The 220,110-nt window shown below is 35.6% G+C and overlaps 3 protein-coding genes and 2 long non-coding RNA genes across 9 annotated transcripts; 3 read left to right on the top strand and 2 right to left on the bottom strand.

The window, feature by feature from the left end:
* Window positions 1-8,513: 8,513 nt before the first annotated feature.
* Window positions 8,514-42,616, top strand: IRAK1BP1 (interleukin 1 receptor associated kinase 1 binding protein 1). Its single transcript, XM_082474277.1, has 4 exons — window positions 8,514-8,928; window positions 25,030-25,095; window positions 41,883-42,013; window positions 42,121-42,616. Exons 1-4 carry the CDS (start codon window positions 8,614-8,616, stop codon window positions 42,389-42,391), a joined length of 783 nt encoding a protein of 260 aa, XP_082330403.1. The 5' UTR covers window positions 8,514-8,613; the 3' UTR covers window positions 42,392-42,616.
* Window positions 42,617-44,134: 1,518 nt separating this feature from the next.
* Window positions 44,135-56,657, bottom strand: LOC309667349 (uncharacterized protein; the record flags this gene model as incomplete). The annotated part of the gene is made up of 5 exons (XM_082475727.1): window positions 44,135-45,127; window positions 45,490-50,089; window positions 51,829-51,925; window positions 54,820-55,506; window positions 56,324-56,657. The coding sequence occupies 3 exons, from the start codon at window positions 56,655-56,657 to the stop codon at window positions 51,846-51,848; spliced, it is 1,101 nt and encodes a 366-aa protein (XP_082331853.1). The 3' UTR covers window positions 44,135-45,127; window positions 45,490-50,089; window positions 51,829-51,845.
* Window positions 56,658-70,311: 13,654 nt separating this feature from the next.
* LOC309666680 lies at window positions 70,312-83,794 on the top strand. Its single transcript, XR_014267236.1, has 2 exons — window positions 70,312-78,881; window positions 80,384-83,794. It is a non-coding gene; the product is annotated as an uncharacterized lncRNA (long non-coding RNA).
* On the bottom strand, window positions 81,490-207,262 carry PHIP (PHIP subunit of CUL4-Ring ligase complex). Of its 5 annotated transcripts, none has more exons than XM_082474069.1 (40): window positions 206,937-207,261; window positions 206,763-206,821; window positions 206,590-206,619; window positions 206,335-206,394; window positions 192,546-192,696; window positions 192,350-192,448; window positions 173,422-173,582; window positions 159,887-160,108; window positions 159,505-159,605; window positions 155,374-155,444; window positions 153,850-153,950; window positions 153,713-153,753; window positions 152,849-152,947; window positions 151,880-152,033; window positions 151,310-151,444; window positions 139,681-139,809; window positions 138,034-138,259; window positions 134,014-134,151; window positions 133,065-133,248; window positions 129,441-129,555; window positions 124,093-124,233; window positions 121,565-121,641; window positions 118,706-118,937; window positions 114,319-114,438; window positions 112,776-112,883; window positions 112,076-112,200; window positions 111,863-111,945; window positions 108,793-108,904; window positions 108,553-108,614; window positions 105,962-106,117; window positions 104,772-104,892; window positions 101,694-101,819; window positions 98,276-98,345; window positions 97,888-97,941; window positions 97,475-97,624; window positions 93,454-93,606; window positions 92,672-92,835; window positions 91,957-92,216; window positions 91,241-91,438; window positions 81,490-86,990 (listed from the first exon to the last, which is right to left on the bottom strand). In XM_082474069.1, exons 1-40 carry the CDS (start codon window positions 206,974-206,976, stop codon window positions 86,353-86,355), a joined length of 5,466 nt encoding a protein of 1,821 aa, XP_082330195.1. In that variant the 5' UTR covers window positions 206,977-207,261; the 3' UTR covers window positions 81,490-86,352. The 5 variants fall into 5 exon arrangements, with proteins under 5 accessions (XP_082330195.1, XP_082330193.1, XP_082330194.1 ...); XM_082474067.1 differs by having other exon boundaries at window positions 129,441-129,558; window positions 206,937-207,256; XM_082474068.1 differs by having other exon boundaries at window positions 81,490-86,987; window positions 129,441-129,558; window positions 206,937-207,254.
* Window positions 207,239-218,497, top strand: LOC309666662. Its single transcript, XR_014267212.1, has 4 exons — window positions 207,239-207,371; window positions 212,809-213,004; window positions 213,107-213,314; window positions 213,661-218,497. It is a non-coding gene; the product is annotated as an uncharacterized lncRNA (long non-coding RNA).
* Window positions 218,498-220,110: the final 1,613 nt, after the last annotated feature.

The raw sequence follows: 220,110 nt of genomic DNA, 5'->3' as shown, positions 1-220,110 counted from the left end.
ACACTCTGCTCTGGTCACCAGTGCTACATGCTCTAGGGGTGCCCTTTATGTGGGCTGTGTGGGCCCTTTTATTGTAGCAGGGCCAACTACTACAAGTAGGCTGGTAGGTGGCTGTCCCACATTCCAGTTGGCTGCCAGGCCCTGCCTTGTACAGTGGCTGCCAGCCCACTGGTGGGAAGGCTTCGGTCCTGGCACAGCTTGGCCAGGGGCACCTTGGGGCTAGTGCTGGCCTACTGGTGGGTGGGGCTTGGTCCTGGGGTGGCTCTAGTTCGTAACTTTCAAGGTGAAGATATAATCATTAGACTTGGGAACTCTGTGTAAGTTGGGCAGGGGAGACAAGTAAATAAATATGACTGGCAGTAATCTCCATGGACACAGCATACCCTATGCCCACTATCCTGTTCTACCTGTATCATTTCAGGTACCAGAAGATAAACATATGCAACCTCTTATAAAGCAAAAAATAAACATGGAAATAATGAAAAAAGACAAAAAGGAGAGCTATTTGAAGTGTCTGGGGTATTTGTGAGATAAAATAGGATATTATCTCCCTTCATTTCTGGAAAGCCTGAACACAATTTTTTCTTAAAAAAGCAAAACAAAAGGCAGTATTAACTTAAGATAATATTAACAAATATTTATCTTTTCTAGTCACTCACTCATCCTTAACCCTTGTCATTCAGTTCCTAGTAAAACAATCCTTTGAAAGTCACTAAGATCTTCCAAATATTATATTCAATAGACTTATCTCCATTCTCAAATTTTTTCCCATCTGTATCATTGACATTATTAAGTACCTTTCCCTTTTTGAAAATTTTATATCCTGTGGTTCCACTCACACAAAGAAATCCTTCTTAATAAGTAATTAATTAAATTTCTCAACATATGTTATCAATTTCTGTGTTGTTGTTTCTTCTATGCCATGCCTTCCCTTTGGACTTACTAATTTTTTTAAATTAATTAATTAATTTATTGGCTGTGTTGGGTCTTTTTTGCTGCATGCAGGCTTTCCTCTAGTTGCGTTAGGCGGCGGCTACTCTTCGTTGTGGTGCTTGGGGTTCTCGTTATGGTGGCTTCTCTTGTTGCAGAGCACAAGCTCTAGGCGCAGGAGCTTCAGTAGTTATGGCGCATGGGCTCAGTAGTTGTGGCTTGCAGGCTCTAGAGTGCAGGCTCGGCAGTTGTGGCGCACGGGCTTAGTTGCTCCATGGCATGTGGTATCTTCCCAGACCAGGGCTCACACCCATGTCCCCTGAATTGGCAGGCAGATTCTTAACCACTGTGCCACCAGGGAAGTCCCTGGACTTACTAATATTACAGAGGCATATTCCATGATAATATTTTAGTGAGAGACTGTAAGTGGTAAACGCCCTAAGTTTTTGTATGTCTGAAAAAATCTCTATTTTTCCCTCATTCTTGAGGGAGAGTTTAACTAATACACACTTCATGTTCAATTTCACTTTTTACCTCTGCATTTAGAATATACTACTCCATTCTCTTCTAACAGATTTTTTTTGAAGATGTAAAGAATTGCCCATCTAAAGATGGGTCCTGTCGGACACTCCAAAACATACAATCAGTCCAGCAGAAATCCATCAAAAGATTAAAATAGTATATCTGGGACACCAAGCATGAGCAGGACAAGAGGCTCTGCCCCTTCATCTCCAGTCCCACCTCCTACCAAAGTGATAGCTTCCAGCAAACCTTGGGGAAAGACTGACTCATGCTCATGTCAGATCCAGCTCTTCCAACAAAGCCACTGGGTACAAACAGACAGTACAGGTACATTCCCACACAAGGACACTCCTTCAAGACCACAATAGGTAACTATTTCAAAAAATTTCACAGAGACAGAGAAAGTTAAGCAAAATGAGAAGACAGAGAAATTTTTCAATTGAAAGAACAAGAGCAAACTCCTGAAAAAACAATTAATGAAACAGAAATGAATAATTTACCATATAAAGAGTTCAAAGCATGAGTAATAAGAATGCTAGCTGAATAAGGGAAAATAATAGATAAACACAATGAGAATTTTAACAAGGAACTAGAAAATATAAAAAAGAACCAGTCAGAACTGAATACAATAATGGAAATGAAAAACACATGAGAAGGAATTAACAGCAGACTGGATGATACAGAAGAACTCATAAGTGATCTGGAAGATAGAATAATGGAAATCAGCCATAAGAACAGCAAAAAGAAAAACAAATTTTTAAAAATAGTCTAAGGGACCTCTGGGACAACAACAGAGTACCAACATTCACATTATAGGGGGGCCCAAAAGAAGAAGCGATAAAGGGCTAAAAAATGCATTTGATAAAATTATGGCTGAAAAGTTCCTGAACCTGAAGAACAGATAGTGAGGTACAGGAAGCACAGAGGGTCCCAAACAAGATGAACCCAAACAGACATCATCAAAGACACATCATAATTAAAATGACAAAAGTTAAAGATAAAGAGATAATTTGAAAGGCAGCAAGAGAAAAACAGAGTCATATACAAGGGAAGCCCAATAAGGCTATTTTTCTGCAGAAAATTTGCAGGCCAGAAGAGAGTGGCATGGTATATTTAAAGTGCTAAACATGGAAAACCTCCAACTGAGGAAAATCTACCCAGCAAGATAATCACTTAGAATTGAAGTAGAGATAAAGAACTTCTCAGACAAGGAAAAACTAAAAGAGTTCATCAATATTGAACCTACCCTAAAAGAAGTGTTAAAGGATCTACTCTAAGTGGAAAAGAAAAGGCTACAACAAGAAATATCTATAGGAAAGGAAAAATCCCACTAGCAAAGGCAAATATATAGTAAAGGCTGAGGATGAATCAGATAAATAAGCTAGTATTAAAATACAAAAAAATGTAAAAATCAACTATAACTACAACAAACAATAAAGGGATAAACATGAAGGTTAAAATATATCAAGAACAAAAAATGTGAGAGAAGGGAGTAAAAATGGTAGATCTTTCAGAATGTGTTTGAACTAAAATGACTACTAGTTTAAAACAAGTAGACATATTTATAGTCAACGTATATGAACCCCATGGTAATCACAACAAATTAAAAACCTACAATAGATACACAAAAACAAGACAGAAAGGGACACAAGCATATCACTAAAGAAAATCATCAAACCACAAGAACCTAAAGAAAAGAACAGTAAAGAACTACAAAAACAACTAGAAAATAAGTAGCAAAAGGGCAATAAGTACATATACCTATCAATAATCACTTTAAATGTCAATGGACTAAATGCTCCAATCAAAAGACATAGGGTGGCTGATTGGATAAATTTTTTAAAAAGACCCATTTACACACTGCTTATAAGAGACTCACTTCAGAACTAAAGGCACACACAGACTAAAAGTGATATAATTGAGAACGATATTTCATGGAAATGACAAGAAAGAAGCAGGAGCAATACTCATATCAGACAAAAAAGACTTTAAAACAAAGTCTATAACAAAAGATGAAGAAGGGCAATAGATAATGATAAAGGGATCAATACAAGAAGAGAATATAACATTTGTTAACATATATGCACGTAATATAGGAGTACCTAAACATATAAGGCAAATACTAGCAGACATAAAGGGAGAAATTGACAGTAACACAATAATAGTGGGGGACTTTAACACCCCACTTACGTCAACAGACAGATCATCCAGACATAAAATCAATAAGGAAACATCAGTCTTAAATGACATATTATAAAATAGATAGCTAGTGGGAAGCAGCCACATAGCACAGGGAGATCAGCTGGGTGCTTTGTAACCACCTAGAGGGATGGGATAGGGAGGATGGGAGGGAGACACAAGAGGGAGGAGATATGGGGATATATGTATATGTATAGCTGATTCACTTTGTTATAAAGCAGAAACAAACACAGCATTGTAAAGCAATTATACTCCAATAAAAATGTTTAAAAAAATGACATATTAGACCAACTGGACTTAATAGCTATCTACAAGACATTCCATCCAAAAACAGTAGAATACACATTCTTTTCAAATGCACATGGAATGTTCTCCAGGGTAGATCACCTGCTAGGCCACAAAGCAATTCTCAACAAATTTAAGAGGATAGAAATTATAGCAAGCATTTTTTCTGACCACAGTGATATGAAACTAGAACTCAATTATAGAAAGAAAAATGGGAAAAACACAAACATGTAGAGACTAAACAACATGCTACTAAAAAACTATTTGGTCAATGAAAAAATGAAAAAGAAAATCAGAAAATACCTGAAGATAAATGAAAATAGAAACACAATTTTCCAAAATCTATCAGATACAGCAAAAGCAGTTCTAAGAGGGAGGTTTACAGTGATATAGGCCTAGCTCAGTGAGCAAGAAAAATCTCAAATAAACAATCTAACTTACTATCTAAAGGAATTAGAAAAAGAAGAACAAACAAAGCCCAAAGTCAGCAGAATGAAGGAAATAATAAAGTTCATAGAGGAAATAAAATAGAGACCAAAAAAATTGAAAATATCAATGAAACCAAGAGATGGTTTTTTGAAAAGATAAACAAAATTGATAAAGTTTTAGCTAGGCTCATCAAGAAAAAAAGAGAGAGAATCCAAATAAACAAAATAAGAAGTGAAAGAGGAGAAATAACTGATATCAGAAATCCAAAAAGTCATGAGAATACTATGAACAGTTATACGCCAAAAAATTGGACAACCTAGAAGAAATGGATCAATTTCTATAAACATACAACCACCCAAGACTGAATCAGGAAGAAATAGACAATCTGAACGGACCAATCAATAGTAGTAAAACTGAACTTGTAATAAAATAAATATATAAATAAATAAATAACACAACTCTCAGCAAACTCCATGACCAGACAGCATCAGAGGGGAATTCTACCAAATATAAAAAGGAGAGCTAATACCTATCTTTCTCAAACTAGTCCAAAATATTGAAGAGGAGGCAACACTCCCATTTTCATTCTACAAGGCCACATTACCATTAATTATTATTAATTAATTACCATTACCCTGACACCAAAACCAAAGACACTACAAAAAAGAAAATTACAGGCCAACATCTCTGATGAATATAGATGCAAAAATCCTCAACAAATATTAGCAAGCTGAATTCAACAATATACAAAAAGGATCATACACCATTGTCAGGTGGGATTTATTTCAGGGATGCAAGGATGGTTCAATATCTGCAAATCAATCAATGTGATACACCACATTAACATAAGGAAGGATGAACAGGACCAGAGGACATAAGCAAGCTCAATGAAGAGGTTACTCAGACTCTCATGCCACTCACCAAGGTTGCACTATAACACCATTCTCAGCTCATACCAATGGTTATATAGGGCTTCTTGTATAAAATGTTAAAGGAAGAGGGAAAAGCCTGTGGTTTTATGGATAGGTTTATGGGTAGGCTGCCTAGATAAACAGGTTCTAGTTGGAAATGCAAAATAGCTGCATGACAATCATTCAACTGAATGACAGTGAAAAGCAAAATTTTCTCCATGAGTGAAGCTTTGAACTGTGCACCTAATGATCTACTTTGTGTGGTGCTCTATAAATTCCTTAAGGCTGAAAGCTGTACGTCTTCTTTGAATTCTCCTCTATTATCCACTGTTATCAGTCAAAATCCTTAGTTTTAAGATAACATAAAACTCAGTCAACCTACTTATGCATTAAAAAAAGGCAGGTGAGATTTTATGATAAGGATACAGGAATATTTTATAGAACTCCAGGAATGAAGACAGGCCTAAGGAAAATTCTATAAACATAAATTGGAACTGCATTTGGATTCTTAATCTCATCTCTGTTCCTGAGTGATTTCCTCTCTCTCTCTTTTCTTTCCTTTTCTCTATACACTGACACACTGACATTTTCTGCTTCTCTACTAGAAATGGTATGTGAAAAATGGCAAATCTATTATCTCTCAAAGTTATATGTGTGTGTGTGTGTGTGTGTGTCATGGTCCACCATCTGAGAGACTGAATTTTTAAAATTTGGTGTAAATATAGATTCCCATGAATAATAAAAACAAAAAACCTCTAACTGGCCCAGCTGGAATCAAGTGCCTATTCTGCATCTAATCAAATTGTGTAAAGTACAAAGTCAAGAGTTGTGTTATTAAAAATGGTTGCTAGAGGCTCAGCATTGATTCTAAAGGAGAATTAGGTCATTGTTAGCTGAACAATGGACATACTCTATCATTCTCATTTTCCCAGTTCTCCTGACTAGAAACCTTAGTCAGCTTTGGTTTACCCTTCTCTTTTATTTACTATATAGTTCTTTCACCATGAACTATTCCATTCTTCTTTCAAAATTACTCTTTTATCTATTCCATCTCCATTCCTACTTCCTTTATCATTTTCCAAAATGACAGTCCAAAAAAAGGACATTTATTGTAAAATCTGCATCTTTTAACTACTAAATAAAGATAAATTTTTTTTTTTCTCGTTATAGACTACTGGTGTTTCTGCATTACTGGCTTGTGTTTTGGACTGAATTGTGTCCCTACCACCACCCAAACTCATACGTTGAAGTGCTAACCCGTGATATGATTATATTTAGAGACAGGGTCTTTAAAGTGGAGATTCAGGTTCAATAAAGTCATTAGGGTAGAGCTCTAATCCAACAGAACTGGTATTCTTATAAGAAGACAAAGAAACAGCAGGGATGTTTGCACACATAGGAAAGGCGTGTGAGGACACAGTGAGAAGGCTGTCTGCAAACCAAGGAGAGAGGCCTCAGGAGACACTAAACCTGTCAACACCTTCATCTTGGATTTCTAGCCTCCAGACAAAGCAAATTTCTATTAAGCCATCCACTCCATAGTATTTTATTATGGCAGCCCTGACTAACCAGCGGTTTGCCTCTGTGTTCATTATTCAGTTTTCTTTCATTTTATTCTGGTAAGAGCTCACTAAACATTGACTATTCGCTTTTTACACAAATATTTTCCCCAATTTATTTTCCCCTTCATCTTTTTGTTTTGTTTCACATACTGAAGTTGTTTCAGTGTAGTCAAATTTTTCAGACCTTTTCTTACGGTTGCTGCATTTGAAATCATGCCTAGAAAGTTCTTCCCATTCCCAGAATTATATTTATATTCACCCATATTCTCTTACTATTTTTTTTGTCTCATCTGAATTTTATTTTTAGTGCATGATGTAAGATCCAGATCAATTCTTTTTTCACATAGCCAACCAATTATCCCTGTACCACTTACTCATTTTCCCATTTATTTAAAACCTACTTTTATCATACCCTAAATATTTATATGCACTTAAAACTCCTACTGCTTCTTACTTATGACATTCATTCATTCAATAGTTCATTTTGGAGATTATATTTTTCCACATTTATCATTAAAGAAAAAGAATTTTCTACGAAATTCAAGAAACATTATTTCGGGTGACTCAAATTACTTAAAAAATTATGGTGGGAAAGTTTTTAAATTAAAATACTAACATATAATTGTTTTTAGCTAATAATAAACATCAAAATAAATATATACAAAACTACTTCACCCAGTAATGAGCCAAATGAAGGGGGGGGGGGGTACCATCTGATTTAATTGAATTATACTAATCAGAAATAAAAGAAAAATGATAGAGAAGAAACTACCTGAAGATTGTCAGTTGGCTTGTTCAGGCTCCTTTCAAGAGAATAGTTGTCCTTTTTTTTTTAAATTAGTTATCCAAAAATAAATTTTTTTCCTCATGGTATAGGAGGGCTATTTTTGTACATCATTACTTATTGGTAAGAAGAAAACCTACTTAATGCAGGTCACTGGGTTAAGGATTCTGTTGTTGTCCCAAGCAAAGGGTATAGACAAGAACTAAGGAGTACAGGCCCTGCAATGTCCATGTTGTATGTGCTTTGCTACCGCTTGAGTTTCGCCTGTCCTTATTCAGGGCCAGAACCATTCCAGGAATTTTAGAGAAAATTCGACAGACTTGAAAAGCATGCCAAAGCTTTAGCTATTACTACTATCCATTATTTTCTGTTTTCCATATGGCAAACACTTTATAACCACATTGCAAATGTGAATGTATTATCAATACGGCTTTATAGACGATGAAAATGAGATTCGAGGAATCATAAACTTCCAAGATCAAACTGGTAAAGAGCATTTCATTCCAACACAAATCTCTGGCGATCCATGGTGCTGCGCGGTCCAAAAAGCTGTGCCCAAGTGAAATGGTAAAGTCAGACAAAAGGAAAGACAAAGCTGTGACAATCGCAGACTGGCATCTGAGAAAGATAAAAGCGCCACGGGGCCTATCAGGAAGCTTCCAAGGTAGGCAAGGTACGTGGCCGGCCTAGGCCGAGGGAGCGCGTGGAAATGGGAGCTCACTGAGAGGGAGGCCGCAGCAAAACCTCGCTACGGTTTTTGAAGGCCGGAAGTTAAACAAGTTAAAAACCAGAGCGACCCGCTCAGCCAACCACTTGTAAAAGAAACGCGTTAAGACGCTCCGCAAGGAGTAAGTACCTCGCGCCACGAGCTCCTAGATCTCCACGCCCATCCCGGCATTCTTTGCGCCGCGCAGGCGCAAGCCCTGACGCGCTTGGGCCCCTGCGGCCGCCGTCGGCTCTGAGTTGCTATGGAAACCCAGCTGCCCGCACTATGTCTTTGCAACAGGCCCCTCAGTCCCGGGTATTCGTGGAACTGGTTCCCTGGGCTGACCGGGGCCGGGAGAACTATCTGCTCTCGGGCGGAGAGACGCTGCCCGGCCTCCGCCGCCCTCTCTCCTCAGCGCAGGCCCAGACTGCCACCCGCGAGGTGCATGTAAGCGGCACTGCGGAGGTGTCTGCGACCCCCGACCGGGCGCAGGTGGTCGTGCAGATGAGCAGCACCAAGGAGGCAGCGGCCGAGGCCAAGAAGAGCGTTTGCCGCCGCCTGGACTACGTCACGCAGACCCTCCAGCAGCAGGGCGTGCAGGTGAGGGGTCCGCGGGCGAGGAGCTTCTAGGCTGCCCAAGAAAACCCGGCGGCGGAGGTTGGGGGGTGGGGAGCGTCTGGGACACTTTTGTATCATCGGTGGCATTAGAAGGCGCGAGGACCTGGCAGAGTGAATCTCTGGCCCATCCTTCTTGATGAAAGTAATTATCAGCTGCAGAGACTTGTAAAATAAAAGAATTCAAATTAAATGGGGTTTTATTTGGCGATATTTGCTGCAATAATTTTGTTTTTAATGTTGAAATGACGAAGTGTTAAACTTGAAACATTAGATGTAAATGCTTGCCTAAGTAGTGTGCTAGACACTAAATCATTGTTTTTTTTTTATTCTGCACCACGGAATTAGCAAGTGAAAAACAGGGCTTGCTCCGAAACTGGTAAAGCTTTTTTTTTTTTTAACATCTTTGTTGGAGTATAATTGCTTTACAGTGGTGTGTTAGTTTCTGCTTTGTAGCAAAGTGAATCAGTTATACATATAAATATATTCCCATATCTCTTCCCTCTTCCATCTCCCTCCCTCCCACCCTCCCTATCCCACCCCTCTAGGGGGTCACAGAGCACCGAGCTGATCTCCCTGTGTTATGAGGCTGCTTCCCACTAGCTATCTCTTTTACGTCTGGTGTATATATGTCCACGCCACTCTCTCACTTTGTTCCAGCTTACCCTTCCCCCTCCCCGTGTCCTCAAGTCCTTTCTCTAGTAGGTCTGCATCTTTATTCCCGTCTTGCCCCTAGGTTCTTCTGACCATTTTTTTTTAGATTCCATATATATGTGTTAGCATACAGTATTTGTTTTTCTCTTTCTGACTTACTTCACTCTGTATGACAGACTCTAGGTCCGTCCACCTCACTACAAATAACTCAGTTTCCTTTCATTTTATGGCTGAGTAATATTCCATTGTATATATGTGCCACATCTTCTTTATCCATTCATCTGTCGACAGACACTTTGGTTGCTTCCATGTCCTGGCTATTGTAAACAGAGCTGTAGTGAACATTGTGGTACATGACTCTTTTTGAATTATGGTTTTCTCAGGGTATATGCCCAGTAGTGGGATTGCTGTGTTGTAAGGTAGTGCTATTTTTAGTTTTTTAAGGAACCTCCATACTGTTCTCCATAGTGGCTGTATCAATTTACGTTCCCACCAACAGTGCAAGAGGGTTCCCTTTTCTCCACACCCTCTCCAGCATTTATTGTTTGTAGATTTTTTGATGATGGCCATTCTGACCGGTGTGAGATGATATCTCATTGTAGTTTTGATTTCCATTTCTCTAATGATTAATGATGTTGAGCATTCTTTCATGTGTTTGTTGGCAATCTGTATATCTTCTTTGGAGAATGTCTATTTAGGTCTTCTGCCCATTTTTGGATTGGGTTGTTTGTTTTTTTTTGATATTGAGCTGCATGAGTTGCTTATATGTTTTGGAGATTAATCCTTTGTCAGTTGCTTCATTTGCAAATATTTTCTCCCATTCTGAGGGTTGTCTTTTCATCTTGTTTATGGTTTCCTTTGCTGTGCAAAAGATTTTAAGTTTCATTAGGTCCCATTTGTTTATTTTTGTTTTTATATCCATTTCTATAGGAGGTGGCTCAAAAAGGATCTTGCTGTGATTTATGTCATAGAGTGTTCTGCCTATGTTTTCCTCTAAGAGTTTGATGGTGTCTGACCTTACATTTAGGACTTTAATCCATTGTAAATTTATTTTTGTGTATGGTGTTAGGGAGTGTTCTAATTTCATTCTTTTACATGTAGCTGTCCAGTTTTCCCAGCACCACTTATTGAAGAGGCTGTCTTTTCTCCATTGTATATTTTTGCCTCCTTTATCAAAAATAGGGTGACCATATGTGCATGGGTTTATCTCTGGGCTTTCTATCCTGTTCCATTGATCTATATTTCTGTTTTTGTGCCAGTACCATACTGTCTTGATGACTGTAGCTTTGTAGTAGAGTCTGAAGTCAGGGAGCCTGATTCCTCCAGCTCCATTTTTCTTTCTCTAGATTGCTTTGGCTATTCGGGGTCTTTTGTGTTTCCATACAAATTGTGAAATTTTTTGTTCTAGTTCTGTGAAAAATGCCATTAGTAGTTTGATATGGATTGCATTGAATCTGTAGATTGCTTTGGGTAGTATAGTCATTTTCACAATGTTGATTCTTCCAATCCAAGAACATGGTATATCTCTCCATCTGTTTCTATCATCTTTAATTTCTTTCATCAGTGTCTTATAGTTTTCTGCATACAGGCCTTTTGTCTCCTTAAGTAGGTTTATTCCTAGGTATTTTCTTCTTTTTGTTGCAGTGGTAAATGGGAGTGTTTCCTTAATTTCTCTTTCAGATTTTTCATCATTAGTGTATAGGAATGCAAGAGATTTCTGTGCATTCATTTTGTATCCTGCCACGTTACCAAATTCATTGATTAGCTCTAGTAGTTTCCTGGTAGCATCTTTAGGATTCTCTATGTCATCTGCAAACAGTGACAAGTTTACTTCTTCTTTTCCGATTTGGATTCCTTTTATTTCTTTTTCTTCTCTGATTCCTGTGGCTAAAACTTCCAAAACTATTTTGAATAATAGTGGTGAGAGTGGACAACCTTGTCTTGTTCCTGATCTTAGAGGAAATGGTTTCAGTTTTTCACCATTGAGAACGATGTTGACTGTGGGTTTGTCATATATGGCCTTTATTATGTTGAGGTAAGTTCTCTCTATGCCTACTTTCTGGAGGGTTCTTATAAATGGGTGTTGAATTTTGTCAAAAGCTATTTCTGCATCTATTGAGATGATCATATGGTTTTTCTCCTTCAGTTTGTTAATATGGTTTATCACATTGATTGATTTGTATATATTAAAGAATCCTTGCATTCCTAGGATAAACGCGAGGTGATCATGGTGTATGATCCTTTTAATGTGCTGTTGGATTCTGTTTGCTAGTATTTTCTTGAGGATTTTTGCATGTATGTTCATCAGTGATATTGGCCTGTAGTTTTCTTTCTTTGTGACATCTTTGTCTGGTTTTGGTATCAGCGTGATGGTGGCCTCATAGGGTGAGTTTGAGAGTGTTCCTCCCTCTGCTATATTTTGGAAGAGTTTGAGAAGGATAGGTGTTAGCTTTTCTCTAAATGTTTGATAGAATTTGCCTGTGAAGCCATCTGGTCCTGGGCTTTTGTTTGTCAGAAGATTTTTAATCACAGTTTCAATTTCAGTGCTTGTGATTGGTCTGTTTATATTTTGTATTTCTTCCTGGTTCAGTCTCAGAAGATTGTGCTTTTCTACGAATTTGTCCATTTCTTCCAGGTTGTCCATTTTATTGGTATATAGAGTTGCTTGTAGTAATCTCTCATGATCCTTTGTATTTCTGCAGTGTCAGTTGTTACTTCTTTTTCATTTCTAATTCTGTTGATTTGAGTCTTCTCCCTTTTTTTCTTGATGAGTCTGGCTAATGGTTTATCAATTTTGTTTATCTTGTCAAAGAACCAGCTTTTAGTTTTATTGATCTTTGCTATCATTTCTTTTTCATTTATTTCTGGTCTGATCTTTATGATTTCTTTCCTTCTGCTAACTCTGGCGTTTTTTTGTTCTTCTTTCTCTAATTGCTGTAGATGTAAGGTTAGGTTGTTTATTTGAGATGTTTCTTGCTTCTTGAGGTAGGATTGTATTGCTATAAACTTCCCTCTTAGAACTGCTTTTGTTGCATCCCATAGGTTTTTGGTCATCGTGTTTTTATTGTCATTTGTTTCTAGGTATTTTTTGATTTCCTCAGTGATCTCTTGGTTATTTAGTAGTGTATTGTTTAACCTCCGTGTGTTTGTATTTTTTACAGAATTTTTCCTGTAATTGATATCTAGTCTCATAGCATTGTGGTCAGAAAAGATAGTTGATACAATTTCAATTTTCTTAAATTTACCAAGGCTTGATTTGTGACCCAAGATATGATCTATCCTGGAGAATGTTCCATGAGCACTGGAGAAAAAATTTTATTCTGTTGTTTTTGGATGGAATGTCCTATAAATAGCAATTAAGTCCATCTTGTTTAATGTATCATGTAAAGCTTGTGCTCCCTTATTTATTTTCATTTTGGATGATCTGTCCATTGGTGAAAGGGGGGTATTAAAGTCCCCTACTATGATTGTGTTACTGCCGATTTCCCCTTTTGTGGCTGTTAGCACTTGCCTTATGTATTGAGGTGCTCCTATGTTGGGTGCATAAATATTTACAATTGTTATATCTTCTTGGATTGATCCCCTTGATCATTATATAGTGTCCTTCTTTGTCTCTTGTAATAGTCTTTATTTTAAAGTCTATTTTGTCTGAGATGAGAATTGCTACTCCATCTTTCTCTTGATTTCCATTTGCATGGAATATCTTTTTCCATCCCCTCACTTTCTGTATGTGTCCCTAGGTCTGAAGTGGGTCTCTTGTAGACAGCATATGTACTGGTCTTGTTTTTGTATCCATTCAACCAGTCTATGTCTTTTGGTTGGAGCATTTAATTCCTTTACATTTAAGGTAGTTATCGATATGTATGTTCCTATTACCATTTCTTAATTGTTTTGGGTTCGATTTTGTAGGTCTTTTTCTTCTCTTGTGTTTCCTGTCTAGAGAAGTTCCTTTAGCATTTGTTGTAAAGCGGGTTTGGTGGTGCTGAATTCCCTTAGCTTTTGCTTGTCTGTAAAGGTTTTAATTTCTCCACTGAATCTGAATGAGATCCTTGCTGGATAGAGTAATCTTGCTTTTAGGTTTTTCCCTTTCATCACTTTAAATATGTCCTGCCACTCCCTTCTGGCTTGCAGATTTTCTGCTGAAAGATCAGCTGTTAACCTTATGGGGATTCCCTTGTATGTTATTTGTTGTTTTTCCCTTGCTGCTTTTAATATTTTTTCTTTGTATTTAATTCTTGATAATTTGATTAATATGTGTCTTGGTGTGTTTCTCCTTGGATTTATCCTGTATGGGACTCTCTGTGCTTCCTGGACTTGATTGACTATTACCTTTCCCATATTAGGGAAGTTTTCAACTCTGATCTCTTCAAATATTTTCTCAGTCCCTTTCTTTTTCTGTTCTTTTTCTGGGACCCCTGTAATTCCAATATTGGTGCATTTAATGTTGTCCCAGAGGTCTCAAAGACTGTTATCAGTTCTTTTCATTGTTTTTTCTTTATTCTGCTCTGCAGTAGTTATTTCCACTATTTTATCTTCCAGGTCACTTATCTGTTCTTCTGCCTCTGTTATTCTGCTATTGATTCCTTGTAGAGGATTTTTAATTTCGTTTGTTGTGTTGTTCATCATTGTTTGTTTGCTCTTTAGTTCTTATAGGTCCTTGTTAAATGTTTCTTGTATTCTCCATTCTGTTTACAAGATTTTGGATCATCTTTACTATCATTATTCTGAATTCTTTTTCAGGTAGCTGCCTATTTCCTCTTCATTTGTTAGGTCTGGTGTGTTTTGACCCTGCTCCTTCATCTGCTGTGTGTTTCTCTGTCTTCTGATTTTACTCAGCTTACTGTGTTTGGAGTCTCCTTTTCTCAGGCTGCAAGTTCGTAGTTCCCGTTGTTTTTGCTGTCTGCCCCCGGTGGCTAAGGCTTCCTGGTTGAGGGGACTGGTGCCTGTGTTCTGGTGGATGAGGCTGGATCTTGTCTTTCTGGTGGGCAGGACCACATCCAGTGGTGTATTTTGGGGTTTCTGTGACCTTATTATGATTTTAGGCAGCTTCTCTGCTAATGAGTGGGGTTGTGTTCCTGTCTTGCTAGTTGTTTGGCATAGGGTGTCCAGCACTGTAGCTTGCTGGTTGTTGAGTGGAGCTGGGTCCTAGCACTGAGATGGAGATTTCTGGGAGAGCTTTTGTCCTTTGATATTACGTGGAGCTGGGAGGTCTCTGGTGGACCAGTGTCCTGAACTCGGCTCTCCCACCTCAGAGACACAGGCCTGACTCCCCACTGGAGCACCAAGACCCTTTTGGGAAGTCTGAGGTCTTCTGCCAGCGTTCAGTAGGTGTTCTGTAGGAGCTGTTCCACATGTAGATGTATTTCTGATGTATTTGTGGGGAGGAAGGTGATCTCCACGTCTTACTCGTCCGCCATCCTGAAGGTCTTTCCCCTGGTAAAGCTTTGCATAAATTGATACTTCGGTATTTTTACACAAACAGTAATGTGGGGCCTGGGAGGGGGTGCGGAATTGCACCCATTTTCGTTTTATAAAGACTCAAAAAATTTCTCCAAATTTTTTCGTTTTAGCTTAAAGAGAAAATTAAGCCAGTATATTGTAGATGCCACATATATGAAATATTTCTGCTTACCAGAGATGTCCGTGAGACACATAGCTAAATAAATCTTGCTTTAAGCTTACTTCTAAGAAAAGGAGAAAAAAATGAACCAGCCTTATTTAATCAGCACAACAGCCCTGTTAGGCCGGTTTTAATATCCCCACTTTCCAGATTTAAGGAGGTTAAGTAATGCTCTGAACTTCAGCCAGGGCTGTATTTGAACTTCTGTGTTCCTGGAACCAAAATCTAGGTTTCTTCCAACTAGCCTAGGCTCCAGATAATTAGAATGAAAGAGAATGAGAAAGCACAGCATGGGTCACTGTCTCAGTTCGCTCATTTTAGAGAGTAGGACTCTAAAGGCCAGAGCTGTGATTTATGCCCTCCCAACATTGAGTTCATAAAAGTGCTTTTGTTAGAAATGACACACCCTGAAAAAACAAGTCTTTATTTTAGGGAGAAAATATATTTGTACTGTATTTATAAACATAGAGTTATTTAAAAAGACATTTTGAAAAGCTGTCTCTAAATGATTTTACAGTTTAGAAGAATTCTAATGCTAATTATAAATTATGTGAATAAAGTGAATTAATATATAGAAAAATATTTTCTCACAAAAACTTCTGCCAGTGCTACAGGCCTGTTTGAATAATATAACTAATTCTTAAGTTATTTACTTAAAATGTATACTGAGTTCACATGGCTGTAACTTCTAATATGTAAAACCAAATAAATGACTACATCCAATTTATAATTACATTTAAACTTAGTGTTCAAGACAAGACATACAAAGGTCATTAATCTCCCAGTTATCTCTGCTGATGGAGGAAAGCAGTCATGTAAATAATTTGTTCAGTAGATGTGCAAAAATTCATTTATATTACTTTTCAGGATGAATTATAATGTGTCTTCACAAAGTCTTTATTCATTTTAAACTTTAAAATCTGGGTTTATAAACATCACTCCCCTGCTTAAAGGGCCCCTCATATTCCAAATTCTTTTGCTTAATAGATGGAGCCTAACTTTCTGTCATTTCCTGTCATCTCTCTCCCCTCGTTAACTAACTGACTCCCATTTTTTCCTTTAAAATCCAGCCCAAGTTCACCTCCTTAGCACTTTTTTCCTAACGTAACAGTAGTCCCTGCCATACCACACTCCATTCCCCACCTTTTATAAAACGTATCACTCTATATTATAATTGTTGCTTTCCTTGTCTCTCCTCCAAATTCTAAAGCTCTCCAGAGCACAGACAATTTTTTCTCTTGTTTGCTTTGTATTGATGGATTATGTTTCATACACATCACATAATGTGTACTTAGAAAATGGTTTTTAAATGAATAAAAGAAAAAAATGAATGAAGCACTAAATGAATAAACTATTAGTTCAACAATCGTGTAGATCATATAGTTTTATGGTGATATATAGTTTCACATGTGAAGGCATAACCCTCATTTTTAGTGTTGTTTTCATGGAAAAATGTTTTAAAGTTCTAAGTAGTATTTACCATTCAACCATAAAACATTTATTAAGCATTCCCTATCACTTCATTTTTAAATAGCATTTAACACAACATGTAATTATTTTGTTTTCTGGTTTGTATGTTCCCCCCATAAGCTGTAAGCTCCAATGTTTGCCTATTCACAATTGTATTTTTTGATAAATGTGTAATGGATGCCTCAGGCATGTTGCTAGACACCAGGAATAGAGAATGAGTAAAACTTAGCACTGTGCTGAAGGAGTCTCATTATAGGACTAGACTAATATGTAGCGTTGTGATGAAAGTATGTACATGATACAGTACAGCAGAGTAAGAAAGGAAATAATGCTCATTTTACTTGAGAAATTCCAGAAAGATTTCATAGTGGAAGTGACACTTGTATCAAGTCTTAAACAATGGCTGAAGGGAAAGCATTTCAGTTCCACACTAGAATGCAGCAAGTGTATGTGTTCAGAGCACTATATGCAGTTCAGCATGGCTAGAACACAGGAGTGCCTGGAGAAAATGGAGGGGAATTAAGAGATCAGACTGAGGAAGAAAGCTGTAGGCAGAGCATGGAGGAAGGCCTTGTGTGCCATACTGAGGGGTTGGATATTATTGATAATAAAAAACTGCTTACTATTGCTAGACTTTTTACAAATGTTATCTCATTTGATATTCACTCCTACTATATGAGACTGGTATCTCAGTGGCTGTTTTACAGATGAGAACTCTCAGGACCAGAGTGATTATTAGCAGGTAGCTTGACCAAGATCACACAGGTAGGAAGTGGTAGAGTTTAGACTCCAGTCAAGAACTTTGACCTCAGAGCCCACGCTCTTTAACCACTATAGCATGTTGCTGCTTTATTGTCTTGGCAGCAGGTGATTGAGTTTCAGGTAGGGGATGCAGCAGATGCTATTGATACCCCACATTTGTATCCCTTGGCTCTTCACATTTGTGTGCATACAGGCCCACCTTATATCTGCCAACCTCAACTTGTCTTTGTGGCCAGAGAAATGCCATACACTAATTAGATTAGATTTGATTTCTGCCCATTTTTTAACGTAATTCTGTGGCAAGTTAGATGTGTAATCCTGAATGGTTTAGACCTGTCAGGGCTTACCTTGAACCACATAGTTGCTGCTCAGAGAGAGTAGGGGCAGAATGTAGACATGAGGATTCCATATTGTTTGTTGTGCCTATTGTTTTGAAATGTTACTGGTATTATATTTGTGGTATTCAGACATTCTTTATTTCAGATTATTTTAGTTCTTTTGGTCACCTTGTTGTGTTAGTACCACATTAAATTATTACATCTTTGTAAAACACTTGTAGGGCAAGTTCTCCCCTCATTACTCTTCTACTGGAAAGGTTTCCTGTCTGCAAGGGACATGTCAAATGACACCATGGGGATATTATCAGGAAATCCAGACAGTGGAAAATTCTACATTTTATTCTATAAATAAAAGATCTGTTCATATTTTGTATTGTTTATATATTAATTTCAGGAGAATTGCTGAGTTTACAGTATTTGTCCTAGTCCATTTATTCGAGCTTATTTTCTGTAAACTTTTATGGTTTTCTTTTGTTTACCCTTTTTAAGTTTATTCCTATAATAACATGGGGTTTTTATGGCTATTTAGAATGTTACCTTGCTTCTTTCATAGATTTAAATAGTTATTCTTATATTGACCATTTTGTATTTTAAAACTCTGTCTTTTGTATTTAAATATAAAATATCAGTAGCTTACTTGGGAAAACTAAATGGACTAGGTTTGTATATTTTAATATTTTTTAGTTTATCACCAGTATGGCAGGATTTCCCAATCTCGGCACTATTATTAACATCTTGGAGTAGATAATTCTTTGTTGGGAGGGGCTGTCCTGTGCATTGTAGAATATTTTAGCCGCATTCCTGGCCACTACCTATAAGGTGACCAACTTATCCCAGTTTACCTGGGACTGTCCCAGTTTTACAACTGAAAGCCCCATGTCTCAGGAATCTCCTCAGTTCCTGGTAAACAAGGATACTTGTTCACCTTGTCTAATCACTGCATCACAGCAATGTACTCTCCCAACCCATTGTGACAATCAAGTATATCTCCAGACACAGCAAATGTCCTGTGGGGAGCAAAAGCACCCTCTGGTTGAGTTGAACTGCCCTATAGATAAACAAAAAAATCTCATGCTTTGTGTGGGATCCCACCAGCTAAACACATCAGGAATATATCTATAGTGAAACAAATTTAGGTTTATTTAGCATGATGTAGCAAACAAGAATGCATCTCAAAGGACTTTAAGAGTGTTTCAAAAAGGGGGAGTAAGGAGAGACCTCTTATAGGTTTTGGACTTGTGCTGTGAGTGGTTCTAAGGAAGGATCAGTGAAGAAGGGGCAGTTTGGTGATTGGCTATTTTATTCATTTGTTTCACAGGAAACCCAGAGGATTAAAGTTAGGACAGAGTTGGCTTCTGTAAAGGCAGCAATCAAGCAGAGAAAGAATGTTAATCACTTTCGCTGTTGCAGTTCAGTTAGTTTCTGTTAGAAACTTTGGTTCTGTCTGTGTCCTGTTGAAAACTGTTTATGTTCTGCTTAGAACTTCTCAGTCTGATTACCAAGAGGCAATTTTTATTTCCTCATTCCCTATAATATTTGGAATTTCAATGTTTATTAAATATGTTACTACATTTATAAGCAAGGTAACTGTCTTACATATATTGCTTTTAAACTACACACATTTGCTTTAAGAGTCACTGGGATAAACTAAACGAAGTTGCTTCTAAGAATTTTTTCTTTCTCAGAGAGAAAAACACTAGGGGTATAAATGCAATTCAGTAGCGTTAGGAGAGTCTTTTCAACAAATGGTGCCGTAACAGTTGAATGTCCATATGCAAAAAGTGAACCTCAACAAGTACTTCACATCTTATACAAAAATGTGTTCAAAATGGATCATAGGCCTAAATGTAAAACGTAAAGAAGAAAAAAGTAAAGGAGAAAATCTATGTGACCTTGGGTTTGAAAATGACTTTTTAGTTACATTACCAAAAGCACAATCCATGAAAAAACTAACAAAAATGTAAATTGAACTTTATCTAAATTAAAAACTTTTGCTCTGTGAAAGAAATTGTTAAGAAAATGAAAAGAAAATCCAGTTGCCAAAACTTGGAAGCAACAAAGATGTCCTTCAGAAGCTGATTGGATAAATAAACTGACAATGGAGTATTATTCAGTGCCAAAATGAAATGAGGTATCAAGCCATGAAAAGACATGGGAAAAATTTAAATGGATGTTACTGAGTGAAAGAAGCCAATCTGAAAAGGCTACATATGGTAATGTTTCAACTGTATGTCATGTCTACAAAAGGCAAACTATAGAGACATTAAAAAGATCAGGGTTTGGCAGAAAGGGAAGAATAAAGAGTCAGAGCACAGAGAATTTTTAGGGTGTTGAAAATACTCTGTTTGCTACAATAGTGGTGGATACATATTATGATACATTTGTCCAAACCCACAGAATATACACCACCAAGAGTGAACCCTAATGTAAACTATGGACTTTGGGTGATCATGTTGTGTCAATGTAGATTCATCAGTTGTGACCAATGCGCCACTCTGGTGGGGATGTTGATAATGGGGAGGCTGTGCATGTGGGGGGCAGGGGGCGTATGAGAAATCTCTATACTCTCCACCTAATTTTGCTGTGAACCTAAAACTGCGCCAAAAAAATAAAGTCTTAAAAAAGACATTCTACAGACTGGGAGAAAATAATTTGTAAATTACATATCTGATAAAGGACTTGCATCAAGAATATATAAAGAACTCAATTCAATAATAAAAAAACAAGTAGCTCAATTAAAAAGCACAAAATATCTGAACATATACTTCACCAAAGAATATATACAGATGGCAAGTAAACACATGAAAAGATCCTCCACATCGTTTGTCATTAAAGAAATGCAAATTAAAACCACAATGAGATGGTACTATGCACCGATTAGAATGACTGAAATCCAATATCATTGATGATAGCAAATGCTGGCAAAGATGTAGAACAACAGAAATTTTCATTCATTTCTGGTGAGATTGCAAAATGGTACAGCCACTTTGAAAGACAGTCTTAGTTTCTTATAAACTTAGACTTACCGTAGGAACCATTAACCCACAAGAGAATCAAAGACTTATGTTCACATATAAATTTGTACAAGCAGTTTATAGCGGCTTTATTCATAAATTGCTAAAACTAAAACTTTAGAACTTGGAAGCAACCAAGATGACTTCAACAGGGGAATGGATAACTGTTACATCCATGCATTGGAAAATTTTTCAGCAATAAAGAGGTACAGGCTATTGATTGACAGAATAACATGGGCAAATCTTAGATATTATAAGTGAAAGAAGCCAGATCCAAAAGGTTTATATTTTATGATCCATTCATGTGACATTCTGGAAAAGGGAAAACTATAGGGACATAAATCAGTGGACAGGGGTTGTTGGATGGCAAAGTTGTTGACTATAAAGGAGATGCACAGAGGAACTTTTCAAGGGAAAGAACTATTCTTTGTGGTTCTGGGGTGGTGAATACATTTGTCAAAACCCATAAAACTGTAAATCACAAAGAGTGAACATTAATGTATGCAAATTGAAAAAAAAAAAGACATCAAAAAAAGATCAATTCCAGGACAAAATCCAGACTGTGACAGATGAACCTAACTTTATTACAAATGAGTGAAATAACTGCACTGAACATGGGGGTGGGAGGTGAGAGGAGTATCCTAAGTAAGTCTGGAAAATTATGTTTTACTAGAAACTAAGGATAAAGATGAAAGATACGTAAATACTATCCTCTAGTTAGTAAATTTGTTTTCCAGGGGGATGCTGGTTAACAGTTCTGAAACTGCTTTATATGTATAGTAGGCTTGAAAAATAGTAAGTGGTTGGTGGGTAATGGGAGCCAGGTTTCTCACTATTGTAGAGGGAAGTTACAGATAAGAAAGGAAGGTTAGAATGAACTCTGTGGTTCTTAATGAGAGTTGGAAACATCAAGATGAACTCATGTTTAGCTTAGAATATGTGCAGATGGATAGATACAGAAACAATTGTAGATACATGTGTATATGTGAGTGTGTACACATAAATGTATTATCAAACTCTGTCCACTGAGAGGGCCTACACAGAATGACACTTGTGTAGTGGTGAGCAGTCTTAACACCCAGGTCTTGGTTCTAAATAGCAATCTCAAAGAAAAGATGGTAAGCTTCTTAGTGAAGTGGCTGATTCTAGGGCTGGGCAGGGAAACCACAACATGAGCCTATAGCATCTTGCACCAGAAAGTCAGGAAGTGCACAAAAAATAAAAGGATGGATGGATGTCACAGGGATATAAGATCCAACCTGAAAGAAATCTCAATAGCCAAAGCTAGACCAATTTGAGCAGCAAAATAAATAATGTAGTATTTATTGAGTGAATATGGGCTAGACTTAGTGACTTGCCTTCTATGAATAAAGCATGGAAAGGGAAAAATAGTAACTTTACAGTAAAGGACCCTGTCAGACATTACCTTAACCAAGTGATCAAGGTTAACATCATGAGTAATGTCACATGGATATCATGTACCCCCCTGATATGTTGCAATGAGAAGGGCACTTCACCTCTGTGATATTCTTTCCTAAAACCTATAACCGTGGTCTGACCATGAGGAAGAGCTACCAAACAAACCCAAATTGAGGGACATCCTGCAAAATACCTGACCAAAACTTTCAAGGTTATGAAAACAAGAGAAGACTGAGAAATTCTCTTAGATTAGAGGAGGCTAAGGAGACATGATGAATTAATGCAATGTGGTATCACGGATTGGATTCTGAAATAGTAAAAGAACATTAATAGAAAAATTGGTGAAATGCAAGTAAAGTTTGGAGTTTAGTTAATGGTTATATACCAATGATGGTTTTTTAGTTTGACAGATGGTAATAAAAGATAATAACATCAGAGAAATCTGAAACTGAGGTATATAGAACTCTATACTATCTTAGCAACTTTTCTGTAGATTTTAATTTTTTCTAAAATAAAAGTTATTAAAAGGTTACAGAACAGCATGTAGAGTATAATTTCATTTATGGAAAAGTCTATACATAGATAGACTATACATAGATATGTTTATATGCATTGATAGATGACTTAAAATGTTTACTGAAATTTTAATAGTAATGGGTTTAGAGACTTATTACTTTGTTCTTTTCTCTAGTATTAGATATTCATTAATTAGCATATATTATTTTTATAAAAGCAATAACATTGTTAAGTGCAACAGTAAAAGATACTTTCTTTTCAGCTACCTTTCCTAAAATAATTTCTCTAATAATTTTTTAATCAGAAGTTTTATATGTATTTATCAAGTAAAGTGGGGGAAAAAAATGAAAAAAAGACATCCAAGAAAATAGAAGATATGTTTACATGTCATAAGAGAATATTAAATGACAAAAATGCTTTGTGTTTCAAGTTTCATGTTTTCAACTTCAAGCAATGTATACAGTACTGGTTTATTTTATCTATATCCATATTGTAATTTTTCTACAATGAGTAAATATTATGTTCATCATAAAAAATGAATATTTTCATGGTAACAGACATCAGAGCTATAATTAGAACTTAAGTTCAGATTTTCAGGTTAAAGCTTTTTAGAATTTTCTAGGTCATGTAATGGCTTGAAATTAGTATATATCTTAAAATTCAGGTGCAGCTAAATCCCTTACCAAATAACTTATAATTAAATCATTATTGGGCATAATATTCTTTATTTAGCATATATTTTTAAAGATACAAAAATTTATAAAATATAAGTTCTGTCTATCCCCAAGGATGGGAGTAGGTCAAGAGTTCATTTCGCTAAATTTTAAAACCCTTTTGAAATGTAAATAAGAAATTTAACTTTTTAATCAGAATTATATAACCTATACTTACCCAGAGAATCAAAAAGCATTAATATTACTTTTCTAAGAACAGACTGGCTTGGGTCCAGTATTTCAGGAAATATTTATATCATAATGGTATAGCATCTGTGTTTGCTGAGTGCCTTCTATGTCAAGCATTTTATTTACAACTTTTCATTAAATCCTCAAAACAGTCCCATGTGATCTTGGGGTAACAGCAGTGAGTGGCAGCTTGAAGCAAGATCTTAATTTCTTGCCTGGGAATCGAACCTGGGCTGCCTGGGTGAAAACCAGGAATCTTAACCACTAGACCACCAGGGGCTAGTGGCTAGAAGCAGAGCCCTGGCTCTTGACCTCTTTGAAAAACGAATTTTACAGAGACGAAGGTTGTAAAGCAGACACAGTTTATTAGAAGCACAGTACATGTGGTAGAGCACAAAGAAAAGCAGTTTATTTAGGACAGAAGCAAAGCAGAGCTACACACTCAGAGAAGAGTGTGGGCATCTTCACTAATAAAGAGCGCTAAAGGAGTGGTTTAAATTCCTTATGTAGGGGCCATCTTCCGGGTCTTTGTTTTCCTCTGGCCAGTCATCTTGCTTGTTCCCCATATCCGATCTGACTCAGGGTCCTGTCTAATGTGCATGCGCATCTTTTGGCCAAGATGGATTCCAGTGTGAGGGTATCTAGGAGACTGGCAGAATATGTTATGCGTTAGCGCCCCCTCCCTTTTTGATCCCCTAGGAACTTTTCTGTACATGTGCAGTTGGGGAGGTCTCCTTGACCTGAAGAATGAAAGACGTGGTCATCTTATCTTTTTACTGCAGCAGAGCTTAGTTCCTCTCTGCTCCTGCTGTTATCTTTTTCCTTGAAATGTCGTCGGGGGCCAGGGTGTGGTAGGGAGACAAGCTCCAATTGCTCAGTCTGACACACTCCAGCTTGCTCAGCCTGGGGCCAGTCTACCTCCTACCTCACATGTAGTGTAACCTAATTTTATAAATGTGGATGGAAACTAAATCTCAAAAAAGTTGAGTAACTTGCCCCAAGTTGTATACTATACGTTCAGTAAATTTGTATTATTTGTAAATTAAACATTTTTAAAACTCTGACATTCCTACAACACTCAGAATGCTTTATGTACAAATAATTCTTCATATATATATGTATACACCACCCTAAGTTCATAGTTTTTGTACTAGCTAATGTAAAAATGACTACAGGTGTAGTGACAATTATGATGAAATTTCAGCAAATATGTGTAAGTTTCTGAATTTATTTTATGTTACTTTTAGGAAAGTTTTAAAACACCAGGCAAACCAGTTCTTTCTGCATATTTTGTCATACTGGTTTATATTTGGTTTATGCTTTATGTTTTAGAGTAATTGCATTTAGTAACCAAACATTTAGTAATCATACTCTTGTACTTTCTGTTTCAGTCAGAAAATGTAACTGTGACAAAGGATTTTCAAAGGGTAGAAAATGCTTATCACATGGAAGCAGAGGTATGTACTTATCTTAAATAATTGGAAACAGCATGACTTTGTGGGGACAGTTTGCATTTAATTTTATTCTTGAAACTCAGTGTATACGAGAAATGCTTCTCATGGTATTGATAAAAGATTATTTTTCTCAATCATTTCTGGTATTACATATCTGGGTGAGCTTTTAAAATAAATTTAATGAGATTTAAGAGAAGTTGTTTTGAAATGGAATAAAAATAGCAGAGGGAAGTAGCATAATTGCCACCTGAATAAAATTTTAGTAATGTTATCATCTAGTGAGCAGGAAACACTACAGGAGAAAAATTTCTTCTCCTCAGATAAATAGCAAATTAATAGTCATAGAATAAAGGATTGAAAGACTTTTCAACATTCTTTTGTTTCACAATGCAATTTTATTGTTTTGTGTTCAGGTTTATTTAAAAATAAAAACTACTCAACCTTTGCACAAATTAAAAAGAACAAAATATTTTTGGACACTCAATTAATGAAAACATTTAGTTCCTAAAACTGTCGAGCTTTTTACTTATGTTTAAAGATTTTATGATCAGGATTTTATGAAATCAGAGTATGTTATATGTACTTGCGGCTAGGTTACAAGACTGCTCTCTCTTCCTGGTTCCAAACATCTTGGGGTATTTTGGGGCAGTCAGGCTGCCTCCTTGCCTGAAAACAAGCAAGAATGAGATTAGAACAGAATATTGTTTATCTAATCAGAGAATCTTTGCCATTAGAGGCGGAAAATACCTCAAGAAATCACCTAGTCCTACCTTCAGGCAGATAATATATTATTTTTTCTAATTTTAAGGGTGTGACCTTAGGCTTAGATAGCTTAGGCTCAGATTTTTCAAAGATCATATTACGAGAATTAGAATGGAAATTAGGATCCTGGCTTCTTACCTCTTGAGATGGTAATTTCCACAACACACTGTTGTCCCTATACTTACTTTAATAAATTTATAATTTCTTCACTTAAAATTTAACTATCTTATGATGATTTTAGGGATCCATTTGGCAAATGTTATTCTGTAGTAGTGGGGACCAAAACATACCTTTCAAAACAGGATGAAGAGTGGTCTGGTAAGATTCCATATTATGGCAGTCAAAGACTGGGAGTTGTTCTAGCGCTCCTCCAGTAGTTATTACCTGTTTGGACTTCAGGTTGTAGTGAACACAGATGGGCTCTGGTTATCTTAGTTAATGGGGTTTGTTGTGAGGGTACACTAGTAAGTACACTAGGAGGAAAAGGAACAGTCCCAGCAAACATTCAGCCAGGCTTCATGGAAAACTGGAAAGTTTTTCAGACTGATTTATTCTAGGGACTGACCCACCAGGTACAGAGTGTGCTTTAGAGCTGCTTATTTTGTTGTAAGACATGGCTAAGTGAGGACTTGGCTAAACTCTGCTCCTCGTCCTTTTGCTGTACTTACCTTTTTAATGTCTTGTATTTGAATTTCTTAAGAGAGAATCTGATTATATTTTGTATAGGGCTCCCCAGTAGCCAGAACTCTTATATAGTGTAGTCTAATACATGATTGCCCTTAAGTCAGCATCAGCAGAGACCAGGATGGTAGGGTCATGAGGTATAAAGTATGACAACCTGTGCATAAAGAACAATGTTTGGCTTTATGGCTATGGCTATAGTGAACACCAAAACCTAATATCTGATGTATACCAATATTCTCACAGATAGTTAAATATACAGACTAAGATTAGATGGTAGAACATTACTTTTCACATAATATCTGAAATTTTCATCCTGAAGGGCACTTCAGAGATTCTTTTTCTAACCTCCTGCCTACCCTGCTGCTTCAGCTTATTTTAAAGATATTGAAAGTTAGAAATTATCTAAGTGAGTTCTTTAAAGGTGGGTGGGTGTTTGTATGTTTGGGGTTGGAGTAAAACGTTGACTTTGCAATTCTTATATCTCTACTCTTTCCACTTCTCATGTTGTTTTCCTGTTAACAATTTCAGTGTTGGAGGGATTTTAAAAACCTGGGATATAGTAGGCATTCAATAAAAGTCTATTAAATAGAAAAAGTAGTATAACCAGTTTTCCCCCTCCTTTTCTTTGCACGGTTCCATGTGTCAGGTGTTTTCCATACGTTATCTCATCTAATTTTTTTTTAACTCTTCATCTTTGTTGTGAAATATTTTATACATAGATAGGTATGAATATAAAAGGCCAATTCCATTTTCAGACATCTAATCCATATAAAATTTTCTAACATTAAACCAAGAATTGGCTTACTAGTACTTATCCATTTTAATTGTGTACCTCTCCAAGGACAAAACAAATATTTCTTCCTAGAAGTATATACTTGAGGTTCAGTATCATATTAATGCTACTTTTTTCTTCTCCAAGTGTAGGAATCCCCAGTTTCTTTGGTCATTTCTTATACGACAAGCTCTCTCTTTTGTTAACCAATTTCCTCCTAAAGCATCTACAACTATAGTGTCCTAATTGTGATTCCATATTAGAGAAAGATGATTATCTTCCTTATTCTGGAATGTTTATTTCTAATAACACATATACGCCTGAACATTTTGGCACTTGCATCACATTGTTCCCTTCTGTTGAGCTTACAGTCATAAACAATGATTACAACTAAAAAAGTGTCTTTCTCACTTGGGGCTTTTAAATCATATTTCTCCTATCTTATAGTTTGTTATTATCACCCTATGTTCAGCAAAAATACTGCTCAAAATTAAAGGCCAACTATAGACTTTTTCAGAAAGCTGAAAGAATTCATTACCTGTAGACTTGCAATACAAGAAATGCTAAATGAAATTGGGTAGGTGGAATGAAATGGTACTAAAAAGGAATAGGAATCTACACAAAGGAATGAAGAGCACTGAAAATGGTAACTACACAGGTAGATATGATATTTTTCTTATATCTTCTCTATATCTCTACATCTATATAAAAGATAATTGTTTAAACAAAAATGATAACGACGAACTTTAGGAATTCTAACATATGTAAAAGTAAAACATACAACAGCAATAGCATGAAGGTCAAGAAGGGAGAAACAGAAGTATAATATTGTAGGTTTCTTATATATGAAATGGCATATCTCCTGAAGGTAGATTGTGATAAATTAAACATGTATATACTATAAACTCTAAAGCAGACACTAAATTAACAACAACAACAAGAGTTATAGCAAAGAAGCCAATGAAGGATATCAAATAGAATGATAAAAATATACTCAATCCCCCCAAAAAACGGCAGAAAATGGGGAGGGGGGAGAAAAGAAAATATGAGACAAATAGTATAGCAAGATCAGAGGTTTAAATGTAACCATATCAATAATCACATTAAATATAAATATTCTAAATACCTCCATTAGAAGGCTTATATTTCAGATTGTATAAAAAAACACACCTCACCTGTAAGCTGCTTGCAACAAATGTACTTTATTTTTTTTCTTTTATTAATAGAATTTATTTTTTTATATCTTTATTGGAGTATAATTGCTTTACAATGGTGTGTTAGTTTCTGCTGTATAACACAGTGAATGAGCTATACATATACATATATCCCCATATCTCCTCCATCTTGCGTCTCCCTCCCATCCTCCCTATCCCACCCCTCTAGGTGGTCACAGAGCACCGAGCTGATCTCCCTGTGCTATGCAGCAATGAAGTGAGAGAGTAGCATTAACATATATACGCTACCAAATGTAAAATGGATGGCTAATGGGAAGCTGCTACATAGGACAAATGTACTTTAAATATGAAGGCACCAACTGGTTAAAAGTAATGGCAGACTTTCAGTTTCTTAGTCTACGTGTTAGGAGCTTAGAAGTCACCACTGCATCCTAACAAGTAAAAAGCTGAAAAAAAACTGAAATATCAACAACTCTTCTACGATCCATAAGAGAGGTGCACATACAGGGCACACTGCTACCCCCAAAACTGGAGAGACAGACAGACAAACACAGTGAGTCACAGCTTACCAGAGCAGAGACAACAGAAACCACCTCCAGAAACGGTGCCCGGGCAGGGAAATCTGAACTATAATTGACAAATTCCTGGAGGCTCAGTGTGGACAACTCTGAGAATTAAAACTCTAGAGGATCCAGTCATAGAGGGGGACCCACAGTTTTGTGAGATTTACCTCCACGTGCTCGACTAGGTTCTCACTGTGAATATGAGGGAAAACTTCCCTAGTGAGTCTGCCAGAGAGAGGGGGAAAGGAACCATTTTTAAATATGCCAGAGAACTCTGTTCTTCTTAAGAAAGTCTGTCCTCAGGAGAAACTAGTTAAGCAGACCCTAACCTGCTGGTATATTACCAGAGCCTAACTAACCAGAGGGAAGGGAAATACCGAAATCCAATCCACTCTAGCCATCTTCTTCCACCTAAAGAGGAGGAGAAAACAACAACAACAACAACAACTCAGAAATACTTGTGAAGCTCACAGTCTGGAGGCACTGGCTCACTAAAAAACTGAGAATCATAAGACAGCAGAACACCTTCCCTCTCCCTATATCTTACCACCACATTACTAAAGACTTGTTTACAGCAGTTCCTTTTACTCAATATATCATGTCCAGTTATCAAGGAACAAATTACAAGGCACACCAAAAGGCAAAAAATGCAGTTTGATGAGACAGTGCAAGCATCAGAACTAGAGATGGTAGGGATGTTGGAACTATCAGACTGAGAATTTAAAACAAATATGATTAATGTGCTAAGAGCTCTGATGGATAAGTAGACACCGTGCAAGAACAGATGGGCAACATAAGCAGAGAGATTGAAATCCTAAGACCCAAAAACAAATACTAGAGATCAAAGAAATGAAGACTGAAGAATGCTTCTGATGGGCTTTTTAGTAGACTGGATGCAGTAGAGGAAAGAATCTCTAGGCTGGAGGGTATCTCAATAGAAACCTCAAAAACTGAAAAGCAAAGAGAACAAAAACTGGGGGGAAAAAAACCCCCAGAATATCCAAGGACTATGGGACAACTATAGAAGGTATAACATACACATAATGAGAGTACCAGAAGGAGAAGAGAGAAAGGAACAGAAGAAATATTTGAAGCAATAATGACAGAGAATTTCCCCAATAAATGCCCAAAAAGACCCCTACTGGTGAGCATATTATTTTCAAACTACAAAAAATCAAAGATAAAGAAGAAAACGTGAAAGAAGCCAGAGGAAAAAACACCTTACCTCTAGAGGAAGAAAACTAAGAATTATATCTGACTTTTCCTCTGAAACCATACAAGAAAAGTTAAACACTTAAAGTGTTGAGAGAAAAAAAAAAACCCAACCTAGAGTTCTCTACACTGTATCCTTCAAAATTGAAGGAGAAATAAAGACTTTCTCAGACAAAAATTGAGGGAATTTGACTAAGACTGTTTTTTTGGGGGGTGGGGGTGTTTTTTGTTTTTTGTTTTCTGGCCACACCATGCGATTTGCAGCATCTTTCCCAACCAGGGATTGAACGAAGGCCACTGCAGTGAAAGCCCGGACTCCTAACCACTAGGCCAGCAGGGAAGTCCAAAAATTGAGGGAATTTGTTACCATTAGGGCTGCCTTGCAACAACTGTTAGAAGAAGTTCTTTAGAAAGAAGGAAAATAATATAGATCAGAAACCTGGATCTACGTAAAGAAAAGAAGAACATCAAAAAAGGAGTAAGTGAAGGTAAATACTTTTATTTTTCTTATTCTTTTTCTTAACTTCTTACAGTTAATTAACAATGTTGCATTAGTTTCAGGCGTACAGCAAAGTGATTCAGTTATACATATACATGTATCTCTTCTTTTTCAAATTCTTTTCCCATTTAGGTTGTTACATAATATGGAGCAGAGTTCCCTGCGTTATAGATATTTTTCTTATTCTTAATCAATCTAGTGAATAACAGTTTGTTTAAAGTAATAGCAACAATATATTCAATTTTGTATGCTTATGCATGTTTCTTATATATATACTTATGTATGCTGATATATAAGTGAAATGAATGACAGTAATGATACAAGCGATGAGATGGAGGAATTAGGATTATTTTGTTATTATAAGGTACTCACACAACCCATAAAGTGGTATAGTGTTATTTAAAAGTAGACTTGGATTAGCTGTAAATATGTATTGCATACTTTAGAGAAACCACTAAAAAAAGCTTAAAAATATATAACTGATATGCTGAGAAAGGAGAAAAAAGGGAATCATGAAATGCTCAGTTAAAATCACAAGGGCTTCCCTGGTGGCGCAGTGGTTAAGAATCCACTTGCCAGTGCAGGGGAAATGGGTTCGAGCCCTGATCCGGGAAGATCCCACATGCTGCGGAGCAACTAAGCCTGTGTGCCACAGCTACTGAGCCTGTGCTCTAGAGCCCACGAGCCACATCTACTGAGCCCGTGTGCCATAACTACTGAAAGCCAGGCACCTAGAGCCTGTGCTCCGCAACAGGAGAAGCCACCGCAATGAGAAGCCCGCGCACCGCAACAAAGAGTAGCCCCCGCTTGCAGCAACTAGAGAAAGCCCACGCACAGCAACGAAGACCCAACACAGCCAAAATAAATAAATAAATAAATAAATGAAATTTTTTTTAAATCACAAAAGGCAGAAGACAGAACTTAGAAAAAGGAACAGGGCAACAAATAAACAGTAAAGAATATGGTGGATATTAATCCAACTATATCAGTAATGCTTTGAACATCAGTGGTCTAAACGCAGCAATTAAAAGACAGAGATTGTCTGGAATATTACTCAGCCATAAAAAGGAACGAAATTGAGTCATTTGTTGAGACGTGGATGGATCTAGAGACTGTCATACAGAGTGAAGTAAGTCAGAAAGAGAAAAACAAATATCATATATTAATGCATGTATGTGGAACCTAGAAAAATGGTACAGATGAGCCAGTTTGCAGGGCAGAAGTTGAGACACAGATGTAGAGAATGGACATATGGACACCAAGGGGGGAAAACTGCGGTGAGGTGGGGATGGTGGTGTGCTGAATTGGGCGATTGGGATTGACATGTATACACTGATATGTATAAAATTGATGCCTAATAAGAACCTGCAGTATAAAAAAACAAACAAAACAACTAAAAAAAAAAAAAAAAGAAGTAGAAAAATCTAAATAAACCAATCCTAAAGAAAATAATTGAAAAAACTATCATAGAATCATCTCCAGAAAGGCTCAGAAAATTCTGTAGCATTTTAATTTTTTAAAAGTATTTATTACATGTGTAGGACAAATTCTAACTTTTCCATTTGGAATATAAGACAAGTAGAAAGAAAAGAAGAGAATCATTCCATTTTCCTCACCTAAATACAGTCACTATTGATATTTTGTTGTCATTCCCTTCCAATTTTTGATATTTTTAATCTGTTTTACATAGTTGTGTGATTTTATTCTAAAAGCACTTTAACAGGCTATTTAACATTTTAATGTAATAAAAACTTTTCATTTTATTAAAAAAAAAAACAAAAAAAAAAAAAAAAAAAAAAAAGACAGAGATTGTCAAAGTGCATCAAAAAACACTACCCAACTATATGTTATCTATGAGAAATCCATTTTAAATATAAAGACATATATAGCTTAAAAGTAAATCCATGGAGAAAAATTAATCATGCTAACACTAATCAAAAGAAAGCAAGAGTCATTATTGTAATTTCAGACACAGCAGACTTCATAACAAGGAGTTATCAGGGATACAGAAGGGCATTATGTAATGATACAGGGGCAATTTTCCCAGAGCCATAACAATCCTTGGGGACTTCGCTGGCAGTCCTGTGGTTAAGACTCTGCACTTCCAGTGCAGGGGGCATGGGTTTGATCCCTGGTTGGGGAACTAAGATCCCACATGCTGCGTGGTGGCACAGCCACACAAAAAAAAAAATCCTTAACGTGCATTTCCCAACTACATGAGGCAAAAACTAATAGAACTGCTAGGAGAAATAGATGAGTCCACTCTCATAGTTGGAGTCTCCAACTCCCTTTATCAAGAAGGGACAGATTCAGCAGGCATAAAATCAGTAAGGACCTAGTTGAACTTAACAGTGCCATCAATTCACTGGATAGAATGGACATCTATAAATTACTTCCTCCAAAAACAGTATTCTTCTTCTCAAGCTCTCATGGAGCATTCACCAAGATAGAACACATTTGGCGTTTGGGTCTTTTGAGCACAAGCCACCCATTCTCATTGCTTGGCCCTGCAGTAAACCTTTACTCCCCCGCCCCCCGCCAAAAAAATACATTTTAGGCCAAAACTTATACCTTAACAAATTTAAAAGGATAGATCATATAATGTCTGCTCTCTGACCACAGTGGCATTAACCTAGAAATCAATAACAGAAACGTAACTGGAAAATCCCAAAATACATGGAGATTAAACAACACACTTCTAAATACATGGGTCAATGAAGAAATCTCAAGAGAAATTTTAAAATATTTAGAACTAAATGAAAATCAAAATACAGTTTATCAAAATGTGTGAGATACAGTGAAAACAGCTTAGAGAGAAATTTTAGCATTGAATGCATATAGTAAAAAGAGGAAAAATCTAAAATAAATAAGCTAATGTTTCCACCTTAGGAAACTAGAAAAAGAAGAGCAAATCAAGTCCAAAGTAAGCAGAAGAAAAATAATAAGAATTAGAGCAGAAATCAGTGAAACTGAAAACAGGAAATCAATAGAGAAAATTAGTGAAACCAAAAGCTAGTTCTCTGAAAAGATCAATAAGATTGATAAGCTTCTGGCCAAACTAAAGGGGGGGAAAAAAAGAGAAAGAACAAATTACTAATATCAGAACTGAAAAAGGAGACATCACTACAAATCCTATGGAAGTACATTACAAGATAAGAAAACTACAGACCAATCTCTCATGAATATAGAGGCAAAAATCTTCAACAAAATATTATTTCCTACATACCAGCAACAAACAAGTAGAATTTGAAATTAAAAACAATTTTCCATAGCACCCCAAAACATGAAATACTTGGGTGTATATCTAACAACATATATGTACAAGATCTATATGAGGAAAACTTTGACACTCTGATGAATTAGATCAAAGAAGAGCCAAATAAATGGAGAGATATTCCATGTTCATGGATAGAAAGACTCAATATGGTCAGGATGTCAGTTCTTCTGAACTATATCTATAGATTTGATGCAGTCCCAACCAAACTCCCAGTAAGTTATTTTGGGGATATTGAAAAAAAAAATGATTCAAGTTTATATGGAGACGCAAAAGAACCAGAATAGCCAATACAGTATTGAAGAAGAAGAACAAAGTTGGAGAAATGACATTCCCTGACTTCAAGGCTTACTAAAAGGCTTCAAAAATCAAGATAGTGTAGTAGCGTTTGAAGAATAGACAAATAGATCAGTGGAACAGAATAGAGAGCCAAGAAATAGACTCCTGTATAATCAACTGATTTTTGAGAAAGGAGCAAAGGCAGTACAATGGGGCACAATCATCTTTTCAACAATTGGTGCTGGAACAACTAGACATCCACATACAAAAAAAAAAGTATCTAGATACAGACCTTGCACCCTTCAAAAAGTTAACTCAGAATGTATCATAGACCTCAAGGTAAAACACAAAGCTATAAACATATGAGAAAACCTAGATGGCCTTGAGTATCACAATGACTTTGTAGATACAACACCAAAGGCATTGATCCATGAAAGAAATAATTGGTAAGCTGGACTTCATTACAGTTAAAAACTTCTGCTCTGTGAAAGACAATGTCAGGAGAATAATAAGAAAGTCACAGACCCAGAGAAAATATTTGCAGAACACACTTATTTTAAAGGACTGCTATCTAAAATACACAAAGAACTCTTAAACCTCAACAGTAAGAGAAAAAAAAAAATTAAAAATAAGCCAAAGACCTTAACAGATGCCTCGCTAAAAAAGATATATAGATGGTAAGTAAGCATATGAAAAGATGATCCACATCATATGTTATTAGGCAGATGCAAATTAAAACAAAAATGAAATGTCACTGCACACTTATTAGAATGGCCAAAATCTGGAATGCTGACAACACCAAATGCTGACGAGGTTGTGGAACAAGAGGAGCTCTCACTCATTCCTGGTGGGAATGCAAAACGGTGCAGTCATTTTGGGAGACAAAGTTTCCTATAAAACTAAACATATTCCTACCATATGATGCAGCAATCATGCTCCTTAGTATGTACCCAAAGGAGGTGAAAATGTATGCTCACATAGAAACGTGCACATGGATATTTATAGCAGCTTTATTTATAATTGCAAAATTTGGAAGCAACAAAGATGTCCTTCAGTAGGAGAATGGATACATAAACTGTGGTACATCCAGAAAATGGAATATTATTCAGCCCTAAAAAGAAATAAGCTCTCAAGCCATGAAAATAGGTATGAACCTTAAATGCCTATTACTAAGACAATCAGAAAAGGCTACAAACTGTATGATTCCAACTATATGACATTTTGGGAGAAGCAAAACTATAGAGACAGTAAAAGGATCAATGGTTGCCAGCAGTTAGGGGGAGGGTGGGATGAATAGGGGGTGCACAGAGGAATTTTAGGGCAGTGAGAGTATTCTGTATGAAACTATAATGATAGATGCATGTCAGCATACATTTGTACAAACCCAGTGAATATAAAACACCAAGAATGAACTCTAATGTAAACTATGGACTTCTGGTCATTATGCTGTGTCAGTGTATTGGGTTGGCCAAAGGTGTTATGGAAAAACCTGAAAGAACTTTTTGGTCAACCCAGTAGGTACACATATTGTAACAAATGTACCACTCTGGTGGGGAATGTTGATTATGGTGAGGGGGGACTATGTGTGTGGGGGGTAGAAGGGTATATATGGAAAACATCTGTTCCTTCCTGTCAATTTTGCTGTGTGCCTAAAACTTCTCTAAAAAAATAAAGTTTTAAAAAAACAGATCAATGTGTTATTTAAGGCCTGTGTTTCCTTATTCATTTTCAGTCTGGATGATCTATCCATTGATGTAAGTGGAATTTTAAAGTCCCCTACAATTATTGTGTTACCATTGATTTCTCCTTTTATGTCTGTTAGTATTTGCCTTATATATATAGGTACTCCTATGTTGAGTGCATATATATTTACAATTGTTATATCTTCTCTAACACATTAGTCCAAATGGACTTAATTGATATATACAGAGCATTCCAGCAGAAAGCAGCAAAATACACATTCTTTTCAAGTGCACATGGTTCCATGTGCACATTCTCCAGGATAAATCACATGCTAGGCCACAAAACAAGTCTCAGTAAATTTAAGAAAATTGAAATTGTATCAGTCATCTTTTCTGACCACAATGCTATATGACTAGAACTCAACTATTTAGAAAAACTGCAAAAAAACACAAACGTGGAGGCTAAACAATATGCTACTAAACAAGCAGTGGATCACCGAAGAAATCAAAGAGGAAGTCAACATATACCTAGAGACAAATGAAAATGAAAACATGACAATCCAAAACTTATGGGACACAGCAAAAGCAGTTCTAAGAGGGAAATTTACAGCAATACAAGCTTACCTCAGTAAACAAGAAAACTCTCAAGTAAACAACCTAACCTTACACCTAAAGCAAAAGAACAAACAAAACCCAAAGTTAGTAGAAGGAAAGAAATCATAAAGATCAGAGCAGGAATAAATGAATAGAAACAAAGAAAACAACAGAAAAGATCAATGAAACTAAAAGCTGGTTCTTTGAAAAAATAAACAAAATTGATAAACCTTTAGTCACGCTCATCAAGAAAAGAAAGGAGAGGGCCCAAATCAATAAAATCAGAAATGAAAAAGAACTTAACAACTGACACCACAGAAATACAAAGGATCTTAAGAGACTACTATGAACAACTATATGCCAATAAAATGGACAACCTAGAAGAAATGTACAAACTCTTAGAAAGGCACAATCTCCCAAGACTGAACCAGGAACAAATAGAAAATATAAACAGACCAATTACAGTAACGAGATTGAATCGGTAATTTAAAAACTCAAAACAAACAAAAGTCCAGGACCAGGTGGCTTCACAGGTGAATTCTACCAAACATTTAGAGAAGAGTTAACACCTGTCCTCTGAAACTATTCCCAAAAATTGCAGAGGAGTGAACACTTCGGAACTCATTCTGTGAGGCTAGCATCACTCTGATACCAAAACCAGACAAAGATATCACACACACAAAAAGAAAATTACAGGCCAATATCACTAATTAAAATAAATTCAAAAATCCCCCCAAAAATATTAGCAAACCGAATCCAACAGTACATCAAAAAGATCATATACCATGATCAAGTGGAATTTATCCCAGGGATGCAAGGATTTTTCAATATCTGCAAATCAATCCATGTGACACACCACATTAACAAATTGGAGAATAAAAATCACATGATCATCTCAATAGGTGCAGGAAAAGCTTTTGATAAAATTCAACATCCATTTATAATAAAAACCCTCCAGAAAGCAGGCATAGAGGAAACATACCTCAATACGATAAAGGCCATAAATGACAAACCCACCGCTAACATCATCCTCAACAGTGAAAAGCTGAAAACATTTCCTCTAAGATCAGGAATAAGACAAGGATGTCCACTCTTGTCACTTTTATTCAACATAGTTTTGGAAGTCCTAGCCACAGCAGTCAGAGAAGGTAAAGAAATAAAAGGAATCCATGTTGGAAAGGAGGAAGTAAAACTGTCACTGTTTGCAGATGACATGATACTATACATAGAAAATCCTAAAGATGCCATCAGAAAACTACTAGAGTTCACCAATTAATTTAGTAAAGTTGAAGGATACAAAATTAATACACAGAAATCTGTTGCATTTCTATACACTAACAATGACGTATCAGAAAGGGGAATTAAGGAAACAGTCCTATTTACCATCTCATCAAAAAGAATAAAATACCTAGGAATAAATCTACCTAAGGAGGCAAAACACCTATACTCTGAAAACTATACGACAGTGATGAAACAAATTGAAGACAACACAAACAGATGGAAAGATATATCATGTTCTTGAATTGGAAGAATCAATATTGTGAAAATGACTATACTACCCAAGGCAATCTACAGATTCAATGCAATCCCTATCAAAATACCAATGGCGTTTTTCACAGAACTAGAACAAATAATTTTAAAATTTATGTGGAAACACAAAAGATCCCTAATAGCCAAAACAATCTTGAGAATGAGGAACAGAGCTGGAGGAATCAGGCTCCCTGACTTCAGACTATACTACAAAGCTACAATAATCAAAATAGTATGGTTCTGGCACAAAAGCAGACACACCAATGGAACAGGATAGAGAGCCCAGAAATAAACCCATGCACTTAGAGTCAATTAATCTACAACAAAGGAGGCAAGAATATACAGTGGAAAAAAGACAGTCTCTTCAATAAGTGGTGCTGGGAAAACTGGCAGCTACATATAAAAGAATGAAATTAGAACATTCTCTAACACCATGTACAAAAATAAACTCAAAATTGATTAAAGGCCTAAATGTAGGACTGGATACCATAAAACTCCTCGAGGAAAACATAGGCAGAAAACTCTTTGACATAAATCACAGCAATTGGGCTTCCCTGGTGGTGCAGTGGTTGAGAATCTGCCTGCCAATGCAGCGAACACGGGTTCGAGCCCTGGTCTGGGAAGATCCCACATGCCACGGAGCAACTGGGCCCGTGAGCCACAATTACTGAGCCTGCGCGTCTGGAGCCTGTGCTCTGCAACAAGAGAGGCCGCGATAGTGAGAGGCCCGCGCACCGCGATGGAGAGTGGCCCCCGCTTACCCCAACTAGAGAAAGCCCTCGCACAGAAACGAAGACCCAACACAGCCATAAATAAATATATAAATAAATAAATAAATAAATCACAGCAATATTTTTTGATCCGTCTCCTAAAGTAAAGGAAATAAAGGTAAAAATAAACAAATGAGACCGAATTAAACTTAAAAGCTTTTGCACAGCAAAGGTAACCATTGACAAAATGAAAAGACAACTTACTGAATGGGAGAAAATATTTGCAAATGATAAAACTACCATATGACCTAGCAATTCCACTCCTGGGTATATATCTGGAAAAAACAAAAACACTGATTCAAAAAGATACATGCACCCCAGTGTTCATCCAGCATTATTTGTAACTGCCAAGATACGGAAGCAACCTAAGTGTCCATCAACAGATGAATGAATAAAGAAGCTATGGTATATATATATATATATATATATATATATATATATATATATATGTGTGTGTGTGTGTGTGTGTGTGTGTGTATACACAATGGAATACTACTGAGCCATAAAAAAGAATGAAATTTTGCCATTTGCAGCAACATGGATGGACTTGGACGGCATTATGCTAAGTGAAATAAGTCAGACAAAGAAAGACAAATACTGTATAATATCACTTATATGTGAAGTCTAAAAAATATAAAAAGCTAGTGAATAAAACAAAAAACAAGCAGACTCACAGATATAGAGAACAAACTAATGGTTACCAGTGTTGGAGGGCAGGGGCAATATAGGAGTGGGAGAGTGGGAGGTACAGACTATTGGGTATAAGATAGGCTCAAGGACATAGAGTTACAACACGAGGAATAGAGCCAATATTTTGTAGTAACTGTAAATGGAAAGTAACCTTTTAAATTGTCCAAAAAATAAAAAATTAAATTAAAAAAATTAAGTGCAACTATTTTAAAAAAAAACAGATCAGTGGCTTTCAGGGGCTGGGATGTGGGGAGCACAGGGGAATTTGAGGAAGTTGATGGGATGGGTCATAATGGTGGCTACATGAGTAAATGCATCTGTCAAAATTCATAGAACATATACTAAAAGGAGTGTATTTTGCTCTATATAAGTTATGCCTTAATAAACCTGACTTTAAAAAAATCAAAGGGGTGCATAAAGATATACCATGCTAACAATAAGCAAAAGAAAGTTGTAGTGGCTATGATAATATCAGACAGAGTAGATTTCAAAGCAAAGAGTATTACCCAGATAAAGATGATTTTATAATGATAAATGGGTCAATCAAGAGAATATAAGTCTTAAACACTTATACATTTAATATTAAAGCTTCAAAATACTTAAGGCAAAAATGATAGAACTGAAATATTTGAAATTTAAATAACATACTTCTCAATAACCCATGGGTCAAAGGAGAAGTTAAAAGAGAAATTAAAAAGTGCATACATTTAAGGGAGAATTTATGCCAATTCTGTACAAACTTTTCCAGAAAATGAAGAAGCTGGAATACTTTCCAACTCATTATTTGGAACCAGAAGATAACAAAACCGGGGTGGGGGGGGGGACATTACAAGCAAAGAAAACTACAGACCAGTGTCCATCATAAACTTATGTGCAGAAATTATAAACAAAACTTTAGCAAATCAAATCCAGTGATATATAAAAAGGATAATATATAATGACCAAGTATGGTTCATCCCTGGAATGAAAGGTTGGTTCAACATTCAAAAACTGGTCAATCTAATTTATCATATTAACAGAGTAAGAAAGAAACATATGATGATCTCAATAGATGAAGAAAAACATTTAACAAAGTCCAACATCCATTCCTAATAAAAATTCTCAGCAAACTAGAAATAGTAGGGAACTTCCTCAAAATGATGAAGGGAACCTATGAAAAATCTACAGTTACCATCATATTTATTCATGAAACACTGATGCTTTGTGCCTAAGATCAGGAACAAGACAAACGTATCTACTCTCACAACTTCTATCCAACATTGTACTTGAAGTTCTAGCCAGTGCAGTGAGGCATGAAAAAGAAATAAAAAGCATCCATACTGGAAAGTAAGAAGTAAAATTGTCTTTATTCACGGACAGCGTGACCATCAATGTAGAAAATCTAATGGAATCTACAAAAAAACTATTAGAACTAATAAACATCAAAAATATAAAATACCTAGGGATAAATCTGATCTTTTAACTGTGTATGCTGAAAACTACAAAATATTGCTAAGAGAAATTAAAGAAGATCTAAATAAATGAAGAAACATACCTTGTTCCTGATTTGGAAGACTCAGTATCATTAAGGTATCAGGGCTTCCTTAGTCTATATTTAGAGTCATTGCAATCCCACTCAAAATCCCAGTCAGCTTTAAAAAAAAAAAAAACTTGAAATTGACAAACTGATTATAAAAGACATTATTCACTTAGTATTGAAACCAGATAGAACATCAGTCTTCCCTGGATAACATTTATGATTAAAGGCAACTGTTCTTCATTGTATAAGACGACTCAGGAGGTTACCTCATCCCTCTCTTTCTCTTTGCTGCTTCCACATATTTAAAGGCAGAGGACATAGTGAAATAGATGAACTTCTGCATATAGATCTGAAAATAACTTCTGGAAGAAGAAACATACCTCAAATGACAGCAGTGAAGTACAAAGTAATTACCGCTAATCAGGAAGCTAGCTAATGGCATAGATGACTAAAGAGTCATGAAACATTTATCAGGGTTAGAATTTAGCTGAATAATAAAGTTGAAGGGGAAACCCTCCAGTTCTCTTTCATAAAAGTCTCTGACTGATTTAAAATGAAGTTTTAAATGTTCAAGTCAACATTAGCTAAATTACAAAATTCATAAGCAAAAATAAATTTAATAACAAAATTTAGTTATAAGTACCAAGTAGGTCTTTCATATCTGTTACATACTATAAAATGACCTCATTGTAACCTGGCTTTACTTTTTTTAACTCACATTTAGAAAAAGATTTGAAATAATGCATCAGACATGAAAATAATTTCAATTGTCATTTCATTTACAGGTCTGCATTACATTTACTGAATTCGGAAAAATGCAAAATATTTGTAACTTTCTTGTTGAAAAGCTAGATAGCTCTGTTGTCATCAGCCAACCCCAGTTCTATCATACTCCAGGTTCTATTGAGAATCTTCGGTAAGTTAAGCACATCTTTAAATTAATTATCAACTAATTAAACAAAACTATTCAGTGCTGCGGTTTGTTGAATGTCGTATTAATAATCTCTGCATTTAATTCCTAAGACGGCAAGCCTGTCTTGTTGCTGTAGAAAATGCATGGCGCAAAGCTCAAGAAGTCTGTAATCTTGTTGGCCAAACTCTAGGAAAACCTTTATTAATCAAAGAAGAAGAAATGAAAGAATGGGAAGGCCAAATAGATGATCACCAGTCATCCAGACTCTCAAGTTCGTTAACTGTACAACAAAAAATCAAAAGTGCAACAATACATGCTGCTTGCAAAGTATTTATAACTTTTGAAGTAAAGGGGAGAGAGAAGAAAAAAAACCGTATCTGAAATTCTGACCAAAATATATTGTGTTTGTATCTTTTTGTCTATTTTTATACTTTTTATAATGTTTGCTTTTGTCCTGAATATATATATAGTGTAGTCTATAAAGTGTTTTCTCCCCCAAGTCTGTCAATCCTTGAATATAGTTCCACAGAATACTTATGTTTACTTTCTGTTTTTGAAAACTTACTATGGGAAATACTCTTTGGAAATAAATGTGTTATATGTGCACACTTGCATAGTGACAGTTCATATAGGTGTGTGTGTAAATAATTTGATATTCCTACTACAGGACGAAATATTGACACAGTTATTAACATGATTCTTAACATTCATAGGAAGAATGATGAGCAATACATAACTTTTGATAAAAGGGTAATGAGATATACTAAGAAAATATTTTGATGACTGAAATAAAAGATAATATATGGACCAGACTCTCTTCACTAGGGCTCCTTTGATTATACCAGCACTCTCCAGTACAAATATATATAATGCAATCCACATATGTAATTTAAAATTTCCTAGTAGATACATTTTTTAAAAAGTAAAAAACGGTTGAAGCTAATTTTAATATTTTATTTAACCCAGTATATCCAAAATATTATCATTTCAGCATGTAATTATTCTTAAATTAATGGATATTTTATATTCTTTTTTATACTAAGTTTTCAAAATCCAGGGTGTATTTTATATTACAGCACATCTCAATTCAGATGCTAAATTTTCATCAGAAATACTTGATCTGTATTTAAGTTTCTTAAAATATAGGCAGAAAAAATAGATTCACACACCCAGTTGTTCCAGACATTCTTGAAAGATCTAGTAACTGGATCACGTGTCAGTTTTTAAATAAAAAAATTTTTTTTAATTTAAAATTCAGTTCCTTAGTTGCACTAGCCACATTTCAAGGACTCGAAAGCCGTAAGTAGGTCATGGCTACTGTGTTGGACAGTGCAGGGCCATACACTGAGAAAATACTGATCCTTAAGGCTATCTGAGCAAGTACATATCATTGCCATTGCATTATACACCATCTGCAGGTGTGTCTACATCAGCCAAGTCTGTTATGCAGCACAGGCTTTCCATTCCCTGCCATACAGCTAAGCCCTAGGGTTTTTCCTTTGATATAGCTTGACACTCATATACCAAAGTTTCTTTCCTATAACGTATTCCAGTATGTAGTTTTCACTCCCGCCCACTTTCTTAAGTGGCACTAAAACCGCTTAATCCATCTCTTCTGTAGTATCCTTGGTGGGAAGGAGTGTGGAAGCTAAGAGGAAAACTTCTAGAATCCAACACCGCTATTTTAAAATCCTGATTTTACTACTAGAATGTAAGCTCCTTTAGAATGGAGATCTTGTCTTTTTCTCATTCACAGCTGCATTCTCAGTCTTAGCATAGTGACAGGGCCAACACAGAGTCGGCTCTCAAATATCTGCTGAGCAATGTACCGGTTATAGGAACTTGGCAAGGCACTTTAATTTCTTTAAGCTTCTCTTTCCTCACCAATGAAATGAGGCTAATAATACCTACCCTGCAGTGTTGTTACTACAAGGATTAAAGTTGATAACTGTAAGACCACAAGAATAATGCCTAGCACATAGCAGTTACTTGGTAAATGGTAGCCACTATACCAGCTGCATTCTTTGATTATTGTCAACCCAAGTAAAAGTTGGCTTTTCCAAATCTATCATTAAGATGAATTTTTAAATAGTCATATTAAAAATAAACTTATCAGAAAACCAGTTTAAGGTATGTTGAAGTTTTATTTCCAAAAAGAGTTAAATAAATTATATTTTAGCTTTTATTTATCCAGTTGGGTAGAAAAGTACAATTGAGTCTGTACATCAAGAAAAAAATTTTTCATACTCAATAAAATTTAATCACAGGGGGTGAGTTTTCTTAGCCACGGCTTCATTGTATCTTTGGTTCCATCATATTTGGTAAAGAAGGTTTTCAACTTAGCAATAAATACTTAAAAACAAATTTTAAGTTAGCAAACACTTTTTAGAATTTACAGGCATTATTAAAGATGTTGCCTCAAAAAAAAATCCTATAAAATGGACAGTCCTACAATTCTGTAGAGCATCTAAGAGAAGTAATCCTTCAAAGATTGGACTGGTTTATGTATGACATCCTGTGTACTTTAAGACTAAGGGTATCAAATTTAGTTGTCAGTTAATGGCAAGTTAATTTCTGACATATGGCAGATACTGGAGTATCACAATGAATTACTTAGGGGACCTGTGCCACAAAGCCTGCTAGAATAAACCTAGCCCAAACTTAATCCTGACAGAATTTCTTTCTTCTGAACCCCTTTTTAAAGAAAATCTTTCAAGAAAGCAAAAAATTGTAATTGCTGTTTTCTGAAAGAAAATTTCTTTCTAATTAGGATATTTGAAACAGACCCACTATGTTCCAAGCTCCTTTTTAGAAGGAAATACTATTAAAATAAGGTTTCTGAATATTACTGATAAAATTTAGGATTCCATTCAGCTACATGCTAAAGATTCCATTTTTTGTAGTAGCGATTTACCTTACTTATGTCAGTATTCTTATTTGACAGTTAATTTGAGTTCAGTGTAAATAAGACCTGGAAAAATATTTTTTAACTTAAGATTCTGTGCCTCATATTCCATAAATATTGTTATGACCTCCTTGGAAATGTAGGTTTAGGAGACGCAAATTCTGTCAGACTTGTTGATGAGAATTTGATAGTGAGGAATTCTTCTCACTGGCCTAAAAACAATAAAAACATGAATTATGAGGTCAAAAGTGGGAGTTAACATATTATCTACATTACAAAATTATGTGGAAGACAAATGTTTTATTATTCATTCCAGAAAAAAACTATATAAATCGGTTTAATCAAAATAACAAACATTTATTATTTTATTCATATTATATTTGCAGCCAAATAGTTTCTAATAGCCATAAAATCTCCTGTGGCCTAAATCACTTTAACATGTTCAGTTATGTTAAAAGACTGGAATTAACAGTGGCTTATCCAAGTCAAACACTTCTCAGGGTGAGGTAATAGATACTTTTCAAGACGAATTTTTTGTACTATTTTATTAAACCGAATAACATCCTTTTATCACCTGTTTAGCAGGGGGATATTCTGTTTCAGCCACCCTCTGGAGCTCTGGCTTCAGTGTCCCAACCAAAAGTACTCCTAAATAGCCACGTCACTTGTGGATGTTCACCAGTCCCACCTCAGAATGAGCAAATGCTGGCTTTGGACTTCAAATGTAAGTTGGTACTGTTATAACAGTGATAAAACAAAACAGCTAATCAAAAACATATTATTTGCTGCACGGAGTTTGATTTATCAGGGTTTCATATGCTTGATACAATTAATAAGGCAAATCAGTGAACCAAAAACTAAAATCAGTTTCCACACTAAGAGATTAAAAGCCTAGGTGGCAGGAGAAAGTACGAATCTAAATGATCCTGAAACAAGGCAGTGATCCCTGAATTTTTAAAAAAATCCTCCAAATATCACGTTGCCATCTGGTGGCAGTGGGGGGGTGTGCGTGTGTGTCCATTTTTTTAAATATAGAGATTCTGTCATCCTCTGCTCCTTCCCTTCTGCAAACGATTTTGCACAAAACACTCAAAAACAGGTAAATAGTTCCAATACTTCAAACAGAAAAATTTGCACTGATCACATTCATTACATCCTAATTTTTCATCAGTTTCTATACAAGACTATGAACTCCTCAAGGGTAGGGCTATGTCTTAAACATTTCTTTTCCTAGTACCTGGCTAATAAAAGGGTAAGAGGAGGAAAAGCTGGTTGTCAGTTATTCTGCTTTATTCCCAAATCAGAAGGATAGCATTTATAGCAGAGTACCTCGATGTTGGTACACATGGAAGTGGGGAAGGGAAATGCAGGGCACTGATTCCAGAGTCAAGTACAAATATGATCTTCTATAACAGGCTTTGAAAATTAATGGTAATGGAAACAAATTCAATTTAAACATCTATTTTTTAAAAGTTTTAACTGAATTTTAGATGCAGTTTTATAGTGGTTGCAGTCAGAATTTCAAAAGCAACTTTCCCTGAGAGTGTGTTATGGGCTGTTTTTTTGTTTTCTGTTGTTGTTTTGGGGTTTTTTTGGCTCTAGTTCACTGTTTTTATTTACATAACCACCTTTCTCCCAGACAAGCAACATTAGCAAAACTTAAGGCAAAGATGCCTTGCTGGTGACCATCCTGTTCAATTTTCTTCCACGGAGGGTCTTCTCAGTGGCCAGTTACCACATGGAGTTCCTGCTGTGTTTGCACATTTTCTACTGGATCAGCTCTAAGTGAGGACCTTTGCCCTACCCTCCTGTCACCACTGAGAGTAATTATACTTGTACCACACATTGCTCACCAACAGGCCATGACAAACTCTCAGGGGAAGTTGCTTTCTTTGAAATTCTGACTGCAACCGCTATAAAACTGCATCTAATAAATTCAGTTAACTTACAACTTCTAATAAACAGATGCTTAAATTGAATGTTTCCATTACCATTTTACTTTCAAAACCTATTTTAGAAGGTTATATTTGTACTTGATAGCAATAATGAATTTGTATCTCACACAAAAACAGTTTTTATGCTTTTTCTTTTTACCAAATCAGCCATGTTTATTGTAATTCCGTTTAAAAAGAGTGAGTGTAATGATTCAGATAAATCAAGTCTAGCCCCAGTAAGTAAATAGCATCAAAAGAAAATTTTTCTTAGTTTATGCTAAACTAATGATGAAAGGTCTAAAGTATTACATTCTATATCGGAGTAGGAGGTGAGGTATAATTAAAGTTGAATGTCAATCAGATACAATACAAAATTATTTTAATATAGCAAATGTTTCACTAGCTCAATACCTGCAAGGAAAGCATAGATTTCTTCTTCATCGTACCTATTCCTGAAATGATAAAGATGCAGTGATACAGGCTGATGTGTTCTGCAAAGAATCCATGATGAATATGCAGCCGAAACCTTTGAAAATTTTATTTGCAAACCACAGAGGTCGGCATATATTTGAGGAATGACTATATTTGTTTCATTCTGTAGGAATGTTGAGAATTCATAGCATCCCCAAATGTTACTACTCTTAAACGTTACATTCATTTAAAGTATTCAGGGACTTCCCTGGTGGTCCAGTGGTTAACACTCCACACTCCCAATGCAGGGGGCCCGGGTTCTATCCCTGGTCGGGGAACTAGATCCCATATGCCACAACTAAGAGTTCTCATGCTGCAGCTAAAGATTCCACATGCTGCAACTAAAGATCCTGCATGCCGCAACTAAAAGATCCCGCATGCCGCAACTAAAAGATCACACATACTGCAACTAAAGATCCTGCATGTGCAACTAAAAAGATCATGCATGCTGCAACTAAAAGATCTCGCATGCTGCAATGAGGATCCCGCACGCGGCAACGAAGATCCCGCATGCTGCACCTAAGACCCAGTGCACCCAAATAAATGAATAAATAAAACTTATTTTAATAAATAAATAAAATATTCAACTGTTCGTTTGAATAAGAAATAGAGAATTGATGATCTCACTAACATTAAATCCAACACTTTAGACATGTTTATCTAAATGATTAGACATTTCATTGTCCAATATTAACTAATGGTTTTTCATATTATTTGGTGACAACTCTGGAAACATAACCCTGCAATAACCACACGACTGAATAACTATGAGAACACCTGCAGCTCTGAGACTTGGAGAGATTCTAGCCCTCACTCCACCACCGCAGCCCTGATGGCAGGAAGAGCAGAAACCCCAGCAGTGTCTATAGAGCCACCCAACTACTGCTTCTCCATGTGTTCAGAAAGGGAATATGGGAGTTGAGAGAATAACGAACTTCTTGGAAGATAGCAGGCATGACAGAGGCTGTCACATCACTCCCAGAAGTATATGTGGAGGCAGTTCCTTCAATGCTTAGTTTGCAGTTTGCAGTCTGCTACCTGCCAGAGCTTATTACGACTAGAAAGAAACAGGTAAAGTCTGAATATAAAGAATTTTTTAAAATCTCGATCAGGAATGTGTGTAGTTGTAATGCTACACTTGCAAGCAACATCATTTAAGAAGAAGGGACAAAAGCTAAAATTAAAATGCTTGAAATTAATAAAACATATAAGAAATCAAAGTTTTGTTTAGGTTTTTATCTTTAAAAAAAAAAGAATTCTGAATACTCTTCTCCCCTTCCTACCCTGTCTCACATACAAACTGCTATTTCCCATGAATGCTCTCTCTCCAGTCATACATAGTCAAGATAAACAGCCCAAAATCTTGCACATAAGTGCCCTTAACCGAGTCTGCATATCGCAAATAAAGCCAGACATCTTTTCATTTTTGCCACTGAGAAGATGAATTATCATGGATGGTGAGGTTTTCATGACTTATTTGGGGAAAAGTGGATTATGTGTTAAAAAAACTGTTTTATCAAGTCTTAATAACAGTTATATTAGGGTATATTTTGCTACCTGCATCATAATTCTTTTTTCATACCCTGTCCAAAATATATCCCCTTTCCAGCCAAGCCTAAAATAATCCAGGACAAATGTTGGAATAAATGTCAAGTTACAATTATTTCTTACAGTTTTTCTTATTCTTTTTCATAAAAAAAAAATCAGTATTGAATCAGCATGAAAATGTCAAAAATAAATGACTTTTATTTTCAAGGTTTGAAATGAACTTAGGATAATATTCTTACACCTGTAGAATCCCTTAAACCATTCTGTTTGCTAGATGTCTGTGGTCAGTTATATCCCTATGCCCATTATTATTTTTAGGACACTTTTTATTCTCAAGTGGCCTTGATGCTTTTAAATTCATGGTTTTACACTGTTATCTGAAAAATCTTATAAACATTTGTATATATAGATGTAGATACATAGATATATAAATTATCAAAATAAAAGGGATTACTCCTTTGCCACTTCCCCATTACTACTAACAGTATAGTTTTTTTTTAAATGAGGGGCTTCCCTGGTGGTGCAGTGGTTAAGAATCCGCCTGCCAATGCAGGGGACATGGGTTCGAGCCCTGGTCCGGGAAGAGCCCACATGCCGCAGAGTAGCTGAGCCCGTGCACCACAACTACTGAGCCTGCACTCTAGGGCCCATGAGCCACAACTACTGAGCCCAAGTGCCACAACTACTGAAGCCTGCGCGCCTAGAGCCTGTGCTCTGCAACAAGAGAAGCCATCCAATGAGAAACCCACGCCCCGCAACGAAGAGTAGCCCCCGCTCGCTGCAACTAGAGGAAGCCCGCGCAGGGCAACAAAGACCCAACACAGCCAAAAATAAAAATAAATAAACTTATTTAAAAAATGAATCAGCCTCCTCTTTTTAAATAGGACGTAATCATCCCTACTCTTAGCTCCTCGGCCTTTAAAATATTTATTCAGGAATAACATGGAATTAATAAGTTTTACATAGATTACTAGAAGCCTGGTGAATCTTCTAGATGGTCGGAAAAGACCATTCCTAACTTCCTTTATTTTATACACTATATCTTAGTTCAAAATATATTTTGGAAAGGGTATGTGCAAACCAGGAGTCGGATTAGGCGCAGTTTGAAAGCAGATTTATAAATGCTCCCGCCTTGTCTTTAACAACCAGCGCCTCTGGTGAGTCATGCATGCCTTCGTTCTCTGGGACGACCATCTAAAACCATTCCAACAGTCAGAAAGCCTTAAAAAGAAAGAAAGAAAACGTTTTAAAACAACAACTGGCCTAATGCATATTAATATACAGCAAATGGCGTTTCTTGTTACCTCGGTCTAGCTATCATCTCTGAGAGAGGAATTTGTCTTTTATCCAACCATGTTGAGTTTATCTGTGTAAAAGTTAGAGAAAATAGACCTCGTCCATGAAACAAGAGTATTAAAATACGTAAAACACACATACACACACACTCCATATCATGCCCAGTAAGTTTTCTGTTGTGTGAGAAATCAGTGTCGGAACCATAGGTTATTTTATCTTAAGAATGTAATTTTTTAATCAGAAAAGTATAATCTAGCTACATAGTATTTTTCTGCATTTTTATTACAGTTTTATTATTCATTAGAGCCAATTTCTCTTTTCCACAAAGGATCTTTTTTTCATTTTGTATATGTTTAAAAGGAATATACATCAGACAAAATTTATTGTTTAGAAAACAACTTTGATAAGCACACTATTTTTAAAAAGTGTAATATATCTTATGGGGCAATCAGTCACCTCTGGAATACTGTGGAGCTTTTCACCCTGTAGGGTCAAAACTGAGCTAATAGTAAAAAGGAATTCTAAGTCTTATATACCAATATTCAACATTGATATGTGATTTTATAATAATATTTTACTACAGTTCTCTGATGTCCCAAGAGTTCACAAAACTGCAAAAAAAAAAAAAAAAAAAGAAAGCAAAAGAAAACTCAGGGTAAAAAATCCAGATTTGGCGAGCCTAAAAAACTGACTGCAATCCCCACCTCAGCCCTCACTGATGTGACAGACAGGATCTGTCTGAAATAGGGAGAGTAACTCAGTAATTTCTTTCCCCCAAAAGGTAAGGAGAGTATACACCAATAAAAAGCTGAGAGTAAGACATGTATGCTGGAATAAACTACCCTCGAGTATATGGAATGCTAAATATTCTTTTTTTACTGAATAATCTGGTTTCTTTCCCAACTATATAGGGAAATGATATGTGAAAGAAAGTGGACAAAGACCAGGCTAAGATCATGTCTCCATTACCCTCATAGTCTTGCTTTATTTTCCTTGAGATAAAGCTAAAAAGTAAATACTTTTCAGAAGTTACACTTTGTCATCCAAGGTAACCACCTGACTTTATTTTTCTCCAAAATTGTTTTGAGCCCCCATTTGCCCATCCGTGCTCAAGCTAGTTTTAAAAAATGATTTTAAGAAGAGTTCCTGTTTGTTCTTAAAGCTAATTGCAATTTTCAAGTTTTCTTATCAATCAAATGTTATTGAAAAGTACTGTGCTAATCTCAATAAGTAGAGGTAGTGTTATAATTTATTGAGCCACCCTCCCAATCCCCGCCTCCGAGAAAAAGATAAGGAGGGAAGATTTAATTACAGAGCTTCCACTACAAAAGGAGAATGCGTACCGATCTTTATTCGTTTTTGTTTTTTTTTAATATTTACAGAAGGATGACTATATCATTGTGTTAAGGGATTTCTATTCTTGGACTTTACTTTTCAACATTTTTGTGCACATGTTGTTTAATATCTTTTATTTGCCAAAAGCCACTACATTGATTAACCCATTTCCTGCTCCCACAATCCCAAAGTATTATCTTAAATGATGTGTAAAGTTCTCCCCTGAAGGATGGTAGCTATTTTTTTTAAGGATGAAAGAAAATACAAGAATTACAGTACAGTACAACCCTTTGATTCCTTGAAGACTCTTAGCAGGACCATTGGCATACCTGAGTCAGTAGAGTTTCTAGTGGCGTTCAGCCGACAGAACCATCAGTACACCATCTTCAGGAATCTCCACAGTGAGAAGTCTTCCAAGATGCTTCTCTATGTAGTATATCAGGCAAAAAGAAAAATATGTTAATTCACCTTCACTGTGCAATCTCCTTTAGCAAGATTTACATATGAAACACTAGATGTTTTCTAATTACTACCTCTGAACTCAGTAACTTACTACTTTTTATTTTTGGTATTGGATTGAAAGCTAACTAGAAGCATTACCAGGTCATTAGGTTTCTTCCCAGCTACAACTACTCTTCTTAAAATAAATGATAAATAGCATAATTTATTTCCCCTAATTCAAGCACCCGACTTTCCACAAAACTTGGGTTCACTTAACAGGTTTCTTACATTTGTGAGCCCAGATAAAAGCTCACTTGATAAACTTGGTAAAAATAGCTTAAAGAGAAATCTTAGACTGCAAGAAAAGCTACCTTCAGTAGGAAAAGAATATCCTTTATTAAGGGTAAATTGAAATTCCTAAGACCAATTTAATCCACGGTTAAAACAATAAAAGGTTAGAAGTTGGCACTGAGAATGTTTATTTTGTATGTGTGTAGAACACACACACACAAAAAAAAATATTGAGATAGCCTAATTTGGACTTTATTGCTGAATTGGGCTATTCTCAGTCTGAGTTAGCACTTGTTGTTGATCAGTGTAATGCAGGTGCCTACATTACCGCTGCAGTGTATACATCTACCAGAAGAACTTCTGGATTTAGACACGTCGTGGGGCAGAATCAATGTGCACTAAATTTTTAAGCCGCCATCTGCTGAGTCTTCACCGACAGAGGTCTGACTGGTTTTTCTTCCTTTCAATTTCTTTCCCAGCATCAGGTTTGTTTCCTGATTTACATGCACTCTAGAGCTGGACTGTAGAGGTCAACTCTGGGTCCGCTTTCTAGCTAAACCCTGACTTCTTCTACAGCATCTTTGATGAGTGGTCAGCCAGTCTTTGGTATTAGAGCATTGGTAGAAAATTATAAAGAATGATAGCATGAAGGCCAGTTTTGGGACGAGAGAGAAAATATGAAATGGGAAGAGGAAAAAGTGTATATTGAAGAGGAAAACTACTGACCCAAGAAGGGAAAGCAGGCAAATAACACACTGGCTGAGGGGTTGCACATCCCTGCAATGTAAAGATTCTAACCTAGCTTCTCGCAGCAAATCCACTGTGTGTATGTGTGTGTTTTGTTTTTGTTTTTATTTACTTGGCCGCATCGGGTCTTAGTTGTGACGCTCAGGCTCTGAAGCACGCGGGCTTAGTTGCCCCTTGGCATATGGGATCTTAGGTCCCCGACCAGAGACTGAACCCGCGTCCCCTACATTGGAAGGTGGATTCTTAACCACTGGACCACCAGGGAAGTCCCACGTGTGTATGTTTTTAAAGTACATCAAGGATGCTGCTGAATGAGATTTGTCTCTCTACGCTCTTTTCCACTTTCTGATTCCAAGCCAAAATGCTGGGCTTTTAAAGGCATACAAAATGCCGAGGAATTCCACAACTCTTAAGTCCAGACATCATTGGTGAGTCCATTTCACCCTCTAGGAAAAGGTCCTTATAAAACTAATAATTTACTTCAGTAACAGCAGAAAGTGGTCCAGAGGCTGAGATGAAGTCCAGATGGAGGGGAACTTAGGAATTACTTAAGATATATTAACCAATTATTTGGAGCTTATTTGGATCCTGATTCAAACAAACTAAACAAAACTATAGCAGGAGACATTTGGAAATTTAAATACTGACCAGATGTTTGATGTTATTTCTATGTGTTTGCTCTTTTTCATAATACGGTTGTTTAAAATGGCATCTTTCCATTACTGCATGCTGTTTCCAGTAACAACACAAGAAAAGAGAACGAAAAGAATGAGAAGGCTTGGGTGGGTCACGAAGGATGGACATGCAGTCTGAAAGGCAGGCTGAAAAGCCAGGTGCCCAAACCTTGACATTTATCCAAGTGATACTAAGGATAAGCCTGGGGAGTTTCCCGGGAGAGGGGTTGCTAGACCATCACGCGAGAAACTGGAGTTGCTAGTCAGGAGGCAGGGCAGGATCTGTGAGAGTGAATGAGGGCCTGCTTGGGGGTGGGGGAGCTTTCCGATCAGGTCACAAGAGGAATGAGAAGAGGATACTGCTTTCTCTCTGCATACAAAAGTGACAGATCAATTAAAATGATCTTAACTTATTCGTTGAGATAGGTTTGTTAAACCAACTTAACTTCATTATCTTAATCACTAGCTGCTGCAGATGAGTGCATGTGAAGTAATATAAAAGATTTTCATTAAAAAGTGTTGTAAACTTCTAAGGTAAAATGGTGTGTTGAGTCAGAACACAGAATCTTTTGAGATAAATAAAAATAAACAACAAATAAACAACAAAAGAATTACATTATGAATTTTAAAAAAAGTGACAGATTATCAAGAATATATTGAAAGGCAACTGTGTGCCTACCACACTCCTGGGCATTATGGAACATTCTAGAGAAATACAAATCCCAGAATTTAGCTCATGAATCAGCATCAGAACATGATCGCCTGAGTAAACTATTCACGTAAAGTAGTTAGTTTGGTGACAACATTTGACAGGAAAAAAAAAAAAATCCACTTCTGGTAAAGTCAATAGTTACTGTTTGAAGAATCATAAATATACAGGGGTAGACTGAGGTTGTGTAACAGCTCCAAGATACCTAAAGAAAGTGGAGAATGGGTCATAGCAAAGGAGGAAACATGACATCAACCAGAAGAGAGATAAAGATGCAGACGACAAAGGACAAACCAAACCAAAACTAACCTCGACAAACACTTGCCCTCCCCCAGGCCCAAAAAAGAGCAATAAATGATACACGTCGCCTTCTTCCTCGCCCCCAAAATACCTAAAATGACGCAAAAGGCGAAGGAGGAGGAGCCGCCCTCGCCCTGGTTCTCCCTCAATCCGGTTACCGTCCAGCAGCCCCGGAGCGGAGGCCCCGGCCCGGCCCGCGCTCCGTCCCGGGCGTCCCCGCGCTGAGACGCGGGCGCTCCATCCACACGCAGCGGCGCGGGCCTGTCCCCCGGGGGAGCCGGGATCCCGGCCGGCGCGCCGGGCGAGCCCCTCCCGGGCTGGGCTCAGCCCCCGGGGCGACGCGCTCCGCCCACGCGGTCGGCTCCCCGGGCGGGCGCTCGCTGGGCAGGGCTGCTGGGGGCGCGCTGCGCTGGGACCCCGCGCTCCGCCGGGTCGTTCGCGCTCCAAGGCGCCGCGCCAGCGCGACCTCGGCCTGCAGGCCTCCGGCGTTTCAGACTCACCGGCCTTCGGCGGGATCTGCCGTAGTCCACCCAGAGCCCCCGTCTCGGGCTGGCACCCCCCAGCCCTAGGCCGTGCCATTTCCCTGCTTTGCTCACTGTTAGTGCAAAAGGTCAGGATGGCCTTCGTGTCCTCGGCATCCTTCACCCTCCTAACGCCGGCAAGGGCCGTGGTTTTTACCTCTTTTTCGCCCTTGCTTCTCAGGCCTTTTACTCCATTTCTATTGCAGCTGCCCGATCCCAGGCCACTGTCCCTACTGAGACCGTCCTCCGGTCTCAAATCACCGCAAATCCACACCAGGATGCAGTGAGCCAACGTAAACGCGACTCTGATCGCGTTCTTCCCAGCTTAAAACCTTTTGGTGGCTCCTGATGGCCAGCAGCATTAAAGGCCAACCCCCTTGCGTGGTTTCAAGGCCCCTCGAGATCTGACCCCTGTGCTCTCCGCAATCTCACCCCTCCTCCTCCTCGCGCGCTCCAGAAGAATTCCACACTCCCTTCTCTGCGATGTTCCACACCCCCAATGCCTACCAGGCTTGTCTGGCTAATTTAGTCACTTTTGTGTTAAAAAGTCGCCTCTGACATCACATCCTCCAGGACTGCCATCCCAGCCAGCAGAGTGAGAGAAGACCCTCAGAGCCCCTGCATGTTTCTCTCCATTGTAGCAAACCTCACTACTCCAGCTACGTAGTTACCGGTTTTCCCCACCCCACTCCCAGCAGTTCATCACCTGCTACTTTGTACCAGGCACGGAGCTAAGCAGGTGTTACGAATTATTTAATACTTAACAACCACCCTATGAAGTAGCTTCTGTTATTCCCATCATACACATGCAGCATAGGCTAAGAGCTTAAGAAATGTGTCTACTCTCGCATGGCCAGGACGCAGGGGACTCAGGCATCCATATTTTTTAAATTTATGCTCCCGGCGATTCCTGTATGCAGCCGTGATTGAGGATCGCTCTGTGGCCTGTGCGGTCTTTTAGGACAAGGGCCCATCCATGCTTCTGGACCTAGCACAGTGACTGAGACGCAGTAGGTGTTTGTGGAATGAATGGAGACTTTATTTGATCCTCTACACCAGTCTAGAAGGCAGGCCCATTCAGAAATCATAACTGCCTTGTTTTCAGATGTGCAAAGAGATGCAGAAAGTTGAGTGACTTTACAGTTCATAAATGGCAGTGCATGTTCCGGACTAGGAACATCTGACTCCCCTGGGCTCTTTTCACCATCGTAGCTTTTTCTTGGACAGCCTCCCAAAGAAAGATTTCCTTTTGATTCTTCCTGGAAAACTTTGGTGATAAGAGTTTCATTTTCACCTCTGATCAGATTTAGAGCATCTGTAGTGCCAGAGTACAGAGTAGAAAGGGACAGGGTAGGTTCTGCTGCCAGAAAGAAAGAGGAGTAGCAACCTTCCTGAGCAACATCGCTCTTTGGATGTTTATCCTTAAAAGGAATTGCTTCAGTTGCTGGAGTTTTCCCGAGATCATTCCAGGTCATCTGGAATATTATTCCAGGTGGTTCTGCTAAGCCTCTAGGTTGAAGGATTTTTAAGAAAGAAAGAGTAACATCAGAATTGGATTTACTGAACACACACACACACAGTTACCACCAGCAACAGTGCAGGGGATGGGTTGTCAAGGAACAAAAAGCAAACACAGGAAATGATGTCCACAGCAGGGTTGTTAATAACAACAAAAGGCTGGAAACAACCACCATGTCTACTGGCAAACGGAATGGTTCAATTGTGATGTTCACACAATAAATATTATACGTAAGTGGAAATGAATGAATTATACCTTGTGTAAAACATGAATAAATCTTGGAAGTATTACAAAATTACAGTCGTATGAAGAAACAGCCAAAGAATGTAGGAAAAAAACAGCCACCAAAAATGTAGGAAAAAAAGATATTAGAGAGCACTCAGGCTCCTTATTTATTAAACAAAAATGTGATATCCATGTATACACTTGCATACAATATAGGCAATTTATTTCACAGATATCTGGATGTTTATAACTCACAGTGCCTCTACAAGCACATGTATATGCATGCTATATAAGCACATTATACAACTGGTATACAATGGACTGTGAAAGCATGATTGATGGCACAAATGTTATTACTATGGAGGTGATTGCATCTTTAAAATAGAGTTTAGCAGTATGGAGCTTCCTCAAAAAATCAAAAACAGAACTACCATGTGATCCAGAAATCCCACTTCTGGGTACATATCCAAAGGAAATGAAATTATTGTCTCAAAGAGATATCTGCACCCCCCATGTTAACTGCAGTATTATTCACAACAGCCAAGATATGGAAACAACGTAAGTGCCCATCAACAAATGAATGGATAAAGCAAATATGGTACATATATACAAGGGGATATTATTCAGCCACCAAAAAGAAGGAAATCCTGCCATTTGTGACAACATGGAAGAAACTGGCGGACATTATGCTAAGTGAAATAAGACAGACACAGAAAGATAAATACTGTATGATCTCACTTATTATACGTGGAATCTAAAAAAGTCAAACTCAGACAGTCGAGTGGTGGTTTCCAGGAGCTGGGGAGGAGGTGGGAATGGGGAGAGGTTGGTCAAAGGGTACAAACTTTCAGTTATGAGATGAATAAGTTCTGGGGACCTCACGTACAACATGGTGATTCTACTTAATAATATTGTGTGGTATACTTGAAATTTGCTAAGAGAGTAGATCTTAACTGTACTCACCACACCAAAAAAAAAGAAAGAAAAAGAAAAAAGATAACTATGTGAGGGGACGGATGTATGAGTAAATTTGTGGTAATCATCTCACAGTATGTATATCAAACTATCATGTTGTACACCTTAAATATATACAATTTTTATTTGTTAATTATACTTTAATAAGTCTGGGAAAAAATAAAAGATTTAAAATATAAAATAAAATAGAGTTTAAAGATAAAATAGATCAAAAAGTGATGAGAACGACTAAGACATAGTTAAATGAAATGGCCCCTTCTTTTTTCTAGCAATGTTTCAATGATTTCTGTCAAATGAGTAAAAAAATAGCATTTCTTAGATTTTGGGGGAAAAAACTGACATTAGGTAAAATAGTAAGTAAAATAGGGAGAAGTAAATAGGAAGTGAGCAGATGATATAACCTTATGTCATTTGACATTTTCTAGCTGCTCCTTAGTGACAAAAGTTAAAATCTATATTTGTAACTGTAACAATATATACTATGCCAAAAAACCTGAGTCATATGAAATGTCCCCAAATAAAATTTCATTTGTAATATAAGACATTTTAACCATTCTTCTAAGTGAAAAGAAACTTGATTTAATTAGAGATCAACTAATTAATATATGTGTTATCTAACTCCTAGGTAATTTTAGTAACTTGTAGGAGAAAATTATTTTCCTCAAAATTCAAGGAAAATTGTGTCTCTTAACTTTCCTCTCAAATAACAAGAATTATGAAAAGGGTGACCCAGAGGGTAGCTTCGTTTAAAGTTTTGACTGAAATGAATGTTAAGTTTATAGATAAGCCATTATCTGAGTTTTGGTATTGCCAATATCCAGCACATTAAAGTTATTTATTATAATCCTTCATGTTTCCAAAATAAAATGTCTGGCTTTTGCACACCACAGCAGGCATCCACACTGAGTGAAAAAAAATAATAATAATAATGTTTCTCAGGCTGAAAAGCTCTGTTTATGAAGTTGGAATCTGATATTTCTGTTTTGTGTTCAGTGGAGCCATTTTGCCTAAATTGCCTGTCTGCAGTCTTCTTGTTGATGACCTCTTTCATGTAAAAAATTAATTCAAGGCAACACCCCTAACAATTTCAAAGCTTGCTGTGAAATATGGCATATATAGAACTCCTTTCAAGATTTTCAATGAACCACCCATTACCTATCTGTGATAATGGAGAACTCTCTTGCCAGGTGATTATGACATTCGGCTTCAGAAGCTGAATACATTTTATTGGTACCAATTAATTCTAACGATTAAGTTATAGTTTTCATAGCTTAGCTGTTATTGGCAGAATTGTCATCATGCTGCTCATGTTTCCTTCTGGCCACAGCATATGGTTCCTTGTACACTGGGTTGCATATCATGCATTAAAAACAACTGAGATAGGCAGAGAAAATTATTCAAGGACTGCCAGTCAGCATTTCTAACAATGTAATACATCAAGCGATTAGAATCAATGGCAGTCATGTAAGCAGAAATGTTACATTGACCTCATGATTAAAATAAAGCCAAAAACTCTTGAGCATGTCATGGTAGCCATGAGAATGGGGCTTGAAGACCTCCATCTACAGGGAACCTAGACCGGAGCCCCAGTAGCTGCACTCTGAATTCCATCACTGCATTTGTGCCATGGATTCACACTTCCCTGGGCAACTTTGACTCAAGGACTTCCCAGTTGTCCTGCTGAACCTTTCTTAGACTGCATGGCAGTTGGGATGCTTTCACCCCACCTTACTTCCCTTTCTGCTTCACTGGGGTCAGACTTACGCTGCAGTCTGATGGATCTCCCAGCCTCTCCTGGCTCCTTCCCAATTTTCTTTCATAGCACTTCCTTATTCAAATCCTTGTATGCTTAATCCCAACTTGTCATCTACTTCTTGGAAGACCTGGACTAATACATATGTCTAGAAATATCTGTTGGGTATTCAATTAAAAGTGTAATAGTGAAGAACATTTGTATCCTATTACAAGTTAATCACTGAAGGGATGTTGCCTATATGCTTAAATTACACATAATGACCCATATCTGGGAACCCTGCCTCCCAGGTAATGAGCATTAAGCTAAAATACCTTTGTTTAGCTCACAGGAAACATCCTGACCAGGCCCACCTGTGAATGACTGCAGGAAGGAAGAACTAAACACATCACATCTGGAGGCTGATGGGAACCAGGAAATGTTTGAATGTATGCCCTCCCCTTTTAGTATAAAAGGTGCCTGAATTCTAACTCAGGCAAGATAGTTCTTTGAGATGTGAGTCCACAATCTGCTGGGTCTGCTAGCTGTCTGATTAAAGTTGCTATATTCCTTGCCCCAACAACTCGTCTCTCAATTTGTTGGCCTGTCCTGTGGCAAGCAGTACCAGCTTGGACTTGGTAACAAATGTTGGCAAAGCCAGCCAGAAGCCCTGCTGCTCAGGGCCAGCCAGCCCCAGCTAGGGAACTTTGGGGTAAGGCCCAAGCAGCTGTCAGGACCACTTGTCCTGTCGATCTTCCCTTCAAAATTCCCCAAAGTGCCACCGGCTGCCGCAGCACTTGGCAGTGGGAGCAAAGAATTGTCATCTGGGAGCTGACGAGTTCCATACAGTAGGGTAAGTTACTCCAGTGTGTACAGCCAGAAACTTTGTGTCCCCTCCATTTGGGTTTTTTTCTCCAGAATAAGCCAATTTTTCCCTAATTTCAGCAGGTTACCCTGTTACAGAGAGGAAATAGTTGCTGGACTTTTACCCAGTTTGTGTACCAGTTTGTTTGTTTCTTTGGATGCTAGCATTTGTGTGTGCCTTTTGTTTGTTTGTCCTGTATTTGTGTCTTTAAAAAATGGGGAATGTTTCAACTATGCCTGAAGAAAGTCCTTTGAGGCCCATTTTGGATAAGTGATCTGATTACAGCTACCAACTAATGAGTGAGAGGAAGATGATATTTTATTGTAACAATGTGTGGCCACAGTACTTGTTACGATCTCCACAAGGGGTTTAGGCAGGGGTATCTTGGGACCCTGTGCACCGTGTACTGTCAGCCTTGCTGTGTTAATTACGTCATCTGTGATCTCCTGTGTCGTTTGTATATGTAAAACCCCAAGACCAAACTTGAGGATTTATTTAGGGTTTTCTGTTTGTCCTTTGGGTATTTTGTTTCATTTTGTTTTGTACCATTTCTCCATTTACAGCCAAGTCAGTTTTATGATATTTAAAACTTCTACTGATGTCAAATGGAGGAAAGGACAAAAACAAAAAACAAGCAAAAAAACCTGTCCTTGTTTGTTTCTTTTCCCAGGGAGAAAAGAAAGATTCCGCTAGGCTCCTAAAATCAACCAAAGCCCCATCCCAGAATTCAGCCCGGTTGGTCGATGGCAAGGCAAAAAGGCACACTTTGAATGGTGAGAGATGACCAATTGCTATTTATGGTTTTACAGTGGCTTTTGAATGGCTCTATAGCTATTCTGTGAAGAGGTGGAGAAGAACGATGAAATCCTTTATGTGCAAGCATTTGTGCTGTTACATCAGGCAAAATAAGAAAAGGAAGGGAATGAGAGTGAGGATATATCGCTTCAGACCTTAACTCCTCCAGCCGAGCTGACTGTCTCAGCTGCTCTGGCCACTGTGCCAATATATCTACCCCTTCCACCACCTCCCCTTCCTATCCAGCCCCAATTGCTGATACTGGGGCTCAGGACTCCACCCTCCTTCTAGGAAACAATTAGAAAAGCCTGTGTTAATTTCTGGGGCACAGGGACCTGATCTGGTATTGCCACCATCTAAGATCCAACAGGGCACCCAATTTGGGCCAGGAGCCACTCCCAAAGCAGGCCAATTTCCCTTACACTGTTATCCCCTAGGGGGCCTAAATGTAAACGGCCAGCTGGCTGGGTTTCTCAGGCTTCTTTAATTGGAAGAGTCGCAACCCTCCTTATAGAGAAGATCCTCTACACCTGAAGCTCACTTGGCAGTACACACAGCTGAACCAAATTGGGACCCCAGGGAGGGAACAATGCCCTTATTAGAGCCCTACTTGTTAGTTGGCAGGGCTTGGAAAGGGGGAACCAAAGCAAAAGCGTTTGAAAAAAAATTCAAGAAATTCAGCAAAAAAAAAAAAAAATGAATACCCCTCTGAATTTTTGGAAAAGATTTATCATATCTACAGACATTATACTAGTGCAGATCCTGAGGCCCCTGAACATACTAGAATGGTAAATCTGACCTTTCTGGAGGGCAAAGCACCTCAGATATCAGGAGAAAGTTGCAACAATTAGATGCTGCTTTTGGAATGAACCCTTATGAGTTGGTAGATGTTGCTTTTCAAGTGTTCAACAGGGAACAACAACAGAATAAAGAAGATGTCAAATGAAAGGACACTTTTCTGGCAGCATCAGTGGATTCCTGGAAGGCAAGTAACCCACTGGGGAGGGAACACTGTAAGGAAGAAGGGAGTTGGAAAAAAGATCGCCCTGGGCTGAAACATAAGAAGAAACAAAAAGACAAAGGCAAGAGCCTCTCATTCTGATGAATGAACAGACCCAGGGGCTTCCTTGGGCTTGAGGTGCCCAATTTCAATTCCCCCACAGGAGCCCCCAGTAAAATTGACAGTGGGGAATGAGCTGATTAACTTTCTGATAGACATCACCCTGAAACATAGTTTCTTATAGATGCCAGAATGTCCAATCCCTCTTTTGGGCCAAGATCTCCTTTGTAAATTAAATGCTCAAGTAACTGAATGCTCGAGTAATAGAATACACAGGTTCTTGGCTATTACAATTCTCCACTGTCGGTGATCCATTCCACAATTCTGTGCGAAGAGGGATGAAGACCCTATATTCCTTAGAATCTTTAGTCGATAGTACAATCCTTTTTCTTTTTTAATCTACAACTACTTTAACCTGATGAAATCCATGAGCATTTTGTTGTCTAGTTTCTAATCTCGGGGTTTGGGTTCCAGTTCCCAGTACACATACTAAATTCCTGTGCTATTTATTTGGACAAAATTAAATAGGTTGACCCTTCTCCAGCTACAGTGAAATTACCATCTCAATACATTTAAAAAAGAGCAACCTTAAGTCTTAAAAGGGTTCACAAGCCCATGTTTCCCCAGGCCTCTCAGGAGTTGAGTCATTTTCTGATGATGGCGGTGCTGCTTTAATCCATGGCTTCAACCCAGCTAACTTGACAGATGAGAGCGTGGTAAGTAATACCACGTGTGGTCCTGTCCACCTTGCAGTCGGCTGATGTTCAGGCCCTTTTTCTCTCCAGGTTTTCAGGAGGACTCAGTCTCCAGGTCGGAAGGGATGTAAGACTACTTCAGTTGGATAGGCAGATCTGCTGGAGGCAAACTCATGAACAGAGATTGGTATAGTGCCCAGAGTTTTAACATAATCGGCAACTGCTAGGTCTTTTAAAGACTTTATAGATTCTCCTGCCCAGGCAGACACCTGGAATGGCCTACCATACAATATTTCAAAGGGGCTTAATTTAAGCCTGCTTCTGGGAGCCACTCTGATCCGTAGCAGGGCAGCTGGCAAGGCCTCTTTCCAAGTTAAATTCGTCTCTTGACATATTTTAGCAATGCTACTTTATACTTTTATATAAATTTATTTATTTTTGGCTGTGTTGGGTCTTCGTTGCTGGGCGTGGGCTTTGTCTAGTTGCAGCGAGTGGGGGCTATTCTTCGTGGCGGTGCATGGGCTTCTCATTGCGGTGACGTCTCTTATTGCGGAGCATGGACTCTAGGCATGTGGGCTTCAGTAGTTGTGGCATGCAGGCTCAGTAGTTGTGTCATGCAGGCTCTAGAGCACAGGCTCAGTAGTTGTGGCACATGGGCTTAGTTGCTCCACGGCATGTGGGATCTTCCCGAACCAGGGATCAAACACATGTACCCTGCATTGGCAGGCGGGCTCTCAACCACTGCGCCACCAGGGAAGTCCAGCAATGCTCCTGTTTAATGTATAATTCATTTTCTCAGTTTTTCCTGTGGATTGCCATCTCCGGGATGAATGTAGTTTCAATGCCTTAAAGCAAATCAGGGGATAATTTCCTTAAGGAGAGCTTTAGCCTCTTCAGAGACTTTCTGTCTTGTGGCATATGCTTCCACCCATCCTGAAACAGTGTCCATATGTCAGGCATTTGAGTAAAGTCTATTTGCCAGTCGTTGGTGGGGCAGGTTCCTTTGTGTTGTGTCCCCCTCTGGGGAGGTTTGATGGCAGTCTTTGGGTTATTTTTAGCCCTAGAGTTTGAATTAATACCCCAAGACTTATGCTTTGTCTTTCATGAACATACAATTTGAAATGTTTCTTTAAATCTGGTAGTCCCCAAACCAGGGCCGAGGCTAATTTTGTTTTTATTGTTTCAAAAGCTGTTTGGTGTTCTTTAGTTCAAGTAAGGGACTCAAGATCATGTCCCTTTTAAAGCCTTATAGAGGGGCTTTACTATGAGCCCATAGTTCAGGATCCAAATCCGACAGAATCCTGCCATTCCCAGAAACCCCCTCAGTTGTCTGCAGGTCTTGGGTGTTCCCAAGCCTGCAATCACCTTTTTTCTGTCAGGCAAGATATCCCTCTGTCCCTGGCAAAGGACAAAGCCCAGATATGTGACTTGTTGCTTATGTATCTGGATCTTTTTCTGGGAGACCTTATATTCACAATAGTTCAGGGTTCTGATGGTATTTTGTAGACATTTATCATATGTAGGACTCAGAATCCTTCATTCAATATGAAATTTCTAAGGTCCCTAGCCAACATTTCCCCAAACACGGTAGGGGAATTCTTGAATCCTTGAGGCAGGACTGTCCAACAATACTGTTGTGCTACCAGTGTGTCTGGGTCCTGCCATTCAAAAGCAAACAGCTGCTGTGATTCTTCTGCAACAGGAATGCAGAAAAAAACATCTTTCAAGTCCAGAACTGAGAACCAGCTGTACTCTCCTGTAATAGTTGTGAGCACAGTGTACAAGTTAGGTACCACAGGGTGCAAGTCTTGGACGACTTCATTAATAACGCTCAAGTCTTGGACAAAGTGACACTCTACTGAGTTTGGCTTTTTGACCAGGAGAGTAGAATAGCGGTGTTATACAGGGACCTGCATTGTTTAATCAGTCCTGTTTTCAAAAACTTTAAGAATTGGCTGAATTCCCTTTTGGGTCTCTTGCCTCAGAGGCTATTGTTTTAGATCAGGTGTCCCAGTGTCCCTTTTTTAATGCGATCTGTATTGGCCTTCTTTGGAGTGCTGTCACCACACACTTCTGGACTTAACATTTCATAGACCTTGGGGTTGGAGAGGGGGGAAGATATGTATATATCTGTCTCCTTTTCTGGGGATTTCATGGGCACCATCTGTAGGCTTACCTCATGTTCTAGTGGGCTCTGACGTCAAGCTGTACTGGCGAGCAGTACCAGCTTGGATTTGGTAACAAGAGTAAAGTGATCTATGCCAGACTGGTGAAGTTTGTTAAATCCTAGATATCAGAAAATGATTACGGGTAGTCCAAAAAGGTCCTTGTGGTGGTCTGTATACTGGCCTTTTATAATAAGACCCAACCTTAGGCAGAATTGCCTTTAGAACCAATATTATAAATCATATATGGAAATCACTCATTAATCCAGTCAATTCATTTGGTAGGGGGGTGCAAATTACTTAATCTCTGGGTGTTTAGTTTCTCCTAATTTAACATAGGAATAATAATTGTGCCTACCTCAAAGTTATGCATTCTAAATGAACTAATATATATATAAATAATGTATATTGACCCAAGGGTTTAATCACCACATGTTAGCCATCATTATTAATAGCAGCATGAGCTTGGCACTTGAGAACATGTAGTTTGCAAAGACAGCTAGGATAGAAAATTTACATTTAAGTGAACAAAGAGTCAGAAAAGAAATGGTCAGAGTGTTTAGAAAAGCTAAAATTGTTTATTCAATGGCATATCTGAAAAGGGGGAGGAGAAACTTGTTCCATTTGCTCCAAGTTTTACACTATTTTTATATAGCAAACTTTATTGTAGCTTGGTGTCCAGTGAAATAACTAATATCGCTTATTCTGTGAAACAATATGGCTACTCTGACCACTATGAGAACTTATTAGCATTCAATTGGTTCCTTAATAATAATGATAACAGAAATACATTCCAGATGATCTTTCAAGTGGTCTTAATAAGTGAGGATGACTGACTAAGGTTAAAGAGGAAATAGGTCGCCATGGGGATTAGCAAAATTAGTGACTCATCTGAAAAAACAAAACTGGGACCTCAGAGTCTTTAGGATACAGCTGTAACCAGGAGCAAAGTGGCCATATATGTTCATTCTTTCTCTGGGATAAATATGGCCTCCATGGTTTAATAGGGGTATCCTTATATTATGAGAACACCAGAAAGCTTGATGAAATTACTTGTTTCACAAGTCTTTGGGTGTGGGAGTTTCAGCTGAGTATATGAAGTCCTTTTCATATGACTTTTAAGATTTTGCTTAAAGATTTCACATTAAGTGAAGTTACAGGTTAACTTTTAGATTTTGTCCGGTAGAGTTAAATATCATTTCTGTTCAATGGAAAACATAACTACGAAGTTGTGGTATTGCTCTGTTAAACATTAACCAGTTTTGTGTCTAACCCAGCAATTTTATTTTCCTGTGAATGGGCCATATTTTCTTACTTGTCATGCCTCAATTTTTGTTGAAAATTGGACATTTTGAATACTCTACTCTAGTAACTGGAAATCAGATTCTTCCCCCCAGCCCCTGGGGTTTTTTGTTTCTGTTTGTTGAATGTCACAGTTGTTTGTTTAGCAAGTTTTTTAAATTATTTTTGTAAAGACTGTATTCTTTGTCATGTGTGGCCTCCGAAATCTCTGTTCCATTAATTTAGGCGTCAGCTATTGATCTGACAGATTTTCTTAAACAATTAGGGCCCTCACTCCCCCCCCCACCCCCCGCAAGATGTACCTCCCAGATTAGCTTTGTGTTGGGACATGGACTCATGATTTAGGCAGCCTGTTTACAATTCTGCCATAGCCTTTACTTTCTGTTGTGAGGAGCATAAAGGTCAGACACAGGTGAAAGTTTAGCATCTTCTCAGGTCTTTTCTGAGCACGCATGCAGCCCTGGCATGCATATGGCTCCTAGACCATCTAGTATACATAGAAGCTTTTCAAAGCCTTTATTCCCCCATGTATTATCTTTCTTCCAAGCTTTTCAGTCTGCCTGCTGCTTACCCCATCTGATCTGCCTTGCTTCAGGCAGCTGTGGTTAGTACATTTTTCTTTAAATCCTTTTGACAAACGCCACCCAGGGGACCACTTCAGCCCTGCGAAAGTTCAAATGTAGCTGAAACAAAGGCAAGCCCCTGACCTGATACTTCCAGGAGCCACTAGACCAGTCAAAACACACAACTGCAATTTTTTTAGACACCACATTACAGCGGCCCTCGCAGTGAGCCCTGAGGGAACTCAGGATGGAAACAAAGAATGCCTGCCATCTAGCAGTCTACTGCTGCACCCACCCCAGATGGTGTATCCTGAGGAGACTCAGGATGAGAAAACACATGATACTGGCCCCAGATAGCTGAGATGCATGTAAAAGGAATGATTTCAGTGAGGCCAGACTCTTGCATCTTCTGATGCATAAGATATCCGGTTTTGTTTTACTAACAGTCATCTTTTGATGTTCCGACTACCTGGTCTTTTGTTGCAAAAACTCCTATACATCCTGGCTTCTCCCCCTTCCTCTTTGGAGCAGTCTCTCAGAATTATCTGAGATGCTCTGTCCAGGGCTTAAGTCCTCAATTTTGTCCACTGAATAAAACATAGCTCAACCTTTAGGTTGTGCATTTTTTTTGGTCAAAGGTTTTGGCAACTAGTTATGAAGGGACTCAGAGAGGACTTCTCCGCTTCGCCTGAACTCTATGGGGGTCCGGAGCCTTGGTACCAGCAGAAGCCTCTTGTGCCCATCCACGTCCTCGGAGAGTCCAGACAAATTTGGGGGAGTTTGTCCTGGTTCTAGCATCTCCCATTATTGGTTGGTAATCCTAAGTTTTATTTGGTGCTGTTAAACTCCTCTCTGGAGGAGTAGGTTATCCTTGAAACTTAGTTTCAAGAAGAGGTACCTGGGTTATCCTCAGTGAAAGAGACACTGGGAAGATTTCACTCAATTTAGACACTGAGGGGTTTATCCTCAGTTGAAGGACTGGGAACGCTTTGCTCAGTTAAACACTGAGTAGGGTTGGACTGAGTTATTAGAGGGAAGACTGGCCTGTTCTTTTTCCTTGAATTGACTACGCTAACGATTTTATTTTGACAAACCAACCTCTGAATGGGGAATAAAACTTTCAAAACAAAAGAAAAAGGAGCGACATATTGCCAGCCTCCAGTTAATAACCCAGCCAAATTTATGTACGTACAAAACTTTGGAGTATTTACTTAATTGGAAATTAAAGGAAATCTCACCCTGAAAATAAGGGGGCTCTTTTATTGCATATTACAGTTAAATTTAGAAAGCCGGCTTGATAAAAATCTTTTCAGAATTCTGACCTTAAACAACAGCCTTGTAGGGGGAACTTGCCTTTCTCCTCCTGTGTCTTTGAGATGTAAATGTTCTGCCTGATCTTGTGTGTGTGTGTGTGTGTGTGTGTGTGTGTGTGTGTGTGTGTATTGAAACCTTGACCTCTGCCATACTGTTTTTGGGAGTAAACTTTCTGGGTCTTATTTAGGTGGTATCCTCCCCACTCTCTTATGGGGAAGCCTCTTGCCTCCTATTGGTTTGAATCACTATGACTATATATCTCATTAATAGCCAAATGGTGGATCCTTTAAATTGGAGAAACTTCTAAATTTGTAAATTTTTAAAAAGCTCTCATTATAAACAGCAGCTTTATTGGTACCTATAAAAAATCAAATTAAAGATGGAAAAAAGAAATCTAATGGTTAACCTAAGAACTTCCTTAGTTTAACACAAATAAAAAAAACTGGTTTGGGAAGCTTTACTTGTGGTCTTTGCTTTCCCTCAATGGGTATTACAGATGCTAATAAAAACATTAGAATAATTAATGTTAACAGGAAAAAAAAAAAGTAAGGAAAGCCTAGATATTTTTTTCCCAACAATGTAGAAATTTTAAAAAGATTTATCCCAAACGGATAAAGAAATCTTTAGATGGTTATTTGAAATGGGATAAATAAAACGAACATTTATGGGATTAAAAAACCAAGGTTTTGATATTACAGTACCTAAGGTTAAATGAGCCAAAAGGGATCCCCTACTGGTCCCCAACATTAAAGGCCAAACAAGTCTGCTCTATTTACCCCAGTTTAATATATAAAATCCTTATAAGTAAATTAAATGCAAATAAGAAGAGCTTTTGGGTGAACTCTTTAAAAATAATTATGTTTTTAAAATGTCTACTTAAAATGATCTCTCCAGATACTTGGTAACTTAAAATTCTAGAGTTACACTAATTTAAGTTAAATGATGGAAGTTTATTGAATAGCTAGATCATTTCCCAAAAATATAAAATACTGAGACATCAATTACTAAACAGAGAAACTAAAGGTGTTTCAGACTATTAATGAATATGTTTGGTGCTATCCTGAGGTGTCCTCTATAAGAAAGCAAATGTTTTTAGAAATTGTCACTGGTATTACGTTCACAATCTACAGAATGCTAATGTAAAAGAGTTAATAATTGCTTGCTTCTTAGTTTTCACTAGAAATTAAGGTTTGTAAGAGTTGAAGATTCTAATTTAAACATGTAATTAAAGCTAATAGAAATAATAAGGAAACATTTCAGTATACAGTAGGAAAGTAGGCTGTGTGTCTTCAGTAAAGAAGGTATGAGGAATGGAATTGCGTTGTATTAAGGGAAAAGAAAGTAGGTTTAGATCTGTTTGTTTGGGGATGGAAAAATAAGGGACAAACTAATGGATACAGAAAATGATGGAAGGCTGTGGAAAGGAACCCGGAGAAAGTTTTATGCATGGTCAGGATTAGCTAAATTTAGATTGAATTTAAATTAGTAAATGGATCTTGTTAAAAGTAAGCTAGTAAAAGACTGGAATTTGATTCCTCTCTTGTTTACGAGAACAAAGTTTCTTGAGTGCTCCTATTAGATAAAAGATTGAGCTTCGGGCTTCCCTGGTGGCGCAGTGGTTAAGAATCTGCCTGCTAATGCAGGGGACACGGGTTCGAGCCCTGGTCTGGGAAGATCCCACATGCCGCGGAGCAACTGGGCCCGTGAGCCACAACTACTGAGCCTGCGCGTCTGGAGCCTGTGCTCCACAACAAGAGAGGCCACGATAGTGAGAGGCCCGCGCACCGCGATGAAGAGTGGCCCCCGCTTGCCGCAACTAGAGAAAGCCCTAGCACAGAAACGAAGACCCAACACAGCCAAAAATAAATAAATTAATTAATTAATTTAAAAAAAAAAAAAAAAAAAAAAAAAAAAAAAGATTGAGCTTCCATGCCCTTAAGTGATCTGTATTTGATTTTTGAAATCTTTTTATTATTTTGGTTAAATGAATAAGTATTGTTTCACAGTGTCCTATGATCCTATTGTGTTTTAAAACCTTTTTAAACAAAACTTCCCAAATATCAAATTCTAACTAAAGTTCTTTTAGCCTCCAGCTAACTCTAGGATGCTTTGAAGGAACCCTGAGACATCTCAGAGAGGAATGTTAAATTAAATAGGCTTATTTGGTATGTTAAATTACTTGAAAAACATTGCCAAGTGATTGGAGGTGAATCTTAGTTTATAGTGTATGGATAAATGTCATTAATATAAATATTCCAAAATTTATATGGAACTCCTAAAATCTCATATACCTTGAAATAAGGTAATCTTAAAATGTTGTATGTCACAGAAGTATCCAAGTTTCTTGCCAATTTTATTGTAATCAAATCTTTAAGTATGCCATTTTAAGTTTTGACCTTTATAGACAATCATTATTTTACACTGATGCTTTAAAAAATGAAGATCTTCAAGAAGACTCATAAAAGCGCTTTTAAACAAATATAAGTTTCTGATAGCCTTTAGATAATACCACTGAACTAAATAACAAATGACAGAACTCTAAGGGAAAACCTGATGACTTCATTCAGATAAATAGGAATTAATTACATGGGACTAAATGAACTGATAAATATGATTTATAACTTTATGACTCTTGAGAAATACACTAGTTTTTAATCTCTGATTTTCAGAAAAACCTTTCTTCTTATGCTATGACCTCCAACAAGTTGATAAAGTATACCTTTGTAAACAAAGATGAAACGTTTATCTTTTTTCCTTCTAGAATTTGGATTCTCCAGCTGGCTCTCCTATGGGCTTCATGGCTTATTGCAACTGAATTACAACTGGTTATACTAATCATTGTTTTAATTTGTTCTTTGTTTCCAAATTGTTTATGCTTTGTGTCTCCCAGCCTCACTATGATTTTATTTAATGTTACTAGCGGTATTACTTATATCCTATTTTATAAGGTTATCTCTTACATTACACAACGTGTAAACAGGCCTCCAACAAAATTAATGATGGCTAAACATCTTGAGGAAATAGATCATATTTATGACTAATAAAATAATCGTAATAGTGTGATTCTAGGTATGGGAAGAAGCAACAGGGGAAAATATTTCCTGGATAACAATATACTAGTAAGACAGGAACCAGAGAATTTTTTTTATTGGAGTATAGTTGATTTACAATGTTGTTAGTTTCTGCTGTACAGTAAAGTGAGTCAGTTATACATACACATATATCCACTTTTTTTAGATTCTATTCCTATGTAGGTCATTACAGAGTATTGAATAGAGTTCCCTGTGCTATTCAGTAGGTTCTTTTAATTATCTATTCTATATATAGTAGTGTGTATATGTCAATCTCAATCTCCCAATTTATCCCTCCCTCCCCCTTCCCCCCACCCTGTAACCATAAGTTTGTTTTCTAGATCTGTGACACAATTTCTATTTTTAAATAGGTTCATTTGTACAATTTCTTTAAATTCCACATATATGTGATATAATATGATATTTGTCTTTTTCTGTCTGACTTCACTCAGTATGACAATCTCTAGGTCCATCCACGTCACTGCAAATGACATGATTTCATTCTTTTTTATGGCTAATATTCCATTGTATATATGTATCACATCTTCTTTATCCATTCCTCTGTTGATGGATATTTAGGTTACTTTCAAGTCCTGGCTATCGTAAATAGTGCTGCAATGAACATTGGGGTGCATGTATCCTTTTGAAATTATGGTTTTCTCCAGATACATGCCCAAGAATGGCATGATTGCTGGATCATATGGTAGCTCTATTTTTAGTTTTAAAAGGAATCTCCATACTGTTCTCCATAATGGCTGTACCAGTTTACATTCCCACCACTGTCCAGGAGAGTTCCCTTTTCTCTACACCCTCTCTGGCATTTATTGTTTGTAGATTTTTTGATGATGGCCATTCTAACTGCTTGAGGTGATACATCATTGTAGTGTTGATTTGTATTTCTCTAATTATTAGTGTTGTTGAGCATGTTTTCATGTGCCTCTTGGCCATCTGTATGTCTTCTTTGGAGAAATGTTTATTTAGAACTTCTGCCCATTTTTTGATTGGGTTATTTTTTCTTTTGATATTGAACTGCATGAGCTGTTCGAATATTTTGGAGATTAATCCCTTGTCGGTCGCTTCATTCGCAAATATTTTCTCCCATTCTGTGGGTTTTCTTTTCGTTTTGTTGATGGTTTCCTTTGCTATGCAAAAGCTTCTAAGTTTAATTAGGTCCCATTTGTTTATTTTTGTTTTATTTTCATTACTCTAGGAGGTGGATCAAAAAAGATCTCACTGTGATTTATGTCAGAGAGTGTTCTGCTTATGTTTTCCTCTAAGAGTTTTATAGTATCCAGTCTTACCTTTAGGCCTTTAACCCATTTTGAGCTTATTTTTGTGTATGGTGTTAGAGAATGTTCTAATTCATTCTTTTACATGTAGCTGTTCAGTTTTCCCAGCACCACTGATTGAAGAGACTGTCTTTTCCCCATTGTATATTCTTGCCTCCTTTGTCATAGACTAGGTAATCATAGGTGCATGGGTTTATCTCTGGGCTTTGTATCATTCCATTGATCTATACTTCTGTATTTGTGCCAGTACCATACTGTTTTGACTACTGTAGCTTTGTAATATAGTCTGAAATCAGGGAGCCTGATTCCTCCAGCTCCATATTTCTTAAGATTGCCTTGGGTATTCAGGGTTTTTTGTATTTCCATAAAAATTGTAAATTTTTTTTGTTCTAGTTCTGTGAAAAATGCTATTGGTAATTTGACAGGGATTGCACTGTATCTGTAGATTACTTTAAGTAGTATAGTCATTTTCACAATATTGATTCTTCCAATCCAACAACATGGTATATCTCTCCAACTGTTGTGTCATCTTTTATTTCTTTCACCACCATCTTATAGCTTTCTGAGTATAGGTCTTTTGCATCCTTAGGTAGATTTATTCCTAGGTATTTTATTCTTTTTATTGTGATGGTAAATCGGATTGTTTCCTTAATTTCTCTTTCTGATCTTTCATTGTTAGTGTATAGGAATACAAGATATTTTTGTGTATTAATTTTGTATCCTGCAACTTTACTGAATTCATTGATGAGCTCTAGTCATTTTCTGGTAGCATCTTTAGGGTTTTCTATGTATAGTATCATGTCATCTGCAAACAGTGACAGTTTTACTTCTTCTTTTCCAATTTGGATTCCTTTCATTTCTTTTTCTTCTCTAATTGCCGTGGCTAGGACTTCCAAAACTATGTTGAATAAAAGCGGAGAGAGTGGATATCCTTGTTGTTCCTGATCTTAGAGGAAATGCTCTCCGTTTTTCACCATTGAGAATGATATTTGCTGTGGGTTTGTCATATATGGCCTTTATTATGTTGAGGTGTGTTCCCTCTATGCCCACTTTCTGGAGAATTTTTATCATAAATGGATGTTGAATTTTGTCAAAAGCTTTTTCTGCATCTATTGAGATGATCATGTGGTTTTTATTCTTCAGTTTGTTAATGTGGTGTATCATATTGATTGATTTATGTATGTTGAAGAATTCTTGCATCCCTGGGATAAATCCCACTTGATCATGGTGTATAATCCTTTTAATGTGTTGTTGGATTCAGTTTGCTAGTATTTTGTTGAGGATTTTTGCATGTATGTTCATCAGTGATATTGTCCTGTACTTCTCTTTTTTTGAGATATATTTGTCTGGTTTTGGTATCAGGGTTATGGTAGCCTCATAGAATGAGCTTGAGAGTGTTCCTTCCTCTGCAATTTTTTGGAATTTTTTGAAAAGGATAGGTGTTAACTCTTCTCTAAATGTTTGGTAGAATTCACCTGTGAAGCCATCTCGTCCTGGACTTTTGTTTGCTGGCAGTTTTTTTTTAAAATTTTATTTATTTATTTATTTATCCATTTATGGCTGTGTTGGGTCTTCGTTTCTGTGCGAGGGCTTTCTCTAGTTGCGGCAAGTGGGGACCACTCTTCATCGCGGTGTGTGGGCCTCTCACTATCGTGGCCTCTCTTGTTACGGAGCACAGGCTCCAGACACGCAGGCTCAGTAGTTGTGGCTCACGGGCCTAGTTGCTCCACAGCATGTGGGATCTTCCCAGACCAGGGCTCGAACCCATGTCCCCTGCATAAGCAGGCAGATTCTCAACCACTGCGCCACCAGGGAAACCCTCTCCATATTTTCTATTTCTTCCTGAAATAGAAAAGAAACCTTCCTGAAAAGTTGAACCTTTCTAAGAATCTGTCCATTTCTTCCAGGTTGTCCATTTTATTGGCATATAGTTGCTTGTAGTAGTCTCTTATGATCCTTTGTATTTCCGCAGTGTCAATTGTAACTTCTCCTTTTTCATTTCTAATTTTATTGATTTGAGTCCTCTCCCTTTTTTTTCTTGATGAGTCTGGCTAAAGGTTTATTAATTTTGTTGATCTTCTCAAAGAACCAGCTTTTAGTTTCATTAATTAGTCTTTGCTATTGTTTTCTTTGTCTCTATTTCAATTTATTTCTGCTCTGATATTTATGATTTCTTTCCTTCTACTAACTTTAGGTTTTGTTTGTTCTTCTTTCTCTAGTTGCTTTAGGTGTAAGGTTAGGTTGTTTATTTGATATTTTTCTTGTTTTCTGAGGTAAAGTGGTATTGCTATAAACTTCCCTCTTAGAACTGATTTTGCTGCATCCCGTAAGTTTTGCATTGTCGTGTTTTCGTTGTCATTTGTCTCTAGACATTTTTTGATTTCCTCTTTGATTTCTTCAGTGATCCATTGGTTGTTTAGTAACATATTGTTTAGCTTCCATGTGTTTGTGTTTTTTTACAGTTTTTTTTTCCTGTAATTGATTTCTAATCTCATAGCATTGTGGTTGGAAAAGATGCTTGATATGATTTCAATTTTCTTAAATTTACCAAGGCTTGATTTGTGGCCCAAGATGTGATCTATCCTGGAGAATATTCCAGGTGCACTTGAGAAGAAAGTGTATTCTGCTGCTTTTGGATGGAATGTCCTATAAATATCAATTAAGTCTATCTGGTCTAATATGTCATTTAAGGCTTGTGTTTCCTTATGAATTTTCTGTCTGGATGATCTGTCTATTGGTGCAAGTGCTGTAAAGATCCCACTCCTATTGCGTTACTGTCGATTTCCCCTTTTATGGCTGTTAGCATTTGCCTTATATATTGAGATACTCCTATGTTGGGAGCATATATATTTATAATTGTTATATCTGCCTCTTGGATTGATCCCTTGATCATTACATAGTGCCCTTCCTTGTTTCTGGTAACTGTCTTTATTTTAAAGTCTATTTTGTCTGACATGAATATTGCTACTCCAGCTTTCTTTTGATTTTCATTTGCAGGGAATATATTTTTCCATCCCCTCACTTTCAGTATGTATGTGTCCCTAGGTCTGAAGTGGGTCTCTTGTAGACAGCATATATACAAGTCTTGTTTTTGTGTCCATTCACCCAGTCTGTGTCTTTTGCTTGGAGCATTTAATCCATTTGCATTTAAGGTAATTATCAATATGTATGTTTCTATTGCCATTTTCTTAATTGTTTTGGGTTTGTTTTTGTAAGTCATTTTTCTTCCCTTCCTCTTTTGTTCTCTTTTCTTGTGGTTTGATGACCATTTTTAGTGTTGTGTTTGTGTTGCTTTTACTTTTTTGTGTGTATCTATTGTAGTTTTTGGGTTTGCTGTTCCCAAGAGGTTTTGATTTAGCAGTCTATATGTATACAGAAGTGTTTTAAGTTGCTGGTCTCTTTCCCACCTAGAGAAGTTCCTTTAGCATTTGTTGTGAAGTTGGTTTGGTGGTGATGAATTCTGTTAGCTTTTGCTTGTCTGTAAAGTTTTTGATTTCTCCACCAAATCTGAATAAGAGCCTTGCTGGGTATTCTTGGTTGTAGGTTTTCCCCTTTCATCACTTGAAATATATCGTGACACTCCCTTCTCACCTGCAGAGTTTCTGCTGAAAACTCAGTTGATAACATTTTGGAGATTTCCTTGTATGTTATTTGTTGCTTTTCCCTTGTTGCTTTTATATTTTAAATTTATTTATTATTTATTTGGCTGCACCACATGGCATGTGGCATCTTAGTTCTCCAACCAGGGATTGAACTCATGCAGTGGAAGCACAGAGTCCCAACAACTGGACCACCAGGGAAGTCCCCCCTTGTTGCTTTTAGTATTTTTTCTTTGTCTTTAATTTTGGTCAGTTTGATTAATATGTATATTGACGTGTTCTTCCTTGGGTTCATCCTGTGTGGGATTCTCTGCTCTTTCTGGACTTGAGTGTTTCCTTTCTCGTGTTAGGGAAGTTTTCCGCTATTATATCTTCAAATATTTTCTCAGGACTTTTCTCTTTCTCTTCTCCTTCTGGGACCCCTATAATGCAAATGTTGGTGCGTTTAATATTGTCTGAGAGGTCTCTGAGACTGTTCCCATTTCTTTTCATTCTTTTTTCTTTATTCTGTTGTGTGGAAGTGATTTCCACCACTCTGTCTTCCAGGTCACTTATCCGTTCTTCTGCCTCAGTTATTCTGCTGTTGATTCCTTCTAGTGTATTTCATTTCCGTTATTGTATTGTTCATCTCTGTTTGTTCTCTAAATCTTCTAGCTCCTTGTTAAACATTTCTTTTACTTTCTTGATCTGTGCCTCCACTCTTTTTCCGAGATTTTGGATCATCTTTATTATCATTACTCTGAATTCTTTTTCAGGTAGATTGCGTATCTCCTCTTCATTTAGTTGTTCTTGTGAGTTTTTATCTTTTTCCTTCATTTGTAACATATTTCTTTTTTTGTCTCACTTTCTGTGTTTGTGGTCTCCTTTCCACAGGCTGCAGGCTTGTAGTTCTTGCTTCTGGTGTCTGCCCCCTGGTGGGCAAGGTTGGTCCAGGGGCTTGTGTAGGCTTCCTGGTGGGAGGAACAGGTGCCTGCCCTCTCGTGGGTTAAGCTAGGTCTTGTTCCTCTAATGGGCAGGGCCTTGTCAAGGGGTGTGTTTTGAGGTGGCTGTGAGCTCAGTACGACTTTAGGCAGCCTGTCTTCTGATAGGTGGGGTCTGCAGCAAGAAGAGGTACAGGAAGAAGCCCAGCACCCAGACGCTGTGCAGACAGCAGGTCCTCATGTCTCCACCACCCAGAGAATTTTAAATTATCAACCAGGCCTAATCCAGAAATTAGCCCCTGGAATGGCATATCAACAAAACCTTCGGGGACTTCCCGAGCGGTCCAGTGGTTAAGACTCCACCTTCCAATGCAGGGGACCCAGGTTCGACCCCTGGTTGGGGAACTAAGGTCCCACATGGATCTAAGACTCCACATGCTGCACAGTGTGGGAAAAAAAAAAATCTTCACCTGATCTGGGATGAATTTCCCAGTGCCACGGGACAAAAATTGTTCATGAAATGCCTCCCAAACATTGGTCGAATTTATGATCATGAGGGGGCACTGTGAACTAAGAATGCCACCTGCCATATCACTAAACAAAGGATGTGGCAGCCATCAAGCCACCACATTACAGCCGCCCTGATGGTGAGCCCTGAGGGAACTCAGGGTGGAGGCAGGATGCCCCCCACATCTAGCAGTCAGCTGCTGCAGCCGCCCCAACGGTGCACCCTGAGGAGACTCAGGATGAGAAAGCACAGGATACTGGCCCCAGATAGCTGAGGTGCATATCAAAGGAATGATTTCAGACAGCCCAGACTCTTGCATCTTCCCATATGTAGAAACGCACTAAATTCTGAAACTTGAGATATCTGGTTTTCTTTAATCTTTTGATGCTCTGACTACCTGGTTTTTTGTTGCAAAAAACTCCTATATATTCTGGCTCCTCCTTTACCTCTTCTGAGCAGTCCCTCAGAGCTATCTGAGATCCTGTGTCCTAGGCTTAAGTCCTCAGTTTTGTCCACTGAATAAAACAAAACTCTCAACTTTTAGGTTGTTTTTTTTTTCCAGTTGACAGCGTTTATGTTTGACTTGTTACTGACTAAAGTTGTAGAAATGAAGCTATAAGATCTGTGTTTCTGTCTGTAACCAACAAAAGCCTTTACCCTAAGTATGAAATGATTTCCTACTACCAGAAAGTATTAATAAATTGAACTGAAGCATCTCTTAAAGGACTTCAAAGGAGCTCTCTTCTGATTGGTTTATAGAGATTAAATGTGTTTTTATAAACTTAATATTTCCCAAATTCACAGAAAATAGCGAAACTAAATTTCTAGTATTTTAAGTAAGAGACATTAAAAACAGTCTTACAGAAGCAACAAGCTCACAATATTTTAAGAATTTCAATTCATATAATTAAGATGAATCTTTGGACAAATTAAACTTATTTAATAACTTTGGTTTTAAAAAAATGGCTGTCTTTTCTATATAAATATGGAGTATAATGCAAGAATATTTTGCTTTTTTTAAAATGAGAACTGGGTCTGCTATCTCAAGAAGAGACAAGTTAATCTGAAGCCCCTAAATTTCTCATGCTGGTCTACTGACTAGGTAAGCTAACACTACTCTTACATAATATTTGGAAGAGCTAAAAACATAAAATATGTGTTCAAATTAATTGAATCATAATTCTGACAAATGTTTTTATAACAGTAATTATGTTCTGTAGTATGTCAGCTTGAACATAATTTCCAAGATCTTCAGGTAACTTAAAACTTTGGACTAATATTAAACGGAATTAACGGTTAATCATTGGGTACCTATTTAATTGTAAAATTCAATACTGAAATATTGCTAAGCATAATTTCAAGTTTATATACATCTGGTTATATTTATATACCATGGAGTGGCTATCTTTGGGTCATGTATTTAATGAACATGTTTATTTTTGCAATTTTAAGATTTAGAAGTTATACGTATTCATGAGTTTCCTATTCTACAAAAATGCTTGCACCTGACAGTTTTCAAATTACTTTCCTTCCAATTTTCTCTGAAATCGAATTTAGTTACTTTGGTTGAAGTTTGTAATTCATGTAGGTAGTTGAGACCAAGAACAAATAGTGACAGAGAAATAAAACTGAATATCAGGATAACGGAATGAGTTTTTCTAGGACAAAGAGTTTTGTCCTGAAGTGTCTATTTGTTCCAAAATATGAAAAACAAGTATATACAAGTAGCAGAGAGAATAGGAGCCTGAAAAAAAATGATAAAGTGCATTAAAAATTTGACAATTACCCTCCCTTTGATACACTTATTCAGGTGAAGAGGGGGAGGGAAGAGCTTGTAAAACCTTTATTGCTAAGTATTATGTCAATACCAAAGTAGAATTTGGTTTTCTGTTACAATAATCTCGTTTTCAAAGAGCTTGAAAGAAGACTGAGTTGCTCTTTAGCTTCTGTATAATCTGCTCAGATTTTCCATATCTCATCAGGGTAATTTGCTTTGCTTTGTTTTGACTTTATAATGTCCTTTTTATTAAAACAAAGATCAAAACGAAGAACAAACGTTTTCCACTTGCCAAAGATCTAAGTTTTCTTAAAATAATTCTGCCTTCTATATTTAAATATTTTATTTCATTTTTAATTAAATGGGAAACCAATTATTATTCTCAGGCACCCATGATTAAATTTTCTCAAACTCTTTTGACTTTGCTTTCCCAAGACTGGACCTTAAATAAAAATTTCAGGATGTGTTTTACACTAAAACTATCTTTGAGATTCCTTAGAGGGCCCTTGGGAAAAATCACAAACTTTAGTACTTTTTATTACCAGTAAACAAATATTTCAACTCAACTCACAATGTATAGTGTGTTGCAACAGCACAGTTGAAACTAAGGGTTCAGAAGTTCTCATAACTACAATCAGGTCATGGCCACAAGGCACAGGTTGCCTGAAAGCTACACATTAAATGGCATATTTTCTTTAGGGACTAAATAGAAAAGCCAAGATTGAGTCATGAATGCAGAAGACAATATACACATGAGAAATAATCATAAATTATTTGCATTGAATTGGACATTGCAGATTATCTAATCAATTTTTTTAACTTTACAGATGAGGAAAGTGAAACTCAGAGATGAAATGACTCAACTCCAAGCCCAGTTCATCCCGTTACACTGTGTTGTCAACATGTCTAATATATTAGGCAGAAAAGGTACTTAAATGAATCTTTTCCACTATTTTTTTCCCCAAACAAAACCGAAAAGAATAATCTATATATGGTAAAACATGTTAAATGCAAAAAGATGACAAATACAAGGTATTCTATTGCAAAGAACAGACATTTTGAGCTTTGGCTTTTAATCTTATTGTTCTCAAATAATGGAGATGCTTAGCCTAGAACATAAAGTTGATGTTATTACAAAAGAGAAACTAGTAAAAAGTGGTTGCTAAAAATAATATTTTTCTTGGCTGGTTCTCCTAAGTATAAACTAGGTATTAGTATCGGCATACTTTAGAAAGAAAAAAGGTACCTGGGAATGCTTATCTGTTTTCCTCAACTTATAAATTTATTTTATACAAAGTCATTTAAACAAAATTTCTTAAGGAGAAATGATCACTAAAAGCTACAAATTCACAAATTATCTCATGTGCTTAATTGGAGTTTTCATTTATCATAGCCTTATGCACTCTTTACACTAAAATTGGGATTCTCAGGATTGTCAATAAAAATGTATACCAATGTGAACAAATTTCTAGAAAAACAGCAATAGCCTTATGAATCTCATTCTGTATAACTGCTTAACAAATGAAACGTTTTCATCATTCTTCCATTTAATTTTCCCAGAAATTTCACTTCACACTTTTGAGAAAATACTTAAACTGTTCCTTTGAAATATATCTTAGAGAAAGAAGTCTGAATATTGAAGTATTATACCCAGTACAGTAACTTATGCATAGTAGCAAATCAATATAGTTTTAAGTGTACATATTGAAAAGTAAATGACATTTTTAACCTTTGGTTATTTTGGAATTAAATTACATTAGGGTACCCACAATCCTTTAATTAGCTAATGTATTTTAACATTTTGCCAAGTAGACAGGGCATTGGAGACACTAATGTACCAGCATTTACATAATACCTCTTGAAATTATGTACTGAGTGCTTTATGTGTTACCAAAAAAAAAAAAAAAAAAATCACGAGGCTCTACAAAACAGCTTAGAAAAACAAGTTTTCTATTTATTTAAAAATAAGTTTGTAGTTACTACATTGCAGGGACAGGAATTCTTACACATACATTCTAGTTTGTATAAAAGGATTCAAAGAATTATGCTTCAAAACTAACATAGAAAGTGTCCACCTAACAGTAAAGAAAGGTCCAATCAATATGTACAAAAACAAAGGGCACTGCTATTCTGGTGTGAGACTGCCGTTTATAACATGATACTCCAGGTTTCCAGAAAGAAAAAAACCAAAAACCTCAATAAAGCTAAATAATTAATTTGTTTTTAAACTCTGTTACTTATTACATACAACAGATTTGCTTGTGTTTAACATTGTTTTCTGTACAAAATAAGCATTTTAAATTTGCAAATGTGTCAGTTTCAACATTAACTCTCTAGGTCAGTTACTTTTTAAAACTGAGCTACATTCTACACGTCTAAATATCGTGTGACAGGATTTAACAGTTTTCTAAAAGATCTTTAAATAAGACCCCCATCTTGCAGTTTTAATATGGTCCAAAAATGTAACTTTGTATTTTGTCGAAATTTGTAGCCTTTCATCATGATCAATCAACACGCACAGTCTTAACAGTAACGAGCGTGTGTGCATCTGCCTCATAGGTGTGTGTACTATATATCATCTCAAACCTATTTTCTTAGCTCCTTAAATGTAGAAACTCATAGCCACCCACTATTATGTATTTGGTTTGTGCCATATAAGGTTAATTTCCTGATGATTTTATCTGCATTAAAAAAGTATTTCAACACAGAGCTATCAAAACTAAAAATTATATTTATAGCTCATAATATTTTCTAATTGTTTTACTACAGTGTGTACAAGGTTTTTATCTGGAGCGTCAAAAGCAGTACTTACAGTCTTCTGACTCAATGTGACCTCTTCTTGGGTATTGTACATAGTACAAAATGACCTTCTATCTGGAGTCCTTAGCTCAGTATAATTAAGAACAAAATAGCTTCTTAGTAAATGTAATATTTAGTTCAAATCACTTGGAAATTTGGGAAATGAGGGGAACTGCAAGGAGGGAAGTGAGGAAAAGGTATATTTTCCGATTTTAGTAGGAAAATAAATTGTCGCCTAAATTTAACTAAACCACTTCTCAACCTGTTTAAAAACAAAAAAACCCCAAAAAACAACTAAATACGGGTGTAATTCACAGAACATAAAAGTACTTCCCCTATTATGACTTTTAAAATCATATATTTCCTGCATATGAGAACACTTATAGCCCTTTTAAACACTCAAGTATCTTGGTCCTTTCAACTTACTCAAAAATAAATTTCAGGTGGACAAAAACATTCAGAATACCAATTTGTTTTCATTAGGTAGAACACAGTCAAAATTGCTTCCAGTTGACATCTGAGAGAGAGGTATGTTTGCATGTATAAAATGGAATGCTAGAATTAAACCCTATAAACTGGAGAAACTAATTTATATTACAAATCATATTTCAAAACATGTAAATGTTGCTAATATCATATAAGCTAAAAATATTATTTGAATACTTTTGTTAAAATGTCTGATTAATCTACTGCACTGCAGATAAGGGACAGTTCTAGATGTTAACATACGTGCTGCACAAAGATCTTTTTGCTGATCAGTGTATATTACATACTTCATTTCCAAGTGATACTAGATTCAACCAAACTTCGTGTCTCAGATGTGACCTAAACATGCTCACAAATATTCTATACAATTATTCTACTTAAGGAGGAAGATCGTTGTTACAAATGCTACCAAATAGTCTTCAAATTTGTGATGCTGTACAATAATAAAAACAATGAAAGCAAGGCCAAATCTTTAGTTCATGAATATATGCAGAAAACAGTCCAATGCCATAATAGCAGATTGCAAAGAATAAAATTTTTAAGAAGTATGTCTACTGCCCAGAGTTATGAGATTGTAATTAGACTGACTGTTTAATCTGCTCATTTGCAACATTTTGTAGTTTTATAAGATCTGATTGGGACTCGAGAATGTTGGGGTGGAGGGAGAGAAGATTAGGGTTAGGTACTTAAAAATACATAAATTGATTTACATTTTCTATGAATGTAATAACAAGTTATATTTCTGAAACTTTCAGGAAACTTAAAATTCTTTTATTGCTCACCTAAAACAACTGCCAACATTTCCTTTTGACCTATAAACAGTATATATACGGTGTTACTGTCTCAAAGAAGATATTTTCCAAGTGGTAAAACAGAACAAAACTATGGTGATGACTTAAATTTCTCAATTCAACTTTTGCAACGTATAGAAGCTAAATTATAAAAAAATAAAATCTAGATATATCTGGTTATTACTGATACATTTTTAAGTGTTTCAATTACAAAGAATCTGATCCAAGTCATTTTTGCCTTACTAAGTAACCAGTGTCTAATAATATCCAAATAGGTCATAAGTATATAGTGTCTTTAGAACAGGAATAATACATTTACTTGTTGCAGGTAAGATGGTAAATACTCATTTTTTTGCTCAAGAGTTAGAATTAATACACCCTACTAGTGGTATATTTCACTCTTAAGACTGTGTACGCTCTTCCTTTTCCTGTACACACCTTAAAACTGTACACATATTTTTTACAAAAATGGATTTTATAGTCTTATTTTCTAACACAATGCAGATAACATCAGGAAATTACATGTTTCAAATAGACTGCCTTCCAAAGCAACAAATTAATGACTTAAATTTCAAACATACACACTATTATTTTCAATACTGGTGTAACTGAGAGACTCATTTTTACTATACAACCAAGCCATCCATTTCTGCATTATGAAGAGTTTAACTACTGAATTTTAATTATATAGTTAAATATATTTGTTAGAAAAAAATAAATATACAAAAAACCTGAAAAATTTGAAATTATTTTCAACTGCAAAATCACAGCAATCCAGTTAAGATCTGGAAAATGGTTTACTTAATTTCATAGGAGGATTTCTGTACAAATTTAGTTACAAACAATCTAAAAAGCCCAAATGTATCACTTTTCCATCCTTTTTCAAGACAATCAAATGACAGCTAACATTTATCCCTACCAGAAATATTGTAGAAATAATTATGTAATGTATTTTGCCAAGGTTCAATTAAAGACTTTATTTTTCTATATCTGGGTCGTGCTGATACATATATTCCCCAACCTCGCTTTTTAAAAATGTAGTATCTGAAAATTTTGGCTACATTTTTGTACCATACCAGTCCTCAGAAAATACTACATTCTTTAAAACTTTTAAAAAAATGGACAATAATCTTTAAACAATAGAAATGGTATTTATGTTGGTTTTTAAGGTATAAAATAACTGTACCATAAACAAATAAATAACTGCTTTCCTTTTCCATAGCAGTACATATAGCAATACATTCTCCTAAGTCATATAGTTATCATTTACAATAGACAACTTAATTTTACTAATGATGCAAAAAATAATAGAATACAAGGCACAATCATTAAATGGAATTTTTCTTTAGGGTGTATACTGACATACCAGCGTGATAAGGATACCGTAAAAAGTGCAGAAAAAACACAATGTGCAATGAGACCACTGTATAAAACATGATTGCATAAAAAGTGATTTGGCCTATTTTTAAACCTTTAATAATTGAAAATAACCAATCTTCCCCTTAAAATTAAACTATAAAGTATGACATTTTAAAATTTTTATTCTACCATTATCTAAAAAATCCTGAAAAAACAATTTATACCTGGGTAATAGTATATAAGTATGTGTTTGTATATATATTTAATTATACCCATTTATCAATATATACACATACACACACAGACACATTTCTTTGTAAGTCATTTTAGCCTATTAGATATGTCTAAAGTTTAGAAATGACATTAATCCGGATTAACAAGTAAACATCAAATCCCATACCTTTTTCCTGTATTTTCCTTGAATCCTTTAACCACTTAAACATTTTCTCTAAAACATCTCTGTCAAAGGACCCACCAGTGCATTATTTTCTACTATTAGTACCAAAAAAAGATACACCTCAGCATAACTCTTTAATAACTTGCTCTTTAGAATAATATATAGCCTTTCCAATATTGAAAAAGTGTATGCTGTCCTGACAGTCAAAAACAGGCTTTCCACTGCACTGATTCTCAGTCTTTGGCACAATAAACAGAGATTGAGTGATTGACATAAGAATCAAGGTCTGAAAAATTAGACAGTCAAATGTTTTCCAATGTGGATATGTCTCCTTTTCATCAGTACATTTTCTCTTAAGTTTGGCAGAAATGGAATACAGCAAAAGCCTCCTCTAGATTCTTTGTAAAGGAACATTCTATAATTAAAATTAAACTTTTCAGGGTATCAAATGGTGGGAATTTTATATTTATCTTTAGAGGAAACACATTTCCTAATTTACTGCTACTCTGGTAACATCTGTTCTCCTAGGGACAAGACTTCTGTATCAACAGAAATGTACCTGGCTTGGTCAAAAATAATTCATTTTAACATAAAATGCTCTATCACTAGGAATATTATGCTCCTTAAGAGTATAGCAGAACTGTCTTCTTCAGAAATAAATTGGGAATTCTATAATATAGAGCCTCAATTTCCTTTGTTTTGAACAGTAAACGAAATGAACGTTGAAATGCATAACCTACCTAAGGGCAATAAATAGCAAACATTTAAAATATATATGTATATATTTATATATATATATATTCATTTAAAGAAGTGAAGTGTCTTGTAAGTTTGTTTTTTTTTGCAAATCAAATCATAACATTCCCTAATCCGTCATAGCAGCAAGGAAGCAGAAGCCATAGTTCTACATACTCCTTAACTGTACCTGCTTTATAGATTTTGAAGTAAAATATTTTGGTGCAAGTTACCAACCAATTAAGTTAGCTTTTGCTTTTTCAGTCAACTTTCGGACTCGTCCTCTACTAGAAGTTCCAAAAGTCAAAGAAGTGTCTTCAAACAACAGCTGCCTTTGCTCCTCTTCAGAGTCATCCTCGTTATAGAAGGCTGTCCTTCGACCTTGGTTTCTAGTTCTCATGTGAGGTTCAGAGCCTTTAAGTTCCTCGAACTCTTCTTCCTCATCCAGGGGATCGTCTGTCTTTTTTCGGTTACTTCTCCTTAGCATTTTAACACTTGTAGGAACTATGAGATCTGAGTCTAGTTTTTGTGTCTTCATCTTCCTTTTGGGTTTTCTGCCTCCACGACTCTTTTTCTGTAACAAATCCTCCTTTACAATATTAGTTTCAGAAAGAAAATTGCAGGCTGAAGAAGGAACTACTTCATCTCTGATGGGATGCATGCTATTTTGCTCCGAATCTTCGGGCTTTGCATACTGTAGCTTTTTGGGCTTCCTACCCCTCTTCTTGTGTGTAACTTCACCACTGCTGGTATTAACATCCACCTTAGGTTTCCTTCCAGGTCCTCTCTTCACAAGCTTAGACGGCTGCCCTCCGTGCCCATTTACTTGAATGCTTCCGGGTACAAGAGCATTGTTTTTACAATCTGCTGAAAGGGAACAACAGTGCACTTAATATACGGAACTGCTTTTTTATTTGACCCTCAAACCAGTCAATGAGTCCACTGCTATACTTATACGTAATGACATAATCCTAATTTTTTTTAACTAATATGAGAAAAAGAACTGACAAAAGGCTAACAGTTTAATGATATTATTTATCTTCTATTTAAAACTCACAGAGGAGAAGCATCCTTAATGAAGTCATTGATGACTTGACAAGAGGGAAATGAAACTCAGAGTGAATAAATTACTTGCCTAAGTTAATACTGTAAATTATGATAGAGCTGGGATTAGCCAAGGTTTCTTATTCCTACTACCTTTACTACACAGTCTAACGTATGAGCGTTGTTTTCATTACACAAAATGACCTGTTTACTCGTATGGAACTTCACCACCACAAAGCACTTTGTTTCCCTCATTAACACAGAATTTTTCTGTCTTCCTACCTTCAAAGCAGCTCCATCAGGGAAAATAATCTTAGCATAAAATCCATGACCTCTAAACTTGGTAATCGGAATAAATAAGCATTATCACCCCCCTCTACTTTACTCTAATCATTTTTTCTATTACGGATGGAGGAAAAAGGGATTATCAAGACTGGAATGATTCTAACTCTTATTTAATCCTCTCTTGGATGTGATGATCATGACCTCTCTGATATCAGAGAAGAATCTGTAGTCTAAATATTTCCTTATGTTCCTCAGAAGTAAAAAGGATCTCCTTTCCTACTAACTCCTATGCAAGAGGTTTGGAAGTACATCTACTGGAATAATTTATAACAGTTGTTCTCCATAAACACTACCATGGCTTTGATATTCTTCATCTATCCTTTTTACAAGAGTAGAAAAATAAGTTACTCTTGGTCACAGAATTTTTTAAAAAAGGGTTAAAAAAAATAGCAATTAAATGGCAGTTTTCTTCACAGGCTCTTTTTGGAACAGTCCTATCTCCTTATGTAACTGAACGGCAAATGACTGATTTATAATCATAAGCAATACTGGCTGCATATATCAATCAAATCCACTATGTGTGCAACTATTATCAGGATCAAAATCCCATTATAACAAACTCCACGACAAAGACCATTACGCTTTATTAAAAAATAAAAAAAATTCTGAAGATCAAATTCTAAATCTGTAGGATCTAGACATCATGATGAACTGCCTTTCTATGGTTTAAAAAAAAAAAAAAAAAAAGCTATTACCCTTGCAGATGACGAAAAAGATGACAAACACGCATTACCGCTAACTTTTTTTCCTCCAAAATTCTGAAGTTTTTTGTTTTGGTTGTGGTGGGAGATCTGCAATGCAGTATTTTACAGGAAATCCATAAAGAGATGGAAAGTGCTGTTAAAGAGAATGCTTCTTCATAATGGTATATGTCTTGGGCTTGAACTGTACAGTGCTTTGTAAACTTCAGGAAATAACTGTCAAGAGACTCAGAGAAGGAGTCTCTGAGCCAACAGCAGAGGAAGAAGGCAAAGCCCTCATTTTCTGACCCCACAGTACAAATGACTTTCTTCAGATTAGTGGTTTTGAATAATGACGAGGGGAGGGGTGCAGGGGAGAAACGTGTGTGTGCATAAAGTAGTAAAAGTATTTTCTAACAAACAATTACCCTTAACTTGCCTGAGGATTCTGTAAGATTCTGTATATCTTTTAATTTGTTTTACATTAAGACTACTGGCAAATAAACATCCAGTTCATATACCATACAAAAGTTCTACAGACTGGCTTCAAGGACTCCAGCAGCTCCTTGAAATTGTCCAAATTTTGTGTGGATATGCCTATGTGAATTTTTTTAGGGAATAAAACTACAGGGTTGGCCAACTTTACAAAGCAATATGTAACCTAAAAAGGTTCAGAACTAATGCAGTTCTTTTAAAAAGGAATTCAAGAGTTAAAAAGAAGTTTTAAAAATCACTCATCTGGACCTGTACTATCCAATGAGGTCACTACTAACCACATGGCCACTGAGCACTTGAAATGTAACTAAGCAATTGAGGAACTGAATTTTTAATTAAGTTTAAATTTGAATATGAAGCAGTGTACATTTTGAAACACTGATGACACACTGAAATAATATTTTGGATATAAACGAGTAAATAAAATACAGTATTAAAACTGATAATTTCACCTGTTTGCTGTTACTACATGTAGCTACTAGAACATATGTGGCTTGTATTGTATTTCAATTGCACAGCACTGCTCTTGTTTCTAACAGTTAATTCAAGTGCCAATATTTATGTGATAAGTCATCATTAATGAGTTAGATAGTAGCTTATTATATTTCTATACTGTACTGGTATTCCTATGTATTTGTAATACTCAAAAACTATGAATCAAATTGGCTATTGGACCTCCCTTATCATAATGCTAGAACCAATTCTCTATATTCATTTGATTTCTCTAGGATTCAGGACTAACAGAAGCAAGGCCAATATACCATTCAAAACTTTGAATTCAGTTCAGATAGGAAGCAAATATGAAAATGTAAAACACTCACATACAAAATTATTTGCTTATTTATTCAAACACTGATTGTCCACTATATACTAAGTTCAGGCAGTTAAAAAATGAGCATGGGCAAGCACAAGAGTTCAGATCCTACTGGAGGTAGACAACATAAAAAAAGAATAGTGGGCTTCCCTGGTGGCGCAGCGGTTGAGAATCTGCCTGCCAATGCAGGGGACACAGGTTCGAGTCCTGGTCTGGGAAGATCCCACATGCCGCGGAGCAACTAGGCCCGTGAGCCACAATTACTGAGCCTGCGCGTCTGGAGCCTGTGCTCCGCAACAAGAGAGGCCGTGATAGTGAGAGGCCCACGCACCGCGATGAAGAGTGGTCCCCACTTGCCGCAATTAGAGAAAGCCCTCGCACAGAAACGAAGACCCAACACAGCCATAAATAAATAAGTAAATAAATAAAAATTTAAAAAAAAAAGACTAAAGGGAAAAAACTGCAAAAAAAAAAAAAAAAAAAAAGAATAGTTCTATCAACATTATAAGGGCCGCAAAAGGCAATGAACAGGAAACTATTAAACTAGTAGGAAAAAAGAAATTCCAAAGAAGGAAGAAAGGGCAACAATATTTATGGACTTCCAAGTGGTTTAGGATGGCTGGGACATAAAAGGGAGACAGAAAAGTAAGGACAGCTGCATGTTAGACAACAGCCAAGCGATGAAGAGTCTTGTATAACAGACAAAAACATTAAACTCTGATTCCATGTATGATTCGAAGGCAGGGAAGGATCTTAATTCTCTCTGTGTGTGCGTCTGTGTGCACGTGATCAGAAAGGTCACTTTGACTGAAATGTGGAAGATGGACTGAATAAGGTAGAGCTGAGAACTGAGGCAGGGAGACCAGTTAGGAGAGTACGACAGTCCACCGAAGTGAGAATGGAGAGGAGGAAATGGATCTGCGATGTTAAGGAGGCAGAAAGAAATAAGTAGATTTGGATGATGATTTTAAACTTATTCAGGTGGGAAGATCCCAATATCATTAATCAAAATGAGGTCGTTTCAGTAGAAAAATTAAATTGTGAGAGGTTTCTGGGGGGAATACGGAAAAGGAAATGGTCTAGACACACTCTGGAAGTCATGACGAAAAATGCTTATTCTTGAGCTGTCTGCTGTCAAGAAGCCATAATTATTTTAACATGTCGTAGGGTGTATTTCATCAGTTACTTTCTTCATCTTTCAAACAGAAAACTTTTACAATGAAAATCTGAAGACAAAAGAACTTTGGAAGCGTAACTGTAAGCGGTCGAAAGTTGTATGCTAGAATAGATACCTGGCTATAGACAATCCTAATGAATTATTATTTAAAGGTCAGTGTGTTGAATTTTGTGATATAAAAACAACTCAAAACTTTTTCTAAAGGAGTGCTATACTGGGTTAACTAAATTCAACTTTATTTAAACTTCTTGGATATACTTTTCCAGGTTTTGTAATACTGAAGTTAAAAACTACTAAATTTATATCATTAAAAGCCTCTGATTTTAGAATATGCTTTTATTTTTCATAGGGCAGAATATGCTTTTATTTTTCATAGGGCAAGTTTTTCTTGGCTTTTAAAATTTAGTAACAATACAGTGTGCTTTTGGCACATAGCTGAAAATCAAAAGATGTCTCAGTAAATTTATCAACTAATACAGAATGTGTGACTTAAATGAGCAACCTAAAAAGTGGATATAAATGTTATCTCCAATAGAACCATCATTTGTAAGATCTACGGTACCTTGCTCGATGACAGCTGATGACTTCGAGAGAGCGGATGTCTTGGAGAGCACAGATGATTTCATTTTACGTTTGGCTGGCTTTTCCTTTTCCATGTTTTCTTTTGTAGAATTATTCCTAGTGGCATGACTAAAATTGGACTGACCAGGACTTGAAAGAGTACTCAAGGTTTTGGAATGTTTCACGGAATTCTCTAGAACTAAAACACACATACAAAAGATTAAAAGCTAAGAGGTTAAATTATTTAACCTTACAACAAGCAAGAAGGTTGGGATTACTTCCAAAGTGAATTGTTTGAATTAGCCAACAGGACAAAACCTGGGGGGATGCTTAAAGCTTCCGTAAGAAATCTACTTTCAAAAAGGAAAAAGGCGTACATAATAGTTTCAGACCTTTCAGAAGCTGTCCAGCCACAGCAAGATTATGAAGGCAAGTGCCAGCAAACTGCTGGCAAGTCTGGGTTCTACGATTTACATTGAGGCAGTCTGGGTCAGAGTCGCCATTTCTGAGCGTTATCCTATGCTGACACTCTTAAACCTCAATATACTTTTCCTTACCAAAAAAAAATTAAAACATGCAAAAACAATGAAGAAAAGCAAAACCAACAGTGTCTCCCGGAATTTACTAAATCCAATATATTCCATTTGGCAAAGTAAATGCTTAAATTACAAAAGTCATTATATATATTTCAATTTAGAAACTGCAGCTGATTCTTACTTGTTTTCCCTGGCACTGCAGATGTGTTAGCTTTCGAAATGAAAGTCTTCGCTGCTGAAGAAGTCGATGGTTGCTCACTGGTAACTGGATCTACAGCTACTCGATTGCTTCTGGTTCGAACTACAGAACTGGATTCCGTTTTACCATTTATCTGAGCAGCACTGTGCCTTGGTGGTATTGATCGTGTAGGTGCAGAGAATGGAGAGGTAGCAATATCTGACTTTAACTGGGGTTTTAAGATCCTTTTTTTCCGTTCAGGGCTGTAAATAAAATAGTATCATTAGTCATTCTTATAGCTCTATGTGGATGAATAAAACAGTTTTATAATACTGTTGGATTCAATATTTGTACTGTTATGAAATATGTTAAAATATGAGATTTGTAGTGGATTTCATATGGTTGTGAGCCTTTGAAAAGTGAATATTTAGTGAAGGATCGCTGTAAATGCTATAGTTATATGACAGAAAGCATGATGCCATCACTATCCTAAAAATGCTGTTTTACTGTACAGATTTAGCAGTTTGAATTTAAGCACTTACACTAGTATAGCTTTAGTTAAAAGATTAAAAATCCTCCACATCATAGGAACTTGCATGTCAAATATATCATTCTGCAATATAGGGAATAGTAAAGGAAGTATTAAAAAACACCAAGTTCTATCATTTAGATGACAAAGTTATAGATCAGTTGATGATATTTAAAATAAATCAAATACCTTGATGCAGCACTACTGGAAACAGAGCTGCTTCTATTTCTTTTCCTCCTCCTTTTGGTTATTGTATTTCTTTTATGAAAACGAAGGGCAGATTTATAATCCGATAAAACTGAACTAATGTGTTCTTCAAAGAAAGCGGACAGGCGCAAACTCATGCTGTAAATCTATGGAAAGAAACAAAACTGTTCAAACATTCCCGAAAGGAAATGCCTGTTCCTTTGAGATAATAATTTAAATATTTTTCTAGCAAAAAGTTTTTAGAATTTAAAACACTGCTTTTTCTCAATCTCTTTTGACAAAGACTAAAACAGAAACATTGTTACAATTAAATTATTTTTGTATTTGTTGGACAAAGAAAAGTAAATGATATTTATAGTTTTACTCATTTTTATGACTCATATGAGCAGTATATGGAAAAACATGCTCCTTTCCACTAATTCAGAAAACAGCTGGAAAAGTTAAGCACACGTACCTCTAACACATATCAGGACAACGTGTACGTGATGTCTATTCAACTACACTACCTTCAAGAAAAGTAACCATTCCTACACATTAGTGACATTAGTGTTTTTTCATAGAAGGAATAAAATAGAAAGATGTGAATTCTTTTCTCCACTAGAATACCATTAAGAACCTAATAGAAAGTTTGTCAATTTTGCTTTAAATTTTAAATAAAAGCAGCATTTAGTTACTCAACATACAAGCAGCATTTAGTTACTCAACATACTTTTCTACTAATTTCATTTCATTTAAACAGAAAAGAAAACAATTCAATTATATACCCTTGATCTTTTGCTTGGTGTATATGCTTTGGAATTACTAAAAATAAGTCTGACATCTTTACATAACTCCATTGGTGACTCATAATTCCCAGCCTCTAAAGTCTCTCTAACGGTAGCAAAATCCATTGGAGTGTCAATGATGTCTCTGTAGTCCTAAGAGAGGGAAAACAGGTCATATTAATAATATAATATAATAATATAATAATAATAATGCATTACTTCTCATAACAGGGATTCACATTCAATTTCTGTGATGACTGCAAGTCCTAGAACTATTAATAATCACTCCTTGTTTCCCTCATCAAGGCTCCCTTTTTTCCCCAAGTCATTTTTATTTTTTTCATGTCCCCTACCTTTTACTGCAATCAACACAGGATTTCTCTCATTCAAGAACCTATAAATTCTGCTTTTTTTTTTTCCTTCAGAAAGAGGTAAAGGGTAGAGTTGTGTTCAAAAAAGGAGATTAAAAGAATATCGAAAAAACTCAGTTCCACAACTACAAGTTTGATATAAAAAACCCAAAACTTTATACTACCCATGAACTCTAAAGGCTTCTAATTCACTGAAACATAATTGTACCTTTAAAATTAAGAGATAAAAACAATAAAAATATGTTAACATTCCATGTATGTGAAGGGCTGAGTTCTAGTAACCTCAACTTCAGTACTACAATTACTATAATTGGGAACTTTGCAGTAATCAAGAATTATGAATGTAAATATCTGTCACAAAGCCTTTACACTTCATTCCACGGAGGAAAAGTGCAGTCACCCAAAGTCTCCACCTAATCAATTGTGTATAAAATAAAGCAATAGATTAGAAGCAATAAAAACAGGCAAATGAAAGGAGAAAAAAAGCAACAGAATAGTATAAAATGATCCAAATATGGTATCTTTAAAGAAGTAAATAATACTACACCTTTTCCATAGCCCCAGAGTATGTAACTGTATTTTTTGAAATACAATAACTTGACTTTGCCCCATCAAGTTTAAATTATGATCAAATATGTTTGACCATAAAAGCAAACAGTATCACTGCCTTTTACAAATAGGGACAGTTTTATTTCTTCCATAACAATCTGCAATGCCCTTTATTTCCTTTTCTTGTCCTGTTGCACTGGCTCGAATTTGTAGTACTATGTTAAATAGCAGCTGTGAGAATGGACATTTTTGCTTCACTCCCAATCTTAGGGGGAAAGCATTCAGTTTTTCATGATTAAGCATGATGTTAGCTATAGGTTGTTAAAAAGATGTTCTTTATCAAGTTACGGAAGATCCCCTTTATTCCTAGTTTTCTTAAGAGTCTGTTTTTATTATTAATGGTGTTCTGTTTTCTTAGATTATGTATTTGTTTTTTTGGCATCCATTCAACACAGGGCCAACTATATTAATTTTCTTATTTTTGTATTCTTGATACTGTGGCATTTTGGGGGCTAAAAAGACCTAAGGAGAGACTGCCCCCTCCCAAGCACTAGGCAATTCTTAGAGATGGCAAAGGGTTGTGCTGGGAATACAGCTTTCATATGCAAACCAACCATGTCCTTAAGCAACCCTCACACACCAAGCCAGTATTTCCTCTGCCCTGAATCATCCCAGGGTCAAGTATCAGACAACCAGAGACCACCCCTATGCCCCAAAACCAACTGGAGTAATTCTAAGTAGCCAATCTTAAGCTGTTGACTATGCCCTGCCTTGCCTTTCTCATGGAAACCCCAGTAAAGGCTCTGGCCTAAGCTTTTCCTTTGCTCCTGTTTTTTTTGGCTGTGTTGGGTCTTCGTTGCTGTGCGAGGGCTTTCTCTAGTTGTGGCGAGTGGGGGCTACTCTTTGTGGTGGTGTGCGGGCTTCTCACTGCAGTGGCTTCTCTTGTTGCGAAGCACGGGCTCTAGGTGCGCGGGCTTCAGTAGTTGTGGCTTGCGAGCTCTAGAGCGCAGGCTCAGTAGTTGTGGCACACAGGCTAGTTGCTCCACGGCATGTGGGATCTTCCTGGACCAGGGATCAGACCCGTGTCCCCTGCTTTGGCATGCTGATTCTTAACCACTGTGCCACGAGGGAAGCCCCCCTGCTCCTGTCTTCTGCAACGTGACTAAGACCCTGTGCTTTCCCCTGTGGCCCTAAGTGGTATTTGGTGAACCTCTCTCTGGGATCTGTAAGTGTAATAAATTTCTTTCTTCCAAGACTCATTCTTGTTTCCCCCTGTGGTCACAATGATTAATTACCACACCATACCCAACATGTACATTCTTAAAAGAAACGAGTACTGAATTCTGTGAAATGCCTTTTCTGCACTGATATGATCATGTGATTTTTCTTCTTTAGTAATGAATTATTGACATATTGACTGATTTCTGAATACTGAACCAGCCTTATATCCCTGGGAAAAAACCCACTTGGTCAGGGTACAAAACCATTTTTATATATTGCTGAATTCTATTTGCTGATATTAAGAATTTTTGCACTTTCTTCTTTTGTACTGTTTTGTCTGGTTTTGACATCAGGGTAACACTGGCTTCATAGAATGAGTGTAGAAGCATTCTTTATCTTGAGGAAGAGACAGTGTAAATTTGTGTTAGTTCTTTAAACATCTGGTAGAATTTACCAGTGAAAACTCCTGGGCTTAGAGATTATATAAAATACATACTTGGGCTTGCAAGAAACAAAGGGGAATCCACAGGTTTCAAAAACAAAGAGAAATGAAAACCAGAGCACTTTAGCATTCATTAGCTCAGTTCTTCTAAGAGGTTTTTTGGATGGTAGGGTTTGAATTAGTCCAGTTTATCACATTGCTGGAATTATACATTTATCTTCTACATTTAAGATTACATGTTTCTTGATTTTTAAAACGACAAGTCATTTATCATATTTATCTATTGATGAAATTTCTCTATTTTCATCATTGCAAATTAGAACACATACATAAAAAAACAGATAATAAAGACTTTGGTGATACCACATCCAGGTCATGATCTCTTATAAAACATTTAATTTTAATTTGAAACCATGAATGTTATCTGATATACAATCTCTAGTAACTGGAAAAAGGAATAAAAAAAAACATCACTTCTAGTGAAATTTAGATTGCTAAGACTGCACGCAAAAATAAATACTTGCAACATGTTTACTCAAACTTTTTACCATGAATTCCATAAAGATCATAAATTGGCATAACCTACATATATAATAGTGCCACCTTACATTTATATATAGTGCTTCAGTGTAAAAACTATTTTAATGTTCAATAAATAACTAGTAATATTCTCATTCCACTTCTATAACCCTGTAAGGAAGGTTAGACACAGGTATAATTATTCTTGTTTCCTAAATAATTTCCATAGTAAATTCACAGAATTAGTGTGGAAAAGAAAAGAGTAACTATATACTCAGGTATGAAAACGAAATTAAGTTGCTCGAAACTGCAGAACTGTAAGAGGCAGAGCTGGGACAATGACCCAATCCTCTGGAATCTTGGTCCAGGGTTACTTCTTTTGTACCACACTGTTCAATTCAGATGCTCTATGTGGCCAAATGGAGAATGAGATGTGTGTGAAATAAAAAAGAGATAAGCTATAATCATAAAAATAAATAGTAAACTGTCATGTATAAGAGATATATATGTATTTATATATATAAATCAAAATCAAACTGACAAGTTAAGAAAGTATTTTCAAAAATACTTCCCTGGTGGCACAGTGGTTAAGAATCCGCCTGCCAGTGCAGGGGACACGGGGTTCGAGCCCTGGTCCGGGAAGATCCCACATGCTGAGGAGCAACTAAGCCCGTGCGCCACAACTACTGAGCCTGCGCTCTAGAGCCCGTGAGCCACAACTACTGAGCCCACACGCCTAGAGCTGGTGCTCCACAAGAGAATGAGAAGCCTGCACCCTGCAACGACGAGTAGTCCCTGTCTGCTGCAACTAGAGAAAGCCTGCGCGCAGCAACGAAGACCCAACGCAGCCAAAAATAAATAAATTAAAAAAAAAAAAAAAAAAGCTATGTGCAAACACATTAAAAAAAAAAACACTTACTGGATATTCAAGAAGATCTACTGGCTGGCGGAAAGGCTCAGAATCTTCACACTGAAATATGAGATTTAACAATTCTTGACACTGTTTTTTCCATGCTTGAATATCATAAGACTGTGCTCTGTTACGTAATCTTCTTCTAGGCTGATGGTCCTAAAATTAAAATGTTCAAATAATATTAATAAAATACATATAATAGAAATTTTTATTTTTAATCTTGGATAATTAGGTAATACTCAGTAATTCAAATAAAAGAAAACATCATTCACCTAGTTCTGAAAACCATGCATTTTTGTGATGGAAACTGATTTGGAAGTTAATATTTAATCTGTCTTTAAAAATAGTAAGAGTAAAAAAAATGCTTAATACATTTTAATTCATATAAAGCACTTCTGTTAAAACAAAAAACTTATTACCTTCCTTTTCCGGGTAGAAGTTCCTGGCACATCAGTGTCTTCTTTTTCTTCTTCCTTTGAAGCAAGAATTTATCAGATTCATAAAATATTCTAGGTTTCACTATATTCTATAGTTTTTTAATACCAATTATCTCCTTTACATTTTGGAAAACCCATAGTATATATGATGCTGGAACACTTTATTGACTCACTAAAAAGTCTCCCTCCACCTACCGTTTAAAAAAAATTATAACTATAACAAGATAATTCTGAATCATTTTTTTAAAAAAGTTAGCAACAGCATTAGGCAAAAATAATTTTCCTATCAGCATTTACCTGAAAACTACTGTGTGTAAATTCCTTTTTATATATGGAACATAAGCAATGTAGTAAATGAAATATTAAATACCTCAGAGTCAGACAAAACTTTCTTCTTCATTGAATTGTAGAGTGGAATTAGGTTATAACAAGTCTGATCCCTAAATAACAAAGAAATGTTAGTATACAAGACTGGAGTCATGAGATTTTTGTCCTGTTTAAACCTGTTAAACCTGTTAGTAAAACAAGAGTTTAAGATAAAACTTGAAGCTGAAGGCTTCCTCATCAGTTGACTCCAAAACCCTATGCGCACACATCTGCCCCTGCCCCTCCACTCTATGTGGAGCCTCCACTCTGGCCTATTTCATTACACCAAGCCCAGTTCCCATCTCCCAGGTTTTGCTCAGTTCACTACTGTGCCTGGAATGCCTTCCTTCCTTCATTCTTCAGTCTACAAGGAATAGCTAGTATACCTTCTGTCTTCTAATTCCTTCTTCCTTTTATTCTTAAATGTAGGCATTCCCTAAAATTTTGTCCTTAGCCATCTTCTATACCTTTTGACCAGATAATCTTCTATATCTGCAGTTTATCTGTGTTAATGAACTCCAAATTCCTATAATTTGGTCTGACTCTTCTCCTGAGATTCCTGACACCATCTAAAATTCTGCATGTCTAAACCTAACTGTCGTTTTCCACTCTTTCTCCCTTTTCTTTTTAACTTTTTTTTTCCAACCATTCTTACAGTAATGCATGGTTTTTCAATATTCCTTCCCTTGCCTCCTCCTTATAAACCCAATCATTGGACAAGTTCTGTGATTCTACCTTCAAAATCTCTTGGCATCTGCCTCTTTCTCACTTCCATAAATTAAGCCATCACCTCTTACTTGCTCAACTGTAGAAGTCAATCTGCAGTCAGTTTAATATTTTCAAGGCAATTTGCATCATGTTACTCTCATGTTAAAAAAATTTCAACAGTCCCTTGCCTTTTGTCTCCTCCCTATCGGTTAACATTAGACACTGCAGTCAAATTAATATTTTTAAGGCATAGCAAGCATCATGCTATTCTCATGTACAAATATTTTCAATAGCTCCTTGCTCCCTGTGCTCATATTTTTTTTTTTTTTTTTTTAAAGAAATTCACGTTCTTTTATTTATTTATTTATGACTGTGTTGAGTCTTCGTTTCTGTGCGAGGGCTTTCTCTAGTTGCGGCAAGTGGGGACCACTCTTCATCGCGGTGCGCGGGCCTCTCACCATCGCGGCCTCTCTTGTTGCGGAGCACAGGCTCCAGACGCGCAGGCTCAGTAATTGTGGCTCACGGGCCCAGTTGCTCCGTGGCATGTGGGATCTTCCCAGACCAGGGCTCGAACCCGTGTCCCCTGCATTGGCAGGCAGATTCTCAACCACTGCGCCACCAGGGAAGCCCCCTGTGCTCATATTTTAAGTATAGTTCCTCAGATCAGCATTCGAGGCCCTCCACGATATGGCCCAAACTCGAGTTTAGCACACTGTATCCCTAATACTTCTGCTCATGTACTCTCTCTACTTCACCTGATTTCAGTTACTCGATTCCCTTAACAAATCTTTACCTTCCTCCATCATGCCATTCCTCATCCCTGGAACTGCTTTCCTTTCATCTAACTCCTGAATCAGTATCTACCTTGTCCAGAACATCTTAACATACTTCTCCCTGTACCTGAAATCCCACCCTTATAGCCAGAAGTGACCCTATCCTTCATCTAAACATTCATACAAACTCCTTTTACTTTTTCCTTATATTATAGTTACAGATTTATCTACCCTACAAAACTGTATTAAGAGGATAATTATGCATTTCTTTCTATCTCCAAGTATCTATTAAAACACTTTGTATACATCTATTGCTTGAAATTTGGCCAAATAACTCAATTAAGAAGTACCATTACCAAAATTTCAAGACATACTAGACACATCTTGAAAAGTAATGCTAGCTAAAAATGGTTCTTAACACAAATTGTATACCTCTAAAAAATGCCGGGGATTTGCTTTTAGATATATACAATGTAAATGCTTTATTATTTTATTTTAATCTGTTCTTATAAGGCATTTCAAAATAACTATTTGAAAGAAATACAATTTCACAGATTATTCCAAATGTAAAAATAATTGTTTCATCTAAATTATTTCACTAAAATATGAATTTACTCTATCATGTGATTCTATTGATTCCTATCTCTTTGGAAAAACAGATGTACATAACATATATAAAACACACAAAATTACAGATTAAAAACTTTACAGTTAAGATATTATAAACTTTTACAACCAAGTTATATAAATAGTTTTCTGAGGATAACTAATTTTTATTATCTTGATTATTAATTCTTGATTATCAATTTTACTGAAAAGCAGCAAAAGCTTAGCAATAACAGCCCCGAAACTACTTGGAAGGCAACAGCTTTCTTTAGAGAAATAAGGTCGAGGAAGGGCATAAAGTTTATCTTACGAATTTTCTTTGGTGGTTTTTTTATATTGCAATTACCTACATTCCTTAGCAAAACAAACTCACCTAATACCAAGAAAAGGGATCCTATGATTATGCTGAGTAATGAGAATGAAGCTGGAGATGTTTTTTTAAAAAAAAAAGCCTCAATAATCCCTTCATGTAAAAATGAAAGCTGATAACAGGTGAATACTTAAATTATAAAATACCCAATTCTCCTCTTAATGAGAAAAAATTATCCAATATAAATAAACTTAGTATGAATTCAGATCTGTATTTTGTAGAAAACATACATATGATTCATTCCTCTGGCTTCAATTTAGAAGACTCAATTCATTCTATGAATACATAAAATCCATAAGACAAGGAAGTAAAAGTCCTGCTGTCTTAAGAAGTTGTAGTTATCTTCACTCTTGGTGTGGGATTAATGAATGAGGAAGTAAACTTGACTTTGAAGAAGAAAAACCTTGAAAGTTAAATTCAGTTTCCTGCTGACATATTTGAATACTTGTTCATAAACTTGATAGGGGCAATACAATTTTAAGATGAAAGGTTCTCAAATCAAATGGCAGACACTCATTTACTGTGAAAATTAAACAAGTTAACCTCTAAAAGATTCAATTTCCTTAACTGTAAATTCCAGATAATGATCTCTCCCGCCTGTAAGATTTTTATCTGACTTAGAAGAGCTAATTTAGGTAAAACATTACACGTTCAGTAAAAGCTTGCTATTATTATTATTATCGAATATTGCATTTAGAGAAAGCTCCATGTTTTCTTACTTGAATTGCAGAACACAACTGTAACACAATCTCTTTGACTCTGTAATTATTATCAGCCAGTGAACTACACGCTGCTTCTTTAGACAGACATACACTTCTCCTATTTTGAGTGGAACTATGCTTACAGCACAGCACGTGACATGATGTATAAAAAAAATGATTGTATTCTACGTTTTGGCATTTTACATTTTAAAATACTGTCATTAATTATTACAGTAATATAATTAAGTGTGGAAAAATACTCACTTTATAAAATGTAGAAGAAGATCAGTCACAAATTTAGCAGATTTCACAATAGGGCTTCCAGGCTCATTAAACGTTCGTGTATTATGCTCTATATACCGAACTTCCCACATTAAGGAAGAAACCCGCCTTTAAACAAACAAAATGCAGAAGTCTTATTAATCTCTTTATACTTAGAAATACATACACACATTTTAAAACCAAGACATTCAGACTTTTTAATTGCAGTCTTAAATCAATTACAAAACTCACACCTTAAAAAGCTGTTTTCAAAAAAATAGAATGTCACTTGTGTTGTGGTGGGGGGAAAGAGTAGCCACATTATGTACTGGCATAGAAAATGTCTGGATTAGACACATTAGACTATCAACAGGGCCTTCTTTTAGGGAGAAAGACTATAAGGAGAGTAGCAGGAGGAGAGAAACAGTGGAGTTTTAGTTTTTGCTTTACATATTCCTTTCATGTATGGTGTCATCTTTTGGTAATAAGCATATCTGACTTTTACTTAAAAAAGGAAACCAAGCAATTTCAATCTAATTCTATTACTGGTAATCAAATGACATTTAAAAATGAAAAGCTAACTAACAGCTTGCTTATGAGATACAAAAATATAAAAATATGGTGAACATGTTAGTTTACTAAGAAACCCAACGAAATGAAAATTAATTTTTTTTTTACACTAAATTGACAATGCAGTTGATCCTTGAACAATGGGGGAGTTAGGGGCACTGGCCCTCCCTGAAGTCTAAAATCCGAATACAACTTTAGAGTTGGCCCTCCGTATCGGAGGTTCCGCATCCATGGATTCAATCAACCATGGATCATGTAGTACTATAGGTACGTATTTATTGAAAAAGAAATCCATGTATAAGTGGACCTGTGCAGTTCAAACCCATGCTGTTCAAGAGTCAACTGTACTAAAATTTTGGTGTTTTATTATTTTATTTCAGTAACTAAAGAAAAATCCAAAGGCAGACTCTAGAATATCATCCAACTTAAAATGATAAGGAAGAAAATACTCAGAAAATGTTACTTATGTGTGACCAGAAAACAATTATATGGAATTTTAAAAGAATTATATATAATTATGGATACAGAAGCATACAGAAAAGCTTCTGTGCATTTCCAATAGCATTTACAAGGCTCATTCTAATAAAAGAATCACAGGCCATTTTCAGAGTACCCTATAGAAACTGTGTATAAGATAAGGCATGAGGTTTTAATATCAGTAGGGCAAACTGACAGTGGTTTAAGACTGAACTAGAAGTATCAAAGAGGAAAACTACAAACTGCAACAAGTCTGAAGCCAGTGAGTAGAGAAGAAGCAAAAAAGCTCGAAACAGTGAAACAGCACATGAAGGCATCATTATTATGAAATAAGAACATAACTCAGGTCTACAACTACATCATTTGGTTAAAAATCAGGCAGTTTCTAATTTACGTAAGGACTCTGTTCCAAAAGACTTTTTTCCTGAGTTGGTTACTAAGCTAGGCTAATGCCGAGAAGCCTAATTAAGCTGTAATGTATATTGAAATACAGTGCACCTTAGCAATTCTCAGGTTGAGCAGTATTTCTATGAGAAAGTATATTTTTAACAATGGTGGGAGATGGCAGAAGTTTATCTTTCTAGATGTAGTCCAACTACTAGCGTGTAGAAAACAGTTCTTTCTCTCCCTTTTATCCTCCCATGTCTTGTTCCATCTCTGAAGCATGGGGTGTAACTCCTAAGGTTTAACAACTTAGGGGCTTAGAGAGAAATAAGGATATAGTTAAGAATTTCTTCTCCATTTCCTGTCTTAAACCTTTAACATGTAATGTTGAAAATGATTTACTTAAAGAAGTGTGCTTCAAGAGGAGATGGCTGGGAGGCACATATCACAGGTGATTTCCTCCTCATCTCAATGCTTCTGACAAATACTAATGAAGCAGCGGCAGAAATACCTAACAAGATCAGAACGTAAAGTCCAACGCCTTAGTTTTCTTTATTCCAGGAGGCTCTCGGTGAAGTGACTCTGACCAGCAGGAGGCATCTGGCAATGTCTAGAGACACTTTTGGTTTTTACAACTAGGGGCTGCTATGGCACTTAAGGGTAGAGGCAAAGGACAGCCCCTCATAATGAAGAATTTTCCAGCCCTAAATGTCAGTAATGCTTTTGTTGAGAAACCCTACCTTAGTCAGTAAGGAATAACAAATGGTGTTTTCAGCGCCAGGTACACACACTATCAAATTAGAATTATAATTTAAGTATTAAAAAGAACTAAAGGCACATTTCACACAGAAAAATATGAATACAAAATATGATTAAAAACTTCCCTAAGTTAAAATAAACAGTAGTGTAAAGAACTGCAGTACTATAAAACTGGTCACAAAAATAAAGTTTTAATGCAATTATTATTTAAGTTAAAATGTTGTTGGCCTGCTAATAAGCAAAAGTCATAAGAAATGTGAAAGCTAAAAGTCTGATTTCATTACGTGAAAACAATGGACTTAACCTCACTTTTTGATAAGACATTTTAGGTAATAAACCTACAAAGCCTGCCCAACATTAGAACTCAGTGTTTACCAAAATTGTTAACCAGCATACGCAAATTAACTGAAATTACATCTTTTTAAAACTCTAGTTATATTTCAAGCTAAGCTACAACTATAAAAAGTACCCCAAATTTTCCTAATTTCATTTTTCAGAAGTATTCATAAGCTAAATAAATAAGAGAACACACAGTTTTTAATATTATCCTATGAAAAAATCCATGAACAAATATTTCAATGGGATATCTCGGAGAAATTAGAATACGCTGGACTGTTTCATAAAACACAATACACACACAGTGACCATCAAGTCACATTTGTTTCTAAGTGTGGTCTGCAGAGCAGCAGCGCCAGCATCACCGGGAACTTGTCAGAAACGCAACCTCAGGTCCTACTCTAAACCTACTACCAGATTCTACATTTTAACAAGATCCCCAAGGTGATTTGCATGCACATGGAAGTTTGAGAAACACGGCTAGAGAGGATCAGTAAAAGGGTGAAAGAATCACTTAGCTTTCTTTTGGTAGTAGCTACAGCAAATGGTTCTAACCTGTAAAACCTGTTTTCCAGTCTTTGTTTAATTGTACTTAAATCCGTTGGATATGCCACTACAGTGCAATACATGGGATAGGCTTGTAAATCCACAGGAGCCACAAATGCTGAAGCAATATCTAAGATAAACAAACAAATACGTTTATAAATTTATTTTTGTACTGCTTAAAATACTTCAAAATTCTGCTTGAATTAAGCTTTAAATTCTAATCCACATAACCATTAGTCTACCACTATCTTCTGATAGACAATACATACAGTTTAGCTAACACATAGTCTCACTTTTTATTATGTCTACATTTATACTGCAAAATTCTAGGAGTATTTGTTATTTATGGATTCCTTAGAAGAAAAGAGATGACAGACAATATATAAAGCTGACTTATTAAAGAACATCCACATGTATTTCTATAATTAAAACCAGGCCATTCCTGAATCTATGTTATGTGTTTGACAGTAATTGTTTTGACATAATTACTAAAATTACCTAAGATAGTATCTGAGACAATAATTCATTAAGTGTTGCCCATATTTTAAAAGACTTCAGATGAAAATATCATCCAACATGTGTCTCCAATATCTTCAGCTCTTATTCATGTTAATTTCTCCCTTAGACTCTTTAAAGCTCATTCCTTACTGAAAGTCTAGGTTAATACAAACCACCACACTAGTTTAGAGTTATTTTGGGCACCAAAAGTTCAGATAATCATGCTTTGTGGTCATTGTTCTTTTTCCTTTTTTTTAAATAAAGCAAAGCAGTTCATTTACCCTCTCCCTTCCCTTTACAAATATTCTATTGTGTATACCTGTATCAAGTTAAGAGGAAAACTGGTACAGTTACCCATATAATTCAGCTTTCAGCCCTCCTCTTTCAAGTCGCATCATGTCAGCTTGAGTATGTCAAGGATTTTAAAATTAGGTTCTGGAGGATCTAGGTTTTTCAACGGTACCCCTGGTGTTTCTGGGGTCCCTCACTCTGAAATTCAGCTAGAGCAACCTCATTTATAACTGTTTTAGATATTTAAGCCCTGTGTAAAATCGCATTAAAAAAAAAAAAACCACTTAAAAATGTTTGAAAACAATGACATGATATTATGGAAAAAAGTTTTGCTTGAATAATAATATTTTTCCTTTCCTTTGCTTTCTGGCAACATCTTCTATCTATATTCATGTGTTACTATTATTTACCTAGTGTCATTAACTGGTTTATTCCTGTAACAATTCTTTCACATTCTTCATCCCTGGGATTGGAACCCCATTCACCATCAAGAGGCTTATAGATCAATGATCTGCATTCAACATCAGTTAAAGGAACACTGGTACCTAGTTCTTCAGGAAATACAGCTGAAATACAAAGAAAGAAAGCGGATTTAGTGAAAATATGTGTTAATTTACTAATATTTAGGTTACCTTTAGAAATTAGAGTTAATATTGTTATAAAATTAAAGTATAATTTTGTAAAGGTTTGGTAAGTATATTCTTTATTTTCATTAAAGGAAAGTATGTTTCAAGGGTCAATAAAATTTATTCTTTAAAACATTAATTTCATAATTCTCTAGATGAGCAGATAATTACTTCTCCAAAATTATACCTGACAACTTGCTCTATTATCAGTTACAGGTGAAGGAGAAAGTATTCCTATAAAATGATGCAAATTTAAAGTTTTCTGAATCATTTCATAATGTGTAATCTCCATGTTTACTTTGATAAAACGCACAGGTGAAACTGAGCAAAAGTGGTATTCTTTCAGAAATGCTTCAATCAAAGGCTCAGTTTTTTTCAAATGTGGGAACAGAGACAATTATGACTACTGACAGATGATTCTTACACTTTCTGCTCTTAAATGATGAAGGTATGCTTTCTGCATGCCTGAATCTTTAACAGAATCATTAGGGGGTGGTGGTGACATAAAATCTACAAATCTGCCAAGCAATTTTTTCTTTGAACTAGACTTCATGAGAGAAACATTTCGAAATATGCTATTATTTGTTTACAAAATTTCTCCTCCTCCCAAAATGTAATTAAACTCTATGAGTGCCTACGTACGTGTATCCAAATAGAATAAAAACAACAAAAATCACCCCCTCCACATAGCAATATATTCAGGTAGGAGACAAGTAGTATATTACTGTCACTAATTCATTTCAAGAAATACCCCAGACATTACAACATCGATTAGCTTCATTTCTCTCATATTCACAATAGTCTGATGTGACTTCAAATTCAAACCTTCACAAAGGAGAGAAATAAAACCAGAAGATAAGCCATGTAACACATTTAGAAGTTGATTAAGATATTTTAAACAGCTCTAATTTAGCAATGAGATGAAAAAGACATTATTGGTATTGGTATCTCAAAGTGATAATTTCTAGAAAGTATTAGTTTTGAACAAAATCAGCATGACCATTTTCTCATTTCTAAGATTTACTAGATTGGGTTTACTTTTTCCAGGTTGCCTTTTCTCTGCTTTTTTAGAATACAATAACTAGTGAGGAACTCCATTTATAAATGATTATTTCTACTATGTTACAAGTCAGGCTTTTTTTTCTTTTTGTTTTTTAAAATCTTTATTCTTACATGATCGTAAAAGTAACATACTATTAAAAAAATCAAACAATACAGAATAATGTAAAAGATAATTTGTGGAAGTCCTCATATCCCCACCCTTTATAAATGATCAGTATTAATAATCTGGTATATATCCCTTTAAACCTTTTTAGGCATATACAATTGTGTGTGTTGTATTTTTTTTTTAACTGAAACAAACATGGACAATGAAATAGAAAGGAAATGCAATCTCCAGGCTTCAGCCACATTGGTCTTTTCTCAGTTCCAGGAAGATGTCATACTCACTGCCTAAGGCTAACTCCCAAATCCTAAGGCAATGCGTCAGGCCATATGCAAGATGACGGTTATTATTATTAATTGTAATTACCTACTCATTGAGCCCTTACATGTGTCAGGCTCTATAATAAGCACTTTACACATATGATATCATTTAATCCTCATAGCAGCCCTCTAAGGAAAGTATTAGTTTACACAGTTGCAAAAGCTGAATCCTAAGAATCTGGAGTTTTGAGATTTAAAGGAATTTGTCAAGATGACATAGATAAAAGACAGCAGAGCTAGGATAGAAATCTACATCTCACTCAAAAGCCTGAACTCTCAGTACTACATTGTATTCTATGTATTCTGCTGGAGTTACAAAAATATCTTTGATCCCAAGTGCTCATCTTCTAGAGCAGCGGTCCCCAAACTTTTCAGCACCAGGGACCAGTATCATAGAAGACAATTTTTCCACGGACGGGAGGTGGGGGTGGGGGGTTTGGGGGCGGAGTGGGATATGGCTCAGGCGGTGATGCGAGTGATGGGAGCAGCAGATGACGCTTTGCTCGCTTGCCCACCGCTCACCTCCTGCTGTGCGGCCCAGTTCCTAACAGGCCACGGACCAGTACCGGTCCGCTGCCCGGGGGTTGGGGATCCCCGTTCTAGAGTGAATAATAATTAGCAAATCAGTATCGTATTCTGCTGTAATTAATTTCAACCTTCCCTGTTAAATTACAAATTCCAAGTGGGCAAGGATTGTGTCTAATTTTTTCACTGTTATGCCTCCCCTACCCTCCAGGGTCAATAATAGGTGCGTAATAAATATTTGTGGAATGAATATTTTCTACTTGGTCTTCATGAAGAACTCTTTGTAGTTGCAAGTTAGCAAATCAGATTTTTATTTAAGAAATTAATTCCATAATACAGACACAAAAAGCTTAACCTACACTTACCATTGTTAGGTATAAGCTCCATATCCCAAGGACTCATCTTTTCTGTATCTCCATTGTCCCAGCTTAAAGGAAGGAAAACCTTTATATTAAAAAATCTAAATATTGCATTGCAATTTTAATAAAATCACATTGTAAAAATAATTACTTCAGTGTTTAAAAGTAGTATCTTTATCATTTTATTAACAGACGGGAAAACATTCAAAACAAGTTAGGCCGAACCAAAATACAATACTTCCTTACCAAACATTATAACACTGAAACAAACTATCAGGGTACTCAGGCTGAAGAGGTTCCTGGCTTTCAATTGTTCCAAACCACCAGGCATCATCTATGACTGATCTGAAACGGTCACCTGGACAAGAATAAAAGCCATCTCATTACTCTGAAATGAAACGCTGCTGTTGTTAGTCCTCTTTCCTTTAAGGCACTTAAACTGCCTGTATGATTTTAAAAGACCTATGAAAAATGACCTACACACTCCAAAATAAATAAGTAAATAAATAAAATCAGCAATACTGAGGGAAAAAGTTATTTAATAAGCACACCTGAAGTGTGACCGACTTTTAGCACCATTTTTTACATTTTATTACGGTAAGGAGAAATTCACTCTTATCTTAAACATTTTTACCAATCTAGCACATCATTAGGACTATGCACAAATTTTTCATTCAAATAAAAACACAGATAATTTCTTCCCAACAAATATTTATAGTCTATCTTTAATTTCTTACTTTCTGTAGGGAAGTTCCTCTAACCAACAATTAAGAGTCCAGGCTAAAAACAAACCAAACAAGAACAATCCAACCTGCTTTCCTTTGACTCAAATCACCCTTAAGTTACTAACACTCATCTATACACTCACTTTCCCTTTCCTATAGAAACAAATAAAAAAGAAACAAAAACAACTAATCTTTGTAATAGTTTTGATCCAAGATTGGTTGAATCTGTGGAGGCAGAACCCATGGGTACGGAGGGCCAACTATATAGCATAAAATGAATTTAAAAAAGAAAAGAAATTTAATGACAAAAAAGAAAGCTGGAGTCAGGCTAAATTAACAGAACACAACTGCATGTTGTTGAGTTATATATATGTGTATATATATACTCTGAGTGGGTATGCACTGGGATCAAATTTAGATTCAAATTCAAGCATTCTAACAGCCAATGTTAAGAGGGAAACATGATGTATTACTAGACTAAGAGTCTCTCATTGCTCCTCAGATGCATATTAGTGACACTACCCTTAGTGAGAAGCTAATATATAATTTAATAAACAGCACTACTGACACCTCCGACACCTTACAGTAAACATAATAATGAGTTTCATAAAGCTATTTCTTACAATCCTATTGTACCTAGACTGACGACATTATGCTAAAGAGGAAGAAATGGATAATGTGTGCCTGACCACAATGAATGATACTGCAGGCGAATGGCAATAAATTTAAGCAAGGAATACAGTCTACCAGAGCAAGCCTTAAACATACCTGAGGACAGGCTGAAGTAATTATTATTGATGTAATTTTAAATGGCAGTTGGTCGATACATGCAAATATCTTCAGAAATAGAAGACTAACTAGTATTAACTTTAGAAGAAATAGTAATCTATAAATTTAGGTGAGAAAAATGATAAGATCCAAATGAGAACATTCTGATGTACATCCATTTGAAATATCTCTCTGATCTGTCCAATGCTTGCCGTATTCCTTTGCTTAGGTTGTCAGTGCATTTCTAGAATGTTCTCCTGGACTCTGACTGCTAATATTTGTTCCGCCAATTTACTGGCGGATGCGTGTCCTCAAAAATAAGAGATGAAATTGATATTATCAACTAACACATGTAAATAATTTAAAAAATCATATGTACCAAAGGCTTACATCTAAAACCAAGAAGAACTTTTAACTCTTTCTTCTTGAATTTACTTACAGTTTTCTAAATAATGAGTATATAGCTATTTCTTCACTCATCAATTTTAGACATTAAGTATTGGTCTCTCTCCATATAACTGTATATAAAGGGTATGTGCATTTTATTTAATCCATATTCAGTCTTCCTTTGTCATGACTACACTGTATAAATATTGTTTGCTAATAAGCCAAACAGCACACAATTCCTTTCCTATATAATTTTGTATAATTGCTTCATTTTCTTATGGTTGGTTTTCTCTGAATTTATGATTATGTCTTCCCACATTCTCTAATAGCTCAAACTATAAAACACTCTTCAATATATAATTTCCCACAAAGTCAAACATGTTATATACAATTTATCAGTTTCACTTTTTTTTTCCTGATGATTTCACTCTTAGAGGACAATGTTTTCGGGACTGTTTGTTTTACAGACTTGCTGAACAGATGCTATCCTGAGACTTCTGTTGACTGTTATTTGGGAATTCCTTTCGGTGCTTTCCTGTTCTGAATTTCCTGTCTCCTGCAGAGATTCCGTGTCTTTTTCTTTACTCCCTTATTTGATGGAACACATCTTTCAAAGCTTCCAGAGAAATGGCACATGGGTGTAAATTTTTTTCTTAACTTGCATGTCCCTAATTTTAATGACTTGCATTTCCATAATTTTTCTTTTTACAGCACACATGTAAATTTCTACGTTTACCAAGACCAAACAAGAGACAACAAATCACCACACAAAGGCCTTCCAATGGCACTGGAAGAGGGATGAAATGCCACGTCAACTGATGTGCTTTTTCAAACCAAATAAGCCATATAGGCACCAGAGTCTACTCCACGATGACAGAGTGGCCCTGTCTGAAATTTTTAAAAGGAATACTCTAGAAAATAGCACATCCATCTGTACATAAATTAATGCACCTTAAATGCCTGGAGACTTTTAAGGATTTTAGAAGTTTTTTTTTGAGTCTTGATTACAGTATTAGCTTTAATTTTAACAGAGTTAACCAATAAAAGAAAAATGTCAGTTCAGTTTTAGTCCCAGTCCAAATTTTTAAACATTTTGAACTGGAAGACTTCTTTTGCTTCAAGTTTGAATTCTGTCATTAATTCCTTTGGATAAAAAGTTAATTCAGCACATAAAACAGCAGAAGGAATAGCTATAAACAATCTTATACATAGTTAAGAAATATAAGAGAGAAAATGTTTGGAATTTCAGCATCACCTAGATTAAAAGTATTTTCATTCTTAAAAATAAATAAATAAATTCCTGACACAATATCTTACTTTCTTATTAACATTCCTGCAAATGGCAAGATTTCTGATTATCTTTACCTAAATTATGAAAAATAGAAAGTCAATTATTAGATAAAGCAAACATTACGGCTTCTAAATAAATTACCCACCTATATTCCACCGCCTATATTTTGCATCGTCAAATTGTTGTCTCAAGACTAGGAAATCTATAACATCAGGCATATCATGGTACCTAAGTACAAACAGAAACAAACTGATTAGGTCATATATTTACAAATATCTAAAAGGCGTTCAAATTTATCTGGATCTTGAAAAATAATCTACAATACTAAGAAACTATTGCCTCTTTCAACAGTCCTTACTTCATGGTAAATGATCCACCGGTCAGTTTACCAGTATCAGGATCCAGAAAAGCAAGTTTAAGGCAGCAAAGGGTAGGCAATCCCACTTCATACTTTATGCCGACTATTTTCATCAGTTCTTGTTCCTGAGGAAGATACAGAAAATAAGCAACCATCTTCACAAAATAAACTGCTAAAACATAATAAAAAAAATTATCCATTTTAATATTGATCTAGGTGATTACTCTGTATGTATATGTAAAAATCCATTGAGCTGTGTACTTATCGGTGTACTTTACAGTATGCAAGTTATATCTCAATTTAAAAAAGAGAAAACAAAAGAAAGAAAAAAAAAAAAGAAAAAGGAAAACTTTAGCGAAATAAGAATTTTCTAACACAGTTCCAAGGACCTGGAAATAATTTTAAACTACTGCTGATAAACCTAGAAATACTTGCAAATTTACAAAGATGAAGTTTGCCTTAGATGTTAATGTTGTCCAGTTCTCACCATAATTACATTTTATTCCCAACTTATAAACTATTGGAATATATAAATTCAATCTTAGGTTTCTTTAGAAATTAAACACCTTCTACTTCCCAGATTGTTTCAATTAGAAAAGGTATCTTCATGATACAGTTTCTTATAGTGAAAATAGTAACACTCAATACAATTTCCTCTATAATTGCATCTTTTTGGACTATTAAATTATAAACACCATACCCGTAGTTCCATTTTATGCCATGGCTGTTTTTTGGGATTGATACTATAAATTTTATTTTTCCGGGCCATTTCAACATATGCTTCATGTCCTTGTCGGAAATAATAAACCTAAAAAGTAAATAAAGTCACAATTTTAAAACTTGAATGTGTTTCCTTTGACGCAAGATGCACGGTATCAGCTGAAACTGCAGAGAGAATTTAATGTCCTTTAAACTAAAAGAAATTCTAATATTTTGATTTTTTTCCCCTTCTTTTCCTCAAGCTGTCCTACTGTCACTTAATCATAACTATAGTGTTCTAAATAACATTAAGAGGTTAGGATAAGCAGTTATTTTTTGGCTTTTTGGTTTCACCATTTTATTTTTGGATTCAAAATAAGTTAATTTATGTTGTATAATAAAGTAAGTTGTAACTAGGGGTCGTGTTTAGTTGATTATTCACCTACTTTTATAGCAAGCAGTTTGTACAAATGCAGGAAACTTTAAAATGAAAAATATATTTTCATATATATTTTCACATATATTTTATCATTATAAAGAGAGCAAGGCATATATTTATCCTCATTTATGGAGGTCAAATTTAAGTGACTCCTGACTACCACCCTGGAGAACTGGTACGTGAATACAGCAGTCTGAGCCCAAGTGTTCTTCCCACGACGCTTCCCACGATAAATAGTTGAGCTTGTTAAAAAATGCTGCTGGAATTTCAAAAAATGCTATTAAGTTCTTAGCAATATTTTGGGATACCCATTAGCTTACACACATTCATTCTATTCATTAATATCATTATTGCTCCAGCTGCCTGGAACTTTAGAGTTACTTACTCTTGTATTAAAAAGTTTTTGTTTTCCTTTTTTTTTAAAACTGTCAACTGCCACCTGTCACTTTCTACTGTTAGTGTGCTCTGCTAAAGAAGCCTCTATTTTAATTCCCAACTTACTACTATGAATCTACTGAACACCAGATAACCCTGCCTCTTAACATTTATGCATAAAACAAGGAGACATGAACTCCTGAGTGGAAAAGTTTGGTCTAATATCTTACATTTTCATTTCATATTCACAAGAACATAGTCCAAAACGATGGCCAACCATATTTTCTTAAAAATGAAATGATATTCGAATAGATTTTTTTTAAGGTCTAAGAAACATATTATGAACATTATAGTTATTTAAATAAAATACTTTTATGAAATAAAATGCTGAATTTTGTTTTTCCTTTACCATATAAATATAACTTAGGAAAAAGAAAACTGGCCATAAAATCCTCTTATTAAAAAATACGTATTAGTTTTTAAAATGTCAACAAAACCTCTATTCTCTTACAATATTTAGTTTGCTATTGCAATTTTTACAGTAGCCTCAAAAAAGATCATCAGTAAAGCTTTCCTCCTAATTTTCCTTTTTCCATATACAGCTACAAATATGTAAAATGAGATACTTTATAAAACTGCTGCAATTTTCTAGAGTTCTGTTTCAAGAGCTATAAAAAGTATTTAGTTACTTGAATGAAACAAAGGATATTTTTTAAAAGTTAAAAAATACCTCATCACCCATTTGTGGCACAAATGGACATCTTCGGGGGAGAGTATCTGTAATCCATGTTGAAGGTAACCATTCTTCTAACGTCAAACCATTTTCCGTTAGTTCTCCCACAGCCAATCTCTAAGTGTAAAACAATATAAAGTAATACTATCATGAAAGCATTCATCTATCAATCTGCCCTTTAAAATAACTACAAAGGTAGTTTAAAAAATAAAAGGGGAAGGGATCTTTGTACAAAAATGTATATTAAGTATTAAAAACCTTACTCTGGGAAGATGGCAGCAGTGGCAGTATAGTTATATTCGATTTCTCCAAATCACTCCATAAAAAAAGAACTAGATAAACCAAAGCTCTACAGACAATATTCAAAACAAAACTAGGTGACAAGATATTCCCATAAACACTGAAGTATAAGCTCTGTCTCCTTTCTTTTGTCTCAAAATTCTATCAGTTTCATAAACACTCCATGTAACAGACCAAAGCATATTCGAGATTTTATTTTAAAAAATCCTAGTCATAAGCGTGTTAGTAAGAACTAAGTAAGATATTCTCATATGGGCTGAGCAGTGCCAAGATACAGAAGGCTAACTGTTTCCATGGGCTGGGCATTATACTTCCACATAGCCCAAGAATATTCCTTTAACTCCTTTTAAAGTAGCCATTTCACACACAAGCTTCTAAAAAAAATTTTTTTTCAGATTTTTTTTTTTTTTTTCAAACAGAATGCTGTCAAGCCAGGTCTCTTACTTTTGTGAATAGGCCTTTGAGAAAAAGCTAAAATTTTCTGGTCACCTACAGGTGGCCATCATAGTCTGGATATTGGTACCTTAAGACTTTGGAAAAATGGACTTTCTAAGAGCTGAAACCTAACATATGTAAGTAGAGACAGAGAAACTTCATGCAGTTGATTAAAAATGTTTTGGTTCAGTGTTTGTAAACTAAGATTTCTAAATTTTATTCTCTTGCGTTAAAAAAAAAAAAAAAGGGTGGTTATAAGGTAGTTATCACTGTGAGTTAATGAAAGTTCATGAAAAGAAAAAAGGTCATAATGGGTGTCGAGAACACTACCTGCAGCAGGTATGCTATAGTTGCTACTTAATACTCATTTTCCTATTAACTCTTCTTCCTATTAACCACCTTTGTTTGTATTTCTCAGTTAAGCACATCAGGAGAACTCTCTCTGGAGAGTAAGGGAGGGGTAAAGGACTTTGGCATTTACTATACGTGAGATGGATCCATTGGAGAATTTTAGGCAGAAGAGTGATAGGATCTGACATATTTTAAAAGGATCACTCTGGATGCATCAGAGCAGGCATCTGCAAATTATGGCCCATGGTCCAAGTCCAGCCCACTATCTTCTTTCATAAATCAAATTTTATTGGAACAAAGCCATACCCATTCGTTTATGTATTGTCTAGGGCTGCTTTTAGGCTACATTGGTGGAGTAGCTGGCCCTCTACAGAAAGTTTGTTGATCCCTGCTTTAGAAAACAGAGCCTAGGGGGATGAGGGTAGAAGCAGGAAGAGAGATGGAAGGCTACTGCAGTAATACAAGTGAGAGTTCACGGTAGCTCACACTAGCATGATAACAAAAGTGGTGAGAACAGTCAAGTGCTGAATGTATTTTAGAAGACAGAGCCATGATAATAATTCCCTGATGGACTGAATGTGGAATGACAGAAAAAGAAGAATTACAGGGTTTTGGTGTAAACAACTGGAGTTGTCACTGCTGAGATGAGGAAGGCTGAAGTGCAGCACGTTAGAGAGGAAAGCTTAGAAAATAAATTTTGTTATGTGTTAGATTTGAGATGTAAAGCCACATGACATGTGAACAGTTATTTTATCCACAAGTAGTTACTGAGTAGCCAGTACTGTTATGCACTGAGCACATCACAGAGTGAGATCCACAGATCGTATCCGTCTTACATATGGTGAGGTGTTCAGTTAAAGTGTCTGAAAAAGGTTTCCTTTGACTTAGTAAGAAGAAAGAAAGGTCGGAAAAGTCTAAAAACTACTTATTCCAGCCTCAATATGAACCATTAATACACTAAGGCAAGCATTTCTTCCCAGAATGTCGATTAGGATAGCTAACAACTCTTACACGAGAAGTAATCATATTTATAACTGTAAGACTGTGGCACAGACAAGAATCATTATGATAAACATTATGACAATTCCTCAACAATTCTTGGGGAACCTAGAAGTTTTAGTTAAAGTAGATTTCTGTCAGTTAGTACTTACAACCACTTCGGGGATAAAATGCATTGACATGTCTCTAAATTTCCAGCCTCATGAACTGTGATTTCTTTAATTTTGGAGATACAGGTAACTGATTTATTTCCTTTCTATCCATGGATATTCTTCTAGGTCCACCTAAAATTTTATTTCTTCTGGAAAGCTTATGTGAAACTCTAAGATAAGATGGCCCCATTTGGTTTCTGAGTTATTATCTATAAAATTACTTTGCCAATCAAACATATTTTATCATGTGATATTTATTCTATTTTTTTTGGGGGGGGGATTCAAACAACTTGTTAGTCACACATTGTTTCTGGAGCAAGTACTACGTCTTACACTTCTTTTTATCCACTGTATTGCTTTATAAACTGCAGGCACCAGATAAAGATTCATTGCTCTGATTTCCAGAGCTCCTAACAGCATAAGGGATATATGTCAGATAATATCTGAGATAACTTTACTGTATCTCTCGAGAATTCTGTTTTTTAATAAGCATTTTCTATATTTGCCCAACTGGGTTTTTTTTTCTTTTTTTTTTTCTGGCTTAATTCAAACAATCATATGGAAAATATTTTCATTTTTTTCATAGACGCAATAAATATCAACTAATTAATGATGTCTCAGTTACTTTTCAGCTCTACAACTCTATGCGTAAGAAGGGAAATATTGTGTTTACTTGAGATAAGACGACTAAGGAATAAGAACAATTCTATCTACTGTTAGATTCACTGATAGGCTCACAACAAACCATGTGAACAAAATCCGAATTACAGGGAGTAGCCTGTAACATCCTAACTTTATGCTATTTAAAATCTGTCCCACATAAATTTAGTGGCAGACAGACCCGGGGGTAATACTTTAAGCAAAACAGTGAAATGAAAATACGCCAAACAGTAACAGTGGATCCAAATGTAGCATGTGTGAAGGAGCCTGAGGTATTAGTTTATGGATAATCATCAAATAAAAGGGGACCAGGTGAAGTTAAACTGCACTCCTGAGACAAAAGAATTATGTGAGGTAACAATGCAAACCTCAAAAGTTCATCAAAACTGTCTTGAGATGAAAAAAAAGTTTACCTCATTAGCCAGATACATGGCTAAATCGGTTTTATCTGTCTACTATGCAAAATAATGGGTCAGCCTACATTTATCATCACTGACAAGGAAGAAGAGAAATACTGTGGCTAATGTGTGGTACTCTCTTTGGTAAATATCCCCTAGACAAAGGCAAAGGAGGTGACAAAAAGGATAGTAGGCTGAGGAATGCAGATTAAAGTAACCCATAATTATAAAGCTGAAACAAACAAGCGCTCAATGGATACAGATAAAATAAACACTTAAGACAGAAGTAGTCTTAAAATTTTTCGAAGCTCTCTAAAGATAAAGACCCTACCGTCTCCCTAGTATTTAATTCTACAGGTAACAACTTCTATTTAATTCTAAAAATGGCAGAGGTTTTAAAAAAAATCTTCCATTTGTTTAACCAAATGTGCCTCGAACTTATAGTCTTCTGGGGGATACAAAACGTGTCCCTTGTATTTCATTTACTTTAGAGCAAAATTTAAACAGTTCTTGTTTTTAAAGTATTCCAACTCCGTAACAGCTAACAGATCTTATTCACATAACATTCATCTCTTGCTTTCTCTGATCTGTCTCAAAGTATCCAACAGACTAAAGACGTAGTAATCAAACCAGTACTACTGACCTAAGGACTAGTGATGGCTCACATACTCTGTAAATTAATGAAGGCTTGTTACCACAGTCGTATTTTCAGCAGTAACAGTTAATAAGGATGGTTGAAAAGTAAAGGCAATTAAAAGACTAATAAACTGTGTGTTTTGTAGCATTATTTTTTTTACATAAATAAACAAATCCCACTGGAGTCTCAAGAAAAAGATCTGCTCACGTTATACGATTAAATGCTCAATATTTACAATATGGTAATTCTACAAGTAAATACTCTCACATGCTAAACATTTAAAAACTGGAGGAAACTAAAGCGATCTTAATATATTTTATTTTACTACTGCGTACTTCTGAGTTTTTTCTATTACTTGCTGGTACACTTGAAAAATGTTTATGTTCATCAGCTGCACTTTTAAAATGCATGCTTTGTTTTTATAGAAAACATATATATATATAAAAATCAACCTTTTGTTTTCTTTCTTTGGGCTTCTTTTTCTTTGGTGATACTGGTCCATCTTTTTCTTCATTTACTTTCTTTCTTTCTTTTTTAATCTGTTTCTGCTTCTGTTTTTCAGATTCTTCTTCTTCATCTGAACTGCTTTCTGCTTTCTTGGTTTTATGCTTAGGAATTTTCTTTGGTGGCTGCAGATTAATTCCTGCATCTGCTGTCCAGTCAGAATAATCACTGGAGTAGTCACTAGAAGGAAAGAAGAGATTTAAAAAATACACAGACAAGATACACTTTAAGACTTTGTTGTATGAAAATGTAAAGAAAGATCATAATAAAAAGTAATGACAGAACAGTACATACTAAATGAACTAAAAGTATTTCCTAACTTTCAACTCATCTTCTCGATAGTTTCTTAAACGTCTGTAGGCTTAATTTACTCAAGTATCTCCAAAAATTTTTAAGATAAATAAGGTCGTAGTGCTAGTTAAGCAATGAATTTAAGTACGTTCTATGATGTTAGCAAACATACAGATTTCTGAGTGCTGCGTGTGTTCAAAATATTGTGGAGTACACAAGAATGAGGAGCACAGCACCACTCTCCTCAGCTCCAGCAACGGCAGAAAGATAGCCCTGGTAGCACAGGACGTACTGACGCTGCGGAAGAAGCACAGGGATTCCTTTTTGAGGGCAGGTGGGCCCCTTGACACGGGAACGCCCACGGTAGAGCCCTGGTGCCTTCACGGTAGCTAGATACCGAATTGGCAGGGCCAGAAGTCCTCCTACGCAGCGGGAAGACTGTGCCTGCCAACTCTGCACGGCATCTCCAGTGTACACCCTAGGTGTATCTTATGCTTCAAAGCAAAGTAAGATTCAGAAAAATACAGGCCTAATATGTTATGTATCACTACCAATCGTGTTTGCCATTGGCTGTATCTCACTGGAAACTCAAGCTTTCTTTTCAGTTTACCTTCAACAGACCTAAGTTTTACTAAACTGATGTTGCAAAATAAAGAATCCAATTATGTTATCTTCTGTTTTAATTTTAGTACACGAGAATATTTCATTACTTGATTTTATAGTTTTATAAATATAATTACCTTAATGGAATCTAAATTATACTATGTTAAAATCAATAATCAGGTTGTCTAGATTTACTGATGTATATATCCTCACTCCTCTAAACATATTGCTGATAACACTGAAGGCATATTTTTCTGGAGTTTTATTCTACTACCTTGTCCCTCTGGCCCGAGTGTCCTTTATGGGCAATTTACCCGTTATCTCCCTAAGAAAAATGATCACAGATAACAATCAAATAATTAAGGTGTTTTCTAGTATGATTTCATGACTTCATCTTAAAACTTAAAATGATTTTGAAGAACTTAAATAGAAAATATTTTCTGACACTACTCTGGATATGTGGGAACACATCTGCAAGGCAAATAGCTACCTAGGCTATCCTCAACTTAGGAGCATTTATTTACTCTAACCCCAGCCATGGTCACTGTAAACGGCACTCGCCAAATACTCACTGTTGTTACTCTCTGGAGCACTCAGCTCTCACAGAAAATCTGCTGCCGCCAGCACGGACTACAAACCCCAGAGGTCTATGTACTTTACAACAATTTCCCCAACTGCTGAAGCCAACACTGCTTTTTCAAAACAAGAACCTCTATGTTGTTTCATGGTTTGAGATACAGGCATACCTTGTTTTTACTGTGCTTCATAGACACCGTGTTTTTTACAAATTGAAGGTTTGTGGCAACTCTGCACTGAACAAGTCTATCAGTGCCACTTTCCCAATAGTATTATTTTTAGATTAATGCTGTTTTTAAATGTTTAATTATTTTTTTTAGACGTAATGCCACTGCACACCTAACAGACTACACTATAGTGTAAACATAACTTTTATATGCACTGGGAAAACAAAAATTCGTGTGACTTGCTTTACTGCAATATTCTCTTCATCGTGGTGGTCTGAAGTCAAACCTGAGATATCACCAATGTATGCCTATACTCTGTTTCCACTGCTGAGCCAAAAGAAAGTGAGTTTTCCTTCCACTGTCTTGTTTCAAATACAGAAAACCACCAGACATAACAATGAACACTTGCATATCATTACTGGGAGCAACTACTGTGGAAATAGGAAAAGTCCATGATAAAAAGAGGTGATGAATTCTTAAATACAGCCTCTTGGTTTCTTTGGCAATTTTAAGAGCTGGTGCTGCCAGGGAATAAGTATCAGGGGCTAAACATAATTACCATTCCCAAAGGCTCTACTTCTTTCTTGCTACTAAGACCTCGCAAGGTCAGCCAAGGCCATCAAGCCCTGTAACAATGTGAATCACCAGTAAGTAGAAGGAGCTGAAGGAATCCTCGCTTACGTGATCAAATGGGGTGGGAACAACAGGAAAAAGGGAAAGTTTATTCTCATTGCTGGAAGAAAATATTATTGCTGGAAGAAAATATTATTATTATTAGTCCATTAAAAAAGACAGTTAATTCTAAAAAATCTCATTACTTTCATAATTTAATGCATAAATATTTCTCAAAGCCAGTAATGAAGCTAGCCTGTGGTTCAGTATTACAAATATAACAGCATTCAGAAGATAAAATATCAACTAAGAAAAAGTTAAAAGCATCATTTTGTAGATCTAGTTACAATATCCAAAATTTTTTTTCTACTAGAGAAAACATGTCAAAGGAAATCTAAATTTTGGACAACTACAAAAAGACTCTGAAGAAAGATCAATTTTAAACCCAAAGGGACTCTGACATATGTTTCTGATAGAAAGGATTTTAACATTAAGCATCAAGGCAGCTTTCTAAAGAATTAACATTACATTTGGAAGAATAAAAATTCATTAAATTACCTAGAACTGCCATCACTGTGCCACGCTCTCTCTTCCTCTTCGGACGTTCCACCACTGACAGCAACAACTTCACCTTCCTAAGAGATAGTTAATACATATTTTATTGTATAGCTTTACAGAATAACATTCTATGATTACAGAAAATGTCAGTGATATCTAATAGTATGAATCATATTAGGATATTTATATTAAAACCTGATTTAAGTTAGTTATAAAACACAGGTCTCATATTTTTATACAAAAATTACTGAATGTATCCAAATATTAAGTGTATCCAAAGATAAAATACTTATTAATACTGGATTCAGAGCAATCTCTTGGGTGGATTAACATTTTTTAAAAAAGCCTCATAACACATCTTCTAGACTGGGTGATACCAAATTAATATTTGATATCAACTTTACTTCTTGGGCCTTTTTTAAAATTTAAGTTTTCTTTTTCTATAGATGCATTGAGAAACTTAAATTTAGGAACTTTTATGTTTTTATTATTAAAATAGCTTTATCATATAAAAAAAGGATATTCCAACTCAGGTATTATTTTATACAAATGGAGAGGATTAAAAACTACCCAAACACTCTGATTTCTCTTTAGTAAATATTCACTGGTTAACACAGGATACTACCTGTGAAGCCATTTTCTTTATGAAAATTGGTTTTTTTTTTTTTTTTTTTTTTGGTCACAAAATCTTGCTCCAATAAAAATACCAGCTCACATTAATTAAGCTTTTAGTATATGTCAGAAACTATTCTAAGCACTTTGTATATATCATCCCATTTGATCTAGACAAACAGTGCTGGTGATAGGAAATCAGTCATTTAAATAAAAGAAACTAAAGCTTAAACAGGCTAAGAAATTTACCCCAGGCAGCACAATTAATAAGCAGCAAAGCCTATTTTGAACTCATGTCATTTTACTTCAAAGCTCAGACCCACTCTACACAAGAATGGTTCAGTGTTATTAACTGCTGGGCACATCCAGAGCATTTTTCACGAGGATAATGAAATGTATTTTTTTACTAATTAAATGTTATATCTTGGGGAGAAAATTTTTCCTGTTTTGATGGCTTAAAAATGAAGAATGTATTATATAACTGTTCCACAGGGTTTTGAAAACTAGGCAAATATGAAAAGATCAAAATCCAGAGTAAATTTTATTTAGCAAATTTAATCTTTGCTCAATATAACTGAAAAAAAAATCTGAACAAGTGATCTGATTATTCCCACTCTTAGTATATTACTTCTTTAAAGGGGGAGAACAGAAACATAATTCTACATTCTAAATACAAAATAAAAAGGTACTATATGGAAGTACAAATTATTTGAACCAAAAACCCAGGATTCTTTCATTTTTAACTAATATATTGTGCCAAAGGTGATATTCTTTTCTTATTATTCTCCTCTACAAATATAAGGCATAAACAAATTAGCTTTGAAGACAAATCAAAGAATTAGTAGAATTTTCTTATGTAACAGATGTACCTGGAAATTCATTTTGAGCTGAATTAGTATTTTTAAAATTTTATAGAAACTTAATATTTAAAAGAGTAATAATACTATAAATCTTTCAAAAATAAAGAAATATTTTATAATGCAAATAAATAGCACACATATATTTTACATTCTGTGGCGTATTAAATTGTTATGTGTCAAGTTTATATAATGAGTATATTTTATCTTTTTTGCCAGATTGAACCTATCATTTTGTTCTGGCCATACAAGGACCTGAAAACACTGGAGACTAACTTTTAAATTATGGTTAGAATACTCTCGGTTTGTGCTAATATTGCCCTGTCCATAGAGAATATATGTGGAGAATCCCCATACATGTCTACCACTGCAAAACGTAACATGACTTCAAAAATGTGTAGCTGTCAACATCTCAGACCATAGAGTCTCTGACTTAACTGTGAGTGAAGGGGTAATAGGGCAAGTGGGACAGGGGAAGGAAGACCATTGTAATTGCTAAATGAGACTGATTTGTGACTGCAAATGGATTCCCTTTGCTGAAAGAATATATAATTTAGTAGGGACAATGATATTTATGGAAATAATTATACATAAGGAATATTTTTAAAATTTACATTGAGAAAGCTATAAATTGGTACAGAGATTAAAAACTAACCAAAATTGTCAAATGTCTACTGATCAGTTATAGTTACAGACTAGAGTTTCATGGTACCATTTCAAAAACCTGGCTTTGGAGTGAAAGGAACATGGGTTTAATCCCTGCTCTACCATTTAATAGTTCGGTAAATGTGCAATCTAAACATCTTTGAACTTCAGAGCCCTCAAAATGGGAATAATTAATTCACATGCATTTGTTTTGTGGACTTGAGGTTATGAATATCTGTGCCATGCCCAGAACACACACTACGGTCCTTCAACTATCACTATCATTTTAAGACCTAGACAAACCATGTTTGAGCTACATCTATAAATATAACAATGAATGCAAAGAATAAAAGTTACATTAAAAAAGACAAGTAAAAATGAAAACAGAAATCTATGAGTGTGCTGAGCTCTCACATCTGAAGAACTAGTGCCATTTTCTATCTCTTCTGAAGGTCTGGGAGTCTCTTCCAATGCAGATCTCGTACGATAATTGTGTTGGTTTGCTTGCTGCTTTTTGGATTCTCCAAGATCCAGGAAATGTTCATGAGTATGATTCTGGAAAAAAGTAAATTAAATTTACTTAGAGTATGCTTAAAGAACGCCTTTTACTTTAAAAGCTGTATTTTTTAATGATAAAAAACCCATTCATATTTAAGATATCCCATAAGTAGACTAGACTATAGTACCAGCTCAAATATTTTAACATGAAGTTAAAACACAGGTTTATGATATGTTGACATTCACTTGCTGATTGATAGGTTATAAAACTTTTTTCTGATGAGGATTTATAGTAACAGACTAATAAGCCTAACGCTGAACTCTCCTGTGCGCACGCCAAACCTACAGAGCAGATGTGAGAACGAGGACCACAGACTGCGAGGCGTGTATAAGAAGGCAGAGGCAAACTAGAAAACAAAATGGTGATCACAAAGCTAACCAATCACTGTGAGACTTGGACACCAGGCGACTAGCTCTCTCTTCTGCTGCAGGCAAAAGTGAGAAAAAAGTCTTCTGCAGCAGATGAGAAAACAACTAAGACTGATCAAAATAACTTAAAGTCCAACACGGTTACAGAGATGAAAAGAGCTCAACACAAGAATTTACACCTGAAAAAAACCCAACTTGTGAATATAAAAAAACAGAAGCAAAATACTAAAAACTACCTTCGAAAAAAGAGACTGACACATCAGACTTATACGTACAACATATCATGCAATAAATCATACAATAAGAAAAAGGAACACTATCTTTAAAGTGTGGGCAGAAAATAATTTTGAACCTATTAGTTATATTCTCAGTCCTTTGAACCTATAGTTATAGCCTCACTTTTTTTTTTTCTCTTCTCATTAACTTTGTCTTAATGGATCTCAAAATTCTGTGACAGATTTCTGGTCACGTTGTTTCCATTAAAACGTACTGATTTAAAAACTATTAAGTTAAAACTGCCACATACAGAAAATCAAATGGTCCACAAAACATTCTCCATTTCTTCAAGGTTTTATGATGCATTGTTATCAATCAGTCTTTTACTATTCAGCTTAAATGGCTGATCGAGAAACAGTCCTGAGACAGTTCTTCCCCCACTGGTTAAGACTGGGGTGCCCGGTACTGGCGATAATATTCATTTAGCCCTCTGAGCTTTCTGGGCAGACGTGGTGACCTTGCCAGCTCCAGATGCCTTCTTGTCTGCTGATCTGATGACACCGAAAGCAACTGTCTGTCTCACGTCCCGAACAGCAAAGCGACAGTCAGAGGAGCTCTCAACACACAAGGGGGCTTGCCAGGAACCTATCAACAGTGGCAGGCAGCACCACCACCTTTCAAGAATTTGAGGCCATCTTCCAGAAGCCCCTTCCCAGAACAGTGACCAATCTTCTCCTTCAGGTCAGCAACCTTGCAAGCTGTGTGAGCCGAGCTGTGGTACAATCCAGAACGGGTGCATAGCCAGCACTGACTTAGCTTGGGTGGCTCAGGATAATCATTTGAGCTGTGACGCTGGCTGCTTCCATCATTCATGGCTTATATTTGCTGTCAGGAAGCACAAAGCTATTCTGGCGAGCAGCTCTGACAGACACATTCTTGACACTGAGATCTACGCTGTCTCAGAAGAGCTTCACCCGAGGCTTCACGCGCACTTCAACGGACTGTTTTTTTTTTTAAACTTCAGTTGTGATGACGACTGAGCAAAGGTGATCACATGCCAGACTTGAGAAGCCCAGTCTGCAAGTGGCCCACAGGGACAGTGCCCCTACTACCCGGAGAGGCAGGCACCAAGGGCCTGTCCATTAGACAAGAGGGTGGCAGGATGCCACTCAGAGCTTTCAGCCGCATGGTTCCACTGGCACTGCCATCTTTACAGGGGACTTCCCATCCCCTGAACCAAGGCATGTTAGCACTTGGCTCCAGCATGCTGCCACCATTCCAGTAAGAAACCAGCATAAGCCCTACTGTCTTGGGGTTGCAGACAGCTTCCCTAACGTAGGTGCTGATTCTTTAATTTCCTCTTAACTCTGCTGGCTGTAGGGTGCTCAGTGGAATCCACTTTGTCAACAACAAACAAAAAGTCTAATGTTAGTCAAGTTCAAGTTCATGGGATTCCCTTTTTCTCTCCAGAAACTTTCAGAATATTCTGTTTTAGATATTTTCAAATCTCACTATAATGTGCTTAATTGAGGTTTTAAATTTAATTTTGTATTATTTTCTTCCTTATTCTAGTTGGCACACCATGCATTTGCTCAGCTAGAGATTAATTCTAGGAAATTCTGGATCATTTTTCCAACTCTTTTCTCCCTCTGTATATTTTTTCTTCTTTGAAGACTCTTACCAAATAAAGCTTTTTTTTTTTTTTTTTTACTATGTACTTCTAATCTGTGTATATATGTGTGTATACAACATACACATGACATAAACATACACATACATGTTTTTCACATTTCCCTCATTCTCTCCATCATTTTATCCCTTGTTGATGCATTCTGAAGAGTTCTTCAACTTGACATTCCAGCTTGTTAACTTATTTTTCAGTGTTCTGTATTCCTCTATTCAACCCATCCATTGAGTTCTCCATTTCATAGACAAGATGTTTCATCCCAATTTCTCCAACAGAACCCTCTCCAAAACAGCTTGCTGCTACATCATGTTTCCAATATCCTCTCTTACCTCTCTCAGAATAATATGCTGTGTTGAGTATCTGAATATGTTTGGCTCTGGTTTCACAAGTGTATTGGGTGGCACTTGGGAAGGGAGGGAAAAAGAAAAAATCCAGGTCTTGCCCTGTCTCCTAAAAAAGATTCTGTATGTGTATGGGGGGATGGGGCTGTGTACCTCAAGACCTATAATACTGCAAACCTGAGTTCAACCAGTCTCTGTCTCTCCATCACCTCCACTCTCCAGTTCCCTCCCCACAGTCTTGTCACTTCTTCCCTGCACTTTGCCTCTACTCTTGCTGGGGCTGTTAACTTGTAAAAGCCAAGTGAAATAAAATACATTTTCACATACAAGGATACAAGATTTACTCCACACAGATTCTCTCTACAAGAATTACTGAAGGGTTCTGTAATTTTGCAAAAATTTGGGAAAATATGTAAAAGGTGTAAAAAAGGAAATAATATTCAACTATAATCTCATAAGCTTTGAGTAATTTATTGTTAAGAATGTAATGGATCTTGCTTCTTTCATTTAAATATTATTTATCTACGCAAATCTATTTCATTAAAAATCTGCTTTTTGTTTCATTTTGTAAAGCTTTATCCACAATTTTGCATTTCATTAGAATAAATTCCAAGTCAAAGAACATGTTTTTAATGCCTTAATATATAATGCATAAGAAAAAGCTGGTTGTCAACCAACATCTGTTCCCCGCTTCTTGCACAGAAAATGAAATTTTCATTGTCAGAATTTCATGTGACTAAATTCTGGCCAATGGGGTATCTGGCACAATGTTGCAGAACAACTTCAAAAAACCTTCCTCAGGAGAGCATATGTACCCTCTGCACCTTCCTCACTGACATGATCTTCCATCCTGCAGCCTTATATGAAAATGCTGACATCTTGGGGCATGAAGTCAAATTCACACATTAAGAGAATCAGAAATATTTAAAGAACTTCAGTTCTCAACACAGAGGGCATCAAACCAGACCTTGACCACCTACCGAGGCTTTTAATCAGAGAGAAATACATTTCCCTCAAGGGGAATAAATAAATATTTAAGAGAAATTAAGTAAATTTAAGGCACTGTAATTTGGGGACCAAACCTATTGTCAAAAATCAACTTTATAATTGCTTTCTAAACAGTTTTTTTGTATTAATTTATACAACCACCCTGCACAGTTAGTACCCTCTACTATTAGAGGAAAAAAAATAATGCAACTCTGAGATGAAAGGTAGCATCTCATAACTCGTACATCTGTGATTATCAAACCTTTCTCCAGTCTCATAAAATTTGAAAAACAAAAATGAGGTCATGTTATAAACACTACTTTCCCGCTTGTTTTTTTTCACTTAACAAATACATCATGAACGTTTCTCCAAGGCAATGGAGTGAGCTCTAACTCATTTCTTTAAAAAGCTGTATAGTATTCCATGGGTATATATATGTCATGACATCCTACCTTTCGTCCACCAATAAACACTAAAGTTATTCCAGATTTTGCACCAGAGACACTACAAATATCTGCATGCACACACACGTGTATACATTCACATCAATTCTTTTCTTTCTAAAAAAATAGTCTTCGAAGTACCACTACTGGATTAAAAGATAAGCACATCCTTTTAATTTTTACAGATATTACCATATTCCATCCATAAAAGTGGTAGCAATACAAGCTCACAATCATTATATGAATTATGTCTCCACATCCTTGGATTCAGAGCAAAGGATACCAAAAAAAGGGTATGCTTTCCAGCCACCATGAAAAAAACCAACAACAACAACAACAAAAACCTAAAAAAGAAAAGATTATTTCAGATTATACTAACAGAAACTGTAGCAGTGTAGGGTCCTACTGATGCCAAGGTATGATACCCTTAGTAAAGGAAAACATAAAATAATAGCAAAGGACTACTTGAGTCCTTCAAAGAGTCACAAAACAGAAAGAGGGAGCTGTAATAAAGGAAACTACTTTAGAAGGTCTGAGGAACTCAAATAAGAGGAAGGAGCACAAAGCTGGGTCTAGAGAGCAGTCAACCCTTGACACTCAAGAAGGTTAAGTACGTATCTCTCCCAGATTAGGGCATAACCAATTGAAATCCACTGGACTGAAAAGTTTTTCCAGAGTAGGATGACAGACAAACCAACAGGGTAAACTAGTAGGGACAATTTACCTATCTTGATGGAGAAAATGAGAACTATTATTTATAGCAGCATAGCTGACTTAATTACCTGCAATAACAAATAGGTGCAAAAACAGTAAAAAAAAAAAAAAAGTGTAGGACAAAAAACAAAACCAGAACACTGTTTTACAGTGTGCCATCAATGGCAGAACTAAAAAAAAGATCTTGCTTAGGCTTAAGGTATAATTTATTAGATTTAACAGGCATATTACAATTGGCATTTGGGGGAAAGGTATGCTAGAAAGTAGGAAATGTAATATTAAAGATTTAAAGATAATCCAAAGATAATCGAGAATTAGATATGTTAACTTTATTTCACTAGTTAAATATCCTGTCTACAATGCTAACATCTTTAATTACAAAAAGGCCTTAAAATGGTCACTATACTTATGAAGCAAATATTAAACACCAAAGTAATTACTATTTACCTTTGAGACAGTGGGCATTTTATTCTCTTTTGGAACTGTGAAGTGTTTTCTTTTCTCTTCTGATCTGTAAGTCTTTATTTCTTCTTCTCCCTTTGCAGTTCTCCATTCTTCTTGCCTACTGAAAGAGAATTAAAAGCCACATATAATCTATAATGTTTATAACTGATTTCTCCCCAAAGGGAATGTTAGGTATCAGAGAGGGGATGTTACTCCTGATGCCTTCTTTTCAGATGAGGCATGTGATAAAGATTTCTGAGTTTAATTTCATAGATTGTGAGCTCTGGACATTGAGCATTAAATGACTGGAATACTGGAAAGACAGACTCTGTCCACTTGAACTAGATACTACGTTTCTACTATAGTATTAGGCAAATAAAGTTTTAGGATCTGGGAACACAGTTACTCCTAAGGTAACTGCTCCAAGGATTAAAAACAGAATTTATTTATTCTTCAAAAATTATGTCAGTGTTGGGCTTATGCTGTGATAATCTTATGTGCCATACAGATAGCTGGAATTTAAAAAAAAAAAAAAAGGCACAACAGACCCTTGAGGTAGAACTAACATTAACTCCCAAAGCCCTGAAAGAACTACATTCTCTCCAGTGAAAGGCAGATCAGGCTTCAGCCACTGAAAAAACTTCAACTCTATCCAGGTATGAAGCTGAATTTGAGCAACAGAAGTTTTGAGCAACATTAACTGTGAACTTTAATTTCATGGAACCTGAACTCATAAGGACAACACAATTCTTAAAAAATTTTAATTCCTTAAAACTTTAAGGTTTTTGAACTGGAAGGGTATTTAATCTTTGAACTTTAATTTTTCCCTGGAGATATCATAGTTGGAAGGGAGTTAAAATTCGAACCTGAAAGAGCTCTATAATATTGATATTTTATTACTTGGGTATATTAATGTTGTCATTTTATACTTAATTGCAGAATCTCTAATGTGGCTGGTCACGATTCTGAATGGAAATGAGTGAACTTGAATCTTGGATTTAACTTTGTTCTTAATTTTTTTTTAAATTAAACTTTTTTATTGAGATAACTGTAGGTTCACATACAGTTCTAAGAAATAATACAAAGAGGTTCCTTGTATCCTTTACCTAGCTTCCCCCAGTGGTAATATCTTGCAAAACTACAGTACAACATCATAACCCGGATCTGGATATTGATACAACCCACTGATATTCAGAACTCCCCAGTTTTACTTCCACTCATGTGTCTGTGTTTGTGTGTGTATTTGGTTCTCTCCAAGTTTATCACATGTGTACGTTTGTGTATCCATTGCCCCAGTGAAGATACAGAAAGAACATTTCCATTACCACAAAGATCCCTTGCGGTGCCCTTTTAATGATCATATCCACCTTCTTCTCCTCCTCCTCAGCCCTTCCTCCCCACAATGTCTAGCAACCACTAATCTGTTCTCCATCTCTATACTTTTGTCATTTCAAGAGTAGTCCATAAATGGATTAATACATAACCTTTGAGATTGGTTGCTCACCATAATTCCCTGAAGATTCAATCAAGTTGTGTATCAACAGGCTGTTCCTGTTTAATGCAGTCTTAGTCTGTGGTGTGGATATACCATAGTTTGTTTAATCATACACCCACTGAAGGACATCTGGGTTGCTTCTAGGTTTTGGCTATTACGAATAAAGCTGCTATACATTTGCGTACAGGTTTTTGTGTGAAAATAAGTTTAATTTCTTTGGGATAAATCCCCAAACAGTGCAATCAATGGATCGTATGATAGTCTTATGTTTAGGTTTTAAGAAAAAAATGCCAAACTGTTTTCTGGCGTGGCTGCACCATTTTACATCCCCACCAGCAATGCATGGAGGGATCCAGTTTCTCCACACCCTTCCCAGCATTTGGTGCTGTCACTGTATTTCAGCCATTCTGATAGGTACAAAGATTATTGCACTGAAGTTTTAATTTGCATTTCACTAATGGCTAATGATGTTGAGTATCTTTTCATGTGCTTATTTGCCATCTGTATGTACTCTTTGATGAAATGTCTGTTCATAGCTGTTGCCCAATTTTCTAACTGGATTGCTTTGTTTACTGCTGAGTTTTGAGAGTTCTTTATATATAATAGATATTAATCCTTTGTTGGCTATGGGATTGGATTTAATTTTAATGCAAAGTTCCAGGAAGGCCAAATATATCCTTTGAAGTAATGGCCACAGCCTCGCTGGACCATATGCTCAATGGTCAAGCTCAAAGAAAAAGAGATAAAAAGGTGACGAATATTTGGAGAGAAACAAATCTTCCCCACTGTTCCGTGTGCAGGGACCTCCACCACCAACGAGCAACCCACTCCTGGACTCTGTTCACCTCTTTACTCATTCTTCTCTAGGGTAGGAGGAGTGAACTAATTAATTAGGATGCTCTAGAAGGAAAATCCAGCTTAGCATGGCCCAGTTCTATGCCCCGTTTGCCATGTATACATTCTTCTCTGCACTTTAAAGAGGCAAACCAGCTGCCTCACATGAGGAGAAATACCGTGGCCCAGTGGTACCTTTCGCTGGGGTTCAGTATTAGGAAGCGCACATTCATGCAGATAAAAGTCATGTTCTTCACAGCCGTATGAATAATAAAATATTCTCATTTCCTGTCTTACTCTTTTGTGTTATTTTTTACTCCTTCAGAACTATTTTTAAAATGATGGGTATTATTTATTGCACCCTCTTCAAACCTTAACATTAGAATTAAAAAGTAGACAGGAACGCAGCTAAAAATATACTGAGAGAGTTAATTTTTTATTAAGAACATCTGGGTGTATTTGTCATCAGATAAAGTTATGGTTCAAATTCAAGCTTTAGGTGTATAATCCTAAAACCTAACACAAATTTGGGTGTTGTCCAATCAAAAAAGCATAATATATATAAATATTCAGATTACAAATATTTTTAATTATATAATTACTCTTATCTTTTAAGAACTAGGAAATCCTAAAATCAAATTTGATCTTCCTATGTTTTTTATTATAGTACAGTATTATAATATATAGTCAGTATTAGTTGGGGCTCATATGGACCTCATTCATGAGTATTTCATTAATAAAGAATCAAAAGGAATTGGATATAAACGTCCCTCATAGCAATGACCTTGAGAATAGGATTACATAAAATCAATACTTTTAAATTTACATATGTATACTTTTAAGTATAAAAAAGAATTATTTAAAAATACTTATATAATCTATTACCAATAAATAATATACTGTATTTTCACTATGCCTCTGAATGATGTGGTGTGAATGACTAGTAAAATCCATAAAAAACTAAATTATAACAAACTATGAATGTGTTTTAAGATACAGTTAAACAAGACAAACCAAGATTTAAATATGCTACTCAGTAAAATCTCGTATTTGTTCAAGCCAAATTTATAATCCCCCCCATTCACCTTAACACTCCCCCCATATCATTTATATGAATCATCCCAGAAAGGGACATCTACTGAAATTTAACTTTTCTCCAGAGTCATGAAGAGTTTGAAACATTAGCTCCGCAGATAAATTTAAAACAAATTAGAGCTAAAAAGGCACTCTGAAGACTGTAATTCAAAATGAATACAAACAACTGTGGTACCTAACAATTCACAATTCCCCTTCCTTACCTGGCTACACCAGCTGATAGCTCAGGTACTACCACCCTTCGACTCCAAGCTACAAGATCCCGCTCTGTGGCTATTTCACTTCTTGGTGCATTACTATGCATTTGCCGTACACCTTCGATTTGACCACTACGCCTCAGTCCTACATTAGGTGGTGAATGAACCTCTGAGGTAGAACTTGTAGAGCCTAAGTGAAAAAATTAATACAGTAAGTTCTATTTAGAGACACTTCTCCATTAGCTTCTAACAGGAAACACACACACACACACACACACACACACACACACACACACGCACACCAGGGGGAAAAAATCCATACTATCTTCCACATGAAACTTCACAGTGCTGTGGCAAATAATCACATCACCAAATTAGGAGCTAAACCACAAGCAAAAGCTTAATGAAAACAGAACGTGGTTATTCAGTTGACTAGATAAGTTAATGAATCATGACTATGGACTGTTAAGCTCCAAAGACGTAAAACCTAATATTACTTAAAAAAAATTGCCCACTGTGTATTTTTGGGAAAACTATATAAGAAGCAAAAACAGACACAAACCCAAGGACATTTATGGTTCATAAATTTGCTTTAAATTTTCTCTAAAGTTTAATAATATACAACAACAAGGATGGTGAGATGTTCGAGAATGTGGCTTTGAATGTATTCCATAAATAATTGAATAAATTTATTTTTAACATGTTTCTAAGTTATTCACGTTTATTATAGGAAATTTGGAAGAATATACACATTAAAAAACTCATTGTCCATAGTTTGAAACCTTATATTAAGAATATTTTTTTAGGTCATTAAATACTCTTCAAAAACATGATCATTTTGGCAGCCTAATATTTCATATAATGGATTTACCATATTTGTTTAATCACTTCTCTACTGCTGTAGGTTTAGACTGCTTCAGTTTTTTAAATATTTCACTTAAGAATCACTGCTTACCTCTACTTAAACGGCTGGTATTACTGATACCTGCTTCACCAGAACGTCTCAGGTCTTGCTCCTGTTGCAGTCTTTGAATCATACTGTCCAGTGGGCTGATCTCCTGGTTTGCTTGCTGACTTAAAACTTGGTTCAGTCCTATGTAAACCACAAAAATGCTAAGGATACTTCAAACCATATTACTTATCAACCTCACTTTGAGTCCAGAATTAAACATAAATTCTGCTTGAGTAAGACCTAAAATGAGCAACTGTGAATGATGGGAGAGAGAGAGAGAGAAAAAAAAAGGAAACATGCCCCCTTCAATCTTCATTAAAAATAATGATGATGATGATGACATAACTTTTACTTAGTGTTTACCATGATTCAGGTACTCACATAATCATTACAATCCCACAATCCCACAGGTTTTATTAATTCCACTTTATGGATAAGAAAATCAAAATAACTATTCAAAGTCATATATCTAGTAAGTGGCAAAAGAAGGATTTCATCTTAGATCTTCTTTTAAAAAAGGCAAATCTGATTACCCACTTTCTCAAACAGCTTCACTGCTTCATTCAACAAATTCTTGAGTGCCCACTACGTATTAGGAACTACGCCAAGAAACTGAGGAGCCAGTGGTGAATGAGATACATCACGGTCCCTGACCATCAGGGAGCTAACATTCTAAGGGGGAAATTGAATGATAAACCCATACACAAATGCAGATTGTGAAAAAATGTTGTCAACATAAAGAAGGTGATGAGCTGGAGAAAATGGGGAAGGAGAGAAATGCGAACTACCTAGGGTGAGTCAGAAAAGTCAAAGAAGCCCACTTTGAAAAGGAAGCATTTGAGTGAGACTTGAAGAAAAAGAAGAATTAGTCACTCATGTGAAGAGCTAGAATACACTCTGGACAGAAGGTAAGAGCTGGTACAAAAGCTCTGAAGTAGGGAGGAACTTGGTGTATTTGAACCCATCCTGCTTTTCCAACATCAATTCTCACCCACACCAGTGATATGAGACTACCTGACTCTTTTACTCTCGTAATAGGATATACACCTTTATGCTTTGGAGCTTTTGACCACTTCAAGTACAAATGTGATAAATGCTAACATCCTTCAAGCACCAAGAGAAATGGCATCTCCACATTTCCTACATGAAATCTTTCCAGACTACCCCTGAAACACCTAATACAATGAAATGCTATGTAAATTGTAAATACAATGTAAATGCTATGTAAATAGTTCCCTGCAAGTAGCAAATTCAAGTTTAGCTTTTTGGAACTTTCTGGAGTTTTCTTCCCGAATATCTTCTATACGGGTTGGTTGACTCCACAGATGCTGAATCCAGAAATACGGAGGTCCGACTGTGTACATACCTTAGTACTCAGCCCAATATAGAAAGGAAGCCCACTACTTAGTTCTTCAAAAGCATGAATTTTCTTATCCATCTTAATATTCTAATTCTAAATCTAGAACAATGTTAGGCATATAAAGATGCTCAATCCTGCTGAACAAGTAAGAAAATGTATGTTATGAGATATATGAAAGGCATTGCCACAAGAGGAGAGAAAACAGCAATTAATAGCGGGTGTGTGGGAATGTAAGCAAGGACTCGATGAGATCAGACTTTTAGAGTGGGTTAGTAAGATACAAAGTATATTCTGAAATGAAGTAGTAGTAGTATGAAGGTATAAGAAAAGAGGAAATTACGTGTATTAAGCACATAAGGTTATTTCATTTCATAAGAGAAAACTAAAATTCAATGAGATAAAATAACTTGACCAAGGTCACAAAGCTAGAAAGTGGTAAAAGTGAACAGAGGTAAAAATTAAAATGCCTATGGATGCCTATTTCCTGGTATACTGGAGAGAAAACATCTCATGTTTGAATCTGATATAGCTCAAGTTTACAACTGAGAAAACATTTAAAGTGTATTGTTCAGTGTAGATATAGCAAAACTGCACTCAAACCAACTTATTACAATATCCAACATGTATGTTTACCTAACTCTATTTCCCCAGAAGAATTTTACTACAGATCTAGATTTGCAAATAGAAATATAATTAGAAATGATGCTAAAGTTTTTTCAAAAAGTATTTCTCTTTTGTTCTATTTTTGTACCTGGCAAGTCAAAAATAATGAAGGAAATGATATTTACCCTGAATTCTGTGAACTACTAGAACACTTAAAAATTCTGTGACTCACTCTGAAGCCATAATTATTGCTCTGGGTTCTCTTGTACCCCAATACTATAACTGGTGTCTTTCATTTTCAAGATCAAGTCCACCTGTTACTCTAAGGGCAGCTTGGCATGGAAGAAAGAACAATGCACTGGGAGTCAGAGCTGGATTTGAGTCCCTATGATTCCGTGTACTTTAACTTGAACAAGACATAATGTTGTTAAATTTTCATTTTCTCAATTTTTAGAATTGGGATACCACAGATAAAAGGATTAAATGAGTGTTATTTATGAAAGCCCTTTAAAAACTGTTAAATGAAGGGAAGAATAATCACGATAATTAAGTAGCGCTGATATTTTAATAAATGAGTCCTTTTCTTATTTCCCTGTCCCTGAAAGCCCAGCCTAGGTACCTGACTGAGACCTGGGAAAGATCTGAGTCTTGCCAGTTCCCCACTAAGGGAATGAAGACATTTATCTTAATTTCAGTCCTATGACCAAGACTTCTCTAACAATTGTGAATTCTCTAATCTGAACGCCTGCCTAGATTTCTCAAATCCTGCCTTTTCTTAGATTGAGTTCATGCTGTGTCCATGTACTGAAACATTTTAGTTTCACATACTCTAGATTCTTCATTATAATTTCACATGCCCAATCCTTTAAGAAAATAAGAGATGACTGATTTTTCTGTGCTGCTTACAGAATCTGAATTCATTATTTAAAAGTTAACTCATTATACATTACATCCCATATATGTCCTTCATATCTACTTAGAAGTTTTGCCCATTTATTCTAGTCGAGAACCTGAACTATTTTCATAAACATTTGCCTAGTCTAAAATATAACAAAGATTCATAATTGCAAAACTGGTTTAACTTTCTTTACAGTCCTTCCATTATTTTCACTTAATAAATTAGTGCTACTCTTCTTGCCAAAAGCAGGGAAGAAGCCTGTAGACCCTGACTCCATTTCAACTCCCATTTGATTCTTCAACTAATCCAACTTTCACCCTCCATTACTTCACCCTCCAAAACAGCATCACTTTTCATTCCTATCTTAACTTTTCTTAAACTTTTAAAAGTTGATCACTTCTTAAAACAATCGTTAACGTGAACAGACTATCTAGTCTTTTATTATTATTATTTATTTATTTATTTATTTATTTGGCTGTGCCAGGTCTTAGTTGCGGCATGCAGGATGGGATCTTCGTTTGTTGCATGCAGGAGCTTTCAGTTGCCACATGCGAACTCTTAGTTGCAGCACGTGGGATCTAGTTCCCTGACCAGGGATTGAACCCAGGCCCCCTGCATTGGGAGCGCAGGGTCTTAGCCACTGGACCACCAGGGAAGTCCCCTAGGCTATCTAGTCTTATTCTCTCTCTCACATCATACTATTATTATTCGCTTTAATAATTTATCATCATTTTTAACTATGTATTTGTTTACAACTGTTTACTAATCTAACTCACTCCACGAGAGCAAGGATTGCATCTGTTTACTTCACTGCTGAATACCGCAGCTTAGCAAGTGCCAGCGACAGAGGAGATTCACAGTGTATGCTACTGAATGAATAAACAAATGAACTGACTCATCTCATACCAAATACAGACTTACCCTATTAGTCCTCAGAAGGTTATAAATAGATACAGACCAAAATTATTGCTTTAAACCTCCAATGCTTCTTAACTGCCTTGCAATACTTAAGCATTATTCAAAGAACTTTAAAGAAGTATAAATATCATTTTACTTCTCATTTGTTCAAAACAATTAAAAACAAAGTTCTACCCACTTATCAATTTTATAAGATTTCAACAGGAAAAGGAAGATTTAGCATGGACTTAAAATGAGCATCTACCTGAGGAAGTTACCCCCATCTGGGGGATGAGCTGCTCCTCCCTGCAATTTTCACGACCAGGAACTAATCTCTGGTATCTTGATGGATGAGGGTTACCATCGACATCAACCAAAAAAGGCGGCGGCATGAGATGAGGTGCCTGCTGCGTCTGTTCATCTAACACAAAATTGTTGGCATCACGGATGAGGGGCCGGTAATCACTGTGAAAGAACATCTGATCTGCTATCTATAAAAAGAAAGGCCCATAAAAGATTGGACAAAGAAAAATTTATCATTATAGATTTCTAATGGAAGGCAAACATTTTAATATAAATCATGGTATTAAACAATAATATAAAAGAATATTTTCTTGAATTAACTGTAAATAAATCTTTGTATGTTCTACATTAAATTTTATGATTAGAAAAGTAGCTGCTTTGACTTGAGGACACTGGGAGGGGGAAGGGTAAGCTGGGACGAAGTGAGAGAGTGGCATGGACATATATACACTACCAAACGTAAAACATAGCTAGTGGGAAGCAGCTGCATAGCACAGGGAGATCAGCTCAGTGCTTTGTGACCACCTAGAGGGGTGGGATAGGGAGGGTGAGAGGGAGGGAGACACAAGAGGGAAGAGATATGGGGACATATGTATATGTATAACTGATTCACTTTGTTATAAAGCAGAAACTAACACACCACTGTAAAGCAATTATACTCCAATAAAGACGTTAAAAAAAAAAAGAAAAAGAAAAATAGCTGCTTTGAAGTTTCCCTGGAATAGAAAGAGACTGTATTCATAAAAAGAATTAAAAAAACATTAAAAATAAGTTACATAATTTCAAATTAAATGGTAAAATGAAATCTAGGCATAAATCTTTCAGCAGTACTTTGACTTTCCCAGGGCTATCATGCTTTATCTTATCTTTAAAAATTACTAAATATGGTAATTATTTGTTTTAGCACTTTGCAATGAGAAATCAATTTATTCTTTGAATTAAACTCTTTAATGAAACCACTCATACAATTTAAGAAAATCCGTAAGTATACAGTAAGCATGGTTTATATAATAATAATATAAAAAATTAATGACATGATTTTCTAAGAGAATAAGCATTTTCTCTAAAATTTCTGAAATAATATAAAAATTATTAACATGAACTCATACCTGACACATCTGTAACTTTAAATTTTATCATTTAATCTGGAATTTCTTACACCTGAACTCTTCAGTTTTTACTATGATAACCTTTTAAACAACTCTACCACAAATAAACCATTTAAATCTTTTAGTCACTAATCTCAGATAGGGTCTTTAATATTTAAAAATATTAACTACCATCACAGTAGTCCATACATTTTTTTGAGAACCACATAAAAGCCACAGAATTGTACCCCAGACAAATGCATATTCTCCATATAAGTAAAACATTTTACATAATTTCAACGAATCCCTCTCTACAGACATCTCCAACACCCATCTTATATACCCCAACCTAAAAACTGCAATCTAGACCTTTCTGGCAGGCTAAGTAAAAGGTTATTTCTTCTGAAATATAAAGATTATTATCACTTCCCTCCCCAAAATACAACCCCTAAACATCTATGGATTTAAAAACAAACAAACAAACAACTATAAGGAGAAGACATATAGTCATCGTACTCTACCTTGTCATATTTGCTACTGGAGCCAAAGCCAAAAATTAAAAGATGTCCATGAGAGTCTGTGCATGCAAAATGCTGACCATCAGGAGAGCATTTGCAGTCAAATACTGCACCATGTCCTTGGCCTTCAATCTGAAATGTATTTAACCAACAATCAGAAAACTGCCATTAAAATATAAAGAACTGGCTGGTCACTATTGTTACTAAAATTCTATGATAAAAGATACGTAAGTATATATCCTAATGAAGTGAAGATATAACAAACACAGTATAGTAACAAAATTTGTGAATATTCATGAAAAGTGCCAGATTAAAAGCCTTGAAAAACAACGTATTATCTTTATCCATAGACCAGACACAAGTCAGGAAATAAAACACCACCATTCTCCCCCACCCATAGTTCTGCTTCAAGTCTTTAACCCAGATTTAAAATGTTAATTGCGCCTTACAGTCCGTCTTATCTGCATTTAATCAAGCCCTTTCAGCAAAGGCTGACAATGTGGAGTAACTGTAGCGATTTTTGGGTAACTCTTGAAGTAACAGCCAGAGATCCCTGCTCACAAGACACTAAATTTTTCTTTTTGGTAATAAATTCCCTTCATGGTCTGACTCATTTTTTAAATGGTGAATTTCAAAGGTTAAAGAAAAGGTTTTTTTTACCTGATAATTGTTTTCTGTTTTCCAGTTCCATTAATCCAGAACGAATGGGTTTCTCCCTGCAACCTGTCAATCAAACAGAGGTGGCCAATCACCACTCTGAATTTTTTTGCTCTCAGTGCTTCTTCAGACTATGTTCCAGTTGAAAACTTCTTTAGCAGTGTTCTGAAAGAGGTAAAAATTCTACCCTATCTAAAGCACAACTAGGGACTGAATTTCAGAAAACAACTAAAATAGGGAGTTGACTCCCTAACAAATAACAACTAAGGATGATTTTCAACAAATGTGACTGGATTTCTGGATTAGCAGAATCGGAACACACACACATTATCAGGTAAGAAATACCTCCTCTCTGTTCCGGTATCCACTGATCTAGAACAAATTGGTTTTATTAGTAATATCCCAATATCCCAGTAAATGCTTGGAAAAGAGAGAAGTGGTCATTTTCTTCCTTTAGCGTTAAAAATATGGCACAGGGATGAATGTACAGTTCACCAAGTACAGAAGTGAAATTAAAATTTTGAAGAACAGTTGATTTCTCAAGGAAGGTTTGCATTTTGGTCAAAAGAGAAAATGTTGTTCTAAAAGAAAGGGCTCTGCCTAAGAAGTTTATATAGTACCACAAATGGGATTACCTCAAAAAGAAAACTAATTTTTCCTTTGGCTTGTTGAAAAGAAGGAATGAGCACACAGGTGTTTATTAATGCTGTTTTGAACGGTGATAATAATGGAAAAGAAATAAGAATAACTTTCTTTAAAATTTAATTACATGAAAGAAAACTGGTGAAGTAATCTAACGTCTAATACACTAAAAGACATAACATAAAAGCAAGAAAATGAGTAAGTGAAACAGGATCATTTCTTGGTTGTGAAGAAAGTTGGAGGATAAGATAACAGAGAAAGGGAACTGATTCCAAGTCTACTTTAAAACTATTCAAAAATAAGAAAGAACTACTTCTCCAGATTAACCTAAGGGCATTAGTAGCTATATAGCTTCGTATTTTCCAAAAACGAAAGAATGTAAGCAGAAATGTCAGGATTCACATCTCTATTTTTCAGTGTTGTCTAGGGAAATAAAAAGTTACATGAACTGTTATAATACCTAATCACACGAACAAAGTTTACCTCTATATAGAATTTTACATAAAAAACTCAAGACCAAAGAATTAAAAGTGTCTTGGCCATGTGTTGTTAAATGTTTTATTTACCTCAATTCACTCGAGACAGAGAAAAAGAACAAAAAACAAAAAAACCCCAACTACTTTAAAAATGTAATATAATAAATGCTCCCAGAACTGTAATACTATTCTAAGTTTACAGTTCTAAGTATACGGTAGAACGGAGGAAGAGATCTGAGAGTCTGACTCAGCAATGCCAAAGTGTGTCTGATGGGTGTTCATAAGCATGGCATCCTTTATATAATGTTTAGACAATCTTGCTCTACATTGTTCTTTTGGGGAGGTGGCGGGGGGGGAGTGGTGGTGAGGATTTATCAACCCTATACCCATGCTACCTACCAATGTTGCCACATTTACAGTTGGTAGAAGATCTCTGAGAGAATACTTGGGAGAGGCAGAACTTCTAAAGCTCTAAAAAAGCAAAGAAAAAATAGCAATCCTATTGAAGATCACTGTGTTGCTATACAGTAACACATGCCACTGTGAATATGGCAGGATGGTACAAATTCTCTTGGTATAAGCCACTTGCATAACTCCAGAGTGACTTTTATATGGAGAATATGAAAGTGTATTTCAAAAGTACATTATTTGATTAACTGTTCATTAAAGAAGACAATGGATCTGCTTTACTTACAAACCAATTAGAAAAGGTGCCCATAAACTTACTATGTAAAATGCCAACTTTATCTTCAGAAAAAGCTCCTCAGATAATAAACAGCCCTAACTACAAAATGCTGTCTAGCCTTTCCAGTTGAAACAAAGTAGGAAAATATTTTACTTTCCTATACAGCTAAATATACCTTAGCTATTTTTATGATTTATGCTATAATTAACTAAGCCAACCATTAAAAATAGTTAAATACTTCTCTCTGAAAAGGATTTCATCTTCTTAAACCAGGGTCAGAAGATTTATAACTAAGAATTCTTAAAGAAAAAATTTAATAATGAAGGCACTATTTGAATATGCATGTGTAACTAGAAAGCAATGAGATTTACGTTCAAAAACTAAAAGAAAATATCCTTTCTATTCATATTAAAGTTATATGCACCTATATATATTATATATCAACTACACTTCAATTAAAAAATACATTTAGATAAAAAGGTATATGAACCTATCATAAAATTAAATGCTCAACAGAAAAAGTCAACATAAAATTTAATATTGTACATAACTTATGCTAGTACTTATAGCATGCTCTAGTAAGTTTAAAAATAGAAAGAAATGAATAATAACAAATTTTCAAAATCAGTGAATTTTAGATGAACTATTTCCCTAATAATATCAAGTATGCTTGCTAAACATTATTTGGGACATATGTAAACAAAGACCACATAATAAAACTCATACTTGCTAAACCACAGTAAGGAAAGCTGAGAAAATCCATGAGGTAATATTCACTAATAAGTGTAAAAATTTCAAGAAGACTAGGAGTTAAAAGAAAATAGAAAAATACATTCAGCGACTGTGATAAGGTTATTTTGTTTTGTTTTTTAAAGTTAAGAGATGAAAAGACCAGACAAGTTAAAATAATCACTCCTTTGTAGGAAAATTCTCATACTGACTGAAGAATTCTAGAAATATTTCCAAGAAATGAGCAGCACAATCTTGTTAGTTTAGAAGTTTACACTGAACTTGGAAAAAATAAAATCAATGCAAAAACTTATGAATTAAGAGCTTTGATGATGATAGAATTGTCATATTTAATGAAGAATACTAGTACCCCTTTCAAGGCAGAATACAATCCACAACTTCTAATATAATTCTTGTGAAGTAGAAAGATGAATAATTAAAGGAGACAGAAGAGTGACACCTAGGACTGAAGAGATCTCTCCTCTAGTAATGGGTAAATCACTTAATATTTCTGGGAAATGATAAAGGTCATTTCAGTGATCACTAGAGTCCTACCCACTTCTAAAATCCTAACACCTAATATTCAGGAAGCCTTTGTTGGAAGAACTGGACAATCTGAAAATGAGGTATACTAAAAGCACCAGAATGCAGACTAAAATTATAGGGTCTAAATTACATCAATTGTGAGGAACACACATAGAGATGAATATGAGAAGTATGTACTCCTAAAGGAACTCAACACAAATCAGGATGCTTAAAAATACTGGCTTTCTTAGGCAGAATCATCCCTTTATGGAATTATTCCAAGTCTATGACCACGGTCAATTTTGCGGTCTCATTCATTTTTTAAAATATACCATTGATTAGAAGGGAGTAAGTATCTCACCTAGAAAATACTCAGCAATTTCAAATTAGGAACCTTTCAAAATATCCTAATAATTTTATGGGATAGATTCATCCCAAGAATAAAAGAGCTGAGAAACTAAATTTATGCTAAGAATTACCCTTAGAAAGTCTTCCTTATGTATAAAGAACCTTTAAAGCTTATCAACCTGGGGGAAAATAAAACTTAATTAAGAATGTACACTAGATACTGGAGATAGACACTGTCATACCTATGGTTAAAATATGCTTAGGTCACCTTCTAATTACTACTATAGTAACAATGTTAAACCAAGAATATATCTTAAGGGAAGCTATCCACACTCCAACAGTCCAGGTGTCATCAAGTTACTTTTAAAAGATTATTCCTAAATAAATGTTTCCTTTAACATTGAAAATTCTTTAATTGTAACATTATTACATATGAATTAAAGATAGCTATTGAAAATAAATGGTGCCAAGACAAATAAGTTTATATAAAAAAGGAAACTGTTGTAACTGACTTAATAAAACCAGTAGATAATATAAAAGTGATTCTGAAGAATCAACTCTAACGTTCATCAAAAGAAAAGTGTATTACCAAAATAAATAACTCATCTTCAAATTTAACACCATTTTGTTTACCCATATTCTGATTTCTCTGAGGGAAGTAATACTATTAATCAAGTCCTCCTTGAAACTGATTCTCCTCCTTTGGCCTCTCTGACATAGCATGGTGTCTTCCCAACACACTTTCTGGAGATTGTAATCTCTTCTCCATTCCGCTAAACATGACTAAGGTTGACCCTTAAACAATGAAGGAGGTTAGGGGCGCCAACCCTTGGCACAGTCAAAAATCCACATATAACTATATAGCCAGTCCTCCATATAAACGCAGTTCCTCTGTATCGACGGTCTGCATCCCGTGGATTCAACCAACCGCGGACTGGGTAGTACTATAGTATTTACTATTGAAAAAATCCGCATGTGAGTGGACCTGCACAACTCAAGCCAATGTTGTTCAAGGGTCAACTGTATTTCTAAATGTTTAGTTTTAAGCCCTCTACACTGTCCTCTCTATCTCCATGAGGAGGTAGACATCTTTCTACACGGAAGACTACATTTCTTTTTCTCTACAACTAGCCTCTCCAAGTAGTCTATCTCCAAGTGCTGGCTGTCCACTTCCACAAAAAGTCCAACACTACGTCACAATAAACGTATTAAAAAAATCAGTTTTCTTTCACATCTCTCATATTTCCATCAAGAGTATCACTGTTGTCAAGATCACCTAGGCTCAGTACTCTTAACACATTTATTAAATTTTCTGTCACTCTCCAGCTCTAATGCTTCTATCATCACAGAACACCAAGTCCTATGTATGTTTTTCTTTCACAAATTTACTACCTGTCGCTACAATGTTTCATCATGATTTCACTGATGAAAGCAGATCTCCCCCACCTATCCAATTTCATACCTGAAACACTACCACTGGCAACCAAAATATTTTTCTCTTAAGTTTCTAGAATATAAAGTAATTCACCAAAACCCCCACTAGGTTAACTACTCTTTATGTTTATAAGTAATTTGAGGGCACCAACAAGCCACTTCAATTTATGCTTTTCATTTTATCACCCATTTTTCAAAGTCTATTCCAGAAAAACTTTCCAAATTACTCTATGAACATGCCTTAACATTTCTTATTTGGCTATTTAAATAATATTCCTCTTACTTATAAAATTATCTTCTGACACAATTGTTATTTATCTTTCAAGGCATAATTCCAATTCTTCCTCCTCTGACCATCCACCCTGAAGTTATCCTTACATCCTTAGATATACCAATTATCTTATCTCATATGCCACGCTACCATTTCAAACTATTTGGCCATACTTATCTTTTCAGGTATATTTTATCTCCCCAACTTAACTGCAAGCTGGATTAAAAACAAAAATAAAAAAAGGACCACGTCTTACTCTTCCCATATTTTGTGTTTATGTATAAGATCACTCAAGTATCTGCTAATCAAAATGTTTTCACCTGCATGTTTACATTCTGTAATTTTACATACTTTCCCTTATAACTATCAAATCTCAAAATATCCTTTTGATAGCAACTCATGGAACATGTCAAAGAATTACTACATAAAAAAGTAATTCACCAAATATAATATAGTATGACAAGCTCAGATTCATGGCAACAAATATTGAGATATGTTTTTGATATCAAGATATAGATGAGAAAGAGACAGACAGAATCTAAAGAACCCCAGAAACCTGAAAGAAAATGACAATAACTGAAGTTTATAATCAGAAGACTGAAGGTAATTTCTTATGCAGAGAGGCTGAAACAAAGAATGGAAGCATCAGAAAAATCCTTTTAACAAACAGAGTGCAGGTATATGACATCTTGTTAGATGATGATAGATAGGTAATGAGATAAAAGAGAAGGAAGGAGAGAAAGAAAAAGAAAAAAGGAAAGAGAAAGAGAGATGGAGGAAGAGAGAGGAAGAGAAAGAAAGGTCTTGAAATCTTGGTTCACAAGAGAACACGATACGAGATATACCTATTTCGAGCTTCTTTCTCCCTTTCCTAGATACATGCAGCTACAATTGTCCAAAACTAAACTAGAGGTCACACTGAGAACATGTTAATGTCAGAAGTATGCATGTGCAAAAATTCTGAGTGGTGGATTGGCAGCCTCTGCTTGTTTGGAACGTTGCAAGGAGAAATATATTGTTCTGGATTAGTGGACACTGGAACATTTTTTTAAAATCTCAAGTAAAAGAAAGGTTAACAATTATAAAAAATAAGGAAAATTTAATTAAATAAATGAAAACTGTTATTTGGAATTTACCCATGAAACAACAAAAGCAAAGCAAAAATCAAATTCAGTAAAATTGCTTTCTAGCCAGAGACACTGTACTCTTCAATTAAAATCAAAACCAGACAAAAGGCAACAAACTAGAGCTTTGAATAACATTACAGAAATAGAACGATATGGAGAGAAAGAGACAGACAGACAGACACAGCTAGAACAATAGAAATAGAGAAAAGAGAGCAGAAAAGATAAAGCAAAAGTGCCAGAGACACGAGGAAAGCTACAAATCCCACTCTAAACATCTTTATTTTCTACCTAATAATAAAATGGCCTAGTACTAAGAAATTTCAAAGTCACTTTTCATATCTTTTCAAATTAAGTTAATACTCATTTCATTAAACTTGTAGTTAAAACTTAGCTGTACTGTGATAATTTAAAGGGAAAAAAGGCTATAAAAAACAACTTTGTATTTTAGGAACATTTATGGTTGTATTAAACTTCTAAACTTGCCTACCTCTTTTGGGGGTATGGGGAATATAATACAAAACCCCTCAACTTTAGTTCAGAGAATCTGCACACATTTTCAAGTTATTCTGTGAAATAATTTATCTGCCTCTTAGCATTTAATAGGAGGTTTACAGCCTTTTAACTAGAATTTAGAACAACTCTTATCAAAACAAGATACCTCCTGTCACATCCAAAGACAGAACATGGGCTTGCTCAACTATACATCAATAGTTTGAAATATTCTTAATATACACTATCAGTCTTCAATAAAATATCCCAAAATACTCAACTTTTGCCCTGAATACTCAAGCTATATAGGATCTATTCAGCTGAAACATGAATAATTGACAGAGGTAGTCGACGAATGTAAATAAGTAAAGCTTAAGGCCTAGAATTTAGGTTTTTTTCTTTTTTTTTTTTTTTAAAGAATAAAGTTATCTTATGTTCACAACCTCCTCTACAATATTCTCTTTAGCTTCTTTCTCTGGTTCATTAAAAAAAGAGGAAAGAAAGGCTCGAGCCTTCCACCTTACATATTATGCTTTTCCAACAAACGCTTTTAAAAGTTTACGTTATTTTATTTTTAGTTAAAGATGAAACAACAGAGGGGCAGGGGAGTGCAAGGAGCATGTATTGTCTATCCCATTTGATACCCTGAGTTATACCATCTCATCATACACTTCTTCCAAGTAACAAAAACAAACCCAGCACCCACCCCCAACTGCTTTTATCATTCAGATCCTCTATTAAGAGGAAAGCTAGCAATAAAAATGAGGAAAATAACCCCATCAGTTTTTCTAGACAACACCACCAGCAAGTTGAGAATTTATAAGATTTTGAAAAGAAATGAATTAGGGGATTATGTAAGCATACAAGAAATTAAATATTTTTATCTCAACTCTCAATCTTAAATCTTTTAATCTGTTTACAGATTTAGGTGGTGCTAAAATATTTTAAAAACTGTACTTGATACAGGAAAAAGAAAAAAGGAATTAGAAAATTTATCTGAATGATGAATATCACGTGCCATATTACAATAAAATGTTAATGTTTCAAAATATTTTAAAATTTATTAACTTTATTAATAAATCTATTAAAATGCAATTACCATACGTCAAACATGGACTTTTAAAACATTCAACCTTTGAAACCACTGAAGATACAAGATTTTTTATTCTAAAAAATTTTTAAAGATTTTTAATTTCTGTAATAGGTGAGAAAAGTACAGTGAATACTGATTAACATAAAATTATTATTTGTTACATGATTTCATTACTTTTCGCAAAGCATTATAAATTTCAAGTAGAAAATTCAATTATCATAAAAAGACTAATATTAAAGCAGTACTCTCAAAATACATTTGATAAAAACCTGTATTTTTAAGAATTTGTATATAGAATTTTTGCTCTTTTAAAGGTACAGTTTATATTCCTTATTTTCTGGCCATAGGTGTAATAGTGAATTTATTCAATACTTATAAGCTTCAATCTAAAAACTCAAATGAAATATTACTTAATCTCAATACTTTGTGTAAACTTTTACAATTTCTAGTCTAGAAATGGAGTATGTTCCACTAGAATTATTCATCCTTAAACCATCCAAGATACTATAACGAATCCCTCTACATGGTGATCAAAAGGTATTTATTAAATTGAACTTATGATTACTAGTACAATTTAATATCATGGATTGAATTTGTACTTGATCAACTTCTATATTATTTTAGTAACTCAAAAACTTACTGATTAGCTACACACAGCCAAACAGTTATAACTATAGCCAAAACTCAACATTCATGATAGCAGACAGTGAACACAAGCTTCTACTTCTCCCTCAAATGGTTTTTATTTTCTTAATAGCAATGCTGGATGCTTTATCTTCTATCTGCCTACAGATTAAAAAAAAACCAAAAAAACAATGAAATGAACAAAGGAGTGAAGAGCAAAAAGTAGGGCACTTAGGTAACTTGTAAATTAAGAGACAGAAAAATCATCAAGCTACATAATAAGATCTCAAAAGATCTACTCAAAGTTACTATCATTATGAAAACATTTTCCCCCTGGACATACCACTAACTGGACATAGCTGGGGAATTAGCTACGTAATGACCAACCACAACTAGAGATAGCATTAAGAACACATTAACAGGGGACAAAAATCATGGGTTTAAACCCCAAATGCCCATATGATAGCTTTGTGATTTACGTAAACCTGGGCAAATCACTTCATCTCTGTACAGTTTCTCCATTCATAAAACCAGTAACAATAAAATCTACCCTAATTATATTACAAGGTTTTCATGAGACCCAAATGAGGTATTAAGTATTTTCAAAGTAGAAGGATTTTGGAAGCTATTAAAAAGCATGCAAAAAATTAAAGTGAGTATCTATATTTTAATGTGATGAGGGGTAGCTTATGTTCCAGCTTTTTAAATGCAAGATATATTTTTAATCCTTTTTAGTCTATGTTTTGTTTTTCTCACAGTTTGAAGATTCAATAGATACCATCCAGTTCTACTATTGCAAAAATTTGTTTCTTCCACCCTTTAGAGGCTTTTCTCTCTCTTATTCATAGAAAGAACAGGAAAATAGCTTTATCTAAAACTCTTATTAAGCAAATAATACGTTTTAAGGCAGTAATGTAACTAATCCCTTACCTAATTTCAATGAGCATACCATATAATAGGGCTGACTTCTACTCCTGGTTATATCACTAATTTTTATTGGTCTAAGAGCAAGTCACTTCAATCTCAAGGTGCTGCAATTTTTGTATCTACTGATAATGTGGAATATTAGTGTGATCAACTTACCTGATGAGAAAAAATTCACCTTTATAACTTAAAAGGTGAAAGCAATATTCAAGTATGAGAGAACACTTTCCCTCCAAATACTCTACTAGTACATCAATGACCTTTGAAAATATGAAACTAACATGTATAGCCCACAATTTGTGTTCTTTTGAAGCTATAAAGGCAAACTGAGATATGACTTATTTCCTAATTCAGCAGAGATGTTCCAAAAAGAAGCAAATCAGAAACGCAAGGACAGAAGAGGAGAAAAGAAAAAATTCTTTACGAGCATATTTAAAGATTCGCTTTTTAAAAATTCTTCTCTATACACATAATCACTAAGGAAATCCATCTATCACTAACACTTGTACCCCAAATAATTAACAGTCTTTTTAGAAAAATAAGAATTTGACCAATTGTATATCTTACCTTATGTACACTAAGGCATATCCACGACAACAGCTAAAGTTAATTTCTTCACTAATAAAAATTCCTTTTATATTCTGCTTGCTTACTACATAGAAGTCACTTTATTATGATTATCAATCAAGTAGTGTCACTTTTATGAAATTTTTCACAAGCCATTATATTTTACAAATGACCGTTTTTTGTCAAATAGTTTTTTTTTGCAAAATAATTCTGGCCACACACTATTAATTGTATTGCTTTATGATTTATTACTAGAGGTTTGTATAATTGATTTTTTTTTTATTTAAAAATGCTGAAATAGTAGAAACACATGCCTTCCTTTTTGTTTTCTTTGTTGAAAGGCAGCCCTGATATACAGGAAGTAGACAAAAAAAGTATGCCTAGATACACAACAGCAGCATGAGAGGAGCGGAGCACTTTTGCCTTCATACAGTAGTTAGAGGAGTGTGGAAACACTGCACGAGTTGTATGTGGTATTAAACCACTGCAATTCAAATACTCAGCAAAATATGCTAAATATCTATACAAGAAACAAAATGTGGAGGGAAAAGGGCTTAACCCAAATAAATACCTAACATACCATAACTTGATAAAAGGCAAGAATACCTGTTGCTTTGGTTTTAATTTTAAAATGGATATATTTGAATCAAATTCTGTTGCACTGGAGGACTGCTGATGAAATACAATAACACAATATAAATATTTATTTATAATTTCTTCACATGGTTTTCCAAACGTTTTTCTTCTCTATATTGTCTTTTCATACTTGTGAGTTTCTCACCAAAGTTTCACTATTAAAAGTATTTTAAAAACTAAACTAGTTATCACAATATACAGGTATTGTAATACGCACATCAATTTTCTTTTAAATTTAGTATCTTAACAGAAGTATGGAATAAGTAATAACTCTTTTTTGAAACTTAAAGTGGAAACAATGTCTGAACCGTTTCTTAAATGGATTTCCTTTGTGATATGCAGGGGACCTGTGTCAAGAACTCCCCAGGTCTTTAACAGCCATAAAATGAAGAGACTGATAATTACCATATTGAAATAAGATCGAATTTTGACGCCTCTTGCCAGATCCCACACTATCACATTTCCATCATGACCAGCAGAAAAGAGAACTCTTGGATCGAACGGGTGTGGCTCAAGAACAAATACCTCATCTTCATGACCCTGAAATATTTTTTAAGTGGCAAAGCATTACAAATATTAAAAGATAAAAAGAAAACTCAAACACCAACAGGACAACATTTCTAAAATATGAGTTTTAAGAGTTATTAAAGTGGTAAAAATCTTCAAATTTATCGATGTATAATAACAAAGCTGAGCTAGTATCACTGTCCAGGGATTTGCTATCATTTGGTGAAACCTGAGAATATTATTTACTGATCCAGCCCTACATACTAAAAAATAGCAAGATCTATATTTCTAAGCCACACCTGTTTAAGTGCATTTTAAAATTATTTCCATTCTCCCACAAAGACCTGTTACCCAGCCAGCAAGTAAGAGATCTCAGATAATATAAAAGACTTTATTTCTTAATGAAAATATTCTATTCTACAATCAGCTTCAGTTTATACCAAATAAAAATTAGTCTTTTTTTCTCACCATCAGGACATGAATTAGTTGACCGGTGTAAGAATTCCAAACTTTCAGAGTCATGTTATTAACTGCAGTTATAACTGTATTGTCATGCCGATCCCATGCTACCATAGTTACTTTCATTTTTGTGATTTTATCTTCTATCCCTTGAAGGTTTTGGCTGAAAGTGATGGAGGCAGTATTTGTTTACACTGATATTATTTATTAAAATACCAATATGACAAAAACCTAAATGTATTTTCTTATAGGTTACATTTATTAACATGGATAACTAACTATTGTTTAACACGGTAATTAAGAATAGTTTGAACCAACAAAGAACGATGGCAAAAATCACTGCACGGAGTCAGCAAAATCAGGATTCCAGCACTCCTAAGTCCTTAGTAATAGATGACCTTGAGTAAATATTACTGGCTTTAACTCTTTCTGGATCCAGGAACTCTGTGCCATGCTGCTCACTCGCCATCTTTTACTGTTGCTGTCATTCCCTGCTAACTACTTTGCTCTCCCTTCCGAGACTACTACACACAAATACAAACAGAGAAAAATGATAAAATATTAAAACCAAAATAACAGTTACAACGTGTAGTATAACTTCTCTTGGCTGGAGACAACCAGTGGATATACCACATCATCCCTGTGTCAGACGGAACATTATAATATGTTCTGCTTTCTGAAAAAAACTAGTAAAACTTGCAGCTATTCTTACAGTACTATCATCCTCCTCTTAACAAAACTGAACCGAAAGGAATCATTAATGCAGCAGGTCTTCTCAAACAGGGCAAAAATTCATTTTATAAAAATCAACATCTTCATCTCCAAAAGCACCTCTAGTTATTACAGAAAAGTGATCATTTTAACCTGGTTTATGATACATGCATTTATAGGCTGAGAGTCACACCAACCTGTAATACAGCTTTACAACTTTAAATGTTCTAGCTATATCTACGTAATATTTCAAATCTGATCTCTTACCCTGCTGGACGAGTAGCCATATCCAGCAAAATACTCTTCCATTCTCTTCGTTTGAATTGCCAAATACGTGCTGTCCCATCACGACTGCCACTTACAAACCTGCAAAGGAGCCCACCCCACAAAGAAAAAAATCATATGTGCTCTACCAAAATGCACTTTCCAAGAGAGCTGTTTTTAAACATGCTAAAAAAGACAGTATTCATCTTTACTTACACAGCATTCTAATATAATAAAGATTACTCTATCTGATATTCTCTGCGAATCTAAGAATTTCTGAAACTTCATGGGCTTTAAAAATTTTAAATACATATACACATTCTAATGTGCACGGCTAGGTCTCACAAATAGCATTCAAAAGTGATTCAAGGCCACTATTTGCTACCTTAGAAAGAGAATTGATATTTTCCAATGGAAAAACACAGATTTTCCTTTCAACATTAAAGAACTTGACTCATTCTAATCAGGTGTAGAAATATCTTTTTTTAATTTAAAACAAGAACATGAGAAAACTTACACAACGTCATCTAAGCTTATCAATAAACAGTTCTGCCTCAAATATTACATCATGATACATTTCCAATCTCTACTAAGTTTCCTTACACTTTGATATGTATAGAAAATATGTGGGGTGGATAAAAGTCCCTATTATTAAAAAAACAGTGGCCAAATAAACTAACATTATTACAGATAAAACATAAAGACGTGTTCACAGGCATGTGAAGGCTATATTATAACTTGTCAAGACCTTTATTTTAGGTGGCTAATTAACATACACATCTAACTAAAACCTGACCATAAGAATTGTCTTTATTTCATGATTTAAAAACTGGAATTCAATTTGACAAACAAAAATAATTATTTTACCTGTTACTAGTGTTGGAAAACTGGATACTGTCCACTTTGTCCTACACATAAACAGATGAACAAAAAAGAGGAGCCTGAATATGAACCGCGGGACTCATTTAAGCTGTACTCATCTGACTCTGCTCAGCAATACTTACAGTATGAAACTCCAATTCTGATATTTTCTCTGGCTGACCTGATCCAAAAAAATAAACCCTAATAATATGATCTGTGCTCCCTGTGGCCAGAAACATTCCACCTGAGGAATAACACCAAACATTTATGAGTAAGACACAATGTCAGAATCTCTGGAAATTAAATAATAAATGCAAGCAACATTATCATAATATATGCTGAATGACTAATATTTCATTCTAAAACTATTCATACTTATCCTAATGTACATAATACATCTAACCTGAAATTAAGAAAGTTTGCTAACATAAGCTTTGCCTGGGAAGAATTTTTCAATGTTTACAGAAGTTTTCTTCTAACAAATGATTTCACCAAGTAACTACATAATCACGTTAAAATTATCAGTCATCATTGCTAGAAAACATGTCTTTTAATTCTGCTGAAATCCCTCTCTTGCCTCATTTCCCATCTGTTAAAACCCTATCAAATTTTTAGGGCCCAGTGCCTTCACTACAGGCTTTACAGACTTGTAATCAAATAAGCCTGCTCTCCTCCGAACTCTCACTCAGACTTTGTCTTGTAGCAAATACATTCTACTCTGCATTACAGTTATTTGTATATGCAATTTACTCTCTCTTGGAATCAATACCCTCCCATAGTGCTGAAAACAGTGCTATATACAATTGCATCTAGAGTACTCTGAAGCATATGTAGTGCCTATAAGTATGCTACTGCTAGAAGTAAAACTGTCTTCATGGCAGTAGCAGTGGAAATCTAGAAGCTAGTATATAAAGATGTTTAGATATTAGTATGGCAAAAATAGATTCATGTCCTCAGTTTGCAATCTCTTATCTCAGGTACTACTGCTCTCCACAATTATGAAAGGAAAAGAAAAGGTAAAACCGGAAATAAACGTGGAAGGAGCTGGTATTAGGAACATTAATTCGTGTTTCATTCTCTCATCAATTCGCTTAAAATCTCCGGATCATAGTTTGTTTAAAAAGACTCTAATATCCATTCAAAATGCTGCTACAAAAACTCAAAACATAATTGGAATCTTAGCATTGCTATACCACTACTTTTTAAAGAGCGAATAAGAATAATCTGGAGCAAAGTAATTAATAAAGATGTACAAATATCTATCAACCTATTTTACTTAGCTATGTATGCCTCCAAAATCCATAAAAATATAAAACAGATTTAAAAATACTTTTCTTTCAAAGAGATAACTATTCAAAGACTTATTCTTTAACAGTCAATTTTGCAACTATTTTATCCCTCCTACCAAAGAATTATGGTCTTCTTAAAGAAAAATCTTAATCATTTATACACTCAATCAAATGAGTATATAAGCTAAACTCGATCAAAGTTCAAATACTTATAAACTAGTTTACGATCATCCCCTGGTATGCACATGAGAATATGATTTATATTACAACAGTAAGTATTTTCCAAAATTTTATGTGTTCCACTAGAGTATCTCCTTTAAGTGGAGAATACAACTTATACAACTTTAAGTGGAGAATTAGGAAGAAAAAAAATCTTACCAGCACTAAAAGAAGAACAGATCATTTGAACTCCAGGCCGAGGGCGCTCTGTAAATTTTGCAGGTCTCGGACTGTAATACGAAAAATAACCAATTAAAAATATCCCAAAGGGACCAGCAACACCAGAACTCAGCTGTCTCAAAATATAACTACAGAAGGACAAAATTAAATAAGAAGCAACAGAGGGCTCCCTTCCTAAAAACAAGCTCAAAATCATTGTGTGTCATGATCAGCAGGATCTTGTGGAAACTTTAGATACAGATTTTGCAGGAGCTCCTGATTATACAAAAATCCACACATGAAACAAAGCCACTGTCACACCTGGCATGTAGTTATTGGTTACACTCACTTCTAATCATCTATCCAATTTAACAGGTTCTCAGTTTCATACAGCAGAAGAGCAATGCACAAATATATAAGGAAATACAGGTCATTTGTAAACATGAACAAACTAGCAAAATAGGTGCTGTCTCATTGGCATATATACACCATCAATCAATAAACTTTCTCAATATTAGACAGTGTTAATTAAACATCTCCCTCTGTTTACTTTCTATGAAATATGCCCTTTAAGACTCCAAAAACTAAGAATCCTACATTCTAGTGAAAATCTGAAGACTATTTGACTCTCACATCAACTATAATGCTCATTTAAAACAGTGATCTATAGAAAACAGGTCACACTCAACTATACTTACATTAATTGTATAATTATATTACAGATTATATGTTTTATATTAATGCTATTGACATTAATGCTTAGTGTTACAATCAACTATACTAAAGAAAAATTAAATTACAGATTTTACCCATGCCAGCTCCAATATATGTACAATGTATACGTAATGTTCCAAGACAGTGATCATATTTAAAGCCCTTCTTAACATATATTTTGACCAAGTTTTTCTCAGACTATTAGGAGAGAGAGCTAAAAAATAGAGCCTTCAACCAGAGTGCACTGCATAACTTTCACAATCCACAACTATTGAACACAGAACGGTTTCAGTCTTGTGGTCATTTAGGGAAAAAAATGTACAAAATACTTCTGATCTATCAATTATATATTCTGAACAACAGAACACGACAAAAAGTATTTTCTAAAATTTTTAAAAATAAATTTGTAAATAAATTTTGTTAACTGACATTTTAATAACTTTTCTTACTATTCACAGGCTCTGATACAGCTGAGCATAACTGATATGGAGAAAGAGAAACTTACACTCTTAAAACCTAAACATTTATTCAGAGGAAAATTAACTCTGAGTAAATTTATCTGAAACTAGAAAGGCAACTAAAAGCACTACTTCCATTAGTACCTTGTAGACTGTGGAGGTGTGTTTTTATTAAGTTTTGGCACAACTGCTCATACCTGTGCCCAACAACCAGTTAGTTAGCACTCATAAGCAGAATATGCAAATAATCATACAGATTGTCATTTCAAACGAATGTTAATATTTTTAAAGAGAAAAAAACAGATAAGCAGGTACATATAATTTATTTTTAAATGTACATTTGAGGAAATATTTCGAGACAAGGCCTGGAACTCAGACTCTCTGAGTTCAGTTCCCAGTTTTGCCACTGATCTGTGTGACCTTAGGCAAGTTAACATTTCTGTACCTCAGTCTTCTAATCTGTAAAATGGGGGTAAACATGAGAACATATCTCAGAGTCCCGGAGAGAATTAGATGAGTTTAATGCACATAAAGTGCTTAGTTCTGTGCCCAGCACACTCAGTAAATTATTATTAGCATTATTAGTATTTTAATTAGGTTCAACCAGTTCAAGATGGTCCATCAAGAAATAACTGCTATTTGGTTTGGCCTAGTGGTTAAGAGGAGGTCCTGACAGTGCACTTCCAGTATTTGCCTCAGTTTTCTCTCCTATCTGTCCTGAAGATAATAATTATACCTTCCTCATAGGGGTGTCATAAGAATTAATGAGATAACAGTTATAGAGTGCCTAATACTAGGCTTAACAGACTAAGTGCTTAATAAAAATTTGTAATCATTATTATCATTTGCACATTTTAGGATTCCAATTCTTTTCTCACATCTGTCTAGGCTTGGACACCGTCCTCCTACTCAGAGATCTCTTGAGCCAGTTTTCGAGTCAACCAGCCACTCAAATTACTCATCTAAGAAGCAGCGTCTTTACTAGTGGGAGTTGTTACCATACACATAAACCCTGTATAAAAGGGAATTTATTAAGAGATTTGGGTTTCCAGAACAGATTTCATTTACTGATAGAACTGATTCTTTCAATTAATGCAGACTGGGCTGCTGAAGTCACTTATCCCAGAGATTATTCAAAAGCATTACCGTTCAATACGATTTTTGCCTCTGATTAGTAATTAAGGCCACATTTTTCGGCAGTTATCAACCATGTATACATAAAGAAAGGAAAACAGGCATCTCAAAGTCTGCGTGTGAGGAAAATTGCTCTTACTTTTATGCCTGAACTCAAACTGAAAGTTTTCATGGGACAATTATAGTAACAAATAGAAAAGAATATTACTTATAAGTGACTAGAAAAAACTTTTATGTCCAAAAATAGGAAAATCACTAAGCAAAGTATGGAACAGCTCAATGGAATATAATGCAGCTATTAAAATTACGTGAAAAAAATTGTTAGGGTAGTGGGTTTATGGGTGAATCTACATAAAGGTTCTGAAAAAAATCATTTATATGGACTACATCACTTCTCACTTCCAAATAAGTATTACTGTACTTAGCAATGTAATCCTCTAGAAGCACAAAGTGAGAGCTTAATTTTGTAAACACATTTTTTGTTCCTATGTTGATTCGAAAATTGCTGATCACTTTTTCTTCAAAAACAAGATAGGAAAAGACGAAGGTATCAAAATCAGATCCATAAGGAGGTAAAGAATACTAAAAGGAGAAAACAATTAACTACTGCTATTGTCCATACACATGAGTAAAACATTTCATTTCAACTTTTATCTAAATGCCTACAGAAAGCCTTTACTATTCTAAATATTAAGAATGCAACTAAAGTGAAATCAGCTTGCTCTCTCCCAAGAGCCAAGTCTTTGATCACAATCCCTTCTGCAAAAGAACTATAGTTTGCTGTATTATGCTACCTATGCTGCCACAGCCCCCTAAATGCCCTGTCATAAGAGGCACTATTCAGGAATGTTCACACATATGAGGTTTATCTAAACATTACTGTTTCGAAATAACAAAGACATACACAAATTATTTTATTAAATAACTCAATTTGGGTTGATAATTTATAAACAGATGTCAGAGACAATTATTGAGATATATCTAATCTGAATGACTTTTTACCCTGAGAGCTCAGAGGTGGCCATTTCAACACTATGGAATCACCGTATGCACTACCTCCCCATTCACCGATTGTCCATGGGGTAAAATACAGCACTTCTCCCACCATATCCACTTGAGAGGTGGCATGACACAGCACAGAACCAGAGGGCGGGGAAGGAAATGTTACAGTCCTGGCCTTGCCATTTTTAAAAATTTTTAACTGTGGGAAAGTTGTTTAACTTTCCTTTGCCTCAGTGTCCTTAATCTAAACATAATATTGTCCAGACAACTTATTTTGATAAACCAAGATATTATTATAGGTGAAAGCACAAATGCAAAATGCTATTATGGGGCAGAGGTAAGGGTGCATCTATCTACCTTGATGTAGTTTAGTGAAAATTTAATGATTCCATTTTCCTAAATTTCCCTAGATCTACAATAAAATCCAGTCTATAGATGCGATAACAGAAATAATTACAATTCTTCTAAAGAACTAGGAACTCTGAAGATTATGCTCTCAGTACCAAAAGGAGTTACTGATATGTAACTGCAGCATACAAAAAAGAAGCGGTAATAAGACAGGTATATTCTGAAAGAGCTAGGGCTAGGAAAAAAGATAAGAGAAAAAAGAAATAAACATGTTAACAAAAATCTTTCTTTAAAGCATGAAAACAAAAGGAAAAGCATAAAAATGAAAGAGGTCAGTGAAGAGACAAAATGAATTTGTTATTTACTCAAGGAGAAAAAAAAGTAAAATTATTCCTATTGTTGACTACTTCACACTTTTGTGATTTCAACCATTAAATTATACACATTTATTCTATGAAATAGAAGAGCAACTGACTTTATTTTAAGGGTTCCAGCATCCCACAGCCAAAAACAAATAGTGCCATCTGCCCCAGTAGAAGATAGATATCTCTTTGAGCCACTGCACAATGGTGAGAACTGAAAAACAAAGAAAAAAAAATTTTTACAAGAAGAGTAACACAGTCCAAATAATAAACCCATCTTTACCATACAAACAGCAACTAACACTAACAGAGAATACTCAGAATTGACGAAGGTCATGGCTACCATGTTATTTAAAGTCCATGTATTTATAAAGAAAAGAAAAATACTCCTTTTTTCATTTTAGTTGGCTTTATACAATAGATTATAAAAGTGACTTCTTAAAATTTACTTTAAATTATAACCAACGAGGATTTTGCAGAGATTAAAACGATTACCTGTAGTGACGTTATAGATGCACTGTGGCCCTGAAGAACAGCCAAAGGCGCACATGTTCGCAGACACCAGACTCGGATCATTTTATCACAACTTCCAGCTGCTATCATGGTATTCTCATAGTTTACAGCCATGTCTGATATTTCAGCAGCATGGCCTCTTAGAGTAGCTAATAATCTCCCATCATCTGTTGCCCAGATTTTCACAAGACAGTCATCAGAACCCTTAAAATAAAAATGGATATTAATAGAATTAACTCTGTAAATTTTAATTGGAAATCTTAACACAGATTTAAAAAAATCATATCTGTTACATCCACTTCCCAACAATTATAATTTTAAGTACTAAAAAGTGTTAAATACTTGTGTTATGAATTTTCCTCTACATAAGGCTCTTTATTTTATTAAATTATTCACTTATAAAGAATACTCGTGTGCCCATCATCTAACAGGAAAAGCAGGATGTTAGCAATAGCTAACATTTACCTGTGGTCCCCTACCCACTACCTATATGGTAGCCTCTATATGGAGCCTTGTAAAAGAATCTGAACATCTAAAATAACAAAATTATAACTGCAAAACAAATGTAATACACAATAGTGACTAATCCTATCTATGTTAATATAAAAATGAAAGGAAGCTTATTTGAGGCTTTTTCTCCTAAGAAGCCAAAATCTATAATACATGTGAGTTTCCCATCATTGATCTTCAGCTAAATACATTACATATAAAATCACCCATCAGTTATAAGAAAAAAATTAATTTTATCTGTATGAAGTCAATAAAAATATATATATTACTTGTTTGCTGCAGCAGCATAAGCTCAGGAAGAAAATGTAAAGAATACAGAGTTTCCTATGAATTCCTACATTTACAAATAAACATTTCAACTTCACTTAGCCAAAGCAGCAGTAAGACCTTCTAGACCTTTTTTTTCTTTTCTAATTTTCCTTATTCATCCTATAGCTCAAAGTTCGCTCTTTTACCAACCTCTCCCTATTTTCCCCTAGTTTTTATATTAAAAAGTTTTAAACATACAAAAAGTAGAGAATATTACCAATAATCTCATATATCCATTCCCCAGATTCAAAATTTATCAAAAGATTGCAAAGGTTGTAGGTTAGAATTCTTTACAATCTTCCAATCTAATTTGTTAAAAACTACACACACACACAATTTTATCTGATATTAGAAAGTACTTAGAGGATCTACAAAAGCAAGTGACGCAGATAAGTATCCACTTCATACTGATGACAGACATGACATATAAATGATCACAAACACAGTATTAACAGAATATGTTAAATGCTGTATCTTAAATCAGACTCTGCCAACACTACCTAGAGCACTCTCAATTAACTACAAAACCAGTTCTGACTGACCTTTGAAGCAAATTAAATGGGTCACCAACCACTGAAGACTAGTAATAAAACTTAACTTTGGTGAATTATTCACATTAAAATCTGGTATTCCCATCACGTTCACTTAATCTCAGGCTCTTCATCTATAAAATAAGGAAGTTAAACTGGATGATCTCCAAGGTTCCCTTTTAAAATTCAGTGATTCATGCATTCATTTATCCATTTGCCTTGCGATTAAATACGTGCCCAACACTGGAGATTCAAGGGTGATGAATAAAGACATAGTATTCCTGTCTTTATGAAGCAAGGCAGAAGAATATAAATGCAATAACATGTCCTAAGTCCTATACTGTTAATCAGTAGAGATCTAAAAGGAGAGCAGTCTGTTTTTCCTCAAATGTGGAGAGGTAGAATCTGGAAATGAATCCAGAAGCAGTGATGCTTGGACAGTCAATACAATGTAGCAGCTTAAGAGCACAGACTCTAGAGGTCAAGAAAAAAATGGTTAAAAGATCAATAAAAGAATTTAAAATTACATCAAAAATGTCTAACACAAGTCAGTAAAAGAGAAGCAGAAGAACAAAAAAGAGATGGGACAAACAGAAACTATTAGTAAAAAGGCAGAAGTAAATCCAACCGTATCTACAATTCCATTAAGCGAGAGAATGGGACCTGGTGCAACCTCTTTCTACACGTTTGACCTCGGAAGAGTTGCATGTACCTTCTTTGCCTCATTCTTCTAATCTACACCTACCTCATACGGTTGTCACAAAAAATAAATGAGTAAATGAAGGCGGAGGGCCTGGCACAGAGTAAAAGCTATATATATACATATTTATATATATATATGGACTATCTACCATTACTGCTTTTGTTGCTGGTAGTATTCTTATTCTAATAATATTCTTATTATTTTAAAAAGAACAAATATTCCAGATGGCAACTAGAGAGAAAAGTATGACCAAAGGCATGAAAATGTGAGAAGTTCAGGGAACTGCAAGTAGTCTGTAAGCTAACTTAAAGTGTGAGGTGAAGGCAAGAGGATGAAGTCAGGGAAAAAACTGTGAAGGACCTTTCATGGGATACTAAGGAATATGGTATGTAATGGGGATCACTTAAGGTGATCAAGCAGGTGAATATCAGGATCAGATTTGTTTTCCAAAGATCATCTTGGCATCAGTATGAATTAAGCTTTCGAAAGTAGGAGGCCCGTTGAAAGTTGTTAACTTAGTACAGGCAGGAGAGAATGGTAATATTGTTATTAGAGAAGAGAAGGATTAGAAGAGATGGCTACAATAGGTATTTGGGGGAACAAAAAGGATGAGGACTACATCCCTGCCAACTGTGGGAAATGAAGAAGGAGCCTGTGTGTAGACTGTGATTTCCAGAAAGCTGGTCTACAATACCAGCTGGCACAAAGAAGTGCACTAGGTACCTGTTGGACAACCAAAAAAGGCTTTAAAACATTTATTCAACTCTCAATTTCTCTAAATTCCACAAATTAAGTCAATTTATTCACTTCATTCGCTTACCTTCTAAAACTAAGGCAGTATTTGCCTCTGACCTACATTCACAACAAAAATAAAATTTTAAGTATGCTAATACAGGCAGAATATGTGAAAAGAGTAAAATCATGTCATCTCATTATTTCTTACGTATCTGAATTAAGAGTCTGCTGTATATCTTACTATAGAAGGTGTATCACATATTTTCCATGTTAACAGAAAAAAAAAACAAAAAACAAAACCCATACATCTTTTTGACCAAAATGCCAGCTTTTAAAGAAAAGGACAGGGGTAACCTGTTATCTGAACTCAGCTTCCAGTGACTTTTCACTAATTAAAATTGAACAAAAAGTCCCACTATATTCCTACTGAGTTTATTAAGTTCACTAATTTAATATTACTTTATAATTCTGCTTTATTTAGACAAGTACTAAAAAACCCTCGCAAAACCAAAAACCAAAACTTCTTTTTGTATTAAAAAAACCCACTGTACACAATTCCCCCTATAGTGTGTAGTATCCCAGCTAACCTTTCTTTTCTTCCATTAAATTGCAGGAGAGAAATTTTTCATCGTACTTTCACTCTCTTCACTATCCTCTTCTATGATATAAAGTAGTATACTGTCCCCAACCCTTATCCCTGCTCACAGAACTCCTGGCAGAATTTCAAACAAAACCCTAAAGTATCCTCAGGCAATTTCTATTTCATCATTCATTACTTGTGATCATTCATCTATTTTTATGGAAATGTGAAACTAAATATGATTTGACAAATTCAACTAAGTTCTTTTAAAATGACTATCAGAGATACAAGTATACATAAATAATTGTTTGAAAAGGACTGCAGACAAGAAGAAGAATCAAATTTACTGGGAAAACATTTTTTTTTTAATTTTTATTTATTTATTTATGGCTGTGTTGGGTCTTCGTTTCTGTGCGAGGGCTTTATCTAGTTGTGGCAAGCGGGGGCCACTCTTCATCGCGGTGCACGGGCCTCTCACCGTCGCGGCCTCTCTTGTTGAGGAGCACAGGCTCCAGACGCGCAGGCTCAGTAGTTGTGGCTCACGGGCCCAGTTGCTCCGCGGCATGTGGGATCTTCCCAGACCAGGGCTCGAACCCGCGTTCCCTGCGTTGGCAGGCAGATTCTCAACCACTGCGCCACCAGGGAAGCCCGGAAAACATTTTTTAAAGCACCATAAATGTGTTTAAGTTGAATGTGGAAGGATGAACTAAACTTTGATAAAACTACTCTTTTTAAAAAGACCAAAATGCAGAGAATTTGAACAAATGATCTTTCTTTCCAGAGCCTACCTCAAATGTTAGTAAAGTCAATAATAAACCAACGAGTAGAACATTTTTAGTTTTCAATCAAAACTTTAAAGAGAGTATTGGACATTAAAGCAAAAGTAATGTTATTTAAATGGTGAAAAGAAAGAGATGGACAACACAGGCACAGGGGTCAGCCTTGGTAGGAGGGACACATAGGCTCCTAGGCTGCATGAAGGGGGAAGAGGTATGGTGGAGATAGCAATTTTAAAGCAAGCAGCAGAGAAATTAGATGATTCTAACCTTAGCAAGTAAGACAAATATCTGAAGATCATTTCCTTCAAGTGGAGAAGGGGGAAACAAAGAAGGAACCAAAAAAAGGTGAGCAAAGTTTGAAAATGTCGTGGAATTTTAAGAGCAATAAGAAAAAGGGAAAAAACCTGGAAGCAACGTGAACTTCCCGCTAAAATTAGATAGCATGATTTTAGAAAAAAATCTCAATTGACAAGTTTTTTAAGCAAGGTTCTAATGCCTAGGGGAAAACGAAGTATTCATTTATTTTCAGTAACATCTAGATGTTGCTGCTAGGACTGGGGATTTGGTAAGGTGAGAAAAGTTGGGAGTACGAAGTATAACTGGGAAACTAGAAACAAAAATTAAGCTGGAAAGGTTTTATCTGAGGAAGGTAATAGAAGGTAGGGGTTTTAAATGCCTGTTAGGGAGTTTCAATTTAACCTGGTGAGGAAGCTACTGAAGAATTTTAAGCAGACAAGGCATAGTCACTATAATATTTTAACCACGATAAGTTTTAAGAAATACACGAACTGGTGAAAATTGAAGATGCCTTTATGGAATTCATTTTTTAATCAAATTATAATATTAACTAGTGGTTAATGCCAAGCAAATATAAGACAGTAGTGGATCATTAGTTTCACTTTTCAATAATGTAAAATTGTCATAATTACCACGAAAGAGTACTCATTAATATGTTATCATTTGTCTGTTTACATCAAACCTAGTATAAAGATAACAAAAAGAACAAGTAGCTTTAGCTTACATAAATCCCCAAACAAATGAGATATACCAAATTTACATTGCTTTCTCTTAAATGTCAAGACATCTCATCAATGCAAAGATAAAGCCACGAAAGCTGAAAGAGCACCTTATCTCTATCCTGAATAAACAACAGTGTAGGTATTATTTGTGAAAAGGCTTGATAAAGGGTGGAACTTAAACAAAATTTAGATTTGCCTAAACTTACGAATTTAAAGTACCCTATGAATTTTCTTATTCCACAGCCACACCTAAAGCCACACACACAAAATGATTAAGGCAAGTGCCTTTAAAATTATCAACATACTCTGTAGCTTAGAACAAGAGGAAGGAAACTGAATCAGACATTTACTCTGGAATCATTATTTCTTTAATACTTTTAAGTAGACTGGTGGCACTAATGACATTTCCTTCCAGCGTACAACTAGATCTCTTACACTGCAGGTAATTCTCATTTTATGTCTATCTAAAAGAGGTTCCTATTTTGTGAATCCCTTTTGGAAACTCAAAGTTTCTTCAAAATAAAAAGTGTGAGAGGCAAATTTCAGATAAATAAAAACAAACGCTGACATTCTCTATAGTTAAGCCCAGGCAATAAATGTATTGTACACATTTGCTTTTGGTATTCTGGTAAAGGAAGTTTTCGACAGGTCTCTGTGACATGGCTTTCTACTTTGTCATGCACTTGGGTATTAAAATGTTCCTTAAAATCTACAAAAAACGTCCTACTTATTGATATGAAAATTTCATGAAACAACTTCAGACACAGGGCCTTCTTCAATCACTTAAATTCTATGTAAAAACTAAAGCAGGACCTAAGGTCAAATTTAAAGTTTCTGGAAGACAAGTTTTAAAGAGCTTAACTGAACTATTTATGTATATATGTATTCATTTATTTAAACTAAAGCTAGAAGATTAGAGGTAACAACTATGTGAACCATTCAATGATGAAGAAAACTACTCTACAGGATGGAACAGTAAGTGACAAAGAATTGTGGACTTCTGTGAGCAGAAAACCGCACACGTTTGGAAACAGTACAGCAGGTTGATTCTGCTCAGACGACCTTAAAATTAAAAAGTAGATCTGTAAACCTTTCCCTGCTAAAAGAGAAGCATCAATTGAAGAGACCAACCAAAGATTACTACTTTGACACAAAGATAAACTAGGTGATTTTTAATCTTATAGTGTCTTGGAGAATTTGGCAGTCCTTGGCAGAATCAACAAAGAGAATTCTCATTTCTCTCGCTACTGCTGCACAGCTTATGAGTCAGATTTCACCTCTTGATGTCATTAGAACAAACAGAATTAAATGTTAAAAACACCATGTATATGGTTATGCATACTATAATGTCATTTTCTTTTCAGGCTAAAAAGTAGCCTATTCAGGCAGCTAAAAATTGCTTGTAATTTAAATTTAGTTCAATGTTTTTTTCAAGAAGAGGCTATTGATTTTCTTTCTTACCAATCTATCAGACCCCTATTTCATTTCCCTTACAAATTACCCTAAACTTCAGTGTCAATCATTTCAACACACGCCAAATTTTCTCACTCCCTTGTCCACCTAAACCACCAATGACTAAACTTGTATCAACGTAATCATCACTTGCTCTTATCCTGCTCCCAGATGCCAAGTACCATTATGGAAAAGAAGACAAGGACACTAAATCTGCAACACTGCAAATTCATAACTCCTGTTTATTTGGAAGGCTAAGGCTAATCAGCAATCCTTTTCCCCCCATTCATCACTCTTTCCTTATTACCAGGTTTGATCACTCACCTCTAGAACCCAGTCCCACCCCCTAACCAAGACTCTTATCAGATAAAATATTTCACCTTGAAAAGCAGAATCTGTTCATTGTAAACCTAATTATCTATCTTTCTAAATAGTCCAAATAAACTGCTCTTTATCTATTTATTCATTTATCTATCCTCCATAAAGACCACTGTACATCAATTATCTCCTCTCATATCTTCGCTCCTAGTTCCTTACCCTTGACCCAGTTTTTCAAAACTTTACCTTCCTATAAATCACTGTACTCTAGCTCTCCTTTCCATTACTACCAAACTTACTGAATATACAGTATCATCCCTACGCTACCCCCCATGTACTTCTAAAAAGTAATTTTGCATTTCAAATTTACAGAAGTTTCAAGAGCAGTACCAATGTCTTCCATCACTCAAATTCATCAACTATTAACAATTCACTGCATCAGCTCCATCACCACCTTTCTTTCCTTTCTCTCCATATAACACACACACACACACCCGCCCATTAGTGTTTTTCTGCACCATTTAATAGTAGGCTGCAGACTTGACGCCCCGTCACTTTTAAATATCCCAGTGTGCATTCCTCTAAAACAAAGACACACGTCTACCTAAGTTGGGAAATCAATATTGATAAAACTGCCATCCAATCCACAGGCCCCATTCAAATTTTGTCAACTATCCTGATAACGTTCCCTTTTCCTTTTTGGCCTAGGACCCCATACAGCAACATGTTAAATTTTAGTTGTATTGTCATTTCAGTCTCTTCAATCTGGAGTATTTCCTGAGGCTTTCTCTGTGTTTCATGACCTCAGAAGTTTATAAAGAATACAGACCTTACATCTATAGGATGACACTGAACCTCAGTCTGTCTAATGTTCATTAATGACCAGACGCAGATCATACTGTCTTGGTAGGAATCCCACAGACAAGATGTTGTGTTTTCCTCAGTGTACCACTTCAGAAGATACACAATGTCAACCCATCCCACCACTAGTAAAGTTAATAACTTTGTCTTGTTAATGTTTCCCATGTTTCTCCCCTGGAAAGTTGCACTTTTTCCCCTTTTAATTAATTAACTTGGTATCTTGGGGGAACATATACAAGATTATGCTAAGATCTTCAAACCAGCATCTACCAGTCTTAGCCTCCGGCAACGACACACAAATGAATCAACCACCACTATGATAGTTGCCAAACCACCATTCTTTCTAAAATTATCAGTTGGCATTCCACTGTAAATAGGAGTTTTCCCTTCTTTCTCACTTAATTATTTATTTACTTATTTACATCAGTATAACTCACGGATGCCTACTTTAATCAGTGGTCATAACTCAGTCAAGGTCCTATCCGTCCTCATGGAGCTTATTAGTAAGAAAATACCATAAAAGCTAATTTTAAAAAATAAGAGTTTCAGACAGTGACAGATATTATAAGAAAAATATAGTAAGGTAATGTGATAGACAATGACGGAGTATGAGGAAGGAAGGTAGTCAGGGAAAAGTCTCTAAGAAAGCAGTGTTTGAACAGAGCTGCCAAAAAAGGAATCAGCCACAGGAATATTTTGGAGAAGACAATTCCAGGCAAAGGGAATAGCTAGTACAAAGGCTCTAAGCCATAAATGGGCTTTGCGAGTTTGAAACACAGAAAAAGACCAGTGTAAATGAAGCACAGCAGAAGAAGGGAATTTCTCTTACAGACATTTTTGTATATATCTTCCCTAACAGAAGTTTCTTACAAGAAAGGACATTATTCACTTCTGTATCTCTAACTGACTGGTTCATTCATTCATCTTTTTGTTGTTTGCCTACTGTATGCACCAGATACTCTGTAAAGCACTACAGACCTAAAAAGGTTTAAGAAAAAGACTTTGTTGTTAGGAAGCTCACAACTTAATAGAGACAGACATCTAAACAAATTCACTGCAACACAGAGGACAATACAATACAATAAAAGTATGTTCAGTGGTAATACACCACATTTGGAAAACAGCCTATTTTTTTTAATTGTCAAGTTTTGAAAGATTAATCTATACCGTCTCTAATTCTTCAATTCCCAATCCTTCCTTTGTGCATTGCAATCTCACTTCTACCCGTAAAACTAAAATAAAACATTTTTTCTTAAGTTCATTAATAGCCTTGCCAAATCCAAAAGATGCCTTTCAGTTCTAATTTTACTTTAGGTTTTTCTACCTTTCGTGAAATACTAATCCTTTGCCTTTTAAGACACCACTTCTTTTTCTATTTTTCTCCCAGCCTCTTAGGCAGCTCTTTCTCAGTCTTAATTAATGACTCCTCTCCTCTTCTTTAGTTTGTTTTAAAGTTGAAGTTTCAGCCTTTGTACATTACACATATGAGGTAAAAAAATCAATTTTCATATTCAACGATTCCCCAGTTCAATCCTCTAGCCTAGACCTCTCTCCTGAGCTCCCACAACCTGTTGAGCATTTCTATTTGGCAATCTATGTAAGTATCTCAAATTCAACATGTCCCAACCTTCACAAACTTCTCCACTTAAATCCTTACCACAGTAAATGACACGACTTTCTAACCAGTCACACAAGTTAAAAAACATGTCATTCCATACTATTCCCTCTCAATTCCTCCCTACATTCAAATGAACCTTTTAAATCCTAGAGATTCTATTTTTAATCTGTTAATTCCATTCCTACTTCCACTGTGAATCTTTCATGGATCACTGCTAGAACCTTTTCACCAATACCTCCGTATGAAGACTTAGTTTCGATCCATCCTCTACAATAATGCCAAAGAGATCATTAAAAAGATAAATTCTGCTCACTCTTCTGTCTAAATCCATCACTTTTGCTCCATGCCCTCAGGAAAGACATCCCTTCATGTCACAAAAGAATCTTAATGATTTTGTCCTGCAACAACATCTCTAGCTCTTGCTTAGCAGTGGTCCATATTTATTCTTTGCCATGTCCAATAATACACGATTGCATGTTACGTTCTCCCAATGACTGTAAATGCCTTTCCCTAACTCTGGAATACCTAGCTCAGTTGAGGTGTCACTCCTCTAGGAAGTTTCTCTTACCATCTCCTACCACACACTGAACTAGGTACCTCTCTCCTATGGTACACCTCAGCATCTTGTGCTGCCTCTAGCAGGCTTATCACATTGTGTCAATATTGTGTGTTGACTCTCTGCGAACTCTCCAGGGACAGATACTATATACTATGTCTGTCATTTCTATATCCTAAGCTTTTAGAACAGTGTCCGCCTCCTAAAAGACTGAAGTTCATTAAAGGAGTGCATAAACTCATAGTCTTTATTATAAATTACTGAATTTATATAAACAGCTTATGCTCTTTTGCCTTAATTTGAAGAGGTACATTTTATGTTTCTGAAAAAAGAGGGGGAATCTTTTTATATGGTCCTCAACATACTTTTATGAGTGAATGGCTTACTACTGAGAAAATTCATTAACTCTGCTTTTCTTTGGTAAATATTATTTGATGCAATGATTCTGAAATCAAGTAAAAAAAATTTAGAAAACTAAGAAAGAGAGAGAATTAGGGGGCAGTCTGACTTGGTAATTATGCTACCTTCCTCCCTGGGTTCTTCTCATTATTCTACTGGGAAATGTCCATTACTAAAATATTCTAGTACAAAATACTGGAAAATTTTCCTAACACAGAATTTCACTTATCAATCACAATGATTTCAATCTTGTATAGCATTTATAAATAAGATTTTAGTTAGGTAAGAAAATAAAATGGAAACAATTTATTTAAATCCATCTATAAAATTAAAAGCAGCAAGTGAAACTTAATAACTGCTTCCTGTATATCTTGTTCTATACTAACTGCATGCATCACTTCATGCAATCCCACAAAAATCCTGTGGGATTGGTACTACTATTATCTATTTCCCTCCTTTTTTTAACAGCTGAGAACACTGTAGATTAAAAGGGTGAGGTAATCTTTGTAAGCTGCACTGCTAGGAAGTGGTAAAGCTGTGCGTTGAACTAAGAGCCCCCTAATGCCAAAGCTGATGCTCTTAACCACAGGACTATACTGCCTCTAGCTGTGCCTCTAGCTGTGCCTCTAGCTGTGCCTACCCAGAAAGGACTCAAAAGTCCCTGGGAATGAGTCCCTTGGAAAAAGCTTTCAAATATACCTAACACTAGAACTTAATAATAAGTGTGCAAGGTCTTCAGATACCAAATACATAAAAAGGAAATATTGAGCTGTCCATTACTGAATTGTTATTCCAATAAATAACAACAGTGTGTCACTCTCTCACAGGAATCTTTCATTGTTCAGTCATAATCTACTATCCTAAAGTCTTATCCTATCAGTTTTCAAGACTGGTTTTCAAAGCATTTGTTAGTGGCTAATGTGTTCCCAGTGGAATAAAATAACATGAATAGTGAACACATATGTACTCTAACTCAAGGTGATAATCACAAAAATACAAAGAAATTTTAAGTAACAGTGATCTCATATCTTTGCATTTCTTGTCACAAGGCAACATTTTGGAATTTGTAACTGCAAATCACCAGTAAAAAATTACAAATGAGACTATAAGTTTGGCACAATTAGCAAATTATATCACATACATAAAACATCAACATTTTTAGACTCTTGATAAGACCATATAAAATAGTACAGTGATAATTTTCTGTCTTTATTTATGTATCTTCAACTAAAGGAAAACAATCAGAAAATCGCTTCCCTCTTCATATATCATTCAATGCTCTTAAAAGTAGGAATTACATATCTAGAACAAGGGCTGCAATTTTTTTCTGTACAGGGCCAGATAACAATTATCTTAGGCTTTTCAGGCCATACAGTCTCTGTCATAACTACTCAACTCTGCTGTTGTGGTACAAAAGCAACCACTGAGTGTGCCTGTGTCTGAATAAAATTTTATTTGCAAAAAAAAGGTGGCAAGCTGGATTTGACCCACGGGCAGTAGTTTACTAACCCCTGGTTCAGAGTGCCCGCCCAACTCTATGCCTATTACTCTACTAAATTCATGAGCCAGCAACAGTGTATTGTCTCACTGCATTTTTCCCTCAAAAAGTTGTAGGAGATTATGTGTCTAATTCAAATCAACACATACACAGTGCTTCATGAAGTACAACAATCAAATGCTTACCATCCCTCTCATTTTCAAAGAAAGAATTCCCACAAGGTACTTTACAGACATCAAAAATTAAGTAAGAAGTTATATATTTTTTATAATCTCAGTGCAACGGCATAACTTAATACTCACCAAAATGAAGTATAAACACAATGTAATGCATCTTTCTCATTCTTTCAATTTATTATTATTTTTGAAAGAATTCTTTTAAACATTAGAGATGCCAAATTTACTTTATGTTTTGAGAGCTAAATTTAAATGATAATATATTGAACTCAAAAAGGCTGTAAGTAATTTTCCATTACCATCTGAGAGCAAATTACTGTTGCAGGTATATCAAGGACTTTAGACAATATAGGGATAACTATTCCCCACTCTAAAAATAATAACCCATCAGAAAATTTTTTAAATTTCAGTTTTATTCTGCTTCATAGAGAACAGCAGAGATAAAAGAGAAGGTGGAAAAAAAAAAAAAAAAGAGAAGGTGAAAGGGAGAATACTAATGTAGGAAATAATCTGCAAACGCCTGAAGTGGATTCTAGAACAGGGGAAAAGATATGTATGGAAATCCTTTCCCACACCCTGCCATTTAGCTGTTTTATAGAGGACTGGGTGAACGGGTAAAGGAGAGAAAGGAGACATAAATAAATCTCAGTTTACAAGCATATTTACTTAAAAGAGGAATCTATAATTGTTGTGACTGTATAAAATTCGCAGCTGCTCTCTTCGAAGACAGAGATAGGAATTTCCATGTTAACTTCCATTTCCCATTTAAAATTAGGAATCCTGTGATTGAGTGTATATCTTCAGCAGAGTATTTAATATAAGTAGTATTTAACGGTAAGTACAACCATAATAGTGTAGTAAGTATTACCCTTAGTGGATATAATAGTCAAGGCACCTAAAAATAAATTGAAATATTTCCAAAAGCAATTTTCTCCCTTAAAGCTGAAAAGCTCTATTTTCTCCATTCAACAAGTTAAAAGAAACAGTAACAAACAAACCTAAGAGACTCTGAACACATGAGATAAACTGAAGAATGAGGTGCTAAGGATAAAAGGTAAAAGGAGAAAATGTTACATATGCTCAGATTTTTTTCTATCACCACTTTAAGGGAAATTTCTTAGACTCCCCTAATTTGCTTAACACACTTTGGGTGAAATGTCCTTGGTTTAGAATTAAAACTACTGTATGACATATTTAAAAAGGTCACACTGCATTATTTCATATAATGCTGGGAATTACACTTATCCACGAGGACCATAATATAACTGTAACTGTGCTACAACATGTCTTTCAAGAATGTTCCAAACCTGAAGTCCAACTTTAAGTAAAACCTTCTGTTACAGTAAGCTAATTTACCTGAATTTCTAGTTTTTCATTAAAAGAAAAAACAAAGGTTTTATTTCGAAGTTCAACTTTAAGCAATGTTTCTGCAATTCCATATATGAATTAAGATAATACTTTAAAAACTACTTACAGTAAATATCCGTCTGCCAGTTCGATCAAAAGTTACACAGTACACAGACGACAAGTGTCCAAGAATTCTTTTATGCATCTTCATGTGCTGATACACTGCAGTGGGAACCAGTCGCTCAAGCCTGTATTTTCCATTCAGCTTCCTTGAAAACAAAGTATCCGCTACCAAGAAAAGGGGGGGAAATAAGTATAATTCAGAAATTAATTTTCTTAATCATCCTCTTTTATGAATTCACATATTTCAGTTTCTCATACATTGGTAAAAATAAAGATGCCTTCTAAGGTATACGGCTCCTAGTTAAAAGTCTTCAAAATAGTCAGTAAGAGCCCATTATTTCACCTGAAGTAAGTCAGGCACTATCATCTTCACTTTACAAACAAGTAAATTCAGTTAAACGACCTGTCTGAAGTCACAAAGTAAGGCATGAAGCTAGGATTAAAACTCAGACTTCTATACTCTCTGGCTAGTGCTCTTTAAAAACCAGAATCACTTTATATGACATTATTTCTTTCAAAGGCCCCTATGAGATAGGTTTTCTTACAAAAGCAGTTAAAACTGGATCCAGTGATTTTTACTTTTCATCAACCAGCAATTCGTGAACACTCTAAATATGACACGCTGAATGATGATTTTAAAAACTCTGCAACAAATGAAGACAGAAGAATAATCTGTTGCATTATTTAAAAAAAAATAATTAAACTGGGGATCTTGCCAAAGACCTGCATAATGATTCCTTTTCTAGAACCTAGAGCTCTCTTTTTTCACCTCACCCATTTCAACCATCTTTCAAGATATGACTGAAATTTATCTTCTGTCCCAAAGCCTGAGATGCTGACTCCAGCCCAAAATGTTCTTTTCCATCTAAATTACTACTGTACTTATTTTCTATACCAATAATTATAGACAAAGAAGGCACTCAATAAATACATGTTGACTGATCTGCAGGCACATTATTCACCTGTAGATTATCTTTAAATACAAGGCTTTTTTTCTGACTGTGACTGCCATCTACATTGGACAGAATAAACACTAGTTTCTCACTTAAATTTAGTCCCAAAGAAAATTAAATATATGTACAAAGTACTATTTAACCAAGGTTTAGAGCCTACAATTATGCCCTAAAGTTGATGAAATACAAATATCTCAGACGTATCATAAAGAATCTCAGTGCTTATTATTTTATTCACATACAATAAATGTTTGGCTTACGCTACATTTGCAAGCAAAAAGGAAAATTGTGGGGACTGGTGAGGAGATACGTAGAAGAATACTTTGCAGGTTCTAAAGTAATAATAATTCAAGGAATAATTACATTATGCTTATATGTTCTTTTACTACATCAATCATTTTATATTCTGATAGAGTACATCTCTTGCTGTTAGCATACAAGTCCTATGATACAATCTATTTCAACATCTGCGATATCTAAGACAAATGTTGAAAGTTGTTAATTAGCATATTTAGGCTTAAACTAGTTATACAATAACAGTGATTCAGTAAGTTTCTAATAAACCCTGATACATTTTTCCTTATGCATAGAAATGGCCTGGTGAAAGACATCCTCCTGTGCTTTGGCTCCAAACTGATTTGGAGCAAAGATCACACAAAACCACAGGCATCAACTGTCCTGCCAAACGAGAACTCAAATGATCTTATCCAAACACTAAGGATCAATGACATCTCACTTATTGTCTGTTTTATAAGAAAATAAGTGATGACATGTAACACAAATGTTGACAGTGCTGTGTTACCAAGACGTAGTTTAATTCCCTCCATACAAAATTTACAAAATTCTCAAAATGTCAAATTTTAAAAAAATATTTAACACTGTTCAGGAATAAAAATGATTGTTGGAGATAACTACAAAATCAAAACCATTATTTTAATGATGATCGGGCACTTTTCCATATGTCAGAATTTTTTTAGATGAATTTGTTATAAAGACTATTTATAATTCAGAGTTGATAAAGCAAAAAATACTTCCTTCAAGAGAAAATGTTACTACTCTCTTAAACATAGTTTTTACTGAATCTTTACCTAAACTCGGATTAAATCTTTATTTTCATTTTAAGAATCGACAGAAAAAGAACATCCCCTTCGAAAAGTTACTTTACAGTCAACGTTTCAAGTAAAACTTTTCAGAAACATTAAGTGAAATACATTTACAGTTAAAACTATATTCCACGCTACCCTATGTTATATTTGGTTACCAATTAACTACTAGATATCTATACTATGACTGCATCCTAAGGGAAAAGGTACCTAGCAGAGTCCTTGCTCTCACCCAATTTACAAACTTGTACAACAGTACTAAAAGATATGACATATAGTATGCGGAGTTCCCAGGTAATAAGTTGGTGGTTCAAACTTGATACAGGGATTTAGAGAAGAAAATATAAGTATGGTTCAATAGTTGAAGTTCAACTGAGGAGACTGGATTTGAAGATGGCCTGACCAGGTCAAACACGTAGAGAATTTTTATAAACGAAGAGAGGAGGATGTTGTAGGACTCCCATTCAATGAACTCACATTTTCTCTAACTACACCATTTGCATCATGTCTTATCTCCCCTACCAGATCTTAAGTACCTTAAGGACAGAAATTCTATCTTATTCTTATTCGTATTTCCTACAACTGAGGGTAGAGCCTTTTAAATAAAAAAGTATATAAATGAATCTCAGTTAATAAGAAGAAACACAAGATGGTTCAATTAAATTTACAGTTTTATGGCAGAAAGGCAAATGGCAATCATTTACTTTCAAAAGAAACTCTTAATAGACTAATTGGATTTTTGAGTGAAAAGGAAATATCTCTTGGATTATAGGAACTCCTTAAATTTTATTAAACTAGAACATCAATTTTTAAAACGAGCATGGTTAAACAGATATAAGAGGTCACAAAGGAATAAGTTCTTTATATGACATTATTATACTTTTAACCTTAAATCAAGTAACATGTATGACTTTGGTTTAAAAGTACATTTATTTTCATTAAGTATGGTGATGTGAAATATTGTTAAAATTAAGCCTGCCAAAGCAAATCTCTATCTTCTTCACTTGGCAAATTCTTTCTTACCCTCCAGGGCCAGTTTAAATGTCATCTCCTCTATTAAGGAGTGAATCTTAATTTTAAACTTAAAAATTTTAATTTTAAAAGCGACCTAACTGGTTGCCCTATAGTATCACTCCTGTGTTCAAAACTGCAATGTTCTTCACTTGATTCAGAATAAACACCAAATTCCTTATGCATCAGCCTACCAAGACCCTGCATAATCTTGTCCCCCATTACACCTCTCTGACCCCTTTACTTGGTCTGCTCCAAACATTCTAATCTCCCCCATTCTTCCAACACATCAGGTATGCTCCTGACTTGGGGTCTTTGCGCCGGCTGTTCCCCCTGGCCAGAAAACTCTTCCCATATATAGCTAACTCCTTGACCTCCTTCAAATCTTTCCTCAGATGCCTGTCACCTTCTCAATGAAGCGGAACCTGATCAGCCTATTGAAAATTACAACCCACCCCCTACCACCACCCATTACTCCTGATCCCCCTCTATGTAGCTTAGTATTTGTTCTTTTTCCATCACTTATCACCTTTTACTTGCTAATTATGTTCACTGTTTATTTCCTGCCTCCCCCCACTACAACATAATAAGCTCCACATGAGCAGGATTTTTTACCTGTTTTGTTCTTTGATTAGCCTAAAAGCTGACAATGATGGCTGGCACTTTGTTGATAATATATAGTTGGTGGATTTAATAAATTAATTACACATCAATGAAACAATTTGGTTTAGGAAATAAAACAAAAATGGATTTCTTTATTGGACAGATTATAGATTCAAAGTATCTCTAAACAGTTCTTCATTTCAACTGCCCTGCTAAATTTACTTAATTTGGAGGGAAAGGGATAGGTAAAAATATTTACTCAATGTTTTCTGAGGGAACAGACCAGTAAAGTGAAATAAAACTTCCAGAAATCACTGTTATCCATCTGAAGTATCAGTCTCTCTGAAGAGAGAAAAGGAGCAAAATAGTGAACAGTGTCATTTGTAGCAAATCACTCAGAACACTCTTTGAAACAAAGTCTACGTGCACAAGTCTATAGAACTAATTACTAAAGATAAACAAAAGGCCCATGATTTCTTAAAGTTAGATGTAACTACTGTATATAACTAGATATATCTAGCCAGTAGGGTCTTAACTATTACTTCTGTGGATACATTCTAGGTAATAAAATGATAAATAAAATTCCCCCACAAGCCATTTCTTCCTAGTTCACACCAAATAATTTTTCAAGAATTGATTTATTTCTTTAATCATAATACTAATGTATACTCAATGTAGAAAATAAGAACATAAAGTCTACATAACTCTACCACCTAAAGCAATCACATAAAATTTTGCAGAGACTTCCCTCATAAACAGCATTTTAATATAGCTACGCCATATTCCTTAATGAAATAAAAGCTAGGCTTTAAGTTTGACAGACTTGTACTTAAATTTGACACTGTGGAGATTTTAAGCAAGTTACTCTCTCTCTACTTCGATTTCTCAAGTTATACTTCCAGAAACATTTTCCACAAATATACTTGGTTTTCATATTATGCTATTCTGTGACATCTCACGATTTCACACTTATATAGCCAATTCTATCAATATTTTTCTTTTCTTCTGTAACTTGTTCTAGTACTTTAATATGAAGGTTCTTCTACCAGCCAATGGTACAATAAATACCCATTTACATTTTCTTTTACTTTTTTGTGGTTTAAATTTCTCACTTAACTACTTAATATATTTGGAGTTTTAGTGTATGTTACTAGGTGAGTCTCTAAAGATTCCCCTAATCAACTATCTGTTCCAGTCTTTTCACTAACTAATCCTTCTCTATCCTATTAAATTATCTTATATTTATTTCTGTGCTAGGTTGCTGACGGCATGTCTATTTATATGCCAGTGCCAAAATTTTTAATTTATAATTAATTGCATTTTAGTTTTTATCTGGCTATTCTTCTTCATGTGTCCTCTTAAAAAACCTTACTCCTGATTTATTATTATCTAATTTGAAGACTACTGAAAAGTTAAAAAAAAAAAAACTACTTTGTTGGAAATATAAGTTTAATTTCATTCACTTATAAACAACTGACATCTGTCTATCCAGGAACACGGTACTTTGGTCCTATAGCTGGGCCGAAGTTTTCAATGCAGATGATTTTAGAAAAAGATAAACATAAGCAGATTTACCTCAGTTTTCCTCACTATACAAATCTGTATCCTTTGAACCAAGTTTCACGGGGGAAAAAATGGGTAGCTGCCAGAAAAGAGCATCTGCAATAACCTTAGTGACTACATTTTGGAGCATATTAGAAAAATATGTGACAAAATCTCTGCAAATAAGAAAGAACTAAAGCAGAAATATTATCACCTCCCTCCAAAAGGTTTCCTCCTTCTGACAGGTACTTTTTTTTCTTCCATTTTTTAAAGTTGAAGTATACTTGTTATGCAATATTATATGTCACAGGTGTACAATAGAGTGATTCACAATTTTTAAAGGCTATACTCCATTTATAGTTATTATAAATATTGGCTATATTCCCTGTGTTGTACAATATATCCTATAACTTACTTTATGCATAAGCTTGTACCTCTTAATTCCTTACCCCTACATTGCCTCTCCCCCCCCCCCCACTGATAACCACTAGTTTGTTCTCTGTGAGTCTACTTTTTTTGTTGTTATATTCACTAGTTTGTTGAATTATTTTAGATTCCACATATAAGTGACATCATACAGTATCTGTCTTTCTCTGATTTACTTCACTTAGCATAATATCCTCCAAGACCATCCTGCTAAGTACTTTAAAAAACGGAGGAATTCCCTGGCGGCCCAGTGATTAGGACTCCAATCTCTCACTGCTGAGGGCCCAGGTTCAATCCCTGGTCGGGGAACTAAAATCCCACAAGCCGCATGGCGTGGCCAATCAATCAATCAATAAACAAAAACTGACAAGGGCACATGGTGCAACTGCAATAAATTACCCAAGATCAAAATTAGCCATTGTTAAAAAAGATGAATTGGGGAAAAAAACTAAAATTACTATGAATTAACAAAAATGCACAAGTTAGGGTTTTTTGCTGTTGTTGTTTTAACTCTTATAAACAACGTTAACATGCTGTACAGTATCTAGACCAGTGCAGGAAAGCTGTTCCCCCTTAACAATCAGAACTGGAGGGCCCAGGACTAGGGCCTACAACTTTTGCCAGCACATGAAAGCAGAGCCCTGCTGGCAGCATAATGAATGCAAGGAGAGGCATGTGGCTGTAGACGCCAAAACGTGGAGAATTAATGTTTGTGGCAGTAGAAGAATTAAATGAGGAGGCAAAAAGAAGAAAGAATACGTAATTTCAGAAGGTGCAACCTAGACCCTTTTCTGATAACAGAAAAAAGAGTACTCAGGGAACATCAGAGTATTTTACTAGAAGATTTTAATTTTTTTAAAAATTCTTTATTAGATTCATTTTTGTACTATATTTTGAAAATTTTATTTCTCTGATTCTGGTTAAAGGAAACACCTGGAAAGCTCCCAGAGTTTCTGTAAATAAAATGCAAAAGTAGTTGTAACTTATAATTAATAACCATATAAACAGTTCCTAAATTAAAGTACAAAAGAGAGTGGATTCTGGATAATCAGTACCTAGATTTTATTTTAATCTCCAGAATCTGTGTTAATAAAGGCTCTCCAAAGTTTGGAAACCTACAGAACTAAACTTAAGTGAACTACAAACATTTTACTGTGCTTTGCTTTACTGCGCTTTGCAGATACTGCTGCGTTTTGTTTCTGTTTACAAATTGAAGGTTTGTGGCAACCCTGCATTGAGCAAGTCTACTGGCACCATTTTTCCAACACCATTGTTTTCTAAGACATCGACATTTTTTTTTTTAGACATAATGCTATTGCACAATTAAAAGACTACAGTACAGTGTACACATAACTTTTATATGCATTGGGAAAACAAAAAATTTGTGTGACTTGCTTTATTGTGATATTCACTTTATCGTGGTGGTCTAGAACCCAACCCGTAATATCTCTGAGGTACGCCTGTACAAAAATAATGATAAACATGTAAGCAACCCATGTGAAAACAAATTCCAAAATGATTTACCTCTTTAGACAATAATTAGTTTTCCCAACAAAATGCTGCCGCATATATCCACGATCAGACACTCAGAGGGCAATTTCTATAGAAATAACCTTCCAAATTCACTACGAGTCCAAAAAGTTGTCTCTATATGGTGTTGGTGATTTCCATGAAATAAAGTATTGTGTGGTATAAGGTATTTGCTAACGCATGAAAATACATAAAATTTTATTTTTTTTTAAAGAATCACAAAAATGTTGGAATGAAAAGGAGATGATGCAACCGTGCAGATCACAAAAAACAGCTATATAATTTTCTAAAAAAGAACTTATGCTAAAGCCAAGAATCACATATCTTGAGAAAATGCATATAAAGGAAGACGAAAGTCACCAGGGACTGAAGCTAGAGAGAGAGGTTCTTACTGGGACTTCAAGAATCTGATAGAAAAAAAGTCTTATCTGCTGTGCTTGTGGTGGGGAGAAAAAAAAGCTGTGGAAAACTATTATGATGTGTAGCAGATCTGGAAAATAATAGCTAATATTTACAGAGTACTTTACTACATGCCAGGCACTGTTCAAGGAACTTTACATATATTCTCATTTAATCCTCACACATCTTTTAACACGGCTACTACTATTATCCCCTTACTGGGGATATTCCTTACCAATAACGGAACTGAAGGACAAAACGTAACTTTCCCAGAGGTGAAGCCCAGGTTTGAATTCAGGCTGTTTGATTCCAAAGAGTGCACTCTTACCATGCTGGCTAGGTAGACAAATATTAGAAAAAAAGACTGAGAGGAAACATGCAAAAGTATTAATAACAGACAACCAGTGAGACTGGTTAATTTTTGAGCTGTCCTATTTTCCAAGTTTTCTCTATTGAGCATATATACATCCTGATTAATTTTTTATTAAATAAAGTATAGCTCAATCTACCTCGAGGAGGTCAAAAGAGCAATATGAAAAATATGAACTGTCTAAGGAGATTAACTTAAATTCAAGACTGATAAAAACAGGTCCAGGGATAAAGATGCAAGGAATTTAAATTCATTTAATCATAAAAAAAGAAACGCTAAAGACTAAGTATATTAAAGTATTTGAATGTATACTACACTACAGAGAATAACCATTGCCTATTTGACAATGGACTGAATGACATGCTACAAAGAATTCACATCTAGTCTGATTCGAAAGCCATAAAATACAAAGGGCCATCAATTTTGTTTATAAGTTTTGTTTCTAAAATCTTTCCCATTAAGTTTTTAAAGTAAAAGATGTCAAAGGTAGTTTAGGTTCAATTTTATTTGGGAAGGAATCATATAAGGAGGAACTTCTAACATTTAATTCTCTTTAGAGCCACAACTGAAAAGCTCGACACAATAATTCTTCTGGGGTTACTAATATAGATATTAGTAGGAAATTACAACCAAATATTCTTAAGTTAAGGGCCAGAGATAATCTGGGAAATAATTCAACACAGGTTGGTTTATTTCTACAGCACCATCTCCTCTCTTTATCATACTACACCAGTAACTAGTAAGGAACCAACATATGAACAAGACAAATAAAATGCTGTAACAGTAACTATAATGAACAAAAGTCCCAACTTTAAAGTACAAGGGGTTGCAACATTTGAAGGAAAATCCTGTAATTAGCTTTTCTGTCCACAAAAAAAAGGGGGAGGGGGGAGGCAAGAGAGAATGCAAGAGTAAAGGGAAATAATTACCTGGGTGACATAACGTCCAAGACAGCCTCTCTCCTTATTTTACAACTGTATCTAAAATAATTAGTATGCACAGTAGCTGCCCTCCAAATCTCTACATATTCAATTCAATGTTTAGCTGTAACTCCCATTTGAAAGACACCGTGTTTCTTAAGATTTAGCGGATATCACAAATAAGAATAATGTCTGAAAAGGAGAACTCAAATACTAACTGAAATAAAATACAGAAAGTGAAAAAATGATTTCAAGAGTTAAGCAAAAAATATCATAAACCAAATACCAAAATAAGCACTAAAAAACCAAACCAAACAGAAAACCAGACATTACAATTACTAGGATGGTAATTTACTAGAATTTTACAATTGCTTGATTTGTATTATTCTTCCTCCTCATTTCTTTCCTGGAAACTAGTGTGATGATACAGAAAATACTACAATGGTATAATATTTTCAGTTATAAATATTTTAAAATATTTTAATAGTTATTTCAATAAAAATTCATTTTTTATAAAAAGTTAGTTTTGCTTTTTTTCCCCAAACATTTTAATCACTCAATTTTGAGTCAACAAACATTTATAGAGCACCTATATGGGCCAAGTATGAGCTAAAGGATGTAACAGAAAAAGAAAAGACAGAACTTACCGTCCTGGAGATTGCAGTTTAGCAGGGAAGAAAGACATGAAACAAGGACTTATAACAATGATAAGTGTCATCAAATAGAAGGTACAGGGAAATCTTGAAATATACAGCAGAGGGTCCTAAACATATAGGGCAGGAGGATATCAGGGAGTCAGGGCTGACTTCTCTAAAACACTGACATTTAAACTAAGACCTGAAAACTGAACAGCCAGAGAATGTTGGTGGGAGGCGAGAATATTCTGCCTAGGTGGAGGGAAGAGCATGTGCAGTGGTCTGAAGCTGCAGAGAGCATGACACTCAAGCTACATAAAGAAGTCAAGTGTGACAAGCACACGGAGCACAAAGGGGCAAGCGTCAAAGGGAGAGACCAAGAAGGTCCAAGGCGGACTGCAAAGTGCTTTCTAAGCTATGCCAGGCATTTTGGGCTCTTTCCTAAGGACAATAAGTTGAAGTTGTTTAGGGAGAAAGAAGTGGGAGTAATATAGTAAAAGACTTGCTTTGGGATAACTGCAGTTTTATCTCTTGACTACAAAGAGAACAGATCAGAAGGTATATAACTAAAAGCAAAAGCTGATTTTACAAAAGAAATCAGAGGGTTCCAAAAACAAAATTTCATTTTAGAAAAACTTAAATCAGTGCGCCAACAAGATTACAGAGGTTTTCTCAAGGAACTATTTTCTCTCAAACTTAAGTATTTATCTGGCAAGATATAAACTTGAGAGAACACACCATGTTTTACTGTTTCTAGAGTTCTTATACTGGGGCATAATTCAAAAGGCTCCTATCCCAAATCAACAAACGGACACAGGTGGTAACAAGACTAATGGATAAAGAATTTCACAGAACAGGTAAAAAGGTGCTATATAAATGTGATATAAAGTTAAATGCATAAGAAGATGAGAAACAAAATAACCAGGGATATAACTCAGTTAGTTACTACCTCTCTTAAGTTTCAGTTTTCTCATTAATAAAGTAGGAATATCTTGCAGAGTTAACTATGAAAAGCAAATAAAACAAAACGTTTTGTAAACTCAAAGGTACTATGTGCTAACATCTATACTGACTGTCCTTAAACAGTCAAATGTTCAGATGTTATAAAAGCAAATTTTACTGAACAGTTTTTCTTTTATTTTTAAGACTTTTGTGGGAGATCATTTTCCCCCTACATCTCCCTTAAGGAGCTGAACAAATTGCTGCTGTTTATGTAAATATCTACTCAGCCTAATCATGGACTTCCCAGTTTTCAAGATGTCTAGGAAGATGTTTAATCCTTAACTTCAAAGGTTCCCTGAAGAAATTCAAAATAAACAGAGACTTTATGAAGAAAATATAATAACTTGCTTCACTTACAGAGCTGTGAAATTTAACATCAAACCCAATAATCAATCTGGAAAAATATATGATGCAAACTAAAAAAGGCAATGGCCAGTGCTTCCTAATTACTACTGAAATTACTTGCCAGACACATCACAGGGGGGGGCGGGATGGGGGGGTTGGGGGGAGAAGACCTCTCGTCACATCTATAACCTAAAAACAAATTTCATCTTATGATTTACAAAAGAAAAGAAAACACAGCTACAAGAGCAACAATTTAAACTCACCCAAGGAAACTGTCATTCTTCAAAGTGCCTTCCCCTTTTTTGGTCAATCATAATTTGAAAAGAAATTTAAGCAAAAGAAAAAAATGTAAATAATAGTGTCTATTTTATATATTTGGTATTTTGGCATAACAAACATTAGCTTTATTTCCCTTAAAAACCAAAAATGCAAATACATTTTAGTAGTCTCTCACAGCTACCTGTTCTTAGGAAGCAAAGAAAAGAAGAGGTGGGCTGGGGAGGGGGTAGGGAGAAGAGAGTTAACAAAACAAAAACCTGTGACAAGTGAAAACCTGAATATCATTAACTTTTCTTGTTCCACTCCAGTTCATCAATTACAGCAATTATATCCTGCTTCTTCATTTAATATTTACTAATGCTGATGAGCTGGGTCTATAAAGAACAATAAAACATAACCTCTACCTTCCAGACCCTAAAAGTAGTCAGGAAAACAAATGTAAATAAATGAGTATCATCCAGGGGACAGATTAAAAAACAAAAACCAAGACCCCCCTCCCACCCCACCCCCCGCAAAAAGTATATATACATATATAGCTAAGTCAGAAATTGTTAAAGAACACAAATTATAAAACTATAGAACTAGAAAAGCAGAAGACTAAAATCGCAGAAGAAAATGAGTTCTGGAAGAAAAAATGATTACTGAGAAAAAACAGATCGAAATAAATATATTCAAATAAGTGATGAGTAGAACACCTAACTAAGGATTAACGTATGGATCGTACAGAAGGCAGGAAAAGGAACAAGATTGAATAGAGAATATTAGGGAAAGAATAAATGAACAGGAAAGAGACCACAGATTATTAGAATCCTATGATTTACTGAATTATATGCCAAATATTAAATTAGACATTATATGCTGAAGCTCAAAGGTTTATAACAACATAAAACAATCTTTCTAATAGTTTTGTAAGAAATATAGTCACATAAGTAAAAAATTAACCCTACAACTCCAGATCCTAGCCCAGTGCCAGATATGTTAAGAAAGCAGCAGTTGCAGGGTAAGTCAAATACAATATTGGAAATATGGCAAAATGTAACAGTGAAAATGAGAAGGGAAAAGAACCTTCTCTTTAAAAACGTACTCAAGATTTATGAGCAAAATAATTCATTTTGCTAAATGATAATTACAGAAAGAAAGGGCAGAAAGTAACATTTATTGTTACCTGCTTTGCGCCTCACTTTGCTAACTCATTTAAGCCTCCAAATAACTGGATATGGTAGATATTATCCCCGTTTTACAGATGAGAAGGTTGAGAGGCTGAAAAGTTAAACAATTTGCCTAAGGCCGCACATCTTGAGCAGAGTCAAGATTTATACCTAATTTTAAGTGAATATTTGCTGCCTTTGTTCAAACTACTTTCCGCAGAGAAAACCAGAAATGTGGACAAGCTTTAAAACTCCTTTTAATGTACAGTAGTCCCCCCTTATTCACGGTTTGTCTTTCCATGGTTTTAGTTACCTGTAGTCAATCACGGTCCGAAAATATTAAATGGAAAATTCCTGAAATAAACAATTCCTAAGTTTTAAATTGCACACCACTTTGAGTAGCATGATGAAAAAGTTTTCGCCCTCCAGGTCCATGCTACCCAGGATGTAATCATCCCTTTACCCAGTATATCCTGGCCATTTAGTCACTTAGTAACCATTTGAGTTATCAGATCGTGTGGGCTATCAGATTGACTGTCCGTGGTATTGCAGTGCTTATGTTCAAGTAACCCTTATTTTACTAATAATGGCTTAAAGCACAAGAGTAGTAATGCAGGCAATTCGGATAAGCCAAAGAGAAGCTGTAAAGTGCTTCCTTTAAGTGAAAAGGTGAAAATTCTCAAGTGAGTAAGGAAAGAAAAAAAAAAAAAAATCCCGGGAATTCCCAGGCAGTCCAGTGGTTAGGACTTGGTGCTCTCACTGCCGGGGCCTGGGTTCATCGGGGGGAGCTAAGATCCTGCAAACCCAAGTGGCGTGGGCAAAAAGAAAAAAAAAGAAAGAAAAAATCCTATGCTGAGGTTGCTAAAATCTACAGTAACAATATTCTATCCGTGAAATCGTGAAGAAGGAAGAAGAAATTTGTGCTAGTTTTGCTGTTGCACTTCAAACCACAAAAATCATAGCCACACTGTGTGATAAGTGCTTGGTTGAGGTTAAAAAAAAAAAGGCATTAAATTGGTACAATAAGATACTTTGAGAAAGAGAGACCACATTCACAAAACTTTCATTACATTATAGGTGACCACTGAACAACACGGATTCACTTATATTAGGATTTTTTCAATAAATATTTACTATAGTACTACGTAATTGCAGGGGATGGAGAAGCCAGAGCCCCTAACCCCTGCACTGCTCAAGGGTCAACTGTATATTGTTGTAATCGTTCTGTTTTATTATTAGTTATTGTTGCTAATCTCTTACTGTGCCTAATTTATAAATTAAACTTTATCAGGTATGTATGTATAGGGAAAAACATAGTATATATAGGGATGGGTACTATCTGCGGTTCCATGTAACCACTGGAGGGTTTAGAACATATCCACCATGGATAAAGGGGAACTACTGTATAGGCTTTTTAGCATTAATTGGATGTTTGTGTAGTAAAGCTGTTTTTCAAGGCAAAGCTGTTTCCTTCCACACATACATTTTTAAGAAGCAGGTTCCCTAATACTCCTTATTTCCACTCACCAAGACTGCAACCGAGCTGCAGAAGCAACAAGTAAAACAACAAACATATGGAAGTACCTAGGCAAAACAACATAAAAGATGAAAACTGGAAAATCTAGAGATAAAAAGTTTACTTTGCTAACATGGTAAACCTAAGAAAAGTGCAAACAAGGCAATTAGCAAATGATTGCTTTAATTTAATACAATCTTTTCCACAAGATAAACATGCATTAAATGAATCTCCACATTTAGCTTTAAAAACAGACTTAATGTATCTAAGTATCTCCTTTCCTATTTTCTCCCCCCACCATGTCACTTACTATTGAAGTAGGGTTGTTTATCATAGGCAAATAAATACAGAATAAACTATATCTGAAAACAGGCATAATATGGGTAAGGAGGTAAGAAGGGACAGTACCAGAGATTTGTTAGTACCTTTGAAAATAAACGTGGCCATGCCAAGTACACATTCACAAATCTTCCACAGAAAATTGTTAGAAACTAGTGATAACAACGGACTAGTAGTATCTTTTGGTTTTTTTGCTTTCGAAAACATTATTAAAGGAGGTTGTAAAGGGCTGGAAAGGTGCCAACCACTTTGGTTCTCCTGCCCTGAGACTGAATTTCAGTTCAATTTTCACAATTTACATCAAATAATAGGAGGTACAAAGTAGTCAGGATTTATAAGCAGGTAACAAAATAAAACAGGATAAGAAAGCACTGAGCTAAACTCAAGAGTTGGTTTTGAAATTATACAGGTATGGGTTTTAATATTCCAAGTGTAATGAATCGATAACCCAGTTCACTAATAAACCTTGATTTCCTAAAAATCAGTGTCTGGGGGTTTTGCTTACCTCAAAGCTATCCTTGGACCAAGTCTCTCGTCTTCCAACCGCCTATTCTGTTTTTACCCCCTACCACTTCTGAACTTTTCTTGTCCCACTGCAGTTCACCAATTACATCAATTACCTATTGCCTCTTTATTTAATACTTACTAATGCTGAGGAGTTGGGTGTATACAGAGCACTAAAACATGATTTCCAACCTCCAGAACCTAACAGTATAGTAGGAAAAACAAAGTAAATAAACAGCCATGACTATGTGATAAAAGCTACAGCAGAGATTTGTATAAGCACTTAATCCTACCTGGTTACATGTAGGTTTTAAAGGGTGAATAGATAAATGTTCGTAGAATGAGGGGCACTGCAGAGAGAAAGGGGTCAAGAGAAATGGCTGATTTTAAGAACTGCCCAATAGTTATACAAAGCTATATAGCACAAAGTATAGGTGAGGAAAAGGTGGGAAAAGGTCAGTTTTGTGAGCCACATTACAGAGTCGAGACTACTCAAAATCACTGGGGAAAAGGAGGCATGACATGATCACATTTGCATTTTAGAAAGTTCAGAGCAGTGGTTCTCAACTGGAGGCAATTTTACCCCAGGGGCATTTGGGAATGTGTGGAGACATTTTCGGTTGTCACGATTTCAGGAAAGGACTTGCTACTAGCGTTTAATGGGTACAGGGAGGGATGCTGATAAACATCCTACAATGCACAAGACAGCTGATTACAAAAAAGAATTATGTGGCCCAAAATGTACACAGTGCTGAGGTTAAGAAACCCTGGTTTAGCGCTAAATCCTAGGGTAGAGAAACAAGACTGGAGGCAGGAGATCAGGTAACCTGTAAGTTCTAGGAAAGCAGAGGCCATGTTCTTCTTTATCCTGCAACTCCAGATCTAACCCAGTATCAGATATAATGTAGGGACTCAATATTTACTTGGTAAGTGAATGAATGATTTAGAGCTCCAGGCAAAAAGTACCAAGGCCCAACATGTGGCTATGGCAATGGTAATGGAAAACAGATTCAAAAGACTGGAACAGAATATATAGGCCTTACTGGAAAAAAAATCTAAGAAAGGAAAATCCAATTTACCATCACCCTGAACTTAAATGATCTTCTGAGTTACAGCAAAAAGTTCAATTTAAAAAACTGAGCAAACCCTAAGTGCAGTATGGTATTCTGGACTGGATCCTGGAACAAGAAAAGGTAATTAGTGGAAAAATGTGGTGAGATATGAATAAGGTCTGGCGTTTAGTTAATAATACCGTACCAATGTTGGTGGAGTAGTTTTAAGCAATACCAGGTAATGTAGGTCTGTAACATTCAGGAAAACTGCATAAGGGGTATACAGGAGCTCTTTGTGCAACTTTTCAGCAACTAATTTCTTATTTCAAAATGAAAAGTTTGTTAAACAAAAAGCAAAACCCTGTTTCCCAAATGTATCAAAACTTAAATATCTGAATCTACATTAAACATTTCAACCCATATTTTATGAAAAACTACAATGCTAAGGTTTTTTTTCTTATTTACATTGATCCTTGGTAATACTACATTGACCAAGGAAAGAGTAAGGAAAATTTTTAGAGGTAGCCAGACAGAAAATGGCAGAGGAATCAACAAAATAAGATACGAGCGTTCATATTAAAAAAAAAAAAAATCTTCTGACTCATACTCTGTGATAACTTGAAACGATACATTGTATCACTATGCAGGCAAACTATTCTGCCAAAAAGCCTAATGAATTTTTCTTTCCATTACCATCTAGTCACACTTTTATAGCAATGACAGGACATCCAAGATTGTCACCAAGGTGAACTGACGAGACACGACACTAAACTATGACTGACTATTAATAAGTAGAGTCCTTTCGATTAGTCCAGCTTCTCTTTAGAGATGTCAAAAACTATGTGTGAGTACAAAAAAAGAAAGCAGGTAAAACTGGCATTCTAGTACAAGTGTTTTTTTAAATATAAAGAACATTTTCCTGAAAATTTGAATGGGAAGAAAATTTATCGTAAATTTTAAAAATGAAATAAAACTCTTTCAGAAAGGTACAATTACCTGCTTGGTAATTAATTCTATTACCTCAATATATTACCTCAATATACCACTTGTGTCACTCTGATGTGACACAAAACTCAAAATATTTTTGCCACATTTACATCCCCTATATCCATGTCAGCAATATTTACTGATCTGACCATTAATGACCTGGCCTAAAATTTTTTATCTGACTTTATAAATATTTGGTATCTTTTTCCAAAAAGTGACTAATACCAACGTTCTTGAGTAGCCAAGTGTTACTATTAGCTAACTGAGAATAAGGCATAGCATAATGCGAGTCACTGTGGCTTCACGACTCACTAAATGTGTAACCTTGGTCAAGTCACCAAACCTTTTCATGCCTCAATTTCCTTCTCTGTAAAGTAAGAATATTTCCTACCTACAGACCATTTAAGGTTTTAAAAAAGAAAATAAATGGAAAATGGTTACAGTAGTGACTGGAACAGGGTAATTACTCACATAGCAAATGTTAAGAGGGAAGTTATTTACTATCAATCATTTTTGCACTTTCATTGCCTACCACAGGGTTGCTTGACAATGTGTTGAAAGAACAACGGAACATATTCCCCTTATTATATGGATCTGCATTTTTTCGAAAAGAGGATAAACTTTTCCCTAGAGGGGAAGCGCCTATTAAATTTACCTTCCCCTTCTTTCAAGAAAACTGTTCTACCTCCTAGCATAGTGTTCCAAGTGAAAATAAACTCTAGTGTCTCAAATCCTTTGTTGTTTTAATAGTTGTTCGTTATAGTAAGACTATACAGAAATCATTATTTAACCAGGACAATCGTATGTTTAAAAAAAAAAAAACATCATCCATGATTACCCACCATACAAACATAGCATACCTTTGGAAAACAGGTTAGAGAAAACTATCCAGAATGCATCAGAGACAAAAAGATGTAAATCGTAAAAGAGAGGGTAAGAGAGAAGAAAAAGTGGGAAAGTCTAGCATCTGTTTAACTGGAGTCCCAGAGGAGAGAACAGAGAATGGAGCAGACATGATATTTTAAAAGATAATGACTGACAATTTTCCAATGCCAACAAAAGACATTAGATTCAAGAAGCCTAATAAATCTCAAGCTTGATAATAGAAAAAATTGACACTAAGACACAGCACAAACTGCAGAAAACCAATGAGAGATAGAAAATCTTAAAAGCAACCAGAGAAAAAGAGATCATCTTCCCAGCAACAGTTAGATTTAAACCCAAATATATCAATAATTGTAATATGAAGGACAAAATATGTCCCAGATGAAACACAAAATTTGTCATATTGTATTTTTAAAAAATGACTTCTATGCTATTTTTTAAGATATGGAAAATAAAAGGATACAAAAGGGTTGAAAGTAAAACAACAGAAAAAGATATTCTATATAAACATTAAATGAAAGTTATACAAAACTGTAATACTGATGAATTATAAAACAGTAATACTGACTGTAATTATCCAGAAAAGGAAGAAATAAGTATAATTTGGATAGGTGGAAGAAAGAGGGAGAATAACATTTCTGGCTAGGCAGGAGGGTAGGGATAGGAGAGGAGGCTATGATTAAAACATGAAGGTCTCTGAAAGTCAGAAGTATAGACTTGGTGGTAGAGGAACTGCAACACCATTAAAATAGCACAAGCTACCTCATATACCACCTTGAGCAGAAGAGTGACATATTAAATAAGATTAACATTACAGTGTTATGCAGGACGACCTGAAAGGGAGAGAGGGAGAAGACACCTGAAGCAACACCAGTTTGAAGGATGCTATAGTAATTCGGGAAAGACAAGGGCCTTTTAGTAGTAGAGGTAAAAGGGATGAATCCAGAGGCCATTTCAAGAGGAAGACCTATCTGCATCAGTTTTCCTCCTTTGAAATTTTAAAGCCAAAAAAATACATGACTATTCATAAAAATAACAAAACTACTTTTGTTTTCCACCACTACAACTAATCTGTATTATGATGACAGTTGCCCATTAAATCAGCCTAATGATATACATCTTAGTAAACAATTTTTTGTAAAAATACCAATGAGCTAATTAGCTTAGATAGGTACAATATATACAATCCATAATTACACATTATTATGACTTCTTCACTACAGATTACTAACGTAAGAAAAAAAATCTGAGAGCTTTTTCCTCTTTGAATGCTAACGTACATAATATGAAATTCTCTGACTTCACAGCAAGTAAAAACATTTTTGTTTTCAAAAGCTCTTTACCAAGAGGATATCAACTTGGTAATGAACTCAAACAACTCACCAATGCTGGGTGGGCTACCATAGTTAATTGGTGACTCTGGTGGTCTTCCACAATGCAACGCCGCCAGAGCAGATCCTTTCCACACAACATGCTTGCAGCCTATTAAACACATACATTTTTAATGGATACAAAGATAAGACACAAAGACGAAAAGTGAGAAAAAAAACATCTAAATTCGAATAGAAGTTTTTCATACTTTTATTTGTGCGTAGCAAGGACTGTCTTCCAGCTCCTAATAAAGTTTGTACTCCAGGAACGCTTTGTGGAATTTCTTGTTCAAGAAGAGGTCCCAGTCGATGACATATTTGCAGCAAGTGATCAGGTGCTAAATGTCTGTAATACTTCACCTATTATGTAGAAGACATATAAAATATTTGCTAAATAAAGTGATACAATTCTTTACAGTAAATAAACTTTAAAAAATATGATAATTTGTCTGGCTAGTCAACATTTCATTTTACTTGGGGGAAAAGTTCACATTTATTCTGTGAAACCACTTGACTCACAGAATAAAATAGCTACTCAACCATGATTTGACCCACTGAGGAGGAAAAATGCTAAAGAATTAATGTAACCTAAATACAGGAAGTTATAAATTAAGAGATGCTAGTCAGTGCATATACTGAACAATGAAAAAACCTATAGCATTATAACCTAAAATGGTATGTTTCAGTTTAACAATTTTCAAAAACTTCAAACAACAAAAAATCATCCAACTACAAATATAATAAACGTTTTGTATCTTTGGTATTATTTTTTAAAAATCTCCAGAATAGTTCAGGATTAAAGAAACTTGATAGTTCATGTTCTCATTATAAAATCTAAAAACACTTACATGATTTCTATGCTGAATTTTATAATTTATTTATACCAAAAACCTCACAGAGAGAAAGGCCAAATTCCAACTGTTAAATGAAACAAGTTTTGACTATAAAATCTACCAACTACAAAGTTTGAGCACTTTTTGGAACAACTTCAAAGTGCTGCTTAATTTATGCTAACATTCAAAACCAAGATATAAAATGCTATATTTTTATTATCCATCCTGGAAGTCTTTAGTAAACAGACAATATTTGCATGATAATGTAAAGAGAATTAAATTAGAAAAAAAAGTACACTAGTTTTTCACTTTATATTTAGGTTATCAAGTTACAAAAAATTTCTCAGTGTAGTACCGAAATATTCTAGTTCAGCCGTTTTCAAAGTGTGTCCTGGGGACCCCTAGGGATTTTTCAGGTAAAAATTATGAATAGGGACTTCCCTGGCGGTGCAGTGGTTAAGATTCCGCACTTCCACTGCAGGGGACACGGGTTCAATCCCTGGTCGGGGGCACTAAGATCCTGCATGCCACGCAGTGCGGCCAAAAACTTTAAAAAAAAAAATTATGAAGAATATGAAGACATTATTTGCTTTTTCAGTCTCATTCGCTCATGAGTGTACTGCGAGTTTTCCAGAGGCCACATGACATGTGATGTTCCAACAGACTGGATGTAGATGTGGATATAAAAATCTGCCTTCTATTAAGCCAGATGCTAAACATCCCCAAAAGTGTAAAACAATACCACTCTTCTCACAAATTTGGTTTGTTTAGGAACATAATTATGTTATAAAAAAATTTTACTTATATGGAATGAGTTTATTATATTTAAATGAATAAAAATATTTTAAAATTTGTTTTAATTTTTAAATGGGAAATATGAATAGATTAGAATCCACAAAAACAAAGGGACTGCAATAATTTTTACTAATGTGAAGAGGTGCTGAGGTGAAGAAGTTTGAGAATTGCTAATCAAATTCACTTAGATTCTTTTTAGAAAACTAACTGGAAGCTTGTACCTTTTGACTCCCTTTACCCATTTCGTCCACTCCCATGGATGAAGGGAGCTAAAAGGTACAAAACTTCCCAGTTATAAAGTATTCAAGCCACCATGAAGAGCACGGTGACTATAGGTAATAATACTGTATTGCACAACTGAAAGTTGCTGAGAGAGAAGATCTTAAAAGTTCTCATGACAAGAGAAAAAAATGCTTTAAGTATATGGTGACAGACATTAACTAGTGTGATGGTGATCATTTCACAGTATATACAAATACCAAATCATTATGTTGTGCACCTGAAACTAAAATAATGTTGTATGTCAATTTCACCTCAATTAAAAATAAATAAATAAATAACAAGGAAAGTCTGAGAGAATGTCATAGCCAAGAATGGCCTAAAAAACACATGACAACTTAAAAGAAAAGTCCACTTAGTAATGGCAATTTTAGTATGAATTCCTTATGGTAAGACAGATTTGGGGGGAAGTGAGGGATTAAATCACTTCATTCCATCTTGCAGTATCTGTTATACTCTAACTGCAAAAGACTGTGAATGATTTTTTTTAAAAAAATTAGCTGATATTCGTTCTTCTAGGCTGAAGCCAATTAAGAGGAACCTACTTTACTTTTTATCGTAATATTAGTGTCACAGAGACAATGTGTAGCCATATTGTCACACTTTGAAAAGATAATTTAAAATAATAAAGAGTCTCGCACATAGTAGATGGTCAATAATTATTGGTAGAATGAATACTTCTGGAAAAGAAGTTCTAATATAAATTATACATACTACGTCTCTGCTTTGGAGATTCACAAAAGCACCATGACATTAAAGCCTCTGAAAAATCTCGATATATCTTTTCAATTTTGTTTAATGCACAATTTCACAAACTCCTTTAGTTACAGAATCCTTTTTTCCCTAATAGTATCATCATCTTGACTCAAAACATACTTTTTCAAGCACTAGTATGATTAAACAGAAAAAGCATTCAGAAGAAAATAGAGCAGAATATAAAATTTTACAATTGTATTTATACTTTTAATCTTCCCTAAAATAATTTACTTAAAAATTTAAAGTAAAAGTCTATAATATTTATAGGGTCCCTTCGACTTTCAAACTTGTAAATGATAATTATTCTAATGTGACTTTTTAAAATTGATCGGAATTCTTTTTAAAGTGTTTAACAAGGAAGTTCATTACTTGCTAACTTTAGTTTTGTGATGATCCTGTTTCAGGGTCTTCTTGCAAATACATTTCAGGGAGTGAACCTGAAAATCTTCACTGCAGAACTGTATCTTTTTAATAAAATATTATGAATCCACTTTTTCCAACTAAATCTTTCCTTGATTATCTAGTATATTTCAATTGTTCAAAACCAACTTTCATTTTAAAGTTAGGAGACAATTTCAGTTCTTAAACGCCTCATGCTTTCTGGCTTTGAGACCTTGTGCAAACTGAGCCCTCTGCTAGAAATTTTTACCCCTGCAGCTCACTCTCCTTCATGTCAGTCTATGCCTCACTGTCTTCCATGACCTGCCTCTGCCTCTTCTTTGGGGACATTCTATCTTTGTGTTTCCACAGCACATTAAACTCCTTCCCAAACATTCCTTTACCCCACTCCCCGGAACTCTGTAGTACTTATCATACCATATTAAGTGTTCTTAATATATTTTGATACCTAGACCTCAGGAGGAATCTAATGATAGCTATGATCCCCTTCCCCTCCCCCCCCAAAACACATATAGGCCCTACCACTATCTTGCCCTGTTTTGGGGTTCATAAGACCCTGCACTATACTAAAATTGCCAATTTACTTTATCCATGTCCTGCCTAAGAACACAGGGGATTAGAACTTGTTTACCTGTCTACCCAGTACCTGACATAGTACTTACAGGTAAGTGCTTAATTATTAGATAAATGAATATATGAAAATACGCAGAAAAAAACTGACTTCTCTATCTAGCCATTAAAGGGTGAGGTTCTTTAAGGTCTGAGATCCCAGAGCCCAGTTCCAGACCCTCTCTTATTCTCACTCTATACTCTCTCCCTGAACCATCTTTATGCAAAGCTTCCCAAATTTATATCTATAGCCTAGGCTTGCACATCAAACTTTCTTAAAATACTCCTCTCCTTGGAGCCCCAAAGCCTCCTCAACTCAACATATCCAAAAGTAAACTCATGATGCTCATGCCAACCCCCCACCACCAAAAAGTTCCCTACCGTGGTGACTGGCAACACCATATAACCAACCTAAAATCAAGAAGTCACATTTTTCACACTCTTCATTCCTCCCTCCCACCTCATTCCAAATATCCAAGCAGTCACCAACTCCAACTGAATTTTTCCTTCCTAGCCTTAAACCCATCTACCCGTCTCTATCTCCATAATAACAATCCAAGTTCAAATCATCTTTGCTATAAACTCCCATCTTTCCCACATCCACTCATGCCTTCTACAACCTCATTCAAATCTATTCTCTATATTGCAATTAGAATGCTCTTTCCAAAACAGAGATCTGGTCAGGTCACCTCTACCTAAAGCACTTCAGAGGCTTTCCTTGCTCTCTGGAGATCCAAATCCTTAACATGGTCTACAAGCCCTGAAGTACATGTACAGTCCATTACTATTTCTCTGCCTCATCTGGCACATTTACAGCCCTACACTCTCCAGACCCCACTTCTTTCCACATTTAGACACACTGGCTTTCTTTCAGGTTCTGTACCTGCACTCTCTCCTGTCAGGCTTTTCCATGTGAGGTGTACTCCCAGCATTTCCCCACGTCCCCTTGCCCAGACAACTCTTCTACTTGCTTCAGATCTTCCCTTCAATGAACTTCCTTTGTTGTCCTTCACCCTATTCAGTTTAGGTACATTATCTTAGGTGAACAGTCTTTGGTGACTTTTCCTTAACTCATGTACCAGTTCATGATTATACCTTTAACAATGTAATGATTTAATGTTTTTCTTGTCAACTTTACCGTAAACTACGTGAGAACAGGGACCATCAGCTTTCATTCCTAGATGCATCATATATATACACACATCCCCAATACATATTTTAAAAAATGAATAAAAATTATTTTTTGCTACTTTTTCTCAACATTATTCTTCATGAATATTAATCCATGCATTTCTGGTCAATATTTAAAATGTAAAAACAAAAACAAATTTTTAAAAATTAAAATAGCTCATTCATGGCTATACATATGTGATTTTTAATTTTCAAATTATTAAGAACCTTGTATCTTTAATATTAACTTAAGCTTTTTAGTCTGAATGAACTTTTAATTTACTAGTAAATAATTAAAAGGTAAAGTCAAGACAATATTGTAATAAAATCCCTTATCCGAAAATGTCTATATCTGGATTCTCAGTAGTTGTCCATACACTATTATTAAGGAAAAACAAAACAAAACTTGACATTCTCAATTCTAACATGCCCATTACTTTTCAGGACCAGAGCTGCTTTCAAGCTCTTAAAGATATTCAATACATAAGAAGTATGACCAAATGGTAAAGTGTGATGAATATTAATAATACTAACATAGCTAACACATACTGGCTGCACACTAAATGCTAGGCCTTGTGATAATTGTTGTTTTACATGAAAAAGCTGAGTTAATGATTTTAATATCCGTAAGAGGTACGTTCTATTATTATTCCCATTAATAAAGAAATGATGGCACAAAAAGATAAAACAACCCTCCCAAGGTCACACACATTTAGTGGATGGTAGAGATGAGACAAACCAAGGCAATCTGACTCCTGAGCCACAATCATACAGCCCGTCCCCTACCTCCCCTCCAAAGTACCTACTGCCTCAGATATATGTATATATCAATGTTCAAGCAAGCTATAAATTAGACATTTTGAATAGTTTTCAACATATGCATTAAAGTGAGCCACAAAGAAATGTTTTAAAAGTTGACCTTTCATGTTGAAAAAAAATCCTTCTAGACCTAAACAGAGAAAAAAATACTTGGATATCTTTTTAAGGACCTTTTAAAAGTGAGCTTAGATCAATATATTCATTCCAACTACTTGATTTACCTGTGAGACCTAGAAATGCCAGTCCTTCCTCTAGGATGTAATTAAGAAGTCCTAATGAAAATAAGATCCACCTAATGTTTGGCACCAAAACGATCTGATTTGACCAGGCTCTTCACTTTATCCCTATGTCCCAAACACCTGACTGGTTCTAAAACAGTTTTTCAGATCTCCCACATCTGTTTTCTCACAATTTTGTCAGACTTGATAGGCTAGTTGCTTCTGCTTCCTACTATGGTTCTGAGTTCTAAAAGCTCAGCTTCATGTAATACAGTTCTTATTTTTAGGTCTATTCTAGCATATAAACAAAATCATAAATTTTTAAAAACCCTATTCACTGTTTAATCGCTCTATAAGGCCTATTACTAAAATCCAGCCCCTAAAATTCTCAAAACTTCTATACTTACAATTTATAAATCTGTTACCATTATTACAAAGTGTAGGTTAAATTATATCTACACTTTTTAAAACAAGTTTAAAAAAAAAAAAAAAAACAAGTTTACATTTTCTGAGCATTTTTTTTAAACTGTAATAGCTTTTCCACATAGAAAAAAAATATGGAATACTTACTCTGTGCCAAGTATGCTCAAAATTTATTTATCTTCACAAGCAAATAAGTTTAAGTATTTTCCTCATTTCACAGGTAAAGAAAACTGAGGCCCAAAGGTTAAGGTCACACATTTAGAAAGTAGGAGAAACAGTAATCAATCCGAGGTCTCCTGATTCTGAGTTTAGTGTTATTTCTATAACACTACAGTTTCCTTCTCTAAACTTTAGTTTCCCCCCTCACTGTCAAACAGGCTCTATGATTACAAACTTAAATAAAGCCCATGTAACCATTTTTCAAGTCAAATCTTCTAAGCTGGGTAACAATTCTTAGAAGGACTCTTACAAGCTTATGACTTATTTGTACTTAGAGTATAATAAAATTAATATAGAATCTCCCTAAGTCTCAAAATTAATCTTGGTGGTCTATTTATTCTTAAATAACTATGAATAAACATGCTCGAAAGACTTGTGTCTTATATTCAGAATTTGGTCAACCACCTAAGAATTCATTTAGATAATAATTCAGTTAGAATTATCAATGCAATTATCAATACATATTTGTCAAATAAATAAAATGCAATATTGCTCTTCCAAATTTTATTCATTACAATCTGACTATATTTGTTTAAAAAAAAAAAACCCAAAACTCTACCCAGAATTAAGGTTTCCACAAACCACAAAGTAAGGATGCTCTATAAAAAATAATTTAAAACACAACAAAATGGCAAAGTTTAACTTTTTAAAATAACACTTTGAAGTTTTGTTTTTAAATCAAGTCAAATTTGCTACACAAAATCTGTGCAATAAGAAATCTTTAAAACATTATTTACTTAGAAAAGTATAATTTAAACCTATGATTCTGTTGAAAAAGTTATTGTCCATTAATTTTAAGATTAAAAATTCTTAAACTGTTTATTCTTAAAATGCCAATGTAAATAATCTTAAGAGAACAATCAGTTTCATTTTTAGTAATGTTTCAGTTTCGAACACCATACTCAAAATAACTAACATCACACATATAACGGCAGTGTAAAGTTGTTTCAGAAAATGCATATTTCTCCAAGTTGACTAGAATTTAGTACTTCCACACCCCAAAACTAAACCAGAATCAAGTAACACAAGTAAAGGTAAATATTTCTTGCATTTATACTATAACCTCTGCCAAGACAGGCTATGTGCCTGTTCTTTATCCAGAGACCAAATGGGTCATGCTACCGTGACCACAGCCATCTGGAGCCCAGAATAAACGGATTCCTTATGTGCTTCCTTTGCAGCAGGCTGCTATCACCCATGTTGCCATGAATAATTTAAGCCTTATACCTCAAATCTCACTCCTCTTACAATTTAAATGAGTTTTAACTAAAGCAGAAACTGCATCACACCAATGCTGCTACCCCAATTTTCCTAATATCAAAAGCTTCTCATCCAACCATCCTTTTCATTATCTGTGATCCCTGAGCTTAAATAAGGCCGCTTTTGTGTATGTGCATACACGTGTGTACGTGCGTGAGGCAAATAACTAAAGGTGGACCGGCTTCACATCTGATGTCTCCCTCCTCTGTAGTGACCAAAGGTTCTCAAACTTTTGTATTTCACTGCTCAATAGCACAATTTTTTATTTTTAGTACCCTGAATTCTCAAATGCCATAATGAAAAAAAAAATTGTCATTTTCCCTAACCTGTTATAAAATGCTTACCCTCCTCTATATTCCATATACTCAACAACGTATTTATTAAGTCCAAAATAACTTGTTTTCACAAATTACTCATATGTCAACAACAGAGGTTCTCACAAACAAGACAGAAACTTTACACATTTAAAACTTCCAGAATTTTCAATTTGGTTCCTATTATATAATAGTCTTTATCACTTTTAAGTATAATTACAAAAGCAACTTAAAACATTCTAAACAAATTTGCTGTTAAAATCTTTTTCTCTAATACACTCATTTTAATGCTTGACTTTCCTGAAGTCAATTAAAAGTACATTAAAATAGGAAATTATTCTAAATGTATATACTTAGTACTCTGTTAACGAATGGCCACTTTGCTTAGTACTAGGGATATTTTTCCATGAATTCTAAAATTTATACGTGGAAACTACTAGTAAGAATGAAATTCACCTACCTGGTATTACTTGTCCAAAATAAGTTGTGTAAAATACAATTTTATTTGCTATAATTCTGTAGTGACATGATAGATAACCACAAAATTGAGGAAAAAGAAGAATGGCTGCAAGAGGTGAGAAAAGTTTCTAGACAAAAGAAACAAAAAACTTGTGGTCTATCTGACAAAGAAATTCTGTATGGACTAAAAGACTGACATTCATAGGATTTATTTAACCAAATACTCACTTAAGAATAAATTCAAAACGGTCCTTTTAAAACTCTGCTTAAAACAGAAATACCTTTAAGCCACATTACGAAACAAAGTATCTCCTCCTATTTCCAAAAAGAATACAAACTATTGTGATGATTTTAAATTACGAAAATCTCTGTACATAAGGAACCAGATGCAACAGCCAAGCTCCCTTCACATATTCCTAAGTGCCACCTGATCATTACCAAAAGAGCTTCATATATCCTCTAATCAATTCTGCACATTTCAACCACCCGAACATTTCTTAATGTTAACTGTTCCACAAATACAGTCATAGTTAGAAGCACTATACAGACCAACAAAATTTTTCTAGAAATCTACCCACAATGTTTTAAAAATGATTTTTGATATTTACTATACTTCTTTCTTTGTATCTTAGGCTTAATTATTTTATCCTTGAATCTACAAAGTAACTATACTACTAGTACCTTCTAAAGTTTTAAGCAGCCGGTTTTATATGGCAACTACTATATTCAGAAAGTTATGCATACTTGTTTCTGAAATAAAAATGTTTTTTCTTAAATTTTTATACAACGTTAGAAAGCTATAGTTGGAACAACCTTTACTACTACTACTAAAGTTCTGATAATAGCAAACACAAACCCTTACATAGTATTTGATTTGCACCAGTTTTTACTCTCATAATCTTACAAAGTAGGAGCTATTATTAACCCATTGTACAGATTGGGAAACAGACTCCAACAGTACTTTTCTGCCTCAGAACAATCATAAAACACCACTGTGCAGTTTGGGAGGGCATAATCCAACTCCCCCTTTATATTCATGCCACTTTACAATTATTCAGGAGTATTAAGAATTTCATAGGTATTTATTTTAAAATTTTTGTAAAGGCCTCAAACTCTTTAAAATAATGGTATAAGTATCAATAGAATAATTACATGTATAAGAAAGGATGAAGATTTGCCTACTTCAGCCCTTCAGTATGTACTCTTCACGTCTAACATTTTTTCTTCATTATAATGATTATGAGACATGAAAACCGTGTTATGAAGACTACCAAGCAAAGCTTACTATTTCACTGATACTCTATTAAAAAAGGAAATAAGTCTACTACACATTTAATTCATTATATGCCACCCCCCCCTTCCAAAATTGATACTGGTTAAATTTTGACAGTACTATGTTATCTTTAATATAGAATGGGAACCCCTGATTCAAAAACATTTAATATGTTATCTTTTTTTTTTTTTTTTACCTAAAACTGGTCTCCTAGGTTTTATACCTTAACTTTCACATTAATCAGAATACTCTAAATAAACACACACTTAAGATATATACTTAAATAAATCCTATTTATGGTTCCTATTCATTTCTGAATTTAAGACCACCAATAATTTATGAAAACCTGTACTTAAACCATGGTGAAAACATATTAATTATAAAGAGGTAGTCTACAAAGTGGTTGTGTCTCAAAAATCATCTTTTCAAGGAGAAATGATTCTACAAACTAAGAACAGCATTACAAAAAGCAATTTCCTAAAATGCATGATTTGTCTAAGTCTACTTTTCTGTGTTTTAGATAATGAAACTCCAGAATGAAAAAGTTGAGCTCTTAGAAACAATGCACTACGACTTCTAGTTAAAAATCAGATTTCAATTCGCTTATCTGACAAGAATGAGATAACAGGGGCCCAGAGAAATTCCTGACTTGCCAGAGGTTAACCTGCAGGCTAACTGCAGGCAGGGCTAAGATCACAACCCCCAGTCTCCTGATTCCCAATCCTTTCCCTTGAATAAAAAGATTTCTAATAAAGTGGAATCAGTTTTTAAAAAGCAAATACCACTACAAAAAAATAATAATTATTATATCATAACAGATTAGCAAAACAAGAACACAGTTTTGGAAAATAATGCCTCGCAGGCAAGAAATGTAATCAGAGTCCCAAATCTGGGCAAAAACGCTTATAAATTCCGCCTCAAGATCTCATAAATATGCAACTTAAATTATGTCGCCACTACTTAAGGTGACAACTAGAGAGCGAAACTTAATAAACCAACTAATTTCACTATTCAAACTAAGAAATAAATAAATGACAAAGGTTTCTCTTTGTCCAAAAATTAGTTGTTTTCTTATTCTGTAAAGTTGCCTCCTTATGCTTGATTCCTTTTAAAAAAATAAAAATTCCACTGAAAGCTCAAAAAATGCCCTTTTGCTTTAAAAGCAACCTCATACTTTTTAAAAATAGAAAATCTGATTAAACATATATCACTGAGCCAAAAAAATTTTTAAAACCCTTTAACTTCCTATCAAATTCCATCCACTTTTAAAAATGTTTTAAGTCTTAAGATAGACAGTAATAACCATGATCCTGTTTAACAATACCTTTACCAATGACACTTTAAAAAAAAAGAAAGTTAATACGTTTATTTCAACTCTGTAAACTTTTAAACTGCTCTTAAAACTCCACTTTCTGCTTGGTCAAAACTCAACCACTGTGATTTTATCTGCAGCCTGACTGCAGATGCTGATCTATGCTTGTTTTTAAGCTCACAAATACAAATATTATACCCCTTCCTAAATAGCTGTAATTTGAGGTTCTCTAGAAATTTCAATTTGACATACAAATTCTACCATTTAAAATATTATCCAATTTATCGGTTAACGTAAGCAACAAAATTTCCAGGTAGAGGTAAACACTACTGAAACTACAAACAATAGTTATTACTTTGGCTTCACTCACCAAAATAATCTTCAAACCAACGTTATGTAAGTTCAATTTGATAGGACACAAAATAAAACTTTTTTTCAGTCTTAGGAATAAATTAAGACAATAGAGAATGATGTACAAGAGACTTTGCATGTGCTCACCTAGCTCACCATAAAATTGCAAAATCCTACTATTAAACAAAAAAGTAGTCAAATACCTAGTATTCCAAAATATCTTTAGAGCTAACTAAATGTCAACCAAAACTCAAACGAAATTAAACCAAATACCATACACCTAGATATATAGTTCGATGGCTATGAAAATACCTCAAATGGTGCCTCGGATCCAGCTGATACAGAGTGAGTAATATGCTGAACGAACGAAACGAGAAAATGAGCCAGAGAACCCTGAAGTCTAATGAGAATTCTTAACTATCCCATGAGCGTGCCAACATGACTGCTCTGGTAAAAAGGTCTGAAAACACTCTAAGCAAGAAAAAACACTTCCATGCAAAATAGGTGGATTTTGATAAATAACACACTGATTAAGACACTGCTTATGATATCCTAAGTCAAGTCTGATAAAGAGACTAGGAATATAAATTCATTTTACTAATATTTGAGAGATGAGAAACTCGCTCAAAAAAAGCTGAAAAACACTGGTAACCCTGTTTTTATCGGAAAATAAAATGATATTCCTACAAGGACTAGACATTCTCATAATTTGGCCAGATACCACTGGCCGCTTCATTTAAAAAACATAAAAATAGCGTTACCAATAGTCTCCACATTAAAAAGAACACAGCAACCTTCAGTGACTTGGGGTTTGTGGGGTTTTATAAAACGCAAAGATGAATGTGGTTAAAAGAGAGGCAAAGATGAGTTCTGTCCAGTTCTTAAAAATGGAATATTATAATCTTTATAATTCTTTAAATAACAAGAAATACCTGGAAATCCACTTAAGATTCTGTCAAGTATTTACAAACCTAAAAATTAAACATTGCTGTTATTGAATCTTGGAGTTTGCTTCAAACTCCATTCATTTCAGCCAAGTACTGAATAAGACTAGTTGAAATCACTACGTACTTGAACAACTAACAGTATGGAAATGAATGTGCTGTTAACTCTCTACTCAATTAACTAAACCTAAGTACGCTTGCTTATTTCAATAGCTGTGAGCACTTACCAACAACCTATACTAAATCATAACACATTTAGACACAACAGTTAGATGTTCTATATGCAAGTGAAACAGGAGCCATCAAAAACCACGTCATGCCTTCTTCCATCTCGCTGAAGGCTAGCTGAAACTTCCTGATCCTTTCAGAAGCCCTCTTGAAGTAACATTGTAACTATCTTAAAACATCAGCTGCAAACATGTCTCCGAAAAATCAATGCACCGCATAAATTTCAAAGGCTCGACGTGCCCCAGTGACTGCTTGCTTTAACACACACATCACACACATACGCATACAACCTAAATCAGAGGAGGAGGAGAAATTAACACGGAAAACAGAACTCCCGAATACAAATACCCCACTGTTCCATTCACAATCCTTCAGGGGATCAGGACCACTTTTAGAAATCAATTTTCAGAAATGACTAAAATACTCAATTCGGAAACCCACAAAATTAAGAGAGGTATTTTTCAAGCGCCTGACAAAATACATCCCGCTGTAAAAGTGAAAAACTTTTACTTGCCAATCGCCACTCCACAGTAAATGTACGTGTAAAAAAAATCAACACTTCTTCAGGGGCCTCCAATGGCAGCTTTTAATTTAACGTGGGGCCTAACGCGAGAATTAGCAAAATGAAAAAAAAAGCCTGTTAAACTTCTGGCTTTAGGGTGTTAACACGCTTTACACTTCTGCGAAAAAAGCTTCCGTGGATGCAAGATGCGCCCGCTGGCCAACGACCACCAGCCGGCCGAACCCCTCCGACGAAACAAACAAACAAAAAAAAACCTAGCTCTGAAGGTAAAGGAAAGCCACAGAAACGGAAGAGGAAAAAAAATAACGTCTTGCCACGGTTCCGCGGCGGCTGAATAGGCGGCTTGTGAAATGCTAATGCCACTTCGGAGCAGTTAGTCACCAGCTATTGTGTGCGGCAGGAGAAAGCCGAGCCGAGCGCGCGTGCAGAGCGAGCAGGCGAGCGAGCGCGCCCTCCTTCCTCGCGCCGCCGCCGCCGCCGCCGCCTCGCGCGCGCCCCCGCGCCCGCACGGACGCGCGCGCCGGCCCCTCCTCCTCCGGCCTTGCACTGCACAACACTCATGACGTATCTTTATTTCTAGCACATTAACAAAATATCACAAATAAATTGTCGGCAGCCCCTGCGGCCCCGGGGTGCGGGTCTCCCCGGCCACTGCCCCCCGCAACCCCCGCGCCGGCCTCCCAACCCTCCCCGTGGCCTTCGGAGCTTTCAGGTTCTGGGGCCAAGTTTTTGTCTCTGTAAAAAAATTGCGGGAAATTCAATTTTTATTCGACTCGGGGAAAAGTTTCTTTGCTCCGCGACGTGAATGTCTCACCAGATTCTGGTAGGTCCTGGGATGCTCCTTCCCGGTCCAGTCGGTGCGCCGGGGCAGCAGCTGCGGGGAGAGGACGCCCCGTGAGCCCGGCCCCCGGCCCCGGCCCGCCCGCGCCCCTCCCCCGCCCTCCCCGCGCCCCGCCGGGGACCCCGAGCCCCGCGCCCCGCGCCCCGGCGGCGGCGGCGGCGGCGGCGGCGCAGCGGCCCAGGGGCGGCCGCGCGGCGGCGGGACGCGGCGGGCCGCCGCCGCCCTTACCTCCTTCTCGGCCACCTCACGGATCAGCACCTGCAACAACAAAGCGGGGAGAGCTGAGCCCCGCGCCCCGGGCCGCGGCCCCGCCGCCGCCGCCGCCGCCAACGCCGCCGCCGCCCTCCCCCACGCCCGCGAGCGGCGAGCGCCGGCCCGGCCCGCGCCGCGCGCCGCCGTACCTGAGCCGCCTGCTGACAGGGTCCATCTTCCAGGAACCGGGCGATGAGGAAGTAGAGCTCTGCGCGGGAGAGAGGGACGGGGAGACACACAGGCTGAGCGGCCGGGCGGCGGGGGGCGGGGGACCGCGGGCGGAATCGCCCGGTGCCAGCGGCCCCGGCAGCCCCCCGACTTACCCGATCGCAGCTCCGAGAGGCCTTTCCTCTCACAAGACATGTTTATGGGTCACTTCGGGGCCGCCGGCGGGACACCCCGCCGCCGAGGGGAAGCGGGGATGGTGCCGCCGCCTGCCCTATAGCTGTCACTGTGTGTTCACGAGCCGAGCCTCGGCTCCACCATTCAAGCAACGGCGGCGGAGGCGGAGGAGGAGGAGGAGGAAACAACAACTCTCAGGCAGCGGCTACAGGCGCCGCCGCCGCCTCCGCCGCGGATCCCTCCGCCGCAGAAAGGAGTCCGCCGCCTTCGCGGCCCCGGGCTCGGCCTGTCCTCGGCCCGCGCCCGCGCCCCCGCCCCCGCCCCCGGCGCAGAAAAAGGAGTGCCTCCGACCCCGCGGCCCCGGCGCCCCCGCAGCCGGCGCGGCGAGACCCCCGCCCGCGGCTCCCCGACCGAAGGTGCGATTTATTTATTTATTTCCAGTCGAAGATGTCGGAGCCGGAGCCGCCGGTTGGCTGGAAGGCGCTTTCTCTGTGGAGGCCGACCTCGGGAGGGAGGGGGCCGGGCACGGCTCCGCGGAGGGATCTGACGCACACGGAGCCGCAGCACAGGCTCTATTCAGCGGCGCTGGCTGGGGCTGAGATGGAAGTTAGTTTCTGTGTAGCAGAAATAGGAAACAAATGAAGCAAAACTGCCCAAAGAGGGGAAATGCCCCGAGGATGGGTCTCACTCTCACGCGCGCGCACAGACACACACGCCGAGAGCACTCTCACGCTGGGCAAACTCGGGATCGCGCTACCCTGCCCGAGTTGAATGATAGTGTTTGGTTTCTGTCTCTTGCCATGTGCATGTGTATAAATGCTGCGGATTGGCATCTGTGTAAGTCTTGTCCTGCGTTATTTCTGCAGCCTATGCAAAGTGTTGTGTAATTTATTGGAGTGCTGTATATTGCAATAGAGGTTCAGGCGCTTTTTGTTGAGCACTTGCGTTTGCAAGCCCGTTATTTGCTGAAGACACCTCTGCGTGTCTTTTATTACTGCCATTGCCTTAAGCGTACATTTAAAAAATGTTTTTCATCGTTATATGGGCAGAGCGAACTCCTGATCTGTACTTTAGATACTCTGTTTCCTCGTTACAAAAAGGCTAGTAATGGCTAATTAGGGATTTGGGATTAAAGAACCTTAAAGCTTTTTCTAAGTGTTTACAAGAAGGAATAATGTAAACCTGAGCGAAAGGAAAGAACGTTAATATTTATCTCTAACTGATCTAGAGGTAATGTACTGACAGCTCAATAACCTACCGAAGGATAACGAAAGAGTATAGTACGCTTTAGCCAAGGTGATTGGTGATTAAATTATTTAAATTATCTGTGTGTCTTGCAGTTGACTTCGTCATGCTAATTAATGGCTTCTAATTTGAGGTGTAAACCATTCCTGTTTACAGTTGATCACAGGAAGACTTCTTGGAGACTGACGAAAAGAGAAAAAAATTAATCTTTCGTAAATTAGTATGTAATTACCGGTTTTATATGCTAAATCATACATCTGCCTTTTGCTGATGAGGCTAAGGGCCTTGTTTTTTAAAAAACGAATATGGGTGAAATTAATGGAAACAATGGAAAAAGCCATTTGTTAGGAAACAAGGACACCAAGTGATATTTATCTCCAGATGATTTAAGCACTTTTCAAAAAGACTTGAGAGTTGATTTTTTTGTTTTTTAAGGATTGCATTTTAAAGGGAATTAGGATAGTCGTTCTTTTGTTAACATTTAACAAAAGAGTCTCCTTAAAAATTTTAGATAATAAACTGCATTTTATGGACCTGTTCTAAAAAGGGTATTTATGGGGAAAGGACCAACAAGCTGCATTGTGGTTTTCTAGATTGCTTCCTCAACCCTTGTACCCTCCTAGCTCCTTACATTCCTAGTGGGAAATACTTGCTGCAACTGCCTTGGGCTGCATTGCAAGACTGCACCGGTGTGATGCCTTGTACTGAAACAGCCAGAAATCACCGTACATGTGAGAAAGAGGAAAAAAACACCTAAACCTGTTTGGAGTAATAGGATATAAAAATTGCCTTTTATAACAATCTTAACCAAATTTTTTAAAAAACAGAAGTTACCATGACTTGTCCTATTGCAGTAGGGTTATCAGAGTCATTGTTATTTATTGAAATGGCTATCCTTCAAGTACTAAAAATATTTGCATTTTTAAAGACATTAGTTCCATTGTAACTATGATAGGTAAAGTAGCTTGCTTCTAGATGGTTAGGTTTAAAAAGATGGACATTTAATATGCCTTTTTGCAATTCTGTTTATTTCCGTGACACATGCTTTCTATTTTATCTTAACTTTTAAAAAAGTATCATATTCTTCAAATAATTGTGATTTTTTACATTACGATGTTCTTCAAATAAACAGTTTTTTTAGGAACTAAACATAGTTAGAATTTTGTGATTTTTAAAATGTTTGCATTAGTCTGATTCTTACTAATAGATGTTTATCCTTGCTAAGGAAAAGAACCCAAATTATGACATGGAATATAAAATTACTCTGGGTAAAGTTTTCTATATATATCTTGTGAGTAGTATGTAAACATGGAAAGCTAGTATGAATAGCTCATGTATGCTTTTCATTTAGAAGCTTTTCCTAAGTATGCTACTAGTACTTAGCTCCTAAAAAAATTTTAAGGAAAAATTTCCTTCTAAATTTTCTGAATATGATGTTCCTGTCATTTTGACTAACCTTTGACAATGTTTATAGTTTCTTTTTCAAAGACCTAATTTGAAGATAGTTGTGAACCTGCCTTTGAACTAATTTGTAACTATCAGTTTGTTATAAGAAAATATAGGTTAACTGCTAAAAATTAAAACTTCTTTTCAGCCAACTAAATTATTTGTTTTTAACAATAGATGTTAATTTGAATTCTACTAAGTTCTTCAAATGTGACAAATACTCCTTTATAACATTTTAATTTCTTTAAACATAAAACATTTCTGGAATCTGACATCATCAGTTAACTATAGGGTTTATTATGTCATTTATTGTGCATGTGTACACAAAAAGGCAGCACATATCAAATAGGAAGAAAATCTTACTTTGAAGTCCTAAATTTTAGTTCCCAGGGCAGTGGCATTCTCAGCTAACTTTTGCATATAAGGATAGTTCAAATTCCATCTATATCCCTTTCTATTTGTTTATTTTAACATTTTCATGGACTTCAAAAATAAAATGTCAATTTTAAAAGATTTTCATACCCTTTTTTTAATAAGAAGGCTAAATAAATAGTAAAAGTTTGGAAAGCCAACAACTACTGTTTTTATATAATACAGTCTCTAGGAGATTACAAACTTCGTGCGATGTAAAAGCTCCTGTGAAATTCATTGCTTCACTTGGCATCACATGAAACAAGATAAACATTTAACAGAAAGTCTGTCTTGATTGTGATAAGTTACTATTCTAATGAAATAATCAAATGCTGCCATTCAAGTTCTTCCTGGAACAAGATGGGATAGTTTATAAATAAAAAAATTCAACCACATTTATGAAATTTAGTTTGCTTCCACTAGTATGGTGAACTCAAAAAAACTTAGTTACAACTTTTAAGATGATATATTAAATCTTTTGTGTGTGTGCTATTATGCTTTTTTTTTTAATAGCAAAAGCTTTGTCCTATAAAGTGTAGAAATGGAAAAGTAGGAAACACGCTTCTTCAAAAACCACCTTCTTTTTTAATCCTCAGCTGCCCTAACAACAAAATACCATTGTCGAAAGAGTGTTGTTTTACACACCACATTCCTCCTTCTGGATTGTTCCCCAGTATTGTTCTGTCCATGTTGGTCTGACTTTCTCCCTCTCAACACACATCTTCTTCTTCCTTCACAAAGCTTGAATATGTATCAGATTTGAACCATGTAAGTAGATATTACTATTTGGCTGCTACAGAAAGAATAGAGAGAACCAACTTTAGTAAGCCAACTCATTATTTAACACTTTGTATTGTCTCCCTTATGTCTCACTGAGAAACCTTTTTGCTGAAGTTAGAGCACCATTCCTTTTAATCTGTAACAAAGATTAGCTGGTTATCAACAATCATATAATCCCTTACTTATTTAAATGTTATTAGTAATTTACCACTCAATTTTTTTTCCTCCAAATTAAATTATTCTAGTAGCTTAGATTTTTAAATGTCTTAGTTTGTATGAAAAGGAGAAATACATATCTTCATTGAAAAAAAAACCATTACACACACACATACACACATCACTTCATGAGTTCACAGTACAGCTACAAAGATTAAAGGAGAAAAACACTTTTAGAACACATTCCCCCAAGATTTGGAGCAACGCAGTGGATGAAGTAGAAAAAGCTGTTCCGGATGGCAGGAAACTTAAAGGAGAAGTCTGTAGGCATGTTCTATTATATGATGATGTCTGATGGATTCAGAATGGGCTTTATCGAACAGGGAACAGTGGAATAAGTGAAGGTAGACTCAGGAGAAGGGATGCAGAGACTTGAAAAGTTGCTAATGGTGGTGTATTAAATAAAGCATATATGATCAATGTGATTCTAAGATGGAATTTGAGGACAGAAAATGTAGCCACTTGCATTCCTATGTACCTGAATTCATAAACTTTGAGAACCCCCAAGAAGAAAAATTATTTTATTCATGGAAAGGGAGAGGTTTGTCTGACGAGTTAGTGAGGAACTTCTACATAATCAGAATCAAGGACACCAAAGCAGACACTGTTGGTGAAGAAAGAGAATGGTTGTTTAAAAGAATAAGATCTGACCACCAGAGTGCCCGCAAGGCTGCCTTGAGACTCAAATATGAAAATAAGACGTACAAAAAGTAAGATCCAACTCAAAATTGAGAATGAAGCCAATTTAGATTTAAGCTGACTTTGTAATCAAAAATGGTGTTTCCATTTTCTAAATTCCTATAGAAAGGCATGTCTCATTATACCACCTTATTTGTAAATTGCCTTCATTTATATATGTATATATGTATACGTATATATGTATATATACACACATCCTTGGCAAAGATCCCCTTGACTCATGCATCTGTTGCTTTATTTCCTTCAATGGATATAATCATACCTATTTGTTGAAATGGTGATTCGCTAACTAGCCTAAAGAATGAGTTCTGTTACACATTTATAAAGTTTAAAATAATATTGATACCAAGTAGATCTCTCAAATGAGATGTGTGTGTTAAAAATTTAAGAGAAAAAAGAGAACCTTTGAATTTGATTTTGAGATTACACCTACGAATTCCATTGCATTCAAAGTTTTCATGCTTACATTTGAACACGTACAAATAAAGGTGCATATTAAGTGGCTATAGTGGATTTTTTTCATGCTTATCCAAACTTCCAGCTGACAGTGATTTATAGAAAAACTAATATAGCCTTTAAATGGAATCTCCTGGTAAGAACATAGGTATTATTTCCTCTCAACAGTTATTAGAAGTGGTGTCACTGAGTATCATTAAGGAACATCTTTCTTAAGAATATTGAGTAAGTGGTATCATGTGAGAACGAAGAAATATGTTGCCTTTTTGTCTTGCCATCCTCACCTCTCTGGTTTGCACATGTTACACTTTATACTTGTTTCCTCTTTCATTGTTTTGGGGTTTGGGGTAAGTGTATGTATAAGAGTTGCACCTTTCCCTGCTTCCTCACCTTTTCAGTTTTTTCAGTGTCTCTATAAAATTTTCCTTCTTTTCCATCATTGAAACTTTCATTCTAATGGTAAACCAAATATAGGAATTAAGATATATAATTAATTTGGATATATCCTAAAAGCTCTAAAAATGTGAAGATGAATCTATTCTTTGTTTCTTATAGTTGAAAGTGTTGCACGCTAAAATCTTCCACCTCTCTTATTTTCAGCCTCCTGGTTATTTTACAAAAGACTAGAGAAACAATTTACACACCTGGCGTGAAAAGGAGGGAAGAAAAAGCCTTCCTTTACTTTTTCATAAGGAAAGAAACGAAGTGCCAACAGTAAGCATTTTCTGTTTGTGAAGTATATATACAATTTTGTTACAAAATTTTTCCTATTTCAATATTTTTTGCCAAAGTCAAGGTAAGTTTGGCCTGTTTAGACATTAGATTTTCTGAGTTAGAGGAATTACTAATTTTTTTAGAAGTTATTTTTGAAGTAATTAATGCATCTTTCCGACTCTAGTTTGTGAAGTTTCCAGTCTAGTAGTGACTGAAGAGGACTGCCATTGACTCAAAGCACTGTCTGGTCAGTACTGTGTAACTTCACCTCTTTGAAATATTTAGGATGGAAATTCACTCCATTTTCAGAGCCAGATCCCATCATGCCCATAAAAATGTTCGAAAAAGAAATCCTTGATGGACACACGATGGCAAATTTCCGTGGCACAATGGTAAGATATTTTTCCCTAACGCCTGTGAATATCGCATTCTTTTATTAGGATAATAATTACAAAGGTCATTTCCCCTTTCAATCAGCCAGTTTCTCATGTGGCCTCTTCTTTTTCTTTTTATTACTAAGAGAATATTTTAATAGAAATTTTTTTTTTTAAATATGAAAAAGAAAAAGAAACAGGAACTTCAGTCACAAGTTCCAGTGACCTGTACTACTTCTGTGAAGCCATCTTTCTGTTTCCCGGGCAAAAATTTTTGAGTGGACATAAGGACCCAAAGTCCACCTTTAATATCTCTCCCTTGTCTCCATGTGCCATTTCTACTGCTGTGGTATCCTCATTGCAGCATTCTGTGCATCCGCTGAACAATCATCATTGAAACACTGGCTTGCAGCTTGACCCTCATTGTGTACTTTTAGTCCAACACATGGAGATGCCCTGTTCACCAGAGGCTGACGAGAGCTAATCTGAAGCAGCTGAGACCCCCTCTGATGGCTACACCTGGAAAGCAGAGGTTTCTGTGATAGTCTGGCCAATCTCCAGAAATTATCAATTATGAAAACCTGACTTTATTTAGCAGCAATAACAATTTATTGAATGGACTACAAGAGATATGAATCAATGGCTATGCATACCATTCAAATTTTAACTACAAGGAATTCACATTCCTGAAATAAAAACAAACAGCACTTAGAGACTGTTTTTGTGTTTTAACCTAATTGCTTTTAGTATAAAATATTCATATTTGATAAATACTAGCAGGATTAAATTCCACTGTTATTTTTAGTAATACAAAGTAACAAAATTTTGTGAAATAATCAAGTGTGATATAGGTAAATGTGAAAGCATTTTTGGAAACACCTTTTGAAATGAGTGTATGATTTCCATATTTTGTAAAAATTTAACTAATTTCTGACAGATTAGTTTCAGTTCTCCAATATAAACTATGAAGAGATTTGAGTCAAGAAGATCTCTAGTCAAAGTTAGATTGAAAATTTGCGAACCTAGGGTCAAGAATTGCATCGATGCCAAAAATTTTTATAGTGCTCCAGGTTTTCCTTTTCCTTTTAGTTTCTTAAAGTTACATACATATATTATCATTCTTTAAAAATTTGATTCTTTTTAACTAATATATTTATGTTTCAGTACATTAATATTTGAAGTCTAGAAATCAAGTCTCCTTAACTTGGGAGAAGTTTTTAAAACCTCTTTGTGGTGGAAAAATATCAAACATTCAAAAAAAGTAAAGAAAATGGCAGTATGATCCCCAGGTACCAGATTCCCAGCATTCATAATTATCCACATTTGGACAATCCTCTACTATCTATCCTCCAACCACCCCCTTTCTTGCTTTAAAGTAAATGTCATCATTACCCCTGTAAATAATTTGGTATGTAGTCTAGAAACAAATTCTGACTACCTTAATTCTTTCATTGATTGATTCATTCATTTATTTACCACCTCATATTTTAAACATTTGTAGAACATCTACCATATTCTAGACGCCATAATAAGCCCTGGAAATTGATTGGCTGGATATGGTCATTTGGGACCATTTCTAAGAAGTTCTCTTATAACTGGAAATGTATGCTGTTAAGAAATCAGATCATACCACTCAACTACTTAAACCCCATTCAATGATGTTTCATGAACTCCTGGACAATCCTTAACATGACATGTGTGATCTCTCATAATCTAACCCCCTCAACCTGTCCACACTCACATTTACCCACTGGACCAGGAACACTCTAAACTCCTGTATGGAAATATTTCCCCCAATATGCCTTTCTTTCATTTTTTTGTACATGCTGGTCCCTCTTTCTGGAATCTTGATCTCAAAATCAGACCAATTGTGATGCAGTTTTCAAGACACCCCCAATCATCACTTCTTTGAGTAACCCTGTATACCTCTCCTCCAAGAAAACAAACCTCTAAGTGTTCATCCTCTGTTGTAGCACAGAACGTCTTCTGTGTGTCGCTACTGTAGCACAGCTTTCAGGTATATCATAGTTTTATGTTGTTCTGACTAGACTAAGAATTTTTAGGACAGGCTCTGAATTTTGGATTTCTGTATCCCCATTATATGCAACAATCAGAATATACAACAGGTACTTAATAAATTCAGTGGTTTTTTTCTTGGAATATGTTTATCAGATAAACAAACTATGGTCATTTCTGGAGGTATATTAAGATGGATCCCAACAGTGACCCAGTTCACCATGACTTCACAGGGCTAGCAGAGGCCCATGGAACCACTGATAGTTTTCCCACTGAAAGGAAGCAAACAAAGTAGGTGTTGTATTTAAAGAAACACCAGAATATCATGTGATATTTGGATATCAGCCCTGCCCTTTCAGAGTGTTTAGTACAGTATTACTTGAATATAAAATGAAGGGATAAAATGGTCCCTAAAAGAAGGTCACACAATACCAAGATAATGACAAAAAAAAAGAAAAGAAAGCCTAACCTAAAGTGAATGACTTTAGGTCATTCCCCTCCTTGCCACTTAACTTTAACTTGTCTTTTTTTAGTACATTTTTCTTACTTATCTTTTGTCTCCATCTTATATCTTGTGCCCTAAAGAATCAGATGGAAAACAAACATACGTGTAAATAAAATATCAAATAAATGGAGTAGTGCATCAGCAGGGCCCCTATAGCAAATGGAAAAGAGGGTCTGTGTTACTACATCCATAATTATGGCAATGCAGCATGTAGGATCACTGAATTTTAGAGCTCGAAGGACCCTAGAGATTATCTAGTCCGAATCCCTTTTCAAAGAGATTAAATGATTTATCCAAACTCACACCCTCCTTTTCAAATTTCAGTCAGCCTTGCAATCTTTCTGAGGTTATTGGTGAAAGGGTAGGATAACTGAATAGCCAAAAGAGAATAGTTTAGCATGGAGGAGTCAACATGATTTCTGCACTAGAAATGGTGTTTGTTGGTTTTACTAGAGTTGTTTGAGGGGACAAATAAGCATGACTAAGGAGATTTAAAGAGAAAATTTATATTTAAACTTTCAAAAAGCCTTGTGACAAGTTCCTATATCAGACTATTTAAACAACCCCCATAAGAAATTGGCTTGGAGAGAAATAAGGAGAAATTTGAGAGTTAATATCATTGATAAAGAATCAAGTCCTATTTCTGGCTTTTACTGAGTGTTGTTGGGCAAATTATTTTGCCTCACTTATCATCATTTTCCCACAAATAATATAAGAAAAGTGATTTCACTTAACTCACTAAGCTACCGTGAGGATTGAGTGAGATAATAATACTGTTTATAACAAAAGCTAACATATATTAAGTACAATTTGTTAAGTAATAACAAATTTTATTTCACTTAGTCCTCACAAGGAAAATACTGTTGTTATCTTACCACTTTAAAGGTGAGAGAACTGAGGCACAGAGTAAAGAAGTAACTTGTCCTGAGTCCTGAAGCTAATTATTGGTGAAGTCAGGAATTGAATGAACCCAGGAAGGCTGGTTCAAGAGCCCTTACTCTTAGCCAGTCTCCTGCCTCTTGTGCTATTAGTATGCACAAATCCCTTTTCACACACAGCCTAGGTAAGTAATAAGGGCTTAGTAAGTTTAGTTATTACTATTTTTGTACTTTCTCAGATGGAAGAAGAAAAGGAGGCCTAATATTGACTGAAGACCTACTTTAAGTGTAATGCATTCTCTTTACAACCAGCCTGGGAGGCCATAGATGCCCATAGAGGTATCATGGTTCAACCAGTCAGAACTGGGATTCGGGGGGACATTGGTCTTGTTCCAAAGCCCATGTTCTTTTTACTACATTCCAGCCTGTACTCTTATTTGTTATTCCTCTTGTACCAAAAACACACTTAGGTGTATGGGTAGGTATGTACCCACGATGTAAGGCACATATACACATAAAAGCAATGTTTTATTTGACTTACAGGTGAGTAAATTTTAGTAAGGAAGAAACAAAGAGTAGCGAAGGAAGAACTTAGTAAGTTTCTGAAGAGCAGAACCTAATGGCTGCTGTCCCCAGAGTCAACACTGGAGCTCGTCAAGTTTTATTTTTAGAGCGTGATGGGGCATACAAATACACCTAAAAATTGATTAATTTTCAGTTGATAGTAAGCTTTTATGGGGACACAAGGGCCAAGCCAATGATATCAAATGGCAGGATCCTAAAATGAACTGCTAGACAGGGGATCTATTGTCATTTTAGGTTATTCCCTGTAAAACATGGTCCAAAAAAGCTTTTGTACCAAACGCTAATGCAAAATGCTGCAAGGAAGAGTATCAGAAAGCATTATCCATGGTACTGCACGTCGGCATTAGAAATATTTTGTGGTTCTAGTCGCCACACCTCAAGGAAGACATAAGGCCCTAAGGTTAGAAACCATCTAAAGAAAGAAAATTAAAATGACATAAAGATACAGAAAATCTTCTGCCAGAAAATCGACTAAAAACATTAATACCTTTGAAAACTGAAAAGGGATATAATATAATAAAGTCAGGATGAAAATGAGTAGGATGAACACAAACTTATTCAACAATTCTAGAACTCCAGAACCAGCAAGTACCTTGTTGCTCTTTTTAACCCCTGAATTCTTCAGAATGTACCTCCCAAGTGAAAGGGAATCTCCTGCAGGATCACATGTATTAATCGCACTTAGGAAATTTAACATTAGTACTATAATATAGCATATAATACACACACATATCCAGATTTCTCCAATTGTCCCAATAATCTTTATAGCTTGCCCTTCTTCCCTCCCTCCCTCCCTTTCTTCCTTCCTTCCTCTTTTTTTTTTTTTTGATCCAGAGTCCAATCAGGTATCTCACATTGCATTTATGTAATGTAACTCTCAACTCTCCTCTAATCTGGAACCGTCACTAACGCCATTACCCCCAACCCCTGGCAACCACTGATCTTTTTTACTGCCTCCATAGTTTTGACTTTCCTAGACTGTCATATAGTCAGAAGCATACAGTATGTAGCTTTTACAGGTTGGCTTCTTTCACTTAGTAAATATGTACTTAAGGTTCCTGCATGTCTTTTTGTGGCTTGATATTTCATTTTTTAAAAGCACTGAATAATAGTCTATTAACTGGATGTACCACAATTTATTTATCTATTCACCTACTGAAGGACATCTTGGTTGCTTCCAAGTTTTGACAATTATGAATAAAGCTGCTACAGACATCTGTGTGCCTACTTTTGTGTGGAAATAAGTTTTCAAATTTTTTGATTAATTTTGAGTGCAATGACAGGATCATATAATACGAGTATATTTAGTTTTGTAAGACACCTTCAAACTGTCTTCCAAAGTGGCTGTACCATTCTGCATTCCCAGTATCAATGAATGAGAGTTCCTGTTTCTCCACATCCTCACCAGCATTTGGCGTTCTTAGTGTTCTAGATTTTGGCCATGCTAATAGATTTATAGTGGTATCTCATTGTTGTTCTAATTTTCATCAACTTGATGACTTATAATGTTGAGCATCTTTTCATATGCTTATCTGTCATCTATATATCTTCTTTGGTGAGGTGTCCGTTAAGGTCTTTGGCCCTTTAATTGGGTTGTTTGGTTTTTTATTGAGTTTTAAGAGTTCTTTGTATATTTTGGGTAACAATCCTTTATCAGATTGTGTTTTGTAAATATTTTCTCCCAGCCCATGGCTTGTCTTTTCATTCTCTTAACATTGTCTTCCACAGAGAAAACACATTGTAATTGTAAAGAAGTCCAGCTTATCAATTATTTCTTTCATGAATCATGCCTTTGGTGTTGTATCTAAGAAGTCATCTCCATACTCAAGGTTATCTAGACTTCCTCCTACGTTATCTTCTAAGATTTTTAGGTTTTATAATTTACATTTAGGTCTATGATCCATTTTGATTAATTTAGTAAAGGATGTAAGATCTGTGTCTAGATTCAATTTTTTGCATGTGGAAGTTCAGTTGTTCCAGCAACATTTGTTGAAAAGACTATCTTTGTTCCACTGGATTGCTTTTGCTCCTTTGTCAAAGATCAGTTGACTATGTTTGTGGGGGCTGGGTAGGGGGAGGGTGGTTCTGAGCTCTCCATTCTGTTCCCTCGATCTATTTGTCTATTCTTTCACGAATACCATACTGTTTTAATTACTGTAGCTTTATGGTAAGTATTGAAGGTGGGTAGTGTCAATTTCTTGTCCTTCATTATTGTGTTGGCTATTCTGGGTCTTTTGCCTCTTTGTATAAACTTTAGAATCAGTTTGTCAATATTCACAAATAACTGTTGGGATTTCAACTGGGATTGCATTGAATTTATAGATCAAGTTGGGAAGGACAGACAGCTTGACAATATTGAGTCTTCCTATCCATAAACATGGAATATCTCTCCATTTCCTTAGTTCTTCTTTGATTTTTTTCATTAGAATTTTGTAGTTTTCCTCATTAGATCATGTGTACATATTTTATTAATTTATACCTACATATTTTGTGTTTTGGGGTGCTATATAAATTGTATTGTGTTTTTAATCTCAAATTCCACTTGTTCATTATTGGTATATAGGAAATAATATTTTGATAAAGATCTTTTCATCTATGTTCATTAAGGATACTGGTCTGTCGTTTTCTTACAATGTCTGGTTTTGGTATAAGGGTGATGTTGACCTCATGTTTTAAGTTAGGAAGTATTTTCTCCGCTTCTTGGAAAGAGATTGCAGACCATTGGCATAATTTCTTCCTTAAATGTTTGGTAGAGTTCACCAGTGAAGCCTGGTGTTTTCTGTTTTGGAAAGTTATTAATTATGGATTCAATTTCTTTACTAGATATAGG

Source organism: Balaenoptera physalus (assembly GCF_965194825.1).
Source record: "Balaenoptera physalus genome assembly, chromosome: 9".
Classification (NCBI taxonomy): Eukaryota; Metazoa; Chordata; class Mammalia; order Artiodactyla; family Balaenopteridae; genus Balaenoptera; species Balaenoptera physalus.
This window is presented reverse-complemented; position numbering and strand designations above follow the sequence as displayed.

Bases quoted from the DNA above. Each gene is read 5' to 3' on its own strand.
- IRAK1BP1 (XM_082474277.1), top strand. From the start codon at position 8,614: ATGTCTTTGCAACAGGCCCCTCAGTCCCGGGTATTCGTGGAACTGGTT. The intron at 25,096-41,882 runs GTATGTACTTAT...TTTCATTTACAG, and splicing joins CTTATCACATGGAAGCAGAG to GTCTGCATTACATTTACTGA. The intron at 42,014-42,120 runs GTAAGTTAAGCA...TTAATTCCTAAG, and splicing joins GGTTCTATTGAGAATCTTCG to ACGGCAAGCCTGTCTTGTTG.
- PHIP (XM_082474067.1), bottom strand. From the start codon at position 206,976: ATGTCTTGTGAGAGGAAAGGCCTCTCGGAGCTGCGATCGG. The intron at 112,201-112,775 runs GTATGGTGTTTA...TATCTTCCTCAG, and splicing joins GGCATAAAATGGAACTACGG to GAACAAGAACTGATGAAAAT. The intron at 93,607-97,474 runs GTAAGTGTTTTT...TCCCTCTCTTAG, and splicing joins TAGATCTTCTTGAATATCCA to GACTACAGAGACATCATTGA.